At 40.4% G+C, this 243793-nt stretch overlaps 3 protein-coding genes across 4 annotated transcripts; all 3 read right to left on the reverse strand.

The window, feature by feature from the left end:
* Positions 1-30307: 30307 nt before the first annotated feature.
* Positions 30308-49850, reverse strand: GTF3C3 (general transcription factor IIIC subunit 3). Of its 2 annotated transcripts, XM_068407683.1 has the most exons (19): positions 49684-49850; positions 48479-48581; positions 45762-45961; positions 45218-45341; positions 44513-44704; positions 44064-44229; positions 42877-43024; positions 41237-41309; positions 40129-40215; positions 38948-39051; positions 38159-38330; positions 37499-37701; positions 36787-36888; positions 35755-35890; positions 34891-35128; positions 34334-34524; positions 33530-33654; positions 31986-32138; positions 30308-31062 (listed from the first exon to the last, which is right to left on the reverse strand). In XM_068407683.1, the coding sequence occupies exons 1-19, from the start codon at positions 49780-49782 to the stop codon at positions 30940-30942; spliced, it is 2739 nt and encodes a 912-aa protein (XP_068263784.1). In that variant the 5' UTR covers positions 49783-49850; the 3' UTR covers positions 30308-30939. The 2 variants fall into 2 exon arrangements, with proteins under 2 accessions (XP_068263784.1, XP_068263785.1); XM_068407684.1 differs by lacking the exons at positions 30308-31062; positions 31986-32138; positions 34334-34524 and having other exon boundaries at positions 33536-33654.
* A 624-nt stretch (positions 49851-50474) lies between these two features.
* PGAP1 (post-GPI attachment to proteins inositol deacylase 1) lies at positions 50475-91596 on the reverse strand. The gene is given in 30 exon segments (XM_068407866.1): positions 50475-50716; positions 52032-52232; positions 53154-53267; positions 53269-53286; positions 64431-64512; positions 65297-65401; positions 65756-65979; positions 67518-67568; positions 68748-68883; positions 70707-70904; positions 71119-71209; positions 71862-71955; positions 73066-73104; positions 73475-73583; positions 74427-74493; positions 75197-75248; positions 75339-75412; positions 75695-75770; positions 77210-77287; positions 77530-77581; positions 78982-79031; positions 80788-80871; positions 80963-81018; positions 82768-82873; positions 84311-84377; positions 84555-84607; positions 86200-86360; positions 87430-87601; positions 88170-88345; positions 91513-91596. Coding segments are annotated over 27 exon segments (2547 nt in total). The 5' UTR covers positions 87557-87601; positions 88170-88345; positions 91513-91596; the 3' UTR covers positions 50475-50716; positions 52032-52049.
* A 10024-nt stretch (positions 91597-101620) lies between these two features.
* Positions 101621-243503, reverse strand: ANKRD44 (ankyrin repeat domain 44). Its single transcript, XM_068407361.1, has 29 exons — positions 243443-243503; positions 178624-178707; positions 168824-168902; positions 161198-161268; positions 157486-157686; positions 155853-155940; positions 153387-153529; positions 151749-151961; positions 150208-150286; positions 146982-147096; positions 143394-143476; positions 141981-142044; positions 139483-139551; positions 138603-138743; positions 135660-135743; positions 133915-134026; positions 127368-127394; positions 121761-121832; positions 117787-117988; positions 113794-113872; positions 112633-112750; positions 111360-111576; positions 110536-110623; positions 108513-108596; positions 107063-107208; positions 106526-106608; positions 105289-105371; positions 104080-104171; positions 101621-101886 (listed from the first exon to the last, which is right to left on the reverse strand). Exons 1-29 carry the CDS (start codon positions 243467-243469, stop codon positions 101621-101623), a joined length of 3210 nt encoding a protein of 1069 aa, XP_068263462.1. The 5' UTR covers positions 243470-243503.
* Between the last annotated feature and the right edge of the window lie 290 nt (positions 243504-243793).

Raw genomic sequence — 243793 nt, forward strand, 5'->3', positions numbered from 1 at the left:
AGAAAGAACAGAGCAAAGAGCCTCACCCCTCCCCAGCAGCTTTCCTATCTGTAGTGACCCTGACGTTAATGTTACAGAACACACCTGTGGCCAGCCTGGGGCAGCTGCCCTGGCTTTCACTGCTGATGGCCTTGATCACTATGCCACAGCTGGCCACACACTGAAACAAAATGGAACAGAAAAGTGATTCTATGCATTTTATCCCCATGAAACCAGGACAAGTAGGTCATGATTTTTTTTCCATCAGATTATTTAAGGCAATAGAGACATAACAAGAAAGTTGTTTACAGTGAAAATCCTAAACAAAAATTTGGCAATAATGAAGTCAGTCAAACATAAAGCTTCTGTGTTAAATTGTAAAAGCTTAATTTTAAACTCCATATAAGACTCTATGGTTAAATTCTGCTTTTATAGACAGATGGTAGGGTTTTTTCTTTGCTTGTTTATTGTAAATGTACTTGAGTGCATCTATTCAGTTCACTGAAAAAAACTGAAAATGTAATTTGCAATATTTTAATCCATGAGGCTTAATTCTTTTGCAATCTCTATTTCAATGTCACTAGTGCTACAAAGGGATTAAATTTTCCCTGTTGATTTCGTATACTGGGAAAAAAAAATGTAATTGAAGGGTTCAATCAGTTTTGTTTGAAGGTTTTTGATCATTTCTTTTTCCTTTTCGTAAGTGTAACCTCATCATTGCAATTTGTATTTTCATAAATGTTGGAATATAGCTTCTTCTACTATAACAAAACCATAAAACATTTCTGTAGTCCTGTTTTTCCATGTCACCAGCTGACTGAAACCTCATGGAATAGCACATTCCACTAGCAACAGATTTCACTGTCACTAGTGCTACAAAGGGATTAAATTTTCCCTGTTGATTTCGTATACTGGGAAAAAAAAATGTAATTGAAGGGTTCAATCAGTTTTGTTTGAAGGTTTTTGATCATTTCTTTTTCCTTTTCGTAAGTGTAACCTCATCATTGCAATTTGTATTTTCATAAATGTTGGAATATAGCTTCTTCTACTATAACAAAACCATAAAACATTTCTGTAGTCCTGTTTTTCCATGTCACCAGCTGACTGAAACCTCATGGAATAATAAATAATTTCTAAAATAGCAAGTGTAATGTGGGAATGAAGAATACTACTTAAAACCAACGTTAATTGTAAATTTACTAGCAGCACTATACAAAAAAACTATATTTACAGCATTTAGGTGTTCACATAGTTTACGGAATAATAATAGTGCATTGCAAATGATGGCTATTCTACTTCCATGAGCCTTCCCAATGTGCTCCATTAAACTCTGATCAGGGAAGATGCTACTTCTTGATTTGACAGATTAATGCAAACTTAATTCCCTTAGCAGAGGGACTTGACAAAAACCTGACTGCTGCTCTAGCATTAAATGTTTTTATCATTATTATTTTACACATACAGCATAGTTCAATAAAGAAGCTTGACTGACTTTGCAAAACATAGTCTTTCTACACTGATAAGAAACTGTAGGAGACTGCTAGACATTCTCATCTAGGTGTTTATCAAGGGACAAATGGAGATATTAACTGATTTAGCTGGAGTTATTCACAAAACAGCCCCTTAGCTGGAACCCAGGAATCCTGATATCAGATTCTCAACTAGCATACATTGATATCAAATATCTGACGTTATGTGAGCACCTGGCCACCAAGTTCTAGTTTTCTGTTCTACGGCACAAAGCTACGTCCTTTCTACAGTCTGTTTGCACTGTGTATGTTCAGAGCTTGCCTTATTTTTTTCTAATTTATTGGAAAGGATGGGAAGGAATAGAGAGAGGTCATCTAGTACACTGCTTCCAAACCTTTTTTAAAATCCAAGGACCAGATAGTACTTCAGGAAAAAAATCTATGGAAGATGTATTTTTTTGGGTGGGAAGGCATGTGATAAATATTTAGCATTTAGGCAAAAGAAGCTGTACTAAATTAAAATGTTATCATATGTACCATCTTCATTTAAATATTCATTAGAAAAATTATAATAATATGACCTAATTCCTGACATTGCATGTCAAAAGCCAATGACACCTAGCTTCTAACTCACACAAAAAGTATCTATATGAGGTTTTATTTTGCTTTTTGTAACTGCAATTCTTTACACATGATGAGGCCATCGTCTCTTGTTTAGGATACCACTAGGGTCTGTGGACCATGGATTTACTCATATAGGTCTAGTCCGTCCTTCTGTCCTAAGATAGAATGAATTATGACTGAACCATTTCTGAGATATTTTACGCAGGACATCAGAGCAAATGAACAGAACACTGTCTTTGGCCACGAATTCTATAAAGAATAGTGACTACCTTGAAAATGCACAGTGAGATTACAGAATATTATACACTTTTGGTGTACATAGTTATGAATTCTGATTACAAAATATAGAGGGGAAAAAATAAATCTGTCCTAGTAAACTCAGCTAGTAAGTGCTACAGACTTCAGTAAAAGCCAACATTTCATTCAGGCTATATTTTCTACAATTGAGTAACTTTGACCATACAGGTAAGAATCTGTGCTCATTGCACCCTGCCGCGTATCAGTTACTGAAAGATATTCCAACTCAGTGATATTTTTTTAAATGGTCTGACACTGCCGTGTTGAATGCAATTGTGCATTCTTTCCATAATCACACAAATCTTTGTAAGTGACAGGAAAAGTCACTTACAAAGTTTCCAGTGCTAGAGTACTTATCTGTGTTTTTAAAAAAAAATCAGGAGAAAAACATCAAATTCCACATGGTGTGAGCAGGCTATCAAAGGCAAACGTTAGCAGAATAATTTTAATGTTCTCTTTAAATAAATAGTATTTATTCATCAGTACTTTTTCTGAGCAGGAACCAGGATGATGTTTGCAGTTTGACGTAGAGAGTTAAGAACATGAAATCTGTTAGCATTTGAGGAAACAAGGTCTGAAGGCAGAAATAGTATTTGATAAAGCAGTATGTAGGGCAATTGCATTTTAACATAATTAAATACTGCACCATTGGAAGTACAGAAAAGCCTGCATTGTTTGTAAGTGCAGTTAAGCCTTTTCATCAGACCATCACCTTTTCATAAGTACATCAACAAAAAATGACAGCCACATTAACAATTAATATTAGGATATTGCTTAGATAGATTAATTAACTTCAGGACATTCAAAACAATAAGCAGAGTGATATATTTAGGTGAATGTGTTAAGTTTTGAATAGAAATTAAACTCTGCTGCTCAAGATAACTAAACGTGTTGGCTGCATTAATATCTGTTACTGATGCAAGTTGTTTTAAGAGATAACAGACCAAATTCCCTGATGTGGAACTGGTATTTTGCACTGCACTCCAGTGTACTCCATTAGACCCACAAGTATTCCAGCATAAAATGGATGCTAACAATGTAGGTTATGCTCCTCACTCCTTTTTCCCTGCTGCTGGCATAAATCCAGGCTCAAATCCATCAGTCCTGTGGTTCAGTCCCCTCAGGACCACCATAAATTTCACGCAGATAAATGAATGACACTTTCCCTCCCGCTGATGAATGAATTCTGTACAAAGTGGACACAAGAATCTGAAGTGAAGAAAAGCAAGCTGTATTCTTGTTTTGTGCATGTATCTGGTTTAGAGCATGTGTCAGTCTGCAACTCCCAGGGTTTGGGCTACGCTTACCAAAGCTATGCAGCAGTCTCTGGTTATTCACACAAAAATAGCACAGCACTTCAAAGAGTGAACAAAGAAAGGTTTAGTATGTAATAAGGCAAAATCCCTCCCAAAAATATATGCTGAATTTTGATTCTATTAGAAAAGAAAATGTTCCTCGTAGGGATTGCATGAACAATTCCTGAACTCAAATATAAAATATTAAAATGTGATGTATCCTGTGTGATGCCTTTGTTTTCCATGCATCTCAGGTTTAAATCTGAGGCTAGTTATCTTACTATCTCATGGGGTTCTCCTGCTTTGCTGTTTACTTGTTCTGAAGGAGAAATCATTCTTCCAGTAACAAATTGAAAACACAACAGTCATTTACTTCTTCTGTCATGTCAGTGTCTTACCCTTAGAGACTCTTCCACTTCAAAAATAGGCCAGCAGATACATTAAGCTTATGTATCACTGGCATTAAGGCAAGAGGCAAGCCCTTACTCAGAATTTAATTCTATTTTATAAAAAGCACTTAAACAGGATTTACAGCTTTCAATTTTTGAATTTAAAAATAGGAAAAAATATTACTAAGAGCATTGCTATTTAACAACTGAAACTTGTGATATTACATACTGGGATTGGAGATTTTCAGCCAGGTAGCCAGAACATATAGGAAGTCATAATATGGAAAACAATAAAAGCTATTATAAATCTTTTTGCATTCTTACAATGTTTTTCTTAGATTAAAAATCAGCATTTCCACTGCCAGCTCCTAAAGCATGAGAAAAGACAGAACTCTACAAAGAGCAGGATTTTTCTTTCATTTTCACAAAACTTAGGCAATTGTTTCACACTTTGTTGAATTACACAGATGTAAATAAGGAATGTTACTGTTTGTAGGAGTTCTACTGACAATCTGTTTAAAATGGATTCGAGCACCTAGCAGAATTCATTATACTCTGCTTACATGAAATATTGCTTCTCAGCAGGAGTGTAGGTCACTGTTCTATAATCTAAGTGTACCAAATGTTCTGGTATGATTTCATTTAATTTCAGTGAAAGAGGTGCAAAGAGTGACAATTCAAATCACGACGAACATTTCTGCCATTGCAGGACTATCATGTTTGACTGGTTTAGATCTCATTTAGACTTGTCATATATCTTTAAGTCTGTTGAAATTTATGCATTAACTTGTCATGTACAATGACACTTTGATTACACTTGAATTCTGTGTTCTTTTAGTTCAGTGCCTGAAAAGGGGGTATTTGTCTCTGAAAGGTAAAAAGGAAAGAACATCTAGTGCCACATTAGGTTTTTTATGCTAAAACCCTGAAGATATGGGGCTGGTCTAATAAGCTGATATGAACTAATTGAGATAGAAGCTGGTTCTGCTACCATATCTCAGAGTGACACAGGAATGATATCAATGTGTTGTCATTATTTCTTGTCCTTCTAATTTCTTAGCACTGTACACAGAAGTTAAAAATGATAAATCATTGCACTTTGGCTCATAAGTACTTGCTGAAGTAAACCTAAGTGCCATAAAAACATTCTTTATTTAAAGCAATGGGACTTTTACTTACTCCTAAAGGAGCAGATGCCATCTCATATTTTGCAGACTTCTCAAAGAGCTGGACAGCAAATTGACACATTTTCTAGATATTGATTGTCCCTTGGTCTAGTGCTCTATAGCCTGTTTTCTGGTTTCCAAAAGTGAGAGTTCGGATTCAGAATCAATATACCATTTAAATTGCCATCTTATCACACCCTTCTTCAAGTGAATTAATAGAATACAGATAAAATGCCAATTCTATTACAAGTGCTCCACACTTCTTGTATATGCATTTACCCATTATAAATATTAATATTATCTATTGGAATATTCATGAAGATGAAGTTTGAGAAGAATGTTATTTATTCTGTCCACAAAGTTGTGCAAAAAAGACTGACAAATCGTTTTGCGTCCTCTCCTTTTTAGATGATATTATGAACCTTCACAGCCAGAACATTGTACATGATGTATATAGCATGTTCATTTTTTAATTACTGAAATTGTAAGACACTGAAAGGAAAAACAAAGCAAGAGAAACATGAGTCTTATTTTTGCAACATTTTAACTAGAAACGACTTAAGTGCCTACAAAGTAAAGACAGAATACAGCTGCAGAACTTGTATTTATATTTCAAATGTCTCTGACAGTGTTCTGAACTACAGATACGGGGGGTTACTGTAAAGATAAACTACATGTGAAGATCAATCAGATCTGTATTTATACACATCCAAATTTCAAGACTTTTTTTGTTTAAAACTTTCAGTCTGGGCTCAACAGCACACAAAAAAACAGTATTCTAGGAGCAAACAATAGGACGGAAAAGAAAAGTACCTAGTAACTCAGTGTGTCCTATCAAAAAGTGGGAAGACTTAGTTAAATAACAGATACAAATTTATTACTATATTTTCTGCATATATGTATATACACACACATATACAGACAGAAATATCTCCTTTCATGTTTCTTATTAAAGACATTAGTCTTCATACGAAACCTGATTTTTTAGTTTATTTGGTCCTAGTGTCTATGTCCTTGAACTCATAATTCTCAGTGTGACATCATCATCAGTCATTCTAAAGATGCGAATGATATTACAGACTACCTCAGACAGGAAAACAACCAGAAGACATTTAAATTAATCATACCAATCTGAAGTCTGTTTTCATAAAACTGATCTTAATAACAAGAAAATGATTCAAGGAAGAGGAATTAAACACTGGTAATCACCTAATGTTTATTTTCCTCGTGATACACGCAAATTATCTCTTGGACATCACGAATGGAATTAGTCAAACTGAAGAAATATTGTGTTAGCTCACTATAAAAAAGGGGAGGAGGGGAAAAGGACAGCAGATCAGGGGCAGGTAAGCATAGAGAGATAAAAACAGACCATTGTTCTTTTTCTGGTATACAAAATAAGGATTATCAATACTGGCAGCATGAGGAGGAAAAAATACATTATATAGAATACTTATAATGCTATATTATTATGTAATATATCTAATAATATACTTACTGTAAGACTCTATAGCAGCTAATAACACTAAGCCAGGGATGATCTTTTCATGATACTCTACTCAAAAGCTGGTCTCCAGCTTTCCTAAAAATCTGACAGGTTGCTATGAAGAACAGATGGATGCAAACAGACTGGGCAGCACAAAGTACAAAGTTATTGCCAGTAAACCACCACAGTGGTAGAAATATACTGATAACCTGAATTCTCACCAAATGTTGCAGATGTAACAGTGTAGGAGAGTTTTAAGGATGGATCAAAGAACAATGCTTTCAGCATAGTTATGTTGATACGCTTCTAAGTGTGCAAGTGATGAGAATAAAAAAAATCAACCCATGTATGTGTTTGTATGAGAATTAAATTAAAGCATGTTGGAGTCCAGCAGCCTGGGCCAAGCAAACTCAGGAGTTAGTATCTCATTAATGATAAAACGTACCAGACAGGATGAAGAAAAATCATGGAGGATTCTGAAAAGGAAACTTTCAGCTAACAATTTCTACAGCTTGTATCTGATGCAATGAGAAAGGGCAATTTAGAAGAAGGGGACAAACTAATCGAAGCAACGCTTGAGGAAAGCAGACTTGCAACAGTGATAGAATAGAGTTGAGTTCCTACAAAGTACCTTCCTTTGCGGAATGCTGACCTGGGTGCAAAAACTGATCCAATTGAGCAGATTTGATTTATCCCATTTCTCAATTCAAACCTGCAAGTTCCATCTACTGCTGCAGCATTCTCTCATACCATACAGGGAATCAAAAATACAGATCTTTGTACTAGTGTTTGCTCTCTGATTTACTTTCATACCAAAGAGTTCTGCATAAGCAAGTAATTGAGTGAGATGAAAGGAATTCTAAAGACAAGGACTGTAGAAGTGCTGGCAGCTCAGACTCCACCTTGAACAAAGACTTCGGTTCTACCGCAAAACAGCCGAAGGAATTCAAGAAAGATTCAACAAAACTATGAAGAAGGAAAGTATTTTACATATGCTGGAATAAAACTTAGTTAACTATGACAGTTGTAGCACATAATTATCTACAAATACATGGCAAATCTAAGTAGAAATGAAAAGAAATTATCAGAATAGTAAAAAGGCTATAACTAAAAAAAAAAATGTCATTACAGGAAAGGAAAATGTAACAGCACCTTTGAGCAGTGAGCTCTATTGGAATACAGAAAAACTTCTCAGGGAAAGCCCCATTCCCTAAAAAATTCGAAATCAGACTTAAAAGCTTATTGGAAACAATATACAAAAATAAACTGGAGCCATAAAGCTGCTGAAATAATAAAAAAAACATTAAATTAATTATCCAATTTGTGGTTTTATATATATAATTTACATGAAAGCTTTACTGAGATATGTGAACTGCTGTAAACCTCACACAAAGCACAGGTGCTTTGGTAAGAAACAAAAGTACACCTGTGTTCTTAACCACAAACCAAAACATTCTTCTATCCCTTTTTAGCTTAGAACTTTGTGCAGCAATGATGATTCCACCAGGCATACATGTAGGTGGCAAACTATGGCAGAAATTATACTGATTTGAAGAAAAAAGTAGGTGGCTTGTCATCATAATATACTTGCCTGTCCCATCTCCTATTGCCATATAAACAATATTAAAAATAAAAGAAAAATACCATTTTTAGGTTATTTCGAAGACTCCTGTGAAACTGTTGGGCAGGATATTTGGAGCAGAAAAGGACATCAAATTGTTTAACTTCAGCTTTCAACACTCAGTTCTTTGATCACAGTCATTGTCTTAAAAGCTTCCCATGGAAAACATGCTACAGATAGTTTGATGTATACTTTTTACTCCTACATTTTTTTATATGAAGTTACTCTTATTGAGCTATACCAACTTCTGAAAGTAAAGAATGTGAATAAAAAGCTCAGATCAGTCAGTTCTTTTAGTGAAAACTAAATTAAGAATAGCGCTTGATGTGTTTCTTGCAAAATTTATACAGTGCCTTCACAATTAACTATCTTTCTGTCAAATATTGTTACCCTACCTCAGCTCATGAAAGGATCTCTGAAATATAGATTCCATTTGACCTACATATCAGTTGCTCTTTTATGTTCTCACGTCCTATATATAATATTCTGCTGCATAAACTAGTCATCCCTACGTTGCCATTGTATCAATATCCTCTGATTAAAGAACAGCCTAACTACAACACCAGTAGTTACCAAAAAAACTATACAATAAAACCAATGTTACTTTCAATATTCAATGTTATTTATGCATCTCTTTGTTAGGTGAGAAGCTTAAGAGTTACTTAATTTATCATTTTTAATCTCCTTTTTCCCTAGCGTTCTTTATATTCCCTCACATCCCACATTTCTTCACAAGCCTCCTGGCAACATTCCCCAGGTAAAGGCTTCCTGGAGCAGATTCTGAAGTGAAGCAATGACAGCTTCACATCAGCTGAGTTTCTTTTTATTACATACACATTACTGATCGAAAGCAGTGTTGGCCTGTCTGCAGTGTCACTCCCTTTGCTCAGAAAAGATGCAACTCTTCCCCCAAAATAAACAGTCATGCCAAAAGATCCTTAAATTAAAACAATTATATTCATGAACAGAATGCAAAATTTTCAGCATTAATGGATAACCACCAGCTGCAGTTGCACAAATTATAAAATGCATAGTCACTATGTTTAGATGTTCCAATAAACACAGTTCCTCTCTGCTGCCACCTACAGATTTCAAATTTTTTAAAAATCTACTTTTCACTTCCAGAGACATAGTTAATAGTCGGATCGCAACATGCCCTACAAACCAGCTCACCCCAAACATGTATTACCTCAACATATTAGAAGCTTCAGGCAAAGCTGAGTCCAAGTGGTAGGTCTTCGAAAGGTATTTAGACGTTGCCACACTGCACACTGAGTGATGCTTGATCCTAGGTGTTCTGAAGCCTGTCTGAAATGCTCAGCTGGGAATTAGGAGCTCATGTTCCCTGTTCAACGCATGGGAAGAGTGAAGTTGGACACAGACGCCCCTCAGAAGTCAGATGAGCTGCCAAAAGTGAAAAGGACATTCTAAATCTCTAGTATGGATATCTCAAATACCTTTGCTTGAGTCCCCAGAATATCTAATGCTTAATGGTTGCAACATTGTTATCTAATGCTTGCTTCAGACACCATATTTCCAGTTTTGCAGCTGTATGTTCTAACTGGGAGGCTACAAAGTCAGGTTCCCTCTCTATGAAAATGAAACTCCGTACACCAAACTGCTACATTTTTTAAAAGACTGAAACCTCAGATGCACAGTGGAGGCAGCATAACTCAGTAAGATTGCTGAGCTGTATTAAATGACTGCATGCCCATTAAGTATAACACACTATGCTTGCTTACAGCCCCAAGGGGATGTGTTATTTGTCATGCAGTAAATTTATCATGTTTAAAAACACCTATTAGCCTACAGGGTAGCATGCTCCGGCAGAGCATCCTCCTTATGGAGGTCTGAGCCTACATACCCTGCAAACTGATTTTAAACCTCTTCGAACGCTAAAATACTTTAGTGTTTCGTTGTAAAACACGCCCCGCCGTGAGAGCCATCTAAGCATCAGAAGAAAGGAACACGTAAATCACCTCGCCCTGCTGAAGCGCTTCACTGGCATCTTTTACGTTACAGCCGCCGCGCCGCTCTGTGACAGGAGCCCCCCGGCTGCGCGTCCCACGCCTCAGGCCGGGGCCAGCGGGGCTCCGCGCCCCGCCCGGCCTCTCTCCTCAGGGCCCGGCCGGGGGGCGAGACCCGCCACCCCCTGCCGCTTCTGGCCGCGCTGTGAAGGGGTGAGGGCAGGCGAGGGCCCCGCGGCGGGTCCGTGCCTGACGGGGAGCCGGCGCCGACGCGGCAGAGGTGTGAGGCAGGGTATGAGCTGAGCGGCGGAGGGAAGGAGCAGAGGCAAAGCGGAACGTCCTGTGCAGATCCCAGGGCCGCGCTCACCAGCACCGGCTCAGGCGCACCCTGACAGCGGAGGGTGAGGCCGGAGCCCCGGGGCGCGCGCCCGCCCGCGCGGGCACCGCCGCCTCCCGCCCCTCCCTCAGCGCGCCGTGCGGCGGGAAGGGGGGACTACAGCCCCCAGCATGCCCCGCGCCCGGCCTGCCGCGCATGCGCCCCGCCGCGCCTTGTCCCAGGTTCTGGACGGCCGCCGCCCGCCTCAGGGGGCTCGGCCTTGCGGGGACCGAGTGCGTTGGAAGGGGACGGAGCGCCGTGGCGGTGGGCTGGCCTGGCCTGGCCACGGCGGGTGGAGGGGGTGAAGGGGCGCGGCAGGCCGGGGTGCGAGGTGCCCCAGGCCCGGGGCGGCCGCCGTGTGGGGGGTGCCTCAGCCACGGCCGGTGTGGGTCCCCCCAGGGCAGGAGCGGGCGGCAATGGCCAGGCCGACCATCATCCTCACAAGCGGCAGGGCCACCGCGCCCGAGGCCTTCACGGTGCTCCACGTGAGGATGAGGGTGGTGGAAGAGCAAACCAGCGCACTGGTGCGAGACCTGGAGGAGCTCGGCATCGATGAGCAGCGGTAGGGAGAAAGCAGGCAGAAGCTTTTTCTTTCTTGGAGAGCTCACGCTTTTCTTGATTTTCCTCGTCTTGTTCCTCTTCACACACATTTGCCATGCTTTGCTCTTCTGTCTGTGAGGGAGCTGGTAGTGGCAGAGTCAGCGGCAATGGGCTACAGCAGCCTGAGGTCACAGGAAACCTGCCAACTGTATGAAACGTGGTTTCTAATCTAATCGTATCTGTCATACATGCGTGCAATGGCAGGTAGGTATGCATACACAGAGTAGCTCAGTCTTTTCTCCTTTTCAGCCTCCATCATTTCTACTCAAAGACCTCTGACAGCTAGTCACTCAGCCCTTAGCCCTGTGCAGGCCAGGGTAGCATTTATGGGAGAAAATACACTGTGAAAAAGCTGTGAAATACTGGTGAATCAAACGTGTCAGAGAGTGTTGTACAGACACTGAAATTAAACATCTTCCGGCTGCAGACAGAAAAGGAACTAAATCCAAAGCACGCAGGTAGTAAAAAGGGGTTTTTTACCTCTTCGTTCTTCATTGTCCCTCCATATGCCTTTTCTGTCAGTGAAAGTTTTTTGCCTTTTCCTTGTGGCAGCCCAGTTGGAGCAGCACCTGAACACAATCCACAAAGAGCATTTGCAAGAAATGGGGATTGTACAGCAAGAGGCAATGAAGTTGTGCCAACACCTAAGTGATACAAAAGAGGCTGAAGAAAAGGCGAAAGAAGAAGTTCAGAGACTGAGTACTGCTCTGGAGATTACAACTGCATCCAAGGTACAAAAGATATGATCTTCTTATAGTTTCAAGTATAAACAGACTTGTTTTTACGTACATTCATCTCTGACATAGGTAAAAAAGTATACTCAGCTGGAGAAAGGAGTTTATGATGTATTGTTGGCAGTAAGAGCAAACACTTTTGATAACGAGAATCTGTGCTTCCATCAATTAAAACAAATTACATAGCAAATCAAGAATAAAAATGTTTGAGATTGTAATCCTCTCATCTTCATGACTCAAGTTCCTCCTGGCTTTCATGCGTAGAGTTCAATTTTTCTGTTTTTCCAGGAACTTACATTTCTCTGGTATTTCAGTCTTACACGTCTATTACTATCTTCCCTGAAGAGAACTTCAGTGGCGTATGTCACTCAATCTCATTAATTGTATTCAAGAATGTATTGCTTCTTAGTGCTTGTACTCTTATATTCAGTGCTTCAGAACAGATAAGATCAGACTGGAGGTAGAAATCAAGTTCTAGGTGTTAGCATAGCAGTTGCATTTTATAATACCTGTTGCTTTTGTGATAGTTATGACTATGAAAGAATAAAAATATCTGTTCCTTTCATCTTCTTCAGATGGATGCAGTGATTGCAGCTGAGGAACTGAGGAACACAGGACAGAAAATTAACTGTAGGCTTCAGGAGGTAAGTACAAGAGCAAGGAGCTTAGTAGGAGGCTGAATTTGCCAAGTATTATTTAAAGATTTGAAGAAGATGATCTTTAAGTAGTATTCAGGGGCAATTTTTGAATGTGCACAACCCAAAGGAACGTGCCAGCCATGCTCATAACTAACTATCCAGACAGAACATCTTTTGTATATCTCAAAGTATTTGTTCAATATCTACTTAATTAGACCTGGGTCAGAAAGTGTTTATTTTTTCTAGCTAACAGAACACCTGTCCCAGGAGATCAGCCTGCGGGAGTCTTTGGAGGAAACCCAAGCAATTGTGATGTGTCACATACAGGACATGGAAACAGCAGTAGAAGCAGAACGGAAGCAGGTTTGAGAAACTTTCAGTCTTCTTTTGTATCTGTTTTCATTTCTCATATGTGAGGAAGAGCAAGAACTTGGATGTTGTTCCTAGAAACCAGTTAAAACACTTTATAACTACAACATTTTGTACAAACGTTGATCAGAAGAGATCATGTAGTCAAACTTTCTGCTCAGAGTCGGAGTATCACAAACACTGGATTGGGGCAGTGGTGGATTTGTCTAGCAGAGTTCAAGGACTGTGATTCCATGGCTGATTTAGGTATTTTTTTTTATAGTGCTGCAGTAATGTTCCAGTTAAGATTTTTTTTCCTAGCATCCAATCTGAATGTTCCAAGCTTAAATTTGGGACCATTGCCCCTTCTTAAGTCATTCAATGCAACTGAAAAGAGTTTGACTTCATAATCTTTGTAACTACCTCTCAGATTTGTGGGCCACAACTGGATCCTGCCTTAACCTCTTTTTCACCAGGCTAAACAAGCCCCTCTATAGTTGAGGTACTGCTAAACCTTCTGTTAGAAAACACAATTTCTGAAAAATATTCTGATGAGATCTTAAACCTTCTGGGAGTAAGAATGTGTTCTCCATTAATTGCCATGATGACAAAGCTAGATTTTTGTTCTCAGCTGCATTTGTATTATCTAGTTATTTTGGACTGTGGGGAGGGGCCATAGTTCAGCGTAGAAATGAACTGGCTTATGCGTAAGTCAAATAAACAAAACCAATCCCCCTCTGCATGCGTACACACACACACAAGCCACGTGCAGTCACTAACACTTCTGAATTCATAGCAACAGTTCAGTAAGGATAAAAGAAAGTGCATAGCAAAGCATCAGAACTTGAATATTCAACTAAGGGGTTTTTTTCAATTCTTTGATGATCATCAAGGTCTCTTTGTTCCTGAAACATACCAAGTTCTGTTAGAAATTACTAGATTTTTTTTCCTACGCACCTTTTATCATCTTTTTGTTCTTCTACAGCAGAAGTAGAAAAATGATAGATGCATTATTGAACTATATGAATTATACATCACATGAGAAGCAAAGGCTTAGTTTAATTCATCTATCACTTTCTGGTGGGTATAGTTGACCCTGTGGTGTGTTCATTAGTTAGTATTAAAACTAAAAAAAATTCCTCACAAAATGTCATGAGACAGACTTCTTAAGTGCCTTGAGTGTTGCATTTACCTTCATCTTTTATAGCTTGATCTTTTCTGTAATCTTTAGTTGTGCAAGCTTATTAGATTCTGCCTGTCATGTAAAGATGCATATAAGCACACATATACTGCGGTACTTATAGAAATTGAGTTGCTTGCCATAAAAGTCTTCTGCATAAGATTGGGACAAGCATAAAGAAAGGAGAAGCTGATTAGGCTATATCTTTTCCAGTTAGATCAACTTTTCAGGCTCTGAAATTTGCTTAGGTTTGCCTGACTGAATTCTGCATCTTAAGAAATAATCTGTGATATCGTTGCAGGTACAGATATTACAGGAGGACTGCCAAGAGTTGCGTAAAGATGTCCAGCTAGCCCGAGTGAGGCTGCGAGAGGAGGAGGAAAGAACCGCCCAACTGGAGCAACAGTGCACACAACTGAAAGCTGAGCTGGGTATGGCAGTGGGTTCTTATATCTTTTTAGCCCTTCTCTCACTGCTTCCACAGAGAGAGGAAACAAGCACTGAGGTCCTCCAGACTTGTGGCAGGTGTATCAGTCAACAGGAATGGAGGGCAGCTTAACAGGTGATGAAATATTAAAGGCCTTTAGTTTGCATGTGATGTTTCTAAAGCCTCTTCTTACCTAGAGGACATTGACAACAGTGGTAATCAAGGTAATGAATACACAACAATAATATGAAAAGATTCAGCATAAATTATTTTTAGAGGAGACTTCATCTAGCAAGTAGCCATTAATGCATGATTCCTGAACTGATGTGCAAGTAGAATGCCCATTGCTATTGAGTCTTTTGCAGCTGATTAAAAACATGTGCTCTATTAAACATCAGTATAAGGACAAGCATCTTGGATAAGCCTCTAGTTGATCTCATTTAGATTCCGAGTCTATTGATGTGAAAGCAGCTGCTTATAAGGATGTTAAGTGGCATTTAATGCACTCCAGGGTAGGGGGAAGCTCCATAATGTCAAAAGTAAATGTTCCTAACCTAAAGTCTGTTCCTTATTCCCAAAAAACTCACAGTAACCATATCTAAGTCCTAGCGTAATTGTTGTTCTTATGATCCTTCCCTCAGGACCTGTTTCAGATTTCTAGTTACTCCTTTTACAGAAGTGTTCCTGTTTCCTGTATGTTTTGTTGGTTATTCTGCGAATCACACATGATAATTAACCTATAGCTCACAAAAGGCAGTCAATGTTTCAGCGTAAGGCATGGCAAGAGGAGAGAAACTTGTCATGTTGTGGCAGAGTGGCTGGATGAGGGAGAACGATGGCAAAAGAATTTTTTCCTTCAGAACAAATTCATATGCAAATGACAAATTTAAATGAGACGTACAAATTTTCTTTACTTCTGTATCAAGTCCTGCTGATCAAGGCTTTTTCCCTTTGTTAATTGAAGAAACTTTTGAGTGATCCTTTGGTGATATCTTGCATGTCATAGTATTTTGGCTAGATTTGCTTCCCTACCCTGCTCGGGCCGAATTGTCTCTTGTCTTCCTTTTTTCCCAGTACGTTATACAGCACAGCAGAATAAGAGGCTAGCTATTATAGGCAAGCTGATTCCAACAAAAATGCTTCTGCTTTTAGATCTGTATGGTTTGAGCAGGTTTAACTATTGTTCTTTGTCAATGCACAAAAACTTGTAAAGTTGCATATGGTCTGTGGGTTATAGTCAGGACAAATCAGTTGCTTACACACTAGACAGTTGAATAAGAGACTTAGGGTTATTTGATTTGCTCAAGCAGTCACAGAAGTGGTATGTGTAGGAGACTGGCATGATGGCATGCTCAATTTTAAAATTAAATAAATTACAATTAATTTATGGAATCGATTTTTAAAAGTAATTTTGCTGAAATACAGAAGTTATCAAGAAAAGTGTTAAAGAACAATACATTTGTAGAAGTCTTACCTGTTTGTGGCATATTCAGTAACTTAGCTACCTCAAACATTAAATCAAAATGTCACCTTTTAAAATTACCAAACAGATAACAAAGCATGTCCTGACATTCTTTTCTATTTTTAGACTCCAGGAACTGTATCATTTCCCAGCTTGGTGAAGAAGCAAAAGTAAGTTGTAAACAAGTATTGGTGAGGAAAATAGCTAAATAAAGATCAGAACAGGCTATATGGAGCCTTTCAAATGTACCGCACTTCAGAGGCAGAATTTTTATGTGGACAAGTGCCAAATGTGACCGAGGCTACTAACCATTGAATGTGTTATTTTATTATTTTACCAGTTTGGGGTTGCCCTGCTTATTTTTTGAATGATTAATTTTTGTATTCTACTGAAATATTAAAACAGTGATACGAGTGCCTTCCTCTGGAAGCTAGAACTGACCATGAAACACAGTTGTGGTAGCATAAGTGTTGCATACAAAGGAGACAAATAGGTGGATCAGTGATTAATACTGGAGAAAAATCAGAACCTTGGTCAACTGGGTACTAAATGGGCAAAGAGGTGTGCTTACTGCCTCTGTAGGGACTGTGTGCACTCTCTGAAGTCATCTCTGAAAGAGTAAGTTTCGGTGAAGATGAAGTAAAAGTTGAGCTTAGACGTGGAGTCTCACAGTGCTGCCAAAGGATTCCTTTGATTGTGAATTGTACCACTTCTGGCAGGGGTATCTTTTAAGTTCAGCAGTATTGAGATTAATTATAGTGGAAACTAATAAGTTTGAGCTCAGAAGGACAAGAAGTCACCCTCACCTTTCAAAGCTAAGTTAGAGCAGGTAGCACTTCAGTTATTATTTCAAGGTATATTTTGGAAAGAAGCTTGTTCTATAGGAGCCATGTCTAGTGCTTGCAAGAGCACATAGCCATGTGACAATAGCTTAAAGGAATAGCATGAGTAAGTATGAGACAAAGACTTGATATTTGTGAAGTGCCTCGTTAAATGACATTTAATTTTGTTCTTAGTGGATGTTCTGGTTTATTGCCCCTTAGAATGCACAGCTGTCCTTTAGCAAACAACACAAAGAGAACCTGCAACTTCAATCTAAAATGACCGCCCTGCGAGAAACAGCAGAGAAAGTACAGGTAATGAGAATAGCTACTCTTGGTTTTAAAATGGAAGTAAAGTCTAACAAAACAAGTGATTACAGTGGAAAATGATTATACATTTACTGGGAAGCCTCAAATGCTTCAGGAGACAAAGCTTCAGGTCAGGAGACAAAGCTTAGTGCCCTCAGGTAATATGGGCTAATGAACAACTTCCAGTGAATGAAATTCAGTCACTAGGCCTAGGTAACTGTTCAAGCTTTCCCAGCCTTAAGGCTAGAAAATTTTCTTCCCAATACTTATTTTGAATCAGCTTTTTTGAAAGGGTCTTCTTCAGGGGGTAGGACATACAGAACTACTGCTGCTCCCTCTTTTATCTACCCTTGAAGTGGTGTATATATATTCCTTTGCACCTTTGGATTCTACATGAATGTGTTTCTATTAATGAGTCAAATATGGAGTACTTGCTTGGCTAAAATTTCCTCTGCCTTTTGGGACAAAACATTGACCTCAGTACATTCTAAAAAGTTTTATTTATTCTACTTTCTCTCTTATTAGAACATATTTTAGAAAACATTTTTCTTTTTTTTTTTTTACTCACCCCCCCAACAGATGCTTGTTTATTGGACAGTGTTCACTGGTACTGGGACTTGGATCTGTCTTTCACAGAAAAGTTCCATTTTTCTTTGCTTATCTACAATAATCCAACTATGACATTAGTAGGGGTCCTTTTTCAATTTTTGCCTTCTTTGCCTTAGAAACATTACTTTTTTTCTGGACTTCAAAACTAGTAAGTGATTATGCTTGATTGGTAGTTTAAACTATGTTCTCTTTTTTCCCATTACTCTAAACTTTCAACACCATGGAATAAGTCTGCCATAAACTGGGACTACCTGAACACATTTTTGTTGGATGTTTTCTACCTAAAATAGATTTTTCCACAGCTGCAAGAGATTTTTTTAAAGTTTCTGACAGCCTACTATGCAAAATAAAAAACAAACCACGACCCCTGAAAACATGTTTGTCATCCTCCTCCTTCCTCTATCTAACTAGGTCCTTAATGACCTCTTAAGCCAGCAATGCTCAGAGCTCAGCACCACACTCCAGAGTGTTGCCATGGAGAATGCTAAACTCATCTTAGATCATCAGACCTTGCTTAAGGTATGTAGTCTACTATTACAGTCCAAGAAAGTTGTCTGCAGCTCAGACGTTAGACAACAGACTAATTCCTAATACTGATAACCTGTGGGAGTACAGTAAAATACTTTACATATAGCAATACAAGTTCTATAAAGGTGGTGATAAAAAAGTGTTAGTGTCCTTTGGCAAAGATTTATTTTCAGCACAGAAAAAAAAAGTCATATGTTATGGGGAAAGAGTATAAACACGTTAATACTATTTATAGAAACGTCCTGTAACAACCACTGAGAAAGAGGAACGTAGGAATTAATGGGCATTGTAAGTACTGTAAATGCAGAAGCTGAGTGGAAGTAATAAGGATCTGAGATTAAATATAAAAGAAGGTAAGGTGAACTCAGCTTTGACACCCTATTCAAGAAGCAGCACACCACAATATGCAGAAATATAGGGATGATGCAGGAGCTCGATGACAAATTTAACAGCTTTGTAAATTCCTCATCATTCTGATGTTAGTGTTATTGCCTGGGTAATTTTTCTCCTTTAGGCAGAACAAGAAAAGACTCATAAGCTGCAAGAGCAAGACTCGCTTCTGAACGCTGCCCATGCCAACATTCTCAGAGAACTGCAGAGTGTGCCGCATGAGAGGGCTCAGCTTCAAAGAGAGCTGTGAGGAGTTTTCTCGTGCTGCCTCTGTCTCCCCTTCCTCCATTGCATTCTCACCACCTTGTATTCTGCTTCTCTAGCACTTGTTAGTTATTAACACAGAAGGGCCAGTTTGGTATTTAATATTTTCTGTCCTTCTGTTGTGCTAGAACTGCAGCTTGGCTATTTTGTCTTTCTTTAGGGAGGCCTTGTGTACAGAGTATGGCAAATACAGGCAGAAAGCAAGCCTTGCTGAGGGGGCAGCAACCTCACATAGAGAGTTTTTGGAGCATACTGTTGCTAGACTGCAAGGTGAACTTGAGACAGCTTTGCAAGAGAAAGGATCTCTGCTGGCAGAAAAGAAAGATCTTCAACAGGAGGTACAGAAAACTTATTGTTTTAAAGCTATATTCTTGAAGGCTCCTTTAGGACCCATGGCACTAGAGTTCTTATTTACACACCAGGTTTGCTTTCAGAATGATTATTCTTTGCTATCGCAATGGCAAGTGTGACACACTCTCCCCTTTCCTACTGTGCTTATATTTTTATTTGTAATGTCTCCTCTCTCAAGCTGAAAAGGAGAGAGGACAGGGCAGCTCTGCAGATATTATTTCTGAACTTCAGAGTTACCTTGCAACCTTCAGATCAACTGTTCTGAAGATGTGTAGTGTTTCTATGAATCTGGACATTTTCAGATGACAACGATTTCACATTTCTTTTGACAGATAAGGACAACAGCAAATGAAATAATATGGGAAAGGAACAAATTGGAAGTAGAAAAAAACCAGAGAATGCGGTATCTTGCAATATATATGGCTGTTTTTGAAATTCAGTGTAGTCTTTATCTAAGTTTTCCTTTCATTTTTCTTACTCTAACTAAATTATTTCTAAATAAAGTTATATTTACTGTATTGTTCCCTTTACTGTTTGATATTTTTCTTGTCTATATAGATGTGTCCTTTGGAGCAGCAATCCTACTGCTACCTACACAAGGCTCTATTTGTAGCAATAAGTTTGTTTTGCTACTGCGGCAAATGATAAATAATTTTCTGCTTCTCCTAGCTGTTTTACCTGTGTAGCTTCCTTGCATATGCATAGCCTGGAAAAGGAAAGGTAGCGTTTGTGGTATAAATGAGAAATTCCTTAGTGTTATGACTGAAGTCAGCATGATTGGTGGAGTTTCTTTCACTGTTGCAGAAGGGCTCTCTGAAACAGGAGAGACTGTACCTAATCCACATGTAGTGCTGAGATTTTGTGATATTCATATATTGTGACTGTGGAAAACTTGAAGTGGTACGTGGTATGATTAGAGGTGGATTTTTCTTGTTCATAGCTAGAAATGGTTTCAATGAAATTCACTTTGCAAACACTAGAGGAAGAGAACAAGAGGCTGTTGGATCGCTTGGCTGCACTGGCACATGAGCAGGTAGGCCACTAATAAAGTAGATACTTATCAGTCAGGTCATCAGTTAACTGTAGCAGGAGTCAAGGTGCTCTTCAAAGTAATCTGTATTTTATGGAGAATGGCTGATCAAATTAAGAAATCAAAAGGGGGAAGAATGAAAACAAAAGGATATCTCAAATGTTACTCCATCTTTTTAGATGTCTGTGTGGGATGAGCTAAGAGGACTATATAGAGCTTCAGGTATTTGACATTTACGTATGTCATTAAAATCTTAGGACTCCATTCCATTTTCTAGTTCAGCTTGTGTATATTCAGCATCTATATGTTCAGCTTGTGTATATTGGGAAGGTATTAACAACAGTTTTATGCCCTTTGTGGACAAATTTGCACTTGGGACCTCATTCCCATTTTTAACTTGTTCCTATTCCATTATTTCTCACTACTCTCAGTCACCTGGATCAGGATACTTGACTAGTTCCAGAAAAGTTGAGTAAAAGCTTAGTAGTACTGTGCCACCAGTGCTTTTATCATTGGTGTTTTGTTTTTTTGTTGTGTTTTGTTTGGTTATTTGTTTTGTTTTTTTTTTTTTTTACAGTGTTGGATGTAATGACCAGTTGTATACATTGGAGATCCTAAGAAACACTTAGCTGCTGCTAAGGTGCTAACATCACTATGCTAAAGAAGAATTAACTGAAACACCTTTTGAATGTTTGTTATTTGATAATCAAAGTTACATTTCTACAGTAGTTAGTCTGTAACATGCATATGTCTTTTTCCTTTTTAACACTGAAGTCCTTTGGCAGTCATCAGTTAAAGAATGTGAATCAATAGAGCATTCAGAACCTTAAAAAGCTGTCAGATTTTTTTTTTGTATTATTTACTGTCTTTCTAAGTTATTTCAGTTCTGCCCATGCCTTCTCATTCTTCTAGTTATTTTTGCTTCTCTGTTCCCTGTTGTCAAAGGTTTCTTTCATCTCTCCATTTCTGTCGCCTGTGCTTCTAGGACAGTGGCCTTCTTGTGGCCATCTGGAAGGTTGTACCAATTTGAGCAGTGCTTCCTAGAGAGATAAGCTGTCTTGGTGGAATTTATGCCATTTGGATATTTTTTTTTAAATCTGTTTCAGTGTTTCACCTAATTGAAAATTTATACCTGAAGCAACAGAGGGAAGTTAAAATACTCAGGGAGAAACAGGACACTGAGCACCTTTTTGGTTGCTTTTTGCCTTGTTTTTCCTACAGAATGGTGACATCTGCTCTTTTTTCCTCAGTATGCTCAGCAGCAGGTACAACAGGTGCTGTCAGAGCTGACAGCAAGAATAAACTGGCCTGTGACAAAGGAAAACTTCAGGTACCTCTCAGCATCCTCTTTGTCAGCTCTAAAAGGGAAACTTGGTTTTTATGTTCATCTACGATAAGGTTGTTTAGCTCTTCAGTACTTAATTTGGAAGGAAGTGCTTATTTATCCTCTCTACTTAATTTATTTGTGTATATATTGAGAGTTCTGTATCAAAATCATCTTCGATCCTGCTCATACTGCCTTTGGGTGACAAGATGCTGCTGATGTAGCATCTCCAGGATTTGTAATAATTAAGTTGCTTAATGTGTGAAAGCAGTAGAATGGTGAAGAACCACCAGGGGGCAGTAAAACAAAATGTATGGCTAGAACATTGGTTGAAAGATTAGAGACATGGGAAATTTTATAAAAAAATACAAATTAATAAGGACGAAGGCAAACCGTGGTGGTAAGCAAAAATAAACAGCATATGTAAGCTTTCTTAAGCAGAAGTTAGCTAGACAGTAAATGAGGTGCTGAAAGTAAAGCTTTTACTTCAGTGAGACCTATGTCACAGAATTTGGGACAGTGGTACAAAGATTCCTGAGTTTCTTTTAAAAACAGCATAGAATGTATAATGATTATTAGAGAGCGCAAGAAAGCTACATTTATGCAATAGTCCTAAGTCTGATGGTAGTGACAGAAGGAAGACGTTGTTCTTGGATTAAAACAAGCTGAATTCTAATCTGGAATTATTTCTATGGAAGGATAAGTTAGAAGCAATTCACTTGCTGCTTCTCCTACTATGCAACTCAGGGAAAACATTTGCTCCGAGCAGAGACGTCACATTACTCTGCTTCTGCATTCCAGACAAAATAATACATCTATCATGAATTTGGTATTCTAAGCTGTAAATTCAAGTAACTGCATTGAGACTTCTGCTCACAAGCAAGAATGAACTTGTAACACTAAATGCTCTTTACAGAGTCCCCTTGCTTCTCAAATACCAAAGCAATCTTGTAATACATTTTGAGTTGGAAAACTAAAGAGGCAAAAGTGACAAACTGTCCATAATATCCATAATCTCTACCGATCTGGAAATTAGATGGAAGATGTAACCATGTTTAGGACACTTCCCTGGAAAACGGGAGGTCCTATTTTTGCCTTCTGTTTCCAGAAAGCAGAATGAATCCAAGTTTCTCTTGTACTTTATTCTCCATCATAGAGGATGGTCCATCAGATAGTCAAAGGCAATTGGCTATTATGTTGATGATTGGAATCTATGACCTGAATGCTTTCAGATTTTGGGAAAGTTAAAACACACAGTTCCATTACTTTGCAGATACAGCTGGAAGCAGAGAGAAGGCAAAGGCAGCAGCTGGAAAACGAATGTCAGGTAAAGTGGTAACAGCATGAAAAAGTGGTGAGACACCCATGGACGCATTTTTGTGCAAAATCTATGGGGTTCTAGAAGAGGTGGTAGAAAGACTTTATGAACTCAGTCAAAAGACACTCCTATAAATCTTACTGTGTCTGCTCCAGAAAGCCCAAGTAACAACTTAACAGACATTCACTATATGTCTGACTTTAGAGAGAGAGAGGATTTTTTCTTTTTTAAATTATAGAACTTTAAGCTATTTACAATAAAGTCTAGAGAGTCCTTCTGTTATTTTGCAATTTTTCATTTGTGCCATGAAAAAAGTGTATAGAAATTAATGTTACTTCTTTTTCTACCTAGAAACTGGAAAAAACAGTCAAACATCTGAAGAAATATAAAGAGGAAACAGAAAAGAAATTGAAGGAAGCCAGCATAGAGTCAGAACAGGTGAGACTAGTTAGCATTAGAATAATAATTCCTTGAAAGTAACAAGATAGTATTTCCATATATGCACCAAGTAACCCTTTCAGTCTCAGGTGTAGGTCTCTGATGAAGAGTGAGGTGCATCCTTGGCCTTTCCAACTAAGTGGTGTTTATCATACTTCTTTTAAAAAGAAAAAAATTTAAAGTTCTTACCTTTTCTGTGAATCACTTCAATTTAGTGGGGCTTGTAAGAAGAGCTTTTGTCCCCCACAGCCTACTGTTTTTATCAGGCTTGGGCTATCTGTGTTAGCCAACCAAACAAAAACGTTGTGGCCAAGTAAATTGCCCCCCTGAGCTGCTCTTGTGTCACTCTATATGTGACATCATGCAAAACCACATTTCTCACCCACCTCCCCCACCCCAAGAAGTCATTTGTCCTTGTATCGCCTCATCCTTGCACTACTGTACCACAATATCCAAATTATTATAGCTTGCATGGATTACTATAGTAGTTTGAGGTGCAAACCTAGGGGTTTAGATGTTTTATAGGGTATTAACCAGCACAAAGTAAAATTTTAAAAGTAATAAAGGTGCCCCAGCCTGAGGTCTTACATGCTGCTTAGCAGTCTAGAAAGAGACCTTAATATCAAGAGATTATTTCTACAGCATTCTTCAGGCAAAGTTCATCTTCCCTCATCTTTCTCAGGAGTTTGTGGTACTCAGCATCCATTTCCCCCCCGCTCTTCCCAACGCCTCTGTATTTTATACTGTGTTGGAGACCCGAATTGTCTTCATTACCCCTCTAAGAGAGGGGCAACTTTGTAGTGAGGACCTCTCTGAAACATCCTTTTCACAGCAATGAAAGAGAGCATCACGGAGAGCTCCCACCCCTACATACAGGAGACAGATTTGAGTTGTATGTTGTTCTGCCCCCTCTTGCACAGAGCTCAAGAACTGGAACACAGCGTGCATTAACTGTTCTCCCTGCAGTTCTAATTACACCGTCTTCCCTAGATCACAACTAGCCTGGAAGCAGCTCACCGGTGGTTCAAATCGACGTTTGACAGCCTGCAGCTAGAAGTTGTGAAAAACCACCAGCCAAAGAACCCTGAAGAGAGCAGCTCCAAAAAGGAGGTAAAGCAAGCAAGCAAGCAAGCACATTCATTTCAAAGGAGGAAGCAAAGAAAATAAATAGGTGGGGGAAGTATTTGGTAGCTCATTATCAGTCAGGATTTCGGTTTCTAAAACTTTCTTTTGTAGTTCCTCACACAGGGGTGGAAAAGAGAACCCTCTTCTAGTTTAGTTTGTTTCCTCTGCTTTTGCCAAAGGACATATTTAAGCAGCAAATAATATTACAGGTAGAAGATAGCTTCAAGGGACTGTTTCTGTACTTAGAAAAGTTCTATTGCACATACTTCATGTTTTGTTGATGCTCATTAACCAAATACTTGTCTGAAAGCTAACAGCCAATATATTTTCTCTTCTGCATTCACCTCTGTTTCAGTGGTTCTCCTTACTCCCCCCCCCCTTACCTTTTACAGATATCCTTTCAAAAGCCGTGCTTACCTTGTTTGCGTAGATTCATCAGCCTTCTCCATAATTGATAGTTCTTATATAGCTATGTAATTAGCTTTTTAGAGATGTACGCATTAAACTGCTAAAACTTTAATCTCCTTCAGTAATGAAAAAGATTCCCCAAACAGTCATCAGCTTCATAAAATGTTGCATCTTTTTTCCAGGAGAAAAATCAAGAAGAGCTTCCCACTCACACCTCCCTGGACAGCAGGGCAAGGACCCAATCCCTCCAGCTCACCACCAGGAAGGTCCACGTGAGCCCGGCAGGAAATGAGCTCACTTGACTGGGTGATTCCCAGCCCAGGGTGAGTATCACCTGCTGCCAGGAGACTCCCTGCCAGCACCCAGGTGCTGGAAGAGTGGGGAACTTGACTTGATCTGAGATAGATAGGTCTGTATCACTGAGAAGGCCTTGCAAATAAAAGGTGCTCACAGGGCACCTATATATAGGGGACCTAGGAATGCTTGTTTAAATCATAAACTCTGATTTGAATTAACTCATACCTCTCACCTTGTGTTTTTGACTCAGGTGCTTTGCATTCTGAGGCTGATATTAACAAAACTACTATTTATAGCAAAACAATTATTCTTTATTTATCATTACTGTAAACTGTATGCTGTTGATGTGCTACACATTTGCTTCCATCACTTTTCTTTTACCAGCTTTAGACTAAGGCCTGGCAGGTGCTATCAAAACAAATCTCAGAGTGGTTTGCAGAGGGTTCAGGTGAATTACTGAAGACAGAGTCATGTGTCTGTGGCTAGATGCTGACGTGACTGGGACAGGGAGGAACTGGCAGGACTGGTTGCTTCTAATGGTAGATGATATCTGTGTCATGAGAGAACATAAGCCTTGGGCTATTTTAGGAGCATATAAGGAATTCATGTGATGTTATACCACACATCATTGTACCTTCATAAGAATTAGTGGAATTTGTTCAACCTATCCTACTGTGGAACAACACACTGGGGAAAGAGTAGTTGAAGCAGATGACTTACATCATAATATGTTGAAGATGATCATAACACGGACAGTTTTTGTGCTTGTTTGACTAGGGATCAGTTCATCTTCATCACAGCTTACTCTTCCATGTGGTTTCAATAGAACCTAGCTTCAGTACAGCTGTTGCTGCACTCTGATCTGCTTCAACAGAGCTGTTTGCAAACTCCTCTGTGATCAATGATACTATTTATTTCGGTGGGATCTATACGTGTTATTTGCAGTACTTGTTTAGTTTAGTGGGGAGGGAAGTCTTGCATACCTCTGGAGCCTAGGAGTAGCCAGAGGACACACGGGAATTATTCATTCTGCTCCTCCAGAAATTTGGTCCTAAACTATAACTTATGTGATAAAACTCTGGACTAATTCGTGGGGACCTGAGCCTCTCCTCTTTGAAGCAAATAGCTGTTCTAAGGAACAACGGGTAGCTGAGCACACTGTTAAAGCTAATACACACCTGAGCTTCATTAAATTCTGCTGCTTAAAAGCAGGCCTGTGCAATATGGCTTTAGGTTTGTCCCAGTCAAGCTGGTCCCTTCAGGAATCAACTGGCATGTATGCCACACCTGCTCCGTAAAGCTGCTTAGGTGGCTTAGCATAAGCTGTGCCTCTCTACCTCCACAGTGACCTCAGGCAAACAGCAGTCAAAACTGTAATACAGTTTTGCTTGCTATGAAGTCAAACTGTAACCACAGCTGAAAAGGTCTTCTCAAATCGCACTGACCATTTAACACTTGTGTTTCTATTGAATGCTTAAGTAGGTTGCCTAACAAGGGACAAATGATTGTGACCTTTGCCTGTACAGAAGGAAAAAGCATATAGCAGCTGTGTTTGTACAACATGCAGTTGGCAGGGCAACAGCACCAACCACCCCTCTGTTTTCCCCCTGCAGCTTTTTACCAACACATGGTATACCACAAGGACTGGTTCTTCACCCCCTCCTTGTCCCAGAACCCCCTGCTCTCTCTAGGGCCATGCATCTGCAGTTACTTTGTATATTGAAATGCAAAGTCTGATTATATGGCTGTGGCCATTAAACTTGGTACTTATATTTGCATAGTGGCAGTCTGTTCTGGGTTCAACACATCCTGGTGCTTCTTCTAAACCTGTTTGGGGTTTAGGGTGGAAAGCAGTAAAATATGGTGTAATTGTGAAGGATTACTGTATCCTGGGAGCTTTTAACTTTAGCACTACCTTAAGTCGTGGCTATGCCTGCTTTAGCAAGTGATGCAGCTCAGTGAGGCACAGACAGAATAAAAGAGCTGGTCCAGATGTCCAGGATGTGTTTTGGATTGGTTTTTACTTCAGTTTTGCTCTAGTCTGATCCTGCTGACTGAATGGTCACTAGCAACTGGAGCATTTCTGGACGCCATCTTCTAACTTGCTTTCATTTGAAAGGAGACTGGTTTGTCTGCTCAGAGCCTGCCCTGCAATGCAAACCACAGCATGGTGAATGGCAGCTCCCCCATTTGAAACATCAGAAGTACACAACAGAGAAGAACTTGTTATTTTCTTTAAATACAGTAATTTCACTAAAGTTGTAGTAATCTAACACTGCTGCCACCTGCAGGATCAATAACTGATGGCTACACTGCTAGCCTTTCCCCAGGCGTGGTAGCTGCTAAGCCTCTCTTAGTTAGTCATAGTAATATTTGCAGTATTTAAAAATGAATTTTCTAAGCAGCAAAAACATGGTGGTTTTTTTTTTTTCCTGTCAGTCTGTGGCCTTCAGTGAATGTGGATGGCAAACAGCTTTCTACACTCGTCAGTGCTCTATCAGGTAAGCACAAACAAAAAGGTATGATTCAGTTTTTAAGACAGACAGTAGCTGCTTTTATGAGCAGTCTTTTCAGTATGCCTTGAGTTAGTGTTTTATGTAAAATGGCTCTTCAGCAATAACCAACTAACAGAATTATCACGATTAAACCAAGCAGCTTGACAATGTATGTAGTGTGTTTGGCTGAAACTGGCACTAATTCTCTTAGAGAGGCTTGAGGAATATTCCCAACATGCTGACAGGTGAGGCTGGCATTAAGTATTCTTTCCCTCTTAGTCTCTTGTTCTCAGTGGTTTATGAAAGCTTTCCCAAAATTGTAATGGCTGCATTTCAAGCTTTTCCTGCCGTTTGTTCCCACACAACATTTTACAGTCCAGTAAAAGTTCTTTCTGTGAAGGAGAATTAGGGAAGGTGCTGGGTTCATCTTTCCCAGCATTATGTTCTTGTGAGCACCCTTAAAACAAGCTACAGCCAGGTAAGCCAAAATGTGAATATAGTGCATGCCAGAATAAATCCCATACAGACGCTCATACCCCCAAAAATACTTGTGTTTCAAACTCACAATCCCCTGTGTAGCCTCCATCCCTTACCTAAAGTACAATGAGGAAATGTGCAGTACATGACCACAACCGCATTACTTGAAAAAGAATTCCAAAGTAAAGGCATGGGTAGCTTTATTAGTGGTATTAAAAGTGAAACGTGGTTTGTTTAAAACTTACCTGATTCTGCACTGGACAGTACAGCTGTGGCTATATACTTACAGCCTAGATTAGCATACGTATTTTCTATATGCATCACATGTCCTGTGCTTTGCTTTCCCTTAAGGAGCTCAGTTCACATGGGCTGAGCCTGTTTAAACTTCTTTTTATTGGGGAGCTCACATTCCTACAGCGCCTGTTTTGTCTCTTGCTTTGTCAGAAGTCTTGCCTAGTCTAATCTGTTACTGCTGCACCATTACAATATCACATATTTGTAATACTGTGTAAAAGTGAAATCTAATTAAAAGACTTTACCTCATAACCATAAACACAAGTTGGATATAGCTAACGAGAAATCTAAGTTTTGTCTTCATATATATTTTTTTCCACAAGCATTTGAGAAAGCTTTATGTAATTTGTATTGAGACAAGCAGTATCTCTTTCTTCCAATGCTCAAAATTGTTTAGAACATCCTTTCAGAACACTAGCAGTATGAATTTTCCAGTCCCTATTGACTGGGTTTAATTAAATGCAGGTTTCTGTCATTTGGGGCTCAAAAACAATTTAGACAGCACTATAAATCATCAGCATTCAGACTGTATTTTTCTTGTTTGTATGAATGCTAAAGATTCACACCTCCTAGGTTTAAAAACTAAACTACTTCAGAATTCTAGCGGCAGTAGGGATCAGAAATAAAGTAATTAATAATAATGCCTTGATGTTGGTCAATTTTTAAGACAATTCTTAAAGAAAACCCACAACCTTCCTCTATGTCAAGTCTATTTAAAACAATGTACAAGCAATAGAGTCTGAGTATTTCAGACTCGGTTTTGGAAAAGAATAATGCAAAGTGAATCTGTGTACTGGACCTCTGGCTTCTGTTTTCTAAGCATTAGTTTGGTGCTGAGGTCCCATTTCCATTTCTTTGTTCTTCGTGCAAGAAGAATTTACCCCAAGATGATGCAACAATACTATGCTTGTACATACGTCAGGAGTCAGCTCCAGTTCACACAGCAAACGGTTGGCTATCATGTCAAAAGCAGTGATGAGGTATCACAAAGAATGAGAAACAAAATGGAGGTAAGGAAGGGAGTCATTCTTTCCCTTCTGCAGCTTATGAATACCCCAGGCTAACATAACTAAAACGGTTATTTAATTTATAGTTCTGCAAACTTGGTGTGGGACTTGTATTAGTACTTTTTCCAAGTAAAACATGCTGTCCTTTTGCGAGTTAGGTCTTTCTCTTACCTTTGTATTCTCACTATGGCCCAGCATATTTGTAGTGAAGTGGACATGCAATATATTGTCATTTAATGTTTGATTCGAGATAAAATTGCCTTCCTTTTAAAACTAGTCTAGGCAATTCCACAAGACTTGTTTCTTCATCATTGATTGCAATTGTGTGAAAAGATTACAGAACACAAATACATATAAAAGGGGGCTGAAAGCAGATAGATAGCAGTAGTTAGCTGTGATATCATAAGTAACAAGAGTGCTTGGGAGGCAACAGCACAGTTTGTTTTCTGTTCAGCAAACTACCTTGCTGAAAAATATTTTTCAGCCTTATTTTGCTGTAGCACATAACATACATCCATTCCTATATATACATAACTATATACTCTTTTTAAAGCACTGCATCCTGCTTCTCTTGCTGGGTTGGAAGCAGCATGCTTCCACCATCATGTGCTACAGTTCAACTGTCAAAAATAATTAAAAACTCACACCATTTGCAGTGTATGTTAAATAATAAGCTGTATGATATTATTAATTTTTGCTGTAAGCTATTCAGTAGGATATATGTTTGCTGAGAATTAGTAAACATAATCATTAACCTCAGAAATTTTATTAACAAGTTCAGAAGAACAAAGGTCACACTGATTTCAGTAAAACAGAAATCAATCTCCTTCAAATGGAACAGCTGCTAGGAACGAACTCCTAGAAAATTCTGAATACTTTAAAGATCTTGAAATACTGAGTTCTCCATCCTCTAGGGATTAGTACGAGCCCATTTCTTCTATATTATAGTAACTTAATGCTGCACATAAAAAACCCCTCATCACCAGTGAATATGGCTTGTTGAACAACCTCACTGGTAACTAGTTGTAATATTGCACATTATAAATTTTCCCTGAAAAAAAAAAACAAAACCAAAACAACAAACCGCACTGGGCTTCAGTTTTCACTGGTTGCTTCTATATACAAGATGAAGTATCAGATTAGAGAGCAATGCATCAAAGGAGAAGAGCTAATAACAGACACACTTGAGCATGTCAGTGTTGTACTCAGAACAGTTTCCATCCACATGTGACAGAGTTCGAATGTCAGAAGTAGAAAAAGTCCATAAAGCTATATACAGCACAAGCCGTGTCTCTGACCAGCTATAGAAAAGCCTGTACAAAAAACCAGTTTCCCCAGCACTGCATAATGCAAAGGTTAATACAAAGAGTATCAATGCCACCTGCCACAAACCTCATCATACAACTACGTAAGTGTACAACATCTTTTGAGCCATTCTCGTATTTCCACTGCTCTGATAAATAAGCGACAAGTTAAAGGCAGCATCTCTCCTCAAGTCCGTCTGATCAGTTTCTATTCCCTGTAAAAATAATGATTTAAAGAAGTTATCTATATGCAAAACCAGTGTAAAACTTGAGACATGAGTAGCAATTACAGTGGAATCAAATCACATATTCATGGTTTGTATAGGCGTTCAGTTGTATAGAAACAAGTATTCCTTGTGCCCTCCCTCTTTAATGCGTTTCCATTGTTAATCACCAATGAGATATAATTACATACTCAAAACATTAGCTGTAAATCAGATATAGCCAAATCATAAAATGGGAAAGTACTATCTTAATTTGTCTTTGTATGCAAAGTGTTTGTTTCTATAATCAGAATGTGAATGCTGCCTCCATCTTCTACACGTGAAAAGATTGCTGCTTTGAATTCCCAGTCCTGACCAACACCCACGTTCCTTACTTTGCCAACCCTTCCTGTTTTCTGAACACACTTGTAATTTTTCTACCCACCCATGCCAAAGCTAGGCAAAAACTTTCTCTCAGACCAGACTTGTAAATGCGTGACACAACAAATAAGATGATCTCATACGGATCAGTTAGAGCAAACCCATGGTTCAGATGCATGTAGGCATCCTTAATACACTGGTTCATATTGCTCCAGCATGCTGTTCTATAGCATAGGGGGTATACAGAACTTCCAGTTAGAATTTATTGCATGTAACTATAAAGTTCAGCTACTTGCTCAGGTAAAGTTGTTTAGCAACCCGTTTTTGCTGCTACTTCAGCCTATTAGCAAATCCTTCAAAATTCATAAACCTTTGAAATTAACAGATGCATAAATGCATTACCAGGTGACAATCAGATCTGGGCTTCCAATGACAGGGATTTACAATACAAATTAAAGGAAACTCAACTACACAGACATATGTACCTAGGGCTGAGAAATTATTAACATTGACCTGACTTGATTGTCTGTACAGAACTTGTAAAGATACAGTACCTCTAAGGTGAGAGGAGGAAGTTCAAGTACTTTTTGGTAATAGTGGATTGCCAGGTGCAGTAATCCCAGCTGGTGAAGGCTACGGCCAAGGTTGTAAAAAGACTCTTGACATGGTCCACGCAGGTCCAAGTACCGATGAAGGAAGGAGAATCCCTGCACACATATTATGCACATTTGTGAATGTTCCCTTTAAGAAGATGGCAGTAAAATATGCTGGAGAACAGATGTTTAAATGTATCTGTGTAAACTCCTGATCCACAAAACCACATGCAAGTTGAAGGCAAAAAATAAGTCCCATTTGATTGCTGAGACCATAAAAACTGTGCTCTGCCAGTCTCACTGCATTCAGTAACTATAGGTGGATCTTTTCAATAAACTGAACACACAGTTATTTAGTATAGTGACTTACGGCACTAACTTGCTAAATATATGAGTATATATGTATGTGTTTATGTAATATACACACATAAGACTGGTTCATGTTCAGAAGAGCTGACCACCCTAAAAAACATGCAGCCAAAGGACAGGCTAGAGCAAGATCTTACTGTTCTAAAAAAAAAAAAATCTTTAGAAGATTACATAAATAGGACATTGCTCAAGTACATTATAAAAATGAACGTAGCAGCCCATATAAGAAAGGCAGGCTGATTAGAGGGAAGAGAATAAAAATATTAAAATCAGGCCAAAGGTTGCAAGTTCAAAATGTCGTAAGTTGGATACTGACACATTTGGTCTTGCTTTAGAGCAGCCGAGGACCTATAGCTTTTGACAAAATCAGTGCACGCTACAGTTTTTCAGCAATTTCAGAAGTCAGGAGAGCTCAGGACCCTCACCATATTCTGCTGACTCTGAGCTCAGTGGCCACAGGAATTAAAAGCCATTTCAAGTTAGTGAAAATACTTGGTGGAGAGTAGAGGAAATTACTTTCAAGATTCTATTTGGGAACAATCAAGCTGTGGTTTGTAACTGGATCTGGCAGATGAAAGAAAAATGTGAATAAGGAAGCTGAAAAAATGAGGGTAGCCTAAACTGGAGTTCACAAGATCTTTACCAAGAGAGCTATGAGAGGCACCTAAAAGGGGGAAAAGAAAAGGAAAACGGGGCGGGGGGGGATTCTAAGTCTGTCAAGTTTGCTTCAGCAACGCAGTTTATAAGACATGTCCATGAAGGGCGCATGGCATAGATTCTACTGTACAGCACTTGTTCAGAGCAAGGCAGGGCAAGAAGAAAAATCTGGAAGAAACAGCCATCAAGACTGAAATAAGTAGTAATTTCCCAAACAGCTGGCAGCCGCTAACATCTATGTGAGTAATCACTGTATACACAGCAGAACAAGCTACATTTAACTAAGAGGAGAGGAGATTCAGATGAGTTAACTATAGTTCAAAAGCGTACTCATCTGTGCTCATGTTTTGCCACTTCCCTCTTTTGAAATGCCATAAGAATTATGACAAGTTATTTAAACGGAGTATGTTGTAGCCATAACTGCCTGCAAGATACAAAGCCACTAAACACTACAGGCAAAACTACTCACACGAACTCACCTGTACTACAAGAGCATGCCTTTTCAACACATATTTCTGAGAAGCCATGTGGATGAAAGTCAAGCCAATACAAAGACTGTACAGAGGTTCAGCTGGGTTTGTACGAAAGGCTTGCACATACAGTCCTAAAAGCAAATAAGTGAATCAAGATGGTGGTTGTGAAAAGCATTCCTGAAGCATTTAAGGGCAAAAAAGAAAACCTTGAAATTAGAAGCATGAACTAAGAAAAGAAACAGTTTAATATACCTACATCAAAATACACAGAAAAAAAACAGGAAAGAGAATTTTGTATTTTCAGCACTCCTTGGATTCTGAAGGAAAAATGCAAACTGCGATGTAAAAATGTAAGCAGAAAAGAATCAGACACAGAAGGCAAACAGGGACCTCGCTGGGATTTATATCCTGGAGGCCACACATCGTAAGTGTGACATTTGGAGGGCTTGACTGAAATCAGTAGGTTTACTTCAAAGGCCTGCTTAAACTGTCCAACCAACTTTATCTGCTGTTTAAATTGGTCTGTTTCTGTCCTTCTTATTCTTTATTATCATTAGCCTTCAATTATCTTTGCAAGTTGGCTATATTTGCAAAGTGTGCTAAACTTGAAACATACCAGCTTAATTTTTACTAGCAAAACTCTTCAGCGGTGCTTTGATTTGTGTACAAAATAATTCCAGCACCAGACTAACACTGTGAAGCCACCTATCATTTTCTGATGCATGAAAAAAAAAAGACTTTAATAAATCTTTCTCTGAAAAAAACATTCACTTGTTATATTTGTTTATATTAGAACATTAATGACATTACCAAGAGCATGCTTGAAACTGCCAGATACAAATGCATTGTGCCCGTTTAGGACACACAATGCGTGATTATCAGGATTTTTCAGCATTAAGCGGAGACAAAAGCGATGGTGACGGACATCCTGAGACTGCATAGTAACTTGATTGAATATGTTCCATAGCTGAGGTTTATTGACATTTTCCATTACCATGATTCTACAGAATGAGAAGTATACAAGAAGTTAGTAAACGCTACAGTAAATACTGTATCTGCAATAGAACCTCAACAGTTTAGGGAAGGTAACAAAGGAGAGACACACACGGAGCAGGTCAGTGACTGAGGCAAAGTTGAGAGTGAAAGATAGAACCGATGGTTCTGGCCAAATGAACCAACCTACTGCATTATGCATTTTTGGGAATCAAAGGCTATCAGAAAGCTCCTTGACTTTCAACAGCCTTATCTGTTCTAGTGAAAGCTGGAAAGCATCAGCCTGCCTCCTTTAGCAGTATTTTCAGCAGTACGACTACAGCCTCAGTGGACACACTTACAGAACAGACTGCTCTACCTTCTCGGTACCTCACCTGATATAGTTGTACGCTTTTCTGAAGTTCTTGTCCAAAATGGCAGCAGAGAGCCCAAAGTAGTCCAGCTCCTTGCGCTTTTGTCTGTCATCATAAAATGAATAATATTCCAATGAGGAATCCACTAGTAGCTCTGCCTCCTTGTAGCGGGAGAGGTCACATAAGGAATATATAGCCTTCAGGAGGAGGTTCCACCAGTCATCTTTTGTCAGAACACTCGTGAGAACAGCAAAAATTGCTAAAAATATTGAAGTCAGTGAGTTGAGAAAATTAAAACGAGAGCTAAACTCTTAAAAAAAAAAAAATCATATCTTTTCAAAAACGTCTCAGCATTAACAGGTAAAATAAAGATAAAATATTTACTTTTTTCAGTGTAGCGCAGTTTGTAAAATACCAGCAAAAAAAACAGTCAAAACTTGGGAACAAATGGCAAGAAATACACACAGTTCAAGTTGTAAACATACTACATTAATGCATTAAAGTTACTCTTCCTGATCTACCAAACAGTGCTTAAGAATGTGTAGTCTGGCTCAGTTAAAAAAAATCACACCACTTTTAAAACACGCATTTCTATTATGTTCTAGATTTGCATGTATTATATTTGCACTGAGGAGAATGTTGGACCATATGATCTCCTGAGGTCCTTCTCAATCTAAATTATTCTGTAATCTTAGTATTTTTCTCTGAATGAGGATTGCTCCCTTAAGTTGTTTTATCTTCATTTTTGCTGCCTTCTTTGCCCTAGAAACAAAGCAAGGTTAACACGAACTGCAGGGGTTTAGCATGCAAAATAGTAACATTTATTTCATTTTTCAGAACTGAGGAGTTCATCTTGTTGCTTTGTTCTAAAGAAATATTTGTTACCTTTCGCATCGCAATTTGCTGTCTCTTGGTCGTCATTGTCAGAAATTTTATCCCTTGACACCTTAATGAGATAGAGGTGTCTCTCTCCAGATTTGGAACTAGATATCAAACACACCTGCGCTCTGCTCATTGCTACCTAGAAAAAATGTAAGGGCAGCATTTCAGATGACATTAATACATCCTATGACAAAGGCAGCTTTACAGCCAATCCATTTTGCTTACATTGCATGCCACAACAGTCTGCAACTTAGAAAGGCCAGACAGAGCAAGATCACGAGAGAGAACATTCCCAAGAGGAGTATTATCTCTGCATTGTCTCATGCTCCAGTGCAAACTGGGCTATGCAAAAGAAAGATACAAACTCTTTAAATTACTTAAATGACTTTCCCTGGGATTGGAACATGCCTGTATATATTGAAATCGAAACTATTTGCACAGAGGCATAACCAGACTAATGCCTTTTTGTATCAGTTTCAGAAATATGTGGACAGTCAGCTATTCAGCCACTGTAATACAATAGTAAAGGCTCTGACCAGATGGATAAAATTGAGGTCTAAACGTTCCCCTCCCTCCCTCCCTATTTAAAAACAAACAAAAAACAATTAACACAAACCCACCACCACCGTAGTTACTGACTAAACAAATTCTTCTTTGGCCATTTTATCACAAGAAAATATTTTTTAAAATTTAAGAAATTAAAAAGAAAATTGTTGAAATAGAAGCCACTATCAACATTTCAAGAAAGCACTATGCTGAGTGATAAAAGGTAAGAAGCAGCTTTAGTATTCAGTGTGTTCTATGTACACTGAGAAACAGGGGGTTGAAGTCACTGTATTAAGAAATATACACACAAGTGGTCTTCTGTTCTGAACACTACAGGCAGGAACAGCAGTATTATAGACTCCCTGCAAGACTATTATCTAACAAAATTATGAAACAACTAGGCTTTCCTTCTGAGTTTGTTTGTCGCTTGTCTCAACCCAACTCATAGCTCTCCAGTTTCTTAAAGTGCAGCTGTAAGGACTCACTTACCTTCAACAGCATCGCCAGCATTGTAAGTAAAGTGTCTACGTAACCATACATTTTGCCTTGGGAATACAACAGTGTCGAACGATGGAGGAGTAGCTTTAATTCCTAGATAATATTGGACATTGTTATTCAACCTATTGCACAGAGAGTGAGTTTATAAAACAAACAATTTTGACTCAATACAGTGCTAACAGGATTGTAAAAGCTTCTAGAAAGCTGTAAGAATCTTAGCAGCAGCAGGTAAGATCTGCCTAAACTGCCCTGCAGTAGTTACTGTTCCAAATTCTCAAATTCCAGAGAAATTCAGTATAACTCTTACCTATACGGAAGGTGCTGCTGGACAGGGCATATGGAACCTTTACTATGCCACCAGTTAAAATCAATAAAGCCAAACCACGTAGCTCGTATGTAGTAACTGCTGATCAACTTGATGCAAAGTGATTGGGGCCAAGACTGGGTCTCAGTGGCCAAGAGGTTGTACATCACACAAAAGTAACCAAGTGGGACAGGCGAAATCCTAATAAAAGGGTCAGGGAGACAGAGCCATGAGACTCATCCCCGATCCTCTGTAATGAATCACTCACTGTGCTCTGAAGGCTCAGCACGCTGTAGATAAGTCTCAGTCCCTGGTTCTATATAGTTGACATCTTTCACCACTACCATAGTTTAGCAGAATAACATATCCTAAACTGGAAGCACAGAACACTTTACCCACCTGCTGGGCGGCGTTAGCATCCTGAGCCAGTGTGTCTGGATCATACATTGGTTCCAGAGCCTCCAGAGCTTTTTCAGGTCGGCCCAGCTGCTGCTGAAGTGTAGAAAGTGAGATTCTTGCATCCAGATGCAATGGAGCAAGGTCAACAACTTTGGCATAGCTCTCTGCGGCACGCTCCATGTGTCCCAAAGCCTTCAAGCACTCTAGAAATACCATGAACAACACAATACACTTAAATGGCAGAAAAAGATTTCAAAGCTTGCAAAATAGTTAATATACTTTTCAGATACTTTGTCAGTGAAAACCACCCAAAACAGGTATTACTAAAGTGAAAATATTCAGAAATATGTACTGAGGCATCTACAGTTCCACTTAAAGCATCATCAGCTGACACAGGATGGAATGCAGAATAGGTGCTGTTTCACTTACATGACAATAAAGTATTTTTAGCTGAAGTAAATTTCAATCCATACGAAGAACAAGAAAAAGCTCCATGACAGGGTTGTTATCATAAACCCCAATTACAGTTTTGCAAATACTAATTGTCATTCATATGTGAATCTAAAATTCCTGTGATCTTAGATACAGGCCCCTGGAAATGCACAGCATTTTATTATCATCTCTCAGTACCACATTTTCAGCAGTCCTGCTTCTTCTCACCCGCATGCCGAAGCCAGACAACAGCCAAGTTGTATCGTTCTGAACAGACAAGGGAACTCAAGAGAGGCAGTGCTGAGTTGTATTCTCCAACATCCAGAAACGCCTCTGCGACGTCCAGATACAAGTCACCCATTTCTTCTGGATTTTGTTCCATCAGAGTGGTCAAAAGAGGCTTTAAAAAAACCACACAAAACATTAAAAGCACAAGTAACCAACGAGAATGTTTCATTAAGGTACGGTTATTGGAAGCTTACATTTTTATGCTACGATTTTTATTCTATTTATATTCTGAACTGCACTTCCTTTATTTAAATTTTAGTTTAAAAGTGAAAAATAAAGATCTGAATCTCAGAATTCCTGAAAGAGCCACATTCTTCTATTCTAGGCATTTCACGTCCATACATTTCACATCCCATGGGTGAAAGTGCCCATCAGTGAGGAGTGCTCTTTATGGAAGAACAGCCTTCAGATTTAGCAAGGCTTTAAAACAAAGCCAAGATGTGTTCCTTAGTGTTCAACAACTTTGCAATGTGGTTCTGGGCCTGTCACAGTACACAGGCTGTGATTTACTGTGCTTTAGTAATAATTCCACTGAAGACATAATTTATAAGGACAAAAATAGTATTTCTGCTATTACAGGTTTGCTAGGTTTCTCTCTTGGAGTGGGAAGGAAGGAAAAAGAATCTCTGCAGCTCTCTCAACGACCTCAGTCATATGAAGCCAGGAAAAATTACTTGCTTTGGTAATTCATTAGAACTTCCCCCAACTTCTGAGTTGGTTTCTACTTACATTGAGGGGCTCTAGGATGTTCAAGTGAACCAAGCACACCATCAGCTTGACCGTGATGTCTATGGGAATGCCCTCAGGTATGCAGCAGCTGACCTTCTCCACAGCTGTGGGAAGATAAAGAATTTATTTCTGCACCCACAGGCTTTAACAAGCACTTCACAAGCTCCACATCCCCTCCAGGCCATGTTCAGCTCCAGTGAAGAAAATATATTCTCATCGACTCTAGCAAATGTTGGTGTAGGCCTGGCCTCTCCCCTTCTTTTGTATCTTTCTTGACAGTTGGAACAACTTCTTCCTACTGTCTCTGATCCTAATAATTTCATCTGAAGTATCAAGTGCTGTCAGTCTGCATCGATTTCAACAGCAGGATCCCGCAGGATGTGCTTAGAGCCTTCGCCCTCTGAAGACGTGCTTGGTTCATAAAGCTTTCCTCTAGCAATCTATGCACCTGTACCCTCTTCTCCTTGCTTTCTGAAGGAAATACCCTGTACTAAGGTATTTGTTCCTGTTAAGCTAAGTCCTGTGTACCAGGGATCTGGCTGTATATGTTGTTAAACACAGTTAACTGCAGACTTTACACAACACACAGACAGAATGCAATCTGACAAGAATGCAAACACGAGACAAAGTAGTTACCCATGACAATGCCAGCAAATTAAAGGTCACACAGTAAAACTCCATTATTATATTTCCTTCACATGCAGTCATGACACCTCCTTACCTACCCTGTTTAAGCTCTCCTTTACTCTAATTCTTACACGAAAGGGTGATTGCTATAACCTGAGAAAACTGTGATTTCCAACATAAGGCTTCCCTATTACCTTCTACATCCACATCCAATCACTGCAAATCACAACACGTGGATTAATTCATCATTCTCTGAACATCTTAATACCCAGCATGAGAGTAACTATTCACCTACTGATAAATCCTTACAAAATGAAAAATTTTCGTTTCAAAGTGGGTAAGCCCTGGGAGAATGCTTCTGGCTTTGGTGGCTGGCTGGGTTAGAAGTAAGTTCTGAGTAGGGAAGACAGTACACAAGAAACCTTTTCTGGATGAAGCCCTATTTCTCTGCCATTGTTAGAAATCTTTCCCAATTTTTATATAATTGCAACCTCGTTCCTGAGCATATGATCAGTTCATACACTTGTATGAAACTAAAAAATTAAATTACTTACCTGCAGCACTGGATTCAGCAACTGGATGACTTTGGTTGTCAGTCACAGCCTCCTGGCTTTCCTGAGTTTCTACCACTGCCCCTGCATCTTTTTAAAAAGATTAACAGATTACCCTAGTAGCACCAGCTAAGCCAAAAGTTACTTGCTGTTGAATCCATAATCAATTGGTAGCTTACTCTGAAAAGTGGACTTTTTTTTTTTTTGAAGGACAGCAGAGAAGGAAGCATTCAAAAAACATTCAGAAAGCAACAGAGGGCAGAGAACCAAGCTCTTGGGTAGTTCAGAAGCTTTGTCTTAAGAAATTACACACTCCAGGTAACTTGGCAACACCGTGTTATAATTCCTAGACTCATTATAGTTTTGCTTCTTATAAATTATCTGTTAAAAGTCTCTATCAGGACAGTTGTTCATTGATCAACTGTATTTTTACCTGGTCCATTAAAGCAAAAAGCCAACAGCAGTATCTTGTACCCACATTGGGTTTGGACTGGATCGCTGAAACAACCAACCAGTTTAATCACAGAACAGACTGTCTGCTTATGGAGCTGGCATGCTGTGATCATTCTGCAGCCCAAACAAACACTTTCAGGCTTAAGCAATGACTTTCACAAAGCAGGTTTCTCAAAGACAACCTACTGTATTCAATTACAAGCTAATATCCCTAGATTTGTATATACTAAAATATTTATATGTTTAATAACAGAAGTAGGGTTTATGAAGAATATTAGTCACAGGTCAAAGGTTGATATTCTTGAGTATAGATGCCACTAAGCTTATCTCATTTTTTTTCCAGAAGCTATTTAACTGGCAGAAATAACTGGTCTGATGTGAACACTCAGAGGAATGTTTAGAACTTTAAAAGGCCTCCAGTTGCCTAGAGAACAGTCCTTGCCCTTAATGAGTCAGCAGGGCTAATTGGACATCAGAGTAACTCCTTATAGAAAGCTGAGGTCATGCCATATAACTCATTAAAACACTGAAAAGTCTCAAAAGAGAAAAGCCTGTCAACATGCATCAAAATATACCCATGAGTTGAAAAGCTAATGGAAAGAAAGATGTCGTATTAGATGAACAGCAGGGTCATACTAACCGCTTGTTAGCTACTTACCTTTTTTCTCCTCAGTTGGTCTTTTTTCTGATGCTTTCTTCTCAAGTACAATTCCTGCAAAATCTGTAATAACCTAAAACAGATGAGTAACTCAGATCAGTTTAAAGATTTAAAGGATATATGGAATAGCCAGTCTACATGGCAGTTGTTTTAGACATCACAAAAGTTGTCAGAAGAAAAGCTGCGTTCATTTCACATGGGGTTAATTAACTAGTATTGAGTTTGACCACCTGATGTCATTGTCCACTATTTTTGGACTACTTAGATGATCCAGTGGAGCATCTCTTTAGCAAATATAACAGTTATTTTCATCACAACTAGAAAAGTTTTTGACCTTTATAGCTTCTTTTAATGCCTTTTGGAAGATAGAAAAAGCAAGCAAAGCACCAGGTAAACAGCTAAGCTCTCCACAGATCTTTCCAAAGTGCTCCAACGATTCCTCAGCCTAATACATTGCAAGGAAACCAAATAGTATGTCTCAGTTTAAAAAAAAATATTAAATAAAATTCATAGCTACATACAGACATTTTACAACAGCCCTGGTCATACTCATCATGACCTCAATAAAACTAGTATGATTCAATAGAACAACTAATTAAAAAAAAAATCAAAGACAGACAATTCAAGACATTCACTTGCCAATGGGGAGCTGCAAGCGGGGAAATGCACAAGTGTAGATGACCGTTGGTCTAAGGCCCAATGCAGTTTGGTATTTTTGTGCACAAATTGTAAAGCAAATATTTAAGTCATTCACAGAATGGCTGGGGTTGGAAAGGACCTCTGGAGATCATCTAAGTCCCACCCCCCTGCTAAAGCAGGTTCACCTAGAGCAGGGTTGTACATAAAATTGACTGCTTGATTTTTAAAATGGGAAGAAGTACAGAGAAGGGTCAGAGGAATTGTTTGCAGGCTAGTGATGCTTTACATGGACAGAGAGAGATCTAAATAAAATCTTAAGGAGAAAATAAAAGAGTTAACTAATATCAGCAAATAATAATGTTCACAAGGAGAAAGTCCCAACTATCAGTGGCTCTTCAACCCACCTGGGAAAGCATAAAAATGGCCAGTTACTAAAGACTCTCCTCTCAAAGCCAGACCAAATCAACTGGGAAACATGCCTCAAAAAAGAGGGTTAAAAACCACCAGAACCAATTTGAAACAGATAAGGGATCTCCAGTTCACATGTATTGTCTTTCTGGAATGTGTGCTTGACGCTTAATGCATAATTAGTCGTAACACAAGTATGCCAGATAAAGCACGACATTTGACCCATTACACCACTCAGTGTCACCCTTTTAACCTCCAACTTAGAGAATGCTCTTTGCTGGTAGCACTCACAAAACCAGCTCTGTAGGTCTTCTCTGGCTACTAAGGTTATGGCAATTGTAGAGAAGGAGAAGCAGGATCCCAAAATTTTAAACCTGGAACAGCACGCAAGTCTAACAGCCCCCAACTTACTAAATCAAGCTGTTAACTTCAATGCTAATTACTACAGAACTAATAGAAAGCAATCTGTACCTGATCAGCTCTACCATTATAGAAACGTGACCATATTTAAGCACTACAGGAATATAAACCATCCCTCCTGACTGGCAAAGAGGTGCTGAACACGATACAGAAATGCATTTAATTCTCCATACCGCCAATGCCTTGTCATACTGTTTGGAAGAAATATATAGTTCGGCTGCAATATTAACATCTTCCATGGAGACAAGGCTGTGGTGTTTAGTTAAGGCTTCTTCTATTATCTCAATAGCAGAGGTCACATCGTTGGCTTCATAGTAACTCCTATAAAACACAGATACAAGATACTAAGTATCTAAGATAAATGACAGTATGTACTTTGAATATTAGCAAAATTATTTTCACATTTCTTTTATTTTTGTCTACTACCAAATATTTTTATTAGCAAGAGTAAGTTACAAAAGACAGTGAGAAAGAGGGTGTTTTTCTTTTCTTACAACTGTGACAATTTGTATGCATTTCAAATAATTACCATTATTTTCTGCCCTGTATGTTAGGACATCACTGGAGTTTTCATTACAATATCCCCCACCTCAAGTCAGGTATCAATGATGTATTGCACTAACCTGCTTTCAGAAAAATCTTCAATAACAACATTGTTACAATATATTTCCTTGCACTTTTTTGGTGCATTTCACAACCACGAAGATCAAAAGACTTAACAAACAGCTTTGAAACAGGCCAGTGACAGCTTTCCACAAGTTATGCATGAGAAAGCAGAGATACAAAGTAGTTAAGCAACTTACTAAAAACTATGATAAGAGAGCTACACCACAAGCCTCCTCTGTCTCAGGCAAGCTTCTATGACTTGATCTGCTCTCATTAGCAGAAAAGGGGAGGAGGCAGATTTTTACTTGCTCCAGAAACAAATCACAAATGACATATAAAATATATTCTGGTGCAGATGGTTTGTATTTCAGATTGAATAGTTTGTTTCATTCAGATTTGCTGGCAATAAGTTTCCAGGTCTCTAGTGATATTATATAGATAAAAAATGTGTTGCATTTGTACATAATTGTACACTATTGGCATTTTTTCAGTAATCGGTATTTGCCTTTTGTTCTCTTACTCTAGGAGAACGCAGCACTTCTAAGATGATGCATTGATCCTACACAGGATAATTCCCACATGTCAGGCTTCGGAGACATCACAATAGTTTGGGGGTGCATGCTTGTGTGTGTGGGTCACCCCCGGGATTCCTTGATTTCAGCTGCACACCCAGCTTGAAGCTGCAGAGCTTATTAATACTAGTTTTTGAGAAACTCTGGAAAACCAAATCACACTATTTTTAAGTCCAACTTACTTCGCCATGTCTCTAGCCAACTGCATAAAGCGCTCTCCATCAGAGGGAGACAGGAGGTTCAAAATACGCCTGTAGCCATCCATAGCCGTCTTATGTTCCCCGAGCTGTTCATACAGGCTTGATCTCTCCCAGAGGTAACGCACATTGGTTGGGTCATATTTCAGAGCTACAACAAGAAAAAGCATATCAGTAGCCTAGTTTAAGAAAAGGCAACAATGGATTTCACACTCATCTACCTGACCAGATGAGTGTTAACAGACACGCACAAGGTTTTTGTAAGAAAAGGACATCCTATATTAAAGATTCATGAATCTTTTACCAAAGGCTGGACAGAGGTACCAGAATGTTAGCAAACTGTGGCAAACTAAATTAGAAAGCAGAAGAAAACAAAATGATCACCATTAGCACCTAACATTTATTTTAAAACACTAAAATGTTTGCTGCGTTACCTTTTGTGTAGCAAAAAACAGCCTGTTTAATATTGTCATGCTCCAGTGACATTTCTGCTAGTCTAACCCATTCCTCGGTATCACTAGGATTCAAGTGAGCTGCAATCAGTTCAAACTGTAATGACTTCTCCATATCACCCTGGTCTTCATAGATCATGGCAAGAGTGGAAAATGGCTCATGCGCAAGAGGAGCTGTGGAAAGACAAAAGGAATGATTAAGAACCATTGCTTTAAAACCACCCTGAGAACAAATAACTTGCCTTTCTGCAAACAACAGATACCAGAATTATATGAAACATCAACATTGCCCTGTTTAAATTCAGAAAAAAACCTTGCAGACAAACTTCCAGTTCCTTTTTATAAACTATTAAACAGCCTGACTGAACCTAACAACAACCACTTATAGCATTATTCTACATTGGAAGTCATGCTGATGTTTATACCTCGGTTCTACAAAGACAATAAAAGCAAACTGTGTAAAGCTCAGCAAAGGCTCAGGCCTCTGCAGAATTAGGGTGCTAGTTTCTTTTCATAAGCAAAATAACAAAGGAAATGCACCACATATTCTTAATCCCACAGTCCTTCTACAGTGACTTTCCTTGTACTGAGTATTTTCATCACCAGTGAAGCCACACTGAATTATCCCGATGCACGTGGCAATCTCCCCGCATCCTTAAGCCAAAAAGTTTTACCACTCTAACATACCTTGTCGAATGATTTCCATGCACATTAGAATAGCCTCCTCACGTTCTCCTCGAGCAAACCTGATGTTGGCCTCTCCCATCAGACCCCTCAAAGCACGAGGAAGTTTGCTGCGAGGTCTTTTCTCCTAAATGGAAAAGGGATATTATTTCTACTGAGGATTTAGTTGTGCCCAAATTCAGGAGACATCAGTCACACTTGTGCTTAACACAACCTAATAACAAGTTATTTAAGTACCAGCGATACTAAAACGACTGACCAAAACATTTGATAATTCGCATAACTGGCAGAGTAACTCTGATATCTAACACAAATACAACCCAGACACTGGAAAAAGCCACTTCGTTATTTTTGAAAGTTTTCAAAGAGTAACCTACAGTCATTTTCTGAAAAACAAAGACAGGTGACACCAACATAAGCAGAAGTACCCTACACAGAACGATTTTCAGGCAAGTTTCTCAGCAAGTAGCTAAAATCATACAAACTGGCATTTATGCACTATGCTTCAGGAGATACAGCGAAGTTACATGAAAGTGTAGATACTTGCTTTCATCATTTTCTTGGTCTCTCGATTAAGTACCATCTCCAACTCAAAAACATCTCCAGCTGTGGGTTGCTCAGTAGTTTCTTCTTCCTCTTCTTCTTCTTCTTCCTCTTCCTCTTCATCCTCCTCCTCCTCTTGATTTTCTCCAAGCATGGACGCAAAGACCCGATGAACAGATTTACTGACACCATCTGCAGTTTCTCCTGTTTGAGAAAGAAGGAAAAGGTTTATGATATAATCAAGAATACACGCTGCTTATCAGGGCAAGCACAGAGAAAATGGAATTCTTCATAATTAGCAGCCCACTTGAAACAGCCATTCTATAAGAAAAAGGGCTGCAGAAATGCAGAAAAACTATTAACAACCTCTTTGGTTTTAAAACCCTGCGCTATTCATCACCAATGCTCAGTATAGCCCGGCCTTTAACATTTCTTGGATATTTGAAATGAAAACATGGAGGAACACACAGAATAAAGAAACAGTTTATTCAACATTTTTCTCGATCCATACAAGAGAAGCATATTAACCAATTTTCAAGCACTGAGCTGTTTGGATGGAATAAAGCTTTCCAGCTGAAGAGGGTAAGTGAGCAGACAATTATACTAAACAATAACGCAGCAACCAATTTTTAGAGGTAATTTAAAACAAGATCTTGTAACCATTCTATTCATGACAATAAGTACCTTTTAATGTGTGCAAATGTAAAATCCAGATTATTCGCATTTCTCCAGGAAAAGAAATAACAAAATTCTTTAAAATAAATGAGAATATTGTGCTATATATCAAAAATAAATATACTTAAAGCATAAAATTTTAAGAATCTTCACATTTTTTAATTACAACTTTTCATTACTAAGTTAACCCAGGGTATAACCACCACAAGTACATATCTATGCAAAATATCAAAATAGGTAGGGCTGAAAGGTTTCAGCTGGGGGACTGGGCATCTGAAGATTTGATAAAAGAATAACGACAGTATCAAGTTGGGACTGAAAAATAAATCTATCACGTATTGCCTGTATACAAGTGGGAATTGGGTACTACACCTGAGCTTATGGGCTTTTTTTGGTGGGGTGTTTTTTTTTTTCCTGACTTGGATATATTTGGTTATTTTTATTCTGACTTGGATATTAAGCATCTAAAAATCAAGACTTTTCTTTCCCCCGTATGAAAAAAAATAATTATTAATTTAATTTCCCTTTTTCAGTCTCCTTGGCTGCAGGAATCATCTGAAGATTGCAGCAGATTAGCTCTGAAGATTCGTATATCAAAAGTGATTTTAGCAATGACCTTTTCTAACATTTTTCTTCTGAGTATCCTAAGTCTGAGTCTAATAGCAACTCTTTAAATAGAGATAAACATTATCAATGCTGCCTTGATTCTCACTGCTCTTGAGACTTTTGTGTTCTCTGTAGTAAGAGTAGAAAAAACACTACCACCCAAATCTATCAGGATATGTTTTTTCTTTGCTAAAGATGAGGTGCATGGAAAAACATGTAACAGACTGGGTGGAATACAGAGCAGAGAAGAGCAGCCTGGAAGTATTTCAGAGACATCAGCAAAAAGGAGTCAATAAGGAAGCACAGATATCTGGCTCCAACCACACTTCCAGTGTTCATTTTCTGCCCTTCTAGGATGAGGTCTGGCCATGCTTTCAAAATCGAGGCACCACTGACGCACATTTTAAATGAGACAATTTAAGGCCTATTTTTGAAATCTAAGAGAAAAAAAAACACCAAACCCCTGAATGATGAGAATCTGCAGTGAGAGTAGCAAGAGGAGTCTAAGAACCAACACAAAGAGATAAAAAAATGGCACTTTGCTACCTCACAGCATTGGCAATCCCACGAAAATGTGCCCTGATCAGCTTCTGAAGAGAAGGTGTCTGAAACAGACCACAGCACTCTCAATCCCAAGATCAAATCCAGAAGCTGAGGCACAGGATCAACAAGCGCTGATACAGACTAAAGAGAGAAGTGCTCCTCCTGCCACTCCCTGCAAGTCCTTTCACTATGTAGGAACCCCAGAGAAGTTAAGCTTATTTTGGTAAGGCATCTAAGGACACATTGCCATCCCAGTAACTGCACAAAGCAAGCCAGCCAGGGAATCTGTAGCTAGGAATATCCAGCAGAAAATAAGGAGACAAATAAACGTAGGCATTCTGAACAGGCGAAAGGATAACTGAGCAGGAGAAAAAACACAAAGACAGAGGAAAAAAAAAGCAACTCCTCTTTTTAGCTATTTTATTTCACTCTGGATGACAACGGAAGGTGGCAATGCTCACACAGTAGAATCAAATATTCTGAAACACTCAAGTCTCAGCAAAAGACTAGCAAAGAGATAAATGGGAAAAAAGCCAAAACAGAACAAACAGAAGACTTTTTGAGGTAAAAACTTCAAATTATTTGTAACTTTAGGAAGAGTAAATAATTGAGATCACATGGTTAAGAAGCCAGGAAGGGAAAATGTAGGGTTTCCCAGAAAAAGATGACAAATTGGCCAGATTCAGCCCCTTAAAAACACTGAACAAAGTTAAAACCCTGGCTATGGCTCGGACCATCCTACAAAGATGTATGTTCTAACAATGTGCTTCAATAGCCTCAGGTTCCAAAGCAGCAGCCAGGTATTTATAAAAAGCCATCCATCATCCATCAAAGAGCAAATGCTTTCAATGACCTTTTAAATACATTTTACACTGAAATGATGATGTTAACGTTTACCATCGGTGTCATCCTGACTTTGGGATTTCCCAGATGCTTTTTTGGATGAAGATGGAGTCTCTACATCTTCGGCGTTTTCCTCAGCAGACGCATTTTCACCATCCTAGCACACCAACAATATTAGTTATCAGCTTTATAACATGACTCATTCCTATTTTCCCTAATATTTACAATTAGCACTTAGACCACGGGTTTCCAGCTTTTGCACTGCTAGTGAAACAGGTGGAATAGGCGCTATATTTTTAAACGAACAAAACCCAGCATCACTTGCTTTCAGGACATTTATATTCTTATCAATGTGAGGTGACTCACATGGTGACTGTTCACACTACTTTTGACTGAAGAGACTAGTCCATTGCTTACTGGCATTACAGTGAGGTAAGATGACACAGCTGACTGCATCAAAAAAAAGTTACAAATGCATGGCAAATCCTTTTAGAAGCCTACCTTTCTAAACACAAAATGAAATATCAAAACAGCACTTGTTAATGCAGTAAGAAGAGTGCCCTAGGATGTCACTTGCCCTTCCATGACAGCTGAGTTCTGCTGAATTTGCTCTCTGAAGACCAGGAAATACAGAAATTCAGGTGCATTTTGACATAAAGATGGTAAAGTTAAAAGTTAACTACAACACTCGGATCAAGCACACAGAATTTCTCAAAAACCCTCCATTTGCTTACTTTTAGACCCAAAGCTGTGTTTCCCTGTACTTACTGCTGCCACAAAGCCACAACGTTTACCAAAAGGAGCCAAAATGGCTCTCTGCCTTAGATCTCACACAGAAGATGCTGGGGGAGCGGCAGCAGTATACGCTGGACGATTTTAGATCAAAATCTGCTTCTACTTATTGCTCCAGCCTAAAGAAGGAATTAATTACGGTGCCTGAAGGTAACCGCCAGCAGCTTTTGTCCAGTCCAGGGACGCAAACATGGCATGACCCAAAACACTGCGTTCTGCACTCCTGAAAGGTGGCCGCTCCCCTGAACAGCTTGCTCTACCAGCACCTAACGACCCTTACAAATTAAAGTTAGTTTCTTTTGCACAAAAATTAACAATTATGTAGACAGTAATCTATAGCCGAGCGCAGCAACACTTCCCGTAACGCCCCCAGACACACGAGAGGAAGGCAGGCTGCTCCCCCCTGCCAGGGGCTGCCATGGCGGGAGCGGGCCGGGCCCCGGGGGCGCCAGGCGGGGCACACTCACCTTCTCGCGGCTCTTGCGCTCCTCTCGCCGCCGCTCGAACTCCTCGAAGGAGATCTTCCCCTCCAGGTAATCGATCAGCTCCGGGCTGAAGCCCGACATCGCGCCGGCACCACGCACGGCCCGGAACGGCCGCAGCCGGGGCAGGGGAACCTTGTTCAGGGCAGGACGCGGGTTCCCCCCGTTATGGCGCCCGTCCCGCCCCGCGCCCTCACGCGTGAGTTCCGCCCCGCCGCGGCCCGGCCCGGCGCTGCTGCCGTGGGGCGGCGAAACATCGCCCCGGGGGAGCGGGGGAAGCATCGCTCCGGGGGGGCGAGCAGCCGCCGCGGTGTGGGCTGGAAGGTCTGCCGAGCCCGGGGGGCGGCGGGGAGCTGCTGCCGTGCCGGCTGCCTCAGAGGGGCCAGCGGCAGGAGGGAAGCTCCTGTTACCGACCTCACTGTAAGGTGTTAGATCAGCTTTTCTTCCCTCAGAAGGAGGGGTTATTTTTACATGGGAAGGGTTTCTTAGCTTCATATAAGTATACAGTTGTCGTGCAGATGGCTCAGTGACTGGGGCAGGGTCAGAAGTGGGTGTGAGGGGCCGGGTGTGAGGTACAAGCAGCCCTGAGGGCCCTGGGGCAGGTGTCCCTGCCCGGGCGGGTACTTCCCCCCTTTGCTTCAGTCTCCCAAGAAACTAGAAGACTTCTGATAAAAAAGTATCTTAAAAAAAGTCACTGCAAAACAGTTTATGACATCTAGCTCCATTAAATAGAAAGGTTACATTTATTTACCAATTTCGAACAAAGACACTTAGCAGTAGCTAAAAGCACTCCTGCGCTCATTTATTCACGTTTAAACGCACACAGTTCTGCTAGGCCAAACATCATGTATTTGTGAATAGACAGCAACTGTGCTAATCACAGCACGACATCACATTCCATAGGTAAAAACTGTGATAGTGAGGAACATTTTAAATTGTCAGGGGACAGTTAAAAAGTCAAAGCAGTAATATGTTGCTGTGAAGGTTACCACTTCGCATGAAGTTCAAAAGCTAATGCCTGAAAAAGAGGAAAAGGAAAAGGGATGTGAGAGAAATACACAAATATTTATATGCAGCCAGGGTATGATCCAAAGAAAGACCTGGTAACACTGGCTGAAATACCCCAGCAGACCTCTGCTTTCAGAAAACAGCTCTGAACACTGAAGAGAACCACTGGGATCATCCTGAATTATGTAGGACAAATTACTTCCACCAGTCATTCTCTCACCATTGCTGTAACTTATAATAGAGCTACCCTCTATAGAAGAACTTATAATAAAGCATCTCTTCTAAAGTCCTTTTTAATTTATTTATCATGCACAATACTCAGTGCGGTGCATTTTTTTTCCCCCCCAACACAAAAACTTGGCAAAAGGAGAACTTAGTATTAAAATTTGAGTGCAGTCTTCATTATTATTTATGACAATAAGAACAGTGGAGCTGTGCTTTTGGTTACAGAAAGAGATGCCTGCTCAAGCAGGCAGAGAGCAGGACAGAGCTAAAAATCCTAAACTGAATACTGAGTACAAATGAATCTCTAAGATAATGGGTAAATCACCAAAATGCTTAGATTGAAATCTTAGTGAAATCTTCACCTATTTGTAAAATTGGAGAAAACAATTATTTACCTTTCCTCAGAACTGCCAGTATTCACTGACTCTCAAAATGAGGTATGAAAGGATTTATTTGTTACAGAGGATGGTTATGCATAGATAAAATAGCTGAGAAGTAAATGCTATAAATTGAGGCTGGATTTGTTAATAATGCAGGCTTGACCCACTTCAATTTTCTTTCGTATTTATGGAGAGATGTGAATAAGTTTGCAATCATTTTATTCAACCTTCAATGTTAGTGGTAGAAGTAAGGAAAACAGCATGAATGGACAAAGATGTAAAAGATCATGCATGCTTTGTTAGTGCGGTATCTATGTCTAAATTAACTTTCTTAATGTACGTATATCACAGGAAACCATTAGTCTCAGTTTACAATTTTACTGATATCAGTTAAATATGCCCGCGTTCTCTATTATCTGTACATTTTCAGAATTCTTCTCCACATGAAAAAAAGGGAGAAAAAGAAGAAAAAAAGGGAGTGTGGTCTATATAGGTCTGCACAAGCACCATGTGTTATTTTACCAAAGTAGTAAATACCTCATAAATCTCTACCTCAACAATTTTAAGCCAATTTTAGGCACGAGTTAAGGTGCTACATTTTTATTTTCCTCTGAAAAAGAAGTTGGTTTTATACTTCAGACAGAAATGAGAATCACTTGAATCCAAATCTTTCACTTGGTTACATGTAACAACGTCAGAGGAAAAGGCGTCCTCTTTTACCTTGGTCAGCAGCATCTTTCAGCCTTTGAAATAATCTGGAAAAGAATTTTTCCTTTCTTCATAATCTGCAAATGCAGAAGCAATGGGATCCGAGTAGAATATGACAGGCCTTGGTCCTTCGTTGTTCATAGTGAAAGTAGCTGGGAACTTTCTGAGATCAAGACCCCTGCCCGAAAAATAAGCCTGGAGCGTTCTGAAAAACTGAACATATTTCATACGTGAAAACAGAGCATGCCCCACAGAGATTAACTATTTCTACTGACACAAAGTAGATGTAATATTTGTTCCTATGTGGGATGAAGTCCTCTATTTTGATCATAAACTGGTACAATACATGCAATATAATTCAGACATGTCCACTCAGTCCATGGCTTTTACACCTTACACGGTATCCAAAGGCCACCAGCTTCACTGATCATCTATGTTCCCCACCGAACCACAGAGGATTCAAACTGTATCTCTTATAAAACAGGCACAGCAAAAGCCTTGCTGAGGGCAAACAGTACAGTTCAGTTACACATTTCTTTAAGAGAAATGTTCTCCAAGAGTTAGCAACAGTGGGCATCGCTTCAAAGTAGAGATTAATGCTGCTTAAAACAGTGAGGAAAAATTGTGGAAAATGGATTTTTTCCTTCACAAATTCTTTATAAGATCTTGCAAATGTTCCCTTAATGATATTTTCTTAGCTATGGTTAACTTTCAGATCTTTAGCCACTATTCACAACAGTGTCAGATGCAAACTTATTTGTACTTCCAGAAGATGAGACAACATGCAATCAACAAAGTACACATTTGAAAGAAACATAATCATTCCTCTTCAGTTTCATAAAAGGAGTGGTTGTATAATCCAAATACATTTTTAAAAACTAAAGCCGCTGGGTGGAGAGAGAAGGAAGTTTTATGCACTACTGCACATCAAGAATGTCTCTTCAGTTAAGGGGAACATCTTGACTGAATAATGCTCACACAGTTGTGGTTATTGACTATACAAAGTGCACAGTTACTAACACTACATTTAATGGGCCCCTCTTACATTTAAATTTAGAAGATAAAAATTCTCATGATGGAAAACACAAACCCCCCCACAAAATTTAGGCTATCTTTCTTGCAGTATTTCCTTACCAGGTCTCTGTTTCTAGGGTTATCTAGAGGTTTCCATTTTTCTTCTGGTTGGAAAGGAGCACCTCTCACAGCCAATACTGTATATAGACCCAGGAGCACCACCTTCCACATATTGAAGAGATGAACAAACTATCTGTAAGAAGGACAACGAACCAGACTCCTTAAGTCCTACAGAGCTGTCACCGATAACAAATAGAGCAAGCATGACAATCCAGTGGAGTGCCAAAAATAACTTACCTATGGCAAGGAAAACCTGCCTACTGCAGATTACATCTGTGTGCTAGCGACTTTTTTGGTTTTATACTCGTGTACTAAGAACAAATTATTCTAAAGAAGTGTTTCCCACACCAAAGCTATTTCTAGACACTGGATTCTCTTTTCAAAAGGGAGCAGTACAACATTTAACACAAAATATTTACATTTGTAAATTTACATTTGTTATTACATACAGCCATTTTCATTGGCTGATTAGTTACAGCATCAGATCTTCGTGTGCTCTAAGGACAATGCAAAAATATGGCTTGAGATCCAGATAGCTCAGTTTTTAAAACTGCATGAAATGAAAGTGTACTACATATATTAACAAGTGCAATAGTAATACAGCCTGGTATAATGTACTAGAGACCCATTTCACAACTTGATTCAAGGGAAAAAAAAAAAAAGAAGAAATCATTCTCCCTTTCATGTTCTTTAAAATAAAGCTTACCAGCGAATTTGGCTCTGGCTTGCCCCTTCTTGGTTGGTCTCCTTGTAATCTGTGAACAAACTGATCTCTGCACTTATATTTCTAGTGGACTGTAGGTGGATGTCAATGACGTTAGCAGGAGTTCAAAAATACAGTAATGATTCCATTTCCATCCATGACATAAAGACCCTTGAGAATTTCACCCTTAATACTCTTAAGACCTGTTGCTATTGAACAGTGCAGGGCAAATTCCTCCTCCCTAAGCCGTATTGCAGAAAATCGGTGGTAAGAGCATATAAGAAGTTTAAAATAATTCCCAGATATAGCAGAGCTATATCAAAATATTACTTTTAATTAAAAGTAATTAGCCATATCTCTGCAATGGTGACTAAGAGATAATTACAGCTGGTTGAATGGTTTTCAAGCAAGATGAGATACGGATCATTTTCTTGATGCTGGAGAGAGAGACAAGTAAGGTCTGTTTCAAGATGCAAAATCATATCATTTTAATGAAAGTGTTGCTTTCCTACCCTGATTTTATCGGCAGTCAATATCCTCCTGTCAGACTAGAAACTAAGACAAAGACTGCAAGAAGGACTATACTAATTCACCTTGGCCTTATTTCACACCATCCTTCATCTCAAAGCTGCTTGAATTTTTTGCTTATAATTTCATTATACTCTTCTCTCCACTGTTCAGGTGATATATTTTATGTGATACTAACTAAAGTATCTCTAAATAGACATGTGGAAACTAAAGATTTTGGCCATTATCTTACTCCAGATTATCGTTTGTTTCTGAGTAGCAGCTTTACATCTTTCTTTAGTTTAAACTCTGAAAGCCAAACAAAAGCCTACCACCACCCTTCCAGGCAGACTAAGCTGTGGACATCCAAACGCCATTAGAAACACAGTTAACAAAATCCTGGCAGCGTTGTGTTCATGACTGCAGTAACAAATACAAATAAAAGTCAACTTATCCAGCTTGTGTATTATTCTACAGACTTGGAATAAAAAAATTTCATCAAGAAACAAAAATCCATCAAAACCCATCAGTTACTTTTCATTATAGACAGTTTCCAGATAGTAGACTCATCAAGGACCAGAACAGCAGTAGCAACAGAAGAACTTGTAAAAAGGCAAGCCCCAATGTAAGGGAACTAACTTTGTTTATTTTCTAGGTAGTTACTTATTTCCAGTTCAATTTTGTGTATAATTTACCTTCTAAATCAGACAGAAGGGAAAAAAAAAAAAAATAGCCAGAACAACAGGCAGTTTTCTTCCATCCCTGTTTTTTTTTCCTCCTCTCAATTCTTTCATTCGATTTATTCAGAAAGAAAAACCTGGGGGATATGCAGTGTATTTCAGCTAGTAAAACATACCAAAGTCATCTGTAAATTTGAAACAAGTTTTATCACCGTAGGACTATTATGTTACCCCCTAACAGAATTTAGGCAGTTTGGTTGACTGATGATGTATGCAGATATGCAAGAGATTCAATTAGCATATATGTTCTGTGTGCTGTCTTAAAAAAAAAAAACAAACCTACAAAGTTAGCATTGCTTTCTGAGCTAAAAGTGTCTGAGAAATTGTTTGAGCTAAAAGTCTGTTTAGACTTAGTGCTCGTTTAAGGTAGGTTTTCTGGTGTTTTGTTTTTGGTTTTGTTTTTTTTTCACAAAAGTGTTTTGGTTTGTTTTTCAGGGGGTTTTGGGTTTTTTATTTAAAAAAAAATTTCATTATAGCTCTTTCCTTTTGTGAAAGTAAAATATAAGTGCAACACACTCATATTAAAATACTATTGGTATAGTTACACTGATTAGACAAAACTGCATCCTCCTTTGAGAACAGGAGCTAGTTTAACAAATACTTTCCAAGCCAGATGTCAGTGTGCTGCCTTTTGAATGCAGCCAAATTTAAGCACTAGGTTTTTCTTGACAAGTTATGTATGTAGGCACACATCTTCAGTAAACTGAATCTTTTGAAAGTGGCTATACTAATGGTATAGCCCTTACAGCACAGTAATATTCATGGATATTTGAATTAAATTGCACTGAAGCTGAAAAGGCTCATAGCTTTGCTTGTTCAGTTTCATGCAAGTTACTTCAAAAAGGTAAAAAAACACATTCTAGAACAAGAGGCAAATTTAAAACTAATTAGTTTAGCTGTACAACAAGTTTTATACATATGATGCTCTATATAAACTATATTATTCACCAAACATTTTCCATTTTATTTCGTCTCTTCCAGCCTGATTGATTCTGTGATTCTGTGATTTCCCATTCATGATATCAAGCAGGTATAACGGCCTAAGGTGCACGAGATAAGATATTGAGACAAGCTTCATCAGGTATGGTCTTTATTGTGTTCTACACAAGACGTTAAAAAAGTGTCTTATGTAAAGTACTGCTCTAATCACAATGCTTTTGTTCACTGTTTTTATTTTCTGCTTAGGATCCCAAGTCTTACAAGTTAGAAGGAAAAGCACCAAACTGCTCCACATGAGGACCTGAGGAAAGACTAAAGGCAAATGTTCATCACAACACTCATTAGCGTGTTTGTACAACAGAAGTAGAGGTAACATTCACAACACTCTACAGAGTGGCACTTTTACACCAGGTAAAACACTGGTAAGTGGCACTTTTTGTGAATTACAACCATTTGTACTAATGCAACCATGTTAGAACACCATACAAAAATATACAGAAGTGTTTATTTAGCACAGCATATGCTATACAGTGTACTCTAAGTCATGCACACTTAGGTAAAAAAGACAAATAAAAAAATGTAAAGTATACACCGCAGACAGGGCAACCATCAAACAAAATACAAACATCCCAGCATAGCTCCTGTTCAAGTTGCCCTCAACTTCAACGAACAAGTACTAGTATCTAAAAGCAGAGTTTTTAAAGACTGAGATTTCAGCTTTCAGCAATTTCAACATTAGCTGAAGATACCTATTCTCCAAGGTTTTCTCAGCATCTCACAAGACAAGAACTTTACCAAAGCTTATCACACATTGCATGAACTGTATCTGAGAATTCAGTTATAAACATTTTAATAAGCACAATAATTTATTATAGCATTATTCAAACATTTCTAGATAAGACTCTGTCAACATCTCTAGAAACCTGTAACTAGAGTAAGAGTTAGCTCCACCTAAAACACCAGTTTACACTAGCTATATAAGAACTCAAAATAGAGGAAGGGTTAAGAACATGTAAGACAGGTTGCTTGTGAAGCAATAGATTTTTCCAAAGATGACATATGCGTTCTTCAGAGTTTTAAGTCCAAACAAACAACAGCACCTCCACCCCCAATTACCCAAAATAGGTATTTTGACCAACATTATTCTGTCTTTGTGCTTGGAAAAAACAATTAAAAGGTAAGTAAGGAATCAAGTTAGTAGGCCTACACAATTTTTCTAGACTAATCATCATATGTGAAGGCCTTAAAGGTAGTTCTGCCCCCTCAATGATTTTAATACTAGAATATTCCTGCAGCTAGGAAATCAACAATGGCTAGGATTACTGAAATAACATCATCACAAAAGAAAGAAGAGAAAGTTAGGTGACTGGAACAAGGGGTTTCAAAGTCCTAAACTAACATAGGAAGTAGCAGGGAAGACACAAAAATCTCTTGTTATCTGCTGTGCCACAGCATCAGCAGCATTGTGGCAGCCAGGTCCAAGTTAGTTCTCAATAAAAGAAGGTTAATAACTTTGATTTATATTGCTTCAAACAATTACTGTGATCAGCTGACATGCAGTCATTTTGTGTGCATATCTAAATATCCACAGTCCAATGATAAGCTTTGAGATATGGCATCAAGATCCAGTGTTACATAGTACTAATACTGCAGGAAAAAAAAGTCAGAATTTGGGTGGTTGTTTTCAAAACATACAAAGAATCCCAAAGAGACACATAAGGAAAGCCAGTGGTGGCTTTTCCTGAGCTCTTCATATTAAAAATATACATAAGAAAACCTTTTACTATAACAAAAACGATTTTAAGATCTTGGCTATTTCTGGTTTTCTCTAATGAATTTAGAAAATCAGAATGTATAAAATCTGCCTCCCCCCCTAAACTTTTCTGTTTTTTATATATTAATATTTTCCCTAAAAAGGGAAATTTGTTATTCAAAACTCTAGAACTTTAAAATAACCAATCAACCCCACCCCACCTGCCCTGCCCCAAGAAACCACCTTCTAAGTTTTCTTCTCACACTAGCATAGATACTGATACACAATGGCTTAAATACAATATTTTGCTTAAACTACAATTAGAGGAATTTTTTATTTTGAAGAAACTAAAGAACAAAATTTTTAAAAAGAGTTTGACACACAGACTTCAAAGCTGAGACAGATATCTGAGACTAGTTTTCCTTCCTTATTTTTCTTTTTGTCACAATAGAAAGACTAGAGAAATTAAGGTCAGCTAAAGCTTTCTGACTTTGGTTGGTGTGATTCCAAACCACAAATATACTGTACTTGTCATAAATCTTCATTTCTGTAAGTGTAGTTAAAAGGAGTCAAAATAATTTTTTTAAAAGTATTTTCCCCAAATCAAGTTTCAGTATGATCCACACAAATATTTTTGGTCATTTAAAAAAATGAAATATAAGGCTACAGAAGTCCACAAGCTACAGTTAGAGCGTATTCATTTATTGGTTTAAGGCACAGTTTTTGTTCTGCTCTAGAAAGCTACAAGTTTAAAGTCACAGTGAGGAATTTCACCTTTCAGTTTTGGTCTGGCATTCTAATTATATATGTCATGACTACTACATGTAGACTTCTGTAAAACGTTTGAGTTGACAGGTGCTGCAGTCTCAAATACTGTTTTCACACTCAAAATGATGTAAGTGGACAATACTGAAGCCTGAACTGATCCCAAAACAGTGCACTTACCATTTTATAAAACTAAACATCAACACACTTGCACAGTTGATACTAAATATATATACCCTGAAGTTATTTAAGTTGGAGGGGAAAAAAGTCTTTGCTGGTATTTCAACAAATATGCAACACTTCAGTGGAACAACAGTCTACAGGACAGCTGCTGTGTATCTTCACTAGGTCAGTCACGGTGCCTACTACTACTGTGAACGTTACGCTTTGCACCACAGCAGAAGGATACTGCAAACCAAGGGTAACTGTGCATGGAAGGAGGAACTGGAATGATGTGCCGCAAAATAACAAGTTTGTGTGTGCCATTCCTGACTTTATATAGACACAAAATTAGCTCAGATACCACACAGATTCCTTCAGAATCTAGACCGCAACCTGCCAATCACTGTAGAGAGGCCATGCCTACAAGATTTGTTTATGACAGCATGAGTAGCAAAATCTGTCTGCATTTAAGAATGCAGAATGAGACCCTAAATATTAAGCAAAATTAAAGTTAAAACGTCACATCTTTGACTCAGGTTTTCATGCTACAAGGCAATAAGCACATATTTGAGGCAGTTACGTGCTTAGATACCTGAAAAATTGAGGTGCTGGGCAGATTTGCTTAAGTAAGAGCTATAGAATTTTCTCCTTAAATGCTTAAAATTTATTTTAAAAGCAGTAATGTTTATTAACATGATGGAATTTATAGATTTTATTTAAGCTTGAAGATAAATGAGCTCATTAAAAGCTTTGAATACATTCTTCCATAAATAAGAACATACATCAGAAAAGATAATATTTGTAAAAGATTTTCAAATAAACTTTTAGAGATTTTAAGGATTTTATTATGAATACTAGCTTAAAGTTCTGGCTCTAAAAAAAGGTCGAAAAACTATTTTACTTTAACATAAAAATTAATCTGTTTTTAATTGTCATTTCACTGACACACATTTCCAGATGTATATAAGAGCAGCATGTAGCTTTGGTGACAAAAGTAGGCCTCCCCTAAAGGAACAGTGATAAAAGTTTTAAAACCTTTTACAGTACAGTGCTAAGTGCTTATAAAAGCTAGCTTGATTATCTCCCAGAAGAGAGAGATGTAAAAAGTCAAAGCTTTAAATTAAGTGACTAACATTCACCTTGAAATGGAAAATAAGCATTAAGAATTTAGTCTGGTTTACAGCTAACAGTTTTCTAGTGGCTTAGTGACTTAAAACAGCAGCACAATTATTGTAGAGACACTATAACCACTTCCAAAAACATTTTCAGTAACTCAGAGTATTGAAGGTCTGTAAATGGCTGGTTTTTTCTCAGTATAAATAAGACAAAAGTCTAAATACACTCATCACTGCACTGAAATAAACTTGAGCAAATGAAAGCTTCTCAAATGTTTACATTTATTCACAGGCACATAATTGACTTTATTCTGCCCTGTCGAAGCTTAAGCAGATGTATCAGATTTCAGAAATAAGTCAAGTTAACAAGTTCATAACTTTGTTTCTGGCAAACACATGGAAAATTAGACTTCGTATCAAATACTGATGTATGCAACAATGATTTTAGGGTTTTTTTAAGTATCATTACATTTTATTTTTTTAAACACTGACTTTAAAAGTAGCCCAATTGGGTTATAGTTGAACCTCACTTAGACGTACAGGCAGTCTCTATCTCTTCTGCAATATATTACCACTACACTGTTTAGGGTTTTGTTGTGTTATTCGTTTGTCTGTTTTAAAACTTACCAAATTAATATTTTGGAATGAATTGTTATATGTACCAGCTCACTCAAAACCAAAATCAGAGCAGAACTCTAAATATTAGAAATAATATTAACTTAAATTCCAGGTAGTGCTATTTTTTTTTTTTTAAACAAAACAAACAAACCAAACAACCCCTAACCAAAACCCAAAAAAACAATCCCCCCTTTTAACAGGATGCTGAAACATGACATACCATGACCAATTTTTAAATCAAAACTGAAAATACCACCTTTGGACAACCTTCATTCATTCAGTTTCAAGGTACATTGGGTAATTCCAGTTAAGAGGTAACAGTTTTCCCTTACCAGACAAATATAGACCTTGTATGAACTGTTAGCTACAGGTGTAGCTACTATGATTGCAGCGTGGTAAGACTATGAGGAACACGTTTGATCATATCAACCAGAAAAAATTATAAACTTCAAGAGCAATTCACGGTATGGAGATGTCACTAAAAGCTTCTCATTAAATCTCCCCCTGCCAAAGAAAGATTCTGCTGTACATATACGCTGTACCTAAAATTAGTGGTATTTGGTACCCTAGGTTCTTATCCTGTTTTTTTATTCTGTTTCTGATAGCTTATAAAAAAATACTAGAAAAGAGCCACAAATAGTTCTTATTTTGAATGCATCCTGAGGTACAAGCCAAAAAATGGTGGCTTAATCTCAACCTAAATGCTTGATCATGTGGCATAATCTCCATCTAAATGTGGTGAACATCCACATGGATGAAGAACAATGGTTTTGCAAAATTAATACCTCAACTTCTGAAAAAGGAGAGAACAACAGAATTTGGGTCTGCATATTAATAGAAATCTTCCCTTATAGAGCAGAGGTCTAATCCATTACAAGTTAATTTGTGTCTTGCTCTTCTCCCACACAGTCTAGATAATCTAAAATTTGAAGAATAAACTGGAATTTTAATTTAGTTAAAGGTACTAAGACATTGCAATATATTTGCCAAAAGCTGTTTTACAAATGCAGCCTACTCATAATAAAGGATATTTCAGTAACAGTTACACTTCCTCATACACGCAATTAAAAGTGTTTATATCGGGTTATCCTACATTTGCTCTGAGATTATAACTGTGAACAGCGGCAAAACTAGAGATACACATAACAGAAGCCTCTTCTCCAAAAGTAAGAATAAAAAAATCATTGTGTTTTACCTGAAAAACAATTTTAGACTGTTATAAAATCTTGTCCTTTTCAGAATGGCAAGTAGGATAATTCATCCTCTCTTAGAACGTCATGATTGTTATCTGGACTTGTTCTAATCCTATCCCTCTCCACTGATTATATAGAAAATCTAGTTGGGAATAGACACCTAATCTCTCAAACAGCTGAAGTTACACAGTCCACAATCACTGCAAAATCCAGATGCACATCTCCGAGAACAGTTTTCATCTAGCAAATGACACAGAATGCATATAAATCCAAAGTAGCAGTAAGACTTCCCCTCCTTCCCCCAGTGAAGGTAAACCATCTCTGAAAGAAGGGAGCATTGAGGGAGAGGAAATGTGATAAATTCTATCATCTGGGATCTCAGACTCAGGATTGTATCTATTCCTACCTCCAACTTGAAAAGCAGGTAGGAATCTACGCAAGATTCTGTAACCCATTTCATGAAGACTGACAACAACTATCAATACAATTCCGAGCTTTAAAAATATAATTAAATGAAAAAAAAATGGTGTTATTCTATGCTGCTGTAATTCAGTAAGTTTCACATTGTGGCAGATTTTGGAAGCTATCAAAGCTACTACATGCTGAGGCCGTTTGCTCTCCTTATTCTGATTATTAGTATTTTATTCCACCAACAGCTCCAACAAATGGATTCGTGCATAAAGAGCCCATTAAGATGGCAAAGCAATAGTACAGTAGTAAGCCAAAAGGACCATGAAGGCCAAGGAAAATTATCTTCCCCAAAAATCCAATCCTGCACATTTCACAGACGGCCTTTTACCAGCCCCAGTGCAGTTCTGCCACCATCTTTCACTCACAGCGATTTGAAAGTAGAAAAACTACTCTATTTTATGTCTGAACATTAGCAATTTTTAGGTTAAACCAACTGGCGGATTTAGCTACAAGTATATTTAGACACACAAATTATCTTGTATATATATACACTGTAGCATACATTTGATGAGAAAGTATCAAGATATAATCTATTCAAATAACTTTTCTGATTTACAAACACTATGTATAATCTAATCTTTTTTAGAAAAGGTTAAGACTAGAATACCAGCACATAGATTACTGATAACAGTAACAGTGGTTTGGTTAACTACAATAGTCTTACTCAGTTAAAGCAGTTTTAATGACTTACTGATAATTTGAAGTGCTGACTTGGATATAAGCGGACAAACCATGTGCTCACTTCACATTTGTCCTTCATTTTGGAAAGTCACTGTGTGAATTAAGTCTTTCCAGCCAGCTCCAATTAATTGGCCCTAACAACATGCTAGAACTAACTGAGGCACTTTAGGCAAGATTAATGAGACACGATAAAATTAATGGGTCAGGCTGGCTGCACTACTATACCAAGAACATACTTGATTGACTGTGGGTAGCAGATCCCGTCTTATTATTCGTATAAGATGACTGAGCTGGTCTAGTATTTCCATATGAATAACAGGTATCTCAGACAGAGTGGAGACAGCTAACACAGAAGCGAGTAGTAGGCTCATCTCTACACAGAATCAATACATCATTTTAACCTCATGGCTACTGAGATTTCCTGTGTTGGCAAAACGCATACCCGGGGGACAGAGCTCCTTACGCACAGCTATTTTAGGCTTGGTTATAAATGGCAGTCACTGTAGCATCTAGGCACTAAGATAACACTTTATACAGAGCTAATAATTATGGTCAGTATTTCCCACTATTACTAAGAGCTTGTCCACATGAGGAAGTTAGCACTGTGTGGCAGGGCATGAATTTACAGTGTTGTAACTATTCCATATTAATTTTATGTGTGGACGTTTATTATGAGACGGTTGATTCTCCATTTACAATAGGAAAAAAACTGCCTTGTCTACTTGGAAACAGTGCAGCACAGCAACTGCACTGTAAACCCAAACCATACCTCAGTGTGTGCTAGCTTCTACATATGGACAAGGTCCAAGGAGTCATTTCAGAACTGACAAAATTCCAGAGAAAACTGGCAATGTTTTAAAACAACATTACAGCAAATTGTTTAGGAATCTGCTAGTATCCTTCCTGAATAGAAAGCTACACAGAATATTGTTGTTTTTTCACTCTCAGAAAAAGTAAAATGTATAAGACTTACAATAATCTCACAAATGTTCAACTTGCACTGATTGAACAAACGATTTGATAGAAATAACAGTTTTGTAGAAGCAGTACATTCTAGTTTGTCTAGACACAACTGTGGCAGCTTTTAAATGTAGCATAAAATGATTAAAAGTATACCTGGCTGTGTAGTTTTTGTGATAGTCACAGTGTGCTTGAAATGTATTGAGTTTTAACCAGCATAATTTAGACCTGCAAGAGCTGCAAGTTTAGAGCGTACGCGCTGTATGGCATAGGGAGTAAAAAAGTCTGTTTCAACAAATAAGTATAGTGAAATATCAAAGTGTCTACAAGGCAAACAGAGTATTGAGATGTTACACCAATATGATTCATGTGCTTACACACATACATAGTTAATTCACTTAATTTTCAGAGTCAGGAAATAAACACCATGAAAAGCTTTCTAAGCAACGTGAACAGAACCATGAACTCCTCATAAAGTATTCACAGTTCTGTCCTCTTTTCCACATAATGTAAACTACGGAGGATATTAATCTAGGCATTTCTTTGTCGAAATTTGCCCCATCTCCAGTGTTAAGTTTCTAGGCTGCACTGCTCTTCCTATGCATGACGAACGTTACACAATACAACACAGCACATGTAGAAGAAAAGAAAAGGTTACAAAGTGTGGTACTTTGTATAAATGCATTCGTCCAAAGGCCACCATTGCAACAGACAAAGGGAGTGGAACTTTGGCTGCGATCTTCAAGAGTTTACTGTAAGAATATAAAGAAGAAATTGCCATTTTTGTAGCCATACATGCAGAATGTACGCCAATACTATATTTCACTTTCTTTTGAAAAATAATTTATAGATTTCAAGGATGCATAAGCAAGAGTAATTATTGAACAAGGCTAATAAAATGTAATTTTAAAATATTCTTATATTAATTTAGAAATAAGTTCTCTGTAACAAAGAAAGATTTAATCTTTTAGATCATTTGAGTTGACAGGTACCGGTCAAGAGGATAAACTACACTGGTTATGAGGCACTAATTTTATATCTGAACAAGAAATACGCTACCTGTCAGCAAAACCACGTGCTCAAAACTTCTTAATCCAGTAGAAAGCAAGTTACATTTCCACAAGTGTGCCCATAAGGGGGAATTACAAGAACGTAACTATAACGGTTTAGAATTCACTTTTCCTTGTAACTTTCTAACAACAATTGCTAAATGTATTAGGATTTTGCAACATTTGGAAGGATTCAATGAATTGGGAACGAAAAAGTCACAGTTAAAGACGTCTTTATGCAACTGGTAGTTTAGATAGCGAATACTTTTTAAGTCCATGTGGTAAATACCAGTGATTTTCTCCACTTAGCTGAACTACAGGGGATTTGCATGCATTTTACCCAGTCTTTAAGATTTAACCATACAAGTTTAAGAATCTCTATGTAGGCTGAACAATTACATGTCTGTGTAGCATAAATTAAGTTTTACCACACAAATGGCAGTAATAAGAAGCAGGAAAACAAAAACCAGGGATTAGACTACAGTACCTTGATTTCACTTCAGAAGTACTTGAATTCATGAGAATTTCTAAAATGCACACAAGGATAATAGCTGTAGATCTGCATGGATCCGGATCAAGTCTAACATTGTACCTGCAAAAAACGGTTTAAAAAGCATGTTACTTCTAAACTAGGCTACCAACTAAAATCCGAGTTGGGAACAAGCATGTGCTGGTAACAGCAAACATACATGAAATGTATATGGCATCACAGCCTGATTTTAAGTCCTTTCTGAACCATTACTTCCTTCAGCATATCACAGATTCATTTAACACCTACTTATACCATAACATAAACCAGACTGCACAGAAAAAACAAGTATAACTAACAGAAGTCTTTGATACTGTAAGGTAGCTAATAATAGAAAGAGTCAAACATTTGCAATTTTCACTATCTTCAAAGGTTCATATTCATTTCTTCCACCTTACTGGCAATTTAAGAAGTTACCTGAGATTTTTTAACCAATAAATTAAAGATGGCAAGTTGAGCAGCACAATCCATGTGAATAAATTGAGAATTGTAACATGCATCTTAAGACTATTAACGGCTTCAGCAATTGTTGTACTGTTGGAAAGAGACTGTGTTGCTTTTGAGGTACTGTCCATTGAACTCTGGTTTTTGACTGTTTGTATACTGGAGTTCCATGAAGTTTCTTTTGAGCTGTCTGAATCCTGAAAATAAAAGGCAAAAGTCAAAAATATGCACAGGCTTGTAGGAGCTCATGCTGAAGGAGGAGAAGGGAAAAACTATCATAACAGTATCATACCAGCTCTGATTCATGAAGAAAATTTGCAATTTATCTCTCAAAAAGCCATCAAAAGCAAAGTTAAATAGTTCCATTTTAAAGCATCTAGATTTAACAAGAAATTTCCCTTACACTAATAGTTTATACGTCTTTGGAAGAAAAGAATGGAGAGTGGAGATGCCCTGACACCAATGCAGTGATAAGAAATGGAGTTCCTGGAAGGAGGAAGAACAGAATGAAAGGAGTAATAAAGGAAGCGGGTGAAAATCACAGATGATCATTCATGGAAAAAGATACACAACGCAACTGGGAGTGAACCATTAGCTGTAGGAATAAATAACAAAGGTAAACTCATGAGTTGGCAGATGCTAACTTCCAATGACAGAAAAAAACCCACAAATGAAACAAAACAAAACAAAAATATATGGGGATGAAAATAGGAGAGGATTTAAACCTAAACACACAAAAACACTCCAAGAAAACCAAAGAAAACTGTCAACAACTTTTTTTAGCAGATTGGTTTTTTAACTATGCAAAAAAGAACAGGTAGTTACTATCTGCTTGTATCCATACATGCTTACCTCTTGGATCCTATACCTCAAAGTAACTGAAAAACCAAAGTTCACAATGCATGAAATCCAATGCTGCTTCACTCCTTTTTAAACAGCTCACAATTTACTGCAGTCTCAGTCCACATCCATCTAATAAATCGTTATTTGTCATCTCCTAATTAAAAAAAACCCCTAAACTCCACAAACTACCTATCTGGAAAAAAAAATCCTAGAATCACAGAATCACAGAATAGTTTGGGTTGGAAGGGTCCTTTAAAGGCCACCTAGTCCAACCCCCCTGCAGTGAGCAGGGACATCTTCAACAAGATCAGGTTGCTCAGAGCCCCATCCAACCTGACCTTGAATGTTTCCAGGGATGGGGCATCTACCACCTCTCTGGGCAACTTGTGTCAGTGTCTCACCACCCTCATCGTAAAAAGTTTCTTCCTTATATCTAGCCTAAATCTACCCTCTTTCAGTTTAAAACCATTACCCCTTGTCCTATTGCAACAGTCCCTGCTAAAAAGTTTGTCCCCAAAAATTTACCTTTAGTATAATTACCTAGAAATTAAATTTATTTCTTTAGATAAGGCATGCATAATCAAATATCAAAATTTAGACAAAAACTAGTGTTCTGTATGTATTCAGAGACTAACTTTTCTTCCTAAATGAACTTCAGACAAGTTCACGCTGCAGTGATCTTGAACAGTGAATGCAATAGTCATATGTAACGGAACAGGCCACTCATGTCCTGGCTTTTCTTTCACGTCGTGCACACAGTAAGTAAACCACAGCCATGCAGTTATCACAGCACAACCTAATACCACCAAGGCAAGACGATAACAATTCATAATGCATAGTTTTGCCAAACAATTTTTGGTCACAATTTTGACTAGAAGCAGGAAACACTTACCCCATTAAGCATGTTTTGTTCTGCTCTTACATTCACATGTAGTTTAATAACCTGTAAGACAGACAGTTCAGCTTTTTTAGTAATGTTTCTTCACGCAAAAGCTGTAGTATATAAGAAAAAAACCACTTGGGCTAATGATTTTTTGAGTCTTTTTATAGCTAGATGATTCTAGGGCCCCAATGGAGCCACAATGCAAGAAGTCCCTCTGCCTTTTTTATCAGCAGCATCCAAAGTGCTCCCTTAAGGAAGGATTTCCAAGCACAGAGAGAAAACTTAGGCTGCTCTGCTTACTCCCCTTCCACTGTGCTTGACAGAGAATACAGAGTGAAAAATCTGCATATTCCTCGCCTCCTCCTGCTAATTCAGTTCTACTTCACATTCTGCAGAAACCCATACACAGGCCACATAGGAAAAGTCCTGTGTCAGAGGTTTACTGCAGAAGGGGGAGTAATGTCAGCATGGGAATGTCCTTCACAGGGTAACCTTATGTCACAGGGAGTCCAGTTAGAGATAGATCTGTTCCTCAGGCTGTGCTTTCAGCTTCCACCTACCTAACCTACCTACTTCAGACCGCCTGTAAGCTGCTCTGCTTTGTGCCGCTACTCCCAGGTGCATGCTCCAATGCTTCCCTAGTAGCTAAGTAGCTGATTTAGCAGCTATACAACCACAGGGTGAATCAGAGAAGTTAGACACTGATGCAAGGAAGACCATGGAAACTGAATGGCAGGGACTAAATATGGATCTCTGTGGCACTAGCCAACGAATCACAGTAGACATACAGTAAGACTATCCTAATTCTACAATATATCCACCCTCCTTCCTTTTACTCCATAAGGATTTGTGAAAAGTCTTTAGAGATAAAAAGTATTTGACAGAACATTCCAAGTCCTCCCTTTGCTAAAGTTTCTCTTCAAGGGAGTTATTAGTCTTTGATTTTATAACATTACCTATCCGTAAGTTAAAAATCACAATTATATGCATTATTGTAGTGGGCATATGGGACTGTATGTTTCTTTGGAAAAAGCATTATCAAAAGAACAAAATAATTCTAAAAATTACAAGATTGTGAGAGTCTGGTAAGTTCAAAAAAGACCTATTTCAAGTATGCAAATAATAAATTTTGAGTATGAAAAATGGTAATCTCCATTTTTGCTTTTAACATGGGGTTAACTCAAAGCATACAAAATTTTGAATTCAGTTATAAATTCAAAATGTTTAGCCTTTCAGTACCTTAAACAAGTATTGAAGATAAATAATGAATACAGCAAATGCACCGCAAGTGGTCCAGCTAACCAAAGCAAGGGATAACACCCTGCAGAGTCTTCTGGGTGTAATCAACTTGTTATCTTTTTGAAGTCCGGTAGGTCTAAAAAAGACAAAACTGCTGTTACACTTTTGTAACATCAAAACTACAAAGATCAAATAATAATTCTGTTTTGTGAATGACTGAAAAGAATAAATTGCTCCTGAATATTGATTAAACACTGGAAAAATAGCTAGACAAATTTTAACATGTATACCAACTGCTACACAAGCTAGTTGTATAGGTCCTACTACAAATGTTAATGCTCTGCAGTGTTCAAGGGTAGTACAGCAGTATACAAGAGTAAGCCTCCAAGAGATTAATTCTGTGACAAACATTCTTCCCAGACAGGAGTTTCTGCTTGCTCACAGTCTGACAGACATAGAAAAGCTTATTTCTAGTTTCTGGATTCCAGGTGATACGACTAAGAGACAAGCACAAATCTGAAATAACAAAGATGAGCTGAGAAGATGTGACAATGAGGGGAATGGGGTGGGGAGGAAGCGCAACAGAAATATGAAGAAGTCTGTATGTCCTGGATATACACAGGATATTCCAGTATTAAAACAGACACTGAAAACAGAAAAAGCATTATTTGGAAAATAAAATTTTAAAAGTCTTTGCAACAAGTATTGAAAAGAACCACAAAAAGAAGGGTAGCTGACAAGAACAAAGAATTCCACAGACAGCTAGTAACAAATTCTTTGCTGCTGGCCACACCAGATCATTTCAGAACACTGAGAAAAAGTCAAGTGAATACTATCTACTTTAGAGAGATTTATAGAAAATAAATGTTTTTTTTTTCCCAGAAATTCAGGATTAGATCAAAAACTGCATAAGGTACTAGAACTGTGTTACACACTAGAATTTCACCATGAACCAGCTGACTTACAGGCAGACACACAAGATCTTATTTCCCTGCTTCTGCCCAAGACATTCTCAGGGTCTGCAGGAAATCAAAAGCTTAAATGAAAAGAGTACAAATTGAGCTAAAAGTCTTCAAAATTTAGTAAGAGTAGTTTCAAAACTTAGAAGTTCATCACTTCGTCACTTAAAACCAACACTGAAGCAGGTACTGTAATTTATAAACAAGATGGCCGAGAAGAAATAGCTGACACCACAACTATTATTTGGTAGAATAAGTCCAGAAGTGCTAGTGATGAAAAAAGAAAGAGTTCATTTAGCGGATATTTTGTGAGTAAAGAGCAACCCAACCAACTTTCTGGAGAGAAAGAGTTGGCTTAAATCTAGCTGAGGACTATTATCAGTGTCAAAACAGACAAACCATTCAAATAGCTAAGCACATAATCCAATTTACTCTTTCAAAATCTCTATCTTCCTTGCTTTTTTAAAACCCACTTTCATATTTTAATACTCATCTGTACAAGCAAAAACATTATAGTGTTCTTAGACATGATCTATAAAATTCATCAGTCTTGTAGGGTACAATTAACATCCAAGAAGTTTTTGTTTTACAAACCTGTTTGCATTCTTTAATGCAGTTTATCCAATATGAACAATGAGGAATGGATTGCAATGCTTGTAGTCCCTTTTCTAAACAGATACATTTGTTTTTTGAGCTGCTGAAAAGGGAATAGTTTGGTTGTTTGCTTTTCCCCAAGTTTTCCTCAAAAACAAACGGAAAACCTTTACAAGAGCTGGTGAAGGAAACAAGAATCTCTTTTGGAGATGCAGAGTAAGGAATATGAGGCAATCCTCATACTCCATTGGTACTTAACACTGACAAACCCAGATGGCTAAAATCATGTACAAGCCATATTGCAGAATTCAATCTGCCCAAGCATTCACACTGAAGCAAACAGAAAAAATTGACAGGGTCACAGTCATCTAAAAGAGCATAATTATATAGCATAATGTTGTTTTACCTCATCAGTGTTAACCATAATGAAGAGAAGAGTCTCAGAGATGTAGATAAAAATATTCCACTCCAGAAGGCAATGCCTGTCCCAAAAAGAAATAGAATCAGGGACACAAGGGGGAACCATGTATCCCGACTACTCAGTACTGCAGCATCCACCTCTGGTAGTGACAGTGATTCCCATGTCACCCTAAACCAGTGAAACCTGTCAAAAACACAAAAGCAGTATTACTTATCACTTCCAATTGCCATCACGGTAAGATATATAACAACTACTCCTCCTACTACAGCCTTTCAAACAAAATTACAGTCAAGTGTTCACAATGGTTACAGATAAAATAATATTCGTCCCCACCAATAGTTTCTCTGAAACTTCTGATTTGGAAACTGCTTTAAATAAATAAGTTATGCAAACTCACCCCTGCAGACACACAACAATGCTTATAAGAGGTTCTACTTTGTAGGGTTTAGCTGTCCTAACTAGTTCAAGGGAAAAGTCTGAACACTGGCCTAGAAGCAAGAACAGAAAGCATCTCTAGTTATTATTTTGTCATGAACTTTAAAAAAGAAGATCCTCAATAAAAAGTAAATTCAGACAAAGGTTTGCAAGTTTACTTTAAAACAAGTTAACTATGTCTTATAACAGTACTGTAAGTCAGCATGCTTCATCATCAAGGTCCTGAGTCAGACTCAGGTAATACGACACAAGAGCTTCTAGAAAGACTACGGAAGTTTGTTGCAAACATCACCTGAATTTAAATAAAAATGCATTTTGTGTGAAGACATGTCTACAAGTTAGTCTGCAAATCTCATCTTCATGCAAGAAAAAGTGTTTTGTGCACATTAACAATATATTTTAACCTTTTACATGTATTTTTAAGTAGAATTCTATTGATTCTAAAATATCTTGCAACACCAATCATTCACAAAGAAGGGACCGGAGAGAAAAATAATAAGGAAATATTCTGCTACAACACAACCTTGGAGAACTACCGACAAAGAAAAACTGAAACTGAAGAGCATAGATCCAGGTACTTGCACAAGTTCAATGATACTTAGCTCAAAAAAATTCACAACTAGCTAGTCTTTCAACAGTACATTGGGTAAGTAATTTCTTTAAAAACACTTGTGACAGAAAAAAAAAAAATTTCTAGAAAGCTACCTGTTGATATCAATGTGCTCAATTGTCCTCCATAAGTAAGAAGAATATTAGAAACAACATAGACAGGAAGGGCACCAGCATGGAACCTTATTATCTGAAAGACAAGAATATAAGGATAACTTCTAATTTATACATATAAAAGTATACTAAAAAAAGCACACACACACAAATATTATCATGAAGCCAGCATGAAAATGCGATGGGAAAACCTTTCCTAAAAGATTCAAATAGTTTCTCATTTTTGATGCATAAATATTTGATAATGACCATTAGCAATTAATGTTATATATGGAAAATACTCAGATCTCTCATAAATGGTTAACCAAACATGTTTTGATAAATGACCAAATTATAAACTAATGCTTTTTTTCCAGCCAAGACAAATATGAGAAGAACACAGTAGCATGTTAATGGTGTTTCAGTAAAATAAATTAAAAAATTAAAAGTAAAAGGACACTTTCCAAGCACGACTTGCATATAGTTATATATGCTTTTGGGCAAAGAATTTTCAGAAGCAATTTCATGTATGTGTTAATTGGCTTCCACTGTCCCAAGTCATGAAGGGATATCTGCCGAATACACAAATAGCACAGAAATTCTTCTAAAATGATAACAAAATGAAAAATCCTTGACATAAATGCATACATTCAAATAGAGAATCTTGCCAGTAATATTCTAGCACTACACTTAGGTGCTTGAGAATTAATTACTTTTTAGAATCAGAAAACTGCAGATGGCTAGTCTATTTTTACTGATACCAATGTCGAAATGTATACTTCATTGATAACCAAAGAAAATTTGCTGAAAAGGAGCATATGGATCTATTTAGATTTTTTTCCCTAACTTTTAGTTGATGCCAAATGTATTTTAAAGTTTTAACACTACTGACTCATCAGGCAAGAAAGTGGAAGTGACCTCCAGTGTCATCCTTTTACAGATATTCAGCTAACACAAAGCCAAATGCTCAACATTTACAACATCTCTAAAGAGCCAGAGTGCTTTACTACTCCTCTGAAAACTGAGGCCTGACAATGATCCGGATGGGATGCCTTGCCAAGTGACAAGGTTCTAAAAGTTCATTGAATAGTGTTCCTCTTGGCATCAAGAAGGAATATGAAGTGTCATAGTAGGGAAGGGAGGAAGGAAAAACTTCTATAAATGCTTCTGACGTAAAAAACAATCTAGTACTAGAAGGTTTTCTTACTTGCCCAAGAATCTGTAAAAGTGATGTCTTCAGAATTACCTTGATAAAAAAAGAAATATTATTTTATACAACGGTAAGCATAAGTACAAAATACTTCTATTTTTAAGAAGCCAACTTAAGTATTAGAATACAGCAATCCCATAACTAAAATGTACAACAGTTTACCACTGACTTTTTAAAAACAAATGCTTTAAAGTTTTTCTTAGAGATGAAAGCCCAATTCTCAATGTTACTCCAGCTGTTGAAAATACTTGTAACACGCACTACATTTACAAAAAGGCCAAACAGTCCACCTGTAGATTTGCTTAGTATTTATTTTTATTAATTAGCTATGTGTTTTAAAAGACTGAATTATGCAAAAATTATACAGCAATGCAAACCAGCTACAAAATAAATTTATATTACTCACTTCATACTGACAGTCTGAGGAAGAGAAAATATTCAACTCTGGAACCCTGCTGTCATTTTGAGGCTGAGCAACATGCAGTTTTGCAGAAATCTCAGTAAAAGACGGAACTCTGAAATAGCAACTTAATTGGTAATTGTTGTCCTTATAATCAAAAAAAGCCAAACACGCCTTAGTCACGCACACACAGCAGAGCTAGCACACCAAGTGTCACCACAAGCTATGAGCGAAATGGATTATGAACTTAAGTTTATCTTATCACAAAGAACTACATAACATTCTCAATCCACTGTCCTCTGAACTGTCAAGGGGCATGGTACTAATGAAAACAGACAAGTTTAGCATTAGTGTACAGAACATGTAAATATGCTGAGTGACAAGAATGGGAAGGACAGATTCCCAAGAATACAATTCAGTTTCCTGCAAGCATTATGTTGCTAGAAAATACAGAAAAAAAAATAGGGATGTATCCTTAAGACCTCTAAAATAAACAAGGAAGAGAGTTTTCCAACCATCTAAAATGAAGTCAGGTTGTTAAACTGCGATTCACAAGTGATGCATATTTGAAGCTGTATCATTTGATTTTGTCAAGACTATGCTGCTGAAGCAACTTAGGGCTGCCGCGTGATCCAAACCCTGGGTTAAGGGAAGAAGCCAGCATCCAGAGCAGCCTCTACTCCCCACTCATGAGGGGGTCAAAGATTATGCTGAGAATTTCAGACCAACATATCTACCTCCTTTTCGAGAAAATTAGTGAGAACTATTAAACAATTAGTAGATATTCTGAGGAAAAGTCAAAAAAACTTTGTCAACAAGGGCAGAAAGGTAAATGAGGAAAAGATGCAGAAGCCAAAGACTTAAGACAGGAAAAGTTGTCTCGTATCAGAAATATTACAACAGGATGTAAACATTCCTCAAAAACATATCAAGAAGTTATAATTGTTAAAGTCCTTACTTTGCTACAATTATTGAGTCTTCATGTGACCAGGGTATATGAAGTCTGTAAACACTAGGTTTTCTTTCTGAAATGGAAGAGAATTAAAAACATAAAATTAAATAAGAACACGATGTGGCAACTGTCTCCAAAACTACAATGCAGGTAAAACAAAGGTGGCATATACATCACTATACAGAATCACTGGGCTTGCAGTTACATTGCAATTGACATTGCAATGCAGATCAGTGCAGTTAACGTTGAACGAAACTGACATTTTTTTAACTCATGCTGTTATAGAACACGACAGCGAGACATCAACATTTAAAGGCAGGACAGTTATGAGAAAACTTCTGGTTTTCAATACAAAGCTGTAACCTCAGGCTAATAAATCCATCACTTTTTTTTTTTTTTGAAATAAAGTCCTTTAGCATCCCATTCTGTTTAAGCTCATGTAGCTCAACATTAAAATTTGAGTCCCATAATTAGCAAATAAAAATCCTAGCCAAATGTGCTATTCTTGAGAAACACTTTCAACATAATGCAGAATCCTGCTGCAAGTTCAACTTCCCTTTGCTGGGAAGTAAGAAAAACAACACATGAGGACTAATTCCACATTTTCTTTGAACTATCCTCTTAACAAAAGTGAAAAGTGAGACAGTTGAGCAGACAATCACAGTGCTGCCGAAGCCCCCTTGCATGAGAGGAGTTTTGTTTCCACCAGCTACAGTCTTTAGAATCTTCAAGGAGCTTTGTTTTATAAACTTATACTTCAGAAGACTTATATTTACCTTTGTGTGACTGGCAGTGGCTTTCTATATAAATTTTGAAAGCTTGATATATCTAGAACATTAAAAAAAAAAAAAAGAAAAAATAAATCACATTCTCCAAACAGTGGTTACATTAGCTTAAAAAATTAAGTAGCATTCTTACTTGGTTAAAGTGCTGGAGCTGTACGTTGTAAAGCAAGCCAGTTGAATTTAATAGAATTTTGCTTGAAGAAAGCCCTGTAAAGGATGTATTATTTTCACATGTTAGATAAAATTATTTGAGAAGTCACTACATCTTCAGATTTTTTTTTCCACGAGACTTATACGCTTCTATATCTGTTAGTCAAAAACCCCACATTTCTTATCTCTTTGTCTGTTACTAACTTGAGCAGTATTAACTTTAGTTAAAAAAAAATAAAAAAATCTCCCTGACCATTGGAAATTTTAGACAAATTTATTATCCAAATGTTAGTAATATTAGTTTTCCATTTTTTTCCAAAAGTAACATGCTATACTTACCAAATGAAAAGAGATGTGTTACAGGAAGCTGTACTGTTCTGGAATCCTCTTTGAAGAATTCACAGTCCAAAGTATACTGCAATTCAGGATATTAAATACAGATCTAAACTGAGCACAAGACTACAAAGCCTTTGCACTTGTCAAATTCTATTCACAGGCTCAGGCAGAGTACAGAACACAAATACTGAAAAGCTACTTCTCCACACTCCACTGACAGCGACTGGCAGGTAGTTCGTTCCTGTACACAGCAGTACAAGTTTGGGTAGCTTAAGTGTAACTTCCAGGTTACTCTGTCTCTCACCCATTTGCAACAGCCTTCAAATGGCTACTCAAATAGCTGAGAATGACTAGAATCCAGCTCATATCCCTCCTTCTCAGGTACATCTTTTTTTGGGGGGGTGTTGCAAAGGAGAGTGACTTGTCCGAACCCTGGATAGAATTTCCTAAACAAAAAGAACCTTTGTTTTTTCTCCTGAGGTTTAATCATGCAAAAAGCAAAGCAAAGTATCCAGCAGGTATGAGTTGTACCATCTCTAATAAGTATTTAGTTCATTTGAAAATTATTTTCCATCCCACTGTAAATCCAGCATTTGTTTACTTTTTAAAAGCAGTTTCCAAGATTTAACACTGGGCTGCAACTTAGCAGGTTACATTTCACAAGTGATCCTATCTTTGCTTATCCAGAACGTTGTATATTACTAATTTAACTGCAAGATGTCTTTGTCACAACAATCTGAAGATACACTCGTAATGAGCATTATAATGACTTCAGCTGTGAATAATTTCTTGGATCATCGATTATTATACCACACATGCAGAGACTGTATTTGTGTTGCAGAAAGGAATGTCAGATCTACTTAGACTTTGAATTCAAGTTCAGTGTCCTGCCATTTTCAGGACTAACTAGAAAGGCCTGCCAGACCCAGCTGAGTAATGCACAAGTCTGCTTAGATTCACTGCAAGTGTTCCTCTTACTGGGATCCTGAGAGGCCTTGATGCAAAGATATCCGACTCATCTGTGGGATTCAGAACTATCAAACTCTGCACAACTCAGTCTACCACATTATTTGTGATCTCAGAGCTTGCAGAGATATCTGTACCATGCTCCCCAGAATCCATGTAGTGTCTTCAATTATCTACAGCATTCTCTACTACCCTGGATAAGACAACTGACTGTTCAAAAAGATAAATATTCAGGAATGCAATTAGAATATTAAGAAAAACAAGAACAACATTAGAATGTCCAACGAGACCTCTAAGAACTGGTGAGAGAACTGTTGCTTTGTATGTTTCAAGTACTACTCATGTCTTGCATTTGGTATTTTATCAAATGAAGATGTTTCTGAGCATACAGAAGATAACAAAGTTACCTTCAAACCACACTGGAGTGTAGGTCTATTGTTTCTCAAAGTAACTTAGCACATACTTAATATACTTCCTTTTCCTTCCCTGTCATAGCATCTGAAAGCTATAACCACACTAAGCAAGCAATTTCTGCATTTCATTTTTTTTTACCTTATTGCCAGCCGTGGGTGGTACGTGAATGACAATGTGGGACAAAGAAGGATAGTCCTGAAGTTTCAGTATTACAACCTTAAAAAAAAAAAAAAAAAAGAAAAAAAGAAAAAAAAGAAAGGAAAAAAAAAAGCAAAGCCATTACTGAACATACCCCTTAGCTTACCCCTTGCCAGTTCCCAGATCTCTACGTGTTGAACCCTTTCCTCTGGAATACAACTGCATGTTCCAGTGCTGTAAACAGAACAGATCCTTCTCCCATGACATGCAACTACCCCACCAAGCACCTCTCCCTCCTACAAGTTATGTACAATACTTACCTTGGTGGTTGGAAGTAACTCAGCTTTCCAGGATAAATCAGTAGCTTCCAGGCTGTAAAAATTCATGTACATTAAAGGATGAGCATATTCATTATGCAGGCACTACGTTATGACAGTGGACTAACATACCAGCTTTTCTCTCTTTATATATGGATTCACATGATTTTAAATTGAGAACAAGTTTAAGTCTACTGCAGTTAGCTACCATAGTAATTTACCAAACTATAACCATTTCAGATACTGCAAATCTTGTTTTTGCAAAAACAAGTTAAGCAAAGCCCTAACTTTGTCATACACAAAACATTCAGCAGTTATTAGCCATGCAACTTCAAACACATAATGAAAACTCTTAATGAGCTGAAATAGCACTGGCATTGAATTAACACACAGTTTTATTAGCACCTTTTAAACATCAAAAGTACCAATTTTTCCTACAGGAACATCTAAAACATACCATATAAAACAAAAATTTTGTTAGCTGCTGCGGAGCTTGCAGCAGTTCTAAAATGGTGTGCACTTATATTAACACACTGAACTGCAACACATTCATTCAGTCATTTTAAGTTATGATTTGTAGAATACCAGGATACTTCTGTTTCTCTAAATAGCATTACATGTCCTCAGGACACAGTCTACAGCAAAAACACTATTATTAGATGAGGTTTTAGGTAGCAGGTAGCCTGAACTAGGCTAACTTGCACTTGATGCTGATCAAAGGTTATACAAAGGATAAAAGCCAACTTCTTGGATCAGAAAAAAGTGATGATGATATCTGGCTATCAGCTGGAGGCAAGACTCTGTGGCTATACACCCCAGCACAGATCCCAGAACAGATAAATACTATGCTAGCTCAATTCCACCTGAAAGCTTTCCCTGATCTGAAGTGTAGATGGAATTTACTTTGAGCTGACTTTGCAAATGTAAGCTAAGCCAGTGTTTTAAATCTATTTTGTAACGATTGTAATGACCTGATTCAAACAATCACTACATCACCCACTTTTCTAAATATTTTTCATATGACAATAGCAATTCTGAAATAAGAAAAAAATAAACAGATGCTTCAATCCACTCGTCTGAAGGCTCTGAGTGACATTTGACATCTTCTGTCCTAAGATTCTAAAGAGATGCTACAAAACACAATTTAGGAATCCAGCACAGCACGTAGTGTCCACAAGAGAGCAACAGGAGCAACTTTTCGTTGCTGTGAAGGTCAAAAATATAGCTTAAAGAAGAAAAAGCTCACCTATTTTATTCTGCATTCATGCAGTCATTTTGAGAAAACCTATTCCTTCCTGTTTTCTTGGTGATACAGAAACCATTAATTATTCACAGTAAGAATTTTACTTTTCTTCCCAGTCCCTTCCTAAGGAGAATGATATTTTATAAGCTTTAAATTCAAAAGTAGTCTCACAAGATCCATTTGAATAAAGAACAGGAACTGTTTATACTCACCACATCGATGAATTACTGTTCATACAGCCATAAATCCAGCTACTTGTGTCCTGTAAAGTCAATACCATAAAATAGTACATTACCTATGTGTGACTGTATTTATAAATATATTAAAAATAGCAATTCTTTACTTCAAACAATGCGGGAGTTAATGCTGATAATGTTCTCCAAAATTTCTATATGCTATTTCAGTACACCAGATGTCATCAATAGTTCTAAAAATCCTCTGACAGCAGAACCTTGGTGCAATTAACTTACTAAGAAGAGGAACAAACTTCCATCTCACTCCTTTTCTACTAAGTGTGCCTGCAGCAGCTATCACTATAGTGACCAACCTCTCATAAGGATGTCAAAAGTTGAAGTGTAAAAGTGATGATGATAAAAACAGTCTCTCTCAGATTTCCTCAATTACATATAATGAAAGATATGCACCAACTTTTTTTTCTTAATTTCACAATGCTGTCAGACTTCTGTATTAACAGCAAGTGATACCCCTCCATTAGACGTCTGATAACATAATCTTGGAATTACAATTACAAGGATGGAAAGATGAAGCATAAGTGTGAAAGGTGGGGGTTTCTAGGAACGATTTTAAATACCTCCCATTTACCACCTTTTCTAGTTATGAAGCAATACATTTTCTAAAAACAAATACAAGGTTAAGCAAACAAACTTTCATCATTTCTCTTAAAAAAAAAATCTGCCTTACATATGATGTAAAACTCAATTTTATTAGAGTTCAATCTTTTCTAACTAAAAGAAAAATCTCAAGGTACTATCCTAAGTAGTCAAGGAATACTTTAGATATTTAATGTTCTACTGCTCCTTACCTCAAAAATTTAAGTGTTCTGGAGCAATAGCACCATGATGCAAGTATCTCAGACATTGTTCTGTACCTCCTTCTCCTCAAACAGTACTAATCCTGTCTTTAAGATATTATAACAAAGGCAAAAGTTACCCTATTAAAGCACAACTAAGATCACAACAAATGTGTAAATATTGAAGGTGCTACTGGGAAGGACAATTAGAAAAGCACCAAGAACACACACTCTTTTTTTCACAATGGTGGATCAACTTCTTTGGTAAGGGGAGGAGTGGCAACAGGGACAGGCAGGATGGAAGGGGAAAGCATCTCAATTTTCTTGCCACTAATCTAAAATATGTAATTCTGAAAAGCATAATCCATCTCCAGTTTGCCAAGAGACTACATTCATTCCTTTCAAAAAATATTTTTTAAAAAAATCAAAAACATTTTGGCTGCATTTATGTGTCTTGAACTAAAAATATAAGAAATGCACGTTATCGCTTCTCCTCGCAATAGAGGAGACAACTGAGAAGGTGCTGTTTTCTCATCTGGCTTCCATTCGCTTCCATTACTCAGTGGAAGATCTCTGTAGCCTTTCAGGCTCACTTAAAATTTTATTATGGGAAAGCAAACCTATAAACAGCTTTCCCAAATTAGAAGTATGGCTGAGTCCTGGCAGCACTAAGAATAACTTCTTAATTCAAAACCATCAATACAGAACTGCACTAAATTAAAGGAGAAAGTAATCTGGGGCTAACCATAAAAGAGTCAAAAATAAAACATTTGAGGTTCAGGGGGCATCGAAGGTTTCAGACCTTGAACACAAAGCGTGAAATACTAAAACAGGAATTACATCTAACACAATGTATTAGGCTGTGAATGTAAATGGATGCCAGTAATTTCAACAAGTGTTCATTAAACTGTCTTAAAACAGCAAATCTAAATTAAAATAATACAGCTTTATAAACAAACTCCATACATTAAAGAAGTATTTTTCTTACCAACATATTGTTTTCACAGTAAACATGACTGTATGATTTCCTATGGCTTGCAAGAGGAAATGTGAAATATTTTCCATCAGAATCCTTAAAAGAAAAAAAAACCTGCTCATTAGTAAAAAAAAAAACCAAAAAACCCAAACTTAAAAACACAATGAGGAAAAAAAGTGTTACTTACGTTGTAAACTGAATAAGTCCATTTCAAGGCTCTGACTGTAATCCACATGAAAGCTCCTAAAAATAAATACATTTTTATATGCTACACTACAGGAACTATTATCCTTATCTCCAAAATCTTATCTTCTACTTATTTCCAAGGCCCCATCTCTTATCTGTAAATGGCCATAAGCTTTATAAGCTTTAATCAACACTCAGGATTGCTATTGCTTAGAATTACATGCAACAGTCATCATCAGTTACACAGGAAACAGCAAAACCCTAGGATCCAATTACTACATATTAACTGTAAAATAAAAACCCTGTGGATCTAGAAACAAAGCTCTCAAGGCAACAAAACAAATAAGAAACTGAATGATACTAATGTGATTACAGGGTGACTGATTAAAGCTGAGGCAGCATTAGAAACAGCCCCGACCTCTGTTCCTGTCAGCCTTTTAAGAAAACTAATGCAGAAACTTGTGTAGAAGCAAGTCAACAATGAAGTGAATAACACGTACAAGAAAACAGTAGCAGCTTAAAGATATGTCTGGAGAAAAACAATAAGACAGAATAATGAAGAGATCAGAGAGACAAAAAATGCAAATTGTCATGCAAGAAAGTTAATATCTTTCTTCTATGTAACTAGACTAACAAGTTCATCTCAGAAATTTAGCTAAGTGTCAAGAGCTCACCAGAAACAGGAAGATGCAAACATGAAATCCAGTTTAAACATATTCCTCCTTATTGCTAAAAACTGACCCAAAAAAACCGCAAACAAACAAACAAAAAAAATCAGCTCCACCACCTCTCTGGGCACCTGATGCAGTGTTTGACCACCCTCCTGGTGAAGTACTTTTTCCTAATATCAAATTGGAATTTCTTTTGTTGTAACTGGACTCTACTGCCTATTGTGTTATCACTCTGCACCTCTCAGAAAAATCTAGCCTCACCTTCTCTCCAGTTTTTCATTAGGTAGTTGAAGGCAGCAACAGGATCCCCCTGCACACTCTCTTTAGGATGAAAAAACCCAGTTCACTCAGCCTCTCTTCCCCATGTCCTATGCCCCCAGAGCTAACCACTTTGGTGGTCTTCTGCTCCATACTCACTTCAGTATATGTCAATGCCTAAATGCCTTCTTATACCAGGGTGGCCAAAACTGAACACCAAAGTTCAAGCTACCTTAGTACTTTTGCAATAGCTCATATTAAGAAAATTCCTGAAATACAATGGTTTTCATAAAATGGTTCAGCCCACTTCAGCAAAACTAGGAATACAGCTGTGCCCTGCAAAAGTTCTGGTTAGTTCCCAAGACTCCATGCAGTCAAAATTTCTCACCTTTAACTATGCATTCTTAGCAGTTACAAGGAAACCATTAGTGTGCAGTCCGTTTTACCCTGCCATGTCATGAAAAAAAGGAAGTCACTGATGAAGCAGATCTGAATATTCAGGATTTCCATGAGTAGCACAAAAAGAACACAACGGCTCTACAACACCCATACTATCCCTCTTGAAAGCATGGGATGTAAGCGTAAATTAGACTGTACTTCTGACATCCAGCTATTCCCAAGTTCTGAGATTGTCTACTGGACACCCTGCTTGTCCCCCAGAATCTAAGCCATATAGAAGTGACAGATTTTTGCTCCTACCCCTTTTAACCTATTTAGTGCTGAAACCACACAAAAGCTTATAGTTCAGGTCCATAACCCATATATCATTTTAGCAATGTCTGAATAAGGACAAAATGTATTCCAGAAGTTAGTGAGAAGATTAACTATTAACAAAGGAGTATCATTGAATCCTGTTCAAAAGAAAACTGCTGCACACCTGAGAGTTCTGTAAAAGCTTCAGGATTTTCCTCATATATCTTTGCAGGGTGTCTCACAAAGTGGTGATTCAGCACAGACATCCTCTTCTTCGGATCCTCAGTTATCTAAAAAAAGAGCACATTGTCAAATTATATTTTACCAGTTTGTGTGGTTTACAATCACCACGTGATCATAGCTAGCAATACAGTTTTGGGGATGAGAGGCAGGAGAGATTATTAGAAGACACAATACACTCTCTATCCTAAATTCAATAATCTGAACAAATAAAGTGCCATCAATAGTCAATCACTGCACTACACGTTATAAAGCATAGCTAAACTTTTAGGAGTTTTACATCCTTGCCTACTCAACACAAGGAAAGCATTCTATTAACCTTTCTTTGTAGACACACATGCGTTCTTTTCAAAATAACACACTTATGCAAGAGTTTAGGAAAAATTCTCACAGTTATATTTACTAGTCTGAGTTTGCAAGTCCAGCTTACTACATCTTGTCTTAATATTTCAAGTATCCAAATAGCTATGTAGAGCTACACTAGGATTTCCTTTTGTTTGGGGTTGGTTTTTTTTTGGCTTTGGTTTGGTTTTTTTTCAAAAATCACATTTCCAGGACTAATTTTTGTCTATTCAGCTTTTCAAAATTGTGGCCATTACAACTGATTTCTGAAAAGCTTTTACCCTGCAGCACACTGCCAGTCAGCTCCAGAACAACTGGACAGACCCCCTTTTGGTCTCTCTAAATCACATGTGAAAGCAAGAACACCTAAGAAACTAGAGAAGTCTGCCCCAAACAGCCTCGAAAAGAACACCTGGAAGCCTTCCTCTTCTATGTCTGGGGCTCTGCTCTTACGTATTTTCAACATCTTGGACCTTAATTCCAATTCATGCTTATTGCTGCATAACATTTCAGAAAGAGAACAGAGTACAACAGTTTTCAAAAAGTAAGATGTGGGATATTTATTTAGAAAAGCAATAAATAATGGTAACTGGAGGTAAACAAGTGTGCTAGTATTTTACTTGCATTCGATTTTTGTAGGTACTATTTGCAAAAGAACACCACAAATATGTGCTGGCCACTATGACGACAGCACGTGGGGAAGTTCGAGAAGTATTATGTCTGAGTTAAAGGGTGAAAAGCTGTGATAGTTTGTCTACTAGTCAGAGAAGGTGACTTTAACACACATCAATAGGTCACATTCAAAGCTACACAGCTAGCAAAATTCGTTTAATCTGGTGCAAGGTCAACTAAACCTGCTGCATTATGGAAGAAAAGTCCAGTCCACACCCCTGCTATAAAGCATCAAGCAGTCCATAACAAAAACTGAGCTAACACCTAATTATTTCTGACACATTGGTCAAACAACAAAAAGCCACAGGATTTTTCAGTGATTGGTACAAAACAGCAACAATTTTCTCAGCATGACTTAAAATAATCATAAAGGAGTTTTCTGTTTAATAGGGTGATATTTGTCCTGATTAAGCATTCTGGCATGGAAGAAGAAAGTGTGATGGCGAAATATACAGGAGATCACGTATACAAACCTGCCTTGTATTTTCATCTATGAGATCAAAAAAAGCTCTAATGGTAGCCAGGATCAATTCTTTGCACCTAGAAGACAGAATAAGTAAAATTAAATCTAGAAAGGAAATATCCAGGGGAATAAAAGTGGTCAGAAGAGACATCATAATAATATTATGCTCAAGTTAAATTACTGTATAATGGGATAACAGTAGAGAACAGAAGAGATGTACGGTCAGTCAATTAACCTTTGTTCCATTAGCTTACCACACTATGGAGAGATGGTCTGTTGAGGCCCAAGCTCTAGGCACAGCTGAACTCTGTTTGGGGAAGGAAACAAGTTAAGATTTTATTAGTATTCAACATTTTAAAATTCTAATCAAGCCTTTCCCCTCCTTGCTTAAACATATTTGCACAATTGTTAAAAAGAATATTGTTTATCTTAAGAGGTTCAGGGACTAGGGTACAATAGAATGACTCTTCAGTCAAAAATCTTACAAGTGCTGAAGCATTTGTAGAACAGGACTTGTAAAAAAAAAAAAAAACGACTAGGTTATCTATGTTAGATAGCAGAGACTAATGGTGAAAGGGCAAATAATGGTATGGAGGAAACTTACCAAAAATTTCTTCAAAGACTGCTTCTAGGACTAATCTTAATATTTTAATAAGTGATCCTGACACACAAGAATAGAAGCACGCCAATGAAAGCTGCTGCTGAAAAATCAAGGGCATCCTCAACAGAAAGGAGAATCAGAACACCATGCAGAAAGAACTGGACAGGCTGAAGCTATTCATTTGTAGAAGTGTATTGCATGTATTATATTTTAGGGACTAATAACATCAAAAATGCCTCCCATAAATGGAGCTCATCACCTAGTTGCACAACTTGATTCAAGTAAGCTATGAAGTAGTAATACATTACAGCCAGGAAGAAAAAAAACAAACCAAACACCACCACCACCACAACCTCCAAAACAAAACAAAAACCCCCAAACCAAAAAAAAAACCAACAAACCCAAACCCCCAAAATGAGAAAGAACTGGTACCACTACACATGAGATCTCATGCAAAATTCTGGTCACCAACACTCAAGAGAAATGAAAGTAGAGCAGATGCAGAGAACGGTTACTAGGACAAAGGGAATGGAGAGTTAATCTTCTTAGCCTAGCAGAATCAGAGCAGAGACTATCTATAGATAGCTTTCTGGACAGTGGACAGGGAGGTAGACACCAAGGGAATAACAACTATTTCATGTAACATTTAAAGTTGATGTCAGAACAAATGCATTTAAAAGCTGGCTTGTGCAGTAAATGGAAGCTGGAAATTACAAATTTTCTTCCTACTGAGGCATGTTTTCCAGCTTCTGCCATGTTGGGAACAGGTTGATGGTGGGGGGATGGAATGACAAACCTAACAGCTTCTATGATGTTGCTTGATTAATTTTGGAAGGAGATAGATGCCTGCAAAAGCAGAAAACTGGACTTGATGATCCAGTAGATCCTTTCTATTCCTAAGTTCTTTGAAAAACAATAAATACAAAAGGAAGGCTCGAAGCTAGCAGCCTACTCCTATACTGCACATCTGTCAGTCTCCACGTATACATCTCTTGTAAAAACACAGGAAAATAAAACCTGAGTTCTGAAACTAAAACGGTACCACAGTACCAAGTGGTAGATGATTCAAATCCACCTCAATACATCCTCTTCCACTAGACACTCATTTATACTACATCAACTATTTACAATTTCATAACCGTACACTACCTACTTTGTGTTTTCACATGTGGTATTTTCGTATTTAGTTATACTATGCTGCACATATAGACTATAATTAAGACACCGATACATGCATTACATAAATAGCTATCTAACATAGCTCCATGCAAAACCAAAAAAATAGTTTGCTTTTTTACCACAACAGATAAGGCACTGTCATGTTGACTCAATCTTGGTAGAAAAGCCAGTCCTGAACGAACTTGGTAATCTCTGAATCCTCCCGCCACAGAAAGGGTAGTTAAATTTCTTAAATCTTGGGCCTTTAGAATCCAATGATTGTTTACAGCTGTATAAAAATCTATAAAATATATTAAAATCAATCACAATTTTCCCCGTAAGTCTACTTGATATACAAAAAAGCTATAAAACATTTAACTAGAAGTTTCTGTAAGCCCCCCCTAGAGGCGTTCAAGTTCTGATTATCACTTTTGATTCACATAAGGAAGGAAAGTTACTGTTTTAGCCCCAAGGAGGTAGCAGTTGGGAAAGACAGATACCTTACACTCCATATCAGCTGAACACATATATTGTTTAAGTAGCAAACCACAGGTTTATTTTAAGGACAGCCACAGTCCAGAAACAGTCAGCAAGGAAGAAGCATTGCATTGCAATCGGTTGTAGGAGGGAGAATTAATACAAGCACAATAAATCAAATTCAGCAGCTAAAGATAATCCATTCCTCTCGGGTGCCACAGAGAACAATGAAAATAAATGTCTATTCCCTTTCCTTCACCAGTTCCCTCAATATCTACATGTAGCAGCACAATTATCACTGAGCACTTATTTCATCAGTATAGTTTAGTCAGGTCTAGCTTTTCAAGAAGTGTATGGTACATGCATAATGATTATACTTCATTTTTTATGCCACGGTTACTTAGGTGAGCAGAAAATACGATCTACCTTTTATGCAAATATATATAAAATATATAATTATATCTATATACTCATTATTCTCACCCCTTCAGCCTTTGGGCGTGACAAACATTAAATTTAGCAACTCTATTTAAGCAATTAATTTGATAAAGAAAGCCATTACAGAGGTCAAGTTTTATAAAAAAGAAACAAAAAATGTCATTCGCTGGAGAGCTTACAAATTTAGTAACATGCTCTGCAACTTACTAAAATTACAAATCATTGAGAGCTCCGCCCTGCACTGAAGCTCAAGTCCACACAGTCCATTTTATATGACACCTTACTTTCTCTCAGTATCCTAGTGCTCTCACACAACCACCTCAGTAACACAGGAATACGTTATTTACAGTAAACAAAGCAGCAAATATTGCTGTTGATTTGCAAGAATCTACCTATCAATGCTTGAGAGGATCAATAAAGAAATACAATGTAATTAGATAACCTGCAATACTTACCGGTAAGATATTTGTCTAAAGGCATTACAGGTGCAACATGAGGTGTGGCTTGTGTAATGAGGAGGTTTATAAGTTCAGGCTTAAAATTCTTCAGAGTAAGCAATGCTCTTGCAACAAGACCACCCATGGAATGACCTACTATTGCAACACTGGTCGGTGCAAATTCTCGACCCTTAAGCAAAGGGCAAAGAGTAATTAAACACATCAAAAATGGATTTGACAATATTAACTAGTATCAACCTGACAAGTTTACAAAATGAATATAAATTTAGTTGCTATCTCAAAAAAATGCGCTTAACATGAAGTTTGTGGCTCAAAAGGAAATATTATATAGCCTGTGTAAGTACAAGGAACTTCGGCGTATTTTAATTTCTGAGACTCTTAGGGACATAGGACATCACAGAATTTTCCTAGAGAAAACTGGATGTAAGATGATGCTATATTAATGTGTCAATAAGCTAGGGAAAGTTTACATCTCTACTACAAAAAAAAGCATACATTGTGCATGGAAGTGTTTAGAAACATAATACAGAGCCTAACCAAGGCTCTGCAATTATCACAAGCATTAAAAACCTATTAAAGAGCAGCACTTCTCTATTGCACTATTATCACATTAAATTATCTACACACATTATAGTCTCCCTCCCTTATTCATTGTTCTTCAGTTTTCCAGCAGAAAAGGCAGCCCAGAATTCCGTTCCAAAATGCAAGTACGTTATTCAGCATATGTCCCTACTTACCCTGTACAACTTAAGAATCACTTTTATGCATTCATGCACAAACTTGGTCTGCCGTTGCAGACTACCACCATACAATGCAACCAACTCCTCGTTAAAGTTGACACTGAAGAAATTAAAATGATACTTGAAGTCAACATCTTCTGCTTTTCTAAGTGCAATGGAGCCAAGAGAACGCACTAGGAAAAAAAAACCACATCAATTAGAACAGTGTAATAGTTACTGTTTAGCACTGTCATTAGGAAACAAACACATAAATACATAATTTATTAAGAAACAAATGTTATCTTAAATTCGTTGTTCATGTCAAGCCATTTATAAAAGTAGAAGAAGGATTCAAAAGACATCCAAAAGCAAATAATCTCTTTTCTAATATGCACTCACACTTGTTTTACAAAAGCAGATTTTAAGATATAAATAATTAGAGCAAAAGTATCAGCCAGTCACTGTCAGAACCGAATTATAAAATGAAAAAAGAAAGAATTATTTCCTATTTTTATAAGAATCCTTCTGATAAAAAAATATTAGTAAACATATCATAAGAAGAGCTTACAGAAGAATGTGGAAAAGAACAAGCCTGATGAGATGAAAAGAAAGTTTGGAAATAGTTATCAAGAGCTGCATGCTATGCTTCTGGCAGCTAACCATGCCACCTAGCTTACCACTGACTACAGAGATTTTTTTATGTCAAAAACAAATTTATACAAGATCAAGGATTATGTTCCTTCACCTGAGAGCTGCTTTTCTCATCTCATTTGCACCTTCTTAACACCACCAGGACAAGGTGGCAAAACGAGCAGTCTTGACTTCAACTCTATAGAGGCATTGCTACTGATAGGCTTTCCTAAAATTCCTTTGAAGACCATCAACTCTAGGACAACACTCCCCAAAATCACCGAGATGTGGACGGGGGATTGGAAAACCAAACCCTAAAGGACACTTTTCCACCTAAAATCTTGAGGGAGAAAATGTTCTGTTTACAAGGTCTTGCTTCTGGCCTGTCTTCTGCATCTAACCCCATCTGCTATTTAATGCAGCCTTCTGAGTGCAGAATTGTCCCTGAGTTCCCATGGAGACATGGCAGGATGGGAACAGTAACGGCTGCAAATGAAAAAGTATGGTAGGGAAAGAAGAAAATAAAACAGAAGGTCCCAAAAACAAGTATATAAAATAACTGACAATCGCCAGAAAGGTCTGCCCAAATCCAGCACACAAAAGCAAGATTCTTCTAGAGTGCAACAGCTTCAGAGATATGCAGCCTGCAGAATCCTCCTTCTCAGAAAAGTTTGCTACAGAAATTAACACATCAAACAAATCTCATCAAAGCTCATGAAATGGGAAAATAACATTTATGAAATTCTTTATATGTTCAAACACCCAAGCAGATATTATCAGCGTGATGAGAATTATAAATCTAATTTGTAGTCAATCATTTCACCAATTCTATCTACAGCTAATAAGAACACCTTTGAAATTATTTGAAAAGACCTAAAAAGTATTTAAAAGATCAAGTATCTTATCACAACTTTGTATCTTGGAGGTCATGGTAAAAGGAACAAGAATATTGCCAAAGATCACAAGGCAAGTGTATGACAGATCCCTAAACAGACTCAGGATCTCAATTCTCCTATCTCAGTTTCATTCCCAACAATTAAACCAGACCACCATCTTTTACTCGAAGTCTGAATTTTGTACATTTTGAAAGGTTCATTTTAGTGCCTGTGAAAGAAGGTGAATTAACATGTTCCAAAATTGCCTGTAACATCAAAATAACAAGTCCAGCAAAGGCAGCAGCAGCAGCACTTCTGTCTTCACTGCTCAGCAAACATTAAAATATTTTAAACAAGTATGAAAATAACAATAGCAACACCTTCTCTGCTCATCTAGGTATCAGAATGAAAGTGTGCTATCCCACAATAAATTCTGAATGAAATATGAATTTTCATAAATTCCATGATAAAAGAAAAACTCTTCTGAGCCACTGATTAAGGCAGAACAATTTATTTTAAGAAAGATTCTGAAAAATGAACATATGACTTATTGCCAGTCTCCCTAAATCAATTTCTCAAAACATTTTTAAATATTTACTGATCTTAAGTAGTACATTATATCCACAGCATGTAGTACTTCTCCTCACCTGGTTTTAAGGTTTTCTTCATATTTCCTTTTGATTCCTAAGATACCCTGAAAGTACCATTCTATTTCCTGCACAGTGATGTACTGCTGTGTTTTCAGAGGCAGCATTAATTCACAGATTTGCAATACTCTCCGCACAATTACAAAAGTCCATATGGTATCTCTCATAATCATTATGTTCATAATCTTCTTTGGACGCTGTTGTGCCTGCAAGTCTGTACAGGTTTTCTGAAGCATGAGTCGGTAAAATATTTTATTTTTTTTATAAGCTAAGCAGGCATTTCTCAAAGAAAATAACTTTGTAAAGGTTCTCTGAAATCAGATAATTTAATCATCAAGTTCAGTGTAAATACAAGGAAAAATTATCACAGTAAGACATCAGAGTTTAGATTGTGGTGGTCCTCCTCATACATACGCATCAGTTTTGCTAACACCGTAAGAGTGTTACTAACTGTTTCAAACTACATTTTAGAGAACAAAAATAAGTCTGACAAACCCAGCCTGGAAGGAATACCAGCTACTGGAATAAAGACTTAAACACAATACCTCACGTTCATCAAACTACTAAGGTCAGCATTTACAACGAAAAATAAAAATGCTTTAAAACTATTACTTCTTTTCATTTGGAGCCTAGAAGCGTAAGAGGGAATAACCTGGAAAACAAAAGCAGGCTACGTGTAAAGTGAGAAGATGATGCTAAGGAAAAAACACCACTAACAAAGAGGTAGGAAACAATGAAGCTACAGTGCAAGCCACAAGGTGATGCTTATTTCTATAGTACATAATTACCTCACATCACAGATGGTAGCTTCTTCAGTTTCTTCTAATCACACTCAGGTCTTGTTTTATTTGGCATAACTGCACTAAACGTTGATCAAATCAAAACCAACTAGATGTTTGCTGTCAACAACACAGTAAGGGTGCAGTGCTGCCATAGTACAGCATAAACTGTACTGTTTCTGGCTTTCAAAAGTTAAAGTCTTACTCCAGAAAAATATTATAGCCCAACTGTTCAACTGATTTCAAAGAAAAATTAAGTCTTTTGACTGCTTGAAATTAACCACAGACCAACAAGGATATCTACACCATAGTATGGTTAATCGTTATGACTTTTGTTGATATTATTTGAAACAGAAAACTTCTTGCCAATAAGTAATGCATAAAAATGAGAGCTCTTTGTAACACACCTATAACTTAGCTGAATGCTTACCTTGTTTGTAACTGCCAGCATTCCCAGGAAGGAAGAGAACTGGAATTCCTGTCAATAGGAGATTTTTGTTTTCTTCGGCATAGTTCCCTTCCCCATAGAGATAGAGCTCATATGCTGGGTATCGTCTGGCCGTTTTCTTCGGTAATTTTATTTTCTGTTGCAAAAGTTAAAAAGAAACCAATTACCTTGTCTATAGTGTTGCAAACTAGAAAACATACTGACTATCCAGTAATTTAAATGATCTCGCTTATGTTTGGTTGTTGTTTTTTTTTTAATTACAGTCTAAAGAATACAGAATGAAAAACTGGGGTTTGCTTAAAAAAAATAATTAAAAATACAGTATCAAGTATTTTGTTTAAGTAGGTATTACTGTGCATAATGAGTGGCTTCAGTCATTTACTTGAAACACCTATTAACTGGCTTTGGAACAAGCTGCAAATGAATGCAATTATGTCTCTTTTAAAGTTGCACATTGGTAAAGTAAACCTAGCCTTATACTACAGGGGTGGGGGGAAGCATGTCAAAACCCAACCACTTCTGCCAGGACTTGAGAATTTGAGGGCAGAAACTGGGGCACCTGATACCAAAGCTGAACCTCAAGAACAGGGTTATGTAGGTGACTGCCAGATGACAACTATTACATCAGGGTAAGTTACAGACACAGCATGAATTCTCTTTTTTACAGAGATGTAGCCTGCAATGGGAATTTAAACAATACAAGTAACCACCTGAATACGGCTCGTCAGCAAAAATAAACTCATGATACTTTGGGGTCTTTGTTTTGTTGTTGTTTTCAGAGTCAGTTATGTGGCCTAGTGACAAACAACCTGGTTTTGTAACACCTCAGGATCCAATTTACACAGTCAACTGTCATCTTAAAAAGGCCGTATTTCTTGTATTAAAAGAACGAAGCAAACAACTAACCACCTAACCTATCACATAACTTATTCACAGGATTACGAATTCCCAAAGAGAATAAAATATCTTTGAACCTGAGGGCTAGGTGATGATTAAGTCTTAGACCAGTAAGTTATGACTCTGAGAGCCATGACACTGCTTTAAACCAAATAAGTAGTGAGCAAGAAAACAGTTTATAATTCTGAGTTTCTAAGATACAGATTTTAAAAATTTCTACGAATGTGAATACACTTGTTCTAGCATTTGATTGCTTATGTTATGACAATTCAGAGACAACTAAGATCATTAAAAATAAATTTATTACAGTGTAATTTATATTTTAAGGAAACACTTTATTTTACAGAATAAGGTCAAAACTAAACTCAGTTTTGCATCAGAAATCTTCTCTAAAGTCTCTCCTAATTGCTTTCTCGAAACAGAAGCATCTCTATTTCGGATATTTCTGTTGTTTCTCTCAACTGCATCTACAGTAAAGGTGACTTAGATTTAATTCCCTGCCCACACACCCCCTTTCCCTATTCCTGTTCTTCTTTGTCTCTTCTCAGCTAAAGACTATTTCTTTTCTCCCTTAGCCTTCAAATTGTTTGCCACATTGGTTATTTGCAACCTCTTCTTATGATGTTCGAGATATAAATTTAAAACGTATATTCTATAATATATATATTCTATTTTTATAATATTATATAACAAAATACACAGAGAGAGTGTGCTTAATTTCTTCACCATGAACAAAAAAGTTAAGCTTTGTTCAGCGCTGATGTCTTCAGATCATCCTTTTTATGTTCTTTCCCTTTTCTCCATCTCGCCTTTCCAACTTTCACTGACCTCACTGTCCCTTTCCCATTCCTTTCTACTGTTCCTTTTTCAAAGGCTTTCAAACTTCTGTGAAAAAAACTTAAATTAATCAGTTTCCATTACTAAACTAAGAGTGCCATCAAGGTATGTTTATGTGACTTCCTCACATATCAAATCAAATATTCTTCCACAGCATCTTCCTGCTTCATTGTCTTTTCATGAACTTTTACAGAACACAAAATTAACGAGTTGCCCTTCTTTGGGTCAATGTCGAAAGCAAAAAAACTACACAATCCATGAGAATTGTACTACCAAAATATCGGGGTTTTCGGTAACTCACAGTGCTCAAATATTTTAACAAAACGGCAACGCATAACTCCAAAGGAAAACAGACATTCATGTTCCATGACAGTGGTTTTAAATTCTGAATTCCCAAGACAGTGGTTATATAATTGATTGCAATGAGCTACAGTAACTTTTTACAATGTCAGTGCAGGCTTCATTTTTCACTCTGGTTCCCAAAGAAATTAAGCTTATGTGAAAAAGTCCTCATTACTAACATCTGAATCTCTTACCAAGCTTAGCTGAACAGGACAAGGGTAAGTTAAATTCAAATACTGCAATTCTACAACTCATGCACAAAAGGATGATTAAGTACAAAAAGGAAAAAAAAATCCAAACTGATTCCAGTACTTAGTATTAGCTTGACTGTGAGCTAACCCACACTGTTAGACACAAAAGAAAGGAAACTTCTTATGTTTAATTGTTCAAACAGTTATTTGTTTTGTAATGTGATACCCAATCCAGAAGAGAGGACAGGTACCTTTCACCTGAAATTCCTACCTTGTGGTTTCCTACCAGTGCCAGCATTACAAAGACATTAAAAATTAAACAACTCCTCCAACAATAAAGAGGTACTTGAAAAGTATCGTGCCTTAGCAAACACAGCCAAATTCATAATTTCTTCTCCGACCCCCAAAAAGTACTGTTTTCCACACGGTAAAAGTGATTATTCAGGGAACAGAAATTCTGAGAGGCAATACAGCCAGCATCGACTTCCATCTCCTGCATGGAACTACTGCTTACCCTTAAGCCTTGCACCTCTTACCAGCACAACACTCTGCCTGAAGGTGCTTAGAATTTAAGCCCTGACAATGAGTAAACACAAAAGATGCGTGGCGGCAGATGAGAATTTCAGGCAACCGCCAATAACAACACACAGACTTTGCTAGTAACTTTCTGTTGGTTGGCTTCAGATTGAAGTAGGTTTTGGCTGCTAGGAGATCTGAAAACTTACCACGTAGTATTTAAGTATTTATAGCTGCTTAAACAATTTTGTCCTACAGCACTGACAAAACAACCCTTGTAGCTATACCAAGGTTCTCTTTTCTAGGCTAACACGACTATGTCAAGGTTAGCAAATGAAGGTTAATAGGTCCAAAAATTAACTTGCTGCTTCATTACCGATTTAGGTACTAAGTTTTGCTTTAAGATCTTCTTTACTGTGCAAGCCAGCTTGGAACCTGCTTCAGAACACATTATTATTTAGAATACTTCATATTTTTTCCAACACAGATTATATCCTAGATAATGCTAAATGAATGTTTAGGAGCCAACAAGTTATGCTTCGGGATGCTTTTAACAGGACAGAAAATCCTGTAGTAAGAACTACTATTAAAGAGAGAAGCTGTGTTCTAACAACCCCATGCAGTATTAGTAGTGAAACTACATACACTCACATATTTACATCCTCCCGCTATTAAGCCGTAATACCGCGTCTGGAAAACAACAGTTCCATCAGCAGCCCTCGCTCTCAAACTGATCCAAGGTTTTCAAAGAGGTCTTCGACGAGGTTTCTAAAAGGCTGTGGCAGCAAAGCGAGAGGGAGTTCAGGCAGGTTCACAAGTTCTCCCACACACCGTGGGACCGTGCCACCTACACAGTGCTCACGGGGAAGACTTCGCCCTACTGTTCGCTAGCTTGAGAAATACGCTCATATCTGAATCTCAGTCATTCACTTTTCTGACACGTTAGTCACAAAAAGGAGCAAGAAGTACAAGACACGACCTCCTGGGCGCTAACAGTGCTGCGAGCGCTGCCAGAGGACCTGGACCAGCCTCTTCCTTTGCAAAAGCTCGGATGAGCATTTGACCGGTTCCAGCAGGGCTACAGGTAACTACAGGCTTTGCGGGTTAGAAGATTAGAAGCGTTTCTACTCGTTGTCTTCTGCACAGGCGGCAGCACACAACGCCGCGTTACCTTACGGGCAGCTTTTCCCTTCCGCAGCTATCCAAGGTGCACCAGGACATGATGCAGCCAAAGCAGCGCGTTTTGCCACACACACCCCGACCTCTCCCAGAAGCCGGAGCTATGTTCGCCCCGCGTACAGCCCGCCGCACGCCGCGGCCGCCTCAGGGAGCGGCCAGCCAGCTAACCCAGAAGCGAGCGGAGCGGTCGGGAGCCGCCCGGCGCGGCGGCTCTCCCGCGGCGGAGCGCGGTCCTTTCAAGGCAGCGCGGAGGAGGAGGGAAGCCACCGCAGGGCTGCGCCTCACACCAGCGGCCCCCGGCTCCCGGCCGCGGCGATGCGGGCGGCGCCGCCCCAAGGGCCTCCGTGCAGCGCGGGGCCGCCGCAGCCCGCCCAGCGCGGCACCTGTTGTACCGCCGCCCGCCGCCGCCCGCCGCAGCACTCACCAGGTACTCGGGGTACTCGTACATGTAGGTCATGCTGCACCGGTTCTCCTCGTAGAGGAACAGCACGTCCCGCACCCCCAGCAGCACCAACGCCGCCAGCGCCCCGTAGAAGAGCGCCGCCACCGCGGGCAGCCGGCGGCCCGCCCGCCCCATCGCGCCCCGCCGCGCCGAGGTGCGGAGCGGGGCCCTCGTCCCGCCGCGGGCTCTCCGCGCACACAGGCACGGCGGGGCGGGGAGCGCCACCGCCCGGGAGGCGGAGCGGGGCGGGCGGGCTGGCGCCACAACCTGGCCGCCGCCGGGAGCGGGAGGGCGGCCGCCATGTTGGGAAGGGCCGGCGCTTGGCCCTCAGTCTGAGGGGGTCCGTCTGCCATGTCGCGGGCGTGGGAGCCATGACGGGGAGGTCAGGATCCTACCTACGGGCTTTCCCCCGCCGGTAGCTTGGCGTGTCCGCCATGATAGGGAGGTCAAGTCGCCCCACCGCCGCGGCGGCGCGCCTGCTTGTCCGCGTGCGGCCCGCGGGGCGGCAGCTGAGGGGGCGCCGCCCCGGGCTGAGGCCTCTGAGGAGGTTCCTACCCCTCGCCGCGCCCCCAGCCGGGCCTCAGGCGGTGCCGGCGGCTCGGCGGCGTTTACGGACTCTAAAATGCCCTCAAATGCCCCCCGGGTGGGCCGATGGAGCGGGGCCGGAGCCGCGTCCCGCACCCAGCGAGCTTCAACCACTCAACACGTAAAAGACAGTGTTGATGGTGGCTGGTGGTGTTTAAGGGTTTATTTTTTGTGGGTTTTGTTTGTTTGCTTTAATTAAGCACTTGTAACAACTTACTATCTTTTACTATCTTTAGGCACTCTTCTTCACGGGATATTAGTCTCTGTGGGACAGCCAGCCCACCCTGATGCAATGACATAACCCACCGTCGCCGGTGTTGCTCATCAGTGAAAACTAACAGTAAAATATTTAATATCTGACAAAAAAATGTTACTACTCTTTTTCAATCTGCAAAGCAAGCAATACAAACATCAACTTCCTAAGACATAGGGTAGTTACATAGGAGGGAGTACAAAGAAGAAATACATAGTTGCATTTTCATCTTATTCACTGCTAAATACTTAAGCCTTTCCCCCTCCTTTAAAAGAAACAAAATTTACTCAGTTTTCCAACAGTATTTGTACCATTTTTATTTGTAAAAATAACCATCTGAATGCATTGCAAGAGTAGTTTACAGTTAGGGTTCTTCATTACATTAATACAGCATTCAGTAGTTGAAAAAGTTACTAAACTGTGCTTGAGAAGATTCAGGTTGAATTCCAAGTCATTCACTGAAGTAAGTCTTTTTCCTCATTTCATAGGTGACATTTACCCAAGTCCTTAAACTTCAATTTACAAAAGCAAACAATACCGACAAACCCCACTGAAACCATCAAACAATATTTTATATTGTTTATTACAAATGTTATGCAAAATATAACACTGGCACCAGATTCATACCACCATGGTTTGTAAAGATATATTGCACATGCTAAAGCATAAAATATAAGACAAAACCTATAAAACATAAGGTATTGGCTTTAATATGTAGATCACTGCATAAGAAACGCATAAAATTACATTTTATACACACACTCAGATTGTCACTAGTTTGAAACGCCCTTTCCTATAACACTGACCTACGGTTTGCTTTTTGTGTAATAAGAAAGCATTTTCAGCACTGCAAAAATTATACATTATTCCTATAGAAATTTAGCATATTAATTTTCATTTCAATGCAGGTAGAACATACGAAAAGAAGAAACACTTTATACATTCAAAGAAGGCCTGAAATGAAAATTTACTGGTAATATATTGCTTTTATAACACTCAAATGAAAAAAAAAAAAGAGACAAGTTTCACAAAACATTTCCATAATACACAAATATAAAAAGGCACTCTAATATTTCTTACATGACTAAGAATAAAAATCACAAATTTTTTTAAAAATCATCCTCAAGATACATAACCAAGTTTCTCAACAGTACAATGGATAAACAGTTCATTTCATGTGTTTGTTCTAATTCAATAATCTGGCAGTTGTTTACTGCATAAAAGTACCAAACACATTATGGTGCCCTTTTAGTAGCGATGAACAGAAATCCCCTGAGCTATTTCACAGCAATTTCAGGCAGTCCGGAGGTTGTAACTCAGTATTTATGAGAGAGACTTGGGACCCCATCCTGCTATGGATTCCACCTGCAGCTGTGGTTAAAATACAGGATGAAATGATCCTGCTAAGACATGCAGGCAGGCAGCTGCCCCTCCCCAAATACCCTTTGCTTGGAGCAGACACAGAAGTCGTCCACGTACTGTAAATTGCAGGATCCAGGGTTAAGTGCAACAATTATGTATGATTAACTCTACTCTTGTAAAAAGTCCACAGAAAGGCAAGGGGATTATTTACAAGAGTAAAATTATTCCCATGCTTAAATATCTGCCCTAAATTACAAATTTATTTCTACATGTGATAAATTATATTACAGATTAATGTACTAGCATACAAAAAAAGGGATTCTGGTATCTCAGGTGAGATGTGGGACAGGCCAATACTGAGTGCTTCCAAGTGTCTTGCTCATGACAGATTTCCTCCTAAATACACCATACTCAAAACATGACTTTCCCAATGCCCTTAAGACGCTAACAAATCCTACGTTTCTATGATTTCTGGAATATTGCATACTTACATCGTTGTTAGTTTACAGAAGAGTTTAATCACTAAAGTTTAGGTTTGGTTCCTAGAAGGAGCAAAGTAATTCAGTAATCACCTATGCTTCCATAATGTTGTACACCTCATTAAGAGGCAGCAGTTGTTGTGCTATGCAACTACTAGAGTTACAAGGTGTTGCAAATATACCGAAATATTTTCACAGTAACTCTGTATGGTAGCAAGTAAAAACACTGGAATTTTTTAAATGGCTGCTTAACGTAATACAACATCCTCTTTGGAAAGAGGTTTTCTCCTAATGAAGCAACTTCATGTAGGGTAGCGTAACTTTCTGTATTTCAGGGTTAAACTTATAACTAATCCTGCCAAGGAGCCTCCCTACATCTCTGGTTAAACTAAGATTAAAAGGCCAGTCCTGCTGTTAGACAGGTGTTAGCCATTTCCCATTTGTTTATTTGTTTTCAATGTCATCATTCCACATAAAAAAAAAAAGCAAAATTTGGGATTTCTATTCATTTCTGAACAGACACCACTGAAAACTTTAACAACTGATCTCTCCTCTTATTTTCAGTGCTTAAAGTAAGGTGGTTATTGCTATTCTGCAACTCTTAAAAGCAAAAACATTGAGAAAAATCAATCATAAAAATGTTATTCTGTGCTATTTCTGAGGAGAAAACCAGAGTTTCAGGTGCTCTGTCATTCTACTGCAGGAAAATATGGAGTTGAGGGAAAAGAAATGTTCACCTTTAGAGACACTATCCCTTGTTATTTTTTTTGTGGTAAACTTTTGAAATCTGTTAATGTTCAAGGAAACAATACTTAATTTTACCTAACGTTCAAGGAAACAATATGCAATTTTAGCAAGGCAAAATAAACTTAATATATAAATATTTTTCCTAATTAAAGAACTGGAATCTGCCAATACATTTTTAACAATTCAGTGGAACATGGCTAAAAACTGCAACTAAAATAAAACGTTTCATTTACCCTGCCAAAAGCGCGCACTGAGGACGCTCATCTCATCCTCCCAGCACAGACGCAGGCCTGCAGACAGCCCGAGCGTGACTCCCGGGAGCTTTAACACCTTGACTCCGTGCTGCATTACCTTTGCTCCTCTTTACTGTAGCTCTACAGCGTTCTCTCACTTCTCTAGCAAGGGCTTGGATCCCTTTCTTATGCTCTTAAAAATGAGGGATGGTGTTTTGCTCTCTGCTTTTTACCGATATAACCAGTGGACTTGATCTTTGCATTCCATACAAGAAGATGGGCGCCCTCCTGAAGTGCACCAGCCCGTCCTTTTTCTATTCAGGCCATCAGTCTTGCCTAGATTCACATTTCATTTGCATAATGCCAAATAGTACGCACAAACGCTAACTAGGAGAACAAGCCATAGTTATTTTTCCTGGGCATTTGTTTCATTTCAAATAAATATAAACACATTTACATTAAAAGTATATGAACATATTCTTTAGTCTGGGAAAAAAAACCCTGTGGTCAACACATCATCAGTTACAAACGTCAAGTTGAAACCTGTGTCATAAAATGTAAAATTCACTCGAGACTACTCATTACCTCAAAAGTTTATATTGTTATGGTTTAGAAAAACTTCTTCATTATGTCACTCACATTTGAAGAAAAAATAAAAGTAGCAAAGTCTTCCATTTAATTACTGAAGCATTTTGGTCCTCTTGGTACAGCTGGTTAGTTCATGATAGCTTTTTGTTTAGGTTCTTTTTTGTTTTTGTTTACAAAGTCTCATTCTTCCTTTTGTACATCTGTTGCAGAGGAGGGTCGTGGTCCATTTGACCTAGAAACTTTGGCAGAAGGAGTAAACATATTCACAAAGCTGACATTGCTTTAAAAGCTGGTGACAACAGGCTTTTTTAGCATGTATCTCCGATCTCCTGCACAGTACACTGCTATGTTTTCTCGTGTTTGGTATTTCAACTTTTGGTGTTATGCTTTCATTGCTTTACCTTTGCTCTGTTAATCCAAACACTGGCAAAAGTATTTTAGAATTTGATACTGTTTACAGTAAAAATAAGTTATATTTAAGCATAGAAAAGGAAAAAAAATCCATTTAAGTTGGCAAGTCATTATAAACTTTTACATACACCTTCGTCTACACCTGATTTTTTTTCTTTTCTTTTTTTTTTCTGATACTAGATTCATGGTTAATGGCTCAGGTGACAGAAACGTTCAACGACCCTAATTCTGTAGTGCAAATAAACCATACATGTTTGTGCTGAATTGAAAAAAAAAAACAAGGGCCAAGTGATTTTCATTTTACACAAGTGGTTCCCCTAATGACTGTGGGGAAATATGGTGAGACAAGTAGAATTTGGCCTTAAGAGTTTATAACTATATTTTTCTAATTGTGTGATGCAACTAAGAACTGTAAAAAGTGCCTTCTGTACGTTTAAGTGCTTAATACACGCAGAATGTAAAAGGTTTCATTTCCTGTACAAAAGTAATACAGGCAGTTTTAAGATTTGCAACTTTACCTTTGGTTTGTGTAAAAAAAAAAAAAAAAAAAAAAAATCTAATTAACAGAGCCCCTGGAAGCAGGAAACAGACAAAGAGAGGAAAGGGGTGATGCTCAAATCTATGAAGGCTACACTGGAAATATGTTTGTGTGCTAAAGGTACAGCCAAACATGTAAGAACTTTTTACAAACAGTTCCCTGTTTATTTGTGCTGTCAAAAAGAAAAAAGGCATTTTCTCTTTTTCTATTTAAAATAAGAGGTAGAGACTTTCCATAGGGGCACTTAGGGCCTAAAGAAAACATCAGGAAGCTGAAAAGCTGCAGAACGTTAATGGGAATACGTTCCAGTAAATCCCTCTAACTTTGTTATTTAAAGGCTCAATTCTCATCAACACTAGAAATCTTTCGATACCTACTTGTCAAGAATAATAGTTAAAACAATATAGGTGTGGAATTTAAGCTCTTTAGAAAGACAAAGATAAAGCTGAAATGAAATAATAATGAAAAAAAGTTTCTGAATACAAAAAAGTCAAAATGTTTCAGAATCCGAATCATTTTCATTGTACCCATCCTCTGTTCCTACGTTATTACTCAAGGGCTTATTGTAAGAGTTAACGCTACCCATACTGGAGCCATCGCAGAGATGTGTCCTGCCCAAACTGTCTTTTTTAAAACAAACGAAGTTGAAAGCCGTCATTGAACTGGAAGGAGAAAAAGGCATCATGGTAGCCAAAATGAGTGCCAGGCAGTCAGCCACGTCTTTGTTAGGAGCGCAAGCCAGGGCTGGCGTATGACCTGGGCACAAACGCAGACAAGGCAATGGTTAGTACTGAGGGTACTGAGAATGGCACCGAGCATTCCTCATAGACATCTCTAGGGGATGTCGTAAGCAGGAGATGTATGTTCGGTTACAATCATGCCAGGCAACAGGGGTAGGTTACGTATTTCATATTAGACATGCTGGGAAAATACACGCTTTATGGAGCATTTAAATCACTGTGACCACAACAAGCGCTACTTTTTTAAAATCAGGCAGCAAACAGACTTCACGATATGAATAAAAGCACTTGCTAAACACAGTTCTACCGCACAGACAGTATGATGAACATGGGGCGTACAGCATCAGGGACAGAAACTGGCTTCAGTTTCTGTGCATATGAACAAGTCTCATTCTGAGAACAACAACTTTCATTAGAACATAAAATATATTAGTTTAAAAATATTTTGAAGTAATAAGCAAATCATTTTAAAGACTGATCAGATGAGTATCTACTCAACTCAGAAAGCCGTTTACTTAGGAATTAAATTACGAGAGGAAAGAATTAGACCAGTGCACATGGTACATGTATAGTGGGTATAACTACATGGATGTTTAGTTACCCGAATTTACATTATGTTAGAAGAATAATGACTGTATTCAGAAAGCATGGCATACACTTTAAATACAAAGTTAATATTCTACAGATGCCAGTACAACAAAGAACTGGAGAGCTATTAGAAGTTTGTCTCCACTGCAGTTTAACGTGGCTCCTGTCCAAGTGCTGCCCCTAAAGCAGCTCTTCACATACACAAAATCTTGGAAACCAGTACGCTGATTACACTTCCTATCTATACAGTTTGCAGGTTGCTGTGTACTACTCCAGCACTTTCCAACAAATCCTCCTTTATATGAAGAGCAAACAAATTCTTTTGAAGATGGCTAAATCTTAAGTGCTGCACCAATAGTAATCTGAGGCAACGACCACTACTGATATCCTACTGCCTCAAGTAAGCTGAGAACGCCTGCAGTGTAGACGAGTTTGGTGGAGAAATGTTAGCACAGTTTTGTAGCAAACTACCCACATTTAAGCACTGACTGCAGTGAAAGCATACCCTAAATGGAATTTGCTCTTCTACTGAGTTTCAAGCATGAATATTCTTTAGAATTGTACTTGTACTAAGATTGTACTTAAACTTCTCTCTTCTAAACTGCATATGCAGTTGTTCCTAGAAAAAATAAATGTGTATCAAATTTAAACTTAGTTTTCACTCGTTATGTACATGTAAATTAGCTGGATCTGTATGTATGATTTTAATGATAAAAACTGTGGCTAGAATCTAGTCTGGTTCATTTCTCTGTCCCCTATCTCTAAAATGAGGTTAGGGCCAGATGACTTCAGTGGAACTCAATCATGCAAGTATATATAGTAGCATTTGGTTAACAGTAAATACTCACCACTCAGTTCTTTTCATCCATAGATCTCAAATGTCTTGCAATGGTGGGTGAGTGTTATTATTGTTATGTTACAGATATGGGAAGATGGAGGTACGGAATTATTACATTAATGCCATGAAGTCAGTATTGTAAGAAAGACCAGCTTATTTCAGGAAGACATTTTTTAAAACTTTAATTATAGAAGCACAGCCCTCTATGGGCTTTATAATGTTTAAGGAAGGACTTCATTGAGATCTGAAACAAAATTATCAGATTTATTAACTAATCATGTATTTTATGAGGCAACAGTAATTTACTCGCATCTTGGCTTAGGTCAGACAATTGGAAAGCACCAGCTTTGATCTCAGAATGAACTAGGACACAATCAAACATACGTTGATGGTTTTCTTCCTACCCATTAAAGCATGCGCTGACTGAATGCATAATCCTTAATTCTTCTGCAAGGCGTCAGAATTATCCGGTGCCACTTGCATGTTTAGGAAATTCAAGTTACCACTGCACTCAAGCATTAAAAAAGACTAGCTGTTGATAGTACATGCAAAATGAACAGTAAAAGGGACCACTGTGATGTTTAGAATACATTTTTATATTCAAGAAAAATAAATAGTATCTTTCTTTTTTTTAATAGGTACTCACACAGCTCATTGTCTGTTCTTGGAAGGATAAAAGCATCAATGATGTCTATCATCAGCTTTTAAGTCTATTGCTTCGATCTGTTGTAAAATTACCTGTTAGGTCCTACTGAAGATTCTCAAAGTGTATTATTTACTTACCATTTTCATCTACTGCTAGGACACATGCCCCTTTGGCTAGCAACTCTTCAACCACCATCTTTAAGCCGTTCCGTGCAGCAATATGGAGAGGTCTACAAAAACATAACAACTAAATTCAAATACAGTTTAAAACAGACTTTCTAAAAGAAGTGAGGTAATGCTTAAAGCATACCCAGCATCAGAAAGGGAATGTTTTCCTTCTTTGGATCATTACAATTATATTGTAGACATTACATTACATTACAGCCTTTAAAATAATCCTCATGTTCCACATCTATAAAACATACGTGTAAGAAAAAAATAATTACCTTTACATACACAAAGATTGCTTAGTACTTTCCAGTCTAAAGGCTTTCTTTAAAAAGCTCTCATTTTTCCACTGTTTGCAGCACACAATTGACAATTAAAAGGAAAATCAATCTAAGACTGAAGAAATGCCTTAGTTCCATCCTTCATTCTGGCTACTACAGACTGTTCAAAATCATTGTATTGCCTTTTTATCCTTCAGTACTCTATTGCTGATCTCTGTTACTGCAGAGCAGCCGGAAATTAAAAATAACCACTGGTTTGCTCCTTTCCTGGGCCAACACCCAATGCTCCTGTTTGGGGGCAGCTAGTGTGACAGGAAAAACAATTTCATATGGGAAGGGGGAAAAAAGGGCTAAGATGGAATGAATTCTTCTGCAAGCACTAGATGACCTGCCACCTGAACTCGTGGTTCGATCTTCTCTGGGATTCCCCCATACCAGTCAAACAGTTGCAGCTGGAATAAGAATATCGATGGTTCTAACTCTGCTGATAATGTATGGTATGGAGGGGAGTCGCATATAAAATATCCCCTAAAAAAAACACTGAAAATTAAATGTACCACCTTAAGTCTAAATAAATTATATAGATTTAAGGTAAAGCTTGAAAAACTAGTAAATGCCAGATGTATACTTACACATTCACATGAGTAATAGACATTTTGATACAGTCTTCAAATAAATGACCTCACATAATTTTTCCACCACATCATGTATAGAATTGGCATCAAAGGAATCAAAAGTGAAAATGCAATACAAATCTGGTCTTTTCAAGGGCAAGCACTCAAAAAAATCAGAAATTAACTTTTTTGTTCTATGAAAAAATTGGAGACATTAATTTGAAACGCTAAATCGGAATCTTCTAGTAAATCAACTGAACTTGAGAGGATCAAGCTATACTTACGTCTGCAATGCATTATTTTTTGCATTAATAAGGCTCTGTTCTTGTATCTTGTCAAGTATTAACAAGGCACATTTTTCATGACCCTGTAGGTGGGGAAGAAAAACCAAATAGTGTTAATTTGCTGAGGAGTTTGAAATTGAGGCAGTAGAAATGTTACATATAAAAGTGAAATTTAATAACTCAATTCAAAATACAAAACATGCTACTCAGTTTATAGGGATGTGTAGTAGGTGAACTGTAGGAGCCTTAAAATACCATTTACAATCCGCCACGGCTAGGATGCTTTAGCACATTTAGAAATTTCGACATTCACCTGTCTCTCAGCCCTCCCTTCGTTACGTATGAATTCACCTCCCCAGCTTTCAGAGAAGACTGCTATTTCTCTAGAGAGAGCATTCAATGGATTATTTATTAGAACTACATAGAAACGTAGAAAGAGATGGTTTAATCTCAGAAACTAGTACTATACTTGCTGGATCTTTAAATGCCTTTCTGTATTATTAATAAGCTCCTACAAAATCCCTTCCGTGTGAAAGCTCTAGCAATGAAACTTTGGAAACAATACAGATCTGGGCCTTATTTCTGATTGTTTCAGCACAGCAAGTCACATATGCTGAGCCTACAGGTGAACAGCTGCCTGAAGGACCTTGAGAATTCAGGGAGGCTCATGTGTCTGCAGAAACTGGAGTAATACTATCACACTGGAGTCCAGTCTGTGGACAGGAGCAAAAGAAAAAGCCCAGGAGAGGGAATCCCATGGGCATTTTTTCTTGCAGAAACAGCAGAGGCAATTGGTATTAAGAGGAAGAAAGGGTGGGAAAAGACATCACCACCAATCTAATCAATGCCTCTGGTTTTACTGCTACTCTGTTAAGGGAGAATTTGGGGTTCCTTCCACAGAAACTGGAGAATAAGAAAAAAAGAATAAATACTTTTTTTTTTCTTTGCCACTGAACCTATGTTGAGCTATTTTACAGTGAGATTATTTGGTAAAATCTCAAAGGATTTTCCATTATTTCTTAGTGTCACCTCCTTATGTTTCAGCTGTCATAAGAAGTATCCGTATTTCTCAATTTACTAAACCTTGAAATAGACTTGAAAAAAAGCTTGGAACGATGCTCCCTTCCTCACCACAAGTTTGACCATCACATTCCCACTGCAGAAAAAATTTTAGGAGCGTAAACACACACATACATACAGAGAAGAGAAGAGAAGCATACAGAAGTCTTCAACTTACTTTACTGCTAGCCAAGTGCAAAGATGTATTCAACTCCTTATCTTTTAATGTCAGGTCAGCCTTGGCAATGTTCACCAAAAAGTCTGAGGTATAGAACAGAAATCAATGAACAAACCCAAGGGGCAGACAAATACATAAAAACAGAGGAAAAAAATTACTATTTCAATATACATGGTGCATCCATGCTAATCAATTAAGCCTTTATGTGATGTAAGCTTTATGAACATGAAATGAAAATAACGAATGAGAATAGACTAATCTTGTGCAGTTAATCAGCAAGCAAAGGCAGAGCTAACAGCTCATTCACTGTGCCCCAAACTGTCAAACGTATATTCATCTTAATCATTTCTTGCTGAGAAACAACGACTGAGCAGAAAAAGAATTTTTTTACAGATGTGAAGGTAGCTTCTTATAGACATCCACACAATTTCTTTTTCTTCCTTAGTTTTCACAGGAAAAAAAAAAGACTACCTATTTGGGAGAGTAACTGCAGTAGCACTCACCCTTCAAGACGAACAGAGGCAAGGATGTACTTACCTACAGCACCTACATGACCGTTTTGAGCTGCCATCATGAGAGGTGTTTTCCCTGCGTGATCCGCAGCGTTCACTTGTGCGCTGTGACTCAGGAGGAGCTGGAGGCACTCCACGTGGTCCGCGAAGGCTGCTGCGTGAAGGGGCGTTCTGGGGGGAAAGTAACACGACCACAGCTGTTGCTAAAGAATGACAATATTTCTGTTTACTTCCCTTCCCAAGAACCTGAACGTGCAAGGCATTTTTAATTTTTTTTTTCCTGTGAAACTTTGAGTTATCACTAGGGGAGCGTTACAGTAGCAGCATCTGAAATAAGTTAAATAATATTTACTGTGTCTGTCCTGGTGCAATATAAAGGGAAGGATAAGGTGGATATGATACTGTGGAGAATCTCATATTAGCAGCATATTTATTTTAAAGGAGCATACTGCATAATATGAGAAACAGTATAATCCCTCATTCTTATTCATCTGATTTTATTTTTTTTAACAAGCCTAAGATGGGAGGAACTACCAGAAAAGAACAGATCCATTATTTAAAAAAACTAAAGTTATTTTAAGTTATAGTCAAAAATACTGCAGCAACAAGCTACAATAACAGTATGACTATAAAAGGCAGAAGGAATTCTGCCCACTTTGAAGGTTACCAGTTTCCACAAGGCTGAGACACTAGAATTTGTTCGCTGTCTCCATGTGGCATTTTGGGTCTGAAGTGTGACAAATGGAGATGAAAGATAGTTGGTACATGACCCAGCTCATAGTGTTACCTCAAGTTTCGCTTATCAGTAAGGGTGAGGTGGTCTCACCCTTACAGGAGTAAGTAATCACCATTACTGAAGGTCTAGAATTTGTTTTAATTAATAGAAACAACAAGTATTCAATTTCTAGAATTTCAGCGATGTTAATTAAAAAAAAATAGATATATATACACATAGTGGTGAGATTATCAATGTGACAAACTCAGGATTTGGCTGAATGCATATCTCTTGCTCTATCAGTATTATTTTGCTGCGTAGTATTATGTTGCTGCATAGATGCACACACTTGTGTGCCCTGAGAACGCTAACATAACAGTAAAGCTTTTAATGAAATACTTCTGCATGTGTACATAGTATCACTCCATTTAGCAAAGTTAAACAGGTTTAAATATTTAACAAAGAAAACTGGTTCAAGGAAACAGTCTATAGTCATAGCTGTTCTAAACGAACAAAATCCTATTTCTTTTGTATTTCTTTTCATATGTGCTATGAAATTGAATACTTCATAGTATTCTTGCTTCAAGTGAGCCACCATTTAACTCCATTGCAGTGTAAACTGCTGTCTGAAAGAGACAGCATGACAAGTCTCAGCTCAGCCATATCAGATAAGGATTAGTTACAGAGGTTCAGAAAGAATTATGAAAAATACTAGATGGATTCATGAAGATGAAATGCAATTTGTTTAAGGAACTATTACCTTCCTTTGTCATCTGTGCAATTGACAATGCTGGCATCGATGGCTCCGATGAGCAGTGATGCACAGTTTTCATGATCATTGATTCTGCCAAAGAAAAGACATTTTCAAAAAGGTAAAAACTCTACATCTTTTCCCACTTTCCAATATCAATTTACCTCACATCCCAAACCAATATTTCTTATTGGCTCTTTGTAAGTTATCCTAACATAACTTTGCTGTAATGCTTTCAGTCACATTTCTGACTATTAATCATCTCTCCATTTAACCAAACTGCAGCTGCTACTATGAATTTCAGTCTCTGAAGCAAAGCTGATCCTGCAATCCACTATGCACAAAGGTAATTGAAAGTGCAGCACAAACCTCGGATTAAGACCTTAATACCTTAAAATCCTTTAGTCTAAATGTCAAACACACCTGGATCTGGAAAGCACTCAGTCAGAGATACCTACATATAGAAAGCTTTATTCTAATGGTTTAGGTACTGAAGCGCAGACCTCTTCCAGCTCACACATTTAATACTTTTCCTTGATGGATGTACTCAATTAATACTCCTTCTGGTTACTGTTACTTTGTCTCATTTCATTATGAAAATGAACAGTGTTTAGTAACACTATCGGGCATATAGTATAGCTAACACACACCCACGCTGGATTAGCAGCTGTCATTTTAAATTTGCATGCATTTTTGAGTTGCATGCATTTTTAATGGGTTTGAGAATTACACACTAGTTTAAAAGAATATAAATATTGAAAAGAAATTTTTCAAAGCCATCACTAGAAATTCAGATTTCAAATACTGTTTCAGACACAAATTATTTTATTTTAAGCAGAGTAAAACCAGTGCTTTAAATATGCTTTTATTTCTCTAATATATTGGGCTTTTTATAATTTCAACGTATGATATGTGACAAATTACTCTTCTACTTTCTAATGATGTGGACTGTAGAAGGGAAGCCTACACAATTGTAACTCCTATCATTACTTCTGGAAGACATTCATTCTTCTAGTAGAGCACAGAATAGAATACAGTCATTCTAATTGTGGGCAGAAATTAGGAAGGTTTGCATTTGTTTTTTCAGTGCTTAATTCCTTACTCTTCTGATGGCTTACATGTTTTAATCAGCATGTTAGGTCCTGCGAACTAAAGTGATCTTGTATTTTAAAAAAATGCAATAATGCATTTATGTTATGGAAAGTTACAATTTTGCTCTATTAGAATCCTTCCCATATGAAAACATATTGCTTTATTTGAATAAGGAATATGTATAAAATGTATGGAAGAAGACGAATAACTCATAATAGCCACCACCTTTTTGTTGTTCATAAGTAACATGAGAACTTTGGATACATAGTATGCCTCTATAACAATCAGTCCCTTTGGCTAGGACCTGGGTAAGGAGTACCAAACGTTCAAGATAGAGATTGTTGCAGAAGGAAAAAAGGCCATGAAGAAAATCAGTCTGGAAAACACGCAGCAGAGGACGGCTTGGAAAAAATATGGCCTGCATAGAAGACCGTTCTAGCATGGCACAGATTGTTGTTTCCAATCCTTCCTTCATTAACGCTTTGATCCTATTGCTCAAAAAGAATCATCTTGATTCTGACAAATTTCTTAACTTTCAGCCATTGGGTTTCAAAGGACCCTCAAAAGCTCGTACTTACACGGACCAAGGCACTATAGCCCAGGTCATGGCCTAAGAATGGAAAAGCTATAAAGTTCCAGCCTGTGTGAAGCAAAGGCATAGGGGTCTGTAGTTGTAAGCAAGGGGAAAGAAACTAGAAAGGGAGCAGAAATGCAACGATTTAATTACAAGTCAGAATTTCATCCAGTAGCCTAATATATGAAATTTATGCTAAACCACTTTTTTCTGTCACTTTTTCAGCAGAAGTATAAGCACAATTTTATGATCAGCTTTAAAATTATTTGCTCATGCAAATAATCTTTTAAATAAAAAAGCTTTCTTCTCATACTGTTACTTTTTCCAGGCATATCCCAAAGCATTTTACTGGAGATTTCTACTTACACAGCACAGTGCAACGGAGAGAAGCTATTACCATAGAATGTGCGGAAAAATTTTTGTTCCAATAGTACCTCTATGCAGTTTTCATGACCTATAAGAGACCAGACATTTCATGGTGTTGTACAAAGCAAAGTAATTCACTTAATTCATATTAGGCTTATACAGATTAGTATTTTACACCAAGTTCAAAGTTGAACACAATGAGTATATCGGCTCTCATGGGAGAAAATTATAAACAGGTGGGTTTTTTTTAAATGGCAGCAGCCAGACAGATCCAGGCTAATATTAGCACTTACTGAAAAAAAGGAAAGGAAAAAAAGTCTCTTTTTTATGTGATGTTATGTATGTTGTCTTACACATCTCCAAAGATGGTCTTAAATGATGGTATTAGGAAGCTTTATCCTTATATGAAGGAACCAGTTCAGATTATCCAGGTTATAATAATCAGTTCAGCTCAGAACATCCATCTATTCATGTGGTCTCTTGTATCAATAAATAAGGTGGTGACACCTCAAAGGAGCATTTCTGGCCCCACAGAAATCAAGGAGAATTTCATCACTGACGTCAGTAAAACCAGAATTTCACGCCGGCCTCCTGTCACTGGGAGCAAATGAGCTGCAAAGCCACTGGGAGGTGTTGCTGGAATTTCCCTGGCGTCTGAACTGAAGGGTGAACATAGCAAATACTAACTACAGAGAGCGAGTAGAGGGGAGATAATTTGCCCCTTCATTTCAAGCTTCTCAAAGCATTAGGCTGCTTTGTTACCACGTTTCCCTAAAACTGAGGCCACGTTTGAACTTGGCAGAAGTCCACAGGGAGAACCTTACCATTGTAACAAGCCCAGTGCAGCGGTGTATAACCTTGATTATCCTTCAAACTGCACTCTTCCTCTGAAAGTGCTATCTGCAGTAATTCGCTCAGCCAAGTGGCGTGACCCCGAGCTGCTGCGAAGTGCAGAGGTGTTCTGCCTCTGGCGTCTTTACATAAAATAGATACTTCTTTCTCTAACAGCATCTGAACGCACTCTTCATGCCCAGTCATAATCTGGTAACAAAGAAATGAGTAAAGAGGTTGACATAATACAGATTCTTGCCCAGGAAATACAGAATATGATTGATGCCTGTGAACATGAAATGGCCTGGATGGGATTCAGAAGGCAGAGATGAAAGCTCCTTTGCTCCCCTGAGTACCTCTGATAACTGACACACTGAAGTGTGTTTGGCACTGTCTTTCAAAGGCATTGATTCCTAGTCCGTGGAAGAGACTCCACAAAGTGAGGCACAAAAGCAAGGAGGAGTTTAAGACTAAGGAAACAGATGAAAAAGGGCTGAGGTTCAGAAAACCTGAGTCTGGCTTCTCAAAACCATGCATGAATGTGAGAGAACTGAGGAAAGAAAAGATCAAGAATATCATCAGAAATATGAAAAGCTGTTTTAACAGCTGGCCAGCTACTATCAGTGACCTCTGTATCATACACAGGGCAGCTTTGGTGTCTTGGTCATGCTCATGTATTGCTATCAATACAGAACAGAAATTCTGTGCCATAGCTTTTATGACAGACTTGTCCCGGACTCCTAAGCTGAACTGATCACTGCAGTTATCACAGGGTTCTGTATAAATATCATCTCTTGCCTCAACTTTGCATTGGGTAAGAACCTGACTCCTAGGAAAGATTAGATCTGCCTCAAGTTTCACTGCCTCCAGATCAAAACTTAAGGCTTACTTATTTACACTATCCTTCCCCCAGAAAAATTAAAATCCCTGACGGGTAGTTCTTTTAAAGAAATTATTTTCAGAATTCATAAGGTGCTCAGTTATAAAAATAATGTTTGTCATACTCAAGTGTCTAGAGCCAAGAAAAATTGGTCTAATCGGTATTTTATCTAATTAATTAAAGTGAATGTGAAATAAAGTCAAAAGTAGAGTATTACTGAGAGCAGATCTGTCCTGCTTTTTACTTCATTGACTGTGCTTGCTCATGTTTCCAATCAATTACAGTATTCCCTGTATTTAAATTCCAATCATTCAATATCCCTGTATTTATAAGTAAGTTGTAGTCACATTAAAACAAATAATTAAGAATCATAAAACTTAAGTCACCCCTCGGTGTAAAGCTGTGCATCCCAGGAGATCAGCTGCATCTACAGATGCTTCTTTTTCAAGTAATAAAGAAACAGCATCAATGTGCCCATATGCCACTGCAAGCATTAGTGGGGTTCTAGAAAAAAACAAAAACAAACCAGTCACAGCTATAAAATGACGTTCTACTTGCCACTGCTAACTTATAGGAACAGAGAAATCAGGAAGCCTTGCATTCCTCTCCGTTCCTGCCCACAAACCTGCTTCTTTCACCGTACTCATCTAACACCCAAGTGAAGACCTTTTGTATGAAATCATTAAGATGTTTAACAACCAACTACCACGACTGAAATAGAAACAAACTCATTTGTAAGCAATTTACAGAGCAACATCATTCAAGACAATCTGTTCTCTTAATAACCTACAATTATTGTCACCTCCAGCAACACAAGAGCTTTGCAATACCCAAGTGTTGTGAATGAACGTCCCTGCTAGTTACCAAAACGACAACAACCCAAAGCATTTCTTTTGCAAAAGCTGCGCAGTTGCTTAAAGGGGATGAAGGAACATGAGGAAATTCAAGCCAAAATTTGGACTAACATGTCTTCCATTTCTGAAAGGGATCTATTCTCCTTCTATTTTTAGATAAGACTAATACCATTTAAAATTACATGTACAGTCAGATATGTTCCAGGCATCCCAAATGAGCTTTTGAAACCATTCACATTTTCACTTTAAAAATATACTTTATTCTCCTCCATAACTGTCATTTAACAAGTAGTAAAATTTTTGTAGAAATATCTCAGATTCATGTGTCACCTCAAATAAACATTGTGTCCCACTGCACCAGCCTAATATACCAACTAAACCCTGAAATAGCGATGCTTTAGAAAGGAAAAGACTCTACAGAAACATCTCAGGAGCTTCTTAGTTTTTATTGAATCTGGCCCTCAGCATCTATGTAGAATTGTTTGAAGTATGAAGCAAAGGCTGAGATTAATGAATAATCTTTTCCACATGGCTTAGATCAACTGAATGTATACTTTGTAATCTCTGCCAAATTCTATAAGGAGAAGTGCAGGAAATACAGTATTTCAAATAAATGCTTTTTTTGGTAAGAAACCCAAGATATTATTTGAATCAGAGCTGAAAGAAAACCATCACAAAAAAAAAAAAACTTACTGTCCTTTGGCGTCTGTCACATCAGGGTTGTCTGCAACTTCGAGCAACAACCGTAAACAAGGCGTATGGCCATTAATGACTATAAACAAAAAAGTATGTTTAATTAAAATATGCTTAATTTCAGATACTTTTCCATTGGAATGCTTATGGATAAGAAATTTTCTTATAAACAAGGAAAATATTCCACAATATAATAAATTAATATTCCCACAATTTTCATTTAACTTGTGCTGATGAAATGGTGAGCTGGTTTTTTTTCCCTGACCTCAGTAAAACGAGGATTATTTCTCTTACATAAAAAACCCCAAACGAGTAAAACAGCAATGGCCATTTTCACTACTGAGCAGATTTCTGCTAAACCAGACAGCACTTCAAAATCCCTCAGAGCAAGCGCGCAGACAAGGCTTTCTGCGATCAGATTTGGCAGTATGTCGGCAAGGCTCGTTAATTCTGTGTGTGCCGGCCGAGCAAGTTCTTCAGTGCTGCTATGGAAAAAGAAGGATCTCTGGAGAACGACCAAGGAGACAAATGTCATATTCATAACAGCGCATCACACCAGAGACTCAAATTCCCTGTGGGTTTTTCCAGCATTTCTAGTTTAATGTTATTGGAAGCCACAGCTACTTCTCAAAAACAGGGTTTGCTTTTTAAAATGTAACCCATTGCTGTTGGAAAACAGCTCCAAGTTACTCCATTTTGCAGGGCCTGACACTGGAAACCCATCTGTGTGTCAGCTGGCTTAAAGGCTTCAGCTTTATACAACTCATGGGACGAACAGAACAGCATTTTCTTCTTTGAAAAGCAATAATTCCTGTCCTCAGTAGATATAGATTGTGTTTTTATTACAGCAAGTCATGCGTTCACACTGCCTACGCCCTGTGGGCTGAGGCAAAACCCTCAGACACCACCTATGTCACATCATTCTGGCAGAGAAATGGGCACACATCATCGCATTTAAATCACTCATCCAAAAATAACCTTAGTTGCTCTACCCAGAAAAATAAAAGACATTTTTAGTTATTTACCACTAAGTAATGCCATGTATATAACATGTAAACAGTTCTTCAGGGCTGATGAGTCACTGGCTTAGGTGGAAAAAAAACCACCCTGTTCTTTCTCCCAGCAAGAAGAGAAATCATCACTTGTTCACACCGACATCTGAAAAGGGTTTTGGTAAATGAGTTTTAGGACAGATACTCCCAGAAACACCTAGGAGCTGACCCAGCGAATGCTGAGCATTACAGACCCTGCAGGGAACGTTAGTTTTGCCAACAGAGCTACAACACTAGCACTGGGGGAACATTCGCAGTGGATTTCCCAAGCTAGCCAGAGGAAAGACTGGTGGTAATAAATATAAGGGAACATATAAGTTAGGCTAAGGAAATTCTCCATATTATGAGGTCAGAGGAAGTCTGTTCCCTGAGGGGGACAGACAGAAAAAAAGAAATCCTTCATTAGGTGAATTATTTCTCTGCTAAAGTTCCAAATCCCTTTACTGAATGGCGCTCTGCAGAATCCCGTAATCCAATCCACCACTTCACGTCTCCTTACCCGCTGCGATCAGCAATTGTGCTTGTGTAGCTAGAAGGAATGAAGGCAAACACGTTTAAGGGGATGGGCACACATGCCATCTTGTTTCTTTCCAGTGCACAGGAAATACACGCAAGTATTCACTTTTGTGTGTGCAAATGCGCGCTGTCACTCGAGGGATTAATTCAGCAAGAATTCTCTTTGATTTCTCAAAATATGCCAATTTACCTCTCACACTTGCACTGCAAATAAAACCCACTGAATACTGCAGTGGCACCACGCAATTTCCAATAGGTGGCATCATTTTTTGCTAAAACGCTCCTAAACAAAATGTATTGTTATGAAACAGCGTAATAAACATCATCAGTTTGCAAGTGCGCTTTTATAATAGTTGGAGATAGAAGCTTCACACCATACCTAATTTCCACAGAACTCCACATAGCTCTTGAGCGGAAGGTTCTAAATGTTGTCTTAATGGATATTTAACCAAAGTGCACTTATCTCACATTTGAAAGCCTCCAAATTCATGACAGGGAAAAATTTCCTTTACTAAGAGTTCAAATATTCAACCTGCCTGTGCCGTATTTTCCCTTCTGCTGAAGGTACATGTTCTCTCTAGTGTCTCATTCCTGTGGGTAGGGTTCTCTTTTCTTGCCTTTTTTTTATTTTAATACACACCTAACTTATTTTGCTTCACTGCAGATTGAAAGAGCATTTTGCTTGTATCCCTGGAAAATTTTTTTTACACTAAGAAGCAAAAAGTATCACAGAAAAGTCTACAATGAATCTTCCTACTGTTTTTACATGGAAGGCACTCACACTACAGTGATGGGAGCAATTAAAACAGAAAAATAAAAGAGAAAACAAAACCCCCACAATCAGAATTTGTGTGAAGGTAATAATTGTGCCTATTAAAAATAACACCTTCTATTCAACAATATACTCAATTCTATTCAACAGATCTATTTAACAAATGTATATTTTAAGTCAGAGCCGCTAATAAAAACATGGCTTTGTTACCATTTACCTACCTTAGTGCTGCAGAACCCGTACAATTCAGCTGTGACAACAAGAAACCTGTGTCACTGTAACCAAATCTTTAAATAAATGCAAAATCATTGCTATAGTGAAGATGTACCAGACAAAGTCACACCTTGTTCATCATCAGACCCCAAGCTATGTTTGAAGTGACTGTAGGAAAGCTCTTGACCAACACAGCTGCAGTTTTGTGGTGGCACAGATTCTTGATCTAAATTAATTAAACTAACAGTTTTAACAGGGTGAGGATCAGCTGGATTTAATATTTTGTGTTTTTATCAAAAACAACTAAAAATCCCTCTCATTGAATTCTGGTCTCAAATTTCTGATATGTAAACTCTGGCAGCACATCTCTATATCATTAGTTTATTGTGGGGAGTAATGTGTTCAGTTCTGATGCCAAATTTAAGGCGGCAGAAAGCATTTTTAGTATGCTGTGAAGATCCGTTACACACATGTTCTTCAGTACTGCAGACAAAATTGATAATAGCCTATTTGACCTTATGCTTCCAGGTTGCACATGTATGATCATATACAGGGAGCAAACTGGTATTAAAGGATGTATATGCATTTCAATCTAAGCAAGATTAAAAGACAAACAGACAGACAATTAAGTCTGGCCCTGAAGATAATTGTTACCCAATGACATATTAATTTTCCTTCCCACTAGAGGTCACTGCTATGCTGGACTGAGCCCCTCAATGAGCAGCCAGAGGAGAACTGTTCCCTCTGGCACCTCCGCATGTTTATCTGACAGGTATATGTTAAATGATAACCTTTAAATAAATGACAAATTCTGCATTTTCCTGTGAATTATACACATTGCATAATTAACACTCAACACATGAGGAATGGAGCAGACTCCCAGCAACAGCAAGTTCACAAGCTAGCTGAGGAGGAGGATAATGTCTGAAAAGGGGTGAATTTCTATAGTGCTGCCCCTGCAAAAGGTTGAAAGTTTTGAACACCAGGATAATTTCATCAGCAATGGGAGTCTACCTGTATTTTCAGCCTTTCTTCCACAGGAGAAGCAGTGAGGCAATTCTTCTCTCTTCCCAATTTTTTGGCTGACGAACCATTAACAGAAGGTATCACAGGGGAAATATCACATATCTTAAAAGAGTAGTGGTAATAGAGAGGTAGGGTAAAGTAGAGGCAAGCAGGTAAGGGCAGAGCAATAGTGGTGGGAAAAAATACAGGATTATGTGTGAGGGAGGACTGAACCACAGGGACAAAGGGAAAAAGTCCAAGGAAATGAAAGATAAAGGGTTAACTGTAGGCCTCAGCAGACAAGCAGCACTCCTCAGTGCATGTCAAAATCTCCTCCTTGCATTTAGAAGAAACGTGCACAGGGATAGTAGGTAGGTAAAGGTAACCTTTTGTTGTAAGGTTCGTAGCACAAATGTAACCTAAGCACGCACTCACCTGAAGCGTGGAGGGGGGTCCTTTTGGTGACATTGTCTTTTACAGTGACAGAAGCACCCTGGCTGATGAGAGCTTCCACGCACTCTGCGTGCCCTTTAAATGCAGCCAGGTCCAAAGCAGTGCGTCCCTTCTCGTCCTTAATATCCAGATCTACCAGAGATTGGAGAAGTACCTCCAAGGCTTGATGATGACCATTATAGGCCTAGAAGTATGAAATGTGTCACATAAAGAACACAATTCTTGTTTTTCAAAGACTTTCACATAATACGTGAATAAAATCCATCATTGTCACAGTCTCCTAAACACAGCAGAAATCACAGTTTTCTTGATTCCTTGTGACTCTCTCTTCAACTTGAAAGGATTTTCCCAAACTACACTGTAGCCAAGAAACTAAAAAATTCCTAGTGTTTAGGGCCAGAAATGACAATTGTTGATTTGCTCTGACCTTCTAATACAACCCAAGGTGAGGAATTTCAGGCAGTAATTAGCCAGTTCAGCACAGGCGAATCAACTATTAATTTTTCACAGTCTACAGTATCTTTCTGGGAAACGTTTGCTTCTTAAACTAGATTCACTAGAGTGATGCTGGTCAGAGGTCACACGGATTATCACCTAACTGGGTGCTCAATTCAATACATCTGCTGGTCTCCAACTAAATGAAGGCAATTCTCAGAACAGCTTTTTGTGCAAATACAAACGCAATCTTGACCTGCTGTTTATAGCTGAGGCTTCATGGAGTATTCCTGCCAGTAGGATCATTTGGTAGAACAACTACAGTGGACAAGTAGATGCACTTGCAGACCTACAGCCACATTTGGGCCAACAGCACAAACACAGAAACTGTTGCAAAAACCCAGAAACTGGAAACATTTCATTCATCTTTTTGGGGACTGCCCTCCTCTCCCTACTGTCAGACTCACAGAGAACATCCTTTTTATTTATACATGAACATATAATTAGTATCACCAGAGCTGAAGCAATTAATGAAAACAGAAGAGAAATGCAAACATGAAGGAACCAAAAAGCCACTGAATTTCAAGGTTAAGTAGTGGTGGCAGCAGCTTGCTCCTAGTGACCCTTGTCAAAATTTCAAAAGAACAGGATAGTGCAGGGAACAGTTGTTTCCCGGTTAGACCAAGAAAACTACTTAAGGAAAGCAGAAAGGCAAAGGCAGAAAAAGAAAAGCAAAACACAATCAGGGCACAGGGAACCCGTATCTCAGAAAATACTCCAACGCAGTTGTAAGCTTTTCTTCTTCATGACAATTTTACTTAGAAAACAACTAGCAACAACCTGATCTTTGACACAATATGAGATATCTATCTTGAAGGTGCCATGCAGACTGTATAACCCCATCCTCTCCTTGAAAGGATAATGAAGCTGACTTTTTCTTCCTGTTGGTTTGCCTTGTGCAGTCATTTACTCCATCATGACCATAATCATGCACTATAGCCTCAGGGAATGGCAGGTCACTATTTTGTTGGCTGCTAGTCCACCCCCTCATTTCTAAATCCCATTTCCATTCTAGGGTCAAACGTCTGTAAGCAGAGGCCTTGGCCACCACACTGTACCAGCAATTCAACGGGACTTCGTGTTGTGGTGTAGGTTGCTGGCTTGCTGGATCCACACATGGAGAGATTTGTGTGGACACTGCTAGACCAGGCACCCCAGTTCATGGGAGGGTTTGAAACAAATGTCAGAGACACTCCTGGGTAGCTGCAATTGAACTGTGAAACACTGATGTCTTATGTAAGCTTTTTAATTGTTAAACTGTGGGTTTGGGGTGTCTCAGGCGAATGAACTGCTGTTAACCAGCAACACATACAAGAGGGAGAGCCATTGGCAGTGTCCTTGCAAGGATTCTGCCCAGGAGGGAGCAGAGAGGAAATGAGTTTGCTGTCTGGCCAGCTGCAGGGCAAGTCCCTTCCCAGCACAGGAATCTGGGTGAGTGATAGTGCAGGTTGTAACTCCTCTTTGGGCTTAGGAGTGACACTCTCCTTCCCACAGTCTTCAAATTGAAGAAAAAAAAGATGGGGGGAAAGTTCAGCAACAAACTCAGTCTTTTAACCTAACTGTTTTGGCCTTTGTTCCCTCAGATTACGCGTGGATACTTCAAACGGTCAGAGCTGTTCTGGCTGACTAGGAAACAGAGATATAATGACTACAGAGCTAAAACTAGCTGCTATTTTCAAGTAAGCGAGTTGCTTCCCTGTCAAGAGGAGGGCAGCTTCACGGTGAGGTTGGCTATTCAGTGAAGAGCCAGGCTGTGAAAGACGTATGAGGAGAGGCTGAGAGAGCTGGAACTCTTCAGCTTCAAAAAGAAAATGCTCAGGGGGGTCTTACCAATGTGTATAAACACCTGACGGGAGCAAAGAAGGCAGAGCCAGTCTCTTCTCAGGGGTGCCCAGTGACAAGACAAGAGGCAATGGCCCCAGATTTAAACACAGGAAATTCAATTTAATGCAAAAACAAACCCATTTTTACTGTGATGGTGGTCAGTTGCTGGAATAGAATGCCTGGAGGCCGTGAACTTTCCATGCTTGGAGATACTTAAAATGCGACGGGGCATGGCCCTGAGAAAACCTGCTCTAGCTGACTCTGCTTTTAGCACAGAGGTGGGACTAGCTGCACTCCAAAGGTCCATGCCAAGCTCAATTATTCTGTGATTCTGCACAAGAAAACTGGGAAAAGGGATCATGAATCTTGAGCTCTTGGGAAAGGGGAGTGTCCTGGTTTGGCCTAAACCAGGCCGATTTTCCTTTCAGTGATTTTTGCTTTCAGCTAAGTCTCCTCTAAGTAACTGCATGTTTGCAGACAGTGTCTGCCTCCAAGACTGATAACGCCCGAAGTTTGTAGTTATCGCTGAGGCACCGGTAGGGATGTTGTGCAGTAAGGCTCTTGCTGTACTTATTCTTAGAGAAACCAAGGTCACTGCTGAATTCCTCACTGCTTACAAGTGAAGAGCCGAAGGGGTGTTGCAGCTGCAGTGGGGAGCAGACAGGGCAGGTGACCCAAAATTGACCAACGAGGGTATTCCATCCCACACACGTCATTCTCGGTATAAAGGGGGGGGATCACGAGGGTCGCGCCCTTTCTGCTATGGCCGGTGTCCAGGGAGGACTCCGTCTGTTTTCCTGCTGCCCCCGATCCCGATCCGTGCATCCCTGAATCCAGCTCTCAACCGTTGCTAGGCCCAGCCTGGGCCTTCCCGGAGCCTGCCCTGCAGTGCCGGTGGTGACGTGGCTGACTTCAGGGGAGCTCAATCTTGGTTTTGTATATATATTTGTATATATTTGATTATTTCTATTATTATTATTATATTTTTTTTTTTTTCATTATTATAGTTTATTAAAACTGTTTTAACTTTCCAACCCGGAAGCCTCTCTCCCTTTTCCCTTTCCCTTTCCCTTTGGGGGGAGGGGGGGGGGATAACAGAGGGCATCTGCCACAGGTTTAATAACTGGCCCAGCTTTAAACCGTGACAGGGAGCTATTGTGATCTATGAGGCCATGTGTGCTGGATCCCCTTTTGATAGCACAGTTTCCATGGCATGCTCCCAGGGCACTGCTGGGGTTTAAGCATGCTTTCCCACACCTTGCTGTGTTTTTTGCACTCTGCATATCTCCAGGAGAACATCAGAGTATCCCATTCCACGATCAAAGCCATAGGCTCAAGCTCTGGCCCCAAATTTACAAACTAGTTATAAATAAAAGTTGCGACTTCCCATTTAATTTCGCTTCAGTGTCTGTGTCATCTTCTAACCTGAGTGTCAGAGTCAATAAGAACCAAAAGCTTCAACTGCCAAAAACTTAATTAATGATTCCGGCCCAGAACCTGTTTTTGTTATATCTAGGCCTACATCCCTTCCCAGCTTTTTCAAAACAAGTCTATGATTAAACTTGCTTCAAAGACAGAGACTAAGGAATTATTTTAGGAGATATTGATCAAACACTTCACACATGTCTCATACTTACAGCTAAATGCAAAGGACTTTTTGTAGCTGCAGAATCAGATTCCTCAAACACATTGTTGGTTTTTTCCAGAAGCTGAAAAAAAAAAAAAAAGACAGTCTTAAAACATCTTTGCATGAGGCGGGATAAGTTCTCATGGACTATAAAGCAGCAAAGATATATTTTGTCCTCAGATGTCTGTAGTGAGTATTGAGGAATAAATGCTTCACAACCTTTTCTGTAAAGTATTTTCAAGTTTTTTCCCACAGGGTAAACTTATAAAGCTAGTTTAAAAGCTTGTCATGAACATCCTTACCCTGATTAATTAGTTTCCCTGAAATCACAGGGCCTGCTTGGGTGAGAAAGGAGCCCTCAAAAGGAAGGATTTGTGGAGTAGAGCCCTCTGCAAGTTTACATTGGAAAAAGTGCAGTTTCCTGAATACACAGGTAATGCATATGCAAGCCATGTCTGATACAGCATTCCGGATAATCCTGGCACATAATTAGGGCTGGGAATAATTATAACTGAGCTGTGAGTCATTCACTGTAATTTTTATAATTTATCAAAGTAGAACCTGCTCCTATAATAATGACAGTTTTCCATAACGCAACACATCCTTGAATTCTTACAAACTTCTAATCCCATGCATCACACTTCTATATGATGCTTTTCATTTCAAGGGATCCCAAAGCATTTCAAGGCTTAAAAAACAGGGCATTTCTGTCCATCTAGAAGGAGGAGCTACGGATCAGCACCACTCCACAACAGCACATGAACCCTGGCAACTTACCCAACTGAGGCTGCAAAGAAAATCATACACAGTATTGACAGCAATGTTGACAATTCAACATCTGTTGAGTAGCACTGCTGGTGTGCATGGCCTTTTACTTAATAACTACGCAAAGAATTAGTCTCCAAATACCTTTGTGACTGGAAATTAGCATTTTATAGAAAATTAGTAATAGGAGACTGAAAAAAAGGAAAGAAAAGCATGACAGGTAACAACAACAGACTTGTAATGTTTCTAAGGTTACAAGTCAATTTTTCACACAGCTTTTTTTGAGGCTTTTGTTGTTTGGTTTGTTTTTTTTGTGTTTTTTTTTTTTTTTTTTGATAGAGTAAGGAGCTCATTAAAAGACTGGAAAAGAGGAAAGGAAGTTTTTATGACAATCCGGACAATTCTAGGGTATGACAACATGGAAGACTCTCCAAAGAGTCCACTGAAAGCCTATGGCAGGCTTGCCTACACTGCAAGGTGATGGAACATCCTAAACTCTGACGTATGCCTGAACTTTTGGTGTAACAAATTAGTCTTTAATAGACCTACATCAAGGATAAATCTATCAAAAAATCAAACTGGAATATAAGCTGGTATTAATAATGCATATGGTGTCACAAATCTCTTATTAAACAAGAACATTGATCTGAATCCTATGGAAAAGCTAGAAAATTAAGCAGTAATTTGTTTATTTTTTGCCTAGTAAAATGTCAGGACTGGGAAAGAAATGTGTGTTGATGCAAATACCACTCATAAGCAAGTGAGTGTGTGCATTAACAGTAATACGGATTTTAACACATCCCTACAGCTATGGGAAAAAAAAATCAAGTCCCACATGTTTTTTTCAGTAGGTCTGGGTCAGAGCGAGGAAACACATTTGGTCTTACCATGTGGAGCCACCTCCGGTTTAAAATATTGTTCTTCTCTTATACAAGTTCGCTATAAACACGATGAAGCAGTAGCCAGCTCTGGATACACGAATGCATTATGATTTTCTCTAGTGAGTAAACAAACTAAAAAAAAATCCCACCAAACAAACCCAAGCACTAAGCCTGTTCCACTGCCTGCCTAATACTGGCCTTTACTCGGAGTTCATAAGGCCAGCATAGCAGACTAATTTAATCACTTTTAATTACATTTATCACCACCTGTTGAAATTTCAGGATCAAAATCTTAACATCGGAATACTTCCCTTAACCTGTCAAAAGGCTCCAAAAGTCTCCTGGAACAAGGCAGGTAATTGCCTTTAGGGTAGATAAAAAAAAAAAACACGCAGAAAATTGACAAAATTAAGGCTCTAAAGGAACAAACTGTGGGATTGGAGAGCCCCTCACAAAAGGCATCTCCGTAGCTTAAAGTTAAAGCAGCTTAAGCTGATGCAGACTAGGCTTAATGAGCTTATTACTCATAAGGCTGAATGTCTCCATCATGAAGTCAAGCGTAAACAAGAATTTGATGGTAAACCTGACATAGCCAGACAGTGCAAGAAGAGAAATTATAAAAGAGAGCAAGAAGAGGAAGATTAAAGACATGGCACTAATAATTTTTTTAGTACACCTTGTCAAGCACCACTTTATAACAATTAAAAATAAGTCATCTGAAGGGTAGACATCATGCGCAGAGACAAAAAGCACCAGCTCCAAGTTACCAGGCAGTTTTCCAGTTTCACCAGCGTTTCTATGATTCTAAGAATGCATTCGTAGTAAATTACATATACTTGCTATAAGAACACATAAACCAGCGTGTCCTCAGGGGGGCTGTATCTCCACGATGCTTCCATCTTAGAGCATACTTGTAAGAAGCTACCCACAGTTTCGTCTGTTTTTAAAAAGGCAAATTTATCACTCAAAAGCATTTGCCCTGACAGCCACAGAAGCTTAAATGCACAGACCCCCGCAGAGCAATCCACGCTGTGCTGCCGTACGTACCTGCCTGCTAGAAGCTGGCCAATGCATTTCACTAAAGACAGACAAATAAGTATGAATTACTAACAGCTTATGGTTACTGGTGCCTGGCTGGAGAAAGTCCCAGCACATCTCATTTCTAATTTCTTGTGCCATTGAAATTATGCCTTTTAGCTGATTACATTTCTATATATTGATTGTCCACAGGTTTTAAGCAGATGTCAGAATTGTGCAGAGACACTGCAAGTGAAATTGGTGGGCACTCCTCACTCTGGTTAGGTTATAACCTTTTAAAAGGTAAGGATACCCTTACTCTCTTTCTGCCTCTTGGGAATTCCCAGCACGACCCCTTCACTTCCCATGACAGCGCTATTTAATGCTGTATGTAATTATTTTGTAAGTCTTCAAACTCAGAAACATGAACTTGAATGCTTCGGGAGTGAGATGCAGACAAAGTAAGATAGAACACGTCAATTACTCTGTTCTATTGTTACAAACTAATAGCACTACAAGGCTGCTATTATAAACCGTCTTCTCTCGCCCAGCTCTGTATGAAGATTAATAACTTTTACAGTTCTCACAATTTTATTTTATTTGTACAGTAAGGGTATTTACAGGCATAAGAGGATTTACTGCTTGATTTTATTCTGGGGTTATAATAAAGGATTATATGGCAGGATATGGTGTGGGGTTTTTTCCCCCCTTCATTTTTTTTTACTCCAATACACCAGTTAATGAGTCAGGATACTTTATATATTGTCCTTATAGACTATAATATATTCTAAAATTCAGCTCTCATTTAAAAAAAAAAAAAAGGCTTCATGAAGCATCTCAGTAATTTAAAATTACCATTAGGCAGAAAAGGAGATAATACTTTCATGCATAAAAGGTTTAAGCTACACTTTTAAAAGGAAGACGTCAGAAGAAACTTCAAACCATAGACACTATAACGATGGGTGCTATCTCAAATCCTAAAGGAGAACAGGCCGCGTGATTCTGTACAAGCCATCATGCACCCACACCTCTAGGCACAGCCATTTATATGAGCTACTGGTCCAAGGTTTGACCTAACTACCAATGAAGTTAAAGTGACTTTTCTTTGAGAGTTTTACTATTTTAGTGAGTAAGGCAAAAGAAATAGTTGAACATTGCTCTTCTGCAATAATTACATAGCAATGTAGTTTATCACTTACAAGGTCATTCAGAAGTGGCAATTAGTAACAATTTTTAATGTCACTTTCAGAACTGAATGAAACTATATCAGCTAGGATGTCACTCTGAATCTCATCTTTCCTGATAAATTGCAATGGATAATTGTCTCTACTGGGGGAAAACATACCAGCAGCAGCTTCTTTTAAATAAAGGATTTTTCCAGCAAGTAGCAAGCACAAGATTGAAGACTCTTATCAGTTGCTTCAGATGAGATAGAAAAGAATAACAGAATTAACCTCTGTACTACTTTATACCTGGGAAGCATATTTTTAAATCACAGAATTATTCTTGATTGAATAATTCAAAGCTGAAGTGGTACAAACATATCCTCGGGGAGGGGCAAGCAATCCTATAAGCTCTCTCCATATTTGTATATACAAATGATCATATTATTTTAATTTGATCAGGTTAAAACCAATACACATCCTTAACCAAGTGTCTGATATTATTCCTAAAATCAGGCTTTAAAAATCAGATTAATCAGTGTTTACATCGATTTCACTCATGTTCATGGATTACGGGTGAAATTAAAATAAGAGAAGCAAGAAGTTGTTTCACAAGAGCTTAGGTAGACTGAGTCTGAAGAAATTTGTTAGTAGTTCCACGCAACGCTTCCAGTACAAAGTTTAAATATCCTACCAGAATAGTCACCACCATGCAAACTGGACACTTACCTGGCACGTAAGAGAACAATGTTCATCTTTAAACACACCTAATTCTCAAAATTCAAGCAGACCTCCAGGCCACTGGAGCTTCTGTTAGAGCTCTTCCACTTCATACAAAATCATTTCATATTAAACCATATGAGTGCCATACTCAGTGGGTTCTACAGGGGATTCTCACCCAAGGAGTATTTCTACAAAGCAGAATAGCTCCAAACAAGAGCAAGAGATCCTACCCAGTACCAGCCAGCGTAACATGTTGGTCACTTCCCGGGATGCAGAAGTCCAATTTCTTTGTCAGTCAGGGCAGAGATTTGAACCTGGAACTTTCACACTCGAATCATGTATATCATGTTTCTTTCTGGCCAGAAATTCTACCTCAGAGGTTCTGTAAAGCCTCATACTTTGGTTTAAGGACCTTCTTACCTAGTGAAAGTTGTGCAAAATTTCATACACTTGTGTAAAAGGTACAGGAAAGCTTTTATTTAGAGAAATGTCTATCCTTAAAAAATTTCCTCTTTAGCTAGAAGATTTGAGCACTGGTGAAATACAGTGACAGTCAATTTAAAAAATGTGCATTTCAATGGTATTTTTGCTACTCTCCCCTCATTTGTGCCTACTGTGAAATACACACAAGTGCTTTTTAAATTCAGACTCACTTGAAGATGTGTAATTTACATTTTTTCTCTGAACCACTTTGGAACTGGCCACAAACTTCCAGAAAACAGACAAGTTTTGGTTCCATTTCACATTACCAAACGCAAAGCTACTGTAACATCCAGAAAAGTGTCATGCCAGTCAGGTACGTGCATTTGACTCACAGCTCCTAAGACTGACCGAGGAAAAGCAACAGACTTTCTAGCAAAGCTCGAGCCTGTAAGCAACAGCAAGAAGGAAATCCAACGGAAACAAAAGCAGCGCACATGCAGTGGCTTGAAGTACATGGCATGCTAGTTCAGAGTTGTGATTCTTCTTCAGGCTTTATCAGAGTGAATGCAAGGACTTGCAAAATACCATAAGAAGTTTAAATGAAAATGAAAATACACGACATGCAATCATTTTTCATTTACTCACTATATCCAATGGAGTTTTGGTTCCAATCTAATTAAAAATGTCAATTAGAATAATTAAAGACATAAATATTCAAGTATAATGGTAATCTGCAAGTGTTTCGCGTTTTTTTGTTTTGTTTTTCCTGTAGAATAAACTGCATGGCAAGCGCTGCATGAACAGAATCCTAAAGCAAGACTTGATCCCTGTGTGAACCCATCTCTACACTGTCACCCACGGATGAAATACACCTCAAGCCATGGGACCACTGCCTGCTGTCAGACAGCCACTGTGAACAGATACCAGCTGCATTACTTCGTAAGGGAGGGGGGGAAAGAGGAAAATAATGTTCAATGAGAATGTTTAAGATCAATCCACTCAATTGACAAAATACAGATATTACGGATACAAAATACACACACTGCAGGAGACTTTGCCTAGTGAAGTTAGACTGCTTTGTAAGCCTACAAAGGCCAATAAACCAGTGACAGTTCCTTTTTGAAAGTCTGCTCATGCAGGCAAACATCTTGCCTTACATAAACAAGCCTGATTACACCCCCTACATCCCAGCACCCACAGCTTTTCTGAGCTATATGCTCTAATACAATGCCGTATGCCATGATCAAATGCCCTTTTCATTGGATTCAGTAGACTAGACAGAGTCAGATATTCTTCACACATTTACATTTAAACACCCCAGACAGGTATTTAAGGCAATGGCAGAAGTCCATGACCCCTCTCCAAACCGAACGAAAGCTATCTCCTGCAATCCTGCAATGGCCTTGTTATTGTCTGTCAGAAGACAGCAGATGTAAGTGCCTTGCTTCTCCACCGCAGGAAAATAAAAATATAAACTAAAAAAAAAGACAAATTTTGTCAGAGAGACAGAAAATAAGCCTCAGAGATGCTAGGCAGTACTCCTGCCTTACAAGCCGAAGTGCCAGAAAGGTGTGAAAGCAAATGGTGCACTCACGGAGCTCACAAGCAGCAGTAGCTTTCTAGAAAACATTTTTAGATCAAATTATCTAGTTTCCAAAATACAAAATCTAAGCCAAAATATACTGGCATATCTAGCATATATAGGCTCCTATTCATTGTTTAACCAGTGGGTACATATTGCACTAATGGTGACATCAAAACTTAAGTAATTGAGTCAGTCTGGCTTTATTTGGGGGATTCTAGGACTGACAGACAAATTAGGTTTATTGAAGTTCTTTTCAAGCCTTAAGTTGCTAAATTCTTTTCCTTTTTAGAGCCACTCGAGTTAATGACTTTGAGCTTCCTCCACTAATAAAGGAGCTTCCACATGGGAAAAGCCCTCATAGACACAGGTACAAACTTGTTCACTGCACGAAACGGTTTCCAACAAACCACTTCCTTTAGGAAACAGGGTGTTGGTCATGGAGATGGACAGGCATTCACGAAGGAGAAAACCCAGAACATATCCCTCAAATGAAGATATTCAGTCCAGGAGGCAGCCCAGGGGCTGCCACCTGACAAGCATCCGAGCCGGATCCCCATGCGGCAAAAGGCTTTGTAACACCTATCCCAGCCACCCTAGCGATTCACTCGTCGCTAATTACCAGTGTCCTGCTCTCAGATGGATGAATGAACAAATTCTTGTGGAGAAGAGACATATAATTAGTAGCAGCCACGTCAGAGATTTATAAGGTCTGTGATTTCAACTTCTCCACAGGTTAAGGAACCAAGTGTTTGAAGACATGGCTTAACTATTTTCCAGTGGTAACGGCAGGTCTAATAAAAGGTGATTTCTTTCTCTTCAAACCCAGCCTCTCACAGCACAGCCAAGATGGCCTTCTGCTAGCGGGAGACCTCCCTCTGCTCCTTCCCGCAGCATGCACCGCTATGCGCATCACCTCGCTGCAGGCAGGCGGGCACACTGAGATCTGCCTTTCTTTCGGACACGGTTTTCAGTTAAACCATGCTCTCCTCCCATCCTCAAATGAATTAGCCCCTGTGCCGATTCAATTTCTATTAGCCAAAGAGTGAATTTAATTTGCTGATGGAATAAAGAGCAGATTAAAAGAAAAAATAACCATCAATTCTTACAGTCAGAGAAGAGATTTCACATAGGAGACAGGCATTTAATTCTGTTTGCCCTAACACTGCACAGAAACCTATTTTTACCAGCACAAAGTGCTTGGACTGGCTCTCCAGATAGAATTTTAATGTGAAATTACAATTTCAATTTCATTCTTTTCACACCAATAAGGATTTTGCAGTAAGAGATCATTTCAATGAAAAAAAAACACCACATTTTTCTTTTTTTTTTTCAAAGTATTTTGGTGATGTGATCAGCTCTAAAATACCAGCTAGCGATCATGACTGATATCCCTGACTCCCGAACACCAAAGAAGCCAGACCCGATCTAAACAAACGTGAGGTTATTTTTAGAAGTAGGAAGGCAGATGGGCGTTTCAGTTGCTTGGGAGCACACATGCCCACCATTCAGCCTTTATGAATGGCTCCTTACAGATGGAGAAAGAATTCAAGAATCTGCTCCCACTCTTCTCTTTTTAGCAACATCACGTCATGCATTGCAGGGGAACTACCCCACTAATATCCCAGACAACCTAAAGGTCCTCCAGGAAAAAAGCTTCTGTCATTGAGCTCTGTGGCTGAACACACAAACACCAGTTTTATGTGTTTGGGTCAAAAGACAAGACCTTTTCACTCTCAATCCTTACTTCTCCTAATACCTCTCCTCTCCCCACAAAGTAATTCAGATAAATTCCAGTCAAGGTATTGGGCTCACAGTAAACGCAGAAGTCAAAAAAATGAAACTATATTTTTGTAGATAAACCAGCCTTTCCTAAACTGTACTCAAATGTGTAAATCTTTTGTAATGCTGAGAAGCTGTGGTGCTTAAAGCACAGATCACAGCAAAAGAAACTCCACTGGATACTGCGTCGTCGTCTTCAGATTTTTTTTTTAAGTGACCATTTATTTAGAAATAAGCTATTTTAGATACCTGTTATAAAAACCAGGGAGGAGAGGGGAAGAAAAAATTAATCTTACAAGGTCTTTGATAAACTTGACATATTCTGGAACACTGAAATATTTCCCCAACATTTTGCTGAAGTTCGGTGTTGTGCATGAAGAGAAATACTAGTAACCATTACTCATAAAATCAAGGTGCTTGTTGCACCCATTTTGCCTTAGTTTTGATCAGAATTAAAGCTTCATATTTTATATGAACTCTTTCCTCTAACAGTTTTATGCCCATAAAGAACTGTCTTGTTCTAGGGAAGATAATTCCTAGATACTCTAATCTATGAGTTATCAATAATAAACCAAAAATATTTACCCAAGGGATAAAACAGTAAAATAACAGTTAGTTTAGCACTGAAAAATAATGTTTTTATGTCAATACTCCTGCCTGAAAATCTCTTCTTCAGGATGGAAGGGACTGGAAATATTTTAGAAGGAGTATTCTGTATGTCAGAGCTCCTGTGACACAGATTAGTGGCTCAAAGTTAGCACTTCTAAGACAGACATCAATTTATCTCTGTTATTGCATGTGTGAAACTAAAATAAAAAAGTCTCCCTGCCTATCTAGAGACATATTTACACTGGAATTAGGGCTGCTGGGCTCCCACTGTTCCTTGAGTAAGAGCAACTAAAAGTATTGTGAATCTTATTTTCCTTTTCATTAGCACTGAAGACAAGAAAAACAAGAAAAATGTATTTCCAAGGTACAGCAATAAAACCAGCCAAGTACTCCTCAGACATAAGCAGCTGTCCCACACTAACCCGTCAAGCCAACCTGCAGTGTTAACTGGAATCAGCAGCTGCCTGCACCATTACTGAGGAGAGCCTGGTGCGGCTCAGGAGAGAGAAACAAGGCAAAGAGCGTTGCCCATTCTGTGGATGTCCATTGGTTTAGTTTTCAAAACAGATAAACAGAAGGCTGGAGGACGAAGATGGCATTTGATGACTTACTGTTCTTTCTGCTGTGTGGAGAACAAGGGGCCTCTAGCTAAAAAGTCATGCCTAGAAGCAATTAAACCTTACTGGATGCTTCATTCAACTATGAGTAACTAGAGCAGTCAATGTACTGTGGTTAATAGCTACCAGAAATAAAGCTCATGGTTCATGACAAAGTCCTTGTCATAGGTCCACCACAGAGAGCACAATGAACTGTGACCAAGCCACCAGTCAGCCTCACAAGACAGCGAGGCTCCTTTCCATCTGCACCAGTTGAATGCTTATTGCAGCTTTTACACACAGCCTTCAAAGAGCCATGAATAACCATAACTCTGTGAAAAACAATTTGATTGCATTATGGCATTGCGTTGTCTACAGATGACACTACTTTATCAGATGAAGCACAGGAATCAAAAATTGGCTTAACACCTGGAGTCTCGTGTTGGAATAAGTGAATAAACCTAGGCATGAGGATTATTTCCATTTCATGCCCAGAGCACAATTACCTTTCAGCTACTCAAGACTTTGGTCTCAGCCCTGTTGCCATCCTGAAGCCAAGCAATGCAGAGGAATCAGTGTAAAGGTAGTGCCTGTATCAATTAGTTAGTCACTGTTGTCAAATATAAAGTTATTAAACTCAGGACCTGGTAACTCACTAGGGCTAAGGGACAACTGCTCACACGAACAAAACAGAATCACCTTCTTGTGACAGTGGGTGCAAAGACGACAAGTCCTGGTCCTACTGTTGATCGAGCACAAATACTTTCTGGTACATTTAGCTTTTGTATTCCAGAGAGAAAATGAGATGCCTGTCAGCCTCTAAACACCAATGGCAAAATCCTGGACCCACCAAAACTTTCAGGCAGACACCCTAGTACACAATAGTGGTCCTTTGCATGCAAAAGGCTAAAATTCATGGCAGCTAGCTTTCACAGGCGTACACAGAACAACTGTATGACTGTAACTCTGGAAATGATGCTTGACCTCGGGTTCCTATACTGCAGCTATAGTCACAAACATAGGAGGACGGACATGGGAAAACATTGAATTTCTCTGTCCAAATATAGAACACTTGCTGCACAGCTGTCTCTAGCCCACAGTTTGCATTTCACCCTCCAAAATTAAAAGAAAACCCAACACCTCTGATATGCACTGCATTCCCAGCTCCTCCTTTTGTCTGGCAAGCCTAAGCAACACTAGGACTTGATAACAGGTCATTGTCTGCAACTGATACGTTGCCAGAAAACATGCACAGCAACAAGCAAAAGTAAAGAGAGGAGCCCTTGCTCCGTGCCTGCTCCATGCCTCGCAGCACGCAGGGACTATAAGACGAAGGCTGAAAGAGGATTCCCCAGTGAAGATGCCTTTATGGAGGTCTCTGCTCGTGCAAGTCATGCGAGAATCTGGCGTTAAGACACAGATAATGTTGCAATACACATTGCTGTGGCCATACAAGTGTAGGCTTGTACACAGCACAGAGGAGGCTACTCTATATATATGCCCTTCAAATACCAAGAACATTTGCTTTTGTTCCAAATGGTCCTCTGCAGAGGACCCCTCCATCCCCACGAGCAACAAGGCAGCAGTGATGTTTTAAGCATCCTAAATATACATGCTTGCAGGTGGGAGCTAAAAAGGCTTAACATCCCACCTGAAATCCTGACCCAGGGCTGCCCTGGCATAACTACAGGTCAAGGTTTCCTAACTGACAGCTCTGGTCAATGTGGTGTGAAAGCAGCATGTGCTGTGCAGAACTCCTTTTCAATAATTAAGTACTTTGACTCTTCAACAAAGAAAGAAAGAACCAAACAACATAAAACACTAAACAGCACACAGTGTTCTTACTAAAGACTGAATATCTATACCATTTTCTAATTACAGCTTTTTTTTAAATCAATTAGAGCCTACTTATATGTGACACAATAATTTTGGATCACCCTGTATATCAAGCAGCTCAGTTAACATCCATCTTCACAACACTTATTTTTACAAGTCACAAACTTCTGTAAATCCATACTATACATCTCCCAAATCCAATTTGCAGCTAAAAATTTTTGGCTTCTTATGAGATGCAATTTCTAATCATTCAAGTGCAGGATACCAAAAAACAACAACAAAACCCCCAGTTACACTGCATACAAGGTTAATCTTGATTATGGTAATTTTATCAATGCTGCTATTGTTTCATCAGAGGAAAACAGGCACTGCAGGTATGCAGCTGACAAAAGCTATTTACTCTCTCAGCTTACAAGTCAGATAATGTGCCAGCTGCAGAAGGCACATACACCATCATGCACTAGGAACTATCACTTACTACTGGCACATACACCGAGAATATTTTGATCACAGTTAAAAATAATTTGAGCACACACAAACTCCACTCAAAGACAACATTTAAGCACAAGCTTGTTGAACGAGGACTGGATTATCAAGATTAACATGTTTTTAAGATATAACTGGTTGCATATATTTGAGTTAACTGCACCATATTGCAGGTTTTCACAGATTTGTGAATATCCAAAGAATTCAAATAGTTACTGTCAGGGGAGTTCATAATACTAGCATATACAGATATATATATATCTGAGCAGTTAAGAGACCTCCAAACCATCTGAGCACTCACCAGTTCCAAACACTGCCGGTGCCCATATGCAGCAGCGTAATGCACAGTGTTGTACCCCTCTTTGTCTTGGATGGACGGATTGGCATCATTTTGTAGAAGGAACTCTAGACACCTGTGGACAATTCACTTGGTTAAATGAGAGCTCACAATATCTAACAGACATCTCTCACTGCAACTAGGAGCGGTGCTGCAAACTGGCAGTTAATTCTGTGTTTCTAGCGGCACCTCAAATCACTTATGAGTTTCCCTCTTTTCACCAATAGCTCCCCACATTCACCATTTTTTAAAACAGAGAATCCCTACTCATCTTTGAAGATCTTCATAAACAACAATCTTCAATCCAACCTTTGCTACTCTAGGTCACAACATTAGCAGGGGAGGTTCAGGTTAGACATTAGGAAAAATTTCTTCACAGAAAGGATCATTAGGCATTGGAAGGGGCTGCCCAGGGAGGTGGTGGAGTCACCATCCTTGGAGGTGTTTAAGAAAAGACTGGACATGGCACTTAGTGCCATGGTCTAGTTGACACAGTGGTGTTAGGTCAAAGGTTGGACTCGATGATCCCAGAGGACTCTTCCAACCTGGTTGATTCTGTGATTCTGTGATTATTTTCTTTTACAAAGACTGAAAAAAACCTACACAACTCTGTACCATGATGTAAACAGCCTAGAATTGTTACTACTGTATGTAAAAACTCTTAGATCAAACCATTTCCCTCCAAACATGCACTATGGTAAGCTGAAAAATAAAGAATTAACTGGGCTCGGCCATCCAGCCAGTTTTTAACCCATTTAAGAGTCCACCCATCCAAGCCCCGGGCAGCCAGTTTGTCCAGGAGGATGCTGTGGGAGACAGTGTCGAATGCCTTACTGAAGTCTAGATAGACTACATCCACAGCCCGGCCCTCATCTACTAAGCAGGTCACTTTGTCATAGAAGGAGACCAGGTTGGTCGAGCAGGACCTGCCTTTCATGAATCCATGTTGGCTGGCCCCGATGCCCCGATTGTCCTGCATGTGCCGTGTAATGGCACTCAGGATGATCTGTTCCATCACCTTGCCTGGCGGTGTAAGGGCAACGGTTGGACTCGATGATCCCTGAGGTCTCTTCCAACCTGATTGATTCTGTGATTCTGTGTGATTCTGTGAGTTAATTTCCTGGCATGTATGTACGTAAATATATTTTATTCTTTGTTGGCTTTTTTTTTTAAATCACTTGTTTTTCAAAGGATCCCTTATGCCTTTTACAATGCCTGCCACTTTTTGTTATACCATCAAGAAATCATCATTTTGTTATTAGTACTTTCTTCCATAGCTTGTAATTTGTAGTGAATGTAAGGCTGTCATGAAAAGGGGGATTTTTAAAATAAAAAAAATCATTAAGCAACTAGATGAAATTGTCAATCTGAGTAAATAAATAGAGGAAGCCACTGGCTACTTCTTTTTGCAACATACATCCGCAGTGCAAAGCATTAAAATAAGACAGTGCATGATATTAAAGAATTTTTAAATTATTGAAGCAGTACGTTTTCAATTAAGAAACAGCAACAAGCACAGAAATGGAAGTATTAGGGAATATATGCACAGAGAAGAGCGCAGAGCTTTTTTCTTTAGATTAGCCCTCATTAAAGCCAAGCATTGTGTTTAGCAGAGCCATGAATGAGCAAAAGCAGAGTGTAAACTGCAGCCCAACGCAGTGGCATTCTCCAGAAATGGAGTGTAACTGCTTTACTGACACCAAACTTACAATGCAGCTTCTTTTTCCTTCATCTCACTGGCTCTTTCAAGTTCTTCAGCATTTTCATGAGAATTACCTAAAATATTCTTTCTTCTTAGCATAGAAGACAGAAAAAAGCAACTTATTTTCAAAATACCATACCAGTGATTTTGACGCAGTCTGCCACCCATCCCCAATCTCCTCTTCAAGGAGTTAACTTCTTCCAGTCAACAGTAAGAATTACACAAGTTAAATGAATGTACTGCGTGGGTCTGCAGCTAATAAGTTTTGCAAGCAATGGAGAAAACTACAACGTGGTAGTTTATTGTCCTGCAAGTCAATGCCAAAAAAAAAAAAACCACCAGAAAATTCTGGTTTCTATCAGGAAGAGTTTGATCATCACTTTCTAGAATCCTTCCGTTTCTCCCACAGCAATGTTGTGCATTTTGTTTCCTTTGCAGAGAGGAACTCAGGATTACCACAGCTTGCTTCTTCCTCCAGTAACCTGCTAGTTCTTCTCAAATGTTTAAGATTTAGAGAAACTTTAATCACTGATACTAAATTGGTCTATGTTGAATCTGCATCGACTGTGTTGCTGACTCTCCTCACTTTCTGTGAAATATCTTGGCAACACTGTGTGGCTCTCTCGGTCAGATTCTTCAGATTCTTCAAAGAGCTCAGCATGTCTTCATATTCCTGCACACTTGGATCATTTTTGGCACCTCTGCTTCCCAGCTGGCTTCTCCCACAGAAGACTATGATTTGTGATCTTACAATCATGAGCTTGTGATTATGATCTTTCTTGGCCACCAAGGCTAACACAGAATGCATTTACAAAGTGTATGAACCATCACAGATTAGTAGCTTGAAAGGTTTGTAGAAGGACAGTTTGCTAATTTCAATCCCAATATAACAGGCAAATTCCAGACTGCATTCTGCACAACGCAGGACAGTACATTCTTTCTTTAATATGCAATTTCCCATTTGTAATATCAAGATTTGACATTCTTCCTGTGGGTGCTAGCAATAATGGGCTGTTCTACAAACCCAGGGCCTGTCTGGCGTCCACCGACTCGGACATTAATTATTAATAAAATAACTCCCCTGAATATTAACACTGTAAGTTCACAGACAGTACTTGTGCTATGCTGAAGTCCTACCTGCATCTGCTTTCAGTTAACTACAAATCAGTGAGATCCCAAAATAAGATTCCCTGAACAGAATAAGCGATGATTGGAGAAACAGTACATATTCAGAAACTGCAATCATCTGTTTAATGAAAATGCTGTTGTGATTTCCATTGCAGGAAAGGGTACTTTCTGAAGACCATAAGCAACAACAGTTACCAAAACAGCTGAACCAGTAGGGCAACCTTGCTGCACCAAGACTTCTCCCTGCTCATTAACTCCCCACATCCAAAGTTAAATAATTATGAACATTCTTTGGACTGAGATTGCTTGACCTTGAGAGTTTTTTGCTGTTCAGCAGGAAAAAAATTATGCTGACCTATAGAATCACAGACTGCAAATAACATTTCATCTGTGTAACAAGGCTTCTTCCAGAACACCTCAAACTGGAAAATTTAATGAGAAGACAGCATCACCACATCAGAATCAATTTAGGTTTGGACTATGAGGGCAAATAAAGGCCACATATTCCTGCCAGTGCTCAGGATGTGACTAAAGTAAGCCTTTTTTTTTTTTAATTAATGATGGAAGTAAATACATCCTTAAGTTAACCAAGAGCTTTTTAAATGCAGGAACTTCACCTACAAAGAGCCAAAAGCTGAAAAACACAGAGAGAATTAAAAGTCTCAACATCCTGAGTAACAACTCACCCTGGCAAGACAGAATTAGAATCAGCCAGTGGCAAAAGCCTTCCTACAAGCCTACTCTGATTGTAAAGCCAAGCACAGACCTTTGAAGATCCTGCTGCCTTCTTCCTGGCACTGTTCAGGTTTGAGGGTGATAGGGAAGACATTTTTTATATCGGTATTATCACAGCAAATGATGAAGAAGCTACCAAGGCTCTGGTATGGCATCCAAACCCCTACCATACAGTTAAGCTGAAGTTTTCCTGCAGTGGCTTTGAGGTGGTATTCTGCTGAGATCGAGCCAGATGTATTTTTACTAGACCTCACTATAGGAGAAACCAAGAAAATAGTTCCTTAGTGTCTAAAGGAATGAGACAGAGAAGCATGGGATGACCTAAAACAAACACAGGTCGCTAACAGTCTTAAGAGAGAACTAACAGGATAATTGAGCCTGTTTTATACAGTATGGTATAAGGAAGAGACTGCAAAAATATGCAGCTATCTGGAAATCAGAAATTGCAGCCACTAACCACAGGATTTCTAAGTTTTGCAGCTGTTTTCCCCCTTGCTCAGAAGAACAGCACTGCATTCTGCCCAAGGATATTCCCCAGGCCTCTTTCTTTTTAAAGTCTCTAGAAAGCAACCTGCTTGGACAGGGTGAGCATTTTTATCAGCTCTGACAGTGGAAAGAGACTGATGGGTTGATCTATTCCCATCTTTTCCATAAAGTCTGTCAGAATGGCCACATATTTGTCTGTCACAGCAGTCCATGTGGGAAACCCTCTCCTTCTGCTGTCCCTCGCTCCATCCCTTCTGATGGACTTGCAAAGCAGATGTAGAAAATTCTCTGAGCTTACTCTTAGGAGGAAACCACGCAGAAGAAAACAGAAGACAGAATGTTGTGAAAATAGTTCAGTAGGACAGGGTGGCTGCAAAACTGTGTGTTACATCAAAGGTAAACCGTAGAGCTGAAACACCACATCATCTGGGGATTTGGCTTGTAGTCAGAGCAACTCAGTGTGGAGCTGCATATATCTGAGAGAAATTCCTTTGCTAGCGGGATCATTTTTTTGGCTCAAATGACATAGCATCGTGAGAGAATAGAATGACACTGATTTAGCAAAACACTTTAAACAAGGAATACAAAGAGGCTTTCTTACTTTCGGTCCACGTCAGAAGCAGCAGCATAGTGCAAAGGGGCGCGTCCCCAGTCATCTGTTTCATTAATATTGGCTCCTGTTGTCACCAGTGTCTCAATACAGTGGAAATGACAATTTGCAGCTGCATAGTGCAAAGGTGTCCTGGAACATAAGCGACAATTTGTTACCTCATATTCCAATATGCACCATCGAGGATAGCAATAAATCTTAATTCCTACAGATTTCCAGCAGTCAATATCAGCGCCTTATGTTCCTGTGATGAAATGCAAAGTTATGCAAATTTAACAAAATATTGTGTTAATAGGAAGCTTTGGTGCTCCTACAAAGCCTAACAGGATACAGATCCTCAATCTGTGTCTTGCAAACAACCTGTTCCCAGTGACAGCCTCTGCTGTTGCTCTGCATACACGCTACTTTCTTATAGCTGGGAGGCAGAGGAAAGCACAGTGTCCCTTGCAGCATCTTATTCAACTGGCATAGCAACACTCATAGCAACACTTCATATGGGGGAAAAAAACCCTCTAGGAAGCGCGTCAAATAGCAGCAATCCTCCCATCATAAGCCAGGTGCTGTCTTGGGCACACAAGCAGAAGAATTTAGGCAATAAGAGAAGCAATAAGGAAAAAAAAAACCCTGTGATATTTTTAAAACAGAAAATTCAAGAGGGTGCGATGACTTTTATGTCTTTAATGATGTCTGCACCTGTCTGTCTGGCATTTAACGGCAGCAGCAGGAGTTCTGCAGGGAAGGCCAACCTCCTAGTTTATTTTACTGTCATTTTTCATAGAACATATGATTTCCAGACAGAGGTGGTGTTTCTTCCTTGCCTGTTACATTCTTTTTTTTTTTCTTTTTTAAAAGATCTTCATAATTTACCTACCTCCCACATTTGTCCTTCTTATTAAAATCTGCTCCACTGCTTTGCAAGAGTTTTATACATTCAACATTACTGGAAAGAGAAGTAAAGAAAAAAAAAAACCATGAACAAAACAGAAGTTTACATCTGTGTTGCCTCCTGCCCCCAAAAAGGAAAAAGTTACGCTATTTTTGTATTATTTGCCATGCAAAAACAGGGCACAGCCAACTACCATGTGAAATTCAAACAAACAGAAAATGAACCTTTAAAAAACTATTTCCTTTTTTTCTAGAACACCTCAAACTTCTCTTCTGCAGAAGAAAAAAAAAATAATTTTCCAAAGAGAGCAGAGTAAATGTGATCTGAATTCGGTGTGTTTGGAGATTTTCAATGGGAGCTGTACTCTAATGCTTCCCACACTGAACTGGTATTTTATAAGAGAACTTGAAAAGAAAGTTGTTGCTAGCTTATAAAATGCCAGGCTAATAATGAAGAGGTGACATTTAACGAAATCCACCCCCGTTCAGGAAAGCATTCAACTATAAGCACTTTGCTCAAATCCTGTTTACTTATTGAGATTTAATCACACAAGTTACTTTTAGGCTTATTCTCATATGATTTGCTTACTATTGATAGATTTAAGCACATCTCTCAATGTTTTGTTGAACAAGGGGCATAGCTATTTAAAGTGACTGTCATATCAATATTGCATTTATAGAAGTGGATGAGTTGGACTTCATTGCTTTGTATCTGTGGAAAGAATTCACCACATCATAGCTGCTTCTTCATCTTGTTTAAAGACAGATTATTTTTAATAGAAAATAAACCAGCTGAATTATCACATCTTTTGTAATTCAAGCAAATAAATGTATGACTCCAAGCCAGAAAATGACATAAAGAAGTGCAGCACTTTCCAAGACTCCTTGTCATTCACAGGGGCAACAAATCATTTGTGTCCACAATCAGATGAGCAGGCCTTTGAAGTATGTTCTTTTCCTAGTACCCATGCAACTCCCATTAATGTAATAGGAGTAACAGGCATGTATCAGGAAAAAAAATGAATGCCTTTTGTACAGCTCCAGCTGCAGGAAAAAAAAAAGACTGGATGCAATATGTTGGCGTATGTTCATCCCTACTCTAAATTGCTATTGCAAAAAACAGCTACAGAACACTCACCACAACATACTAAAAATAAAAACACTTGTCAGTGATGACAATTGTAGTAAACCACTGGAAAAATATGGTTTATTTTCATGAGCCACTTTTGCTTCTTATGAAGCCTCGCCTTCTCTTTAGGGCTTCCAGGTTGTTTTCGGGGTGCAGCCTTATCAAAGAGGTAGCATTTGAACTCTACTATAATAATCTCCATCCAAGCAACAGTCATATCTCCTCTATTAATATGAGACAAGTATCAAGAAGAATAATATCATAAGAATATAAACAGTATTTGGATCAATTTTATTAGTTTTTTTGTAATACCTAAAATTTTGGTCCACTGAGAAGAAAAAAACAACTTCCAGAAAGACTGCCAAGTATTCACTGTGGATGACCATTTCTGCTTGCTATAATCACAGAGAATCCAAGCTGGGTTCTAGCCAAGGCTCCATTTCAGCTGTTTTCTGAGCCATAAAGTCCTTAACAGAAGAGTCAAAACTGAATGCTTGCCAGATCTTTTGTCCTTTTGCTAGATTAACTTCACAGCACTCAACTGACAATTATTTGGAAATATTCAAACTAACTGGATGCAACATTTACAACTTAAATTGACGTATTTTGGTTTTCATTTGTTTTCACTTCTGGCCTCCCAGCACTTATCAGGAATGCATCACCCTGAGAGAGCAACAGTCTTTTGACTTTCTAACTTGGAGGTTGGGGGTTGTTTGTTTGTTTTGGGGTTGTTTTTGTTGGTGGTGGTTTGGTTTGTTGGTTTTTCTTTTAGAAACTTTTAAACTTGCAGTTGAAAAATGGGAAGAGAGAGATGAGCTACATTTGGACTCCAGAGTTGCAATCTGATGGGCACTGTTGTGTAGTTGCATTTTCGAACAAGGTAGAGGCCAGGAATAACTCCCCTGCCAGCAGCATCCCAGGAGCCACAGCTCCTTCTCCTCACTCACTTTGTCCTAGGAACTGATGGTTTCCTGCTGACTGCTGGCCCTCAGCAATCGTTGTGGGCAACAGACAGACCTGGGTGAGTACGCAGTACCCCCACCCAAAGCTGAAGCAGTCTTCACAGGGGCACGAAAAGAAAGAGTTTTACCCTATGCCTGAAACCCATGCTTCAAATAACAACCCAGCTCTCTGCGGTAGAGGGAATCAGACCATCTCCTTTACTTTGCAAGCAACGCCTGCATGAGGGCAGTGGCAAAAGACAGCCTCAAGTGACCAAAATTTGACATCAGACCACTTTGCTTCCCTTGCACTGCAATAAATTCCTCCGTGGATGGCACGGTCAAGTTGGCTGGCACGAAATCTGCAATGAAGCCACAAAATAACTTACAACAGCTACAGTCACAACTACTCACCCTCCTGCAGCGGCAGCGTGGAGGCACGTTCTTCCAAAACTATCGGGGGTGTCTATTTCAAAGCCTGCAGACAGCACGTGCTCATTACTAAACAAGGACACTATGCTATACTTTTGTCCTAGTTAAACCACAAGAAACATTGCAGAGACAGAAAAATCAGTTAGTTGGAAAAAGAACAGAATGCAAGCAACTACAGTCAGAAAAAGGTTGTCACGGGAACGGCGAGCGGCTGCTCCAGTTTGGCAGCTCTATAAAAAGAGCTGCAAAGTCAACTAGCATCTATTTCCGTGTCCAGCTCTGCGCCGCATCCCTATTTAAAACCACGTGACAGGCGTTTATGAGGCAGATACTTATCAAGAGGACTGCAACGGCAGGACACGAAGACAGAAAACATGAAGAAATGAGGAAGAACCACAGAGTCAGCCTGGACAAGAATGGGGCCATTTTTATTGCGTGTGGTTTTCAGGTTGGAAACAGGCTTCCAGGAGCATGCAGGGATATTCGTCGAGGTGCACAAGGCCAAAGATATAAGCCTGGCAGTATTAACTCTGGTCCCCCAGAGCTTTTTCTCTTCATTCCTGATCTGGTGGTCCAGGCCAGAGCGCAGCAAAGTTTAATGAAACGGGGTATATAATTGCCATTTTTCACACTTTTTTTATTTCCTACAGGACTCGAGGGAGAAAAGTAGTTGTAAGAGATTTTACGTGTTAAGTAATGAAGCAATTTTCTAGAAAAAGCATATGATCTGCCTTGTGTTTTTTTAACTCATGGGAACTCTTGCCTGGAAAATAAGAACTTGGGATTTGGCACCTGATTACTGCCTCTTTTGAAACGGTTGCATCAGCAAACGCCTGCTTCTTCTGCTTTGGGCTCTGGTGAGGATCCTGAGACTGCTCTCTCAACACTACACTTTCCCTCATTTCCCCTCTCATGCCCACAGAGCTTTGGCCAGCCTAACTCCTTTACTCTGGTCGGATTCAGAAACACACTTTATGTATGTACAACATATCATCATCAGTGAGATGTAAACACCTGCACCAGTACGGGCCCCAAGGAGATAATTTCCTGAATTATTTCTTTCAGTGGGGGGGTCCCTCAAACCAAAACCGTGTCTCACATTTCTACAGTTTGGGAAAGGGTCTGAAATTTCCTCCCTCTTCCTGGTGAATTAATATAAACTCTCTGAGCCTGCCAGGAGGAAAGGGCTTCAGGCACGACCAATACAGGATGCGCGGAAGTACCAGCATGCCGTTAGGAAAGCCCCGCACGCTCCCGTACACCACAGCACACAGCCGGACACAGCAGCACAGGAAGTCTTTCAGTTGAACAATTCACAACAATGAGTATAAAGGGGCCGTAAGCAGCAGAGACACACGTTACTCGAGCTCCACAGGCACCGCGGGATTTACTTACCTGATGACAACAATTTCCTGCAGCAGTCGGAGTGCGCATTCAGCGCTGCTAAGTGTAAAGGGAACATGTTGTGGATCCCACACCTGAAAGGCACAACAGCCATGTTACACAGAGTCATGAGAAAATGCAGGTTGCATACAGACACAACACATCAAAAGCTTCTTCCAGAAAGGCAGCGTTTTCGATCCTTTTCAAGGAAGACTCTTCCTGCTGTGTTATTTTTATCTGTGTTTCCTTACCAGCCTTCTCAGGACTTAAAAATATTCTGACACAGCAAAATCTTGGCATTATGCTTTGAACAGAATGTGGCAGGCAGATTTCTAAAGATCCCGAAAGCCAAGGTAAGGGAGGAAGCAACAGAGCAGATATTGCTTGGAGTCGTTTTCTTGGTGTGAGATGAACAAATTTCTGCATCAGCTACACATACTGAAACTGCCATTCTGAGGTAAAAGTAAATGCCAAAATCTTCTCAGTATTATTTCTGAAATCCATTTTTCCTGTGGTTAACATTCTCCAGAGAACTCTCATGTGGGTTTTCAAAGCCTCCCCTTCTTCCCTCTCTTTCCCTGGGGATAGCTGATGACTCTCCTTCACGCTTTCCTTTAGGCTGCCGTGACACTTACAGTTTTCTTCCCATATCCTAAGAACTAAACATCTCACTTCCTATTTTCTCCAGCTACTCTCCTCACACGTCCTTCCAAATTTCTCCCCCTTTAACACAGGACCCTCTTATCAATTACACTATAAACTTCTCAGAGCAGACATGATGGGTGAAAAAAAAAGTAGGCACCTACCATTAGGCTAAATCTCTCAGGCCACCACATAGTTTTTAAATAATCCAAGTGCTCAGCAGCTTTTATTAACATCAGCAAATCATCCCAGTTCTGTCCCTAACCATAGAAGACTTTTGGGTTTGGACATCTTGGCTTCTGTCATTTAGCATTGTTTTATGAATAGCATCTTGTTATTCTAGAAATACTATCCTACAGGCAGTCCTCCAAGTGCACTTAAACACGGAGCCTCTGAAACCAACTATCTCAACAAGATTATCATGTACTGCCTGCTTCAGGAGATATATTTTTGAAAAATGACAAAGTCCTGAACAACAGCAGATGGATTCATATCTGCCCTTCATTTCTGCAAGACGATTGGTGGGTGGGAGAGTATGATCACTTCATGGAAGAGGATTTCAGATACAGATCCAAAGATGAAGGAACTTGTCTTTCTGCAAGATTCACCACAAATCACTTTGAAGCTTTAGACAAAAATGGAAGTGTATGTTTATAAGGATATCTTGCTCTCTTCAACATTTTACACATATAATATATGTATTTAACTAATTTTGGTTTGCTTTTAAAAACTCATTCTTTCCAGAATGCACAGGCCCATCCTTCCTCTGTCTTCACATTAAATTTGTCCTCCTTGCTGCTTCACTACACTAAGGAGTCACTTGTGGTGCCGTACAAATTTAAATTTTGCTAGTGTCAGCATTTACATCCTAGAGTAAATCTATTAAAAGTCGATCCGACAGACTATTCTTTGAAGGAAACAGCACAAGCTCCACAAAGCTGCTGCATCTGTATAAACAGGTTGCATTTTTTAGATGTGGATTCATTTATTTAAGCTAACATTGGACATTTTGTACTGCTGTGCTTCTTCCTACACCCATTTTCCTCTATCTTTTCCTCCACCTTGTTATCTAAAGCAATATTTTTCTTCTTCTTGGTCAAGATTTCCACCCAGCATAAGTTTTGGCCAGTTTCCATCAAAATACACTATCTGCATATCTGCTAACCAGTGTCACACTTCCATAGTGCTGTTCTTACTGGTTCCTCCCATCACTTACACACTTTTCCCTTTAATTGCAGTTGCCTCAAAGACTGACCAAGCTCTCTGCAGTTGTTGCTAACAATGCTGTGGAGTTTTCTTTTCTAAGACAGTTCAGGGAGCTCAGCCAGAGTTAATTACATGCAGCATTTCAATGCTCCTTGTTTGCCACAGTAGCATCGTTTGGATCTGTGTGGTATCTCTGAGCCAACTTCTCATTTCACTTATTTCTGCTGCTGGAAAAAGTATTTTATTCGATCAATGTTCCGGTCACCCAAGTGTGAAATAGAAATTTCTAACTGGATAACCGTGATTCCAAGAGTGGGCTATCCCACTGCATCACATTTTCCCCTTAAACCTCAAGATGAGAGACAGGCTGGGACTTACTGTACTGGAGAAAGAGCTAGGAAAAATACACATCTATTTAGACACCAAGATCTTCATGTTGGCTATGTTAACAAAACCCAGTGACGTTAGCTGAAGCCTGTGGAATTTCATTATCCATGCCAGCTGAAGATCTCTTCCACCTTCTGAGTTTGCATGGTGACTGTCGTACTTGTTAAAGGAGTATGGGCAAATGTGCCACTTTCTTAAACATCGTCAAGCAAACAAACAAAATATTGAGAGCTACAAGCCTCTTCAAAATTAAAACCAGCTCATTTGCATCTGAAAGCAGGTTTTCCTAACTAGGTAAGTCAAGAGAAGTCACTGATTTCTACAGTAGGTGCTAGGTAGAAGACAAATTATATTTTGGAGGCATGTGGAGCTAATTGCCAAAAACTTACATTCATGAAATCAGATGCTGCTATTAAACACCTGGTACAGGTATCCCTCATGGCATTGCATTACTCTGGTCTTATACCCCTCTTGTTTACCTTCAGGTTTGCTATTTTCTTTTGACAGACTATAAGAACCTGAACATAACTAACCAATACTCTTAAAAATCAAGCACCTGCCAACGTCTGAGGCAACAATACTTATATTGTGGGTGCAGTCTTGACACATGTGCAAGAGAAAAAAAAAAAAACAACAAACAAAACCCAAAAAACGGAATTGAAGCAGAAAGCACTAACAACATTTAGAAATGTGTCTAATTTCAACTCCTTGTCCTTCTAATGAAAAAAGACTCCCAAACTCACAAATCAAATAAAAGCAGCCACCTGAATACCAGAAACCATGCAACATAAGACAGGCTCTAGTTACACTGAGATCAGAAATACTTAGTAACATCTGCTTTGCAATACTGCATTTCTATTGATTATCTTATGTCATACCAAAAGATACAGGACAAAAGAATAATCACCATGTATGACAGGCCACCAAACATTAGGCTAATTTAGATACTAAGGAATATGCACACAGTTCCCTTGGAAAGGATCTGAATTTTTTTCGGTTACGTTTCCTATACAAACTCATTGCTACAGACTTTATGGAATAACTGTGATCAAGATGCACTTTATATACATATGGACTTCATGTATATTATATACTATTGTGCCATATCAATGCTTTAAGAAAAAGAAGAAGTACTTGTACTACTTGTAACCATGTAACTGGGCACAGTAGAAACTTAGCAGGGCTTCCTTCCCCTCCACACTTCTCAAGTGTTCATGTTTTAGCCCCATGTCACCCACTGAAGTACCGTACAATTACGCTTATCCATTTTAACCTTCACACTTCAGAACCTGAGGAGTAACTGTGTTTCCAGGCATTTTGACATAACACTTGATCATTAGAAATAGCTCCACTTCAGCCACCTACTTGGCAGTATCAGCTCCGCTGGTTATGAGGGTGTTAATCAAAAGCTCATGTCCGTATCTCGCAGCCACGTGCAGAGGTGTGTTACCATCCTTATCAACACAGTCGATTTCCCCTCCTGCAAAACACATGTTCATACAGTTTAACACTGGAAGGTTAAGCATGAACCAGTGACCACAAACGTCATTTCTCTCTAGCAAATGCAGCATAACCAGTCCAGCCACAGAGACACTAAATTTCAGAGACTGAGAAGCAGCACACAGCTGTCAGCCACTGGTACTGAACGTGGTCTGACAGCAGCATTTTCACCTGCCTCTCCAGCTGCAGTGATGGGGGAAAGTGGTGGGAAACAGGCGAACAGGATGACATACAAGGGCCAAGTACACGATTCAGACTTGCTCCTCATCTAAAGGCCTTGAATTAAATTAAAAAAATAAACTGCTGAAACTATGCCCTCATGCATAAAGACACTGCCACTCAACCTCACCTGTAAGACAACAATGTTAAGTAGAGTTCATTCAAGAGGCCATCAGGAACACACTGCAAACAACAAGCGCGTTGTGTGCCTTCTCTGTGTCTTACAAAGGAACGACCAAACCGTGCTTAAGTAGAACTTTTCCTGTTGCAATTTAAGCCTGTCGTTTCATGTTTTATCCTCACAAGCAGGAAAAATAGATTCTTTCTTTCTTTTCTGCTGCGGCTTTTGACCATGCAAAGATTGCTATCAAGTCCTTGTTTTCTTTTTGGACCAAGGAACTGTAATTTTTTCAGTCTCTCCTCGTAAGCCAGGTTTGCTGCACACCAACTATTCTCATCCTTTCCCAGTCCTCTCCAGCTGGCCCACATCCTTCTGGAAGTACAATGTCAAAAGCCACAAACAGTACTACAGCTGATGTCTCCCAGCACGGAGCTGAGCAAAAGGATTATTTCATGTCTGCTGGCTACGCTCCTATCTATACACTCGTGTACATGTACAGCACCGTGTACATTGTCCATCTTTTTCTTTAAGCACCATGACACTTGTGGTCAACAAGCTTCTGATCCTCTACAAGCCCCAGATCCTTTCTTGAGGAACCACCACCCACCCAGCTGTTGCCATTCTGAACTTGTCCAAGTGATAGTCCTGCCTGTGTGTGGGATCTTTCCTTTGCTTCTCTTGCATTATAACTTCTGTCTCCAATTTTATGGGATCATTTTCTATTCTGACTGCATCTTCTGCCAAACTAACAGTCTATCCCAATTTCATGTTTCCTCCAAATGTTAAAAGCACATTTTCTATTCCACTATCCAAGTTGTTAATGAAAATATTGAATAGTTCCAGACCCAGGAGAGAAACTGAAAACCCCCTCACTACACCTTTCATTTCAACAACAATCCGTTTAGTACTAACCTCTGAGTGTAGTTTTTCAACTAGTTATGCAACAACACTGTAATATTTTAATACTCCACTACTTTGCTGTGAGAATACCTTAAGAAAGCATGTAAAAAGTCTTGGTAACATCAGGATATGGTAATATTTACTGCATGTCCACTGCTCACAGGAGATAACAGGCCATAACTGCAACAAGAAAAGTTCTAGCAAAGCACTAAACAGCATTTTCTAACGGTAAATAAAGGTCAGTGAAATGCTGGAACAGGTTCCCTGGGGTGTAGCCTCCACTAGCGGAGGTCTCCACAAACATTACCTGCCCACAGAAAAGTCAGAGGACTACGCTGTGTTCACAAAGCCTATTACCTTGCTGTAGAAGAGAATCACGACGTTTCGTCATCTTTTACTCTTGAGAAATCTATGCCAGATATTGCCCACTCCTCCCTAAGTGTTTACAGTTTGTTTTTTCACTCATTTCAGAATTTTTGGCTGACCTGTGTAAAATTCTGCAGCTTTTTTTTTCCCCATTTTTAAAGAAAGGTATCACATTTGCAATTTTCCAATTGTAAGGTAATCCATTCTTCCTCTACAAGTTGCTAGAGACCGCAGCCAGAAATTGAGACATCTTTAGCCAGCTCATTAAGTACTGCAGAATGAAACTCCTTTTCTTTAAATCATTGACATTTCTCTCTTCCACAATATCCCATGGCAATGAGGCATAAAGTCACTTGCAATCAGAACTGTATACAATGCTAAAATTAGAGGGGCAGGAAAGAAAGAAAGAAAGAAAGAAAGAAAGAAAGAAGTGAAACCCCAGTAACTTGAAGAGTAGAGAGATGTGAAGGACAGATGAAGAACTGCCAGTCCTTTCACACACAAATCCAACAGAGAGCAAACAGCAGCTGTAAGTCAGAGAGCATATTCGAATAAACAACGCAAAATTGCATTACAGCACAGTTTCTTCCAGTTTGCCCAAACTCCTTTTATAATTACTGTTTTATTTATTCAAGGAGAGACATGACAACAATTTGCATGACGACTTGAAAGAAGCATGATGTACTGAAAACCTTCATTTTCAAATACGACCTTGTGTAAATATAAGTATCATTACATTTACAGCATAACTGTTCAGCCATCTTCAACATCTCATACTTAAGTTAAATTCCAAGTTTGGTATTTTGGAAAACAAACAAAAAAAACAACCAACAAACCAACCACCCACCAGATCATCCTGTCTGGTATAGTGGCCAAAGCTGAGAAGCACAAGTAAACAATCAGTAATAGCAACCTGTGTCAATCAGAAACAAGCCTCTGCCAGATCTCCAACAATAATATTTGTTATGCTCTGTAGTATTCTTGGACAAAAGAGATACCTGATGAGTGACTGATAATCAGGAATCCTGGCTATGCCAGAACAAACAAGGTGGTGCTGGTCCTCCCTCCGTATTTATTCAACACCTAATGAAGACAGTGGCAAGGTGTGGAGCTAAGGGAGGTGAGAGAAGTACAGCTGCTGAGGGAAGGGTAGAGAAAATGGTCTGAGCTCTATGAACACCAGGGCTCATGAGGGAGGACAACTAGAAATACAGCTTTGAATTCTTGTTTTCAGGTTAAGAATCACAACAGATCAGCCGGACCACTGTCAGCTGGAGAAATACAGGATTTTTTAACAACCAAAATCTTCACTTGTGATGGCATGCTGCAATGAGAGCTCTCAGTGCAGCTCAAAGCCAGAAGTTGATGGAAAGCTAAGCAGCTCCCAGAGCAGTTCTTTGGCACTCTGGGTCAGAACAACTGAAAACTGCAACCTTGGATATGCCTAATCTTTTGTAGAGTCGTTGAACAGACACAGAAACTCACCGTTCTGAATGAGGGTCTGCGACCGCGTGAACCTCCCATGGACAGCTGTCATGTGCAGCGGGCTCTTCCCATCCTTACTCTAACAGAAACAAAATGTAAAAACAACCGTTTAGCATATAAAGCAGTTAGAACAATTTGAAGTCTCTTAGCTCAACATCATACAGATATTCTTCAGATAAAAACTCCACTGCCTTCAAAAGTCTGTAGGACTGAATCTATACATGATGATAAATGCAGAAGATATAAGCAGAGAAGTAAAACAGTTCCTCAGCAATGAGCAGGAAATGGGCTGAAGCAGAGCCTGTCCTCAGAGTCTGGCTGAATAGAATATCTGCTAGAAATCTACAGATATAGGACATGTTATTCTTGAAAATTATTTTAAAATAACATTTCCTATTCAGTCATTATTTTCCCTAATCCTTGCAACAAAAGGAATCAAGAAAAGCAAAGGAACCACAAAGCTAAGTAGGAGCAGTCTCTGAGAAAGTCAAGAAGTATAACCTATCTATCAGTCTGCATTTTATAGATGTATCGCAGAATAAAGGCCACTATATTAAAAAAAGTTTTGGTTAATAAATGTCCATGCAATCAAAAATAGGAAGTCTACAAAAGACGATTAGAAAACAGGGAAGGCGTACGAAAGGAAATGTGCAATGAGTAGAGATCAATGTTTTAGGATGTAGGGAAAGAAACTGAGCTTGGGAAGCCAAGGAGATGAGAAAACAGCAAGGGAATGGCACTAGCCTCACTACTCACATCACTTCATGTCTATTGGCATGGGGTTTTGCATTCATTGGCAAGCACAATCCCTAATTTCATTTTAATATTTCTGAGTTTAAATAGCGCACGGACTGTTCACTGATCTCATGGGACTTGCCAGAGGTGTTAAATGCTAGGAGTCCAGTTTTACAGATGGGAAACTGAAACACACAGAGTTTAAAGTAAAGTAGCCAAAATCTTATATGAACTCAGAGAGCTCAAGTCTTCTGGTACCTATACCAGTACCCTCTCTGTTGGATAACAACAAGTCCCTTTCAGCTTCATCAAGATGTATCAATTGTATCTGAAGAGCATTCAGATTTCCTAAACTTTGTAAACTCGGGCTCTAAAATAGGTATACAAACAACCTTCAGTTCTTACTTCCCCAGGAAAGTCAAAAGGAACTTGCTAGAATCAGGTTTAATTAAATCCACATTGTAGGGGGAAGAAAAACACCAGAAAGGAATAGTTCCTTGACTTACCACCACTCCCTGAGATAACATTTTGACAGAACTCCTGGGATTGTATTTTAGTAATGGTTCATGCCTTCAGGAGAGTGGCTGGCCTAGAGTTTAAGGTTGTCATTATATTTATGAAGGCACTGAGAGCTCTTCTGCTGGGAAGTAATTTCATGCAAACAGTTTAGTGATCAACATTCTCAGCATTCCTCTGCTTCCATCAAGGATTTAAAGCCATGCTGTACTCATTATTATAGTTTCCAGTATCCTGAGATATGCAAAATAGCATAAAGTAAAACTGAAGAGCTGCAATGCAAGTTTTACCTGAATGTTAACATCTGCCCCATTATTCACTAGTAGTTCAAGACACAGTGCTCCATGAGTGGAGGCAGCAGCAAAATGCAAGGGAGTGAATCCATTATTATTAGGCTGATTTACATTAGCACCATAGTCAATCAGCTCATTAACAACAGAATCCTGACCATTGTAACAGGCAATGTGAAGTGCAGTATTCCCATAGATGTTCATTTCGTCAATCTAAAATGAGACAAGGAGACACAGTTAAAATTCCAGGCATCAGCTTACCATTTTACATAATGCATCACATACTGCAAATGGAAATAGCTGGAAGCTTGAACTGTCATAGGGCATATTTCTCACCAGCAAATTTCATTGACAAAAATATACTCCCAGAGTATATAAATTTGGAATGCTTTACCTTTACTATTATTAACTTTTTATCTTACTGGCAATTTCTAAAAGCCAGCCTGAAGCTTAAAGCTGATAGCAGGACTATGTAATGATGATGATGATGACAAAAGACCTAACAAGCTGGAAAGCTTTTACATAGAAGTGGGAAAGTAGGATAAATAAAAAGGTCACAATCTTTATGGAAAAAAAAAAATGATTAAAACACCGACTATTGAATTTTTGTGAACAGAATCAGGCTTAAGAGCTCTTTCCACAGATTTCTTTTGGGAAGGGAGTGAAGGTGTCTGAATGAAGGGAAGGTGAAACTGCATAGCCATTTGCACTTGAATAAGAAACCACTTTCAGTAGCTCAGTATTATAAAGATGTAATTAAGATTATGTTACTTCTTGATGACTGGCTTAGAATTCAACAGCTGTTTGGTAAAATAGGACAAGACAGATTGTACAAAAGACTTGGGGATGTTATGAATACCCTTCCACAAAATACAGGTGACTCAAAGATCATATCCCCAGTGGTGGAGAATGTGGAAGTTAAAGGTAGTTATTAGCACAGTACTGCTAATAACAGAAAACACCTGTTCCACTTCAACTTCACAGTCAACAGTTGGTGAACACAGACTCCTGACATTTTTTTGGCAGGTCAGGTCAGCTGGTTATAAAGCTGGCAAATGCAATGGCTTTATTTGACATCTCTGATTAACCAGTGCAGACTCTTCTGGTCATCTCACTGCTGCTTTAAACCACTGAATTGACAATATTAGACTAAGAGAAGTCTGTGCCCTAAAAAAAAAAGATATTTTCCAGAGTCAAAATAATCCTTTTCCTTCCCTCTGTCAACTACAGAGGAAATACAGGTCCCTAAACTTAAACAGCCTGAACTGCAGTTTAGTGAAGTACAGAGTGAGTATGTTGAGAACAACCACTCATTGTATCAAAGGGAATGCTGAGCCAAGGGACATTTCATTATTCTATCTTCCTCTGCAGGAACAGCATTCTATCTTCCTCTGATTTCTTCAGCAAGATGGCCTGAAATTTACTGTCCATATCAGACGTTTTTTATTCCAGAATGTTTCCTGGCTCTTGAACTAATAAAGCACGTAAAGCACAAGGTGCTTTTCATGGTCCAGAAAACAGGAACTATTTTCTTCAGATGCTCTGCCAATATGTGTAGCAGCATCCATAAGAAAGAAGAAAATAATATTTCCAAATATGGAGAAACATGAAAGCCACAAAGAGCACATTATCACATACCTCTACTCCCAGGTTAAGGAGGTGTTTCACAATGTTGATCTGCCCATTGGATGCAGCTGCATGAAGTGGGGTGTAACCCCTCTTGTCTTTACAAGTCACCTCTGCACCATGATTAATCAGTAAGGCAACAACTTCCAGGTGACCTTCAAAAGATGAAAGATAGTAATCAATAAGTATACCATCCTACAGCATCATTTCTCCCAAATTACTGCTTTCTTGCTAATGCACTGCCCCTTTCGCTGCTGTTTCACAATGCTCCCACAGTTTTACAAGGAAAAAAAAGGCATTTTTGTAGATGTTCTTAACCCTAGCTCCAGGCCTTGTCAAAAAATCCATGCAATATGCATTCACCTTCACCACGTGTCAAATTTTTCTTTACCGAAGTAGTTTTCCAGTCATTAAAAGAACAAAAACACATCTCCTTCCCATTTATTTCTCTAAAAATAACAGTTTGTGTTTTATTCTCCCTGTTACAGAAACAACAGTGAGCACAGGAACACAATACAAGTCTCCCATAACAGCATCCTGTTGATGTTATCTGCAGACACAACTGCTAACACTTGATGTTTTTGTAAGCAATACAAAGTATCTTTAATGAATGATAAAATTAAGGTATCCTCTTTTCCAGCAGCATTGAGGACACAGAAAACTAAATTTCAAATGAGTGCAGAATCTGATCTAAAGCCTACCAACACAAACACAAGATTTTCTACTGAATCCACTGATTTTTGGATCAGGTTTTTGACTCACCAAACCTGTATAATTAACAGAAAACTGTGCAAAAATCCTGACTATAGGTCTAAAAATGTTTGAATCTGAACTCACAGTCTGTACACACATACTTAGTCTGCAAACTAAAATAATCGCACTAGCCTCAACAGACACACAGATTGAGAGCTGACTGACAGATCGATGGGATCGACCTGTCTTCAGGAGTGAAACGCCTACCCCTGAATCAGGATCTCCCTATAAAATACAGGGGAAGAGCTGAGCATCTCAAAATGTAACTTATAACCCACCTGTATCTTCCATTTCCTCCTCTCCCTGAAGGTTTCAAACCACGTGGCCTGCCTTCCCAGGCAGTGCCCTAATCACCAAAATTAAATCCAGGCTATCTGAGGAATAGTCCGTATTGCTTCATGTTGAAGCAGAGCTGTCCTTCTTAGAATTAAAAATTTACTACGCCAAACACCGTACAAAGTTGTGCACCATCTGAGTTGTACAGCACTTTCATGACAGAGGCAGCTCTAGTCATGTACAGGACCTAGGACACTTTATGGACAAAGTCCAAAGTGCCCAAAGATATTTAAGCACTCAAGAAACTACGTGAGGGTTTACAGAATAAGATGCTCAGGTCTCATTATCTAAATTCTGTCCAAATTCCACTCCAGACACCTAAATCCCATTGCTAATTTAGGCCTTAAATGTTATCTAAATATTTTGAAAAGTACACCATGAATTTCTGAAAATAATTAAGAGCAAAAGAGACATGGAATTGCACAGCACAGTGTAAAAGCCTGCCACCTCTACTGAGTGGAGTTCAAAGCTCGCTAGCTCGAAAGCCAATTCACATTCGTTGGCAAGAGTCTTCCCATCTGTCTATGTATATCAAAAAAAAAGCACAATATGCTTTTCTCACAGTTTGAAATCTCCTATTATCTCATTTCCAAAAATGCCAGGATTAGAATCAAAACTTTGACAGGTCAGATGAAAGAAGGCCAAGGGCACACAACACCTCAGAAATTATAATCCAGAATATCCTGCTTGGCCAACAAAAGCTCTTGAACAAGCGTGACCACTATAACAGGCAATGTTGTTCTAGTATTTTTAAATTATAATGCCCCACTATAAGAAATTTTCCTTTGACTTGAAAGGAATGATAAGGTCAATTGATTTAATTAAACAGTATTTGGTAACACCACTGATGTCTTGAATAGACAAATCGGTTGCTCTTGTCCACTCTGGAATAAAAGATGACAATTTGCTCCTAACAGAAGGAAAGCCTATGAAGCACTTCCTAACAATAGCATAACTTAACTACTTATAAACGTAGATAAACAGCAAAATTTATGATTGTATTTATCTGTATTTTATATAAAGTAGTTTTTAGCAAAAACTGAAATAAATATAACCTGTATTTTTTCAAGCCCAAGTATATTTCAGGTTGGAATTAGAGTCAGGATAAAAACAAACAAACAAACAAACAAAAAAACAAAAAAACAAACAAAAAAAAAAGCGACACAAAAAGCCCACAATTAACTGTGTTAAAAAGGAAATCACAGCCAAGTTCTCCCCAGCTGCAAAACCGTAAATGGACACTGTGTATTTAGATCAGCTGAGGCCTTCCCTCTTCAGCATAAATACAACGCTCACTTTCCATGGCCAGGTCTGCTCTTGTCCATTTTAAAACATGCTGCTGTTTTGAAATAGGAAATTAAAAATAAGGAGCAACAGCTCAAGCCTTACCCATGTACGCTGCCCAGTGAAGAGCTCTTCTGTCCTTTTTGTCAAAAGCATTGATATTTGCGCCCTTGGCTAAGAGCAAGTTCACCATCTAGAAGTAACAAGAGCAAGTAAACCAACCCCGGCAGATCACACACTCAACAGTTTGTAACAAATCATTCTAGCACTACAGTTGGGATCACAAAATCCTGCTTTCGAATGATAAATTTGTGAATTACAAATACTGTTCAAGCTGTATGCATTAATGGCATAGACTGGTGACAGCCACGAGTAACCAGGACAAGTTCTGTGTCCACAGCAGGGGCTGAGAGCGTGCAGGGAGCTGCTACGTTCAGCTTGGCAAACAACCTGGAAGGGAAACAGGCCTGGAAGAGAAACATTGCTCTTAGTTTTTACTGTTAAGACCAATTTAAGGGGTTTTCTTGTGGATTGGGACAAGATTCCTCCAGATCATGAGGTAACAAACCCTAAGATCTGCTTGATCTTTCAGCAAGGAGTGTCTATTTCTTGCCACCCCGTGGTGATTTCCATTACGTTCCCCTGTGCCCACGGGGTGTGGACAGGCCCCAAGCTGCTTCGCATACGACGCTGGAATTTTAGACAGCATGGCTAAGAGGTGAAAAGCTGCTTTCCCGATTGCCAATCATCCAACATTAAAAGTAAGAAAAATCAGGGGAAAAAAAAGAGAGGAAACTGATTGGAAAACACATCAACAATTATCTTTTCCAGAAAAACATTCTAAAATCATAAATTACAGAGCTGGATGATTGTCTTCCTCTCATACGCTGCTTTGCCCCAGTAAAGAGATCAGCTAGTAACAGCATATATTCAGTTAACATTTCTGATACGCTCTATCCAAAAGCTCAGGAGCTTTAGATTATGATGGTTAGATTCAAGCATTACTTCTTCCTACAGTGCAGTATTTTAAAGGCCAAACATCATCATCGTTCTACAGGAACTACCATACCTCTTCTTTCTTTTAATTACAAGTACAACTGATCAACTTTTGTTGACAGAAGCCTACTGTTCCAGTCTAAGAGTTATTATTCCATATCTAGATCTTCAGGTGTGGAATGGGCAAACGAGGATCTTTGGAAAGATGCTAGCAGAACCCTTTACATAGGAGCTTTATTTACAAAGGATGTTTTTTTCATATAGAAACAGTAATTAGACTAGAATGGTTTGCTTGTATAAGTAGCAAAAACAGAAGCACATTTTCTAGAAGACTAATTAGAAAAGCAGACCAACTGGATCTCATATAGCTGAACATTTCTTTGGTATGAAGTGAATCCATCGGTTTTCCCTTCTTTCCATTCTGCCACTTTATTTTCACAGGCAGTCAGGGGCAGAACAGCCAAGGACACACTTGAGCTGCTGGAGCTGGTGGCCCAGCCAGCTCTCCCAGTCTGCATGCACACCTCACTTGCATGCCAGCTCTGTACAGGTGCTTCTCAGCCACTCTCTCATTCCTGCAGCTAGGAAACCTGGCACACAGTTGGGAAAGCAGCTGACTGATAGGAATTGTGGGGGCCAGGGATATGGGGCTGAGTGTGGACCCAGCCACAGCAGATCAACTGTTCGAACCAGGAAAACAAATAAATAAATCAACGATCAATTATGCTCTTAAATAACTCACCTCAATGTGGCCATTCAGAGCTGCATGGTGCAACGCTGTCCGTCCCCCTCGGTCAGAGACGTTGACGCTGCTCAGCATGGGGATGATGACTTCCGCGCACTTCACTGCCTTGTTTGCAGCTGCCACGTGCAACGGCGTCTGCCAGTTCTTGTCCCGAGCATTGACATCAGCCGAGTGCTTAATCAACACTTGCACTGCTTCCTGCAACAGCAACACAGTTATACCCGTAAACAAGTGGTTCAAACAAATACAGGGCCCACGTTCTTGACAGCACAATCATATCATCTACACGTGTTACTTATGCACACCAGACATGTCCAGGAGGAGAGAAGGAGAAAAACATTTATCTAAACAACCTCCCAGGTTAGTGCATTGGTATTGTTGATTCAAATGCCAGAGTACACATCACCTTTGCTGTCATTTAGAGCAGCGCCTTCACAGACAAAACTTCCCAGTTTGATTGTACTATGTACAAAGCTGCCTGTGCAGAGAGCCCAACCTGTTTGGTTGATTAACCTTCAACACCTCAGTTATCACAACTGTGCTTTCATTGAAGAAATGAATGCACTTATTTGAGCTCACTGTTACAGAAATTATTTACAAAATGAAAAGCACATAATTTTGGACAGGGAAATCATAGCAAGCTGCTGTAAGTTTTATTTATAAACAGCTAGAAAGAGGAAATAAAAGAGAATATGTGAAAACAAAATTTTGGCTTTGCAAAAACATGAGAATCACAGGCAAGGGTTGATGCTGGTGTCCCCAAGTTAGCATTAGCATTCCTTCCCTCCCTGAGGGCTGAGCACAGGCCAAGGGTCTTCACTGCAACATCCATTCTGTCAGCCTGAGACCAAACAACATCTTTCAAGGTTAAATTTGTTAGTTAAAAGTTAGTATTTTCCAGTGAGCAAATGTACTGTTCTTTCTTGAAAGACTGTCTCACTGGAGAGTTCACAATCAGTTCTTTTCTGCCTCTACTCATGCATCTGCCAGTAAGCAAGTCAGATGAAAAAAAAAAAAGTCTCTCTCAAAATTACATTTTGTTTCTTCTTCCTTTTTTCCCCACAAACAAAATACAAAGGGACCTCTGGGACACAGTGGCATTCAAGTAGCCTTGTCTGCTAATTACAACTCACAGCTGGTAAGTGGGAAAGCCCCTTACCAGGGGGAATATAGTACCTTATTCTTTTTTACATAAACTGGGAAGTTTTCTGGTAAGCCCAGACAAAACTGTATTAATGAATAACAAACACATACAATGTGTTTAAAACAGCACTTTTGTGTCTCGAATGGCCCAGGAGAGCGCCTGCAGTCTGTATCAACAACACATCCATTACTAGGAGTTTTAGTTCTTTGTCCTCAACCATCTCAGCAATTTCACTTTCTACTGACACCTCACAAACTGTCCTCTAACAGATTTGTTCAGTTAGTCACATTGCACCTTTTACAGCACCAATAGTGACACCATTGATGTCTCAACAGGGTTTTCTTTTTTAAATTACAGGCCTATGAATTTAAGTGTCATTTAAATGTAATTCACTGCAGACCTACCCAGCTGGGACATGAAGTCAGCAGGAAAATTCACGCACTTTGACTCTTAATGAAAGAAGGAAAAAGTTAAAGGAGAATTTTTAGAAGTAAATTGTAAGGCACGAAAAGTCTAAGCTAAAAATATTTACCCTTTTTAAAAAATATTTTCACATTTTTATTTACATCTGCAACTCTGCTGCTCTATCAGATTTGGGATCAAAACGTTAAAATCCTTATGCAGAAGTTTTAATTTTATTACTTTCAAGAGCATGAGCTACACCTTTTTATTAACATAATTTCTACATGTGCATGCAGTCCACAGCCATGGTGGAAGCCTCTGTATTCAGTGTCTGTAGCTATCCCAAGTTATCAGAGTGAAATCTCTTTACTTTTTCAAACCATGTGAGGCTGAAAGCTGACACGTCCATTAACAATCCTGCACAGACACACCTGAGGGTTGTTGCTTTGTAAATAAACATTTAAATCGCTAAAGCCCACTTGAAAAATCATTAAGACTTAAGTAAAATGTGTTCATGCTTTTAATCAACCTGTAAAAGGGTGCAAGGAGACAGCTTCTGAATCCTGCGAAAGCTTCACAGTAAAGGATTGATAGTAAAACTTAAAACTTGCAGGTGATAATTCTAAAAGAAACTGAGCTCACGGGAACTTCAAAAACCACACTGAGTCCTACTGGTCAACATCTGGACCATGAATTTCATCTCCTACTGTCACTGTGAACTATGAATTCAATACTATCACTATCAATTTCACCCTATTGAAGCTGCGCATTTATTAGCCTATGCAATAAAGTAAAAGCAGCACTGAAAAAGCCTCAAAACGCTGAGTCTGTGTCAAAATTATTAGCAAAAGTAGCAATTATCATATAAGTAACAAAGGAAAAGGACCAGGAGAAGAAAGCTATGTGTGATTATAAAACATACAGCAGCCCACGAAATAGCACAAAGGCTGGTGCCTTCCCCTGCTGCCCCACTGTTGCACCGGGGTGCTCGCTTGGAGGGACCAGAACTGCCGGCACAATGAAAAAGTTTCTCATTGTGCAATTGGCCTTCAGCTGCCAAAGAGTTAAAGATGAGGCACAAACCCAAAGAAAGACATAAATTTTCTGTTAGGACTGTCACTGGCAATAAGAATCATGTACTCTGACACATCCAAAAAAAGAAACCAAACACATTGCAATTCCCGCATCACTAAGATTGTGGCTGTTTTTTAAGGTTTAAGGCTGACCTTTGTTTTCCAACATGGCTTTTTGTATGTTGCCTCATCGCAGCATTCATACTCTATCAGATATTCCTTTCAGAGGGTTTCAGCGGATGCCAGCAGCTGCGAAGCTCAGCCAGCAGCCAAACAATGCCCAAGTTGAGAAGTGAGCCCAGGATTCCTGCCTCCAGGCTTGACAAGCACTGGGACTCTTACAGAGGGGATTCAAGTCCATCAGTCTCTGGAAGACAGCCACCCTCTGTCTCTTTCACAATGCCTCCCCTCGCCCCCAGCAGCCAATTCGGTCTGCAGTTGGGCTCACTGTTAACTGAGTATTAGGAGGATAAAAGTATATGGGGAGGTCCAAAATGGAAAGCCAAGAATAATGGTGCGGTCGAAAACACAGTCATGCCTGAGCTGCATTCCTGATAGTTAACTGCTGCTCCTTTTTGAGATAGCAACGGAAAAAGTACAACATGATGCCAGATTTCTAGTTGTCAAGTAGAAGAAATATGGGCTAACCCTCCTTTATGCATGAATCAAATGCATTAACAGAAAACCTAATGGATGCCTTGAAATGCAATTAAGCAAAACAAACTATGTGGTAATATGTGTTGGATCACACACACATCCACTCCCTTCTGGCACGCGTACAGTGTGCACACATCCATATGGACTTATTCCTCTTTATTTCACCGCTTGAAGATGATGTGGCCACTGCAGACCACCATGGACTCTATCCCACTTCAGTCCTGGTCACTCAGTCCAGCTGACAGTTGCTCAATATGACTTGCTACGGTAATGTAAAGCATTCCACAAGATGAAAATCAACCTCGTTAAAGCTCAAAAGCAGCTATAACTGACTTGTAAAAGCTGGCCTCCGGCTGTAACACTAAAGGCCACAGCAAATGCTTTCCCTGTACGTAGTTCACGTGCAAAAGCAGGGTAATCAAATCTTACTCACTTCACTTCTTGAAGCAACTGCTCGATGGAGAGGAGTCAGCCACATATTGTCCTTGGCATTAACACGAGCGCCTGCAAGTAAACAGCAGAGGTTACATCCGTGCCTTGGGGGGGGACACTGAAAGCCTTGCCCAACTGGTTTCCTACTAACAGGAGCTGAGCTGTATGTGGTACTCTCAGCGCTCCCCACGACTCTCCAGGCACCCTGTTCACCCTGGAAATGCATTTCCAGATCCCGGATACACAGGAGCTGAAGCACGACTGAGAAAGAAAGGAACTGGATAGGGTGGACTATTATCAGGAACAGCCTTGTTTACAGGACACAAAAGCAGCAAGATTTGTTGTAAGGGATTACATATGCATGTATGTATGTACGTACATGTATGTCTATGTATACGCATTTTTCTAGATCAACTGATACAGCTGGAGAAAAGACAGCAACCCTTTGCTCAGGGCACGCTGCTGTCTGCAGGCATAACGAAGGGAACAAGCCTGAACAACTGTCTCTCGTTTCCAGCTCCATCAGCAGACCACTAAAGATATAACCGCTTCCCTGCCTCGCGAATCTTGCTGGGATCAAGAAAACAGGATGGGGAAATGCTCAGATGGAGGAGGAAACTGGGCACTTACTACCTCAGCTTCTGTGGGTGTTATCCAACAAACATCAGAAGAGGGATGAAGGAGACTATCCATTTGCCTTCTGTGCGGTCCGGTGCTAATGTGCACTCCCACAAAGACAGCTGTGCAAGAGGATGGGTTTGGGGTGGCTTGCCAGAGCAAAGGATAAAGGAAGAATATTTAACGACTACAGCGGTGCTGGCTGACTGCAGACACAAAAAAAAGGATCCTGTATATTTGTGTGATGAACCAGATTTGTTTGAAAGAAATATTAAAGCTATCCACTGATGTGACACCCCAAAAAGGAAACCCAGTGAAAAGTTCTAGAGAAACTAATTTTCAAAAGGGCTTAAACTGAAAACATTGTACCTCTCAGGTCTGCAGGTAGCAGTACTAGTCTGAGAACACTAGTACATGCAGAAAATTTTATAGAAGCACAAGCATCACGCACGTAGTCTGGAGGAGCCTCTCAACTTCATGAACAAAGCGATTCTTAAGCTTCATTTTGCACCACAACTTAAGTGCGTACAAAATCCTGTAATTAATAAATCACACTCTCTGAATCAGAAGTACTTTCCGAGAGCCATTTCTCAGGAATATTAAGGTGCTTGCCTCTGAGTCACAGTGGTTACTGGGAATTGTGCTAGATAATCAGAGAAGAAACAAGTTCTTTCATATTTCCACAGGCTGGGATATAATTTTTTGGCTGCAAAAAAAAAGGAAAGCCACTTTCGTAACTATTGCAACAATTAGAGGCAATCCTCCAAACTCACCTCAGAACCTCTTACCTGGTGGCACAAACCTGCCCTCTGGAAAAACACCCTTTAGAAAAGACAACAGTTTCAAAGCGTTGCCTAATGAATCTATTAAGGAAGGAGGCTGTTCCCTTCTTTCGTTTTCATGAGAAGGCCATTATGGTTGATACATGTTAGGATCCTGCCCTTTGCCTACACTGCCTGAGGCTCCAGAGACACGTAAGGCAAAAACCACCACCACCAGCAGGAAGCTGGCAGACAGGACTCCGAGGCACCTTACGCTATACTGATTTGGCCTGGTAGGGGCCTTGGGGATGCAAATTGCCTAGATGAATTCCTAATGAATGCCACCAAATACCTCCTTCCGGGTTTAGAAATTTATTTTGTATTTGCCTTGATTTTTGGCCTTTATGTTCTTAACTAAGGGCTCTCTTGGTTTATTTCTGCCCATTCACTAACTCCTAGAAGCAGATGATTGCAAATCAGAAAGGCTTATGTGTGGAGTAGCAAAGTGTGACAAACATATCATTCCTCAGTATTCAACAGCTCCAGTGGCATTGGTGAATACGAAGGTGATTAGAAAACCTACGGAAGTGTCTCCATCAGTAGCTATTCACTGATCCACTCACCCTTTGAGAAACTGAAATAGTTGCCAAGTAAACAGCTAAAGAAAATAATAAAAGCAAAACAATACCAGTATAAATAAAATCATACAGAGCATGTTATCAGCCTTTTCTTCCTCAGATGTTTCCCACATTACCTCTTTATGTGACAAAGTGAAATTGCTCTTACATACCTAATTCAATGCATCGGCTGAATACGTTCGTGACTTCTGTTTTTAAGGAGCTGCACAATTCAGCTCTTACCTGTTACAGAAGCTGCTGTTGTCCATTTACTGAGATGTATGTGTTCTGAAGAGCCATTTTGAAATGTTTCCCTCTATACTGCCCATTTCCTTCACCAAAATGCATCTTTTAGTTTCCCTTTCAGGCAATGGTTAATGACAATAAAAAACTTCACCAGCACTAATGTGCTGCTTCAGGGACAGAAAATATCTGCCATTTCAAAGGAGAGCAAGTAACACTCATGTTTTCAAAGGTGTCCTCTACACTTCGCGAACTTGAGTGTCCACCCTGTGACAGCCCGGGGGACAGCTCTTTGAAAGCACAGAGCAACACAGAAATCCAACTCAGAAGACTAAGTGCTGTACAACATGCTAAGGCACCTAAAATCAGCTGTACCCAAAAATCAGAAGCTTAAATTTTCAAGTCCATCCCACAACACTTCCTCAAAGTCACCCAGAAATTCAGTGTCCCCCTCTCTTCACTCTGGACCAAGTACCTTAACCGTGTTTCAGTGCACTTCCTACAATACTCCATGAATTAATCTGTGTGTTTATAAGGACAAGACGGCTGACAACACACTCAAATTGGTGTATATGGTGTCCTTCATAGTACAATCTTCCTTGAAAAGATAAACTGCTTTAAAGATTTCCCTTAACATCCTTCCAGGTAGCCACAGCACCTGCCCACCCCCATAAAATATCCACTTTTAAAAAAGCCTCTTCAGAGAAAGATCTTTTCTCAGCCCCATCCCCTGAACTCTGCCCATGGGTACGAGCACCCTCGAGGGCCTGAAGGAAATGCTTGGCCTTTGGATTTGGTCTGCGAGGCTGAAGTAGACAACATAACGTATAACATTACAGATAAAATCAACAGAGAGGAAACTTTCTGTAATCCACTCTTCTTTAACATGGCTGGTTTGTAATCTTTGCCATCTTTCACTCTCAAATTTTTCTGCCAAAAGAGGAAATAAATCTGAAATTGCCTCTATTCTTTTGAGATCTGAAATAAACAATCTGATGCTGGCTTTCAGGAATAAAGTTAACATCTCTTTATCTTAACCAAAGTACAATTTTCCATCCAGCACATCTGCCAAATCCACAGGTCTCCAATAAATCTAGATTCTTCAGTCTTAACTCTCTGAAATCGGGGATGGTCAACAGAGAACTCTACTCTTTAACCTATTAATGACATCATTAATGTGCACCTTTCCAACTCCTGCTCTGAGACACAGCAACAGACACACAAAAACATAAGGAATGCCCCCCGTGGCCCACCATACGCACAGAGACACACAATACAAAGCAAAGATCAGCACAAATAAAATACAAGAGAGCAGCACCAGCTGATAGACGGAACCGGGACCCACAACACGAGAGGAACACACCACCATGTTAGATGTGAACACAGGAACCGAAGAGCCCTGGGAACACCTACATGGCAGAAACAGGAATTTAGGCAGAATCTCCTCAGAGGCAAGTCCAAGCCACTTGCTGGGGAGGGACATGGCCTGGGGATCCCATCAGGTGAGAGCACACAGGTCATGGGTCACTCATGAGGGAGAGCGGAGATAGTCCTTGGACATACGCCAAACTTTCACCCAAAGGAGGTACTCCTAATCTGCAAGGACAGGAATCTCAAAGCCATGGGAACGGCAGAGAAGGCTGCCACTCCAACCCACCTATTCTTTAGCCTGCAATAAAGGAGGAAGCCCTGAACATGGGTTCAAGTTACACAGCGCCTTCCCCTGCTGCCTACACAACAGTGACGGCCCAGAACCTGCTGTGCATGTGACAGTCCCACTTCCAAATCTATGTGGCAGAGCTTAGCAGGAACCCTTCCAAAGCATGCTGGGCTTTGTCCCTTTCCTCAGCTATTGTGCAATTTATGAAGGACGGATGTCAATATTGCATGCATACCTCCAGTGCATGAACTTCTTACCAAGAAGCTCAGAGCCTTCTGAAATAGCAAGGAATGGTAATATTGCTAAGATCGCAAGCTCCTGAGTGAGAAACAAGGTGTAAGGGACTGAATTCAAACATTATGCCCTCAGGCACCAGCTCAAAGCCCAGGAGGAGGAGAAGAGGCACTGGCACAAATGAGAATGGAGCTTGTATTTGCCGAGTCAGTTCTTCTTGCACATCCATGACTGTGTCATCATACAGAGCTTCATTTATGTGAGATGGTTACCCTGGTCCTTCTCCTTCTTGATAGAAAGGAGGTGAAGAAGTGCTCAAAGCTCCACGCTTTCGTGTAGCCAGGAAAAACATAATCACACAGCGCATTTCCCCAGTTTGAACCATATGATTATGGATCAGATCTTTGAGCTGGTGTAAATCCACCTAGCTCTAACATTTTATGGGCCAGGGTGATTCATACCAGTTGAGGGATCTGGCCCTCCCTCTCCTATATCAATTCCAAACAGAGCCCACTTCAGTGGCTACCTAGAAAGCCGTTTCTGGTCTGTCTCCAGCCACCTGGGCAGAAGTTTTATTCATTAGACACTACATTTATTTGTGCTGCCACAAGTTCATGGGCCACAACTCTCAGAATGTGCATATTTCCTTTAATTTTCCTCCTGAGCCCTGTACAAAATGCAATGGGTTGCTACTCCTCCTAGCTTCTACTCATGCTGAGAATATTATTGTTTGATGCCAACACCAAGCATTTTTGTGCTTTCTCTGTGAAAACACCCTCTCATTTTAAGCCAGATAACAAAGTTTTTCTGCTTATGTAACTAAATGTTATGATTAGATTAATCTTTTATGATACACTTTTACTAATACAGTTTACTGAATGAAGAGATGAAGCAAGGGGAAGATGCTGCTCTTGTCTTTGAAGCCCAGTCCATGGAGAGATCACAATAATAGAGGTGTTTATAATAACTCATAAATCTGCTCCTCCCAATCTGATAAACCTCCAAACGTACTCTTGGATACAAGTACTGATGCTCATCGTGAGTAATGATACTTCAGAGATTAAAGAACAACAAATAGGTAGAACATGCAACACAAGATTAATTTTGGCTCATGCTGAGCTAGTTGGGAAAGATCTACACAGTTTCTGCAGACTGAACCCCAGCACAGTCCCACTGACACAAAGTCCAATTTTTAAAAGCCCACATTATAAGTTTCTCACACTCACTTGGATGTATTAAAAAAAAAAAAAAACCAAGAAATATCACCAGCATTTTATGCTGTTGACCAGACAAACCCTATAGCCCGTGGGCAACATTTTGGCAGTCATGTGCTGGAACTAGTGTCCCAGAAGAACACTAGAAAGTCTCCTTCCTTCATGAGGAACATGCTAGAAAACAAGAATGTTCACCAGGACGTTTTTTGATGTTATTGGGATTCAGGGGAGAAATGGGTAGAACTGCTTCACCTTTCTCTTTATGTGGATATTGCCTTGGCCATTACTTGCAAAACTTGAAAGAAGGCATTGCTCCTACAATCTTCTCACACCACAATGGAACAACAGTATGTGACAAACAACACACACTGCAAGAACACATGCACAGATAAAGTTTATTAACTCTTACCTCCCAGTGAAGAAAAGCATGTTTACATTTAGTATATTGAAAACTCACCCAAGCACAACCTGTCAGTGGAGGAATGCTCATTTAAATCACTCTGCTGGCATCAGGGTTAGAGCAGAAAGATCTGATGTATGATGTATGTCCAACTAGTTACCCTCATTAAGAAATCAGACAACTCAAAATGCCCCCAAAAATGTACAGAGGGAATGCATAGCTGCAGCAAACTGAATTCTCATTTTCTGCCTTCTCCAGGTGTGGTTAGGCTGGTAATCCAAAAAAATATATTCATGTCATCTGCAGGCACTGGTTAGCAGCCTGACCTAACTCTGAAATTGGTTGGTGCTCTAAGCAGGGGGCTGGATCAGGTAACCTCTAGAAATCCCTTCCAGTCTGAATTATTCTATATTCGAGGTTGGAAATTAGAAGGTGCCTTGCAATCACAGGACTTTCTAAAAAGAATACACAACTCATTTGAAGCAGCAGTCTAACCATTTGTGAAACCAATCACATGGCAAGGCTGCTTGCAGGGGGGTTTGTACCATAAGGTTCCTTTCAGTCCCACATTCTTAAACCACCATAAGCTTTACCCTTACAGTTCTCCAGTTTAGAAAAACCCCGCCTTTGAAATCTGCAAGCACATCCAGGAGTTTGCCATGAATTATGTGTACTTCTTGAGAGACATCTGCTTTATGCTTTGTTCTGACACATTTTGATCATGGTTTTTGTCACTACAACAGTTTGGAAATTTTTTTTCTCACAGCACTTCTGAAAAGGTAGGTTAGCATTATATTCCTACTACGAGCTAGGAGAAAAAATCCAGGGAAAGTTAAATTAGCGGAGGCAGCATGAGGGATCAAAAGAGCTCTTAACCCAATGTTAAGACTTTACTTCAGTCTTTATGTCACACCCACACGCAATAAATAGAGGCATTTTGAGCACCTATGCCCAAACCTCTATCAGGCTCCCTGTATATGCACATGAACTGTTACTTTTATTCATGATTTCTCATTCTAAAACATTAGATGACAACATACAGGATGAGCTTTTTGGCAATGCCCCAAAAAAGCATTTAAACTAATATACAAAGAGATTTATGCTTTTTAAGGGTGAATGTAAGCATTTACAAATAATGTTTAATATATTTTTGTTTTGACTAAGGTATCTTAAGATAATGTACAAATATAAAATATGTGTGTGTACGTACATATATATACACAGACATATCTTTCTACCCTAAAAACATAAAAAGTTTAGACAAAAACTTTTTTTAAAACAAATTTATCTTTGTTATACCCACAAAAAGATCATATATTTCAAAAATGTATTTGTTAGTACAGATCGGTTCCAAAAAACACCAGTTCTTCTACCTCTGATTTCTGAGTTCTTGGGTTTACATTTGTTTAGATACATCCTACTGCACGGTTTTTATTCTCCAAATCAACTTCCCAACTCTTAGAATCATATTTCTAATGTAAATACCACTTATAATTCATTCAAACTTATTCATAACTTTTTTGCTGTTATTCCATAATAATTTTTGCTTAACAGGAATTCTTGGCTTGTACTCCAGGACGTGAGCCCAGATGTACTTCAGCAAGTTTCTGAGTCCACAAATATTGTCAGTTTGAATGCTTTAGAAGTTTTTAAAAACTAGTTGCTTTTTTTATTAATTCCGCTCAGTCACAGTGCAGGTTTTACATCTGTATCACCAAATTTAAATATATTTTCTAAGCTTGCAACAACTGCAACCATCTCTATGAAACTCAGAAACAGGCACTGCCCAAAGCTCACTCATATATGCTTTCCTGGATATTCCTTGCAGCTTTAAAATTAGCTAATTTAACAGTTAATAACAGAGAGGGACACTGCCTTACCTGACAAAATGAGAAGCTCAATGATGTCTGCATCCCCCAGGAATGACGCAACGTGAAGAGGAGTTCGTTTCTCAGCATCCTATAAAACCATAGATTGTCCAGTTACAAAAGATGGTCAGTAACTACAAACGTTAGTGTTAAAGAGCAATGAATTTATATATAGTGTTTATTTTTCTATGTGTATTTCTGTTTATAATTTGAAATGCAATCTCAACCAGTGAAAGAACAAAATTCAAGGTCTGAACAACACATTTACCTCCAATAATCCTCAACTACTTTATCACTTGGTTCCACTAGACCTTGCAGATACACTGTCTTTACTCTGATATCCTGTTTACAGGTAGATCAAATCAAATCAAATCTAAAATGAGGAAAGACATCATCCTTGGGTCTCTTTCGGAAACATTTTCCACTCTAAGTATTGCAGTGACATAGTTCAGATGCTTCTGGACATCAGACTTTGTAATGCAGTTTGCATCAACAGTGTAACTCCAGGCTCTTCAGAAGGGTATCTCTGGAGAACAGTCTGGAACCACACACAAGGACAAGATGCAATCCTCTTGGGCTACAAAGGTTCTTGTACACCATTCAGCCTTGCTGTCTATAGCAGCCCAAAATGGGCTTGTATACCTTGATCGACTTTTAAAGACAAATAAAGAAAATACTACCAGTCAGGGCTGTGTCTTTAAACTTAGAAGATAATTGCTAATAATGATATATACAACTTCTGAAATACATCTACTTTTATTTGATTTCTGTAATTTTCAGCCTTAGGGAGTCACATTTTCAAGATTTTCTTTTCTAACTTCAAGGGGTGTAAATACAGCGCTTACAAAAACCCTTTCTTTTATTGCTTTATTCAGATGATTCCAGAACATAGACCTTTAAAAGAAACTGCTAAACATTATAATATGGGCAACAAAAATCACAAGAACTGATAATACTGCTAATCATGCTATTCTACCCCTGTTTCCAGTCCTAAATGTATTTCATTTCCATTTCTTAACCACTAATACAGAAAAAGTTCTAAGAGATTTATCAAACTTACCAAATTACAACCTACCAGCATTAACTCCTGTAAGCTGGTAACAGATTCAACACCTTCTGCAAACGATACCAACACAGACACCCTACCAGTATTTACACTCTCTCCCTGAAACATATCTCTGAGCTTGTCAAGTAAAATATTACTTTTAACATGCCTAAGAGGTCATCAGCCGCAACTACTTTGGACTACCTTCAAAGCACGCTATAAACGCGGACAAATCAGCGCGGCAGAACCATTTGTCATGTGAATGCTGAAAATTCTTTTCCAGCACTGAGAGGCAGAGAGAATAAGTTACATTTCATTTTTAGATTTGTACATTTTTTCAAACATACATGATGTATGTAGTCCTCGAATTCTGCTGCAGTGGGTTTTGATCTTACACATTGGGCATGAACATAAACCACTCAAAAATAGATTACGTGACACCCCACTTGTCACAGGTCAGAGGGAAAGATACCTTGCAGAACTTCACCTCCTCACATGGTAGGCAAATTAAAATAACATTAAGCAGTGTCCGTCCAGCAGTGTCCGCTCAGGAACCAAAATCACAAGCTGGATTCTCTCCTATGTTCAGCTCCTAAAACACAATCCACCATGTACTAGCTTTTACAGGCTACATGAGCGCGTACGAGACCTTTCATCAGTATTGCTTCATATTACCTATCCTAAGACTACCCATGGCAAATATGTTAAGACTGATCGAACATTTATACAGAAATAGAACTGGTTTTATTTATTTTTTAGCTTGGTCATTTTAATGCATGAATCTCCTTTAGCACAATGCAGTATTTGTAATAGCTACTGTACCTGTCAGTGATAAATTTTGCAGCAGCTTCTTGCAACACAGCCAAGTTTGGCAACAGAACAGAGTAGTTTGAGTTGAATGCTAACAAGACCATGTGATTTTCTGTATCAGAAAATCAGATGGGGGTCCTAGTGGACAGCAGGATGACTATGAGCCAGCAATGTGCCCTTGTGGCCAAGAAGGCCAGTGGCATCCTGGGGTGTATTAGAAGGGGTGTGGTTAGCAGGTCGAGAGAGGTTCTCCTCCCCCTCTACTCTGCCCTGGTGAGGCCGCATCTCGAATATTGTGTCCAGTTCTGGGCCCCTCAGTTCAAGAAGGACAGGGAACTGCTAGAGAGAGTCCAGCGCAGAGCCACGAAGATGATTAAGGGAGTGGAACATCTCCCTTATGAGGAGAGGCTGAGGGAGCTGGGTCTCTTTAGCTTGGAAAGAGGAGACTGAGGGGTGACCTCATTAATGTTTATAAATATGTAAAGGGCAAGTGTCATGAGGATGGAGCCAGGCTCTTCTCAGTGACATCCCTTGACAGGACAAAGGGCAATGGGTGCAAGCTGGAACACAGGAGGTTCCACATAAATATGAGGAAAAACTTCTTTACGGTGAGGGTGACCGAACACTGGAACAGGCTGCCCAGAGAGGTTGTGGAGTCTCCTTCTCTGGAGACATTCAAAACCCGCCTGGACGCGTTCCTGTGTGATATGGTCTAGGCAATCCTGCTCCGGCAGGGGGATTGGACTAGATGATCTTTCGAGGTCCCTTCCAATCCCTAACATTCTGTGATTCTGTGATCAAGGAACCATGGCTATTCAGTGCTTTATTGATTATAAGCAATATTTTATACCAAACTGTAAATCTGATGGAAATTTGATAACTGAGGGAGTAAAGGACATGAAACAGAAAAGTAGAATTTTTATCCTTCTGTAACATATAACTCTCTGTAAGTATTCTCAGCTTTCACTTTTTAGAATTAATGCAAAATCCTATCAAATTAAGTGAGAATCAAGTCTTCACAGAAAGATGGGTTTAGTCATACAACTGAATTTAAGCTTAATTTCTCCAAGAAGAAGAAAAACCCAAAAATTTCCTCATTTATCACAACCAGGCACAAATCAGAGTTCGCCCTCACATGAACCTGCAGACGAAAAAACCCAATGTCCCATACAGAAAATTTAAAACACATGGAAGAGCCCTACAGGCAACATTTTCAGGAGTTTGGCGGGGCAAAGTCGGCATACAACGCCTGCAGCTGAGCGTGCAGTTGAGCAACTTAATGGAGGAACATCCTCAGGTTCGTGTTTAGGCTCTACACAAGCCTGACAGAGAAAGAGAGGAGCTGGGGCATCCAACCACGCTCCTCGTGTCCTCCTCAAGCCGTGTACCACCTCCAACACGACTTAAATAGCTCACTGGCTTTGTCTCTGGCCCGTGGACTAACGTCTATTCAGCTACAGGTGTCCTTGTGGCATGATGGTAGCAGAAGTAGTAAATAAGTAAATTAATAATGATCTAAAAACTGAAGGCTACAGAGAGAGAGGGGGGAATAAAAAGAAAATTTGTCATGTCAGGGAAAGGTCTGGCAGTACCCCAAACCTGAACACACATTATCAAGGCAAGGAAAGGAGGTGGGGGGAAGAAATGGTAACAGGATTACAAATAGCATTAAGACAAATAATCAGACCTGCTTCAAGTGCAGTTCTCAGAGGAACAAAAGGTCAGTAAGAGACAACAGATAAGCTAAACAATGGCTAGAAAATCGTGCTGAGATGAGAGAAACACTCTCTCCCCAGAACTGTATTAGTGACTTACATTAGTTCACAGATAAGATGATGCTGCATTTTAACACTATCTGTACACATTTTTTTAAAAAAAAAGTACAGATAAAGGAAATTAAGAATTTAACAAACAGGCAATCGAGGACAGAAGGCCTCAGCAAGAAAAACACTCAACACATGCTTAAACTGTTCAAGTGATCACAGTGACACTGATAAGGCCCTTCACAGGCTTAAAGTTAGGCTGGTCCTTAAGTGCTTTATTGGATCAGAGCCCCAGAGTACACGAAGATTAGCAGAACTGGGGCTCGAATGAATCATATCAGCATGTGTAAAATATTCAGGCACATTACAAAAAAGGCCAACAGTTTCTGCTCAACACAGCCTACATCTCAAAGTACATAATGGATTTGAACTTTTGTGTCAGCTGCAGCTGTTCAGATCAGAAGATGATTGGGACAAAGTTATTTACTATTAAAATACAAGTGCAACTGCTACAAAAAATAAATACCCGTATCCTCTTTTTGTCACCAAACTGCCTAAGCAGCCAACAGGAATAGGTCAGCACCAAAGGAAGCGCCACAGAAACCGAGTTAACGAAGTGTCCCTAGTAAGAAGGGTTTGGATTCCCACCACCTCCAAGCGGCCAGCGATCTGCCTGGGTGGCAGAATAAACTGAACTATACTAGAGGCACACGAACGGCTACAAGTTCCATTGATACCAGGCTAAACAAAACAATAACAGAAAGAAACCTCCTGCTCATTAACTACACTTAGATCTGATCATACCTTATTTAAATAGCACAAAGTAGCTGGTACCATTAAAAAACCCAAACATTCAGATACAACTTGACTTCAGGAAAATTAAATATTGGCAACTGGTTAGGAAATACTGAAGAGGCTGAAAGCAAATGAGCAGCTACCTCTTGGGCTATTTACAACCATTCAGAGCCAGAAGTTGATGCTGTGCAAAGAAAATCTCAGACGCTTCAGGATTTCCTCCCTCTCACAGATTCTTTTAGTAAAGCGTGTAATTCACAAAGCAAATCGAAAGACTTAACTGCAAGCACCAGCTGGGAGGTGAAAGTCAAGCTGTGTACCTTATGCCTGGTGCTCGCTCTTCTGCTGTTACCAAGCACAGAAGTTCCCGTCTCAAACTGCAGATCCTAGTTCCAGCACCTCTCATCCCCTCAGTCTTCAGCTTAGCCTCAGAAACGAAGATTTTTCTGGACTGAGTCCTTAATTGCCAAGTGCCCATGAGGTGGAAGAGGCAAATACTTTGATCTTCTAGAGACAAGAAAAGTTATCTTCCCTCTCCTCCCCCATCTAACACTTTCCTTCCACAAGTCTGACAGTAGCTTTCATGCTAGAAAAAGATAATTTTTTAAATTAATTACTTGATTGAGACTGTGGAAACTGTTATCCTAAATTAATGGAAATATTTTAAAGCTTATAGCAGTGAGTTTCCAGTGTAAGGCTCAAAAGCTAGAGTTAAATAACTCCTCCTTTTTTATAAATGCAATATTGACTTTGCAGTGGGTTGATGGCATGGGAGCATACATCACTCATGAGTTGATGGGAAAAGCAGATTTAGAAAATTCAGGTATTTCAGGCTGACGTTGCTGCCTTTGGAGAAAATAGAGCAGCTATAGCCAAACCCTGCCATGATCTTTTAATGGCCTGTACATCCTTAAGTGTCTCAAACATTTTGAGAACAACAATTACATGACTCACCAGCACAGACAGATATATATAGAGATATATATAAAACTTAGTACCCACTAGTATACTAGCATGCTGTAAAAAGCAACTCGCAATATTTCAGACACTCAGTAAACTCCAGCAGGATCTTCTTCATAGTTCAAACATCTTCTTTATAAAATATAAAAAATCCTATTCATTTTCTAAAAGAAAAAATATTTCTTTTAAACTAAAGTCATGCTGGTTGCCTTGCATCACAAACGTCAATGCAATTTTAGTATTCAGTTTCCTTACATTCCTGAGCATTGTTCATAATCTCCTTCTGTAGAAAAAAAAAATATTCTCCATCACTTCCCACTTGAATTAACAGCACATCATCAGCACTATTAGAGGCTAAATACCCACTGAAAACACAGCTATTAGCGAGCACCAAACTGTCATATTGTGTCAAAGCAGCAGGCTTCCAAGTTCTTGAATAAATCCTCCAGAAGACTTTCCAGCACCGCAGAATTACATCTAGAAGAGGCACAGGTACTTCCAGGATAGCTTTATTCTCCTGTGAGACTCCACGGTGCCAAAAAGAAAATCATCATTCCTTGGACGAGAGCAGAGACAAGGATCTGGTTCCCAAGATTACTGAAATACCACACTACGGTCTCTCTCAGTCCCAAGTCAAGCATGTCACTCCAAACTGAACGACAAGCTGGTTTTCACATTAGCTATCCCAAGCATGCAAAGCCTTTCAGACTCACAATCCTAAACGTGTGCGCACTTGTACCCTCCAGCGCTCGTGCCATCTCAAAAAGCATGCTTAGCAATACTACAGACATACGTATCGCTTTTGTGTGTGTGCGTGTGACGACCTGGGTAAAGCTGAATCCTCCTAACAAAGGCAGTCCTGCAAATCTGTGCCTTACCAAGCAGGATGAGAAAAAGACGCCATAAACAGCACACATCCACACCTCCCACAAGGACTTCCTTCTTGCCTGCCTTATCCTGTAATAAACTACCCTCTAAATAATACGTGCTCCTGTGTGTAAGGCCTTGCAATCTCTGCCGGTGCCACTACTTGTTCTTCTGCAGCCCTGCTCCAAAGCTAGAAATGGGCAGGCGATGCCAAGGGTCACTACACCTCCACATGGCTCAAACCCATAAGGAGTGACTGCAGCCCACTTCGATCCGCTGGCTCTGCTTCAATGACAACGAGACAAATTCAGCTAAACCATTACCTCCTTCTAACCTGTCTCATTTTGGCATAAGTGGGTGAGGAAGCATTTGCCCAAGCAGCTCTCGACACCAATGAGCAGTGAGAAGCAGCAGCTTCTCCAGCTGGCAAAGCGTCGAGCAAAGAGGCTACGTGGATCACTATCAGCAACCATGCCCCAACAGCAGAAACAGAAGCAATTAAGTTTTGGGAAAGCAGATGTTGCCTTCAACAGTCACACTGATTGGGGATGGTGTGTGTATATCGTTTACTCTCCTAAAAATATGAATGCAATAGAAGACGTTCTGGGGAAATCAAAGTTTTGCATATATTTTGGTTTTTAGGGTTTTATCCAAGAGAAAAAGCAGCATTAGGGGACAAAGAAATGACAAAGAATAAAAACGGAGGGAAAGAAATGGCTGGTTTGGCTTGCAAACATCTCATCAGTTATGGGTAAGAACACTGGAAGGGGTTTTTTTCCTTTTTTATTTGACCTTGGAATTTCTGAAGGGAAACTAAACTGGAAGACTGAGATGAAAATGGAAATTTTACAGGAAGGATTTTGGTTTAGTAGAAAATCACGACATCGCACATAAGGACTGGGCTCTGCAGACGTAGGGTGCTGCACAGCTGCATGTATTACAAATCACAGCTAACCAGGGGTTACCACTGGATCCAGAATAATCCCTAGATCCTGGGGGTCATTCCCTCTCACTCTTCCCAAGTAAAAAATCACCCCCAAAAATCCCCACCGACACACACATAGTACGATCACCCTGATATTTCTAAATGTACTGAAAGGCAAGTGTAGAGGATATCTACCTGGTCTTTAGTCTGGTGGTTTGGATGGTCCAACCCCATAACCCAAATGCCCTGGGAAAACCGACTGCTGAACATTGCCCACAGACAGACCACATTTCCCACGGAAATAACGTGTGCTCAGTACTCGGTGGTAGGGCATCGCTCACCGCCAGCCAAGTGGAATGCTGTCCATGCCCCCAGGGTCCAAAAGTAGCACCATGGTCCCCCAAAGCACGGCTAGGGACTAGAGAGGTCAAAGCGACCCTTATGGTGGCAGAATGAACTAAAACCACACTTCTAAGCCAAACAGTTACAGCTTTCACTTTGTTGCAAAATAGAAGTCATAATTATAGCAGCATCCAGAACGTAGCCATTTCCACCAACATACACTTCCCGGCTTAGAAAGATACTAATTATTTTACCAGACAGAAAAAAAAAAAAAAAAAAAGTAACCTTCTAAACTTCTGATTTGCTCTAAACTCTTTCCTCTGAGACTAATTTTCTCTTAGGAAGTATGCATATACATCCCTAACTTTGCATAGTTTCTCCATGTGCTTTTTTCTTCTGCCTTCCAAATACCTCTCTTGCCGCAGATTCCAAAAAACAATTCTAAAAACTTCAGAAATCCCCAAAGCTTGCTGCAAAAACAGGGTTTTATTTCGTTTCACCGTCCTACCTGTATTTGAACTATTCCAACATTAACACAGCTAACTAAAACGATCAACAAAGGACAAATCGCTGCCAAACACTGTCAGAGTTTCCTCTCACGTGAGCAACCAAGCACCAGAGAAACACTAACATGGAAGTAATTAAGAACACCCTTAAAATAGAAACGTAAGCACACGGTGCAAATTGCCAGCTTACAGCGCAAGGGGGGAAAACGTTATCTTTTGATCTTTCTTTAGTGACATTTTAGGCATTTGACACTTGTCTGCAATCACCATCCAGAACACAATCCTCCAAATTCGTGTTGACCAGTATTTTTCTAATTATTCCAATGAACACCTTTGGTTTTTGCTTCTGACAAAACAGCTGTTCAGGCAAAGCATTCTTGGATGGACTTTTAGCATCTTAAACAGGACTCTGGGCAAGACCATTCAAGTTCCAATGACTTTTTCTATTAAGTACTATGGTACTCATCTGTAAAATACATATTCTTCATTTAATATCACATCTGACAGTTCAGAGCATCTCCCTAGCCACTATCACTACCACACTTGCAGCCAAAGGACATAAAAACATTTGAGAAGGCTACAATAACCGTGTATAGGGAATGCTATTTTGAAAAACCAACATGAAATACGGAGGAAATTTTAGGACTATCATGCTTATCTAGCAGCTTGGTTTTAGTTGGTTGGTTTTGGTTTTTTCTTTGTTTTTTTAAGACCGTCAGGGAAAACAAATGGAGGAAACTCAAGGGAGATGATGCTTTAAGAAAGTACTTTTAGGAACTTGTTTCAAGAAAACAACCAGGTACTGATAATTATAAGGTCTTCTTTGATCAGATCCCCCATTTAAAACAGCAGCAAGTCTTTCCTTCCACTTGACAGAGAAGGGAGTGGAGCCCCAGCTAACCAGATTGTAGGATCACTTCTCCGGTTCCTTTCTGCAGCTCTGAACCAGATGGTCAGACCCCACTGCCTGCAAAAGCCACAGTGCTAGGACTGCTCCAGCAAACTGCTGGAGTTAGCTATGAATAAACTTTATGTCAGAGAAAGACATGAAGAAAAGGAAGGTTCTTTCCAAAGCCCAGGAAACGCTTGGAAATCACCATTCTGCTTCTGCTTTATATTCTCACCACTGTCAGAGGCCACAGACTGTAGTGAAAACTGGCAGGGTTCATTTCCAACAGTACAGATTTAAGTTAAAAATCAAAGAAGGGGAAAAAAAGAAAACAACTTCTGCAAAAAGACCAACTTGCAATGGAGATTTTTTTTCACTGCCAAAACACTTAACTACTACTTGTTTACAGCTGCTTACCATTATTCTGGCTAGAATAAGCCAATCTGGAGAATAGTAATTCCTTTGTGGGCAAATCGTGGCCAAGATACTGCTTCCTTACTCTCATTGCTGAGACCTATAGTGAAGCTTTATTTCAAGTACAGTCAAATGCTGAATAACAGCTCCCAATCTGCAAAGACTCTTCATAAAAGGAAACTCTACAGAGAGTAAAAATATGCAGCTTTCAGCTGTTTTCATTCATTTTCTCTGTAAGAGAAAAAACAATGTCCCTGACTGACCTGCACATTTGGAATAATTACCATACGCTTAGAAAATTTAAAGTCACCTGCTAGAGATAATTATATTTCAGACTACTAATTAGGATTCCACTGAAGCCCCAAATCTCTAACTTCCAAATAATTTCCATTCTGTTATGTATTAATTACTAAGGACATGATTAACACTGTCAATGCAACAGTTCATAAGCATGGTGCTTACGTATCACAGGTATATAACAGGCCAAGTCACATACCAAGGCGTTGACATCCTCAGTTTTGTAGATCAACATCCGTATCTCTTCTGGATCGCCACTGAAAATCGCTTGGACCAGTGGTGGCTGGAAAAATAAAACAGAAGAAGCAGCATTACAGGTTGGTTTGTTTCTGTTTCAAAGGAGAGCATATTATTCCTGCTAATATTTACTAATGCTGCCCACAGACATTGTATGACCCCAGTAACAAATCACTGGGAGTATCTCATCAGTAAGAACTACCACTTCGCTTGAGGATAAACCGAAACGAGGAGTATGTTTGTATGTATAATGAGTGTGTGTGTGCACAAACAGGGACCCCCATTAGAACAGCAACTTCTGTCAACAACATGCAATTAGCCCAGATGTTCTCCTTGGCATGTAAGGGGAAAACTAATTACATCAGATATTGCTGTGTGCTTGCTGTTGGCACAGATTAATGGTCAAGCAATACACATTTAGAAACAGAACATTATACAGATAATGAATTTCTGGGCAATTACTAAACGTCTTGTATCTTTTTACTGAATAAATATGCAATGAGCACAGTTAATTTTAACCACCCAAGGAGCAAAATAATTATCTTATTGTTTCAAGTCTGTTATTATGCTATCATGAATCGGGATGCATAAATAAATAATCAGGCATACAAGAGAAACAATATGCCCTGCTCATTCCTCTGGCAATGCTGCCGTCACTGCCCGTCAGTGGGAGGGAGGGCTGCATATGCTCAACTGCTCCCTTACACGTCCAGAGCTGGCAAGTTCGGTCCTTCTGCCACAGTTTGCTCTGGACCCCCAGCACCAAATGCCTGAGTTATTAACCAAGCTGGCAGAACACAATCTGCTGAATTAAAAGAAGAAAACCCTTGCTGCTGGAGACTCAGAAAAAGGAAGAGACAAATCACAAAGACACCTATGCCCTGAAGCACATAGTTGAAACTCTTCCACCGTCACCCCTCCTGAAGGCAGGTTGTGCCCCCCGCCCTCCCCGAGCTCGCTGCCCACCTCCAGGCTGCCTCGTGGTCCTACGAGCAAAAAAGTTTGTGGTGCCATGCAATGACCAGAATTTAAAATAACCCTGCAAAATGGAAGCATGCATGACTACTTAAGCACATAAAACCGCAACGGTGCTTAAGATTCTGCAGAATTTAAGTATCTTGTAAACAAGTTATCTCAAAATCCACAAAGAAGCTGGAAGAACGGAGAAAATACCATTTTTTTCCCAATCTTTTCACTGCAAAATTCATCATACTCAAATGTGGAAAATACATTTCTAAGCTGATGGTGTCTATTTTAAGACATATTAATCCCTTATGTCCTTGAGAAAGATTCACACTGGAATTTCATTCTTGCCACTCCTCCAATGAAAAAAAGCAGCATCTTATGTATTTTAGTGGATGTTTGAAGAAGAGAGAAAAAAAATTGCATTTCACTGGAACCACTTAGCATGCTTCCTTCCCGGCCCACATCCGAAGGGTGACAGACTATTCCCCGGAGGATGCAAACACCAGACCTCAGGGTCTGTTCCCTTCTCCCTCATCTACCAAACTCAAACAAATCAGAATTTAGCTAAGAGTGAGACGGTCTCATTTCTGCATTTTTCCCTACCAAAAGAAAGCATTTAAAGCAATTCTCTAATCTTATGCCCACTAGCACGCTAATAAAAATAGTATTTCCTAGACTCAGCACAAACCTAACACTAACAGCTATGAAGAGCCAGTGAATGTTTATGAAATCGGAATACTCACACCAAAATATTTCCATTTCATGTACATTTATCATAATATTTAAATAACAAAATAAACACCAAAGCAGAGAACTCTTCAATTTCAAGCTGAATGGCATCACAACCCAGTGGCCAAGCAACAAATACCCTCACCAGCTCGGATTAGACTCTGAACCCACTTGCAGGTACACTCGGCACCCAACGAAAGGTATCAGCCAGGCTCTGATGACACATAAGCTGAGACTTCAGACAGAGGTACCATCATCAAGAGAAAAACTCAACAAACTTCAAATCGATCGGATTTTTTTTAAAAAGTTCAAATACCGTTACAGGCGATGTTTTCCTTTTAATAGGGAGAGAGTAAAGTGCTGCGCATTGTTCCATTCAAAAAAGAGGAAAGTCTACAATAAGACGGTTTGACCCTTCTTCCTTCTGCCAGAAATCTGAAGCAGACGCCTGCTTTTACAGGAAACGCTTGACCTTTTTAATTAGCATCAGCTACTTAGCGCAGAAAGCAGACTGAGAATAACGCTGTGTTCTTTAAACATACCTAAGAGCCTCATCTCAATTTTTGCCCACCGTACCACAGCCATATCTACGTGCAGTTCCTCACACCAAAGCCCAGTACTTACTGTGCCTCTGAAGCAGGCTATAAGGCTCACACTGCTGGGATACACCACACCTTTGCTGGCAGCTGATAGCTGCCAGATACCCATTTGCAAAGGCCTTCGTCCTTCAGCCCTTTTCTCCATGAGACTTACTTTTTATAAATTAATTACAGTAGAATCTATCACTGCTAATTGTAACAGCAAGAAGCAGAGATAACAGAGAGTGATCAGAGCCTGTGAATTGGAAAGGACAGATAAAACCAGTACAGGTTAATAACCATCTTGAGTCACTGCTGTACAGCTGTCTCCAATTGGCCATTTTTCTAATTTTCTATTTCATGATTTTACTTCATTTTCAAAGGTATTAGTTTTGAAGTGAGAAACACATTATGGTTAAGGAATTTTTATTATATATTAAGACATGTTTCTGTGTAAGATGCAGTCATGTGTAATGACCTGTTTAGGAAAAATATGTGAGAAGTGTGTTGCAGCATTGTTACGGCAGTTTGAGGTCAGAGCTGAGAATGTGCATCCGCATCCATCAGCACGATGGAAAAGGTACTGCTTCATGCAGGAGCTGACAGTGATGACACAGAGATTGTGCAGTTACGTACGTGTCGATGATGGATGTCCAATGACCTGAACAGATTACTTTCTTCATCTTTAGTGATAACCATGTTCATGTACGAATGACTTCAACTTTAAATAGCTTTTTTTTAAAAAAAAAAAATACTGAAGGGCAGATAATGATAACTCCTAATTATCAAAGAAGGATAGGGTATATTTTTGGAAATAATTTCTAAAACCTGTGACAACATCATTAACGGGTTATTTCATTAGCAGAAATATTTTGCTTTAAAATTCTTAAATTCAGAAGTTGTTAAACACTCAATGAAAAAAAAAAAAACAAAAAGAAAGCACAGAGCAGTTTATGTATAACTATTATTAGAATTAAGCAAGGGTGCAGGTTTTGGAATGATGAACAACTGTTTCATCAGCTCCCCTCTACAGAGCTTCCAAATTCTTAAAGAGAGTTTTAGCTGGGAGTGTTCACTTTTTTTTTTCTGAAAATATACACCAGCAGCTAACAAAAACCTTTCCATGTTACTTTTTCTACAGAGTTACTATTATAAGTATAAAACTCATCAACAAGTTTTATTAGAGTGTTCTTTACTCTGTGCTGTAATGAGCGTTATAGCAAAAATAAAATTTTATCTGCAGACATTTCCAATGTTGGAACACATCCCTACCTCTGCTGCATACAGGGCAATCACAAGCTGGACTTCACCAGGTAAAATTAGCTCATTGAACTGAAGGCACAATGATTATTTCAGCAATGGCGAGCTTAAACCCACGTGGAAGAACATCCTGTGGCTCAGTTGGCATCCATGGCACCAACAAACCACACCAGCAGAAAAAATCCGGCCTTCAGAAATTCTCCTCCATAGATGAGACAGTACAGAGAAAAGCCGAGACTTACCAAGTGGCTTTCGCAGGCCTCTGAATCCCGAAAGAGATGAAGCATTTAAGTGGACTGTCTCCATTATCATTTTAATTACTATGTCCAAAGTGGGTGCTGAAGCTCCTAGCAAACCAGTCAGTATTTTCATCAAGTAACTGTGACATATATTAAATATTTGATTTTAGATATCCTGACTCACTAACAAGGACTTATTTAAGCCAGATTTTCATTTGACAGGATCTGGAGGCAGACAGGGAAAGGATGATCAATTCCCATGCTGATTTGATGTAATATACTATCGTTTGGTCTTGTGAGTGAAAAGCAGTTATATATTGATCCTTTACTTGTTCTACTTGCATTACATCAAGTTGCTGGGCTAAACACTTAGATATGTCCATGTACTCTTCTCTCTTTAACTGTAGACAGCACAGACAATGTAGCAAGACATAATCATTTCAAAGTGGTATTGATTTCGTCAGTGTTTTGCCAACCACCTCTATTTTTTCTGCAGGTACTCCCATTAATCAAGATTAAAAGGTTGTCTACAATATCACATCCCATACATCTATTTCCTTTCACTGGTCACAGCACAAAGACTACTGTTCTTCCTAATTTTAATTTAGGACTTTCTCCCTCCGAGCACACAACACATGAATATCTGAAACGCTGTTTTAACTTAAGTCTGTATGAGTGAGCAGTCATAAAATGGATTTCTCTTAATCCTTAGAGTGCATTTCCCTGGTGCTTAGTATTTACAGAATCACAGAATCACAGAATGTCAGGGATTGGAAGGGACCTCGAAAGATCATCTAGTCCAATCCCCCTGCCGGGGCAGGATTGCCTAGACCATATCACACAGGAACGCGTCCAGGCGGGTTTTGAATGTCTCCAGAGAAGGAGACTCCACAACCTCTCTGGGCAGCCTGTTCCAGTGTTCAGTCACCCTCACCGTAAAGAAGTTTTTTCTCAAATTTAAGTGGAACCTCCTGTGCTCCAGCTTGCACCCATTGCCCCTTGTCCTGTCAAGGGATGTCACTGAGAAGAGCCTGGCTCCATCCTCTTGACACTTGCCCTTTACATATTTATAAACATTAATGAGGTCACCCCTCAGTCTCCTCTTCTCCAAGCTAAAGAGACCCAGCTCCCTCAGCCTCTCCTCATAAGGGAGATGTTCCACTCCCTTAATCATCTTCGTGGCTCTGCGCTGGACTCTCTCTAGCAGTTCCCTGTCCTTCTTGAACTGAGGGGCCCAGAACTGGACACAATACTCCAGATGCGGCCTCACCAGGGCAGAGTAGAGGGGGAGGAGAACCTCTCTCGACCTGCTGACCACACCCCTTCTAATACACCCCAGGATGCCATTGGCCTTCTTGGCCACAAGGGCACACTGCTGGCTCATGGTCATCCTGTTGGCCACTAGGACCCCCAGGTCCCTTTCCCCTACACTGGTCTCCAACAGCTCTGCCCCCAACTTGTACTGGTACATGGGGTTGTTCTTGCCCAGATGCAGGACTCTACACTTGCCCTTGTTATATTTCATTAAATTTCTCCCCGCCCAACTCTCCAGCCTGTCCAGGTCTCTCTGAATGGCTGCGCAGCCTTCCGGTGTGTCAGCCACTCCTCCCAGTTTTGTGTCATCAGCGAACTTGCTGACAGCGCACTCTAATCCCTCATCCAAGTCATTAATGAATATATTGAATAGAACTGGTCCCAGAACCGACCCTTGCGGAACTCCGCTAGACACAGACCTCCAACTGGACTCTGTCCCGCTGACCACTACTCTCTGGCTTCTTTCCTTCAGCCAGTTCACAATCCACCTCACTACCCGATCATCCAGACCACACTTCCCCAGTTTAGCTGCGAGGATGCTGTGGGAGACCGTGTCAAACGCTTTACTGAAATCGAGATAGACCACATCCACAGCTTTACCATCATCTATCCACCGGGTAACATCCTCATAAAAGGCTATCAAGTTGGTTGAAGACTTCCCGTTGGTGAAGCCATGCTGAGTGCCCCTAATGATCCCCCTATCCTTGATGTGCCTAGAGACAGCACCAAGAACAAGTTGCTCCATCACCTTTCCGGGGATGGAGGTGAGGCTGACCGGTCTATAGTTACCCGGGTCCTCCTTCCTGCCCTTTTTGAAGACTGGAGTGACATTTGCTTTCCTCCAGTCCTCAGGCACCTCTCCCGTTGCCCACGACTTAGCAAAGATGATGGAGAGTGGCCTAGCAATGACTTCCGCCAGCTCCCTCAGCACCCACGGGTGCATCCCATCAGGGCCCATGGATTTATGGACGTCCAGGTTGCTTAATTGGTCCCTGACCCAGCCCTCATCAACCAAGACAGATTCCTCCTCTATCCTGACTTCTTCTGAGGCCTCAGGGGTCCGGGGCTCCTCAGGACAGCCTCCAACAGTATAGACAGAGGCAAAGAAGGCATTCAGTAACTCCGCCTTCTTTTTATCCTCTCTCTCCAGGGCCCCCACCTCATTCATCAGTGGGCCTACATTGCCTCTAGTGTTGGCTTTACCTGCAATGTATTTGAAGAAGCCCTTTCTGTTGTCCTTGACCTCTCTTGCAAGGTTTAATTCCAAGGAGGCCTTAGCTTTCCTAGTTGCCTCCCTACATCCTCTGACAACAGACTTATATTCCTCCCAAGTGGCCAGCCCCTCCTTCCACGATCTGTACACCCTCTTCTTCCACTTGAGTATGCCCAGCAGTTCCCTGTTCAACCATGCAGGCCTCCTGGTACCCTTCCTTGACTTCCTACCTGTTGGGATGCTCTGATCTTGAGCTCGGAAGAAGCAGTCCTTGAATGCTAACCAACTATCTTGGGCCCCCTTACCTTCTAGTACCCTGTCCCATGGGATTTCCCCTAGCAATTGCTTGAAAAGGCCAAAGTTGGCCCTCCTGAAGTTCAGGGTTGTGATTCTGCTAGCTATTCTGTTCCTGCCACATGAGATCCTGAACTCTACCATCTCATGGTCACTACAACCAAGGCTGCCCTCAACCTTCACCTCTTCAACCAGACCCTCCTTGTTAGTGAGGATCAGATCCAGCAGCGCTCCTCTCCTAGTTGGCTCATCCACCATGATGATGATTCTGTGATTCTGTGAACACTCCTAAAAGTAAGAAAAACTCTGGGCAGATGTCTCTTACAAACTTCAAGAGCTCCTTGTGTTGTTTTTAAGCTACTGTTTAAAGGACACAAAAGAACTGTGCTCTGACCTTTTCCCCAGACCAATGACTTTACAACTTGCTGCCACGCTGTGCTCTAAGCTGCTTAGAGGGATGTGCCGGGCATTTAAGTTTCATTGCAAGAAGTGTTCGTTTTTCCTGTAATGGCTCCCCGTTTCTCTCCACATCATTCATAACAGCCTCTTTCTATTTAGCTTCTCCAAAACCTCAGGCTGCACTTACCCTTCAGGCCATAAAAAGGACTTCAGCGTCAATGGTGCGGGGCACGCAGGAAACATACTCCAGGAGCAGTGCAGAATCAATCACAGCTTCATTTGCTGCCACTCTCTCTTGAGATTAGGAAAAAATGTCTATATAAACTAGAGCATATGTTCAGCATCAAGAGCAACTTTGTACCTCAACTTTTTGAAGAAAGAGAAGCTGGAGGGGGCTGTCTGCATTTGCCTGAACCTGCCCACAGCCCCAGTGCCCAGAGCCTGTCCCTCTGATCTGTCGATTCAAACGGTGAGTGGCAACTTCATTAAAATGCAAAGAAATGCTCGGTGACCAGGTGCGAAAATACCCCAGCGCACACCTACGGCTGCCGGTACGGCCTGATCCTAGGGGACGGGGACTGAAGGGCAACAACAGCACCAGGCAAGGATGGCTGCAAAGACATTCCGTGTGTTACAAACAATGCTGGCTTTGTCTTCAGTGCTTTCTCCCCTCTCCCAAAGATTAGTTAAATGCTCAGTAACATATAAGTGGTTCCAGATTTTAATTGTTCACAAATGTCTGAATAATTCCTGTAATGCTAACGTGGTCTGTAGGTAGTTCCCACCTAGGCAAGCACTCAGCCTTTCCCACAGTGGCTTCACAAATGAAGACTTAAATATTTCCAGAAATATTTGGCGCAGAAATAGTTGGAATATGGAGATTCTAACATGATCATAATATATTGCCACTGCTGGTGCCATTAATAAAACCTGAGTTTAATCACTGGTACACATTGCTAGCTGGATGACATTAATCGCAAGCTACCAAACAGCTACAGAAACAGAGCAGCTCCAGCCTTACCCTGCTGGACAGCCAGGCGGCTTGTGCAGACTCTGGGCAGGGTGGCCCAGGGGAGGACCTGCGTCCTGGGAGGGCTCCCGCCCCTCCAGCTGAATTTGGTCGGGTGCCTGGTATCCAGTACTGACCAGGTTTAGACACTGGAAATTCAGGCCTAACAAAATACCTTTCTGCATCTTGAAGATGGAAAAATCCAATCATCAGCTTTAGGTGAACAAGTATATTTTCCAGAACTACGAGTTCTTCTTCATTACAGCTATTGTACATCATTAGGGAAAGGAGAAAAAAGTATGATTACTGGCAACGGGTTAAAGAAGTAGCAGTAAAGACGCCTGAAACAAGATTGTCCGATGACAAGCTGAAAAACACCTTACATGAAGGCTCTTGCTTTGAACATTGCCTACTCTATGTTTGGAAAAGGACAACCTGAGCTGCTTAGAGCATGGCTCAACCCTGAAAAGGGGCCATCACGACACATCCTGCATCCCCTGCTTTTAAATGATTTCCCCTCTATACCAGTTAGGCCTTTGCAATGGCAAACTGGGCTTGGGACTGGAAACGCAGGCTGGGCTCCCACGGGCTTCTGGCTCTGCTCCCAGTCAGCAGGACCCCGGCGGCTTTCGCTTACACCCCACCCACAAAACTCCGCATCTCCAGCCAGAGAGGGAAGATAACAGATCTGATTCTATAATTAAACATAAGCACAATTAATCATTTAGTAAGTGATGTGCAAACCAGAATATACTTCAGTTCACTTTCCCATAAGCACGCTGCTCGCAAAGTAGTGAGAATAAACCTCCTTCACACCCCTGCCACCCCCCACACACTCCTGTTCTGGTCCTCTCTGTGCCCAGCCCTTTCCCCTCCTGTACTCGCCTTCTCCAAGAGATTTAAACCTTTGCCTCTGTCTCTGCTGCCCCATTTCCATGCTGCTGGAGCAGGGGAGCTGGAGTTCTTACGTGATGCACACTTGAACACCTTCAACTGCAAATACACACTATCAAATACACACTTGGATTTCAAGAAAGAAAGGAAACCGTAAGCAAAATGAAAACTATCAGGGGAAAAAGTATTGCAACATACTGAGACAGCTGAAACTTTAACACAACGTTTCTTTAGTCAAGCTTTCATGATACTTAAAAAGGAAAACAGTCAGGATCGACTCTGCTTGTGCAATGCCGGATCAAGCCCGGTATTTCTGTTCGCACAATTTCTGATATGCCATTCCGGACGGTGCAAAACAAGCCTCTCGGCAGATCTATTTCTGGCTGCTGGCTTGGCTCCAGATTTTGGCTGCCTCCCATTTTTCATGATGAAGCCTATCAACCGCCCCAAGAATTGCTTAAGTTTCCAGGTGAAGCAAAGGTTACATCCTGCCGTTCCTGGAATCCTGACATTCCTCTGCACACCAAACGCGCTGCGAGTGGCCTATGTTTTGTTAAACTTATCAGTTAAAGGCACCGAAATAACTCATGGCATGTTAAATTTAGATCACTTCTAAAAAGGAAAAAGAGCTAAGCGTGTTTAATTCAGCTTGCCCGGTGTCCTTTCCTTCATTCTCATTACTGGAGGCTGTCCACTGGTCTCGATTTAAGTGGTGGGGTTTTGTTTTGATTTTGACATTTGGGGTTGGAGGGGGTGGGTGTGTTTAAGTGCCTGCAGATCATATCAGAAAATTAGTTAATAAATACTGTCTTGAAGTTACATTAATCAAGCGGAGACAAAGACTCAGCATGCTGCAGACTAGTTAAAATAAGAAAGCATTTTTTAAAGGAGACAAAAATAAACAGAGTAGCATAACATTTGTTATATTCACCAGCATTTGTTACCCATTTTAGTGGAGAAGTGTCAGTTGTAGACAGCATAAGATTTGTTGGAATATCTACAAAGATTGAGGATAATCAATCTAATGGTATCCTGAATTTTTCTTGTCCTCTTGAATTTGTTTGTTCAAGGTTTCTTGAGGTTTTGTCTTGATACAAAGTGTGTGTTGTGTAGTATCTCGTAACAGACATATTGACACCACCATTAAATAACATGTATGGGATTGTAATGGCACTACCAAAAAAAGTATGGCTCTTTTTACACATTCCCAGCAGGGAGTGCTGCACTGCTAATCCATTTGAGTACCTCTTGTCACACTGATATTTTGACTCCCAGAGCTTTTGCCTTCTCCCCCCCCCCCACTTTTCTTTTTTTTCCTCCCCCCATAATCCATCTATCATCTAGGCAGGAGCAGGGAAGAATGCCTGGCACCAAGGCAGTCTTTCTGAACAAGAGGTTAGCAGAGAGTAAAATCTCTGGAGGCATAAATTCCAGCTGGTGTAAATCAGTTTAAGCGAACTCCCAAGCGAGAGGCACTGTGCCACGTTACACCACCTGCTTTCAGAAGAGCAGAGTGGCCAGGCAGCACGAGGTTACAAACCTCAAGAGAAATAAAACGTCCCACAGCAGGGCAGAACAATAGCAACCCTGGTGACAGGTCAGTTCCTCGCTAAGGATTTGAGAATAAAGCAGTAGGGGAGAAGCTCATTTAAAAAACACCAGCCCTACCGAAAGCTTCATTTCCTGCTCACTTGCAGCAATTCAAATACCTTTCAAGCACAGCAGCAATTTTTTTCTTTTGCCAATTTCACAGGTCTTGTATTCCAGAAGGGAACAAAAAAAAAGTGATAAAAACAAGCCTGTGTGCAAGGGGAATGCTCTGGGGAACAAACAGGTCCGTGCTGGCTGCAGCTGTCCACCTAAACTGACACGTCTCCTGCGTTCAGTGGCCTCACATCCTCTGGAGACCGCTGACATCCTGCCTTCACCCAATGGTACCAGCAGCAATGGCAACCAAGAGGGGGAAAAAAAAAAAGGAGAGAAACGGAAATGTTGCAAGTTTATCTTCCTTTGGTTTACGAAATCATGACTTACCCCTCTCTTCCTCGCAGAGGTAAGCATGAGCAAGGACCTCTGCACACATCGCAGCTGGTTTAAGCAACCTTTTCATTTTCCTCCTTCAGTGCAGCAGCAGTGAGACCTGCCTTTCATCTGGCATCCTGAACATTCAACGTACAGGGCAACAGGGCTGTGAATCTCTATCTGTATCGTAATTAAGTGCTATATCTGATATACGCAGCATGCATTGATACTCATCATACACTCTAATAAAAATCCTTTCATTTTTAGAAAATTAATCCTGATTTAGAGAACTACAAAGCGGCATCTGATCCTGTAAGATCTCACTTGGTAAGATTAGGACTTCTGCTGGTTAACGGTGTCTGCTTTATATTAATGTACACACAGCAGGTATGAAGGCAGCTATGAAACAGAGAGTGCCTTAATAAATTTGCAGATTCTTCTGAGCTACAAGCAACTACAAGGACGTTGGAGGGCAGGATCAGAATTTACAAGCACCTCGACAAATTATACAAACAACTGGGCTGGAGGGAGACGAGGACACTGTTCAGAATGGAGGAGAACACAGCATGTCTGTTAGCAAGAAATCCAGAGCTGCTACATAGCAATTCTGTATAAGAAAGAATTTGGGACTGCAGTTTACTAACGGAACATAAGCAAACAACGTTATGAAAGAGGAAGAGACCTTAAAACAGGAATATGGCTTGCAAAACACACAGTAGTTCTTCCACGCTACTCAGTACTGCTTAGGCTGCAACTGGAGTGAGACGTTTAGTTTGGGGTGCCGCTTGACTTGAAGACCAGAACAGAGCTCTAAAACATGATTTACAGGGAAAATCTAAACAGGTCGGAGCTATTCAGCCTACACAGAAGAAAACTGAAAGGGAACATGAGAACAATTTGCAACACATAAAAGGCTGTTACTAGAAGAAATAAAGTTTTCCACATCCAAGATATACAGAGCTTGAACGGCTGCACGCAAGGAGGACGCATTTCTGCTCCGTTAAAGGCAACGCAAACCAGGACATCAGTGACCAGTTCGGCTGAGTTACGAGCAGTGAACTGCAGAAGACCATCGTTTCAAAAACGGATGCAGTCCAACGATCACTGCAAGGTCAAAGCGGTTCTTTTCTGCAGGCTTCAGTAGGCAAGGGATTGAACATATGAAAGCAAAAGAGCCCAAACAAAATTTATACTGCACTTACACAAATACAAAGCTTAATGCAAAAAGGATAAGCTACAGCAGACTGCACTTCCAAAAGTGGAGAACATGCATTTTCTAGCATTTCAGCTGGGTACTACACCATAAAAGGAGCAATTACTTAAAGCGTGGCACATGGTGCTAGAAAAATTTCTACAGAAATCAATAAAAATATATGTATTCCCAGAAGTTCAAGGGGAGTCTAATGCTTTGGGTAGAAACACACTAACGTGTGGCACGACCCCAGCAGGCCCCATTTCGTTCGCTCGTCAGAAGGTAATTACAGCTATGGTTTTCTTCGCAGGAGTTCACACGCTGAGTTTCTGTTACGGATGGATATATTTTGCAGTCACGATCTCGCATGTTCCTGAATCTTACCTTCCTCTTAGCAGTGATCTGCAACACTTCCAAGGTCCTGCTGTCACGGGTGTCTAAACCAAGCCCCAGACAATAGCAAAACTCTGGGGTTGTGAGTGTGACATAAGGGAGGGAGAAGACATTTTAGGGACTTGAGCAAAATCTGAAACATCTGGCTTGCTCCGCCTCACCATTATATTACAGGTGGATCTTGCTCAGGTTCAAGTAACTTCCCCTTGCGTTGCACATCACACACAAAGCCTCACCACCGCCTGTCTCCTAAGCACTGCAGTGCAGCTCATTCCTCTGGTGAGCAAGTGCCATCCCAACAGCCGTCCTCCTGCCAGCTCCAGAAGAACTCAGAAAATCTCCCAACTTACTTGTTCATACATAGCCAGAGTCAAATATACTTTAAAAGACATTAACCACTCGTGTTTATGTTTCCTGATTTCTCTTAGAGGGTCATGCATCTCACAGTGCTCTCGAAGAGCACCATGGTCAGTTATTACTATTTTCATAAAACCGTAAAATCCAGATTTTAGTCACTGGCATTTGTCTTCCACATAGCTAGTATAAAATTCAGATTAAAAATGTTTAGCTACTGAGGCTGATGACAGTGTGATTTCCATTAATAGCAGAGTAACTATGTGTGAACATGCAGATCAGTCCATAACATCATTTCATCTCTTTCTTTGCATTAGGCATGCTACAGTTGGCATGGAGCTCTGCTCAACAACCAAAGCAGATGTTTTACCTCTATTTTGAATCTGGAACAGATTAGCAAAGTTAGCTTGATTCATCATATCCTGCTAATATCCTCGTACTTATCACCAACCAAACTATTGAAGTTGACAGGAAAAAAAAAATAAAAATCAAGCTCTCCTGATGAATGCAATGTCAGGTAGCCAGGCCAAAGAAATGAAATGGAAATTTAAAAAAGGTTTCAAAATTGGCTTCACTTCAGAAACCAGTTCTGAAGCATCTTCCAAGCATGATGCATCTGACTGTGACAAATCCAGTAGCTTCAAAATGACTTTGTACAGACCCAAATTAAACCGAAAGATGAGCCTGGGAGCTGTAATGAGTTATTATGCCCTTTCTTCCAACAAGTTACCACCACAAATTATGAACACCTTTGTCTGCATACCCTCTGGAAAGGCTGCAAGATGTCTCTGAGACTACTGTCACAGTTTGGAGAGTCAGTGTGAACCTTCCCTTCATCACACACAATTCCATGCATTAAATACATCTCCATATCTGAGAGGAATTAATCTTGAATGAGAAGCATCAGCCAGAAGTGTAAGCACATGCATTCTCATCAGCTGAGGAAGTAGGATACAAACCTTCCTCTTTCTGCTTCTCAAGGAGATTCCAGCTGTGGTCACAATGTCTTGCTGAAACCCTTCAGCACTAAGAAGGGAGGCAAGAAAGGGGCTCAGCACCCCACCTCCCAACAGAGCTAATTCATTTTGCACCCACAGCTCTCTCTTCACTATCACTTCCAGCTCCTGCCATACACGTCAAGAGGTAAGGTTTGCAGCCAGACAGAGCCCAGCTATGTTAGAGACCCTCTCTCTGTCCATATCACACCTAGACACATTGATCCCCTCTGGCCGGGGATAACCGTTGCCCGAACGGAGCTTTCTTTTCCAGAGACAAAGGCCCGGTGTGGGGGTGCTCAGCCACGGAGTGACCATCCTGGCAAGGTCAAGACAAGCCCCACTCATTTCCAAATAGAGTCTCATAAAAGACTCCTTGCAACAGAGGAGGGCAAAGAATTGTCAAGCAAACAAAAGGGAACACAGGAGGAAAAGAGTGCAGTCCATTTCGGACGCCGCTCTGCAACACAAAGTGCTCAGGCAAGCCAGAAGGCAGGGCGGGGGGAAAAGTTGGTTTTTACAAAACCCTTTTTAAACCCAAACTGCAGGTGCCATTTGTAATCCAAACCCCATTTTTCATTTTGCTAGAGAGGCCATAGCTTATTAAAGCTGAAAACTAATTAGACTTGCATAGCTTAACACTTCATTTTTTGTGAACCATTCCACTTCAAAAGTGAAAAACTTACTATTCTGTGTTGTTCTGCCACGCATCAAGAGTCTGATGCCAACAGGAACGCTTGCAGAAAGGAATACTTTAAAACTTGAGAAAAAATAATTAGTGGTGGGGGTTTTTTTAAACAGAGGTTTTATATGAAAAAAACAAATCTGTATCTTGAGTTTCTAAAGACTACAGATCATGATCTCCTTTCCAGTTCTTTCATAAATATTCCTGTATTAGCCTTGTCAAATTTAGCCCAGTAAATATGTGACCTTACTACAAAACAAAAAGCAACCCACCACCACTTAATCAGCTAACGCACGTAACTGCCTGTTGTCAAGGTGGTGGCTATGTGCTTTACGCTCATTCTTGCCTGTGCTGTGAAGCGGGGCATTATTCTCAACCTCTTTCTAATGACAACAGCAGAAAGTGCTGGTGACAGCTTGATCAACTGCCTAACGAGATCAGGAGAACTGAATTACAGTAACCTAGCTAAAGGATAAAACCAAAACAAACCAGAGGATTTCCCAATCCAGTCTGACTTTACTGTTCTTTTATGATTCCTTGGCCACCCACTCTGGCCACACCACCGCGGATGCCCGTGGTATTTGAACATCTCCTTTTAACAGGGAGCTCTTCAACTCATTCTGCCCATCACAGAAGAGGAAGTTTGAGGAAGAGTGCGGGGAAACATGTCTGCGCTGCCACTAGTTATCCCAGGTGCCGCCTTTGAAAAGGAGATGTCTTTTTGGGATCATTCTATGGGAGATGAACCCCCCACATGAACTCAAGCAGAAGCAAGTGTTGACCTTATAGTTCCCTTCTAAATCCCATGTAAATACCAAATCAGAGTCAGTGGAACTAAATTAGTAATCATCTCCCATTCATTTTCATAGTTCTTTACAAGCGACTCAAAGCATCAGAAGCTAGTGAGATCTGAAAGCATCTAAGCTAGGCCCAGGCTTAGCTCCTCACTTGCTCAACTCTTTTTCAAGGAACTGGTTGGGTAAACCACCATCCTACTTCGTTGTCTGGTTTGTCCATTCTCAGGCCACCCTGCCGCTCTGATCTGCTAACCAAAGCAAATCTCTCTGCATCTCACAGCCTCTTCCTCTTAGTCCTTTGTGAAGCTCTCGCCTGCTTTTTATGGTGATGATCATAATTCAAGACCTGTATGTCTCCTTCTCAGATGTCTTGTTTACACTGGTATATGTAGCTCACCACTCACTGGCTACGCAACACTTCAGAAGAGTATGTAGGAAAGCGCAGTCTTGCTGTGTCACAGACCTTAGATTTTCAGGATAGTACAAACAAAATGCATTTAAGGGCCACCTAACACTGTTTGCACTTCAGTTGATGGTGAAAACTGCCAAACTACACCAAGAGACTGAGAGCAATGCTTCGTGCTTTTAAAAACCCCACCCTCAACACATGAAGCTGCACAATCTTCTGGAGGGATGGGAAACTTTAGAGGAGTGGGAAAGGCTGTACCATCTCACTATCTTAATTCACCATGACTGCAAGGAGTCAAAAAAAAAAACCCAAATTTTTAAAAAGGAAAGAAAAAAAGGAAGCAGCCTGTTCGCAGAAGTCTGCCGGACGGCTTTCACTGAGAGTTTTGCACGGGGAAGTACAGGACTCTTCTTCTTGCAGCCACTTCACATAGGCTCCAGCTTCCCTTCTCCTCTGGGGTAAGATGAGTAGGACAACAGTGTCACTACACTATCTGCAAAGGCTCATCGACCAACTGAAATTAAACTGTAAATGGGACTTGCCCAAGGGGAATTCTGTCCCAGTGGGGTAAAACAATAGTTGGCAGAGAGCTTTAAGCCATGGGAATGTGGTGATGTTTGAAAAAAAGGTGGATGTACCCTTCTCCGTCCCAGTGAGATGCCTGCCCAGATGATTTCAGGCTTTTTAAACACAGGCAGAATCTTGAGGCAGTAACTAGAGAGAGGGAAGGGAAGAGCAGCAAAGTCTTCCCAGTGAGGACAAGCCACTCACAGCACTCTGCCCTCCTGTTTTGGACTAGCCAGCTCTGCAGTCTAGACTTCAGATCTGACTGGACCAGCACTGGGACTGCACTGGTCCTGCTCCTCCAGGCCTCAAGAGGAAGGAGCTATCCTGCTACATGCTTTGAGTAAGGCAATCTGGATTTTCAGTGGTCTCGTTTATAACCTCATTCAGACTTCTGACTTGTAAGCTGGACATCTTGTAAAATTTAGGAGGTGAAATCCATACAACCATAAGCAGCAGAGTGAAACACAGGAAATCTCTCATCGCTTTCCATGCCAGAGCAGCATGTAGACCCTGGGGGGAGACTGCATGTTTCTGATGTATTCTAACTCCAGTTCCCCTGTTCCCCAAAACTGTTTGGGTCCTAGAGGCATTTTAAGTATTTCTCACTTGAATTTTATTTCTATCTCTACAGGCGGAAGAAAAACAAGAAGAAAAAGAAAAAAAAACAGCTCCAAGTCATATTAAATATTTCAACAGATTTCTGCAAACCAAGAACAAGACATTCCTAATCTAGGTCATGTTATAAAGATATTACAGTGTCACCATGCTACTTGGTGACAGAGCTGCCACTAGCTAGCTTGCTGCACTGACACAGATTCTGAGAAAAGCCTCAGGAAATACTTTAGGCAGGTTTCTGTGAAGAAAGAAAAACACAAGTCACATTTCTAAATGGCTGCACCCAACTCCACCAGCCCTCTCTGTTTCAGATAATGGAAGTACCACACCACACAGCTTGCTCTTGTAGGAAGTAACAACTGATAACGTGCCAATCTTTTTGCAGTTTTTCACTGGAGGGCTATCTGACTCCAGCTTTCATTCAGCTTGCTGTGTTAAGAGAGCAAATGTTGGCCTCAATGCACTCTGAGTTTGCTAAGCAGTGTTTAACAGAGATAAGGAGGGAAATAAATCACAGCTGGACGTCACTAGTCAGCCTCCAGCCACACTCGACTCAGGCTGGATATGCGCAGTTACGTTCAATCCTAAACCAACATATCCTTTGCTGTGCAAACCCTACAGCTTCCCATCTTCGCAACCTGCTACGTCTTTCTTATTGACCGAGTTCGGCTACTTTCTCTTTCTCTCCTGACAATTAATGTCAAACTGATCTTTCCTGCTAAGCTTCCTGAAGGCTTGGATAGCACGGGAGAGGAAGAGGCCCAGGGAGCTACGATTTTGCAGGGAAGAATCACGATTGCTAAAGACAAATCAGTGACATATATGGGAAAGCAAAGAGGAATAAATACTGTGTTCTCCCTCATTTGCTACAAGCATCAGAGCTTGTTGATACTCAAACATACAAGCTCTCTGATGACCACCACCCATGTCCTCTGCAGCTTTCCTCCTGGCTACATTCACAGAGATACGGACTCCACTTTTCCAGAGGAACGTCACTTGAAAAAGATTCATCTTTTGTAGATGATACAGCAGAAGTAACCAGAGAAATAAAAGGCAGACTACCTGCCCGCTGCAACAAGTTAGTTTTTTTTAAATTACATATGCAGAATTATATTTGTTTTTAAAAAAGAACAAAAAGTAGAATAGCCAGGCTTAGGGCTACCACTGAAAACCAAGTCCTGACATGCAGAATGTAAGGAAAATTCACCCTGCGTGCAGACTGAAGTCAGACCTGTCTTGCTTGCTGAATGCATCCTCATTAATTATCAACGTTATATGTGCCAGTAGCACCAGGGCACTGCGACTCAGGGCAGACAGAGAGATGCTCTCTTGCTATTATCATGAAACATGACTCAGTGTTTATGCCTTCATGAAGAACTGTCACATACCTCAGCTTAAAAAAAATTACATGAGCTGTCATGACGGTGAGGCAGTTTTCCTAGCATTAGTACAACTCACAGTGCTGTCCCCACAAGCCTCGACTAGAAATTTAGAAACAACGTAATGAAAAGGAGATTAAGAGATATATATATACATTAAAGATCACATAGCTTTAAATCAAGAGCAAAACTTTAGAGCTATCCAGGATAGATTTACGAAAACTATCAATGTTATCCCAGAATGATCACTTCAGTTCAAATCACCACGTACTGCACTATTTTAAAAGTCTGTGTTTCTAAAAAGTCAAGGAATTATACCCTGAATTAAAGTCTTCAAGTAATGCCTGAAGCTCGCTCTATGACAGTGATGTCTTTGTACACCTCTGCCTGGAGTTTATTTTTGAGTCTCTAATTTGTGCTATTTTTAAACGAAGCTGGTAACAAATTTTATTCTCACGGTCAGAAAACCACTTCTCACATTCATTTCTCCTAATCGTTTCTCATAAATATTGCTGCTCAAACACCATTATACGTGCAAAGTGTAATTAAGACATTCTAGATGAATGAACAAATGACAAGTCTGTCTGCACGATAGGAGGGGAAAAAAAAACACGCTGAACAAGCTGCAGTTCCTGAAGCCGATAAGGGGGTAAATTTGGTGGTTTACAGAGAATTAGAATTGTGTTACCTAAAATTGATTAAAATTGACAGGTAAATGAAATGCTGCATTTACAAACCTCCACTGAGATGACACTGACAACTACAATGAAATCCACCGATCAGAAGAAATGGACAGATGAATGCTTCTGGCATTTTGTTCTGCCAAAGCCACTGCAGGTGTCTCAGACAGACAATGTTTTATATGCAGCGTGTGCTACGGCGGTTGGGCGGAGGAGTCAGGAGTTACTATCCCCTGAGCCGCCCATCCCCAGGGCTTGGCTCACTGAGGCACAGATACATACCCCGCTCTTACTTCAACTGTTCATTCTGACAAGTGCCGAGAGTCGTATCGATGCTGGTAAATGCGTGCACCGTTGCCTCCAAACTAAACAAAGCGCTTGTCGTGCTTCCTGCGCAGAGCCAGACAGGGAGCAGGAGACTGTCAGAACCGCACGTGGCAAAAAAATACACCTACTGAGTATGTCAAATGTGCAGGTGATCTAAACACATCTCCTAGCATCAAAAATGACCCATGACTGGTTTGTCCCTGAGTGTTCCAGTCACAGAGCTAGTGGCCAGCACTAGTGAGTAGGTTTGAATACCCACTGCATACTGAAGACCTCCCTTTTACTAGTTCAACATCTCAGCAGAAGCCACATGAACGGCCACATTCCCCCTTTCCAAACTGGGGCTCAGAGCCACCACGCTTTGCAGTTGGAGACAGCAACATTTCTTCATCCCACAATCTCAAAGCATTTCATAAGAGTGGGTCCCAACTTCACAGACTAAGAAACAAGCACAGAGAAGCCAAGTAAAATCGTTATAGGACTGATTTTCCTTTCAAGTATTTTCAGGTTTTATGTTTTTAACATTTGCAAAGCACTGAAAATATTTCTCCAGTACTTTTTGTTGAGTGACAGCATTATTAAATTCCATAAGTAAATTGGCATTTATGGAAGAATTGGGGATAAGATCTGCAAATGAACTCCCAGGCACCAAAACAAACAGAATTACAAGCAGCTAGGAGAAAAGGTTGTGCTCTCCTCTGTATCCTGTTCCACCCAAAAAAGGCATTTATGCAAACAGAGAACCAGGCATTCATAAGTCTCTACGGCATCACAGCACTGGGGTCACATCTGCATGCCCACCATTCATTCAAAAAGCCAAATTTCTAAACCCTGGCTCATGCTTACTCTCTGCCATGACTGTTCATTTCCACTCCCAGCTGTCTGCTTTCTCCTATGGAAGCAAGGGGTCAGGCTATGAACGTGAGTCCCAGCCCCTTCCCGAGGCAGGGGCCACAAAATCAAGCCAGGGCTGTATGAAAAATGCCACCCGGCTCTCAATCTGGTTGCAAAAACAAAGATGCATACGTACATACTTCAAACAATACTCCTTAAAGGCCGTCCATCAGAACATCAGCTGGGCACAAAGATTTCCGGAGGGAAACTGCCTCAAGTGACCGACAAACACATTCATATCCCAGGCAGAGGGAGAGCTGAGCGGCTCAGGGACTCGTCTTCCCTTCCTTCCTAAGCTGCCGGCCATTAGCTGTGAATTAGTCCCAAGGAAAGGAACTGGATTAGTGATGGTTCCCCTTCCAGCACACCGCTGTCTCCACCAAAAATCCCACCAACACCCTCAGGCACACAGATCGCACAATAATTAATGTATGCTGGGGGAAAGTTATCCCCATGGGACTGGTTCAGACATCAAAGCAGAGCAGCAAGAAGGTCTGCATCCCCAACACCCACACTTCACAGGGTCTACCACTTAGGTACCAATTACCATAGCTGTCAGCTGCCCAGTACTCCCAGAGGACAAAACACACCCCGTATCTAACCAGACAGCATCACGTCAGAGAAGTAACCAACCACTTCTCAGGCCCACAGCACATATAAGGAAGGAAGGAAGGAAAGGAGTAGGTAATTTTACTGTGCTATAGGTACAGAAGATGAGAAGCATTTCATGGAAGGTATAAAGCAGAAAGCAAGAAATATACATTGATTTTAACTTCCCAAAATGTTTAACCAGAGGTTGTTTTTTGTAACTGTATCTCAGAGAGCTGTCTAAATCCACTGCCAGGCATGGATCCAGCAGCATTTCCCGGCTCATAGTGTAATTCTGGAAGCACTACGTTGTACACGCGGTTTGGTCACCAAGACATCTGCCCGACACAAGACTCTGGCTGCAAGCGCCGTTGCACTGCCGCTGCAGATCCCCGAAAGCAGTCCCAAGCAACAGGTAACTCCCTGAAGCATCCCTCTGACACGGGATTCACTGATAACATCCCTTCGTAGGAAAAGAAGGGTTGATCAATCTCTTTAAAGAACTATAGTTAGTCCCACAGGAAAGTCAATTCTGCCTTCCTGGTTCGGCTACAGCGAGTGCCAAGAAGCCTGAGCACGCACGCAGGGAGGGCAGATGCCCACAGCCTTCAAAAGCAAGCCCTGGTCCAGCCCCGGTACCTTCGACCTAACCAAGCACCATGTTTGCCGACCTGCTCTGACACCTGAACTGATACGGGGGACACGGGGTGATTTCTCTTTAGCAATCTTGTCTATAAAGTATAATGCTTCGTTGGTTTGTGTTTGCTTTGCTTTTTAAACCCGACTAGGAAACCCAAACTGTGCCATACCCAGCTCTCCTGCACCACTGCCACTTGAATTTCAAACGCAGATGATTCTTTTTTTTTTTTCTTTTTTCAAAGACCAAGCAACTCTAGTGTAACACAATTACAATAAGTAGACTCTAAATAAGACCCTCAGAAATTATCAGTTCCTGTAGTTGATATATGCAGCTTGATTTGTATATTAAACATTAAAACGCAATACTGGATGAGTTTTACAATACTTTTTTTCCGCCGTGTAAATTTAATTTCATTTATCAGTTCAGCCTCAAGTCAGGAGTTCAATATTTAGTTCCTATATTTAATTACATTTTCTTTTCATCATGGCCTTTTCCAGATAAATGTTTAATCAGGGTGTTCACTGTAATATAAAAATGAGTAGAGTGAAAAGAATGAAGTAATAATGTTCTCATCCTTATACCTAACGTCATATGTTAAATTCTAGAAGGTTGATTAAAAAAGGGCAACGATGTCACTGAATGAAGAACCTGCTAATAAGCGCTCAAGGAGAAAATGACCTAAGTAGTGTTAAAAGTTAATGACCAGAATATGAAACCATCATACCTTTTAGAGAGTACCAGGGACCCATTCATGCTTCAATAAGATGTAGTAAAGGAAAAATATACATTTAAGTTCAACGCATCCCAATTTCACCCGTGTGATATCGGTGAAAATTCCGATTGCAGCCAAAATGCAGCGTGGATTTATCTAAATAATGTGCCAGGTTTGGAGACAGAATCAGCAGTCCACATAACGGCATTATCAGAGCCATTACCTGGTCTATCACTTGCTCACCAGGTCAGAGACTAGAAGTCTAGTCTTTGTTACTCCAGCAAAAAACCACTATGTGTCCTGATACAAATTCCTTGTGACCCCAAAGCCCCCTGTTTCACGAGGAAGGGTTAGTGCTTACTTTTTACAATGTCTATGTGCAATGTGAGTGATAAGCATTGATACTACTGCCATTGCTGTTACCCATCTTTCCCTTTGCCCACAATGAATCACGTTGTTTTCCATGATTATTCAAAATAAAACTTGCTATTGACCAAACATTTCATTTACTAGAAAACAGGGAAATTTACTGTAAAACTTGCTGCATAAAAAATTATATATTTCCTACATATTTCCAAGTAGTTCTTCCTGGCTATGACTCCATAATACATATAGTCTCTCCCCTGGTTTGTCTGGTTGGCAGTCCTGTTTTCTGCACCTCTTTTTCTTTGTTGCAGTCACTGATGAAGCCATTTCTTCCTGCAGAAATTACTCATTTTTAATGGGCACCATCAGTCTCCTGTTACTTTGCTTACTGTGAGCAGACCAAACTTCTAACTCTTCTTTTTTTCTAAATCATGTAAAGACATGTTGTTCATCAAACCCTATCTACAGAGGAAGTTCCTTTCTAAACTAGGCAGGGGGTAGTTGCTTTGCTTCATAAAGCCTGAATTATTACTCAGATTCTTCAGCATTTTTTTTTCATTTACTGTCAAATAGTGTTTTGACATTTAAACTTGATGCAGCCACATAAATCTTCTGGAAATAGATAACATTAACTGGATTTTTAGACGAGCCTCCTTTTTAGGAAACACTGCAAGGTTTTTCTTATCCATCACTGTCCTCCATTTAGCAGCCTGAAGAACACACAGCTTCAATTCTCTCTGCCTGTCTTCTGTGCCTCCTGGAAGCTAAAGCAGGGACCCTACTGACCACCACCCTCATTTGGGAGATGTCGGGTGACAGTCACACACACTACTGAGGCTGCTCTGAAAGTTCAGTCACCTGACTGAGCCTGGTGAACGCTAGCAGTAGTGTGCAGGACGAGATGGGAGTGCACAGCAAGGAGCAAGCAAGGATCCAGGGCCATCCCTTCCAGCCACACAGTGCATCGGTTCACCACCAACATGAAACCTTGCCGGCACTGCAGTCAGGCTGTGCAGGCAGGACAAGCTCTGACTCGTGCAACAACAGCACCGGCAAGTGATCTATTCTGTTCTCACCCATCTTGGGACAAAATACACCAGAAAAATGTTTAAGATGAGCCTAACAGCCACGAACCCATAGCAGAGAAGAAGGAATTCCTTACGCTGCAATCAAATCTGCCAGAACTTGTCCATCAGAGCCCTTATACGGGGCAAAAAATTCCTCTCTTGCAAGGGTTCAACCCAGTCAAAATCAGTGTTGACAAAAACTGAAGAACATAGAGTGCTTCAAATGCCCCATGCTGGATTGCTGTTAATGCTTTGAAAATCAACACAAAGATAAAGTGATTCAACTTTGCATTCAGAGCTTAGCTTTGCAAAGGGGAAACACACTTTGGCCAGGAGCTGAAAATATTTTCAAGGACTGAGGTCCAACAGAAAGCAGGTTTAAGACCTCTGCTTTCATAACAAACACTTTAACAACTACATTTCATTCCTTTGATTGCTTAAAAAAAAAAAAATTGCCATATATGGATGCAAATGATGCACAGATTTCTTGTAAAGATTTCCTCAAGTACCCAGAGGAGTGAAAGCCCTAAGGATGACTGCTAACCTAGCTCAGGGCTGTCTGCACTTGGGGACAACATCCCTTTTCTTGTGATTATCCCATTTCTTCAATGTCAGCAACTCCCTCAAGTTTTCTTGAGATCTCCAAAAAGGTCCAAGGGAAAAAGGCTGGGGGAGAGACACGCAAACAAAAGGAAAAAAAGCACCCTGAAAGACCAAACAGCAGCAGTACCTTCAAATGACCCAATTCTGTACTTCATCTCATGAAAGTAAAAGCCCCTGTCCGCTAAACTTTACCTTCAACAGGCTTCACAGCTTAACCCCAAAGGGAAAACACACAGTGTACATTGCATGAAAGGCAACAACCAGCCCTGAGTGCCAGTTTATGTTTCCTCCCTCATGTAGGCACAGAGTCTGGACAAAATCAACCACATAAAACACATTTTCGTAAATCGTGGAAATTTTTTTTCACAAAGTAACTGGGAAGGCGCAAGAGAGACCTAACAGGACACTGAGCTCTCCCCTTTCAGAACACCATTGCATCCAGCCCATAGCAATGATGGACAAACCTGTCACATGAGGGTTACCCAGTGATCGGGATCAGCATCCATATCCCTAAAAAGAACATCTCCTCACAGAAAATTCAACCCAAAACAGAGCGTAATTTGTTAGAAAAGCAAAACATGGCAAATGTAAAACAACTGTGGTGCTGATTCTCTGTGCCTATGACCAATGCAAATCGTGCCTAGATGCAAGCATCTTATGCGCAGGCGACTTTATAGCCCAAGACCTCACAGCTGGCGTTGGTCCCATACAGCAATCTCATTTTCAAGAAATCCCAATTACTGCTACGCACTAGTGCAATTCTCTTAGGTGGTAACTCAGTTTAACCAGATTTTTCCAATATGAAACAACCAAATAAATGACTCGGCAGAGAAGAGAGCAGTAGAACAAGAAGAAATAAGTTTTTAACCACAGGAAAGATGGTTCTTATTTACTCACCCCTTACAAACACTCTGAGAATATGCTCTGCTGAGCATTAAAATGCTGTAAGATACTCAAGACAATAATCTCTTATGTATGAACCATCCAGCTGAGGGAGAAAGAAAATGATATTCCACATTTAGTGTTGCTGATGTGACTGCATAACAAAAACCTCCTAGTGAAGACTGGAAAAATTAGAAGAATTTTCAATGTTTTTGTGGGTTTTTACTTTTAATTTTAGTCTATGCAGTTTATTGAACAAACTAAAATACAGCAGCACTGCATCTGGTACGATCTGGTATAACTGCTGTGACTTTGTCTATACTAGGAGACAAAAAAGACCCTGAAAAACCCCACATGCCTTGGGTTGGCACTGACATGTCAACAGAAATTTCTAGTGTGAGCAGGATACTACGTAAATATTATAGTTCAGATGTGGATACATCCACTCTATATGTTCACTCCATTCCACGTAAGTAGTCCTGGTGCAGACAGTTGAGCTGACTACACTAACAGAGTAGGATTAACCTACTAGAAAAATCTTCACTTTTACTTTTCCAGGAACATGGCATTCCTCCTCAAAAACTCATGGCTTCACAGCCCAGATCTGTGATTTACTGTTGGACCAAGAACAACTCTCATACTGCCCAGATCCTCAGGTCTTTAATGTTTTATTTGGGTGTTTTTCAGAGCTGGAAGAGAACCCTGGGAATAACTGGGACAAAAAAACAACCGAGGCAAAGGGGCTGTGCCCGGTAATGCCAGCAAAATGCAAGGGATACCAGAAGACGTGCAAAATAAAAAAACTATATCAATACAGATACCTCTGTGTTGTTCAGACTCAGACACACACACTTACCAAGCTCCTTTCTACTATTTACACATGCTGGTTACATCAGGCATCCATCTCCTTGAGTCTCCCTCAGGTAATCCACCTCTGTGGGCAGCTCAGACTGCAACAACTTTTTCCAGACTTGCCAAAGAGCCATATGTCAGATACAGAAGTTTCTCTGAAGATTACATTTGTGAATACCCACACCAAGCAAGATTTCAGGCCTTAACCAACAGCAAACTCTGCCTCTGAAAGCATCGTGACAATAAGCCCATCAGCTCCCTGGGCTTCAGGCTGGCAGCATCTGTTGTTGAGGAAGACCAGATGAAAAACCAACGCCAACGGAGCTGCGTGACTCATAGCACTCACCTCGGCCTGACAAAAATATCACAGGACTAGAAACAGCCAGTAATCCTTGGTCATCTTGCAAAATAAAAGGTAACAGACACAGAGACCTTATTTTTTTAAAACAGCGCAAAACTGCCATGTGACAGTGTGATGCTAATTACTCTATTTAAAGAAGCCTTCAGAGTAATGGACAGGAGGGAGAGGGGGGAGAGAGAGAGTAACTAAGGCTTTGTAATTATTGTTTTTAAACAAAAGAGAGTTCAGTTGCAAGGCTAAGCCTCTCCACAGCAGCTCCGGCTCCTGCAGCAGGGATCACTGGAGCTGGGGCTCAGCCGGCTGCAGCTCCAGGGCAGCGCGGGCAGGAGCAGGGCAGGAGCAGGGCAGGAGCAGGGCAGGAGCAGGGCAGGAGCAGCGTGGCACTGCCAGGCAGCAAGTCTCCAGCCCACAAAGCGGGAATGGGAAACTGGCACGTGGCCCGCGCTGCCTCAGACTACCAGTTATTATAATGCATCGCTGGCAAAGCTCCTGCAGCCATAGAAAGAGGGGAGGAAAATTAACTCAGGTTTAATAAACACTCTAGGGTAAACATGATTTCAGATAGACACCAGATATAAATACTTATTTTTTTCTTAAAGACACAGTCAACTTCTAGCATCCAGATCTTAAAACGACGAGGTCTCCCACGGCTTCTCCTTATGTCTATCTAAAAGGAAGGTCCTAAGGGGTGGGTTTTCCCTCCCCCCATTTCAAACACAGGACCACTATGTCTCAGATAACATTAGAACAAATTGAGAATAGGAGCTGGTGCATTATTGAAGGCAGGTGTCTGTTACAGCCCAGCCAGCTAGAGTATCCTTTGCACCGGATAACCTTGCAGTCAAGACAAACAGTATAACTAGGGCAAGCATGTTTGTAGGGTCAGGACCCAAACAGAAACTCATACAGAGAGTTTGGAAAACTTCAGCCTCATACAAGAGTGCTGCCAGGAGCACCAGCAATACGATGGGCCTCGACTGTACACATCGAAAGGATAAACACATCTCTCGTGGACAACGAACACTTTCTACTGCTTTTGCGTGCTTGGAGCCTTGATATTTTGGCATTGCAAAATACCTGCAAAGACTCTCAGACAGCAAAAAAAAATCATAAATGTAACCAGAAGAGAAATGCATCCATTAGCTCAGATTAGCGCTTTCTCCGGAGCAGCAAGATGAACTGCAGAAGATCATAGAATCACAGAATTGTTTTGGTTGGAAAGGACCTTCAAGATCATCAAGTCCAACCGTTAACCCAGCACTGCCAAGCCCACCACTAAACCATGGCCCTAAAGCACCACATCTACGTGGCTTTTAAATCCCTCCAGGGATGGTGACTTCACCACCTCCCTGGGCAGCCCGCCCCAATGCCCTCTTAGAGGGTTTTGCTAGCAAGAATCATAGAAAGCAGCCAAAAACACAAGATAAATGAACATAACTATATCAAAAGACAGCAAGTAGTACTAGTGACAACCCATGCACTTTGCTCCAAAGTCATATTTTGATCGGTAAGTACAAGATGTAGCAGTCCATGTTCTGGAGGCAACTTGCAGTGTGAAAGGCTGCCATCCAAATAAGTCCCATTTAAAGCAAGACTAAACTCCGAAGGCAAGGAGGGAATAAATCATATGAGTAACTGTGGATTACAGCTAAATGCCAGCACATTTCATGGGATAAGACAGCCAAAATATATACAAATATTAAAAAAAAAGGATTAATTCTGCATGAGACGGAACAAGAAGAGATAAAGGAGGCCCCAGGAAATTTTGGTCTTGCTTCCAAATGCCATGAACACAGTTAGGTTGGGGCAGAACACAACTGATACGTCCTCACAGCCTCAGAAGTCTGCATTACAGCAAAGCTGGACGATAATGGAGACACACTGCAGACAGGAATCATGTAAACAGCAAAGAGCCCAATTATATAGTCTCTATTGACAAAACCAGATCTACAAGACCGATTTATCTAAAGCTGGTGAATGAATTAGTTAGAGGGGGAAAAAAAGAACAAACCGTGTGTCCCCCTGCAACAGCAGAATTAACGCAGAAAAACGTGAATATCCTCCAGGAGTTTCCATTCTGCACGTGCTTCCCAATTACTTTACAGCAGCCACGTTTCACCGTAGAGTGGGAAAAAGACGAGAGGGCTCTGTCCCAGCTTACAGTCCAATGAACACACGAGGAGTCCGAAGATTTCAAATTCATTTCAGGTGTTGATCTGTGAATACACCCACCTGATTCCTACAAATACCCAAGAATCTCTGGAGCTATAGACTGACATGCGAACACTCCCATAAACAGAGTGTAAAAAAGAAGGCTTTCGCCTCGTTAGCTTTGGCCAACAAGATATCAGTGGAGCTTCCCACTTTTAGATCTGAAACTGAACCCAGGCCACTACCATTATCAGAACAAGCAGATCAGTTTTCCATATCAACAGAGTCACAAAAATCTGAACAGGCTTAAGGAAGGGACAGCACTTATTTTGGAAAGAAAGGTGACGGGAGGCCAAAGATTGACCAGATCAGTGACGGAAACCCATCAACCCATATGGCAACTCCTGTATTTCTGTTATTTGTCAGTTACCAGCAATGTGACAACTGCTTTTTGCCATTGAGCAGCAAGACAGTATTTTCACTGAGGCAAAATACTGACCTTGAGGAGATCTTGCTGGGTGACCAGCTAGCAAGCCATGGCCAACGCGGCTGACACAGAGAGGTTCTCCAAGGGCACCAGTGCTCAGCAGAGCCATTTTGCATTCCCACCCAGAGTGCAGCCTGCTGTTTTCCTGCCCTCAGACCTTTTCTGTCACACATACTTTACAAAACCCACATTCATTTTTTTCTTCCCACGTCTTCCTGAAAGAAGAACCTAATCTTGTATTGGTAGAGACAGGCTGTTATTATTATCTACAGGAAAAACAAAAGATACTCATCTTATCTGAGGCGCAGTGTAAACAATGGATGGGGAGAAGGGAAGTGGAGATGACACTGCAGAGCTGCCATTCGGTACAGCCCTTACAAACACCAACGGTCTGAGTGGTTTGCCCCCATTTTGCAAGCAGGGAAACGGAGAGGTGAGAATGGGGCACTGTCCCAGGAGGGGCAAAGGCAGAGCCCACCATAAGCAGCAGACTGCCTGTGGAACCTAGGGTTATTTCAAGCAACGCTTCCAAGACGTGGAGAACAGCACATGAATGAATCATGGTTTTCTTCACATAAAAAGGGAAAAAGGAAAAATGTTTCCCATTCCACAGGCAAGCGATTTCAGCCACACCACCCTCATATGATTGCAGCTACAGGGGACAAAAAGAGGCACTGTGCAGTTGGATACAGCCCAGCCCGGACCCAAGTTAATTGCTTCCTCAGAAGGGGCCGTGGAGGAGCAATGCTGTCGCAGATGTTTACACCGTCCTTCCCTGAGGCAACCAAAGGGACCTGCATGAGGACGGAAGCGCTTGTAACGGCACACAACAGAGCGAGGGCTACCACCACTGCACCTACCCTGCCAGCCCTTCACCACAGCGGGCAGTAAGGAGTATGTCCTGCTGGTAGAAGCTCTTGTGCTGTTTTGTATTTGAACATCAGCTGGCAAAATAACAGTTAAACTCATGATGAGGGTTCCCTGGGTGATATAACAAACTGTCCACATGTATTTATTTGTTTTCTTTAAAAAGAAAGAAAATCTATTGTTTTCTTTACAAAATAACATGAAAAAGTGAGCAACAACTCTATGTTTACACACACCTGTGCAGGACCAACTAGCTAGGATATTATTCCAGAAGAAAGACAAAATCATTGACATAGACCCTTTTTAGATAGCGGTTTCACTTGTTCCCTTCTAACTAAACTAAAAATACAACAAAAGTTCTTGCTGAAATACAAGATAACTTCTTATTGATTTTGAGGCCATAAGAAAGGGAGGACTTGGAGGACAACAGAAATCTTTTGTGAAAGGGCAGTAAAACACAGGGAAGAGCAATATGTTAGTGTCAGGTAAGAATTCAACCAACAATTCTCCAGGGATGGATGGGTCTCCAGAAGTTCAGTTGCTCAGTAACTTCAGCTGCATGAAGTAAACATTCAAGATAAACAAAACATGCCAATGTTCAAAGTCAGGTTCATGAGCGGCTCCATCACTTCATTATGCTGGAAAGACACAGTCATTTCTAAATGTTTAGCCACCACTTCTTGCTTGACAGCACAGAATCACTTTTTATAGGCAGCCATTTCAGGCCTGAAACAGAATTAGATGTGCTACAGCAAGGATTTATAGTTTCTTCTGAAGGTCTTAATGTTGCTTCCTGCCAGCATGGCTTGGCTGGCATAAAAGGAAGGATATGCTGCAATATAGTGGCATTTACTTGCAATTATCTGTTTGCCTCAAAATATTAGCTTCTTCAAAACATCCGGGGTGGAGGAAGGAGGTGACAAATCATCTAAGGGGTGGCAAGAGGACGATGAGTATTTCCATTACAAACTGCAGGTTATGTAGTCCCACCCCAAAAAAAGTCATGATGTTATACTAGGATGTGAGAAAAGAAAGATCATGGTTTGCGTGCGTCAAATTACAGGAGTAACGTTCACGTTATTTTAGGGCAGCTCACATCCAAAACCTGCCTGAACACTATCAACTTTGAAGAAGGTCAGCTCCTAAAATCTTTACAAGTGACCCTTGTATTTCAGCCCAGCTTGAAGAGAAGTTTGGATCAGAGCTTTCTTCAGGCATTGGAGGCGTCTTTAGCAAATATTTTCACACATCATAAGTATTTACTTGCAGTCCCAACTACAGAAACGGACCAGGAAAAGATACCAAGTAGTTTCCCAAATAAATTTTTACACTGGTAGATGCCCTATTAAAAAACCTCACAGCTCTAGGGAGGCCTAGAATAAATAGATGATTTGACCCAAGGCTTAGCTCACCATAAAATACTTAAGGATGAGAGACACTGCCCCATTCATCAAGCGACTAAAACGAGAAAAGAAAGTCAGGCAATTTACTTTACAGAGGCCACCATTTGCTGTCTGAATCTCTAACCTACTTCAGAGAGGTGAAAAACTATCCTTCTTTTTGCCAGATGAAGCAGTTTTTTAAAAGAAGTTAACAATCACTATTTTGGAAACATTATTTTGAGAATATAGATTATGTTACAAAGTAATCTATTCCTGAAAGCTTGCTAAACCAATCTCTTAATAAATTGAGCCCTACCACTACACCACTTTCTCATGTATCTTTGTTCCGTTTTCCTTCAGAAACTGAAATCACAGGAGAATTTCAATCTCTGTCTCTCAGTTTATAGACATGAAGAAAAAAAGAGATGCTGTTAAATTTTATAATTGTATTGAGTAATGCCGGGGTAGACTCCAGCTCAGTAGATGGTAACCAGGGAATACAAGACATGCTCAGAAATTCCCTCAGCAGAGCTGGCATAGCAAACAAATGTCTACAGGTCTCCACCACCAAAACCAAAACAAAACAAAGAAAAAAAAGCAGTAAATGAAGCTACGCTTAACTTGATTATATGTAGCAAAAAAGCACCGGTATTTCCTCCACCAAAAACATGCTGATAAACAGCAAGCAATGGCAACTAGCCAAAAAACCACATTGTAAATATGTTTTTCACTACCACAAGACAACAGTGAAATGAGTTGGACTACAGGAACCCAGCTGGGAAGAGATTTTCACAGAAGCACGTTCATGGATTTTTACGTTTACAATTTCAAACATGTACATATGAAAAGGTTAATGTTCTTCTGTTTCTTCCTTTGGAGGTCATGAAGGAGGCAAAAATAAAGCACTCTTTGATACTGTCACAGCCTACATGGAGATGCTATTTAACAGTACGAAGCTGTCTGGAGAAAGACCGACTAATTCTCTTTAAAGTAAATCCCAAAGTCTTCTATGAACTCTTCACATAACAAACCTCTGTTTCACGTTTTAAAAGACAAAATCTGGGGAAAAAAAATCATTAAAGTTTGAAAGTCCTTGAATTCCTGTGTTAAATAATAAGCATTAATCACTGTTTTAACTTAAACACAGAAAAAAGTATTTTAAGAAAATGCAGCTTTGTAGCCTGTGCAGATGAATGTGCTTGGGTTTGCACCTTGGTCTTTCCCCTCTCCCAACACACACATGAGCTTCGCATCCCAGCAGCAATTTCAGAACTTTTAAAACGGTTTTCTGTTGTGTTGCAATGTGTTCGAGCAAAAAATGGAAAAGTTTGAATCTAATAACAAATAATGTGCCAAGATATAACTATGTTCATTAAAATTCTCCATAAAGCTTCAGGTTTTCCATAGCAAAACCTCATGCTATGGAAAGTTTCCACCAGCTCCTGTTCCAAACACTGTCCACAGACTGTCTTGATGACATGTAACACTCACTCACTCCTATCCCTCCTGCCCAGCAGGGAAACCGAGGACCTGAAGGACAACTGTATGCCACCCAGAGGACTGTGAAGAGCTCAACTGCGAGACTGTTATCCATTACGTGGCAGGGCCAAAAATAATTCTGCATTTCACCGAGACATTGCCGTGAGAAGAGATTCTCCTGCAAGTAACAGAGTGTGATCTAACAGGCTAGATATTTCAAATCGGGGATTGCAAACATACTGCTGGGTTGTTTTCCCCACTTCCTCGCCCTTTCACCGTGGCTGACACGAGCTGAAAGAAGTATGTGTGCACATTTACGTTCAGCATTGCCTCCATCCCAGGACAACTCCAGCATGAGAAGCAATGCCAGGACATCTGTGGTGACAAGCCAGCCGGTCTGCTGAGGTCCCACCATGTTGCAATCGAATGGCCTGGGGAACGTGGCGATCCAAAGGTGGTGATCTGGGTTTCAGCTCTCCCAAATGACGTCAAAAAACAGAGAGCAAAACTAAGACCAGAAGACTCTCCCTTCCAGGAGGCAGGCAGAAAACAAAAAATGGCACAGGTTTTGGGGGTTTGGGTTTTATCCCTTGCATATTGAAACAAACATCTCCCCATAGCCGCCTTCCTTCACCTCTAGTCCTTAGGCAGCTTCATTTAGTTGATCACTGGGAACTGGGCTTCATTCAGCACCTTAAAAATCTACTCACTCAGATTGCTCCTTCAGGCATTTGCAAAGTTTTTAACTAATAAGCACTTGCCTGTTAGGCTGAAGATGAAATTACTCATAAAATGAGTTACGTATCTAATATCTTGCTGGTTGAACTGGTTTTCATTAACATCTGGAAGAAAGGCTTGATAACAGCTTAGCACTTTTGCCTGTCTCCATGCAGGCTATGGCCAGCTCTGTGTGGAGGGCAGGGGAGGGACGCCGACAGCCCTGGGCACCCGCGGAAGCCAGCTCCAGCCACCAGCAACCTTCACAGCGAAGGAGGAGAGACAGAGCATCAGCATCGCAGCCTGGGGAGAGCCAGTGGCACATGCACCACAACGGCAAGGATGAGGAGGCTTTACCTGATGAAAGGATTCACCATGACAGCGAGGATGAGGCCATTTAATTACCCTTGTGTTTTTACTCACTAGCACTTCAAAAAGAAATAAGAACCAAGTCTGACACAGAGGGGAGAAGAGAGGAAAGAAAGAGATGGAGAAGTGAGAGCTCAGGTTCTGTTTGCAGCAAAAAAAGCTCGGTTCTGGTGAAAGAAAAAATTAGAGGAGTTACTTGGACTTCTGTGTGCATTCATCTCAACACAGCAGACAAGGACTGCCAACAATTCACTAGGCAATACGAATCTACGAATTATATGTATGCTTTGCAGCAAGCACTGAGTTTACAATGCAAATGGAAAACATCCTCAAAGTCTCAAATGAAAGGCCTGGGTTTTCCAGAGTTAAAGGAAAGTAAACTTTCATAAAGAAGTCAATTTTTATTCTGGAAGTCATGCCTTTTCCCTTTTGTAACTAAAAAAGGGTCAATATCTTTTAAAATATGAATAAATGCTCACATAACCCCTGCAATACTAGGCTCACAATAACAATGACGACTTAAATGGAGCTGGTTGGCATTTAAACAAGAATAGGCAGAACTTGTCATTTTCTTGTATTTATGCCAAATAGCTGTAAGGCTGGCGTAGGAGGGCAGCATCTAAACTGCAGATATGTAACTAAAACAGTATCAAAGTAGTAATTAACAACAAAGTAGCCTCAAGAATGATAATATCAAGTAATCATCACTAAGAAGATTAAACTGCAAAATTTAGAGTTGGTGTATTTATTATGGGTTTTTTTTTAATTATTGTTATTTATTTCAGCTTTGGCCAACTAGTTTGAAGGCATTTGAAACTACCCAAGGCTACTGAATGTTGCTAAGGGTTCATTGTCAATTGAATTCATATAGGAAAGAAACAATGACGTATCTGTACTTCAGCAAGTACGCTAACCTTTAACATCCACAGTACAACCCTCCTCCTGTTAAGGCAATGGCGGGGGGAGGAAGAAACCTTCCCAAACCAGACAGGGCTTCCAAAGAGCAACAATTAACACATCAGAGCACGAAGCATCCATACAAATGCCATATCCTACCTCGTCCCTCCGACACACTTTCCATGTCTGCTGTGCAGCTCTCAGCTCACCACAGATCCTCTGCCCACACAGAGCCAATTATGAGTTTCTTAGTCACCAAGAAATTATGCCAAGCAGAATTTACCTGGTAACTTTCTGCTGGGATGGACGATTCATCTTCTCTTTCAACACAGACAGAGGCAGACAGTTTTGAAAATTGCCAGTAATTACTGGGATCCTTTCACTGTGCTTCCTTAGGTCAAGAAATTTGCTCTATCTAGAAGTCAAAACTTTATAAGTAACATATGCAATATTTTATACACACACATGTATATTCTATATACACACATACATATATACTATATATACCACAAACATATTTTGAAAAAGATCTACACAGTTGGATTTCAGGCCTTAATCCAACTCAAACAATTGGGGCATATGAGAAAACCTTTGTGGATGGGGAGATCATCCTCCATCTGTGTCCTTCCAGCATCCTTGCAACTCCCCCTCCGTTTCAGAAGCTGACCACAACTAGGAACGGGGCAATGGATCAGAAGTGGATCCAACTCCATCGGATGCTTCCTTATGCTCTTTCACCCACGAGGGATTTTGCGGGGAGGAGCACAGGCAGTTTGCTCGGGGCAGGCTGTTTGGGGTTTCTTCTGCCAAGTCTCTTCTGGGACTTTGTGCCACACAAAAGGGGTAAGGATGGCTGAAGGGAGAGTCTGAGGTATAACACAAGGTATAAGCACTGTCATGTCCTAAGTGGTAGACGAAGGCAATTGAACCAGAAAACAAGCAAACTGCCGTGTTTACCATACATACGCCACTGTTAGAGGCTGTATTAAAACAAGAGCTCTCCAGTATCCACATTTGATCAGTCAATAGGTGAGATACATTTCAGCTGAGTATCATACCCTTCTGAGACTTAAACTGCATAGGAAAAGACAGCTGCAATCAACTATTCCTAATAAATAACTTATTGTAAAATAAAATCATGTACACCCTTTTTCTGTGTAAAGATATTACTGTTTTACAACAAGTACCAAAAATAACAGTTAGATTTTGCTCTACCATAACATCTAGTAGTAGATTTGGGGATCCCATCATTCTGCACGGCTATTGCATCACAACAGAGCAACGATAGTATAGTACAGTATATATAGTATGGCATATAGTATTCAAGGGGAAATTATATATTAGTTTCACTACATCACTGGCACAACATACCATGACCGTGCCAGAAAAACTAGCTTGGGCTGCTTCAGAGTGTACCAGTGCTGCTGTTTAACCGGCGGGGAGGAGCACCTCTGCGGGCGCTTTAGGCACTCAGGCTCCCACCTCGCTCACGAGCAGCCAGTTTTGCACCAGACGCTCCCTGCCCTCGCTGGCTACAGGGCACGGGCCACAGACTGGTCCTTAGGGCTGCCCTCCCCTAAAAGCAGCCTCAGGTTTTATATGCCTTTTTAGAGATGTGAAAGCTCCCTGCCCAGTACTCCTTCTGCAGACACCCAGCGCCAGACCCTCCTGAGGCTGATGCGGGGAAGTCCAAACACTAGCAAAATCCACCGCATTTCCACAAACCTCCCACAAAGGTTTTTACTTCTGAAAACAGAAACCGAGCCACTGCAGAAGCCAGCCACCATGCAAGGCCACTGAAAAGCAACTTCTGCTAGCATACATCCCCAGAAACCCAAAGGTACTTCTTACAATTATTATTAGAACAAGCACAGCAGTGTATCTAACTCATTTTTTTATATCCTGTGCCATTTAAACCTAGGACTATTGGTAAAGGCCAGATCACTAGATCAGATAAATTACAGAAGACACAGCACTTTTAACATCTGTGTACCTGCTGAACTCCAATGACAAGTCAAGTCTTGCTTACACATATATAAAGATTTAAGAGGTTGGGATGACTAACGGAAGAATACAGGGGAGGAAAGGGAACGGTGCTGTTTTGTCTGTGATAACTTTAATAACCATCTCAGCACAGCTCACTGTGAAAAGAAGCGACAGAAATGTAAGCCACCTGGTTTGGCTGGATGCCTGCTTTGCAGGGCACTTGACCCCAGGGCTTCCTGAGCTCCCTGCTGTACTGGATCTCCAGCAACAGCTGGATGAGCAACGACCAGCAGCACTGACACGCGGCAGCGGGGTTACAAACAACTTCCTCCACTGAGACATCTCCCGCCGCAATTATGATGGAGGAGAGCAGCACGGGCAGGGAGAGCCTGCTCGCGCCGCAGGACAGGGCACGCCGGCGCCTTGCTCGGCACCAGCTACCCTGTGTGCATCTGATCTACTGTAGCTAGCAGCCCTGCTCCTCTACCTTTCCCCTCAAACCTCAAAAAGTGTCTTTAGCACAAGGCCAAGCAAGGGAAAAAAAATTATTAGGAAGTGGAGCAAAACAAGATCATCTCTTTGAGGCTTCTGGTTTACCTACAGGCTGCTTGCTCATCCTTCAAAACAGGAACTAGCAGGGCTTCCAGCCACAACAGCCACGCAGCTCACCAACAGCAAACGCCCTACAAGCAACGTAAACCCAGGTAACCAGCTTGGATGCCTGCAGCAGACCCTGGCGATGCTTTTGGTCAGCAGGGCTCCACCTTCCCCCGTCACGACTCCACATCTTTCGTGTCATCACATCTAGCTGCTCACTCCAGACTCTGCTCAGCTCCCAAACTGAAGATTACCTGCTTGTGCTAGTTGTGCTTTTGTTTGGCCCAAACCAGACCACACAGATAGGGAGGTACAGAAGTGCATGGGTGAAGTATCGTATAAAATAGGCAGCAAGAACAACCACAGGTTTCCCTCACCACCTACCGCACAGGCACAAAATAAAAAAGAAGCAGTAAGGTAAAAGGACCACAGCCACCAAGCCCGTGACCCCCGTGGCCATGCAGGCATGCAGACCAGCCAGGCACAGGAGGGTCAGCCTGTGAAGGAGCCAGCTGGAGCCCCTATCCCCAGGTAAGAGCAATCTGCAGACATGCAAACTGCCATAGAAAATTAAAATAAATTTGCAGCTACAACTCAGCCTAAATTTCTCTTTTACAAAGCTACCGGAAGTTGGTTGAGGATTTTTTTTTGTTGGTGGTTTTTGTGTTGGCTTTTTTATCTCTGTTCCTCCTGGAAATGAACCCACAAGTATGCGTCAGTATAAACAATAATTGGGCAGTATCATTGTTATTTAATGAGCCCTAATAAATCTGGATAAGAGATTTACAAAGATGGTATCTCCCTTACTTCTGCAGAGTTCACCAGGTAATTCATAGTCACAGTCAATAACTTTCATTATTCCCCATGCTAAAGAGAGAACAGCATTTTGCCGAATTTATTTGGGAGAAAGGAGGCAGAAACAGCTTTAATTATATAAATTAAGTTAGACTGTAGCATGGGACAGATTGACCTCCTAGACCTTCAATTATGTAACTAACCCTGCCAAGTTTAGAACTGGATCTCTTCCAGTTTTTCTTGTGAAACTTGTGATTTTCTCCCATGTTATTACAATCCCTTTTTTTAATATAGTGATATAATCAGAGCTCTACACTTTTGCACAAATATAGTCTATTTTGTTCAAGCAAGATCTTGAAAGATAATTGGCGCTCTAAGGGTGGGTGCAGTCAATTTGTTTTGATAATGTTTCCTGTTTATAACAATCCTAAATTTCACAGCATAGGGGAATGAGATCATCACTAAGGCATGGAAGGAGGGAAGCAGGATGTTTATAGCATCCAACTCATTCTACCTGAGCTTACAGACTTCATCACTTTGCAAACTTTGAATAATCAAATCTGCAGGTGCATACAGAAAATACAGACTCAATGAGCAGGACACCTGTGGGTGAACTGTCTCCGCAGAGGGAAAAGTCATCACCCATCTTCCAAACCCCATATCGTAAGCATCCTCTGAACGTGCTATGGAGCAAGGAAAAAAAGAGAAAGCTGAGAAGTTTCAGGAGAGAAAACCCATAGTCTGAACACATCTGAAATTTGTTATGGGCTAAAGAAGTAGTTTCAATAATTTACCTCAGCGGAAAACAACTGGAGTATTTGAAAGCTATGCTATACCACTGCAATTCTATAACACTACCTGAAACCTTGACTGACTTCCACCCTCCATCCAGGAGACGGAGGTCGGCTTCTACCTGGCAAGATGAAGCACACTGTCAGAGATCACCGAGATCAAAGGCAGGATCTCGCAACACTTAAGAACAGGGAGGAGAGAAGAACACAACAAAAAAGCTCAACACTTGAACCTGGGGCATTCATGAATTTCTCTGAATCGGTAAGTATTTTCCAGATACAAAGTCTCAGCTCATGCAGCTTATTTTGAAAATCCCGTCTGACTGACGAAAGAGACAGCAGGAGACAGCAAAAGTGGGTTTCAATTCAACTGGATTATCAGTGGGCGGAAAAACAAAGCAGAGAGTCTCACTCACTTTTACCAACAACATGTCAAATCCAGGCCACCACTTCTACTGCCAGACGTTAGCCCACAATGTATTATTCAGTCCTTTCATTATTAACGAGGCACAGCAAAAGAAATCATGGCAGCACTAGGTCTACAACTGACTGACACGTGTTTTAAAGTACAAGATACAGAAAGTGCCTCTCACTGTGAGCTTGCTGGAGCAGTGACCAGCATTTTAACACAAACACTGCCAACACTGCCTTATCTTTGGGGCCCTGACTGCTGCCCACATGGTTTGTTTGCCTTTGTACGGAAAATTTCCAAAACCTACCCACACAAGCTATCTGTGAGAAAGCACAGGAGCCAGCCCTGCGCCATGAACTCAGCCCCTTTCTGCCTTCTCAGCTCTGCAAGTTTACTTTGAACTAATGGAATATTTGAGAATGAGCTTTTGTAGCTCTTTTCATCATGTGTGGTTATTTTAGCACGTCACCAGCAAGGTCTGTTCCACCCCTGAGCTTCTTGGACTGCTGGGGGGAACATCCCACTGACTAGAAATAACGTGATGTTTCTTCACAAGAGAGGGCAGGGAGAATTGGTGGCAGTGAGCAGGGAAGCAGGCCCCTGACCCACTGCTGATCAGCAGTTTAGTGGTGAACATGTTCCACCAAGTCAGTGTAAGACTTTCCGTTGAGTTTTGCTGGGACGTAAAGAAAGCAGCAAAACCTTTCCATTGCAATGGTTTAGGGAAGAAACAAGAGAGATTGTACCAACAGGCACAGAAACAAAAAGAACTAGTGAGATCAGATCAGATAAGAGCTGATTTTACACGTTGTAATATTGTCTTCCAACTCAGAAACACAATACAACCTTCGAAAGAAGGCAAGCTTAAGCTTCTATACATACTTTGATATGTGGCGACTTGCTCACACTATTGTTCTCTGTAGAAAAATTCCAGCCTCTGCTTCTGTTCTGTCTTCTGTTGTACTAGTCCTGGCATTACTCCAGCTCTATTTTGACATACAGTTCAGTGTCACATTAAACACTGCACTTTGAAAGCAGCTTCAAAAGCTTTCCATTCCCAGCAGAAGCACAACACAACGTTACAGTTTCGTACCTCACAAACTGGACCCGTGTGGAAAAAGTTTACTCCCAGCTTAATAATATTTCATGGAGGTGCACATGCTGCTCGCAATACTCCTCATTCTTAAATACAACATTAGCTATTACATCAGATACTTGTGTTTATGTGCTTTATTTTGATTTTGCACAGACTACTACTAAAAGTAAAATTATGATTGGTCAGTATATACACAAACCCACTACTGGAGGCAGAAAGCCTCCAGCTCTTTTAAAACTACCTTGCTGCCACTGTCTAAACACATACCTTTTCATTTATATAATGTGGAATTAAACAGACATGAATTTTCACTGTTCTTGCTCAGCTCTGAGCTTCTCTTTCTTCAATACAAGATATCAGCATCACACAGCAAATGCCACCCACACATACACACACATTGATATCTCCTGAATATCGTGAGAGAGAAACATGCAATTAACTGTATTTTGAAGAGCTAATTATTGTTTTTCTTTTAAAAGGCAACCTGCTTTTATTTTAAAAGGCAATTATGTATTTATTAAGTATGCACAAGAGGTGGGTCCTCCAGCTTAAAGAAACAAAACACAATAGTTGCATTTCTCTAAAGGCTCCAAGAGGTTTCACCAGAATTGCAGCTCCAAGCAAGTGATGAGCTGTAGAGGATGGGCCTAAACCACCACTGATCCAAACACCAAAAGCTTTGGGATGTTCCAAAATCTCCCTTAATCCCATCTCTACCATGCTGGGCTGTGAAGGTTTATGCACTGAGTCTTCCCTTGTATCTACCGACTCTAGGACTCCTTTTCATTTTTCAGTGCGTGGTAATTTCCAGGCCGAACCTCAGTTCTCAGCCATACTTCCATGCAGTAGCTTTATACCTGCTGCCATCACAAAAAGTGAAGCTGTGACTTGCAAAGCGGGATGACATCAGAGAGGGTTTCAAGAATTAAACCCTTCTTTTCTCGCATTTCTCCCCCCCGTCTTCATCTGGCATTGCCTTCATCGCACTTTGTACAGGCAAGAACCTCGGAGCCCCAGGTCAGCCACCCAAACCACAAACACACCAGCACAAACACACGCATCCACGTTATAACCTCGTAAAGCCTGTACTAAAAGTAAGTCACCAGGCCAAGAGATAGATTTTGGGATTCAGTCTGTTTCCTCACTCTACAATCTTACTCCCTCTTCTCTCGATCTACCCAGACTGCACTAGTCAGTACCTGTCCGTCTAGAAGAACAGACAGCTGTCACTTCATCGAGCGAGTTTATTTGTATGTCCAGGCAACTGGGCCAGAATGTCACACAGCGTGTCAAGTTAACGTATAACTAAGGTCATTTCCAGCCGAACAAAGGCAACCAAAAACCTCCAGCGTATTGCATTACCCAAGTTTGTCACAGAAAATTAGGTAATGCCAATACACCAGGAACAGCCACACAGGTCTGATTTCACGGACCACTGATACGTGCACACTAGAAATGATGGCGGAAAAAAACTATGCATATAAAATTGTCTGTCACAACACAGAATACTGGGATTACAGAATGTTGTTGTCGGTAACTGCAGCAAACTGATAGATACTTTACATGTAATTGAAGACAGCAGAGGTTCATTTGAACTTGCAGTTAATATGATGAACAAGACACGCGGAAATTGTATTTTTACTAATTAAAAATTCAGTAAAGCACTCTTTAGCATCTAAAATAATATGGTTAACAAATAACTACTTGGCAGCTACATCATGTTCTCCCTTTTCCTATAATGTTAAGACATAAATAATTTCATCCTCAAATAACTGGAGCAGATTCTTGAAGGTACAAGCCTCGTTGGGAGGAAAAGAGATCCTTCTACTTAGTCATTAACAACAAATTAAACTAAAGCTTATTATCATATGCAAAATGAACTTTTTTTAGCTTTTAAACAGGTGTACAGAAGGGAAAGGACAGTATATGTCAGTTCCAGTCCTGTCTTCTTTAACCTCAGGAATGACTGGATTTGTTTGTGACGACTGTCAAATACACCGGTACCAGAACAAAGTTATTCACAGGGATTTTAAAGGGATGAAAATGATTACATACATGGTCAGCCGCAATGGTGTAACAGTTGAAAACACCATCGAAGAGGTTAGGACAGAAAGGGAGTAATGGTGTATTAAGAAAATCCAAAGTAATTATTCAGAAACTAACAGCGCCGCCATCCCACATAGACCAAACAGTCTACTTCACTCAAACAGCATTCACCAAAATAGCACCTTTCCTCATGTCCTCCCCAGTGCCCATCACATCGAGTCCCCAGCAGGATGATGAATGCAGCAAAGCTCATCACTTTAAAGCAAGAGCTGTCAGGCAGAATTCCTGAGCCCACGCCAGCCGATACACCCCCGTGAGTCTCCATGCCGTTCCTTCCAGCAGCATCCCCAAAACCACACCGGTTGCAGGCTGTTTCAGCAGCCGCAAGAAAGACAGACTCAACCACAAGTGAAAGATCATGTTCAAACTTTATTTTCTCCTTCTGGCAAGGGAAAAAGCTGGTGCAATGGCCCAGCAGGAGACGTTTGGCACAGAGATGGAGGACACCTTGATTATAGCCGTGGCACCGCAGCGGAAATACCTAGCGCGGAGGCAGCAAAATGCCTGTGGCTTGGGAAGGAGAGATACCCCATCGGTACATAAGCACGGGGAACACGTAAAGGCAGCACCCATGAGTGTCGTGCCAAAACTTGCTTCTGGCCGAGAGCCGCACTGCAGGTGCCAGACACCTCCGAGAGCAGGGCGGATCTCCCAAGGGTCCCACAATGTGGTGGCCACCACGGGCTGCAGTTGAGGCTGGTCACAGGACTGAGCCAGCGCCGCAGCCAAGACAGGGGCTCGGGCTACTCGGCCACCTCATGTCCAGCACCACATGCCCACTTATGGGTAGAGGCCAAGCACAACCATCGCGACCGAAGCACCTGAGAAGCGCGCACCATGAGGAGTCAGCTGAAAAGCAGACCAATGTTTTATGTGCCACTACAGTACTATATTCTACCCAACCCATTTCTGTATCTGTTTTCAATATTACCCATTAAGGAAAAGTATTACCCATTACTGATACCTATCCCAAAAGGCACCCTGGTCTTTTCAGGGGGTGAAATCTGAAAGCCCACCCTTTGTCAAACCTTCACCGACCCCTCCAAGGTGCCTCGCACGGCCAGCTGCCAGCATCAGGGTGCTTCCCCCTGCACACTTTATTAATACAAGCAAATTATGAGGGCTAAGTTAAAAGTAAGATCTGTCTGTGCTGTCACCATGCAAGCTCAAAGGCTGAACAGTCAGTTTCAATAATTCCAACATTAACACCTAAATTAAGGACAAAAGCTAGAAATCAGGGATGATCTTCCAAAACTCCAAATCTGATCTGGGAATTTCTATTACCGTAGCCCCAATTACTCTGCTGGATTACGACTTTAGTAAGAAAGCTGCAGCAGGTGCTCCACAAGCACTGCAACTCCAGCCCGAGGAGCTCATGCCAACAGAGACAGAAGAAATGCAAACAAGTCTGCCTTTTGAGCACTCCCAGCGCCGGGAGCCAACATCCGAGGGGGAAACGCTGGTCCCACTCAAGGCAGTGGCAACACACCCATGAATTTCGGTGAAGCCAAGTTTTATGTCTGCACATGTAAAAGGTAGTTCCTGAATGGCAATAATATTTACCACTATTGTTACAGAACACTAACGTAAACCCAGAAAGCTGTGCTGGGGGGTGGGGAAAGCGAGAAAGGTTTTGTTAGGGTATTTTATGAGAGGTTAATTGTAAAAAGTAAGTGACATTCAAAGAAATTGGTTAACAATCAGAGAAGAGAGATTTCTATATATCCCACAAGCAAACAACTATATTTCATGTTAGTGCTACAGGGCTGCTGTCTCTGCCAGCAGAATATAAATGCATTTCTTCTGCTAGCCTGGACCTGCACATACTGTATAAACGTATTGTAGAGTAACAATGCATATGCAGGGAGTTTATACCAGGCCTGCAAAACAGATGGTCCCACAAGCCACAGACAACCCTCCAAACAACTCCTTTGCCTTGCCGTACCATCTTCACCTTGAAAGGTGAAGCAGGAATGAAAGGCAAGCAGGAATTAACGCCTTTCAGAAGATCAATATTCCCCATAACTTGTTCCTCCAAATAAAGGAGCCTCTGCATCCTCCAATAGCACACCAGGTCAGCTGGTCTCAGAAATCCCAGGCCAGTGCCAGAACAGCACACGTTAAGGCACAAATTATTCAGCGGAGTAATTTAGATCAAGGTGCTCATAAGCAGTACAGGATGCAGTGCCGCTGCTCAGGTGGGCACAGCCTGGGGAGAGGGGCTGGCAGCAAGGGACCCGTGCTGCTCTGCGAGTCGTGTCTTGGCGTGTTTTCTTTGCTGGCTGTTAGGCTCGCAATCAAGCTCATGTTTTAAGTATAAGCACCCAAAGGTTGCAAGAGATACTGTGCAAACCAAAATACTGTCACCCTTTTCACAGAGTCTTCAGGGGGAAAATAATTGTGATTTAAAGGAGAAGGAAGACAGGCATCAGAAATAAATCAGACAAGACCAATAAAGGTGAAATTACATGGCTGTAAGGCATCTTGCTAAAGCAGCGTAAGCACAGAGGGCAGAAATCAGCGGGTTACTGGGTGTAACACTATGATCTGCCGCCACATCCTCACTCTACCGAGCCTTCAAAAAGAAGTGGCGAGAGACTGGTTTTTGGGGTGGTTTTTTTTCAGCACACTTTTCTTATTTTGGTATAATAAACTTCACTTCCTCGGCTATATTGAAGCATCACTCAATTTTGGGAGCTCCTTTGGCAGCCAGTGCTTGGGCCAGCACAGGGAACTGATGGCCACTACCCCGGCTCCTAGGGACCAGGGAGCAGGGGCCCTGGCTGGTTTTGGGCAGCCAATTTCAGAGAATCAAGGTCTTTTATTCACTGTTCACAGAAAATCCTGCGATGGCATGGTAAAACCCACGGACCTATAGCTATTTTAGTCCTCATTTTTTATTACAGTATTCAGGGATTAAATTTTTAATTTATATCTGTATATTGAACACATTCCTGAACATTCAATAACACTTCTTACCTTTTAGAGACAGGATATGGTTTTATTGCTGTTTTAAGCATGAAGCCACATGGAGCCACACACCAGAAGACATTCTTTTTAATAAAAAAGTCAACATTTTTAGAAACCAAACTGCACCCACAAAAGTAGGTGCCTGACCTACCATGACAGAGTGCTTCATACATGTATTTTAGCACCAAGTAGTTCAAAACCAGAATACAAAATATGAGGCACAGCATTTTATGGCCCTATGATAGAGAACGACTTTCAAAGAGGAATTTTTGACTGAAATGGTTTCAACCAGGAAGCAGAGAAAACTATCTGGAAGGTTCAATGTTCACAATGTACTTTGGTGTAAAATCATTACTGATGCGTGCGTGCATAGTCACGTAAAGCATTCTTCAGTTAACAAGAAATACCTGGGTTTGCCTCCCCAGGCCACCCATCTGGGTGCTAGTTTTAAGGACACATGTTGAGCCGATCCCCATGGTCACAGCAGCTTGCCCACAGGCCATCTGCAGAGGCCTCCTGTCCCTACAGAAACCCTGCAAGGCAGCGATGTTGCTGAGAGCGTAAGTCAAGCAAAATCACAGCTGGCAGAACACATAGCATAAAATAATTTCAGAAGACAAGAATAAAGCAGGAGAAAAATTCAAAGAGAGTGAACAGATGAAAATAATTATAAGATGATTTCAGAGAAAGACTTTGGGTGGCTTAGAAGCAAGCAAGACAAAGTTCAGGAAGGGAAAGGCAGAGACAGCCAAAGGGTCTCAGCTGTTCTGATAACAAGGAGGGAAATGTCACAGGGGATCAACACGCTGAATTTAGTAACTGTTGGGAGCCAGGATGAGGTGGGAAAGAAGGCGTTAAGTTTTTATGAAAGATGCAAGCTTTGGCAACAGAAAGACAATAGCTCCAAGTGGTACCTACTGACTTTCAGAAGCTCTGGAACAGTACAGCAAAAAAGGACAAACCAGCATCATTCTTTTTTGAACACCAGGTTCACCTGAGCTATCCAGTACCAGAACTACAAACGCAGGAGTCACAGGTTGCAATGTACGCTCGTAGTTGGGCCAGCGCCTCTCTGAGCGTTAGGGAAGTGTGGTTGGTTACGTGCAGACCCACACCTTGACAAAACCAGACGGGATGTTCCTTCTGCACTCATGGGGAGGAGGAAGAGGAATGCTGAAGCCTCCATGTCGGGGCAGCATAGTCACTTAAAAGATAATGCTTAACATTTGCAAAAGGAAACGCTATAAGCATGATGCCTGTGTTGCTCCTTCCCAGTGGAAACACAGCAGTGTCATTCCTGTTCTCCACTCTGGTCCCCCCGAGGGCTCCCTCTGGAACAAGCACCTGCAGCCGTTTCATTAGGAACTGACTGGAGTGGGAAAGAGATCAACAAGCTCAAATGCTTTCAAGGATGCGTTAAATACGGCCATGAGACCCAGCCAACCTGCTACAGTAAAAGTAATGTTTACCACGCGGTTTGAGAGCACGGACTTCAAAGAAAGAACTGGCATCAGCCACGGAGAGCTCCTGTCTTATCAAAAGGCTTCACAAATCACAAAACAACCTGTCCCAGGTACTTAAGGCATGCAGAAATCACGTTCACTACTGTTACTCTCCTCATCTAACTTGTCCGTTTGTTCTCAAGATTTGAGTTAATTCATTTCACCCTGAAGGTCTCTCAAGCAATTACAGTGTATGTTCTGCTGTGTATAGATACCTTCTCTTAAATCACTATTCCTTTCAGCTGGAATTTATTATATGGGTAAAAAGAAGCCAAATATATCAAAGCTTTAAAATCCATACAAGCAGCAGAAATTCTGGTTTGTCCAGTTGCAGCCAGAAGAATAAAGTATTCAAAATTCTGAATATTTAACAAATATTGTAAGATGTTAACTTCTGCATCTGGCAAGCCACTAAGCAAAAAAGCCTTTTTCAAGCAAGAGTTCCGATACTAACAGACCAATGTCGCCCTCGTAACATTAAAATTTCCATTCAGTCATCCTTCAGCTATACCAACACAACCAAAATGCCCTGAACAGACAGCTCTTCTAGACCTATTAAAAAGAAAACTTCTGATCAGAGAAACATCACTTTATCTTTCTCCCTTCCATTCATTCATCTGTCTTGTAACATGCTGGAAATATTTGTACTGGCATGCAAGAAAGCAACTACAGTACACCATTTAAGGATTAAAAATGCTTCTGAAGAGAAGAGTCGGTATCTACAAGCCATTGCTACCTTATAATGCTGGGTAGATTCAGACACTGGTAAATTCCTTACATATTTAGGATACTGTAGAGTACATTTATTTTCCCTCTGATTTACAGCTTTCATTAAACTACACAATGGCATATTTTTCCCCCCTTTGCATGCTGAAACTGGAATTACTTGCCTTGGCAACAAAATCCTGTAATTTATATTCATGCCAAAAGCATCTTTCTTCCTGTATCACTGACCAAGTTTGCTGCAGCTATGGCAAAAGCTTGATCAGAAAGCTGCATCACTGGCAGAAAGTGAAGAGCACCCCTTCTGAGGGTCTGCAAAGAAAACAGTCAGGGAAAGCGAGAGGTGAAGAGACAGTGGGTTGTTTTATCAGCTTCCCAATTCAGAAACAGTTGAAAATTGCCCAGGTGCCAGCCTATCTCATCACACTCGTATGAGGAACAAGCCTAGCACTTACTGTTCCTTATTATTCCCCACGTGGCTAGAGCGGTTAGCAAAAGTCTAGGGCCTTCACAGGGTTGTTTCTGCTGGTGTTGTGAATGAAAGTTTCAAAACCAGCGCACAAAGTCCCATTTCCCTGAACAGAGTAGAAAAATCAACAGCAGAGACTTTACTTCCCAGAAATCCTGACCTCTGCCATCCCAGAGACTTCTCAGAACGAGGCATTTTATGACTTTTCAACATCACGATCCTCCTCCTTCTCTTATCCTATCAAAAAGGCTGGATGCCACTACATGCAGGGAAGTTCAAATGCTGCTGAAACTTGGGGGACCAGGATGCAGCCCACCATACTTACAGCTTTTAAAATGTGAACCAAAATCTGAAATAATGCCAGTGTTCCCATCTTTCTGAATCTTTGCAAGAAAAAAGTAAAGATACAGGCCCTTCGTTAGGATGAGCATTTGTTTCCATGCTTTTTTTGTGGTTTTCTTTTTTTAATTACCCTAACATCCTCTAGCTGCCTATAAATCTGCTGTCCAACAATTTGCTTTGTATACTTCACAATGTTGGCATTACATTGACTAATTCCCTGGCTCCTCACTTCCCCCCTTTTAAAAAAGGCATAACATTTGCCTGTCTCCAGTCTTGTATTTTCCCCATCCTTCACATGCTCAAAAATAATCTGTATAAAATTTCACATTGCTGTGGCTACTTTACATTTTAATTTTTCAGTCCTTTCTTTCCTTGCATCCATTATTTGCATGCCTTCCACAACATATACAGATCTTTATCATTTATCGTTGTCTTCAACTCAAATCTAACATATTTATAAATATAATTTCCATTTTGTTTAAAGAGAAAAAATATGGGCTGTTTATAAGGCCAAAATCAATGGAGGAAAATCTCTTCAGAAATGTACTAAATTATGAGCCACAAATGACATATGATATCTAAAAACTATATGAGAACTAATGACTCTTGCTTGTACTGCCACCAGCTCCAGTCTTTTGATGTTGTTAGGAGAAAAAGATCCTAGTTCTTCTGAAGCTAAGAATGAAGGGGATGATGAAACTTCAGCAGAGAGCCAAGGGATTTCTACCAGCACACCCAAGGGAAGGCCTGCTGCAAAGGGAGCTTTAACCACTGCCTTTCATCTGACTGCACAGCACTGCAGATACTGTGGCAGTGTCAAGAAAGGAAAAGAGAGACTGTGCTGAAAACATAGAAGGGGGGAAAATGGAGGAGTAAAGTCTAACATTTAGCAGTCCTCTGTGACACAAGCTGCACACAAGGAAAAGCACAGACCATCTTCCGTCAGGCTCTGAAAACGAGAGGTGTGAGGAAGGACAAATTGTGCTGGCACATGGGCAAGAGAGAAAGGGATCCTCAAAACAAGGAATAATAAACCATGGCTCTAAAGAAAACCATGGTTGACGCAAGTCAGAAATAAAAAAAAAATACATTAAAAGGGTCTATACATGCACTTTGTAGTGCATAAGTTTAAACATACAATGTTGGATCATTGGCCACAGTACTAAAACGGAATCGTTGTCGTTAATATTAGCTTCATACAGTGTTGCTCATTCATTGGATTTAATCACCTGCGGCTCATGAAAAACTAGGCACGAGTCTGAATGTGAGGAAGTGTTACACACCTCACTGAAGCGGCACTTCTGAACGCGCTGCCTGGACGGCAGCTGGGGTATAGGGGGAGCTGCCAGAGTCGGTAAGAGTTACGCGAGAGTCGGTTACAGAGGAAGCTGGATGGGAGAGTGGAGAAGTAGGAACGCCAGGCCATAACCACTAGCTACACTTTGGGGTTAATAAGAGGAGGTATCAGTTGACTTCTGTTTCCCAGACTGGGGAGAAAAAAAAAAAAGAACAGTTGTTTTTCCATAATTTCAGAATTACTGCCTCCCTTTGTATCAAGTACAGAAGCTGTGTGGTTGCAGCAGAAAAATCTCATTGGCAAAAGAGAGATTAGCTGAATCATCACTTTCCTCTACCTTGAGATCTAAAGTGAAAACCTCTTCCTCTCTCCCTCCCTTCCCCACTCCCAGGCCCCCATAATTAGTTCATCGTTATAAACTCTTAAAAGCATTCCATTGCACTTTATAAATGAGGGTAATATGCGGAAACCATTTGTCTCGGTAGACGGAGGAGGCAAGTTGAACACTTCCTTCACTACTCAAAGCAAGAGATCATTACATGAAAACGTACAGAGCAGTTAAAATCTCTGAAGTCTCCTAGCCCTAAAACTGTGGCACCAATAAAAGCAGGCATTAATAGGCAGTACATTTTCAGCCACAGAACGGCAGAAGGAAGAGTAAGATTCACACTATACATTTTTTGCTCATTTCTGGCCCTATTTGTTCATCATATCTTGGGGCAGTGTACGAAGCTACTCTTGTATTAGTGATTTACTAAATGGGACTCTGTAATTAAAACTAATAGCCAAGGTGGCAGAAAGAGGGAAGAATAGGAAGGATTACACTTAACTGCACCTATTTAAAAAAAAAAAAAAAAAAAAAAGAGCATTTGTACTATACCTTTAAGTTAAATTAACCTCAGGAATAAAAACAGGGCATATGAAGTCTTCTAACTTGGGAGCCTGTACACACCAGCAGCAAGAAAACAAGACCCAGTTGCTCTCTCTCGTTTCTCTCATATTGGAGCCACTCAAACTCTCCAAACTGGCTGTTACTGGACATTGTTGCTGTAGAGCTTAAAGCACTCCCATGGCTCACACCTTTGAATTCTTCCGTGACACAGTCTACAGTGACTGCAGATACGAAAGAGGTTCGAAGGACATCAAAAAGCAGGCAAGCCAGATGATTAAAAACGTACAATCCCAGGCTAGAAATCCGTCCTGCACATTAATACACACACTGAGCCACCAATAAAACAAACCAACAAAATGATGGTCAGTGTCACTCCGAAAGGCTGAGCCAATTTCACACTTCTAAGCATCACACATGCAGGGAAATTACAAGATCTATTCGGATCATGGAGGGGTGAGTGGTACAGAGACGGAATACTTTTCTCTCTGAAGGTGTGCTGAATCTTGTTCATTTTCCCCTTTTTGGGCTACCTTTCAAATTATTAAAAAAAAAACAAGAAAAAAACCCTGTATAAATTCTAAATGATTGCTGATGAGTATAACTCTTTAATTATCACATTGGTTCCTAATTTTCTGGACAGTCCTACAGGATTAACCTGACCAAAATCATTGTTGCAAGAGCCCTTCATATTTCCAGTACTCCAGCACTTCTCCAAGGGCTTGCTTCCACCTTCTCCATGCAGGTGACAGAAAGCCTAAATGACACAGTGACACAGCAAAGGTCTGACAGAGCGTCAGTGCCGCAGAAGGAAATGACCTGTGGGACCAGCGTGTGGAGCCCACTCACCTGGAGGAAACGTTGATCCCTCTTCAGCACCAGTTTTGAGGGAAAATTCTGTGGGAACAAGCCAGGTATCAGACAAATCAAACATTTTCAGCTTGCAGCACCACAGAGATCCAGACAGTTCTGTACGGTGCTTCATGTGTAAGCAGCACAGTTAATTAACTCTGTGTTGATTAATGGTGCTCTCTCACATCAAGAATTTATTGAGTCTGTTATTATATACAAGGTCATTATTGCCAAACAGCCACAGCTAAATACCATTCCTTGCAGTCTACTCCTTAAGCATCATAATGTAAAATTAATTGGTACTTGTTTGTTAATTAATATGAAATATTTTAAGTCATGCACCATAAAACTTACCCCTGGTATGCTCTTTTCTAAACAGCCATGAATGAACAGAACTATTTTAACACCTCGGGAAGAACCTCCTCTTTTAAATCAGGGTGGGATGGGGGTGTCTTTGTTCTTTGTAGCGGGGCTTTTCTGGGTTCAGGCATTTACCAAAAGAGCTATTCTCGAATAATTAGTCAGCAGTTATTCTACTTCCATGGTGCATTAAGACAGACTAGCAGAAGACATTCTTATGCAAGAACATGAGCTCCCACACCAAAATATCTATTCACAGTAATTATTTTGGAGTAGCTGTTTCAGTAAATTTCCAAGCACAACTGAGATCAGCTCACAGCAAATGATCTAACTTTGCCTCAGGGCAGCAACAAAGATCAAAAAGACACTTGAACTCCTTTGTCCCTTCTGGGATCTTTAAATCCAGGGTTAGCCTCTGTTTAGGGAAAGGACTGGCAGCTAACAAAGCGGATCCCCACTGCGAAAGGAAGAAGCCCACAGGCTGCATCCCTAATCCTAGGGATGGGGAAGCAAAAGCTCTGCACAGACATGCCCCCTTCCCAGCAGCAAGGACCCGGGCAGCCACTGCCAGTAAAGCCACGCTGGCTTTAACCAACCTATGGCCATCCCCCCCATCTCGAGGCTAGTCAGCACACAGGCCTGCTGGGCGAGAAACCAGGGACAGCGTCCCACGGCTGGCTCTGCCAGGCAGGCAGGGAGAGCATCGCGGCCCAGGAGCCCGCCGGGGAACAGACCCGTGCTCCTGCAGCCTCGCCTGGGCCCCCAGCCAAGTAAAGCCCCTTCTATTTATATTTCTGCAGGTGGCTTTGACTACCCTCTACGGGCTTGTCGGTAATGCAAACCTTTTCTTCAACCACATTTGTTTCAAAAAAACAGGGGCACGGGCAGCATAAACTGACTGGCTTTTAAACTCATTTAAGGCAGACCTCGGCAAAGAGATGGCTTTTACATTGATTCCACTTGTCATGCTATGAACACCAGGGATCAGCACAACTCTACGGGGAATACGGTGTGCACGAACTTGTGCGGTAAGGCACAAGTAACCAAGCTCTCCTCTAGCTAAGCAAACCATTTATCCCTCTGTAGAGACAATTATCTTATTGGTGAAACACCTACCGTGGCTTAAAATTATTAGTGCGTGTGTTCAAGGTTCAATTAACATATTAGCTGAACACTTTGTTAAAAACAGGCAAAAATCTGGACTGTTTTCTCTCCAAGCCTAGTGCTTGAAAGCAAACAAAATACACCAACAGAAGCAGTGTCACGAATGAAACAATCACTCTCTCTCAAACGCAACGTTATTCCTGGGATTGCATCCACATAGCTGAAACACAGTTATTTATACAGCACTTGTTTTTGATGCTCCAACATCCCAGCAAGCAGCAGTGCAATTCAATCCAGCAGACTCTGAACAGTCCGATAATCTCATATGACCAAATAATATATGAAGAGATTTTGTTACTTCTGTGGGTCAGAGCCTTCCCTTTCTGCTGGGTACAGGACAAGCAGCTGAAACAGGCACTAGGTGAAAGCTTGATCCATGCTAGAGCTTTTTGGAGGCAGAATATAAAGGAGCAAAGCTTCAGGCACTGAATTACGCCTGCTTGTTCACCTCCTTTTAATTTTTGTCCCTACAACACAGTCAGCTGAAGAATTCTCCAGACAACTGTCTGAAAGTGTGCAGGTCTTTAAAGACCTCTTTTAAAGGGCTGGAGACCATGTGTGTGCACACAGTCAGCTCTAAGGAGCCACATAAGGGTTTTCAGACAGTTGTCTGGAGTTGTCTTCAGACAGCCCTGCGGGAACAAGAAGCACTGAAGACCACGTGCCTGCTCTGTGGTTTGCCGTCATTTGTGTCTCCTTTTCCAGGCAGCTCTCTGGTAAATCACACACCTGCCTTGGGGGGCGTGAGGCAGTCATAAAAACCCATTAAAGATATGCAAACTCTATGCAGGAATGGGAACCAGGAGATCCTGCATGCAATCCCTGATGAACGTGAAAGCTGTGCCTGTGCCTGTAGGAAGAGGCTAACAGCGAGGCTTGCTGTAACCAGCTGCCCCAGGTAACTGCACCTGCAAAGCCGGGGCCTGCGGGCACCCCTGGGCTGTGTGATCTCCCCACCAACCGCGGGCACATCCTCAGAGACTCAGGTCCAGATAGTGCACTACCTGGAGATACAGGCTACACGGCTGTGTGAGCTAGTCTTACCCTCCCCTGTGGAGGAGGACAAATCTGTTCAGCTCCATTCGCTCCCATTCGCAGAGAAGAAATAACTCTCCTCTGGGTAGCCGGGGTGATGCACAAATTTCGCCAGTCTTCATGAAAATGCTTGTAAAAGGAGCACCTTCATCTAATTAGAAACTAGATTATATGTCTATAAATATTTACATGTAATAAACAAAACTTAGTGAGAAGACTGCTCAGTTTCAGCCTGACGTGAAACGTCACCTTGTGTGAACACAGCCAAAGGGCACCATCTGATCCACTGACAGCAAGTTTTCATATTTGAGAGGCTGTCTCCACTTCTCTGAACCCCCCCACCTTCATGTATGTGTGCTCTGTGGCCAGGAGTCACACAGTCCTGGATTATTACGACATTTAGTCTAAACGAGTGGCACTGATACACAACAGGCTGATCTCACTTTTACCATTTGCGCTGCCAGAACACAACACTAAGCCTATGACACAGGATTAGTGACCAAAGACAGCCACCCACCGCAATCAGCCAGGATAAACCTTTACCTACCAGGCGACCTAGAAACCATTTCCTAACAGAGCACTTTCTCTTAAGCAGCACCAATGCTGATTTTACACCTTATAGAACAACTATCTAAATAAAGTATATAGTCATTGAATTTAACACCACGCTATGAGACTGCATGCCACCGTTCATTTCTCATCTTGCAACGTCACAAGACTGGCATCAGCCCACACGGTAAACAGTGCTAAAACAACCTGCAGGGAGGAAGGGCACCACTGTAAATCAGCCGCTGAAAGAGGTAAATCAGGATTCAGCTCTTGCTCTGTCACACACTCCCTTCTCAGCCTGACCTCGGTCACAGAGTTCCTCTGCACCCCAGTTCTCCTGCTGCAAAGAGGGGTAATGACCACCTTCTCTTGACAGTGCCATCACGTAGCAGCACTGCACCTCCGGCTACACGTTGCCTGTCTCCTCCTCTGCCTCCTCCTAGCATCCCTTGAGCTCTCTGCCTCAGCTCCGCAGGGCAGCTCTTCCCCCTCCTCCTCCATCTCTCCCACTTCTAAAGCCACCTTGGTAGCTTCTTAAAAAATCTCAGATTTGCCTCCAGCCAAGGCTGTCTGAGCCACAGGATCCATCTGCAGAAAACCCCACCAGAAGCAGGGCCACATCTCCTAACAGAGGAGCAGGATTACGCATATACCTAAAGGATCAGGGCTTGTTTATGTTAAAATAAAGAAATTTCCTCATACTAGGCTTGATTGACGCCGAGCAGGATGCAGCAGGATCAATCACCTAAGCGCGCTCCTCTCAAAGAGAGGCAATGGTTGCAGGATCTGGTACACGGCATTTACTTGATTGGTAGAGCACTTTGGAAATGTTCCTGGAGTCAATGACTAAATAAGTCCCTCTCTTGATTTTAAATTGGAGATAAATGCTGTGTGTCGCATTGGCAAGCACATTAAAGCAGCTGGAAGCACAAAGACAATATGGGGTATTTCAGGCCTTTGTTCTCTCATTTTTCACCCTTGGCATGTTAAACAACTAAAGACCACACTGAGCAAATCAGTGTTTTACCAGATAATACTGCAGGCTTCTAGCTTGGAAATCCCAGGCTCCCTGCTGGCACAGCTCCCACGGCAAGGGGCTGGCTCGGGCAGAGACACCAGCCCAACTTGGTGGCCTGCAGACCCCGCCTCCTACCGCCTGCAAGGCCCAGCAGCACAGGCATGGCTTTGCTGGGCTGCCTTACTGCACAGAAGGCAAAAGAAATAACCTTTATTAAAAAAAAAAAACCACCTAGGCAGGTGAGAATGAAAACACTAGTGAAAAGGACATATTGTCCACCCTTGTCTATTATAACTATGGAAAAAATGAACTTTATACATAGAAACACAGAAAGGCAAGTGCTGCTACCAGTGTGTCACTATAAATACAAAGCAGCTTCCCCAAACTCCTGCAAAGCTGGTCTAGATTCAATGCAGCTGAAGGCAAAGCTTCGTTCCAGGATGAGATCTCGGGAGGCAATCTGCGGCCCTTTCACCCTGGAAAGGCAAGGGGCCTATCACGGTAAAGTGACGCTACGATAAAACGGCTTATGTTCTCTATCTGCATGGTACTGCCTGCATTATTAATGACAGAATGCATGTAAAAGCTTACTAATGTTCACACTAGCTTCCTTTCCCAGAAATGATTTGATCACATCTTGTGCATCTAAAGGTGCAGCTGACTGCTGTCCTCTCCTCAGTTTATACATCGCAGAGAGCAATACTTGATTTTTAAACTATTACTATTAAATTTCTTCAAGTTACGTGTTCTCTGCTGCTGGTAATACTTTGTTTACAGAGACATCAGTTAGAGGCTTGCAACTCAGTAGGTAGGAAAAAAGTGTTTTGCGAAAGCTGTTGCATGGACAAACGACATTTGATCAAGCAACAAGTCTGTAAACTTACAAAGGCTGCAAGATGGGTAAAAAAACAGGTCATACAATAAGATCACAAGATATGCCAGAATAGAAATGGTAATGTTTAAACAGCAAATTATTCATCACCAGCAATTATTTGCAGACTTTCTGTGTCATTAAGGTTATCAACATGTGGGCCTTGGAGCAATCCTACACATACATAATTCAACAGCACAAGGGTTTTTCATAAGAAACTAACTCTTTTATACAAAAAAGCTAAAGCCTCAGCTCAGTAAATAGATACCATCAGGTGCCTCTGCTAAGACCACGTGCAGAAGTCACCCATTATGGTTTTGCTTACTTCCTCACAGAGATGCAGCAGCAGGCAGCTGCGAGGAAGAAGCAGCGGCTTTGCGAGAGCATTCTCCCCAAGTACTCTTTTTAAAATCAGCAAGCAAGCCATTACAAATAATTCCAGCACAAAAATGCACGTCCATACGTAAAACCAGCTCGTAACACGAAGTACAAACACGAAGCAGACAAGCCTACATTAGGCTAGGAGGTTCAGCACTGAATGGCAGAAACGTATTAATCAGCCTCCATTTTTGGTTCTACATCTGCAGCCAGGAAAGACTTTCTTCCCCCAAAAGCAAAACACATGCAAATATCTGTCATCAAAAAGCACGTACTTTTTCAGAATGTCACAATTACCCAGCCACAACTGAACGCTGTAATTTGTTGACCAACTCCTTGCAGACTTCAATAATGACCTCAAACCCTTGGATAAAACTGCAAAATAATTTCCCCCCTTTAAATGTAATTTTGTAATGCTTTGATTCCCACCCATCACCAGGCTGAAGGGCTCCAACAGCATGCTGCTACATGTTTCTAACGCAGCAATTAAAACAAAGCTGAAGCCACAGACAGCAGCTGTGGGAACTTTCCAGCCCAAGCTTTCCAGCTTATAAAAAACCTGACAAATATCAGATATGTACTTCTGGAAAAAAAAAACCTGTTAATTTAAAAATGGGAACAGCCAAAAACGCAACACTTTTCAGCTAATAAGCATTTACACTAAATGGTTAAAATACAGAGGTATTCCGCCAGCAAGTTTAGCTCACCTGTATGTTCAGCAATATGTGAAGCAGGGCATTCAAGAGGAAAAGCAGGAATAAAAACAGAAGAAATGGTCAATGTTATCAGAATATACTTTGAAACATTTGCCTAACAGGCTTATACCTACAATACCTGGCTCCTGTAAGCATCTGATGACGCTAGAACCTGCGTTAGTACCACTGAAAGACAAAAAATTCTAGACAACAGACATTACAGAGAAGCCTAAAAACACAATATGCTGAAGCATTAATTATTTTGTACATATATTGCCCAAGCCTGCAGACAGCCTGAAACGATAGCTCCTAAAGAGTAAGCTGCTCGTGCCTCAAGCGAACAGGCAGAGATCCGCTGATCGGCGGGACAGCTTCAGGGAGAGGAGAAGGCACTTGGCCCCGCTCCTCGGGGTGAACACACTGCAGAGCACCAGGCCAGCACGAGGAAACCCTTCCCGTCAGCACCACATCCCAGAGCCACCCCCTCTCCAGCAACGAACAAGCAGGATCAGCTACAATCATAACTCTAGAAACAACCCTTTAAAGTTTTGTTTGCTGGCTTTTAGGGATTTGCCCCCGAAACCTGTGCGTGACCGACAGCACTGCCGCGGTGCTGTGATGGAAACCGTGCCCAGGAGAGCCCCAGCACGAGCAGCTGCCGCATTCAGCAACCAGCCAGCTCCAGCTCGGACACTTTTACTCCTGGGTCACAGAAATCGTCTGCCCACCCTCGAGCAAGGATCCACATAAAAACACCACCATGCCCAAACCAAGCCATTACACAAGCACCCAAGCTGGGAGGAACATTTATTTCTCTACTCAACGTAGTCATGACAACCACATCTTCATTTAAGAGACGAGCAGGAAGAGGTCATGATGCACTTGTCATGCAAGGATAACATACCACACCTCAAGGAGGGGAGGTTTTGCTTGATGCCATCTGCAATTCAAGAAAACTGACATCCTAACATGACAGGTACACACCCCCGCAAAACAGCCCAGGCATCTCGGTGCAACCACTGCAAAACCCTTACAGTGTCACCAAACAGCAAACTTCTGGAGGATTTCTCTGCTAAAGTAGTATCTATGAGAGGCTTGAGCATGCTACACCACTCCAGAAACTCTCCTGATTGAAGTGGTTCTTGTTTACCTTGAAACAAGCTACAAAACTACCAGAAAGCGATACTTACTGCAGAAGCCATGACCAAAAAAAAAGCAAGCAGCTTCCTTTCCAAGCCTGTATCTTGCTCTCTTTGGTGACTCAAAGCTTTCTCCCGCCCCCTCTCTGAAGAGGACCATCCCTGGAGGCATTTAAAAGACGTGTAGGGACACGGTTTAGTGGTGGACTTGGCAGTGTTAGGTTTACGGTTGGACTGAATGATCTTAAAGGTCTTTTCCAACCTAAATGATTCTACAATTCTGTGTCAGAGCTCAGGTGCCACCTATACCAGACGGCAGCGACCATCATTCCTACAGGTCCGAACAAGGGCAGGAATGCTGGTACATCCCATTTTTTCCAAAGTTTTTATTTTATTTTAAAACGCACAGAGCCACGTCTTGCAGTACGGATGGCACGCCTAGGAACATCACAGCTCTAGAAAGCTATTGGCTGCCGTGGTGGAGTTATTTTGGTCCAACCACATTTTCATTTCACAAGAAATAAGAGAGAAACACTCTTGTGGGTAAATTCCTCCTTCTTCTTCGTTCCCCACCGTTGCCTTTGTTTTGTGGCTACCTGAGTATTTTGTACTAAAAGGGATTATCTCTTCCTTGCTGTGAGCCCTTTCAAAACCACTTGGCAGCCTGCAAATTAATATACACCTTAGTATTATCTGGCAATAATATGAGGAGGGGAGGAATCACAGGACCTCATGCCATGCAAAATTAACCCATGGGCTGCCTGTGGCCATGGGGCACAGGTTCATTACTCCTATTTTATACAGCAGATTCAGGGGCACCTTCTCAGATGCTTTTGCTTGGCAGAGAGAAAGGATACACAGCAACAGTCTTGTCAACTGAATGAGTCTGAAATAAGTTAAAGACACGGGATCATTTTGAAATCTTACTGGTTTTGTTACGAGATTATTTGTTATTGTTGTATTCATTTTGGTTTTAAGTGTATTCAGACACAAGTCCAGCCTTTGCCCAGCCAGTTTTTATGATCTTTGACATCTGTTTAAAATTATTTAAACATCTGCTTAATGCTGTTTCTCTGTGACCATAATAAAAAGGATCCTCATGGTCAGCAGAGAACTGTCAAACACAGGAAAACATTTGGGAAAGGGAGGGAGAGAAATGGTCCTTTCAGCTCCAGTCACACTGCATTACTCTCAGCAATCAAGGACAACAGGCAAAACACCAGGAGACAGGATGAGGTTTTGCAGCTAATAGCAGCCTAAGTGCACGCACTAACCGTTTATCCGGGCTTCATTACCCTTATGCATGCATAGGGTAAGGGTAGCCTAAAAATAATTATGTTGTTTTATGCATACAGGGGCCTGAGCTGGTGACACTGAAGCCACAGTAAATTCTGCCCCCCAGGTGCACTGGCTCAGGGCTAGGCAGAGCCTGTGTGTGTCTCGGATTTACAGCAAGCTTCCCTCCGAATTAGTTACCTCTAGGTAACTTCCCATTTTATTTTTGTTTATAGAAAACATTCCCAGTGTCTTTGGAAGACAGAATGATACATTTCCCCTGTAAACATGCATAACTATAATCAACAGCTAGGCAGGGGAGAGCGTGCATCAGCCTCTGACAGGCATCAACAAGCAGGACGTCCCCACACACGAGCCTTTGCGACACGGCACAACGGGGGCGTTCGTGCCGCGGTGTGTGAAGGCGACCCGGGCTGCGCAGGCAGAGAGCTGGCACCCCAAACCAAACACAGCCACGCACGGAGCGACTCCGTTGGCTTTAAGGAGGGAGAAGAGGACGGAGTGAGCCGCAGAGACAACCTGCAGGGCTGTGGGCACCGCTGGCAGTCCTGCAAGGAGGGCCTCAGCTGGTGAGGCAAGCCTGGACACAAGATGGAGACACTACAGAAACTCAGATTCTTCCAGAATAATTTTACAAAAGCGAACTCACAGAAGTTTACATAGAGAAATACTTCAAGATATTTTACCCTCTCAACAGAGTGCTGACAGGAGCAATTGTCTGTGTTTGCTGCCCAGAATCGTCAATGGAAACCCTGAAGATTAAAAGCATGCTCAGCAAGACTTCGACTAACAGGCTTTCTCTGGAAAAGTTTGTGAGTGGCAAACAAGCAGTTCTCAAGAAACCGAGTTACTCAGTGCAAGCATGAAGAACAAGCCACGCAGAGAACTGCAGGCAGCGGGCAGGGAGAGCAGTGGCAGGAAGCAGCATCTACTGCTCACTCAGAAGACAGGAGAAAGGTGGGTCCAGGCAACGACTACTGCTCAAAAAGCAGCCACAAAAGTCAAAAACCAATCGATACTTTCACCCTTAGAGAGCTTTGGCGAAGGGGAAAGGAGACTGATGAGAAGGAGGAAATGGCAACTCAAAATACAGGAGGGAATGAAGAGCTGCAGCAAGAGGTTTCCTCAAACAGCACCCGAGGGGCACAGCAAGGGTTTTCATGCCCTGTCCTACGAGCAGAGCCAGGCTCAAGCTGTGTCAGTGCAGCTCACACCTGAAAGCCTCTGGCCACCCACTTGTTGAAGCACTTGTCTTCTGCTCCTTCTGAAGTCTAGCTCAAATGCAAAGGCTTTTATCACACGCAACTGCACCCTCACGTAATATAAAATACTAACACTTACCAAAACGGAAAAGGTATAATCAATAAGCTGGATGGAGACAACACAGCATTAACTCTTAGAATTGAACTTTTTTTTTCCAGTCCTTAAAGCAATTGCATGCTTGCTGTAATCACCATTCACTGCAGAGATGGTTAAAAAAAAAAACGAATGTATAAAAGTTTTAAGATTTAGAGTAAGTTTTGCAATATTGGTGACAACTGAAATATTTAGAACATCAGAACGTTTACAACTGCACAGACACACCACTACAGATAAAGATTACAATCCTAGGCATTTAATTACAGTTTTATGTATTATCTCAAGTTGTTTTCGGCTTAATATTTAGTCATTCAAAAATGGCTGTCGGGGGGTTACTGAAGAAAGGAAGGCCTGGAAGAAATTCATGCAGAAACAAATGATGGTAGCATACACTTCCTGTGGTTAAATGATTTAAGGGTTTCTTGTGGCCTGCCTGATGAGCTAGCAATTACCATCACTAGAAGCAAATTCAAGTAACCTACACTAATGCTAAACTCTTAAACTAAGCTCGCCTGCCTGAGGAGTGAATGCAGGCAAAAGAACCGATAATCTCTTTAAAGGATAAAGCATAGCAATATCTTAGCACCTTTCAGCTATATCAGAAAAGAAGCAATAATGAAAGTCTGTTTGTCTTCAAAGCCTGTATGAGAAACGGTGCGATTAATTTCTCATCTGAATGCTCCATGTGCTGTTAGATGGTTGGTAAAAGAAGCCAAGAACAGAGGTGAGGAGGAAACAGGTTACTTAGAGAAATGCGTGTTTAAACTCTCAGCGTGGGGGTTCTCTAGTCTTCTCCTACACGAAGCTCTCCTCACTGGTATAGAAAGTCATGGATCCAGAGGAAAGCATGTGTTACAGAAATCACAATGACAGGCAGAGCAGAGAGCTCACAGTTTCGGAATCAGCCTCCCCTGAGCATCGCAACTAAGAAACGAACCAGACTTCACACTCAGTGCACAGAAAGCAGCCCACGCTCACAGCAGCCCAGGTCCTGACCGCTGCAGGTACGTGTGGTGCGCCGTGTCCTACGTACTGTAGTTCTCTTTGCAGGAGACTGCAAGCGTAGAAACTGCTGTGGCCTCTGGTGTTTAAGCAAAAGGAAACAGTTTCCTGAATCGCTGCAAGTCATTGCTGCCACAATTGCCTCCATCCTCAAGAGCAGGAAGAAACCCAGAAGGAGCCTGCTCCCACAGCTTCAGTGAGTCTGAGCACGGGCAGGAGTTGCTACAGGAACGCAAATCTTCCCAGGCACATCATTCTTCGTCCCAGCTTCACCTCTGTTTTGCCTGGGTATGTCTATGAACATGTGGGGCTGCTGCTACTGTGTCTCTTAGTTAGAGGTGGGCCAGCCTGGGGACAGCACTCTTCAAACCTGATGTAGATGAAAAGCACAGCTTGGCCTGATGCACACAGAGCTGCGGCTGCAGGCTGCGCAGCCCCCGCGCCTTGGTTACAACTGCTCGGGCTGCACATCGGAAGGGCTCCGCCAGCAACGGCTCTGAACACACGGAAACAGGCGCACGTAAACTTCTGCACCTGGTTTAAGAGGAAGCACCGCAGCCAGCTTTGAATGCATCCTCACCCTCTTCCAGTCTCACAGAAGCAAAAGGAAAAGATCTGGTGAAGAACTGAAGAAAATCAAGAGAGATCCAGTAGGAGGAGTACAGGAAGACCAACATATCCCTTCGTAAATGACAGGAGACATACCCACAAGAAAGAACTATCAGCCTGTCGTATCGTGTCCCAGGCCACAGCCTGACCAGGAACCACCACGAGCATCCACCAATATTCTGAGCAGCCCCAAAGCAGGCATGCTGCAGGGGCATAATGGCAGCTCTGAGTCTTGTCCCTCAGCTTTGAGGGTTCTCAGAAGAGAAAAAAAGGGAGAACTCTAAAACAATGGCCTATCATTGTTTTTTATAGCAACACAGACTTCATCAAGACGTGATCCACGTGACTTAAATTTGATTTCTGCTGCTCCTGAAGCAAAATCCTTACTGCAAGATTTCAGCAAAGGTTTAAAAACTCTAAAGGTAGCAAATTCAAAGGCTTCATTAAACATGTGAAAAGCACTGAAATGGTATAATTTTGGTCCCCTGCAATGTATGTATTTTTAATATTAATGCTTGCTGTTTGGATTTTTAACACGCAGATCCTACCTGAATCTCCTTTTTATAAGACTCAGTCTGTGCACCACAGGGTAGTGAAGCCTCATAGTGTGAAATATTTTCTTTGCCAGTTATAAGCACCGCATCTAAAGATGAGGATGGTCGAGGGACATGTCAGGAGACAGCCCATAAATACTGCCTTCTGTTACACACAAAAATGCATTATATACTGTGCTTGGTCACACAGTGCTGCTTTTACTTTAGAAGCAGCTTTACCCTTTTTTCCTTTCAAAACTCTTTTCAACGTGCTATGTAGTGGCTTTGTATATGTGGAAGATTTTCTTAGAAAAGCCTAAATAGACTGCAAGCGAGGCTTGGGACCTGTAAGCAAGGGGTATTTGGAGAGGGGCTGGCTGCAGACAGTCCTGAACCCAACAGGAAGGTCTGAGGCTTGCAGGACACCCACGCTGGAGATCACAGGCAGACCACGTCAAATTAAAAATAGCAGATTAAAGCACGCAAAGTGTGTAACAGTTGGTAGAGTATGTGGGTAAATCAGGATGTAGGAGCCATAACATTAATTACTAAATATTCTTAAATACTTTTAACTAACAGCGATAAGAAATACTTCTAATACTGATTACAGCTGTCTGCCCGTTGCTACATTTAACACGATCTAAGGGTTTAATACTACGGTTCTTCCTAGTAGCCTGCGAACAACAGCGGCAGCTAAACCGAACAGGCGCTTCCTAAGTAGAAAGGCGACAGGACAAATAATTTACAGGTACGGCACGGCAGTGAACCGAGGGAGAAGCCCCAGGGCAGGACAAGCAGAGCCGAGAGGCCTTTCGAAACGAGCCAACAGCCCCTTCCATCCCACCCCGCCGACGGGAGATGTCAGGATTTCACCGAAGACCGCGGGGCCGCGGCGGCACGCTCGGCTGCGGGCGGGCAACCGGCTGCTGCCGCCGCCGCGACGCCCGGCGAGCTGCGCCCTGCCCGGCCCCGCGGCCCCGGCCCCGGCCGCTCGCACACGCCGCCTGCGCGGGCACAGACAATGTCCGCCGGGAGGGGAAGAGAAGCGCATCCGCGGGGCTCGGCGGGCGGGGGGGCAGCGGGCAGCCGGCACCACACGGCGAGCGGCGGCGCCCCTGGGGAAGAGGAGATCGCGCCTCTGCCGCCGCGGCCGCCTCCGCTCCGGGCCCCGCCGAGCCCCCCAGCTGCGCGTTCTCCGCCGGGCCTCCCCGGCGGCTCGGCCGCCCCGCACAACGCGGAGCCGGGCCGGGGCGCGCTGCCGCGGCAGCCCGAGGCTGAGGCAGAGCCCGCCGCCCCGCTCCCGCCCGCGCCGCGGCGCCCACCTGGTCGGCGAGCTTGAGCACGGCCATCCTCCGCCGCTCCTCCCGCGCACATGCAGCTCCTGCGACGGGCGGCGAGCGCGCCCCGCGACCGGCGCTGCGGCGGCGGCGGCTCCGCTCCGCGCCGACGGGGCGGGGCGGGGAGGCCGCCTCGCCTCGCCCAGCCCGGCCCAGCCCGGCCCGGCCCAGGAAGCGGGGGCGAGCGGGCTGCCTCGCACGGGCCGCGCCGCCACCGCCGCCTGCCGCCGCCTTTGTTCCCGCCGGCGGCCGGTGCCTGCGCGGAGCGGAGCGCACGGCCGCCCCGGGGGCTCTGGGCGCCCCCGCCCCGCCGGGCAGCGCGAGGGGCGGCGGTGG

Source organism: Nyctibius grandis, chromosome 9 (assembly GCF_013368605.1).
Source record: "Nyctibius grandis isolate bNycGra1 chromosome 9, bNycGra1.pri, whole genome shotgun sequence".
Lineage (NCBI taxonomy): Eukaryota > Metazoa > Chordata > Aves > Nyctibiiformes > Nyctibiidae > Nyctibius > Nyctibius grandis.

Bases quoted from the DNA above. Each gene is read 5' to 3' on its own strand.
- GTF3C3 (XM_068407683.1), bottom strand. From the start codon at position 49,782: ATGTCGGGCTTCAGCCCGGAGCTGATCGATTACCTGGAGGGGAAGATC. The intron at 45,962-48,478 runs GTAAACGTTAAC...TTTCTCAAACAG, and splicing joins AAGTCAGGATGACACCGATG to GAGAAACTGCAGATGGTGTC. The intron at 45,342-45,761 runs GCAAGTATCTAC...TTTTCCATTTAG, and splicing joins AGACCAAGAAAATGATGAAA to GAGAAAAGACCTCGCAGCAA.
- ANKRD44 (XM_068407361.1), bottom strand. From the start codon at position 243,469: ATGGCCGTGCTCAAGCTCGCCGACCAG. The intron at 168,903-178,623 runs GTATGTGACTTG...ATGGTTTTATAG, and splicing joins CTGAGGATGTCAACGCCTTG to GATGCTGAGAAACGAACTCC. The intron at 147,097-150,207 runs GTGAGTTTCTGT...TGTGTTTTGCAG, and splicing joins GCAGACCCTCATTCAGAACG to GAGGGGAAATCGACTGTGTT.